This window comes from Engystomops pustulosus, chromosome 8, assembly GCF_040894005.1.
Source record: "Engystomops pustulosus chromosome 8, aEngPut4.maternal, whole genome shotgun sequence".
Lineage (NCBI taxonomy): Eukaryota > Metazoa > Chordata > Amphibia > Anura > Leptodactylidae > Engystomops > Engystomops pustulosus.
Genome location: NC_092418.1, coordinates 68119017 through 68407374, shown reverse-complemented (window position 1 = coordinate 68407374; position 288358 = coordinate 68119017). Strand labels below are relative to the sequence as shown.

The 288358-nt window shown below is 41.9% G+C and overlaps 4 protein-coding genes and 1 long non-coding RNA gene across 12 annotated transcripts; 2 read left to right on the top strand and 3 right to left on the bottom strand.

Moving 5' to 3' along the window:
* Positions 1-1458: 1458 nt before the first annotated feature.
* On the bottom strand, positions 1459-55184 carry DYTN (dystrotelin). Of its 3 annotated transcripts, none has more exons than XM_072121062.1 (6): positions 54508-55184; positions 42960-43060; positions 30299-30369; positions 26890-27049; positions 5605-6049; positions 1459-1853 (listed from the first exon to the last, which is right to left on the bottom strand). In XM_072121062.1, exons 1-6 carry the CDS (start codon positions 54566-54568, stop codon positions 1750-1752), a joined length of 942 nt encoding a protein of 313 aa, XP_071977163.1. In that variant the 5' UTR covers positions 54569-55184; the 3' UTR covers positions 1459-1749. The 3 variants fall into 3 exon arrangements, with proteins under 3 accessions (XP_071977163.1, XP_071977164.1, XP_071977165.1); XM_072121063.1 differs by lacking the exon at positions 54508-55184 and adding an exon at positions 53191-53863; XM_072121064.1 differs by lacking the exons at positions 42960-43060; positions 54508-55184 and adding an exon at positions 53191-53867.
* Positions 55185-56045: 861 nt separating this feature from the next.
* On the bottom strand, positions 56046-77141 carry MDH1B (malate dehydrogenase 1B). Its single transcript, XM_072121061.1, has 10 exons — positions 77033-77141; positions 70993-71105; positions 69665-69799; positions 68299-68441; positions 67347-67846; positions 65645-65786; positions 64264-64418; positions 60310-60449; positions 58900-58972; positions 56046-56169 (listed from the first exon to the last, which is right to left on the bottom strand). Exons 1-10 carry the CDS (start codon positions 77052-77054, stop codon positions 56069-56071), a joined length of 1524 nt encoding a protein of 507 aa, XP_071977162.1. The 5' UTR covers positions 77055-77141; the 3' UTR covers positions 56046-56068.
* On the top strand, positions 76876-94010 carry FASTKD2 (FAST kinase domains 2). 2 transcript variants are annotated; one of them, XM_072121058.1, is made up of 13 exons: positions 76876-77369; positions 79906-80049; positions 80153-80826; positions 81477-81580; positions 82593-82689; positions 83721-83844; positions 84483-84622; positions 86609-86778; positions 88049-88197; positions 92138-92353; positions 92468-92555; positions 93492-93606; positions 93706-94010. In XM_072121058.1, exons 3-13 carry the CDS (start codon positions 80206-80208, stop codon positions 93841-93843), a joined length of 1962 nt encoding a protein of 653 aa, XP_071977159.1. In that variant the 5' UTR covers positions 76876-77369; positions 79906-80049; positions 80153-80205; the 3' UTR covers positions 93844-94010. The 2 variants fall into 2 exon arrangements, with proteins under 2 accessions (XP_071977159.1, XP_071977160.1); XM_072121059.1 differs by lacking the exon at positions 76876-77369 and adding an exon at positions 77382-77404.
* Positions 94011-99873: 5863 nt separating this feature from the next.
* On the bottom strand, positions 99874-232077 carry CPO (carboxypeptidase O). Of its 5 annotated transcripts, none has more exons than XM_072121056.1 (12): positions 232039-232077; positions 149668-149757; positions 141543-141618; positions 138452-138576; positions 121834-121945; positions 120901-121002; positions 120703-120807; positions 118914-119024; positions 107886-107976; positions 103798-104000; positions 102124-102208; positions 99874-101494 (listed from the first exon to the last, which is right to left on the bottom strand). In XM_072121056.1, exons 2-12 carry the CDS (start codon positions 149745-149747, stop codon positions 101226-101228), a joined length of 1359 nt encoding a protein of 452 aa, XP_071977157.1. In that variant the 5' UTR covers positions 149748-149757; positions 232039-232077; the 3' UTR covers positions 99874-101225. The 5 variants fall into 5 exon arrangements, with proteins under 5 accessions (XP_071977157.1, XP_071977154.1, XP_071977156.1 ...); XM_072121053.1 differs by lacking the exon at positions 232039-232077 and adding an exon at positions 172555-172692; XM_072121055.1 differs by lacking the exon at positions 232039-232077 and adding an exon at positions 171710-171896.
* On the top strand, positions 172103-199105 carry LOC140075336 (uncharacterized). Its single transcript, XR_011849396.1, has 3 exons — positions 172103-172173; positions 180102-180274; positions 198836-199105. It is a non-coding gene; the product is annotated as an uncharacterized lncRNA (long non-coding RNA).
* Positions 232078-288358: the final 56281 nt, after the last annotated feature.

Genomic DNA, 288358 nt, shown 5'->3' with positions numbered 1-288358 from the left:
GGCATGCACGCAACGGAAATGGTGGGGCGTGGCCGAACATAAACCCGACGGATTCGGAAAAACCGCCGCATTTAAAAAAGGAAATTGTGTCGCGGAGCTTGCACTCACCTTCATCCAGGATAGTAACGTGAACTTCAGTGCATTTCATTGAACTTCAGCGCCGCAGCGCCACCTGGTGGACGTTCGGAGGAACTGCCTTGATGAATCCCGGCCGGACCCGAATCCAGCGCAGAGAACGCGCCGCTGGATCGCAAACGGACCGGGTAAGTAAATCTGCCCCATTGTGCTCGCAACCATTTAGCTAAAAAGAGGGAAAAAAAAAAACTTCGTTCCCACGAATCAGCGTAAACGTTGGATTCGTGACAAATTGAATTTTCCGTGAAATTCGTATTGAATTCCACTTCGTTCTAATCAGGTTTTATCAGCATCATGCTCCCTGGAACACTTCAACCATAACTTCTGCCGTCTCTGCCCCACCTCCTGCTTTGCTTCTCCAAAGCACAGGATTTTTGCATGGTTTTATTTGAAATTGAAATTTTACATTGAAGATTGAATTACATTTTACATTGAAAGAGTGAAAATCTGCAACAAATCTCCATCAAACCCGCACATTTGAAAATCTTGAAATTAAGTCAGATCAGCTGAAACAAAAAAGGTAAAAAATCTGCATAAAAACGCAACACTAGATAGACAAATCAACACACGAAACAAACATAAAAACTGTCTGCATTGGATGCGGATCTGCACAATCTGCAACATGTGCAGAGCCTAAGGTCCCTTCCACACTTGCGTTTTTCACGCGCGTGTTCTGTGCATGCTTTTGACGCGCAGAACTTGCATTGCACTCAATGGGCTTTTTCAGACTTGCATTTTTTTTCACGCACACACGCGCGGTTTTTTAAACTCGCGTTTAAATCTCAGCATGCTCTAATTTTGCAAGTCACGTGCATGAAAAACGCACCATACAAGTCTATTGAGATGCATCAAAAACCCATTGCACTCTGAGACACATGCAAGTCCAATGCAATTGCAATGCGTTTTTGACGCATCAAGTGCCATAGAAAAGATAGAGCTCAGTCCTGAGCCCTTTTCACACGCATTATGTTGAAAATTGGCAGTTTTTCACTGACCAAACCCTGATCGCACCCTGATCAAACTCTGACGTGATCTGCAACGCAAGTGTGGAAGGGGCCTAAGGCTCTCCAGAGGTCCAGTGCATGATGTCAATTGCAGCAGATGATTCTAAGGATTTCAGTGCTGAGCTGCAACAAGTTTACATTGCACTTCAAAATTGATTTTCTGGCTGATGCCACCATGCTGGGCCATGATAAAAACATGATTTGTGTTAATGTTTAATCCGTATAACAAAATACTGGTAGTTGATTATTGTGTCAATTTCTGCTGACAGGTTCCTTATAAGGCACGTGTCCCCTCTAATTTATTGCACATGACACTGTCTGAACATGAATATTTTATTTTATCACATAAAAAGTATAATTTGGTAAACTTCTTCCTCAAATATTGCCACACTTTATACCCCTGAGGAAGCCACACCGGAGGCGGAACGAGTGGGGCGCTACAGTATCATAATCTTTATGTACAGAAGCCTCAAAATTCACTAATTTTATTGTTGACACATAAATTCTGAAATCACTGAAGTTACAGATGGATGGTAACTGTGGAGCATTACTGTGAAAAATTGAATGGCAATACTTAATATAGCCATGAGAACAGACCTAAGTAACAATGTCATCTTAATGTTGGCTCAATTATCTTGCTGATGAGATTGGCGTAGCATCTGGAAACTTGCCCCGCAGTATGCAGCAGTTCCTGTTTGATAGCCGGGATTTGTCCTACAGATAAATAGATTCATTGGTTAGATATTTTAAATATATCATTTCTTTTAATTCAGAATAAGTAAAATGTTGAGTTATAAATGATCATGAGAAATTTTACTTTTTTACCCTTGTAGCACCAGGCTCATTAGGATTGAGCCCTATTTTCAAATTTAACATGTGTCACCTCGTGCAGCAATAGGTTTAAAGGAAATTTACCATCAAAAATCCAAATCAATCAACCAGGGGCACTTAATCACAGATCCAGACACGGTGACTGTGGAAATCTTCTTAAATTTGTTATGCATGACCTCCTATCTTCTAAAATCAACTTCAAAAAAATATGCTAATAAGGAACTACCTCAGCCCCTCTGTGATCTGGCTTTACAGACTGTTACACTGTCACACCCCCCCCCCCCCCTGCTTCCTTCAGTGCTTAAGCAGTGAGCACTTCCTGTGCTGAGGAAGCAGCGGGGAAGGGCGAGACTATTTATATTTATGAGCAAATGTCCCTACTTTATCATGCTTCATTTTATTGGTAGATTTCCTTTAAAATGCTTTGACTTACCAGTGATTTTTTTTCAGTTTTTTTTTGATACATTGATACTTGATACTTTTAGCGTATATTTATTAAAAATGGAAATTTAGAAAAAAAATGTAATATTTTTACCATTTCTTACTTGCTAAAATGTTTTCTCACCAGAATGATACTATCTAATTTGCATGTTAGGACCAACTTTACCATAGTTCTGATTTGTAGAAGGTAATATTTTTTAAAATGTTCTTATTTTATCATTAGGATAAAAGAATAATGAATGTTCCCAAATTTTCTGGAAAATGTCAAAATTAATTTTAGGGAATATTTTATTTGAATAGGTGGTTTTGAAAAGTTTATTTATTAGATACTTTCCTTAAATCACTCCATTTTAAAATAGTATGTGTGGAGAAAACCAGGCACTGCTCATCACCTGCCAAATACACTCAGCACAGAGCCCTTCCACACTTGCGTTGCAGATCACGTCAGAGTTTGATCAGGGTGTGATCAGGGTTTGGTCAGTGAAAAACTGACATTTTTCATCAGAGTTCAATTAGTTTTCAGTCAGAGTTTGTTCAGTGTCTCAGTTTTTCACACGCATTTTCAATGCAATTTCAATGCGTTTTTCACGCGCAAGATAATGCGCGCAAAAAGGACTCAGGACTGAGCTCTATCTTTTCTATGGCAATTGATGTGTGAAAAACGCATTGCACTTGCATGTGTCTCAGAGTGCATTGCGTTTTTGATGCGTCTCCATAGACTTGTATGGTGCGTTTTTCACGCGCGTGACTTGCAAAAGTAGAGCATGCTGAGATTTAAAAGGGGGTAAAAGAAAAACACGCATGTGCGCGTGAAAAAAATTCAAGTCTGAAAAAGCCCATTGATTACAATGGGTCCGAGTGCAAGGCAAGTCCTGTGCGGAAGTGTGGAAGGGGCCTTAAACAAGAGCATCTCTGGAGAGACTTGAAAATGGCTTCCACCAATGTTCACCATCCAACCTGAGGGAACTGGAGAGGATCTGCAAGGAAGAGACAGAGGATCCCGAAATCCAGGTGTCAAAAGCTTGTTGCATTATTCCCAAGAAGACTCATGACTGCACTAGCTACAAAGCTGTGTCTACTCAATACTGAGCAAAGGGGCTGAATACTTATGATCATGGGATATTTCAGTTTTTCTTGCTTAATAAATTAGCAAAAGTATCTACATTATTGTTCTTTTTCTGTCAAGATCGGAGCAGAGTGTACATTAATAAGCAGAATAACTCCTTTTTTGAGCTTACCAATTGGCTGAATGAAACAAAATGTAACAAAAAAATGTAAAGGGGTCTGAATAGTCAGCATTATAACCCTGCAATTGTTTCCCAGAATTTATTGAAAAATGTTTATGAAAAATGTTGTTATATTTAACAGAACTTTCCTTTAACCCTGATTTTTTTTTAACAAGGGGAAAGGATTAAAGGGGAAAGTACACCTCAAGCTTTATTACACAATACCCCTGAATACAGATATACACCACATGTGGTCAAAAACTGCCTGGAGGCAGAATGGGTTCACCAGGAAATGAGCACCATTAGGCTTTTGGAGGTCAGATTTTGCTGGACTAGATTTCAGGTGTTATGTTGCAAATGCCATCTTGGAAATGCAAGACCTCAAAGAATTTGTAAAGAGGTTTAGTCAGCATTTCAACTTTACTAGTAATTTATAGAATTTGTTAACCATGGCCCTTAAAAATGTAAAAGTCAGTTTCCAATGAATCTTTGCTTTAGCCTCAAAATCTTTATTTTTGTAAGGAGTTAGGCCCCTTTCCAACAAGCATTGCAGATCATGTCTGATAAGAGTGCAAACAGGGTTTGGATACTCGCAATCCCGGGTGTTTAACCTTATAGACGCCGCGGCCACGGTCTATAGATTTGTCCCTGGCAGTTGAGCATCCTCCGTGCAGGGCAGGTGCCCACAGCTTCCATGGCAGCCCTGAGGTCCTATGAAGGACCCCAGGGCTGCTGGCACTGAATGTCCCATGAAAATCGGTATTAGTCTGAAAGGCCTGAAGTGGCTTGGTCCTTAAGGATTTAAGGAGTTAACTGCACTTCACTATAGAACCAAAAAAGACTATTAATTGTATACATAAAACACACACACATATTATATATTATACATAATGATGCAAATAACTGTACTGCTAACCATATACAGGTAGTCCCCAGGTAACAAAAAAGATTGGTTCCTTGGGTTTATACTTATAGGGGTTTTCCCATCTGGGCATTCAAATTTAATTAAATTCATTTGCCATATGTAAACATTTCTTCAATTGGTGTTATTAAAAAAAATGTTCCTGTGTGAAGATAATTTCTCATAAATGTAGCCATGCTGTCCCTTAGAAACGAGATAGCTTCCTCGGATATGAGCACCTCACATTTTGGAAGTAGTGGCCAGACATGCACTATTAAGGTCAGGCAGGACCACTTGAATTCAGCGATCATTACCACAGGACGGCTGTGTTTCTAATTGACCATTCGACTACATGTATGAGAAATTATCTTCACACAGGAACATTTAATTGAAGAAAAGTTTCTATATGGCAGATTAATAAAACTGAATGTGAATGCCCGAACAAGAATACCCCTTTAAGTTGAATTTGTATGTAATTTGGAACTGCATATTTTATAATTGTAGCTCCAGACAAAAATGTTTTTGTCCCAGTGACAACTGGCTTTTCAATTTTAATATGCTGTAATGGGACCAACGATTATTAATAAAGCTTCATTGCAGACACCATAGAGCTGATCATTGCAGCCTGGGAGTTAAGTAAAGCATTCAGAGTTTCACCAGAGGTCACAGGGGGGCAGAGGGGTCTATCTGTAACTAGAGTTCGTCTGTAAGTCGGGTGTCCTTAAGTAAGGAACGACCTGTACATACAATACTAACTGTACCAGTAAATATCATGATACTGTGCACAAACATAGATTTTAACACACTTGAATAGATATGTTAAACCAAATTTTTAACCTCTGGCACACATGCACACAGGGACACAAGTAAAGCAGTAAATGCTTTCACCTCCACCGTCTTCCTCTCATCCAAGGACAGCTATGCAGAAATTATTCTATTTAAGTCAAGAAATTGATTGAAAAATAAACCTTGGGATAATTTACAATAAGTAACAAATATATCTTGTAAAAAATAAAATCCCTACAAGTTGCCTCTATTAGAATATGTGTGCAGAAGTGTAGAATACCTGGTTTGATCTGAAGAGATAAAGCATCCTTCAAATTTTCTATCATCTCCTGAAGATCTGCCTCTTCATTTCTTACAGGTAAAACCTGAGAATTGGCTACAGGATGCTTATCTGGATCTTCCATTTCCCAGTTACATTTATCGGGTGTCACCTTATCAGGTCCTGGACAATGCTCGTGTCCCATTCTTCGTCTTTCTTTGTTACTAGGAGCAGCCTTAATAGACTCACATAAGAGTCTCATATGTGTCAGTGTCTTCCTGTTTTGTGCCTTGAGATGGTCATTTTCTCTGTGTGTTGTGAACTGTACACATTGGAAGTCCTTCTGCTTCCTGTTAACAGAATTTCCCATTACGGATGAATCTGGTACATTCCATTTTACAGAACTGGAAACCCTCTTTGCTTTTACATTAAGCCCTTGCTTTAATTTGCAGCATTGAATCATTTCCTAAAATAAAATACATTGAAAGAAGTTAAAAAAATTAAAGGTAACAAACACACAGCTTGATAGCCATTATACTTTACTGCTACATATATATATATATATATATATATATATATATATATATATATAATATATATATATATATATATATATATATATATATATAATATTCATAAATATCTAGGTTTTGCTTTGCAAAGATCGGTGCCTTTTTAGAAAGTCTTGGGAGCTCTGCTGTCCCTTGGACGTATCGTGGCGGCTTAGACTGCCCTGGTCTAGTGAACAGTCACACAAAACATCAGGAGAGGACTGGCGAGATTTTGCATCAAAACTTGTGAAAAAGTTGCATGTCATAAATCTGACTTTTCACATCTAGGTTGCATCTGGAATTAGGAGGAAGAATTGAAAAGTAGTTTGCAAAAGTCACTGAAAAGAAGCAAATGTTGCAAAAATTCAATTCATATTCCAGAAACCTGACGTGACCAACGTGTTTAGTTAGAACACATGGATGTCTGGGGTGGTTTGGCCTACCACTGTTTAGATATTGATGGTCAATTCAAAGAAGAAAGATGTTCAGAAGCTCAGTAACATTTGGCGGAACCAGAATTTTAAAATCCTTTTTGGGCCTGGGTATGGAACCCAGATCCCAAGCAGTAACACCTGCAATTAGTACTAGCACTGATAGCTGGTGTTAAGGGTTTAAATGCCACTGTGCACCACCTTTTTGAGGAGGGATGTCACTCTCAATGACAATGTCACTCTCAGTCCTCCCCAAAATAGCAGCACTCAGCAGCACTGGCACCACTGACCTTTTCCCCTGATGAAGTCACCTTGACTGCTTTGGATGCCAACAATCCCCCTATCTCGGGATATCTACTGAGGGGGGACCAAGGCCAATCCAGCAAAAAGTGAAACTAGACAGGGAGATGGATCATTGCATCATCAATCTTTCTAAACATCATCTTGATGATGCTGAGATGACTCTTCTCCATAAAGGTTTGTCTTTCGTTCCATCGGTACGCTTTGACTCCTTTAGTTGGGTCAAGGATGTACATTTGTTCGCCAGAAAACTAAAATGGAGGAAGTTTTTTAAACATCATGACCGTAAAAGATGTATAGAGCTGGGGATTAATGTATCGGATTTGGGGGATTTTGATACCATGATCGATTTAATACAAGAATCTGAGAGGGAACCAGGGAAGGGTCCGTTTACATCCCTCAAAGAGAAAAATTGTAAGTTTCCGGCAGTAGAATCCACACATGTTGACCTTTTCGTCGACCTGGTTACCGAGGAGCTTAAACATCTTGAAGGAGGCACTCATGATCCATTTAATAATCTGAGCCCCGAAGAAAGAGCAGCCCTAGTTAACCTCGAACGGAATGATAATTTGATCATAAAACCCTCGGACAAAGGGGGGAACATAGTCCTCCTTGAACGGATGGACTATGTGAACATGTGTGAAAAGATGTTGTCGGATACAGATACTTACCATCCCCTATCGGTGAATCCTGTGGAAAAATTCTCTAGGGAACTCAAGAAAATTCTCGACAGGGCCCTTAGGGATCACCTGATTAGTGATCAGGAGCATAACTTTATGCTCCCAAAATTTCCCACCATGGCAACTTTTTATGGCCTCCCTAAGGTCCACAAAGGCTATCCCCCGCTTAAAGGACGTCCAATTGTCTCGGGGATAAATAGCCTTACCCAAAATATCAGCATTTACGTGGACCAGATCTTGAGACCATTTGTCATGAGTTTGCCTTCATATGTACGAGATACCACGGACGTCCTTAAGCATCTTGAAGGAATTGTCCTGGAGGGGAACATGTACCTCGCTAGTTTGGATGTGGAGGCTCTCTACTCCTCGATCCCACACTCTAAAGGATGTGAGGCAGTGGAGACCTTCCTGAGTATGAGAGGCACTCATTTCTCTAGCCATAACAACTTGGTGGTGGACCTTCTCAGATTCACCCTGGAAAAGAATGTATTTCTATTTGGGAACAAACTCTTCCACCAGCTGAGGGGGACCGCTATGGGGAGCCCGATGGCCCCCAGTTTTGCGAATCTCTACCTCGGCTGGTGGGAGGACCGAATAGTCTTTTCAGAGGAATATGCCAGATGGACACCGTATCTGTCCATCTGGCTTCGGTATATAGATGACATACTGATTCTCTGGTCATCTACCCCCGATGAATTTCAGACATTTGTCCAGGCACTTAATGTTAATGACCTGGGTTTGAAATTTAGAAGTGAAATTCATGAAGAATCCATAGCGTTTTTAGATCTACGGATATCGAAATCTGCGGATGGACAACTTCAGACGAAGGTACACAGAAAAGAAACGGCAACCAACAGTTTACTGCGGTGGGAGAGCTGTCACCCTCCACCTCTCAAAAGGGGTATTCCGAAGGGCCAGTTCCTCAGACTGCGCAGAAACTGTAGCCAAACGGAGGACTTCCTGACACAATCTAGGGATTTGAGTAATAGGTTCGCACAGCGGGGTTTCCCAAAAAGAACTGTTACGAAAGCCTTTCAGCATGCCCTAGGCTCAAAAAGAGAAGATCTCTTGAGCCCTAAAACAAGGGAGAATGACAACATCGTGCGGATGATTGGTACTTTCGATATGAACGCTGTGGCGGTCAAACAAATCCTTAGTAAATTTTGGCGGATTTTGAGACAAGATCAGGACCTGGAGGAATGCCTTACACCATATCCATCTGTTACATATCGGAGGGGGAAAAACCTTCGAGACAGATTAGTGCATAGTCACCTCGAACCTGTCCGTTCCCCCCAGACATGGCTGACGACAAAAAATATTGGCACCTTCAAATGTGGAAATTGCAATGTGTGCCCACTGGTGCTGTTGGGGAATAACTTCCAAAGTGCTAGTACTGGAGCCACATATTCCATTAGGGACTATTCGAACTGTAGGACAGAAGGTGCTGTCTATATGTTATCATGTCCCTGCCCATTGAACTATGTGGGGAAAACACACCGCCAAATTAAAATCAGGATACAGGAACATGTAGGAGATATCAGGAACCGACGAGATACCTCTGTAGCTAGACATTTTGTGAACCACCACAATGGCAATCCCAAATTGCTACGCTTTCAAGTGATAGAAAAAGTGAGACCTCCAAAAAGAGGAGGCAATTGGGATAGACTAATACAACAAAAAGAGACAAGGTGGATTTACACCCTGAATACAGTGGAACCCAACGGGCTCAATGAGAACCTCTCCTTTGTGAGTTTCCTCTAATTCCCTCTCCTGCCTACTCTGTAATCTTTCTACTTAGGACTTAATTATCCATGGTCTCTATATTCTAGATTCTTTTGAGTCCCCCCTCGTTTGCAGAAACGGCTTCTGCATCATCTTTTCTTTTCTTTTCTTCATACCTACAGGCTCTTATCCTGAGCCTGTTTTCATCTCTGCACGAATCATTTCGTGCTGGTATGACGATATAATCTGGTCCGCTTTTCTTTGCATTCTGTGCTGCAATCATCTGCAATATATGCGTCCTACTCGGCTGTGGATGCCGCGTGACGGGCATCCATTCGGTCCCCAATTATCTGTTTGGTACCCTGTACCTGTCCCCTGTCGTGAAACAGGAGGGGCTTCCCATTATAGATATCTGTACACCTCGCAGTCGTCCAATAGCCCTAGTTGATGCGGAATCTGGGCGGTCCGAGTGACACGCCCATCCGCGATCACATGACCGGCGGTGGGTTCCCGCCCCCGGCTGTGTTCTAGTGGCCGGAACTTTCTGACGCTACGTGGGTGCGCCCAATGTGAGGGTCCGTTTGACACGGCTCTTGGCATTGGCTGTGAGCTACCCTGTGAGGTCACAGGTGGGCGGGGTATCTAGTTTAAATACCCAGCGTTTCCCCGTGCACGCTGCCGTTGATATTAATACGGGGATACGCTGTGCGAATGTGCACCCATCACAATGCGTTACATCAGTTATTCAATATGACAAATCTATCTGATCCCTGATGAGAATTGTCAGGAAACGCGTAGGATCTTAGCATTTTTAGGAGTGCTCGCTGAGGAATTAGGGTCTTAGTTAGCTCTTATTGTAGGTCAGCAGCTGATCTTAACCCATTGAGGTTCCAGTCCGACTGACTAGCTGACCCTTCTCCTACATCATTTCAGCTGATAGCCTCCACCATATCTTTCTCCCTTCCTGGTGCAGGGTATACACCCCGCTCTGCACTGTGGTTGGGATTGGGCACATAATTTTAATTAAAAATTTCTTTCATCTTATGCAAGAGGTGTCTGGCCGGATTAGAGATACATTAGCCTGCCTTTGGGCATACACAAGGCTTTCTCTTATCCACCAGCCTACTACCCCTGCAACGTTGTCTGACCCTGGTTTAGTTTGTCCTAGACCAGTTACATGAACTAGGGCCAGCACGAATGTTCTTTATGCACTTGTACTTGGTGTAGCACTACACACTTCTCACATTCGTTAATTTTAAAGTTGTGAATTAAAAGTTATATTTTACATTATTTAGTCGATACTCTCCTACTACTCTTTCAGTGATGTATTTATAATTTAGGGAGGTGAACAAATATTTATCTCTGTACAGTGAATACTGCTTTGGATGCTTTACCATTACTGGTATTGATGGGTTTGACTTACTGTGCACTGTTATACCTTAACATGTTTATATCCTTGTGTGCTAGGCATTTGTATACATAATGAGTATCATCTAATGCATCATTTATTTGGGCAGCCAGGGTGTTGGATAGGGTGTAACCACTCTACCCACATTATTGTTTTTGGTATTGTGCAGATGTTTATACTTTTAAAGTGTTTTTAATAATTTCTGGTCTATGTCTGTTTATGTTTTGAAGTTTTGAATACTAATAAAATATTTATATTATAAGGAGGCGTATTTATGACACATTGGGCACATTTACTTACCCGGTCCCTGCGCAAACCCCGATCCGGACTGTCCAATGAGGATGGATTCTGCTGTGAACCATGAAGATTGTGCGCTCGATTTCCTGCATGTGACGCTTCCCCAATCAGGTCCGCCGGAGTTCACCTTCTTCTTCCCGGTGTATGTAAGTGCATGGCTTGCGACACAAATTTAAATGTTAAATCCCTCGCATAGTCCGAATCAGTCGGATCATCCCGCCTCCGATTTGCGTGGTGTGAAAGCCGGCACGATTGGGACACAAAACTGTTGCAAGTGACACAATCCTCGGCGTGATCCCCGAAAAGTCTGGAAAATCGGCGAAAATGCAGCCGCAAAACCCTTAGTAAATAAGCCCCATTGTATTTTCTTGTGGTTTATATAGTATACTTTCAATGTGTCTGGCCAGTCTTTAAACTTAGCTGTGCAGGACCTACAGTTTAATTTGTAAGGTTCGTGCAGACACGCAGCTGGCTGGCTATATACTACAGGGGCTGCCTATATACTACATGGGGCTGGCAGGCTATATACTACAGGGGGCTGGCAAGCTAAAAATTACAGCGGAACTGGCTATATACTACAGGGGGTGGATACATACTACAGGGGGGCTGGCTAGATACTACAGGGGGGATAACTATATACTTCTGGGGGCTGGCTATATACTACAGGGAAACTGGCTTTATACTACAAAGGAGGCTGGCTATATACTACAAGGGGGGCTGGCTATATACTACAGGCGGCTGGTGGCTATATACTACAGGGGGCTGGTGGCTATTTACTACAGGGGGTTGGTGGCTATTTACTACAGGGGGCTGGTGGCTATTTACTACAGGGGGCTGGTGGCTATTTACTACAGGGGAGGCTGCCCATATACTACAGGGGGGCTGACTATATACTACTGGGGGGCTGACTGGCTATATACTGGAGGGGCAGGGGACAGACTGGCTACATACTATGGGGCTGGCTGGATATATATTGGCTGGCTAAATACTTAGGGCATGGGCTACCTATATACTGGGGAAGTGTGCTGGGGCTACCATATAAGGTGGAAATTATATGGAAGGAGGCCTTATTGTAGATGTTTGCATAGAAGTTGGCCACTTAGATTTCTTTATTATTTTTAAGGGGGGGGCATTTCATTTTTCCCATTAGGATCAGCCCTAATTTGGGGAGAAGGACGCAATTTTGCTTGTCTGCCTAGGGCACCAAAATACCTTGTCCTGGCCCTGATACACACAGCCAACCACAAACCACAGCCACTCTTTGGTGGATTCATAGCTGCAATGCCCAGTACTGGTATGATCCATTTCAAAGTTGCATGCTGTCATTAAAAAGTAACTCCAATCTTAGCTGGCCAAAAATAGTTTTAGCACAGCTGTAAAGAGCCTTTGAAAACTCATAACAGAACCTATGTCATACTGCATACGTCTTCTTCCTATTCCAAGATCCATCCATCCATCCATCAGCCCTTCTTATAAAATCATCTGCAGCTTATCCTAAAGTATGCAAGCACTTCCTGGTTGTGACATCCACTAACGGCATGAAGGCCAGAGCAGAGATGCACATGACCGTGGACAAAAATCTATACACTGGAAGTAAGCAATGAAGCTTCCTACAGAACGCAGCAGGGAGAGATCTGCAGTGTTCCCTTAATATTGGTTTACCCCTTGCTGTAATCCTTCGAAATAGTACATCGGTGGGTGGCAAGGGGTATACGATAAGAGGGTTGGAATTGCAGTACAGGCGGTCCCCTACTTAAGAACACTCGACTTACATACGACCCCTAGTTACAAACGGACCTCTGGATATTGGTAATTTATTGTACTTTAGTCCTAGGCTACAATGATCAGCTGTAACAGTTATCAAAGGCGTCTGTAATGCAGCTTTAGTGTTAATCCTGATTCTTATGACAACCCAACATTTTTAAAATCCAATTGTCACAGAGACCAAAAATGTTCTGGCTGGGATTATAATGATAAAATATACAGTTCCGACTTACATACAAATTCAACTTAAGAACAAACCTACAGACCCTATCTTGTATGTAACCCGGGGACTGCCTGTATCTGGTAGGAATGACCATGCCCGCTACGGTTAAAGTACCATGGTACTAAAAGCTTCAATCACTCCTTCCCTAAATCTGATATAAAAATAAATGAAAAAAATTATAGGCATGTACGGTATTGTCACGTCCTATGTGCCCCGATCTATTGAAGAACTATGTAACAGAACAGAGCAAAAGTCTTTTTTTTTCATTTTGCAACACATTTTATGTAATGTGATCAAAAGTGATCAAAAGACTCTACAGTCACAAAAATGGTAACAATGAAAACAACATCTCGTCCCACAAGAAAATGTAACTTTTAAATTGCTGTACACTGTAGCATGAAAAAGTTATTAACATCAGAATATGCCGAAAAACCGAAGGGGTTAATATGTATGTATTATGCAGCACCTCACCATATAATTTTGTCAAAAGAATGAGAGAATATGTTATAGTTTAATACACGAAGAAATAGACAAATAAGATACCAAGAAATGTTAAAATCCTGAGCTATAAATTGCTTTATCCTATTAGGTCCAACACTTGCTAATTATAGCCCATATTTCAGACTCAGAGAGGCATCAATACATCTGAGGTGATAATAACTAACAAACCTATTTCCTGAAAGCGCTCAAGTTGAGGAATTGATTTAATTGTATCCAGCAATGTTCAGTCTGAATGGCTTGGGTTGCCGCAAAATGAATATGTATTACTGTGCTCTACCAGGGTTACATGTTCAACCAATGTTACATTAGGAGAAAAATAGGTTTCCTGCTAAATCTTAAATCCTTATATACAGTATGTGTTAAATCCTAACCAGATGAAGGTATCAATAATCAGAATTAATAACTATTTATTTTAATTATCGGCCTAGCATTTCTGCCTTGATGCTGCTATGGCTTGCAGTGTATAGGATAACCATGTAAAGGACTGCAACTCCCATGCTCTCCTGCCTCAGATCTTGCCTTATTAAAGTGCCCCAGTTGTGTTTTCTAAAAGGAGAATGAATTTGTGCTTTTAATTTTATCTCCACACTTTTTAGAAGAAATATACCAGCCACATAAGCATGATAAACCAGGGACATAGATACGGGCACTGTGAGGGGCTAGGGTAGCCCCTTAGGCTCATAGATTTTATAAGGAAGGAGACCATGGAAAAGGTACCACAGTAACTGTGCCTTAGTTTATCATGCTTAATTTTGATGGTACATTTCCTTTAAACTACCAAAACTATCAGTGGCCTAAATATTTCTTTTGCATGAATAGGTATCTATTAATTAAAGATAATTCTGAAAGAAAGAAGTAAACTCCTCCTCAATAAAGAAGATCAAGATCCAGGATAAACAATGGTGTACCTTTCCTGTGTGAGAAGGCTGGCACTATAAACAATACATTGTAATTGGGGACCTGGCACACATTTTTAACTGGGGCCCGACAGCTTCAAGTTACACCACTGTTTATAGGCAGATCTCCTGCATGGAGTGGCATCATAACTTTCATTCAGGTTCACCGTGTTAAAACCAACATTTCTCGGACTTCTTATCTTACCCAGTTTAAAAATGTGAGAGAGATGTACACTGTCATTATGCATCCTATGGGTATATGTATAAGCAGTATTATATATATATATATATATATATATATATATATATATATATATATATATATATATATAAGTCAGTGTTTAATACTGCATTAGAATAAAGTAAGAGGAGCCATGCATATGTGTTTGTGCCTCATTTCTACAGCAGTATATGCATATTGTTTTTTTTAACAATGAGTTACCACCTTCATGTGCCATATACATACTGTACATTTGTTCTAAATGTTATTAAAAACATTTTCACCTGTGTGATAATTTCTCCCGACCACTGCTACTGAAGTGTTTTGCAAATGAAATGGGCGGAAGTTATTGCATATTCCACAGCCATCCTATGGTAACGAATCCAGGTACTTGGACACCTGCCAGAGTTTGGTGGTGGCCACAGGTCCAAATTACAGGGACGGCAGCCAGGGCATGTTCCTCTGGGGCCTCCATCACTTTAGAGATGGTTGGGGCCTCCATCAGTACTGCAGGTTCAGACTAATAACCCTGCTGAACCTGGAGCAGCCAGACACCTGGGGTTGAAGTTGGCCCTCATGCTACGGATCAGAGTGGGTGGTTATAGTCATTTTGTTTTCCCCTTGTCCGCAATAAAATCATTGACTATGGCTTCTGTGGAGTATGTACTGTGACTTGGACACTGTCTATTGGCTAGTTTGGGACCACTCTTACTATATTGGTTTCTTTGGTGTGCTTGACTACAGTGGCTTCTGGGGCAGGCAATGTGGCTTAGTAATCTTGATTTTGGTCCTGCATCTATGCATCAATCTGGATTCTGGTAACATATCTATGTAGGTATCTTAGTTGTGGTGCTGCATTTATGTAGTAAGTTTTGTTCTGGTCCTGTATCTATGGAATAATCTTGGTTCTGGTAATGTATATATGTAGTAATCTAGAATCCAGTACCATATCTATGTAGTAATAGTGGTTTTGGTAATGTTTCTGTGTAGTAAATTGGGTTGTAGTGCTGTAGGACTGGTATTGGTACTGTCCCAATGTAATATGTTTAGTTATGTTACATTAGCTATTCAACATGTTTTCCTATATTACTTTTTTATGCACTAAACATCATCTGTTGGGGAGGCTACAATCCCCTTACAGCCCAGGGCCTGTAATCATCCTAAATTTATGTTTGTGATGTAGTTTTATAAGATTGGGTGCTTATGTGCACACAGTTGAAGGGGGGTGTGGTTGACAACGCTGTGGGTACCCCCACCAGATTCTTTTTCCCATGGATTTCCACCAAACATAAATATATACAGTATATGGCAGATGTATAAGTGATTAACTTTGTCTCTTTGACATGACATCATTGAAGACCAGGATCTAATATATAAAGCTGAGTGTATGTGTGTGAGATCAGTTGTAATTTTATGAACAGCTGTAGTAAAATTAAAATTGGGCTCTGATTACCATGGACAACTAGAAAAGTTCTGCTCTAAAACACTTCTGATAAATTGCCCCATGGACAAAGTCAGATACAGAAACGGTCAGAGACAGTCACAGTCATAGACAATTGGAGACAGTCTGAGAAAGTTAAAGTCAGTCTGACAAAGTCAGAGTCAGTCTGAGACAGACAGAGACAGTCTGAGAAAGACAGAGACAATCAGAGACAGAGACAGTCAGAGAAACCTGGAGTCAGGAACAGAAATAGTCAAAGTCAGAGACATTCAGAGACAGACACGGTTAGAGATAGTTGGAGACACAGACAGATAGACACAGACAGTCAGAGACACTAAGAGACAGAAACATTCAGGGACAGTCAGAGAGAGAGATAGATATAAAATATTTTTTGTTAACCTTTTCTATTTTGTTATAGCAAAGAGTAGTTATTTACTATCCTGGGCAATGCCGGAAGCTTCAGCTAGTATAAGATAAAAATGATATTTTTACTAGTATGGTACATATCATGTCTGACAGTTACCAACCATAAAGGAAATACTTTTATACTATGACTTCCTCATTCCCTAAAGGGATTTCCCCACTGTATACACACTCATCTTATTTCACAGGATATCGGGAAACCCCTTTGAAACTAACCTCAGTGGCACATGTACCATAATAGACCTCTAATCTCCACTTGTAAAGAGACACACATTGCCTGACACATTTTTCCAGGGGATTTAAGTGCCCCAGGTATGACGAAACTGAGATACAAGAGCCACATATTAAAATACATATATGTGTATAACACATACATATAGACACTACTCACAAAGTTAGGGATATTTAGCTTGTTGGTGAAATTTCAGGATGAACATAAAATTCCCCTTTAACATGTGAGTTTCCCTAACTTTTTAATGCATATGCCCAACTGTTTAATGCTTGCTTTTCTTTAAGAAGGAGCTTTGCAATATAAAAAAGTTTTTGATTCAATTCCTGGTTCAATTTGCATTTTGTATTTAACACCTTAAGATTTGGTCAATTTTGGCCTTCAGGCCGACCGCCTGAATCAGCCGCAGTATATTTTGGTCCGGGCTCCTCGGGCCATACACAATAGACCTGCCCGAATACAGTCTCGGCAGAGCAAGGGAACAATACGTTTCCTTCTCTGCCATAGACGATCGGAGGTTCAACAAGATGTCAGCGTCGCAACCTCCGATATCCATCCTGACACCGTGAGGGAAGATGAGGAATAATAATAATAATAATAATTCTTTTATTTATATAGCGCACACAGATTACGCAGCGCTGCACAAAGCATGTCAAATTGGTCCCTGTCCCCAATGGGGCTCACAATCTAAACATCCTAACAGTATGTTTTGGAGTGTGGGAGGAAACCGGAGTACCCGGAGGAAACCCACACAAACACGAAGAGTACATACAAACTCTTTGCAGATGTTGACCTGGGTGGGATTCGAACCCAGGACTCCAGTGCTGCAAGGCAGAAGTGCTACTCACTCAGCCACCGTGCCGCCCAATGATGAAAGGTGAATACAATTTTATTATTTTACCTAGGACTGTATATAGTTATTATGGGGATGTATATTGTTATAATTGGAGTCTCTTTACTTAGTTATTATAGGGGGTGTATATAGTTATTATGGGAGGCTGCATATATAGTTATTATAGGGGGCTGTATATATAGTTATTATAGGGAGGCTGTATATAGTTTTTAAAGTGGGCTGTATATAGTTAATGCTGGGAGGCTGTACATGGTAATTACTAGGGGACTGTATATGGTTATTTCTGGGGGACTGTATACAGTGATTGCTGGGGGAGCTGTATATGGTTATTGCTGGGGGGCTGTATACAGTGATTGCTGGGGGAGCTGTATATAGTGATTGCTCGGGAGGTTGTTTATAGTGATTACTGGGGGCTATATATAGTGATTACTGGGAGCTGTATATAGTGATTGCTGGGGGAGCTGTATATAGTGATTCCTTAGGGAGCTGTATATAGTGGTTGCTGGTGGAGCTGTATATAGTGGTTGCTGGGAGAGCTGTATATAGTGATTGCTGGGAGAGCTATATGTAGTAATTACTGGGCGTTGTATATAGTTAATACTGGGGAGGCTTTATATATATTTACTTCTGAGGAGCAGTATATAGCGATTGCTGTTTCCTGTCTGGACTACATTCAAAGGGCCCCCACCAACCTAAATCCGGCCCTGACTACATACATCCGGATTGAATGACACTCTTAATTTTGGGTGCTTTCTATAAATGGAGATACTCATTCAGTTGTGAATGATGTTTTGTTGTTATCTAGGGTACTCATATTCAAGGTTTGCTGCAATTTTTGCTTCTTCTGTACGGGGTGTGAAGGGGGGTGAAGAGGGGGCATGACCGGCCGTGTGCAGGGCGGGGCCATCCGGGAGAGGGCTGGCACGGTGCGTTACTGGCTGCAGCTGGCGACTTTTCATAAATGCTGAGCAAGACACCGCCAGATACAGCTTCAGCCTCTTGATGTATCTATCTGCAAAAAAGCAGCAGTGGCTATATCATACATATGATAAATAACCCCCATTGAATTGAACAGTATAACCCCCAATGAGAGACTTCTCATGATATAAAATGATATATCAGCTATAATCTTGGTTTGCTGCATACAGTGGTCGTAATCTGATAAAACATTTACTTGCCATATAATGCATCAGTTTTGCAGATGAATAGCCAGTCTTTTATTTTTATGCACACTATTTATAATGTTTGCAATCTAATGACTGGTTTACCATTATACAAGCATACTTGGATAGAATTGTAATGACATTATGCTGCATCTAATATGAAACTGGATTTCTGAGTATTAGTTGTAACAATGTAGCAGTCTGTTAAAAGATTTATATCACTTACGGGGTTAAATAAGCAGGATCCCCCGGTTACATAGTTCTTGTCTATAGGCTTACCAGGCTGTCAATCAATTACAAAATTAATAAAACCTGGCCAAGCAAGGCCACCCGTGCCTCTAGATGAAGCTGAGCTTTTCAATGAAACGTACGTCAGGGCAGTGTTGATCCACACAGTAGATTAGGGATAGTGATTTGAGGGCCAGTCAGTACATAAAATGCGTATGGTCTCACTTTCATACAGCCGGAGATGGCAGGATAGTGTGTTGAATTGAAGCTCTATGGCAGCTTCTGCATGAGAGGAGCGGCTCCTGCTATGTCAAGTGATACCTGCACATTAATGTCAGTCTATATCAGTGGTTCTCAACCTTTCTAATGCTGTGACCCCGCAATACAGTTCCTCATGCTGTGGTGACCCCAAACCATGCAACTCGCAGTAAAAACACAGTAAAATTTGCTGCTCCGATGGCTTTAGGCGACCCCCGGTTTTGGTCGTTCGACCCCTGCTGGGGTCCCGACCCACAGGTTGAGAACCACTGGTCTATATGGAGTAATCCAGGCTACACCGCATCATCCTGCTGAACACTTTGTCTGAATAGGGTTCTAAGACTGGAGTCCACCTGGTAGTGCACACAGTCTCAAAACCTGGAGACTGGATTATGTTTGCAATGCTCTGCATTAGTTCAGTCATCAATTTTAACTCTGAGCAAAACACTTCCTGTTATCCCTTTGAGAGAGGAGCGTTACCTGCTATGTCAAGTGATTTCTTAATATCTGGACATTATTGTCAGTCTATATAGTGCAAGCCAGGCTACAGCGCATAATTCTGCTGTACACTGTGTCTGAATACAATTTTAAGACGGGAGTCCACCTGCTTGGTAGTGCACACAGTCTCAAAACCTGGAGACTGGATTTATGTTCACATTCTGCATGGGGTGTTATCTATTATCACTTTGGGCAATATACCTACTGATATCCCTCATATCTCTTTGTCTCTCAGTATCACAGGCTCAGGGATTCAACAACAGAGGAGTCTCATATAATTATTATTTTGGGGTATACAACTTTTTGATCAATTTTTATTACATTTTTAGGCCCCTCACAGATTTAATAACATTATGGGGTGCAGGGGATTTAACAATGTGTTCCGCCAGTTTCTAGCTGGAAAACACTAGTCTTTTGCTACGCCAGATTTATCATTGTCATGATGAATTCTGGTGCAGTATAAGACTGTCTGTTCCTACTTCAGACATTATTTGAGTTGGTCTATACTGTGCGGCAGAATTTTAGGGGCACGGACGATTTCACACAAGCCACGCCCTTTTCTTGTGAGGTCACGCCCAACGCATGGAGGCCATGCCTCCTTAATCTGACAAGTCGGGAAACTGCCAAAAAACAGTCTGAGGGCGCGTTCACACGTTGCGTTTTGGTTACGTTTTCATTGCGTTTGGAACGCATATACAACAGCTGATGTGAGGTAATTTGCCTAATTACATTACCGTTTACGTTTGTAAATGCAGTGTTAACGCATGCGTTAACAAAACGCATGCGTTAACACTTTGTTAACACATGCGTTAACATCGCGTTTACGATGCGTTTTGTTAACGCATGCGTTAACAGTGATTAAATTAGGCAAATCACCTCTCCTCAGCTGTTGTATATGCGTTTCAAACGCAATGAAAACGCAGGTCAAAACGCAACGTGTGAACGCGCCCTGAGGGTGATGGCACATGTGGTGTTTTTAACATGTTTTTGGGCCGTTTTTAAGCAGTCCGTTAAACGCATACGTTTTTGAAAAACGCATGTGTTTTTTGAAAACCCATCCATTTTTGACAGGTTTGACCAATTATCCTAACTTAAACGGGTAAAAAACAGATGCGTTCTTTGATGGACTGCTTAAAAATGGCCCAAAAACGCGTTCATACGTGTGCCATCACCCTAAAAGCCTTAATAACTGTGGTGCAAGGCATTTTAGACACTTTTTTGGTGCAAAAACCACCAGAATTGTGGCACAAGTGTGTTTATAAATTCCCCCCTATAACTCATTAATGCTCCATGACAGCTATGTACAAAGAGGGCTCACAGGAATTATGCAGCAAACATACCACCAGAAACCCCAGCGATGATTTTTGGCAGCAGTCTTTGTTATTAGTTACAGTATATATCAGCAGCACAGTCCTTGAAAATAGAGGAATGGGTTTCTTATCTCCACTCTCACCAGCCACAGTCCAATAGATATCCAAATAAAGAAACGGCAGCACTCCAATGTGTGAATACAAACGCAGTGTTTATTCCACCACTAGCAACGTTTCAGCTGTGTCCCAGACTTTGTCAACCAATGTGTGTCATAGAGATATGTATACAAAGAGATATTTATAGTCACAGTGTGATGACATCATATATAAGGTAAACAACATATAAGTGATCGATACATACATTTACAGTGCATAATCATATGTGATTTCATCCATATGCAAATTGTGCATTATGATATATTTATATACATGATCGTGCAATCAAACATTAGAAAATACAATTACATTTACAATAATGTAATTATTTACCTGGCCTGGTAAAACAAACAGACGCTGTTCGTGTCTCCATGGCGAGCAGATACTCTAGTGCGCATGTCACGCATGTACATAAGCAATACTGACGTCAAAGGACGCCATCTTGAATAAGGGTTTGCCTCTTTGAACGGAGCAATTATCACTCATATGTTCATTAATAGAACTGTGCACAAATAACATGTTAAATGAGAATTTTATCATCGCTCTCTAAATACCTACTATATATTGTGTATTGGAGAACATATAAAGATCAATATGGAAAGTATTTACGATATCGCTATCAGGATATGCACTGACTATAGATCCTATGCTGACAGTTAAGAAAAAATAGACCTACAGCTAAAATAAACAGTACTAAACGGCACAAAAACATGGTGCCTATATTGTAACTAGCTGACCACAAAATATGGGCTAATGTTATCAAATAAGGAATGCCACAATACTATGTGGGTTACAATACCCAGGGTCCATTTAAATAAAGCGGGCCCTATGTATGTGTAGAGAAAACAATAGTCCACAATGGTGATGAGCCCATCTCCAACTGTGAGCTAAGTGGATCCTCTGCCACAAGTGGACGACTATGCTGAACCCCCGATGCGCACCATACTAATACAGCGCACGCCGGGTCCCAGTGCATGGAGAGTGCTTGCATATTGCATATTCCTAGCACCGATCGCAGGTGTTTTCCCGCAGATCGGCGCCGGCAATCGTCGCTCCCCGTGATGTCATCGAGGAGCGGCAATCCGTCGCCATGACAGACTCGGGTTTTACGTTAACAGTCTCGTTTTAACCCATTCATTATAATGTGCCAATTGTACATTGTAATGAATGAGGATGAAAATCCCCATATACTGCCATACAGTAGTATGGCAGTATATGATAGGATCGATCAGCCAACCTGGGGTTAAAGTACCCTAGGGAGTCTTAAAAATAGTAAAACTAAAAATGAAAAAGTAAAAAAAAAAAAAAAAATGTCAAATTTCAAATCACCCCCCCTTTCCCAGGAACTGCTATAAATATTAATAATCAGTAAAAATCATAAACACATTAGGTATCGCTGCATCTGAAAATGCCCAATCTATGACAATATAACAACAGTTTTTCACTGCATTTAATCCGGTAACGGAAAATAGCGCCCAAAGTAAAAAATGGCACTGTTTTGCAATTTTGAAAAATATAAAAAAATCTATAAAAAGTGATCAAAAGGTCATACAGTCCTAAAAATGATAGCAATGAAAACATCATCAAAAGTTGCAAAAAATTACACCACCCACAGTTCCGTACACCAAAGTATAAAAAAGTTATTGTCGCCAGAAGATGGCAAAATAAAAAAAAAATTTGTACAGGAGGTTTTAATTTTTGTAAATGTATGAAAACATAAAACCTACACAAATTTGGTATCCCCGTAATGATACCGACCCAGAGAATAAAGTAGACTTGTCCTTTGTGGTACACAGTGAAAGCTGTAAAATCGAAGCCCACAAGAATACGTCGCAAATACAAATTTTCACTTCATTTGGAATTTCAATACTGTCTCATTGGGCCCCTTGGTACCAATTGAGCATCGTTGCAACGCCACAGCATACCTGAGTATTGTTGCTGACAATGTCCATCCCTTTATGACCACAATGTACCCAACATCTGATGGCTACTTTCAGCAGGATAATGCGCCATGTCATAAAGCTGGAATCATCTCAGGCTGGTTTCTTGAACATGACAATGAGGTCACTGTACTCAAATGGCCTCCACAGTCACCAGATCTCAATCCAATAGAGCATCTTTGGGATGTGGTGGAACGGGAGATTAGCATCATGGATGTGCAGCCGACAAATCTGCGGCAACTGTGTGATGCCATCATGTCAATATGGACCAAAATCTCTGAGAAATGCTTCCAGCACCTTGTTGAATTTATGCCACGAAGAATTGAGGCAGTTCTGAAGGCAAAAGGGGGTCCAACCCGTTACTAGCATGGTGTACCTAATAAAGTGGCCGGTGAGTGTACATTGTTATATTGTGTATGTACTATTTGTTTTCTTCTTTCAGACAGTGCATAAGTTTGAGATTGGAAAACCAAAAGAAAAACAGTAAGAAAGAACAGAACTTAATAAAACCAGCTTTAACATTGCCTACACTAGGTTGAAAGTTTACATATGCTATAACACTGCCTTACTTGCTGCACATTGATTCTGTGCTCTACGATGGACACGTAAGATATAGGAAATAGGTTAACTAACATTTCTAATTTATTTGCCCACCGGGGACTTACTGCAGTGTATTATTTAAGTGATCATGGTATAGCTAATGTATTTCTTGACAGTGTAGTGTATTATAATTGTCACTTTTCCACCAAAAGTTTGCTTGGCCTATAGGCTGATATACTTGGCAGACATGGTGGTGTTGACCAGGCTTCCGGAATCCTGGGGAACAACACAGGGAACCCCCTACCCTTTGTCTATCCCCTTAGCTACCAGAATCACCATTGAAGAGGCAGTTAAGGAGTTAAACTGCCCTGTACAGAGATCTCCCCATTCAGATTAGATATAGCAGAGACCAGGTTGTTTGTTATATCCACTCCCCTTCTGCTAATTGAGTTTGGCCGCACATATTTATTGGTAAACTACCTTATATCCTGCCCCCCCCCCACACACACTCACATTACAAAAAACATGAGGTAAAGTAGCCCCTTTATATGCTAATAAAGAATAGCATACTTGCCCTTTGTGGTTTATGTGTTCATCATAAGATGAAGACGTCATACGATGAAGAACATAAATGATCAGTACCTCACTCTTACTTTCACTTTGATGTTTTCAGACAGAAGAGGTCACAGAGATTAGGGTATCACAGTGTCATCAGTCATTTGGAAGAGGAGAGAAAGGCATAGAAGTGGATGCCCTTTGGCTACATCCCATACTGGTAATCACTTCATTGTGAACAATGATTTGCGGAACCGGTACCTGACCACACCACCAGACACAGAGGTCCTCCTCTTGTATGAGGCTGGAAACCTCTAAAGTGCAGGAACCACTGGGTCTCAGTGCTGTTCACTAATGAAAGGCAATTTACACTAAGCAGAAATATTGATCTCCAGCGATTTTGGAGACATCAAAGAGAGTGCTATGCATCACACACTGTTGTCATCAGATAAGAATTTGGTGGTGGTATTACAGTGTGGGCAGGAGTGTCTTGTAAATGCAGAATTGCCCTACAATAGTACAGTAGTAAGCCCATATAAATTGAATAACAGCATTAATCTAAGATAAAATATTGTATTGTAATTTGGTTAGCAATAGGCATAGTGATAGAAAACAGAGGTACAGTACTATTGTGGGGACAAGGCATTTTGGTGCCCTAGCACTGCCCCTACATCCACACTGTAAAATCACAGCAAAAAAAAACAAAATAACAAGCAGAATCAGGACAAACCCTGAGAAAAATAAAATGGTACCCCACATTAAATGTCATGAGAATATACAGGGTATAACAAAAAGGTTGGGATGGTAGAATCCCTTGCAAAATACTCATCGGACCCAAAAATGAAAAACATTTGTGTCAAATATTTTTCAAAAATCTATGTAATGATACCAAACTTGGCATTTACCAAATATGGGGGTGGGGAGGAGGGCAACTTTAAAGAGATTCCGTCATGCAAAATAACCCTCCTAAACTAAATATATTTTCATAAACTGCCATTAGAGAGCATTGCCTCTATCCCTTTATTGTCCCTCTACATGCCTGTAAACCTAAGCAATGAGGTCCTAAAGCTGTATGCAAATGACCTGTGAAATGTCCAATGAAGCATTAGCATATTCAAGCTGTCCACTCTATTCATGAGTGGGAGGCACAGCCACACCCCCAGTGCTTGACTGACAGCCTGTATAATGGAGTGAGGCTGTATAATGATGTGCTTCCTGGTGCTGGTGGCCACGCCCCCTGCAGCCTGTCTGTGCATGTGTGTGTGTTTAGGAGAGATACAGCAGCTCCAGGCAGCCATGTTACAGCAGAACATGTCAGATTCATGTGTAGCTGATGTCTGTGTTTCTCACCTGTATATTAGGAGGATGCAACATGTCAGCAGATGCAGCACAGACACTATCCATGCTTTACTATACATTACACACAGACATGAGCAGGGGGAGGAGAGGGGAGGGGTAACAGGAGTGACCATGTGACCAGGCACATTTACATAATAAAGAAAAGATGATTTTACAATGATTAATGTATGAAATAACTAGATAAAGGCTGGGATGGGATCCTTGTGAGCTGCTCCAACAGGTAGAGGTGACAGGACAAGTGACACAGACCTGATGACAGGTGTCCTTTAAGATGGGAACACCCATTTTTTTTTATTACAGATTCCTCAGGAAAAATTAGATTGATTTGATCAAGGTCTTTTAAAATTTTGGTGACAGATGGTGCTGTAATCGATAAATAAACATCAGATCCAAAATCTGAAAGTAGACGTAAGCAATATTTTTCTAACAGTATTTTTCTATCCAATGTTACTGAATTCACTCCCCAGGGTGCGAAAATACAGGGCCTTTAGTATCATTGTATATATTTCTAATAAAGAGATATTTTTAAACATTTTTAAACCGTGACGTTTCTGACCCCTGAAGGATATGTGAGGTCACTTAATTATCTTTTTTAGACACTCCCAGAATGCACAGGTTCTGAGAGGTGCAAGAAGTGATTTAAAGTTGTCCACACAATCCTGAATGGCTATAAGACCACTTTCACTAACTCAGTTTATACTTGAGTCTTAAAAAATTAACACTTTACTCACCTTTCCAACATCCCCCATAGGTCCTCTTCTGCTTCCGATGCTCCGGTGCCTTGTTGGATCCTTTCGGGTCCTCTTTGGCTGCTCTTCGGGCCAGCGGCTTACAAACAATGATGTTGCCAAGAGGCTGAAGAGGAGCCGAAGAGAAACTGAAGGACCCGAAGAAGACCCAAAGGACCCGAGGAGGCTTCCAAGCATCAGAAGCAGAAAACCTACAGGAGATGTCGGAAAGGTGAGTACAGTGTTAATTGTTTTTTTTTTTACTACAGGGGGCTGGCAGGCTATATACGACAGGGGCTGGCAGGCTCGGTCTATACTCGAGTCAATAGGTTTTCCCAGTTTTTTGTGTTAAAATTAGGTACCTCGGCTTATACTCGAGTATATACAGTAATTTTATTATTCATTTATAGGCTTAGAGTTAAAGACATTTTATTTGATTTTTCGGTTCATTCTTAGTAACCTGATGTTTCTATTTTCCTGTTTGTAAAGATATTTTTTTCAACTTTTTATAATATCCTGATTTGAAGAATTTATTGTTGGGAGTTATGTAAAAAAAATTCAGCAATTCCATTATTTTATATACTGTTTTGCTAGTAATAAGACCATGGATGGATTAATAATGAATACCCCACCTGCATGTTGAGTCTTAGCTCTTTCAGTTCCTTCTTCATACATTCATTGCTCTCTGACAGCATATGTATCTTGGCCTCTACTTTGCAGTGATTGTCTTCTTGAGATGCCTGAAGTAACTGGACTGCCCCGTTCCAGTGACTTAACTGCTTCCTCAGTAATCTGAATATGAGAAATAAGTAATCAGGGGACATGTGACCTGAGAGAGCATATTACATTTGCAATGATAAATAGAATATGGAGGTTATCCGAGGGGAGAAAGTCATTAACATTGTTCAATACCTCATGCAGCTTGGTCCGAAAGCATAAGATTGCATACTGTTCTGTCTATAAAGAGGCTTTTTGTTTGCTCCAATATTGTGATTTTAATTAGTACAGTTCAGATTAGGACATTAGGTTTCCATCTGCTTTTATGCAATACCATCCAGATATAATTTTTGCAGATAAGAATGCAACAACTTTGCTACAACTGTACAAATGATTAATGGCATGTGATTAGAAGCATATACCACACATTAATGGATAATGTACATGGTCTTTGTGCAGATCTGTAATATGGTGCCTGTAAAATGCTAGTAGCACATACTGTACTTACAAATACCTCCACAGCAATTGTGACAGGTTCCACTGCAGCATGACATATGCCCAGGAGGCAAGAAAGCAAGATACATTGTCAATGGAGGACCTAAGACATTCTATGCTATTATCTATAATACTTTTATGCATTTCATTATAATAAGGGTAATACTTAATTTTAATTTATTAATAATTCTATTGGTTTGCCTGGCCCTGTTTACACTAGAATAACAAATCATGTGATGGAACAGTGCCTGGTATAGTATATTTATCAAAGCTGCATCTGTAACTTTACTTAAACCGACACCTGTAAGGGTAAATTTGGAACACTAAGTCCCCCACAGGTCCTTATGGATTGATGGTTTAGTGTCCCAGATCGCCCATTATATATATATATTTTTACCTCAGAACACCTCGGTAGTACACCTTCACTACACATGTGCTATAGTCATGTTGCAAGCTTGATGAAGCTGCTGTGTATACTCTGGCTTAATAGAACCGCTGCGCAGGCCTGTGGAACACCAGAGATGAGTATGATGCGCCTCATCACACCCACCTCCGGGTTAGTATAAAGGTGGAGAGGGTCCAGCCAAAAGTTTGCGATGGGCCTCACTCATTCCTAGTTACTCCACTGGCTGTCCAGGAGAGATTGTGCATGATTATTTTACAACCTCCCCTCCTATTAGTCCGAAGCAAGAGCCACCTGCGTGCGCATAGACATCATTTGAAATTCATTAGGGTGTCATTTACCTTAGGGTTTTCTCTTTTTTTCTTATATTTGCAACATTTATTTGGCACATTTGAATATTTTTGTGTTAAAATTTGTGACTTTTCCACTCGCCTAGCAAAGTTAGACATGCAAGAATTTTTCAGTTTTGTGCATGATATTGCAACATCCCCCACCAAGGCTTGGCCTTTTTTTGTGGCCTTAAATGGTAGCATTAGATTCAGCAAGCTGGTGAGCTGGTGGGAGATAGCTGGTACGCAGGTAGGTTGTAGACAGCCTGGTAGTAGCTTCAGAATGGGATGGTAGAGATGGAGCCAAGTGCGGGTGATGGACCTCTGCTCTGGGGGTTAAGTCTCATGACTTGCCCTAAGGAATCAGGCAGCGGCCTGAGGTACCTCTTCTTCCTGGTAGTGGGTCTAGAGGGCAGCTCTGCAGAGAGATGCACACTGGACCTGCTTCTCTATCTACTGACTAGAATCCAAAACTATGTGTTCTCGCCCAACAGGGGTTTATATACTCCCTTGGTCTGGTGGTGGAACTCTCCAATCAGCTTCCAGCTTGCTTTACAGTATCACAAGAAACATCTTTGGACAAAACATCAGGCATTGAGAGGTTATCAGTCTCCCTAACAGCTCCTGACATGGAAAAGGCACTATTAGCAACAACCACCTTGCCTATGCATTGTCAGGGGTGTTGCTATATATTGTATGTTTAAAATCCCAATGTGAATGTATAAAAAAGTCGCAAATTTGGTTTAAATCACAGTAAAATGGCGCAATTTTGGAGCAAAAAAACTCCAGTCCTGAGCAAATGTAGGCAAATGTTTTGATGGGGGTTGCAGAAGAGTGTGTGACTTTAGTTCTACGTTTTATACAAATGGTGCAAAAACCAACAGAAACGTGCGCCTGATATATGTCCAATTAAGATAAATAAAACAGGTCCAAAACCCGGAAAAAACAAAAATAGACATTCACAAAGATCCTTAACCCCTTAACGCTCAGTATCTGATATACTGGACGGGGGGGCTTGGTAATGCCGGTTCAGCTCGAGATCTGGCATTGGGATACACGTGGTGCCACTTGGAAGACAGCAATGCAAAAATTATAGATTATTCCCCACATTAGGGTTTTATTTGGCAAATTTAGTAAAACGCAAGAAAAAATATTCAAGTCTGGTATCCCCATATTGACCCATAGAATAAAGATAATATGATTATTAGGCTATACGGTGAACACAAAAAAAATTGATGCTTTTCTATTCCTGCCCTAAAAAAAAGTTAATAAATTTTCAAAAATAGGGGACACCAACCCCAAAATGGCAACACTGGAAAAAGCATCTCATCCTGCAAAAAAAAAGGGCTAAATGAATGTATAACCAGCAGAATTTGACCATTCTAAATTTCACCACCCATTTGAAAATGGGGTGATTATATAGGGGATTTTTTATGTTAGATATGTAAAATTTCATTCAAAATGGTAGGTATCCCCAAAATAGTCAATTCCGAAAATACAGAAAATCGATATTCAATTTGTAAGCCGCGTGACATCAAAATAAATTATCCAGACACAAAAATTATGAAAATGTAAAGTAGACATATGGGAAATGTTATTCAGCAACTTATTTAGATGGTAAATCTATCTTCCTGAAACACAATGATTTTCGAATTTCAAAAATGGCAAATTTTTCACAAAAGGCATTTTTTTTGTAAATAAACGCACAACTTAAGTACAACATGTGGGCAAAAAACAATCTCAGAATCAGTAACAGTGTTCAAAAGTTTTAACCATAAAAAGTGACGCATGTCAGGATACAAAAAGTGGGGCTGAGCCTTAAGCTACAAAATGGCTGCATCCTTAAGGGGTTAAGTAAATTTTAGTAAATCTGTAAATTCATCAGACTTATCATAGCGTGTGGCCTGTTCTACTCGACAGACCTGACATGGTGCATGATATATCCCTTTCACCTGATAGCTGCTTGAGGGGAAACAGACAAATTTGCTGATGTTACTGAACTGAGGACGATCTGGAAACAAAATGATACTTGTAGAAAAAAAAGTACTTTCAATGTACTTCAAAGGAAAACTGATAAAATGAAAAAGTAAACACTACCGTCTCTCGCTCTGCAAGTCCTTTATGGATTTCTGTGTCTTCAGTAGCTCAGTTTTTATAAATTGGAGCGCCTTCATAAAGGAAAAAAAATATATCATTAATGAACCACAATATTGTTCCATTAATCTAAACAAAATAACAAATTATAACTAGTCATGAAGTAAAATAAAATGTTCATGGAAGCCCACATTTCCAGTGATGGATACAGGTTTTTTATGATACGATTAACAAAAACTGGTATTTGCGTGCTGACACCATTTGCTATTGTAAATGGTCAATTATGGCTCAGCTAAGTTACACAGAGCCTGTTTTGTCTATTTACAAGCTATTTTAATGTGATCTTGTTTAGAGATTTGTGATACCTTGAGTACATATAGGCCACATTTATTAAAGTGTTTGCACCAGTTATTTTGTCTGACTTTGCACTGAAAAGAAAGTGAAAACTGCCTGTACATGTATTCGTGAAGTGTTTACATCAGTTCTGTATTTGTGTATTCTGTACTTGTTAGAGGAAAATAATAATAATAAACGGATGGGTACCCTGGAGAATTTTATAAGGCCATGCATGAGCAAGTGAGCAATAGCCAGCCTATTTTCCAAACTAGGGCAGGGCACGTCCCTTTTGGTGCACCTTAACACAGCATACATTAAATGAATCCCAAAGGAGGGAAACAATTCAGAAGACCTGGCCTCTTACTGACCAATATCGTTAATAAACGTAGATTTAAAACTCATATACAAAATATGCGCGAATAGGCTGGCTACAATACTGCCCACACTAATAAGACCAAGTCAGGTGAGATTCACCCTGGGATGCTCGGCTGTTACCTATGCACGCAGGGTCCTTGTGGTCCTGGATATGTCCTCCCAGGCTTTCTGTCTAAACCCTTTCCGCTACAGAAAGGAACACAAAAGGGCTGCCCCCACCCGCCACTCCTTTTCAATATTGCCCTGAAACCGATGGCAAGGTTATTGACAGGAACCCAACTCTTCGAGGGAATAAGGGTAGGCCGTTCCTCACTGCGGGCAGCCCTGTTCGCGACATTGTCCTGTTCATGGCGGACCCACAAGAATTTTCGGGCTACCACATAAGCAGGGAAAATTGTGAGATCCTTTTCTTAGGGGGATCAAACCAACAAGGCCCACTAGTCTCTGAGATTGGAGGCCTCCCGGTTGCCCCCTCTTGGATAACCTACTTAGGGATAAAATCATCCAGTCATAATGATGAGCATCTCCAAGTTGCTGTACCCCACGCAAACAATTTCGCTTTTATTAAAGCACAAGGACATTTTAAGCCTCAATAAGGAGGCATCACATTTTTTGTGGCGGGGAAAAAGACCATGATGAAAGACCAGGGGGGAATAAATCTGCCTAACATCAGATGCTAAAACTTGGCCTGCTTTACACCACATGTACTGGACTGGCTGAAAGATAGCAACTGCTACTCAGATACGAAGCTTGAATCAGACTACTGCTGCCCTTGGGATTTTCGCACCCTGTTACATGTCCAGATAAGCTCTCTACCACCCGAGATTGTTTGTAGTGTGGAGGGAGAAAGGGGTTCATACAGTCAAGGATTTATTGCATATGCAGGAACAGAGATGGATGTCAAAACTGGAACTAATACAGATATATGAGTTAAGGGGCAATCAAACAATACAGTTTGCACAGTTGACCGGAGACATGACACTGGCAGGGACAGACAATGACTTTGAAAGAATGCTGAAATTTCCCATAGAAACGGGGGGAATATCCATCCTATATCGATTTCTCCATAAAAAGCATGGATGCAAGGAACTCTCCTTCACCAGCTGGTGCAGACAGCTTGGGGTAGACGACATAGGGGAGAGAATTCTCAAGGGCTGGCAGGCTGTCAGAAGCAATGTGCTCAATGAGAGGTGGAGGGACACTCAGTTCCGCATCATGCACAGGGCAATTTTTGCTTTCAACCTACCCCCATTCCCAGCATTTCCAAAGAGGAAAGTGTAGTGTCCCAAATGTTGGGAGCCAGGCACTGATTTGTATCATGGACTATGGGAATGCCCTCAGTCCAGAGCTTTTTGGACAGAGGTGCAAGGTTTAGGTACCTCATTGTGGGGCAGAGAGATTTGCAAGGTCCCCATCACGTACTTGTTCCACACTAGGCAGGAGGATGAATCTCAATCCACCTCGGGTGTACTGCCAAAGTTGTTCCATGTAGTCAGTCTGGTGGCAAAGAGGTGCCTTTTGCAGCATTGGTTAGAACCAGGAATTCCCCGGGTGTCCAAAGTACTGGATCAAATGACTCAACTCTTTCAAGTGGAGAGGTTGGAAGCGGAAAAGGCCAAGTCCAAGCTGATGGCGAAATTATTTAGGAGATGGAAGGGTTTCTTGGGATACCATGTTTCCCCCTGGGACTGGGACATTATCCTTCAACCATTTACTCTAGCACAATGGTACCTCGGGGGCACACTCAGAAACTGGGGCCTGTCTGGTTAGGGAGATGGAAGGGCCAAGTGCTGCTGATCGCATGGAAGGGAGGGAAGTGGCCTAGGCTTAGGGGACAAGAACAGTTGTATTAGACTAGTAGCAATTCCAATAGACATGTTCCTATCTGTGTACGAATTTTTCACTTGTGTATGGAAAGTTTACCTGTTAACCATATGACCCGCAAGTCAAATATCTAGTTAAAGCGACTATTGTGGATCTATCCGACTAATAGAAATTATTAAATATTCCTGTTCACCATATGACCTGCAAGTCAGATACCTAGTTTATGGGACCATTGAGGTCTATGTAACTATTGGCCTGCGAGCTGTGTATGTGTTTTGTTGCAGGCCACAACACAATACTGTACACAGAAAGGGGGTTCTGGTGCATATTCACACCTGTTGCCACATTTATGTGGGAAGTCCAACATTAAATAGTCAATACCAGTTGAACTTTTCATCAGCCTCCAGCAGATGGTTGCTTTGAAAATGCTAACTATAGACGTGTGTTTTGCCATTATAAAATACATGCTGTAATATACTTCTAGAGCTTAGTTTAGAGGACAATGACAATGGGATACCACAGTACACATTTTAAACAGCACAAACGCAAACCTCAATAGAACTGAAATTTTGTGTATGCTGGTCACTGCCTTGTAATGTAGTTCTATTAATGATGATAGTAAAAGGTTAATGGTGACTGTTTAACCTGGTAACTTTAACACCTTGAGGCCTCTTTCTCACAGTGCAGTTATAACTACCTCTCAACTGTGTCAGAATCAGATTTGAGGTGGTTTTAAGTGCAGTTTCTTAATTTGTAAAAGACATGAACTGAACAGGTGAATCACATCTATTGAACAGTTTTGGGCGCCTTTTACACCTGCGTTTTTCACACGTTTGTTCTGCCCATGCTTTTGATGCACAGAACTTGCATTGCACTCTGATCCATTAACGCGCGTTTAAATCTCAGCATGCTCTACTTTTGAAAGTCACATACGTGAAAAACGCACCATACAAGTCTATGGAGATGCATAAAAAACGCATTGCACTCTGAGACACATGCAAGTGCAATGCGTTTTTCACTAAACACATAGAAAAGATAGAATACAGTCCTCAGTCCTTTTCATGTTCGTTATTTGCTCATGAAAAATGCATTGAAAATGCATGGAAAACACCAAAAAAAGCGTGTGAAAAACTGAGACACTGAAAAAACTTTGGCTGATTGAACTCTGATGGAAAATGTCAGTTTTTCACTGACCAAACCTTGATCGCACCCTGATCAGACTAAGATGTGATCTGTGTTACCGTATTTTTTGCCCTATAAGGCGCACCGGACTATAAGGCGCATTAGTCCGATGCGCCTTATATATGTAATAATTCCATATATAAGGCGCATCGGACTATAAGGCGCGGGGTCCGGGGGCGTGGCGGAGGTCCGGGGGCGGAGCGGAGACCCGACGGGATGCAACGGGACGCGGCGACGGGACGCGACGCCGAGACGCGACGGGGAACGCGGGGAAGGTGAGCGGGAAAGGTGAGGGGGAGGTGGAGGAGGGCAGCGGACCATACTTACATAGGTCCCCGCTACCGGAGACAGCAGATCTCCAGCGGGAACTGCAGACCACGCGGCAGAAGTTGTTCGTGCCGCGTGGTCTGCAGTTCCCGCTGGAGATCTGCTGTCTCCAGTCTCCGGTAGCGGGGACCTATGTAAGTATGGTCCGCTGCCCAGCGCCATACATAGGGCGCACCGGACTATAAGGCGCACTTTGGATTTCCACGGAAATCCAAGGCTTTTAAGTGCGCCTTATAGTCCGGAAAATACGGTAAAGTAATTCATTTTACTTAGTTAATAGAGAATTACTTAAAGCAATAAAGTTATCAGCTTCTTCACTATATGTAAGAATGAACTTTATACAGAGTAACAGCACAAGACACAGGAATGTGGTTTACGGACAATAGCTAGTAGAGATGAGCAAACATACTCGTCCGAGCTTGATGCTCGTTCGAGCATTAGCGTACTCGAAACTGCTCGTTGCTCGGACGAATACTTCGCCCGCTCGAGAAAATGGTAGCTCCCGCCGTTTTGCTTTTTGGCGGCCAGAAACAGAGCCAATCACAAGCCAGGAGACTCTGCACTCCACCCAGCATGACGTGGTACCCTTACACGTCGATAGCAGTGGTTGGCTGGCCAGATCAGGTGACCCTGGGATAGACTAGCCGCTGCCCGCGCTGCTCAGATCATTCTGTGTCTGGATGCCGCTAGGGAGAGAGCTGCTGCTGGTCAGGGAAAGCGTTAGGGTGTTCTATTAGAATAGTGTTAGGCAGGAGTGATTCAACAAGAACCCAACAGCCCTTCTTAGGGCTACAATAACGTTATACTTTTTTTTTTTTTTTTTGCTTGTGGCTGGGCTTGCTGGCACTAGTAGTGCAGCTAGTACCATATTGTGAGGAATTTGCAGGGGGACTTGCTACCGTTGTGTTTAGCTCTTAGTGACACACATATCCACCTCAAACACCAAAGTGGGAAAATTTATTAGGGGTTTGATTTCAATTAGGCACAGTCTGGCAGTTTCTTTTTATTTTACGTTTATTTTTTCATAACTCAGCGTCATCTCATCAGTGTGCTTTCATACTTGGCTAGAAAATAGCCAAAGGAGAATCCAAACGGCTTACTTACGCCTACAATAGCGTTATATATATTTTATTTCTGGTTGATCTGCTGGTGGCTGTCCTTGCTGCAGTGCATATACTAGCCAATTGTCAGGAATTTGTAGTGAGACTTGCGACCGCTGTGTTTAGCGCTTAGTGACGCACATATCCATCGCAAAGACCGAAGTGGGAAAATTTATTAGGGGTTGGATTTCAATTAGGCACAGTCTGGCAGTTTCTTTTTATTTTACGTTTATTTTTTCATAACTCAGCGTCATCTCATCAGTGTGCTTTCATACTTGGCTAGAAAATAGCCAAAGGAGAATCCAAACGGCTTACTTACGCCTACAATAGCGTTATATATATTTTATTTCTGGTTGATCTGCTGGTGGCTGTCCTTGCTGCAGTGCATATACTAGCCAATTGTCAGGAATTTGTAGTGAGACTTGCGACCGCTGTGTTTAGCGCTTAGTGACGCACATATCCATCGCAAAGACCGAAGTGGGAAAATTTATTAGGGGTTTGATTTCAATTAGGCACAGTCTGGCAGTTTCTTTTTATTTTACGTTTATTTTTTCATAACTCAGCGTCATCTCATCAGTGTGCTTTCATACTTGGCTAGAAAATAGCCAAAGGAGAATCCAAACGGCTTACTTACGCCTACAATAGCGTTATATATATTTTATTTCTGGTTGATCTGCTGGTGGCTGTCCTTGCTGCAGTGCATATACTAGCCAATTGTCAGGAATTTGTAGTGAGACTTGCGACCGCTGTGTTTAGCGCTTAGTGACGCACATATCCATCGCAAAGACCGAAGTGGGAAAATTTATTAGGGGTTGGATTTCAATTAGGCACAGTCTGCCATTTCCTTTTTATTTTACGTTTATTTTTTCATAACTCAGCGTCATCTCAACTGGCATAGCAGTGTGCTTTCATACTTGGCTAGAAAATAGCCATAGCAATAGGATAGCATTGTTTGGTTTTAAAAACTAAAAAACACAAAAAAACACAAAAAAAAGTTAAAAAAAAATTAAAGTTATAACTTTCATTTTCAAAATGTTTAACCCGAGGGCTAGGGGTAGAGGACGAGGGCGGGGACGTGGGCGTCCAACTACTGCAGGGGTCAGAGGCCGTGGTCCTGGGCGGGGTGAGACACCACCTGCTGATGAGGGAGCAGGGGAACGCCGCAGAGCTACACTCCCTAGGTTCATGTCTGAAGTTACTGGGACTCGTGGTAGAGCACTGTTGAGGCCAGAACAGTGCGAACAGGTGATGTCGTGGATTGCCGACAATGCTTCGAGCAATTTGTCCACCAGTCAGTCTTCCACGCAGTCCACCCATGTCACCGAAATCGGCACTCCTCCAGCTCCTGCACCTCAGCCTCCTCCCCCCCAGTCTGCCCCCTCCCAGGAAAATTTGGCATTTGAACTGGCATACTCTGAGGAACTGTTTTCTGGACCCTTCCCACAGTCACACCACTTGTCCGGTTGCTGCTGAGCAATTTTCCGATGCCCAGGTTTTCCACCAGTCGCAGTCTGTGGGTGATGATGACCTTCTTGACGTAGTGGAAGAAGTGTGTAAAGAGGTGTCCGACGATGAGGAGACACGGTTGTCAGACAGTGGTGAAGTTGTTGTCAGGGCAGGAAGTCCGAGGGGGGAGCAGACTGAGGGATCGGAGGATGATGAGGTGACAGACCCAAGCTGGGTTGAGAGGCCGGGTGAACACAGTGCTTCTGAGACGGAGGAGAGTCCTCGACCAGAACAGGTTGGAAGAGGCAGTGGTGGGGCCAGACGGAGAGGCAGGGCCAGAGCAGGTGCATCAGCGCCAAATGTGTCACGTAGTGAAGCTCCCGTGGCGAGGGCTCCCGCGGCGAGGGCTAGATTTTCAGAAGTCTGGAGGTTCTTTAAGGAAACACCGGATGACCGACGGACTGTGGTGTGCAAACTTTGCCAAACCAGGATCAGCAGGGGTTCCACCACTACTAGCTTAACTACCACCAGTATGCGCAGGCATATGAATGCTAAACACCCCACTCAGTGGCACCAAGCCCGTTCACCTCCGGCCGTGCACACCACTGCTCCTTCCCCTGTTTCAGCTGATAGTCAGCCCCCTGCCCAGGACCCTGGCACAAAAACCCCATCGTCGCCTCCATGATCCTCCACAGCATCCACCAGCGTTCAGCTCTCCATACCCCAGACGCTGGAGCGGAAACGGAAATATAGTGCAACCCACCCGCACGCCCAAGCCCTTAATGTCCACATCTCCAGATTGCTTAGCCTGGAGATGCTGCCCTTTAGGCTAGTAGAGACCGAGGCCTTTCGCAACCTTATGGTGGCGGCCGCCCCTCGGTATTCGGTCCCCAGCCGCCACTACTTTTCCCGATGTGCCGTCCCAGTCCTGCACCAGCGCGTGTCAGACAACATCATCCGTGCCCTGACCAACGCCGTTTCTGACAAGGTCCACCTGACCACGGACACGTGGACGAGTGCTGCCGGGCAGGGCCACTATATATCGCTGACGGCACATTGGGTTAACTTGGTGGAGGCTGGGACCGAGTCTGACCCTGCGGCTGGTCATATACTGCCGACGCCGAGGATTGCGGGGCCTACCTCGGTCCAGGTCTTTCAGGCCTACTATGCCTCCTCCTCCTCCCACCCCTCCTCCACCTCCTCCTCCGAACTACCATCCGTGGGCATGCCGCCATCAGTCGGTAGCTCTAGGCACAGCAGCAGTGCCGTCGCTAAGCGACAGCAGGCGGTGCTCAAACTGCTGAGCCTAGGCGATAAAAGGCACACCGCCCAAGAGCTATTACAGGGCATCACGGCGCAGACTGATCTGTGGCTGGCACCGCTGAACCTGAAGCCAGGCATGGTTGTGTGTGACAACGGCCGTAACCTGGTGGCGGCTCTGCAACTCGGCAGACTGACACATGTGCCATGCCTGGCCCATGTGTTAAATCTGATAGTTCAGCGTTTCCTCAAGACATACCCCAACCACCTGATTTGCTCACGAAGGTGCGCCGCATCTGTGCGCATTTCAGGAAGTCCAGCACAGATGCTGCCACTCTCAGGGCAGCGCAGCGCCGCCTCCAACTGCCCGCTCACCGACTGTTGTGCGACGTGCCCACAAGGTGGAATTCAACATTAACCATGTTATCCAGAGTTTACCAGCAGCGCAGAGCGATTGTAGACTGCCAGATGTCAACTTCCACCAGAACTGGTAGTCAGGTCAGTCAGCTTCCTCAAGTCTACAATGAGGAGTGGACGTGGATGTCTGATATCTGTCAGGTGCTGAGTAACTTCGAGGAGTCAACACAGATGGTCAGTGGCGATGCCGCCATCATCAGCCTCACCATCCCGCTGCTTGGCCTGTTGAAAAACTCTCTGATCAGCATGAAGTCGGAAGCTTTGCGCTCGTCACAAGAGACGGGGGAAGAAGATTCCCTTGTTGATAGCCAAAGCACCCTTAGGTCTGTTTCTCAGCGCATATCGGAGGAGGTGGAGGAGGATGAGGAGGAAGAGGAGGAGAATGTTGGCGAGACACAAGAGGGGACCATTGTTGAGTCCTTCACTGTTCAGCGTGTATGGGCAGAAGAAGAGGAGTTGGAGGAGGAGGAAATGGACAGTCAGGCCAGTGAGGGGAGTGAATTCTTACGCGTTGGTACTCTGGCGCATATGGCAGATTTCATGCTAGGCTGCCTATCCCGTGACCCTCGCGTTCAAAGAACTTATTCCAGCACCGATTACTGGGTATTCACTCTCCTGGACCCACAGTACAAGCAAAATCTTTCCACTCTCATCCCTGGAGAGGAAAGGAGTGTGAGAATGCATGAATACCAGCAGGCCCTGGTGCACAAGCTGAAACAGTATTTCCCTTCTGACAGCGCTAGCGGCAGAGTGCGTAGTTCTGCGGGACAAGTAGCGAGGGAGAGTAGGCGAGCAGGCAGCTTGTCCAGCACTGGCAAGGGTACGCTTTACAAGGCTTTTGCCAGCTTTATGTCACCCCAGCAAGACACTGTCACCTGTCCCTAGTCTCGGCAGAGTAGGGCTGATCTTTACAGAAAGATGGTGAGGGAGTACGTAGCTGACCATACCATCGTCCTAAATGATCACACAGCTCCCTACAACTACTGGGTTTCAAAGCTGGACATGTGGCACGAACTGGCGCTGTACGCCTTGGAGGTTCTTGCCTGCCCTGCCGCTAGCGTGTTGTCCGAGCGGGTTTTCAGTGCAGCTGGTGGCATCATCACCGATAAGCGTACACGCCTGTCGACTGACAGCGCTGACAGGCTGACGCTTATTAAGATGAATAAAGCCTGGATTTCTCATAATTTCCAATCTCCACCAGGTGAAGGAAGCTCAACCTGAATAATTTATGCACTCCTCCTCCTCCTCATTTTCCTCCTTCTCCTCCTCTTTGTACACTAAAGCAGAGGAAACTGGCTATTTTTTGACAGGGCCCACTGGCTCTAGCTATAGTACTTTATGCATTTAATTTTTCTGGAGGGCCACCTACCCGGTCCTCTGTTTTAAACAATTTTTGGGAGTGTCACATACAGGCACTCAATCTATTAAATTTTTCTGGAGGGCCACCTACCTGCTCCTCTGGTTTGAAAACTTTTTTGGACTGCTACATACAGGCACTCAATCTATTTCATTTTTCTGGAGGGCCACCTACCTGCTCCTCTGGTTTGAAAACTTTTTTGGACTGCCACATACAGGCACTCAATCTATTTCATTTTTCTGGAGGGCCACCTACCTGCTCCTCTGGTTTGAAAACTTTTTTGGACTGCCACATACAGGCACTCAATCTATTTCATTTTTCTGGAGGGCCACCTACCTGCTCCTCTGGTTTGAAAACTTTTTTGGACTGCCACATACAGGCACTATCCAAATTAAATTGTCTCCATAGCAGCCTCCACATGTTGTCTCCATTGCTACCTCCAAAAGTCGTCCATATAGCTGCCTCCATACATCGTCCCCTTATCAAACGAGGTGTGTCAGGCAGAAATTTGGGTTGTTTTCATGGATTCCACATTAAAGTTGTTAACTTTGTCGCCACCCTGCTGTGTTATCCACAAAATATACTGGCAAACTTTTATCATTTACCAATATTATTTCAGCGCTTCTTGCGCATCTGTTTACATTCCCCTCACCCGCCATATCCTAAACTTATAAGAACGCTACTACACTTGATCTTATACAAAAGGTTCTTAGAAGTGCTGTTTGGGGAGTAGCCTAGAGACAGGGGCTTGGATTGGCGAAAGCTCGCCTGGCAGCGGAGCGCCAGCTCCATGCGCATCATGCGCTTCTTGCGCATCTGTTTACATTCCCCTCACCCGCCATATCCCAAACTTATAAGAACGCTACTACACTTAACTTGGTGCAGGCTGGGACCGAGTCTGACCCTGGGGCTGGTCATATACTGCCGACGCAAAGGATTGCGGGGCCTACCTCGGTCCAGGTCTCAAAGGCCTAGTATACCTCCTCCTCCTCCCACCCCTCCTCCATCTCCTCCTCCTCCGAATTACCATCCGTGGCCATGGCGCCATCAGTCGGTAGCTTTAGGCACAGCAGCAGTGCCGTCGCTAAGCGACAGCAGGCGGTGCTCAAACTGCTGAGCCTAGGCGATAAAAGGCACACCGCCCAAGAACTATTACAGGGCATTCCACATCAAACTTGTTAACTTTGTCGCCACCCTGCTGTGTAATCCACAAAATATACTGGCAAACTTTTATCATTTACCGATATTATTTCAGCGCTTCTTGCGCATCTGTTTACATTACCCTCACCCGCCATATCCCAAACTTATAAGAACGCTACTACACTTGATCTTATACAAAAGGTTCTTAGAAGTGCTGTTTGGGGAGTAGCCTAGAGACAGGGGCTTGGATTGGCGAAAGCTCGCCTGGCAGCGGAGCGCCAGCTCCATGCCAAGATCCAACTAACATAGTTTTAACTGCAGCACCTTTAATCTACTACTAGTTCACTGCCTCCATACATGGTCCCCTTATCAAACGAGCTGTGTCAGGCAGAATTTTGGGTTGTTTTCATGGCTTCCATGTTAACTTTGTCGCCACCCTGCTGTGTAATCCACAAAATATACTGGCAAACTTTTATCATGTACCGATATTATTTGAGCGCTTCTTGCTCACCTCCTTTGGTTCCTCTCTGCCACCCATTGGTTTGAAGCCTGAGTCCATTTAGGGTATGTCGCCATGCCACTCTCTAGCCTGCCGCTGCTGCCGCTGCCTCTGCATGCCGTCCCCTATAGTGTCAGGGTCAATTATTGGATGTTTTACATGCTATCTAGCTTCATTCTGTCACTCTGTCATGGCCATGCTGTTGCCTATAATTTTGGCATAATGGTGCGATTAAGCAGCCTCAGAGGCATCCATGCATGCTGCCCCTGCTGTTTCCTGTCCATTTCCGTGGTGTTTCCATCCTTTTCTGAGGTTCCCAGGTGTTTGGCCAAGCTTCCCTGTGCAGAGCCTTGGTCCCCTTGAAAAATGCTCGAGTCTCCCATTGACTTCAATGGGGCTCGTTATTCGAGACGAGCACTCGAGCATCGGGAAAAGTTCGTCTCGAATAACGAGTACCCGAGCATTTTAGTGCTCGCTCATCTCTAATAGCTAGCATTGAGTTAGCTAAAATTACATCTGTGTGAAAGGATACAAGGGATATAGAGGAGTATAATTTGATGGAAAATAACAATGTGATGACCCGTGTGCTATCTTCCTGATATGGAACATTTGCCTGTCAGTTGTATTATTTATGAGCTATTCTAATGCTTTTGCAATGCTCCTGTTTATTCTCACTTAGCTTGTCTTGAGTTACTTACGCAAAACCAAGAAGCCCTCCTACATTAAAAAGGGTATAAAATATAGATACGCAGAGGTCTTATCAGATCTCCGTGGATACAACTCCATTTGCTTGTGTCTACGTTATTTGGCCAATATATATTTAATTAATTAATTTCTGCCTTGTTCGAAATTGGAGTACTCTAACATCTGCAACGTAAGTGTGAAAGAGGCCTTACCCTTCAAAGTCAAATTCTTTTTGTCAGTTCATGTCATTCACCTGTTAAATTGAGAAAATTTATCTAAAACCACCTCAAAATTAATACTATGCAGTTGAGATGCAGTTTTAACAACAACATGTGAAAACACCCTTGAAGGAAGTGATGGTAATACATCTTTATGGTGTAAGGAAAATCCATGGAACGTATAATAAAAGATAACATGGTAAAACATAGGAATAATGATTAACAGCTGTAAAATATATGCTATTTTATTTATTGTTTTGAAACCTTTGAAAGCTGTAATCCATGACCATGGACCAACAGAGAAAAGTTGTAATTGCCTCTAAATTAAAGTAACATGAGATTTTTTTCTGAGCAGATTTTGTGGTAGATTTTTCATTGTCAAACACCTGTGATAGGTCATATGCACTAAAGCGCTATACCCAGAAAATATTTTACCAACAAAAAAAACCCAGGAAAGCACAACAAAGTTACATTACAGCTTAAAAGATAAGAGTTCTACCTGCAATGGTACAGTTTCTGTTGTCTCAGGGATGTGCATCTCTCCATACTTGCATTCCCCAGATGGTTCTATACAATCTTTCCCTGTGGGATTGATCATATCTAAAAAATAAGCAGCATCACATATAAAGAATTTTGGTAAGTGTGGATAAATTTAATAGCCACAATGAACAAAGTAGGGAACAACTGGTTGACATTCCCTTCTATGAGTATTTGGTCAGAACAGATGACAAACAGAGAAAGGCAGACACAAGCATAGTCAGGATAACTGGGTCAAAACCAAAATGGCTTCAGTAATTCTGTAGGAATTTCACAGCACTCCTATTTTTTCACCAAACTAGGGTCATCAAGATGGTGGCATGGTACAGATTTGTGAGGCAAAGACCAGTGCAGCATGACATGGATGTAATGTGAGGGGGAGAATGTGGGGTGTACTGTGAGTTGGATTTAATGTGGGTGCAGGGGGAGAATGTGAGGTGCAGTGTGACATGGATGTAATGTGGGGGTGCAGGATGACATGGATGTCATGTGGGGGTTCAGCGTGACATGGATGTAATGTGGGGTGCAGGGTTACATGGATGTAATGTGGGGTGCAGGGTGATGTGGATGTAATGTGGGGGTGCAGTGTGACATGGATGTCATGTGGGGGTTCAGCGTGACATGGATGTAATGTGAGGGGGAGAATGTGGGGTGCACTGTGAGTTGGATTTAATGTGGGTGCAGGGGGAGAATGTGAGGTGCAGTGTGACATGTATGTCATGTGGGGGTTCAGCGTGACATGGATGAAATGTGAGGTGCAGGTTAAAATGGGTGTAATGTGGGTTGCAGTGTGACATGGGTGTAATGTGGGGTTCAGGGTGACATGGGTGTAATGTGGGGTGCAGAGTGACATGAATGTAATGTGGGAGTGCAGGGGAGAGAATGTGGGGTGCAGTGTGACATGGATGTAATGTTAGGTGAAGCGTGATATGGATGTTATGTGTGGGTGCAGCATAACATGGATGTAATTTGGGATGCTGCATGACATGGATCTAATGTTGGGGTGACATGGATGTAATGTGGGGTGCTGGATGACATGGATGTTATGTTGGGTGCAGCATGACATGGATGTAATGTGGGGGTGCAGGGTGACATGGGTGTAATGTGGGGTGCAGTGTGACATGGATGTAATGTGGGGCTACAGGGTAACATGGATGTAGTGTGAATGTGAAGTGCAGGGGGGAGAGCTGCTGTGTGGGTGGGCGGCACAGTGAAGAAAAGGGGTTCAACCCGGTGGGTGCAAGCTACGGCGTGTCTGATCCAAGACCGCTGCATTCAACAGTAAATCAAAGAAGTAGCAGCACTCCGTGTCCAATTCAAGGGTGTTTATTCACCAAGTGACAGTATAGCAACGTTTCATCTAACTCAATGTAGCCACTGCTTGATAATGGCTACATTGAGTTAGCTGAAAGTTGCTATACTGTCACTTGGTGAATAAACACCCTTGAATTGGAGACGGAGTGCTGCTACTTCTTTGATTTACTGTTAAGTGCAGGGGGGAGAATGTAGGGTGCAGCGTGACATTGATGTAATATGGGGGGGTGCAGTGTGACATGGATGTAATGATAGGTAAAGCATGACATTGATGTTATGTGTGGGTGCAGCATGACATGGATGTTATGTGGGGTGCAGCATGACATGGCTGTAATGTGAGGGTGCAGCATGACATGGATGTAATGTAGGGTACAGGGTGACATGTATGTCATGTGGGAGTGCAGCGTGACATGAATGTAATGTGGTGATGCAGTGTGTGTCAGGGAACATGCGGCGCAGGCATAATATTTTCAAGCCGAAACATCCTCCATTTAGAAGAAGTAGAAGAAAGAAAAATCCTTCAACCAAAGATGTCATGTGTGAGTTGCTGGAATTGCAGTAAATGCTGGTGTTCAGTGGCGTACCGACCGCGGTCGCAGTGGTCGCCATTGAGACCAGGCCCATAGGACGGGGGGGGAGGGGGGAGGCATGGCGACCATCTCAATGGCGACCACGATCGGTACACCACTGGCAGTCGGGCAGGGGCCTCCGTCCGACTCCATGAACTAGGATGCACCCCTTCCTGTCTGGCCGCGGGCGGAAGAAAGAAGATGCGGGACCCGCTGACAGAGGTGAGTACAGGGTTTTTATTTTAAATCAATCAGTTGTAAAAGGGGCTTATTGTATAAAATCATTAATTTGATGTGATAATTTATTAAGGGGGGAGCAGAATATGTAATAATTAATTGTGTGGGGGGCATAATATGTAATAATTCATTGTGGGGGGAGAAAATACACAATAATTCATTGTGGGGGGAGAGAATATTAAATAATTCATTACGGGCGACATAATATGTGATAATTAATTGTTGGGGGACAGAATATGATATAATTAATTGTGGGAGGCAGAACATGTAATTCATTGTGGGGGGCAGAATATGTAATTCATTATGGGGGGCAGAATATGTAATTCATTATGGGGGGCAGAATATGTAGTAATTCATTGTGGGGGGGGGGCAGAATATGTCATATTTCATTGTGGGGGGAGAGAATATTAAATAATCACTGAATTGTCGGTTACCAGAAAGGGTTTGAAGTTTTTTTTTTTTTATTAATTGGGGGCCCCATTAGGAATTTTGTCCCTGTGCCCAGTGGACTCTAGTTATGCCACTGCTGGTGTTATCTCACACTATCCACTCAACAAACACCACTTTGGTCCTGTGGTCCTTTTTTCATGAACTTATACAAGTCTGTGTGTATGTGTGTGTATATATATATATATATATATATATATATATATATATATATATATATATATATATATATATACTAATAACTGCTCATGGCTATAACAAAAAAGAATAGGTTAACAAAATATATTTAATATGTATGTATATCTCTCTCTGACTGAATGTCTCTGTCTCTGTCTTTGTTTCCGACTGTCTCTGTGACCGTTACTGTCTCTAAGTGTCTTTGACTGTCTATGTCCATCTGTCTCTGACCGTCCCTGTTCCTGACCGTCTCTGTTTCTGAATGCCTGTCTCTGATGGTCTCTGCGGTCTCTGAACATTTCTATCACTGAGTGATATCTCTGAAGGGACTCTGTCTCCGATTTTCTCTGACTGTAATTGATTGTCTCTGTCTCCAACTTTCTCTGTCTGTTTCTGCCTCTGACTGTCTGTCTCTGACTGTGACTGTCTCTGTCTCTGGGGAGATTTATCAGAAGTATCACTAGAACTGTTCTATATGCCCATGGCAACAAATGAGAGCTCAAGTTTCCCCACATCTTTTTATAAAATTACAGCTGATATCTGATTGGTTTTCATGGGCAACTGGAACAGTTTTTACCTCAGACATTTCTGATAAATATCCCCCTATCTCTGTATCCCTATCAATTTTACCACACACATGGCGCTGCCTGGGATAGAAAAAAACTTTTCTTAGCGATAACAAAATAAAATGGGTTAACAAAAAATATTTTATATTTAACTCACTGTGTCTCTCTGACTGTCACTGACTTCTCTTTCAGTGACATTCACTGACCATCTCTGACATTCTCTGTCTTTGACCATCTCTTCGAGTGACTGTCTCTGACTGTCTCTTAGAGTGTAAGGAGATATAAAGGCAAACAAGGGAAGACTGGGTAGAGCTCATAGAGTAGTAGTTTTAGTTGAACATGGCTGGTGATGACACAGATACACAAATGGACTGAGGCTCACCGGATGGGGTTGTGCTGTATTAGGCACAACGCCAATTATTGCTCAGTAGAATGAATGGAGGTGCTGCCTTCAGACAGTGGAAATCGAGACACAGTTGCTAGGGCGGTCAGGATCGTATGAAGTATGAAGAAGTAGCTTGGATGCTGTCTGCTACGGCGCACACACAGAGTCAGAGTAAAACGTCATATAGGATAATGGTTAACATTTATTGGAAATCTCAGAACACAATGGGGCAGATTTATCAAGCAGTCTGAAAGTCAGAATATTTCCAATTGCCCATGGCAACCAATCACAGCTTCCCTTTAAAATATTCATGAACACTGGTGAAATGAAAGCTGAGCTGTGATTGGTTGCCATGGGCAACTGGAAATATTCTGACTTTCAGACTGCTTGATAAATCTGCCCCAATGTGTTTTGGAGTATCGAAGAGAGAAGAAAGAGTAATAGAGTCATGTCTTACCTGTAGCCTGGGAGGAACGAGTTCTATCCCAGTGGCTAACAGGAGGCTCAGGGACGCCAGGGTTAAAAAGATAATGCGGGAGGTGGAGCTTGCGCTAATGGTTGGCGCGTGCTCAGTGGGTCCGGGAACCAACAGCATGTTTGGGAAGATGTAATTCAAAGATGTGGAGAACAGATTTAGTCTCATTGAGTGGAAAACATACAGGGAAGGGATGACAGAGGGGGATGATTTTTGGTAATGGAAACCAATGGTGGGGGCATCTTGGAGGTGAGGATGTTTTATATGACAGATTGTCTTAAAAGTGGTTTTCTAGGGATTCATTAAGGCCGTGTGGAATAAGGCAATTAATTTTAAAGATCCAGAATGTCTCCCTTTGGCACTGTTTTATGAAGCGGTCATTTCCATCAGGAATCTGTTCAATGGGTGTTATTGAGTAAGAAGTGAAGTCTTTCTGATGGTGTGTGAGTCCGTGTCTTGAGACACTATGTTTAATATAGCCGTTGGTGGTATTGCTTCTGTGGCTGTTCATGCGGGATTTAAGCTGTTGCTGGGTACGGCCAACATATTGGAGACCGCAAGGACATTCCAACAGGTATATAACATACATCGAAGAGCAGTTCATAAAGCTCTTGATGTTAAAAACCTTGTTTGTGGTGTTACTTTTAAAGGTTCTTGATTTGTTGATGATGTTTGAGCAGCACTTGCATCCAGCTTGGCCACATTTAAAGCTCCCAGTGAGTTCCGGAAGGATGGAGCTTCTTTGATTGATTTCTGATGTGATGTTGTGCAATTTAGTGGGGCCAGATGGTTCTTAAGTGTTTTGGCTCGCCTGTAAATTACGTTGGTTTTTTTTTTTGAAAGACTGCGGGATAGGTATGGATCATTTAATAGCACTGGCCAATGTTTCTCCAGTATTCTTTTGATGAAATTATGTTTGCTATTGTAGGTGGTGATAAAGTTGATCTTAAAATCATTTTTATGGAGGTCCGTTGATTGTTTGGTTTTAGAGGGAAGGAGACATTCAGATTATGTAAGTTTTTTGGAGTATTCCGGTGCAGAGTTAACAACTTCTCTAGGGAAACCCTTGTCATGAAATCTGCTGGAAAGGATTTTTCTCTGTTCGATAAACGTCTTCGTTTCTGAACAATTTTTGCATATATGGCGGAATTGGCTATACGGAATATTCCTTTTCCATTTGGTATGGTGATTGCTCTTGAAATGCAGAAAGCTATTAGTGTCGACTTTCTGAAAATATGTTTATGTTTGGATTTTCCCTTCAACCGATTTCACGACTGGAGGAGTTCAGGGTAAATACCAAGCCCCAATCGTTGGTGTTGATAGTACTAACAAAGGATTGAATGCTTTCCATTGGGCCGTCCCAGATCAGTAGAAGATCATCGATATATCTTCTGTAGAGAACAACATGTTCCTTCCATTTGGGATTGTTCTGGATGGAGTTGTTCTCGAATTCTCCCATATAAAGGTTTGCGAAACTGGAGGCAAACCTGGTCCCCATGGCCGTTCCACGGGTCTGTCTGTAGATATTGTTTTGGAAAGTAAAAATGTTGTGCGTTAGTATGAATTTGGCGTCAAGAATGAAAAGTTTCTGCTTGTTTGCATAGTAGGATCACGGATCATGGGGGATATTTGAGTACAGCGCTGAAACGTCAAGTGTAACCTACTGATATGTGGGCATCCAGTAGATGTCTTTTAGTGCTAAAATGACACTTGTAGAATCTTTCAGATATGAGTCTAAAAATACCACATATCTCTGGAGGTTGATGTCCACATAGTGTGACAAGTTGCAGGAGATCGAGGAAATGCCTGAGATAATGGGTCTTCCGGGTGGGTTAATGGGATCTCTTAGGGTCTCTTAGAGTGACTGTCTCTTTAAGTGACTGTCACTGACCATCTCTTTGAGTGACTGTCTCTGACCTACTTGTTGAGTGACTTTCTCTGTCTCTTTCAGTGACTGTCTCTGGCCATCTCTTTCAGTGACTGTCTCTGACCATCTATTTCAATGACTGTCTCTGTTCGTCTATTACAGTGACTGTCTCTGACCATCTCTTTAGGTTTCTGTCTCTGGTAGTCACTTTGTCTATTGGGGGATCTATCTGAAGTTTGGCCACTCTTTGAGTCACTGTTTCTCACCCTCTCTGACCATCTTTGAGTGACTGTCTCTGACCATCTCTTTGAGTGGCTGCCTCTGACCCACTCATTGAGTGACTGCCTCTGACCCACTCATTGAGTGACTGTCTCTGACCTAGTGCAGAGTGTGAACACAACTGGAGGCTGCATTCTCCCTGAGAAAAGGGGAACAGGAGTCAGATGTACCCCCATCACGCCACTATGGACATGACGGGGATACACGAGCGCCGTATTTGCTTGATGGGACAACCCCTTTAATCATGATGACTAACAATGTCACACATGCTGCTACTAATAAAATGTATTTACATGTAATGAAGTATTTTGCACACTGCGTTTCAAAATACAATGCAAATGCATCATGTGAACACAGACTGAAGCAGTTTTTGAATCTAATGTTTACAGTGAATCATTGGAGAGACACCTCCTGGGTCCAGCACTGATCTCTTCTAGTCACATGATGGGGTCTATGGGCAGAGGCGTTAGCTTGGTGGCTCCAATAGGGGTGTAAGCACTGAGAGTGCCAAGGGTGGCATTAACACTAAATACGGCCCCTGCCCGGTGTACACAATTTCAGTTCCCCCCAGGATCCAACCCTTAATCTTGGTCGTCAGGCAGCTAGGCTCTGGTCGGGCAGGGCACATTGTTCTCCTGTCTGACGCTACTCTGAGCTCCTCTCTGAATCTGTCCCCATTACATTCCAAGTTTATCTAGCACACACAGAGACATCCTGTTGGTAAGCAGCTTGAGGAGAGTAAAGCTACAAGCTAGAGACATAAGATATGATCTTTATCCAAGGGAGGGGAAGGGAGGTACTGCAGAGCTAAAAGTGTATGTTATGGTTGTGATAGCAGAGATTATCTCATCATCTCTCCTCTGTGATCTTTCTCATTTCTCAATGTCAGCTTCTGAATATTCACTAGTAGCTAAGTGCATAGAAACCCCGACCCTGATTATCTAAGCATATTGTCAGCTCACAGCATCTTACAGCACTAGAGGGATCATAAGGTGTCTGCTTAGATAGTCTCTGCCCACAGTTTTACACTGACCATCACTGAGTAAAACTGAGAAAAATTGGAAAGGAATTATCTTTATTGTATAAACATTACTAGGGGATTGAAATTAGAAAATTGTCTTTCATGGACAAACCCACTTATGAGGGCCAAACTAACATATTAATGATGAATTTAGAAAATTTCATATAAAACCTTCATTTTGTTTTTAATTCTGTAAAATGAAAAGGTAGATCCGTGGACATGTTCCTCTAATCTAGTGTAACCCTATGCTTTATTAGTTATGGCTAGATTCATGGGAACGTATTCCATATCTGGACGGGCATTAGAGGAATCAGCCACCTTATTAGGTAGATCCGTGAAGGTAGGTTTCCTTTAAATAGTTCCTTTTAAGAGTTTGAGGGGTAATGCTATTAGAAAGGGGGGAATTTGTAGAAATAAATTGGTACCTAAAATAATTAATTCTAAAATTTTCTTGAAAATTTTAAAAAATGCTGTTCAATTTGTATTTAGGTAATTTTTTCAAAATGTTTGCCAAATTCTCCTTTTTCATAAATAAATGCAAACTATATCTACAAAAATTGCCACTAACTTGAAGTACAACATGTCACAAAATAACAATCTTAAAACCAATTGAGTACTGGATAGTGTCATATGGCAGTTTTTGAAAAATAAGGCTTGGTCATCAAGGCACAAATGGACTTTGTCCCTAAGGGGTTAAAGGAAATCTACCACACGGATGCAATACTTTACACCAAGCACACTGGTGTGTGTGCACTGAAACAGGATCTGATCTTCTAATGGCCTCATTTTGGTGAAAATTATCTTTTAAGGGGGTTTATGTGATGTAGACTGGAGCCCCTTGTGGCTCATTTGCATACCTTTACTAGGCAATTTATCAAGGCCATCAAGGCCATTAAAAGATAAACGATAAACACACCAGCATGTACAATACTGCATACAGAATAAGCAATTTAACTGATATTGGAGTGTTTTTTTTTTTCTTGCACCACATATTGGACACTGAAGTGGTGTTTCCTAGAAAAAATGATCACAATGATCCTTTGTGTATTAATTATTTGAAAGCATCTCTGTAGAAAACTGCATTTTTCACTAACCACCGGCCATTGAGTTTTAATTCTGTTTGAACACATGTGGGATCAAAATGCTCAATTTAATTTTTGATAGATTCAATGGGTGTAGTATTTTCTTAAATGGGGTCACTTGGTGCTACTTCCTTTCTGTGACATGACATGTACGTAGCCTACAGACACATGGAGTGAATGTGCAAGTTTTAGGCTACATTCACACGACCGTATGGGGGGCGTATATATATACGGTCGATATACGTCCCCCATAGACGGCAACGGGCCCGCGGCGCCCTACGGGAGCGGTATGGTGCAGCACACGTGCGGCACCGTACCGCTTCGTATCCGGGAAAAAGATAGGACATGTCCTATCTTTTCCAGTAATACGGCGCCGTGCGCCATACATCCCTATGGAGAGGGGCGGGGGTAAGCTGCGCTCACCTCCTCCTCTTCTCCCCGCGTGCTGCCGTTGCCCGCTACAGTACGGTACGGCGGGCAACGGCAGAGTGCATGCAACCTTAGGTCTAAATGAATGTATTAACAAAAAAAAACTAAAAATGTTTTTTCTAAATTTCTCCTCCATTTATTTTCAGTCCTTGTGCGACACTGAAAGATTTAACAAACTTCCTTAGAAGTTTATTTTAAATACTGTTGGGGTAAAAATGGAGTCATCTATAGGGGTTTTCTATAATAAAAATTTGAAGAAAATGTAAATGTCATATGATATTAGAATGCAGTAGCAATTTTGTTTCATGTTTTTCGCTAAGGGCAGATCACAATCAACATAGTGATGCACATTCAGCAAATGTCTGTAGTAGAAAAGAAAACTATTGTCAAGATAAGGAAGAGGTGCAAGCCCTGCCTACTTTCCAGGCCCTGTGATAAACCACCACTCTACTGTAGATATATGTACAGAACAAATTACAAACTAACAGAGAGGCAGACAGACAGACACAAGTGTAGTGGAGAGAGATACAAAAGACGAGACCTGTAAATTTGATTTGATTTTGATTAAAGTGCAGTTGAGTCCCCAAGAACCCCTCTTATCAAGTTTTTTGGACGCTCAACCATCGGTTTCTATGTTTTGGTTGACATTCGGTGGCTGCATACTTTTAACTGTGAATTTTTGGCTGTAATGGTGCTCACGGGGTCTCCTTCATCAGATCTAAAATCAATATTTTCTTTAAATGTAAAATGATTGTTTTTAGATCTGATGGAGACAGTTTGTTATCTAACAAATAAACGTATCCAAAAATTACCTAATTCTGACATTATCTACCCTATTGATAACCACCTTCTCTGTGAGCGACGTTTCAGTCAGTGCTTCCCAGTTCAAATTGTAGACACAAGTGTAGTTGGGGAACTCAGGGCAAAAACAAGATGTCAGCACAGAGTTGTGAGGCAAAGAATAGTCAAACAAAGAAAATGTCAGAGTACACATCAATAAGCACAATAGAGAGAGTAATACTACAGTGGCAAGAGACGAGTATAACATATGGAGTCCCTGGGTGCTACGTGGCCACGGATTTGTCCGGCCGCCCATCACTCAATTTGACACAGTCAACTCCATGATGAGCAAAAAGAATGCTCTGCTCTCAGTAGAGATATACTCAGATGATCCAGCCAAAAATGTAGTTCTGACATCTACAAACAAAGTGCTATGTGTAAAAATATACATGATTTTCATGCAATATCAGCATTAATGAGCACATTATTTTCTACTATTCTTAACCTGTCGCTCAGTGTCTGCCTTCCGCAGTTTCCCTTGCAATGTGATATCACAATGTCTTACCTTCATTTAGGTGTTCGGTGTCTTCTTGATGATAAAAACAAATGAACAGAACAAAATAAAATGATGATGCCTGTATTTTTCAAATAACAGGTCCCTGAATATTACATTCTGCAGGCTGGAGGAAAGCTTGTGTACGATACTTCAGTATGGTCTGGAAACGAGCTTAATGAAGAGGTGCATTAATTAGTAATACACAGCTTCAATAATTAACGTAGCTTCTTTCATCTTCATTTCAATAGAGAATATCAACCTCTACCGCCATGTTATTTCACTTCAACAAAGTAATACACAGCAATTTCGGGTTGCTGTAGAAACCAAGTATCACCATAGAAACACAAAGCAAATAGAAAGCCTCATGTATGAGCCTGGAATTACAAACCCTTAATTACAAAATGAGAGACCCCTGTAAAAGTAACAGAGGGGGCGTGATGATGTCAGGGTTACTAAAATGAAGCTGACCATGTTGGAGTGTGGAGTCTTATAGCCATGGATGCTCTACTAGGGGGATTCTGGGAAAATAGGCAGGATATAAGGAAAACCAGGCCTCTTGTTAAGGCTTCCTTGACATCAAGCATTCAAGTATTTTGAATAAGGAAGGCTATCACTACATTTTGCAACAAATTTTCCAAAAAATTGGAAAAAACACAGCATCTTAGGTATATTACGTATAAGACAAAAAAATCTTTATTGGAAAAAAGTAATATAACACAATGCACCAGCAACAATACAATATAAAAACTACAGAGAGTGCCACATAATAGTAAGTTTATAAAACCAATGGAACGAATGAAGACTGGTAAGTATAACCTATTGGTAAGGCTCCCCTTGAAAAAGCCAAGTGCGAAACACATGTCGGGGTGTACAGCGTGTGCCTTTTCACTGGTATAGGTAACATTATTGATTTCGTGTGAGGGATATTATTCCTCTGTATGTAACTCATACTTAGGTTGTGACTGTCAATAGGTTATACTTACCAGTCTTCATTCGTTCCATTGGTTTTATAAACTTACTATTATGTGGCACTCTGTTGTTTTTATATTGTATTGTTGCTGGTGCATTGTGTTATATTACTTTTTTCCAATAAAGATTTTTTTGTCTTATACGTAAGATCGGCCAGGATTTCAACACACCAATGCCTTATGCATCAGATTAGAAAAGCCATGAGGCCTCCCCCAAACATTGAGAAATGAGTCTGGATTCTAACTACCTGCCTCAGCCACTATTCTGATGCTGCCACCCGCCTGTTGCCACACATCTGCTGCAAGTTGCTCCATCTGCCTCCCACCATCTTTTCCAGGGACTGGATTTGTCACTCACCTCCACACTCTGTCATTGTACCACTTTCTGACCTCCTGCTGGCACTTTCTGTCACCTCCATGTTTGGTTTTCCGCTTCATTTCATCTGTCAGAAGGAATGAAAAGCTTCAGGATTGAAAGCTAAAAGCAGGAGTGGATACACAACACAGAGGACATGCAAATATCGCATTTACTGGTCATCTCTGTTCTGGATCCATTTGCTAACCGATTGAAAGCGGACACTGACGGATGAAAAGAAGGGCAAAATGATCAGGGACATCAATGCAAAATTACTGCCGACACCCTCGCCACTCTTTTGGGGGGTTTCTACATGTTTCAGCGTTTAACAGAACAGGTTCTTTCGTAATCTATGGAATCATCTGATGTCAATGTAAAAAGAGTGCACTCTTTGATGTTATAGTGGGATCTTGGCCCTCAGCTCGGTCCTTTCGAGCTGGTACAGACGTTACCTTGTCAGGCTGCGTTCCCGCTTTGCTTATTTGGTGAAGTTGGCCTATGTAAGTGCCCATGCAATTAAAGAGTGAAGCGATTCTAAGAGCCGCGGCTGTCATGTGCGTGTCATACTAAGACACAACATTGTTTGAAGACCAAACCATTCTCCCTATGCATATTTAAAGGGGTATTCTCATCTGGGCATTCACATTTAATTTAATTCATTTGCCATATGCAAACATTTCTTCAATTGGATGTTATTAAAAAAAATGTTCCTGTGTGAAGATAATTTCTCATAAATGTAGTCATGTAGTCCCTTAGAAACGAGATAGCTTCCCCGGATACGACCACGTCACACTCTGGCAGCGGTGGCCAGACATGCGCTAATGAGCTCTGCCTGACCACCTGGATTCAGCGATCATTACCACAGGGCGGCTGTAGGACCTGCAATAACTCTCAGACATTTAATATTCATAAACTTTTTGTTTCTTTGTGCAATCTCTCCAGCAGACGTGGCCGTAACCAAGGACACAGTCTTGTTTCTAAGGGATCATATGACTACATTTATGATAAATTATCTTCACACAGGAACATTTTTTTTAATAACATCTAATTGAAGAAATGTTTGTATATGGCAGATTAATTAATAATCATAATTTATTAAATTAATTATTATATAATCAAGGTGGGCTGTAAATAATATACGGTAATTTGTGGGTAAAGCATTATATGGGAAGGGGCTGTATATAATATAAATATAGGAGGGGGCTGTATTTAAAAGGGAGGGGGGTTATATGGGGTACTGTATGTAATTTAAATGAGTGGGGGCACGATTCCAATTTACGCCTCGGGTAGCAAATACCCTAGAATCGCCCTGAGGGTATGTGTATATGTATATTGGTTGTACTGTCTGAGTATGATATGTATATATGGTAGCACACAAGCTGTAGAAAGTGATCTAGTGTCAGCATTTCTGTTCATAAACTTGCATAAAGTAGTACAAGAATACTTTTAAATACTTATAAATGTTATTTCCCTTTAATTTTACTTTAAAATCACAGATAGAAACTTTCCTTGAGTGAAAAAGAGATTCAAGTAGAAGTACATTGAAGGAAATCTCAAAAGAACTTTAATTATCTTGGTCAAGTGATGCCTGTATATTTTGCTGGATATCTTCCACAGTGGGTGAAGAAAATTCTTCTTTCAATTCTTTAGATGAATTTTCATGCTCTGGAAAAAGTTGAAATATGCAAAACCATGTAAAAATTTGTTTATTCTATCACATTTCTGGACTATATTTTATAGTATGTACTTATGCTTTCTACATACATTCTACACTCACCGGCCACTTTATTACGTACACCATGCTAGTAATGGGTTGGACCCCCTTTTGCCTTCAGAACTGCCTCAATTCTTCGTGGCATAGATTCAACAAGGTGCTGGAAGCATTCCGCAGAGATTTTGGTCCATATTGACATGATGGCATCACACAGTTGCCGCAGATTTGTCGGCTGCACATCCATGATGCGAATCTCCCGTTCCACCACATCCCAAAGATGCTCTTTTGGATTGAGATCTGGTGGAGTCCATTTGAGTACAGTGAACTCATTGTCATGTTCAAGAAACCAGTCTGAGATGATTCCAGCTTTATGACATGGTGCATTATCCTGCTGAAAGTAGCCATCAGATGTTGGGTACATTGTGGTCATAAAGGGATGGACATGGTCAGCAACAATACTCAGGTAGGCTGTGGCGTTGAAACAATGCTCAATTGGTACCAAGGGGCCCAAAGAGTGCCAAGAAAATATTCCCCACACCATGACACCACCACCACCAGCCTGAACCGTTGATACAAGGCAGGATGGATCCATGCTTTCATGTTGTTGACGCCAAATTCTGACCCTACCATCCGAATGTCGCAGCAGAAATCGAGACTCATCAGACCAGGCAACGTAATGCTCTTCTGCCTACCTTGGTTGTAACGGGTGGCGATTTGAGTCACTGTTGCCTTTCTATCAGCTCGAACCAGTCTGCCCATTCTCCTCTGGCATCAACAAGGCATTTCCGCCCACAGAACTGCCGCTCACTGGATGTTTTTTCTTTTTCGGACCATTCTCTGTAAACCCTAGAGATGGTTGTGCGTGAAAATCCCAGTAGATCAGCAGTTTCTGAAATACTCAGACCAGCCCTTCTGGCACCAACAACCATGCCACGTTCAAAGGCACTCAAATCACCTTTCTTCCCCATACTGATGCTCGGTTTGAACTGCAGGAGATTGTCTTGACCATGTCTACATGCCTAAATGCACTGAGTTGCCGCCATGTGATTGGCTGATTAGAAATGTTAACGAGCAGTTGGACAGGTGTACCTAATAAAGTGGCCGGTGAGTGTATATCTATGTTACAGGGGTTTTTTTAAATATTTAAAGGATGACAGATTAAACAGTGAGCCCTAAACCAAGCCCCACCAAACTTTCACCTGTCTACTTACTGGCTGCCACTCAAAATGGTGACCATTAATTGGTCGAGATTCCCTCCCTACTCCAAAGTGAAGACACAAAAACTCACAAACATATAACACAGAAGAATAATGAGCGGTGGAGAGTTAAAACAAAGATGGCAGGTAAAGCACAAAATCGCAGGTACAAAAGGAAAGTCACTAAATGTAAGCCAGGATAAGATAACCAGTAATCCAGAAGTGTAGAAAGAGTAAAAAACAGCGTAATCTCATAGGGGATTAAGCTGGTCAAGAAAAATTAAAATCAGCTCTGAGTGTGAACCAAACACTTATAGGCGACTTTGAGGTTATTGGAGCAGAGCTTTGTCAGTCACAGCAGTTAACTGTTGCTGGACCAGAGCAGACTGCGGGAGGATAAGGGTGTGGTGCAATCAACTCCAAATCTTTGGCATGGATGTTACACATTCATTATCTCTGCTAATGTTCTCCCTTCAGCCCTGAATTCTGGTTGCCAAGAAGAATCAGTACAGTGAAACAGGAGACAGGGTGTGCAGGAGTGGCAGAGTTATGCACTGTGCTTGCTCCCATCTTTACTCGGAAATTACAGGAGGCCAGAAGTTGAGGTGTATGTCAGCTCTCTCCAGTGTGTCTTTGCTGCCTGCATGAACATTCCTACTTTGACAAGACTACAGGCAGGTCAGTGAGATGAAGGGAGGAGGGTCAGCACAGCAGTATAATACAAAGGAGGAAAACTTGGTGTGTGTGCTCTGATTCTACAATCTCCTGCTGATCCTTACTTACTGTTCTCTACACTCCCCACCTGCCATTGTCCTGGGAAGAGGGGAGAGTGATGGCATCTGCTGAACATTCTGTCTGACACATCCATCATAGTGTATGTCATAAGGCTGTATTAGATTATAGATCTATTAGTGCATAGATATATATGTGAGTGTGTCACTACTGTATCTGTCATGTTAGGGTCCCATAGTTGTTGTATAGCAGTAATGATGAGGAAAGGCTTCAGTCTGAAATTCTATGTCCTAATTGCCTGGGTTGCTAGAGCATGTGAAGGTGCTCAGCATTATGGGAAGTGAAGGAAAGCTACTCTGGCCACAGTTCCCTTAGCTCATGTCACAATTAGGAAGTATCCACACACACTTCAGGAGAAGCTGGAGAGTATTTTATAATTAAGGCTGATAGATATACTAGGCTGGACCTCGGGGTAGGAAGAAGCCAGAAGTGCTTAGGCATAATTGAAATTGTTGTCAAGGTCTCTCCAGTTGTGCTAAAACTATTTTTGGCCAGGTTACGCTTTTAAAATTACTGAGCCAACTGTATCATGTATGCTCAAGTACAGTATTCCTTATTGCTCTGCTCTTTCAGGTGCAGTGCAGCAGCTTTTGGTTTACTGTCCCAAATTGCACAGGTTTTCTTTTAGATATGTACAAGGAGAGGACCATGATTTCAGATAAGTAGGTGGTGCATTAAAATTTTGAATATTACCAATGACACCTTCTTTAGGTTTTTCTGATACAACTTCTTCTTCTTGAGACATTCCAAAAGCAATGTTCCTTTCCTACAATACAGGTGAATAATACAATGTATCACATCAGGCTTTCCGTAAGAAGAAATAATACCGGTGGTTACTGACAATTAATGAACAATTAAGTGAGTTTATCGTGTAGCCAGAAGAAGGGTACATTCACACGTTGCAGTTAAACCTACTTCATTGTCAGTTTAGAGGTGGTTTTAGATGCAGTTTTGTTAATTTAACAGTTGAAAGACATGAGCTAAATGGGGGAATTTGATTTTGAAGGAGAAGCCTGTTTAATAAATGGGATTCACCTATTCAGTTCATGTCTTTTAAATACAACCACCTCAAAACTGCACCTATGGTTGCACCTATGTTGTTGGTGGAGAGGTGTATTAAAGCTTGTTTTTTTCTGTGTGACAAATTGCACTTCCTAGTAGCAGTATTTTCTATTCCATAACATGTACTGGGAAGCTGGAAAAAGAACTCTTAATGTAATGAAATTGCATGAAAGCACAATTGTGTCATTATCTTGTGGGTTTAGTTTTTTAAGGCTTTTATTGTGCGCTTCAAATGACACTAGTGCACTATGCTAGTCAGCATTTTGAACTTGGTGACATGGCCCTTTAAAACAAAGTTTTGTATGATAATACTGGGGAACAAATAGAACATTTTTGTGGTGCCTGTGCTTTTCACCACTCTATGTATGTTTGAGCTGCTGATTCAGAAAATACCTTCCATCTCTCTCTAGCAGGTCTAGTTTATGAGATGTTGAGTCTTTCCATCAAGAAATAAGTGCTGGGAGAACGGTTCTGTGGACGATGGGATACACGTTTGATGGCGGGCGAAAATGTCCAAGAACATTGGAGCACAGGCAGGACGTGTAGTGCTCTACCTGCCAAGCATTCTATGCACAAGTGATGAATGTCTTCTGCCAGTTCTGTACATAAGGTGAACTGGACAGATTACTGGTGATAGTGCCCTAATTAGACTGCTCGTTTGGTCTAGGGGATGGAGGGACTGTTTTTTAAAAACATTTTCTTGTATCTTTACAAAATATTAACTTTGTAAAAGTGCAAGAGGCTTTTAATTTATGCACGCCCCCCGCTGCAAGCCTCCTCCTGCTCCTGGCCGGTATGTGAGAGTCGAGGCATCGAGTGAGCGGGGCGTGTGCTCTCTCCTAGTTCATTGACCAGCAGCAGGAGGAGGCTTGCAGGAGATTGCAGATGGCAATGCAAGATCTCCAAAAGTAGAGCTGTTAAGGAAAAATGGGTGTTGTTCCAGAATCAGGGCCCCAAACATACTTAAAAACATTTCCAAATTTGAAATGATTGTTCCCCAAAGTAATTCATAAATTACAATTTCAACCATGATTTCTTTACCTTAAGTAACTCAGCCGCTGCTTGAAACAGGGTCTCTTTGCCATCATCCTGAATTTCCACATGAGTGCAAACCTGCCAAATCCCATTGTGGAAATGAACTGGCATAGAGTACACAATATCAACCGGAAGATTGAAATACCCTAAAAGCAGTAAAAAAACAAAAATCAGCATTGTCACACAAGAAGTTTTTAAATCATTTCAACATCTAGCACAAAAAAAATCCAGTTTGGAAGCAGTCTTTCTTTCAAGGGTATAGTACAAGTATATCAGACAAAGCCTATAAATAGACAAGACATCATGCAAAAATATTGGGACAGATTTACTTACCCGGTCCTGTAGCAATCCAGCGGCGCGTTCTCAGTCGAGGATTCGGGTCTTCCGGCGATACACTAAGGTAGTGCTCCCGATGTCGCTGCTGCGCTGAAGTCCGCCGGAGTTCAATATCCTATTCCTGGTGCGGGTAAGCGTGTGTCAAGCGACACATTTTTAAAAAAAAAATTCTGCTGTTTTTCCAAATCCGTCAGGTTTTCCGATGTCCACGCCCTCTGATTTCCATCGCATGCATGCCGGCGCTGATGCGCCACAATCCGATCGCGTGCGCCAAAAACCCGGGGCAATTCAGGGAAAGACAGCGCAAATTGGAAATATTCAGGAAACCCGATGAAAAATAGCGAATCGGGCCCTTAGTAAATGACCCCCATTGTGTTTTTTTCTCTGGCACAACTAGCACGTTAGTCCCAATGACTATAATATTTTTGCATCTTTCTTTGGATTACTAGTTAAAGGAGCCCTCCAGTCAAAGCTAATTCTTTGAATAATGCATGGTGCACGACTTATTTTCACTGAATTCCTAGAACCTTCCTAGAACCTAGAATTGGTTTATTTGGGCAAATAACATTCTTAATTGAAAAACCGGACAGTAGTATTCCATTTTTTTACATTTAAACAGTATAAACAATAAACAACCCCCCCCTGAAGAAAACAAGGTTTAATCTCCAAAGGAAACAAGATTTCTTTAGTAAGAACTGTAAACATGTATAATAGCCTGCCTCGGGAGCTGGTCACAGCAGGGACAACAGAGGGCTCCAAGAAGGGTCTATATGCCTTTATAGATCAAAATAATATTGATGGTTACAGGGGTGCACCTAGCCTTTCTGCTGCCTGAGGCGAGCTATAAAAAGACGCCCCCCCCCCCCCCCCGGACCCAAGTTATGTAATATATCATGGAGTGTCAGGACCAGACGCAATCATATTGGTTTAATGTGAAAATAAAGCAATGCAAAATACATAGAGCATTCCACCGTGTACTATACAATAAACACAGTGAGCTACTACAAAGCACAAATACATACAACAATCCGCCATACAATATAAAATTAATACAGCATGTCGCCATATTCCATATAATACATACAGTGTGCCGCCATATACCATATAATACATACAGCGTGCCGCCATATAATACATACAGTGTGCCGCCATATATCATATAATACATACAGTGTGCCGCCATATACCATATAATACATACAGTGTGCCGCCATATAATACATACAGTGTGCCGCCATGTACCATATAATACATACAGTGTGCCGCCATGTACCATATAATACATACAGCGTGCCGCCATGTACCATCTAATACATACAGCGTGCCGCCATATACCATCTAATACATGCAGCGTGCCGCCATACACCATATAATACATGCAGCATGCCTCCATATACCATATAATATATACAGCGTGCTGCCATATACCATATAATACATACAGCGTGCCCCCATATACCATATAATACATACAGCGTGCCCCCATATACCATATAATACATACAGCGTGCCCCCATATACCATATAATACATACAGCGTGCCCCCATATACCATATAATACATACAGCGTGCCGCCATACACCATATAATACATGCAGCATGCCTCCATATACCATATAATATATACAGCGTGCTGCCATATACCATATAATATATACAGCGTGCTGCCATATACCATATAATACATACAGGGTGCTGCCATATACCATATAATACATACAGAATGCCGCCATACACCATATAATACATGCAGCATGCCTCCATATACCATATAATATATACAGCGTGCTGCCATATACCATATAATACATACAGGGTGCCGCCATACACCATATAATACATGCAGCGCGCCGCAATATACCATCTAATACATACAGGGTGCTGCCATATACCATATAATACATACAGGGTGCTGCCATATATCATCTAATACATACAGCGTGCCGCCATACACCATATAATACATGCAGCATGCCGCCATACACCATATAATACATGCAGGGTGCCGCCATATACCATATAATACATACAGGGTGCTGCCATATATCATATAATACATACAGCGTGCCACTATTTACCATATAATACATACAACGTGCCGCCATATACCATATAATACATACAGCGTGCCGCCATATACCATATAATACATACAACGTGCCGCCATATACCATATAATACATAGAGCGTGCTCCCATATACCATATAATACATACAGTGTGCCCCACATATACCATATAATACATACAGCGTGCCACCGTATACCATATAATAAATACAGCGTGCCGCCATATACCATATAATACATACAGCGTGCCCCCATATACCATATAATACATACAATGTGCCACCATATAATACATACAATGTGCCACCATATACCATATAATACATACAGCGTGCCCCCATATGCCATATAATACATACAATGTGCCACCATATACCATATAATACATACAGCGTGCCACCATATACCATATAATACATACAACGTGCCGCCATATACCATATAATACATACAACGTGCCGCCATATACCATATAATACATACAGTGTGCTGCCATATACCATATAATACATACAGGGTTCTGCCATATAGTATATTTTACATGGTGGCATGCTGAATGTACACACATACCTACTGAGTTTACATACAGCAAATACACATATATAGACAGTATATATAGCAAATATACACACATATATTTACCACATACAGAATATACATATATACAAATATATACAAACACACATCTATACATACGTTCATACAGACATATATATGCATACATACTTACATATACAACATACATAGAAGTTATCTTACCTTTTTTCTTCTTTCATCATCGGCCATATCCTCCAGGGCGTAGGGGCGGGGGGTTCTGCACGGGGGGGGGGGGGATTTGGGGAGAATCAGAGCCTGGGGGGAACCAGTGTGGACTTTGTGCTGGAGCAGGTACCTGTGCCGACAGGTGAATGCGCCGGCGGGCGACTTTGGGCTGGGGTAGGTGCTGGCGGGCAGGTGTATGTGATGGGCGTGCCGCGGGACGATGTGCGCGCGGGTGGACGTGTTGGGGGCAGGCCGCTGGGGGAAGTGTGCCGACATGCGGGGAGATATGATGGGCGGGCCGCAGGGCAATGTGCGGGCGGATGTGTTGGGGCGGGACGCGAAGGGGAAGTGCCGGCATGCAGGGAGATGTGACGGGCGGGCCGCAGGGGGAAGTGCCGGCATGCTGGCGGATGTGATGGGCGGGCTGCGGGGCGATGTGTGGGCGGGTGGATATGATGGGCGGGGGAGTGTGCCGGCCAGCGGGCGGGTTGATGCAATGGGCAGGTCCATGTGGCAGCCGGAGGACATGCCGGCAGGCAGGAGCCCGCCGCCGCCCCCTCATCTAGCAGGAGGCGCGCCGCCTGAGGCGAGAATCTCAACTCGCCTCATGGCACGTGCGCCCCTGGATGGTTATGTTATAATATAAAATTATTGTTTCTCTTACTTCTCTTCTTTATCCAATCCCTTCTCTTCATTGGTGAACGTGATGGAGATACTGTATGTCTTTTTTCAATCGTATTAACTATGTATCTATGGTTAGATGTCTGACAGGACAATCACCCTTTAGTTTTACCTTCACTGAGGACACCAAGTGAAACAATCTCTCCTGCCTCTGAATTTTGTTGCCAATAGGACAAGGCAGTGGCAATGGAGTGAGCAGCTGAAAGACCTCTTCGATGTTCGCTCCGTTTCTTCCACTCTGTGACAAGGTCATTTTTCAACCATTTTCTGCAAAAGGATTGGAATTATAATATAGAATTATTGAAGTATTTATTTTCCCGATCAATCACAGGTCAATTTGTGTGCAGATTATTCCTGTAGCGTGTGGATGACATTTGGATGAATCACACTGATCCACAAATACTGGATGGAAAATCTACAACTTGCCTCCCCCATTTGAACATACCATAAACAAGGACCGCTATAAGACTATATGCAAACAAAGAGCATCCCTTCACCATTTGGATCTATTTGGCATAAACACCTTGCCAATTAGCCAAAACAGATGACTGTGACTGGTCTGTCAATAGTGGCCAGCAGTGGTGAGATTTCAGGGACGAACCAACGTGCTGAGGACAGGACTCTGTGCATCATAGTGATATATGAAGTAAAGAGTCCCTTATTCCCTGCTAAACAATAGCAGTATAATCATGGTTGCAGTACGGCACTGTCCCAGAGGGGCCCACAGCACACACTGGCAAGATAGGAATTCTCAATTACATCGACATGCTTGTTGCCGATGTAATTGAGAGAAGCGCCTAAATCACAGTGTTGGCACGAAGTAAGAAGGGGCGGGGCCGCAAGTGGACCCTCACTGAAGATAATTGCATTGGCTTTGCCGATGTAATTCTCAAGCAGAGTATCTATCACTGTGCCAATGTGACTTCAAGCTGCCAGCGTCCCTCCTGTTGCACAGTAGACGCTGCACCTAAGATGTGGCAAAAGAGTGGCGAGCCCCAGAAGAGAGGAAGAAGTAATCAGGACATGCGTGCAGCCCTTGAGGTAAGTTAGCGTTTATTTTTTTTTCTGGCTACTAATAATGTGTATTTTATTAATTAATGGACCCTGGCTGCGGAAGGGGGTGTATATTAACCCCACTGGCTCATTGTAACGAATCCTCAGAAGCTCGAGGGGTTAATTAATGGATCAGGGGCTGTATATACCTATTTAATGGAGCCTGGGGGGCTGTATGCTAATGGAGCCTGGAGGGCTGTATATTAATATTGGTATTTTAAGATTCTGCGTTTTTAATGCCACCACATTTCACTGCTGAGGGGCCCACTTAGGCATTGTCGCCCAGGGGCCTACTGAAACCTGGAGCCGGCGCAGCCCGGCACTGTGGTCAATCTGTAAAAATCAGCCACTGTAGGTGACCAAACACTGCCCTAAATCCTGGTAAAATCAGCTCCCTCTTCACTGGCATTGCAGATGAATGGGATATTTCAATCTCTCACCTGTCATATATCATGGGAAGTAACGGTCTAGAGAAACTTGATGGACCCCAAATAGAACTTTCATACTTGTATAATTTAGCCAGCTGAAGATCAAGGTGGTTAGTGCCACTAATGTTACCCCAGACTATCACATCTTTAATGACTGGAAGAAATGGGAGAAAGCACATTTGTAACTTAAGAGAAATCATGTCTTTCATATGTATCTTTTTCAAGGAGAAAATCATATTAATTGGAAATTCAGCACATAGAAACCATTGAATGATGAATAATGGTTAATAAATATGAACTAATAACTCATGGTGTGAGATGAAAATGCCAAGATGCATCTATTGAAGTTATTCCTGTAGGCACATGCAAACCTGTTACATTGTATGTGTCCTACATGCTGTTCTAAGGTAGTAGTTCACCCTTTGTGATGCTCACTAGAGAAGATTACATACTATTCCATCATTCTTGTAGCTTTTCAGCCTTGAGAGGGCCATACACATTATAGCCTGCCAAATCTGCACACCTAATGCCTAATGAATGATTCAGGCAGGTTGAGCATATTTCCTGATGCTCCACTCAATACTTTTGGTGTTGAAAATTGTCAATTAAACAAGTCCACTATCCCCAGAACTCCCATTAACTGTCTATGTCCTGGAGATACCTCAGCTCTATACTCTGTAATTTCCATCACCCCTACAGTATTGAGTGGAGGGGCAGGACACATACTCAACCTGCTACTGCATTCAATTAGTGAGAAAGGGACCCCTGTTATCGTGATCAGCAGGGCTCCATCTGGTCTTGTGATTGGGTCCCAGCAGTCAGAACCCCACTGATCAGACCGTCATAGTTATGTTGATAGGAGTAACAATGTAATTTGCCACAAGCCTTCAACTATTTTCGGGAAAGTAGCACACAGCGTTATCAGATTATAGGTAACTGCATACAGGTCTGTAGAGAATAAGCATCAGAATAATCATTATAAGGTATTATGAAAATCTTTCCATTAATATTTCATTCACTTTATCTTATAAAGGTTAGGAGAAGGAAAAATATTCATACATATATTTACCAGGTTTTTCAGGCTATGAGACTCGCCCCAGAATTAGTCACCCAAAAAAAGAAAAAATATAATTTCTACCAATTAAAAATTCCCTGTTTGGGAAGCAAAGCAGACTCAGCTTTGCTACATTCATTCATTCACACAAAGCCCTGGTTCATACATTCACTCGCATGAACACACGCACAGAGTCACAATAAAAATTGCAAATTCTTGCACTGCGCAATAATTTAGGATAATTTCAGTGCTTTTACACCAGAAACTCCCATTTGACATCATCACAATTAACAAACAGCACTGGAATAAAGGACACTGTTGTGACACACTCATTGATCTCACAATCAACCTCTACTTTGGGAAATAATAGTTATTGTTGAAACCTTATCCTAGTGAAAGCAGAAAGACAAAGACTATGATAGCATCAACATAGCCAAGGAAAAATGAAACACTTTTGTGACATTATCACAACATTCACAGCCAGATACACATTACTATGACATTATAAGAAGACACTATAGTCAGAGTATAAATGTAATCCTGCAAAGGATTAGAGACACCCTGTGACATTATTATAATGTAACTCTGGATAAAACCAAGGAAATACTACGCTGCTCTTATAATCTCTTCACATTCCATATCATATATATTTATACATACCTGATGAATTTATACTCAGCTTCTTTGCTATTTGAGCCCTCGCTTCAAACTCCAGCTGTGTTGGCAGAGCCACTATATTATGAGGGTTAATAGATTGAGCAGTTTTGATTATAACCAGGGCTATGAGATTTGCATAAGCACTTCCTGACACAATCACTTTCACCTCTTTTCTTGCATTCTGATCAATGAGCGTTGCATACTGAGCCCACAGTTCCTTGATCTTGCAAATATCATCTTCCGCACATTGATCCCCTTTGGCAAGTACATCATTAAGGACAATGACAAAGTCTGCCTCGAGAAATGCATCATCACTTATTGCGTGCAGGGTCACTTTTCGAAGACATGGATACGCTAGGTCTTCAGCCTCCATTTTTAGCCCTTGTAAAATCTGTTGGGATTGGCTGTGGTCCAATAAATGTAACCAGATATCCGTCTTATTGTCAAAAACTTTGCCACTGGCTAGCATAGGAATCAGGTTGTAGCAGGCTGGCATTGAGGCACTAAAATACAAGCAGGAAAGAAATGCACACATTCACATCATATACATCATATATACTAAGGTATATATAACTTTACCAAAACCCTGTGCTTTACCAATTTCCAGACAATGTTATAAATAGTTTTCCAGCAGATAAATCTGAATAGTAAGTGTGTGGTCACATGGTGTGTTCTTGATGAGTTTTGGTGCATTTTTAAATGCATCATAATGCATGCATTTGTATTTTTGACATGCGTTTGGTAACATTTTGAAAATGTTAACACAGCTGCTTGCAGTTCCAGAAATGAAGAAAAACGGATTCAAACCAGCCATATGCATGGTAAACATGCAAAAACGCATTCGTGTGACTGCACCCTTAGGCTGGTAAAAAATGTGAAACTGCACAATAACAACAAGAAAGAGACATCATTGTATAATTTACTTAGCATTTTTTATATTGATTGTCCACCCTACCCAGTAATCCAGATGTGCAATGGATTGAACTGTTGTCTGATGTTCTCTTCCTCCTCTTTGAATTGAAGGTATGTTTGCATATTCTCTACTGCAATGTCCTTCATCACCTCACTCATCATGGCTGATGTCACATTGTAGTATTCCTGAAAGATATAATAAAACAGAAGTCAGAAAAAAACTAACCGGGTATTATAGTACCCTGCACAAGGAGAAACCATCAGTGTGTACTTTCTACTGATAACATAGAGCAGGTAGAATCTCTGTGATGTGCTATAAGTGTCTGGGGGTCTGCAGACGTACAAGAAAAATAGGCTTAGTATGTAAACCCCACAATGTACATAATAAAGCATAGAGTACACATTACAGATGTTCTTTAAAGAAAATCTGCCATCAAAATCAAGCATGATTTACCCATAGATTCAGTCACTATGACTGTGTAATCTTCTTATATTTGTTATCCATGGCCTCCTTCCTTCTAAAATCAGCTTTCATCAACTATGCTAATGAGTCTGAAGGTAGTCTGTGGTAGTTATGCTGTAGCTTCACATGCTGTTTCACCCCTCCCCCCCCCCCCCCCAGCACTTCCCATGTCCCTCTTTGAGATGTAATCTCACTGCAGCAGAGGAAGATTTAGCACACAGTGGGAGGAGGGAAGTGCTACTGCACAGTATAACAGCCTCTGAAGCTGCAGCACAGAAGGGCTCTTAAAAAACTGGGGCCCTTCAGGCTCATTAGAATAATTTTAAAAGTTGATTTCAAAAGGACGGAAGCCATGGATACAAATATATTGCCTGGATGTATGATTAAGTGCCCCTGGTTTATTATGCTTGATTTCAATGGTAGCTTTCCTGTCTGTCTACCTGTCTGAAGAAAGTTCTCTCTCTTCTCTCCTGTCTGTTTATGTAGCTCTTAGCAGCAAGTGCTAACTCTTGGTGCTCTCTTCCTGTCTGTAGTAAGCTGTGACCATTATTTTCAAACATTACGAGGAAAGTGAAAGGGTTAAAAAGAGCTGTGTAATAACACACAGGGGGATTAAATGTTAACTCATAATCAGCCCCATAGACACACACTATACAGGCTGAATTACGGATCTCTACAAGAGCGAGCTCTGCAGCTTGTTCCTTTACAAACTGAGCAGGATTTATCAATGGAGTATATTAGAAACCCACCCTCACCTCCCCCAATATTAAAAATAATCTCAAATGAAAGTTAAGCTTTAATTTGTCTCTTTATTTTATGATATCTATTTTTTATTACAACTAGCCTTATATGTATGACATATCCTAAAGATGGACCACCAATAATAAAGTTGGGGACAACCTCCTTAATGGCTTCATATTGTGAGTTACACTGTGCATGACTTTACCTGTGCATGTTCCATAAAATCATTATACCCTCCAAGTAGTAATCCTTTGCTTCCACGATCTAGCAGCTCCCTCCATATAATTGGAGATCGCTTGTGCTTCCATTTGTTGTTTATGCATAAATCCGCCAGCCACTCCTGCAGAACAACGATTGCAATATTATTCATGAAATCATTTTAAATTATATATATATTTTTTCTACAGAGGATAGGGGCTTATATACACTTTTTATGTATAGCACAGTGACCCATTAAAGCCTATAGGCTTATGCACTAGTCTGTTTAGTTAGGAATGGAGCATTCTGGTACATTGTCATGGATCCGCTTAGGCCATTTAAAGTACATCTACCACCAGGATGAAGGATTGTAAACCAAGTACACTTACATGCTGGTGTGTGCCCCATCTGCTAAGATAAGCTCTTCTTTTAGTTTTTTAGCTTAGTTTAAAAAAAGGCTTTAAAAATTATGCAAATGAGCCTTAGGGGTTCAATTAACAGCTACGGTGCTTGGAGCCACTTAGGCTTATTTGCTTTTTTTGTAAAAACGAGGGCATAAGATGCCAAAAAATGAGCGGATCCTGGGAGAGGGGGCACACACCAGTAAGTCAGTGTGCTTGGCATGCAATAATGATAATAATCTTTATATAGCGCCACCAAATTCCACAGCACTTCAAATCAACCCTTTATCCTGGTGGTAGATGTATGAATGTGTGAAAAAACACATGAACAAAACCGGATTAAAGACTGAAATTCAGAAAAAAAAATTATAGACACACGGGGCCAGATTTATCAGGGCTTGATAACACAATCTGGCTATTTCTCTCCCTATGCCAACTCCACACATGGTGGAGTCGGTTGGCACAGGCATTCCTGCCCCTTTCCTTTGCACCTATAGTCTGTACCCATTAAGACACGGGTTATGGAGCAATTTTAGGCTAGAAATTGCCGTATGATAAAACTCGCCCTCAGATATGTTTTTCACACCTGTAGTGAAAATGCAAAAATCTTCTGCAGAAAGATCACTAAAAGTTAAAATTAAATTTGACAAATTCAGTGGCAAAGCCTAGATACTGGAATCTGAGGCTCTGTGACACAAGTTTCAGTTTGAAGAGTATCTGATGTGGTCAACTGTATTTTAACAAATATCACTCCTTAAGGTCATATGCATATGTGTAAAGACAACTGCACTTCATGTTAAGGGGGTTTTACCAATAGATAATTCAGTATATGTTGTACATTGTGCAGCCGATTTGTAGTTTGCATCCATGAAGGAAACATGGCGCGACCTGCACAGAAAACAATATTGTATGGATCAGTATTGAGAGCTCATACCTCCCACTTATCAGGATGAAGTGTAATTTTGTGTATCCTGAAGTTCGGCAGGTTTTTCTGAAGATAATCTGCTAGAAGTTCTGCTTTGGCGTAGTAGGGACAGTCTGCCCTTCCTGTGGGGAAAAACACATGAAATGAATGAATACATAATGCGAGAGGGAAGTGACAAGTGTCTACTGAACCAGAGGTGCTAATGGGGGCTAACAGCATCATACATCAGGAGCAGGTCACTCATTAGCTGGAATTAATCACCATTACTATTTCTGAAATGTGACATTAACATGAAACACACACAGAAAGGTGTAAAACTGGGAGGCAAGTCACCAGGAGGAATCAAACTAGTACATTTTATTAACTGTGACTATTATCTATAACTATGACTTTTTATTATTGGTTATACTCTGTACGTATGTCTATGTCTTTTCACCCTGATTCTGATAATAAAAAGAATGGTCTGGACTAGTTCTAGTCCAGTTCTGGACTGTGTCCATGTGTTATGCTGATTCAACAGATAGAATTAAGATACACACGGTTGTAATTTCCATTGCCCTATGTATGAGGTGACCGAGATGCAACTCCTAATCCTGTTTGTGTCCCAGCAGTACTGCTCTTTAGCGTGTCAGTGGACCGAGTGTGTATGTTTGTGTGTTTGTGTTCATGTAGCCTTAGGGTGCGGCCACGTGTAGGGTTTGTATTGTGTTTGCAAATGCCAAAGAGATGGAATTCATCAGAGATTTCACAGCTCTGCACCAATAGGCACATGAACGGCGACTAGCTAGCTGCTCACAAGTCTTGGACCACTTAGGGTGGCAAAAAGTGAAACTATCTATAAATCTTACAAGTGTCTTTTACTCTGGGCAATGGAGTGAGGTATGGAAATTCCAAAAGCTGTAGTAGTCTCAGCTGTTAAAAGTAGAGGCTTTCGTCAAACACAGCTTTAATGGGTTTATTGTTTCATTTTTCTGGTCACACACCTTTTTACATACATACTGGAGGCCACAGTATGAGGGGGATGTAGAACAGGGGGCCACAGTATGAGGAGGATGGAGGACAGGAGGCCACAGTATGAGGGGGATGTAGGACAGGGGGCCACAGTATGAGGAGGATGGAGGACAGGAGGCCACAGTATGAGGGGATGGAGGACAGGAGGCCACAGTATGAGGGGATGGAGGACAGGAGGCCACAGTATGAGGGGATGGAGGACAGAAGGCCACAATATGAGGGGGGTGGAGGACAGGAGGCCACAGTATGAGGGGGGTGGAGGACAGGAGGCCACAATATGAGGGGGTGGAGGACAGGAGGCCACAATATGAGGGGGGTGGAGGACAGGAGGCCACAGTATGAGGTAGATGGAGGACAGGAGGCCACATTATGAGGAGGATGGAGAACAGGAGGCCACAATATGAGAGGGATGGAGGAGAGAAGGCATTATAATATGGGGAGCTAAATAAAAGTGGGGTTCCAAATGTAAAGGGAGGATAAAATTAAAAAGAGGTGTATTATATGTTGCTGAGTTTCATTAGGGGGTATTATACCAAAACATACTGGTAGGTTGTTTAGATTGTGAGCCCCATGGGAACAGGGACCAATTTGACATGCTTTGTGCAGTGCTGCATAATCTGTTGCGCTATATAAATAAAGAATTATTATTATTATTATTATTATACAGGTCCTTAGGGGGAAGGGTGGCCACAGGAAGGAGCGTTATACTATGTGGGAGCCATTAAGTTCGATATTATACAATGCTTGGGGGTGGGCCAACGGGGGTGGTTTATGAAAAGTGGGAGGGACTTTTTCTTTCTCTAGCCCAAGAGTTGGGAGGTATGCCATAGTTAAGGGGTTGGGAACCATTTTGTCTGAGAGAACCATGAACGCCACATATTTTAAATTGTAATTCCATGAAAGCCATACAATATGAACATGCCCCCAAGTAGATATTATTACTTATTTATAGAGTACCATGAATTCCATGGTGATGTACAATCAGTAAGGGGCTCACATACATTACTTTAAGACAAGAACAAATGAAAGTACACATACCAAACTACAATGGTTAGGAGACAAGTAGAAGGAGGGCCCTACCGTGAGGGCTCACAATCTATATGAGAGGAAAGACGAAGTGAGGGAGAAGAGCAGTGCAGTTATTGTGTGTTGTAGATCCTGAACAGGTGGGTTTTCAGATTATGTTTGAAGATTTGGAAAGTGGGGGACAGTCTGATACATTTTGGTAGAGACTTAAAGAGTATGGCAGATGCACAGGAGAAGTCCTGAAGATGGTTGTGAGAAGAGCGAATGGTAATCGAGTGAAGCTGAAGGTTCTGTGAGGAGCGGAGATTACGTGTGGGATGGTATTGACTAATGAGTTCAGAGATGGAGGAGACAGGTTGTGGACGGCTTTGTTGGTCATGGTTAGTATTTTGAATTGAATTCGCTGTGCAATAAGTAACAAGTGGAGAGACTTGCAGAGAGGAGATGCAGAAGAGAAGACAGATGGATTAGCCGGGCAGCAGAGTTTAGGATGGATTGGATTGGCCTTAGAGAGTTAGCTGGGAGACAACAGAGTAGAATGTTGCAGTAGTCTAAGCGGGAGATGATGAGGGCATGGACTTGTAATTCTGTAGATTCTGGATTGAGGAAGGGTTGGATGCATGAGAGGTTCTTGAGATGGCGGGGGCAGGTTGTAGTAAGGGCCTGTACATGAGGTTTAAAGGATACGGCAGAGTCAAAGATGACTCCAAGGCAGCGGACTTTAGGGAATGGGGAGAGTGTGGAGCCATGAATTGTGATGGTTTGGTCTGGTGGGAGGGATGTGTTAGGTGTGGGAAAGATTATGAGTTCTGTTTTGTCCATGTTAAATTTAAGAAAACAGGAAGAGAAGGAGAAGCATATGGCTGATAGACACTCTGGAATTCTGTCTAGAAGAGAGAAGATATCTGAACCAGAAATATAGATCTGTGTGGCATCTGCATAGGAGGGGTATGGAAAGCTAAGATGTCTTAGGACAGAGATGGCGAACCTTCTAGAGACCGAGTGCCCAAATTACAACCAAAATCCATGTATTTACCATAAAGTGCCAACATGGCATTTTAAGCAGTAACTTATTGCTACTCATCTTTCAATCGTATCGACCCCCCTGAGGCCACCAATACAGTTGAAAGAAGGAGGGCAAATTCAGACTCAGCAGCATCACTTAAGTTGCCTGGGAGTGCAGGTGGATTTGGTCCTATGTGGTGAACTCTGTCCTGGAGCGATGGTCTGAGTGCCACCTCTGGCACCCGAGCCATAGGTTCGCCACCACTGTCCTAGGACAGAGGTGAAGTTGGTGAAGAGCAGGGGTCCCATGACAGAACCTTGAGGGATGTAAATGGAGAGGGGGCGAGGTGAAGAGGTAGTATGAGAGTGAAAGTCCAGTTGGAAAGGTATGAGGAGATCCAGGAGAAGGCCAGGTCAGTGATGTAAGAGAACAAAGTGTCTGCAGCAGGAGATAATGGTCAACAGTGTCAAAGGCAGAGGATGAATAAGGAGGGGAGCTGAGTACTGGTGTTTGCCTTGGCAAGACAGTAGGTCATTAGAGCCATTAGATAGGTAGCACAATACATAGGTAGCCTGAGCAACATCGACGGTGGCAATGGCACCTGGGTCACACAAAGGTCGCAGGACGCGGTAACATTGCCGCCTGCGTCCAGTGGTCAGGGCTGAATTGTCTGTGGGCCAAATGCAGTCATCAAAAGATGCTCACGAGCCATAGGATCCTGACCTCCTGCCATAGGCCACAAATAACACACTGTCCCTTTACTATTTCTTCTTGGATTGACACATTTTCTGAAACTGCTGTTTGTGAAACTTTCCTAAGACTTTCTTCACACAAAGACAGGATTTTAAAAATGGAAAACTATCTGTACTGTTCATATCAACCAATCCAACGCAGGTATCATGTCTCCAGTGTGGACAGGCAATAGAAGCAATGCCGGGGTTGGCTGCTATAAGAAGTATAAATTCTCCACAGTTTGAAGATATACTAAATATGTCATTTCTTACTATTTTAGTCCTATAGAGAGACCTCTCAGTAATATTTCTGAAGATGTTAAACCACATTAATAATGCTGTCAAGAAGATAAACACACAATGAGCCATGTTTAGGCTTTGGCGCTGTTTGTGGTAGAAGACCCGTCCTATTGTCATTTCCCTGGTAATGAGGTCCCATATAGACCTCAGCGTATATGACAGCACATAGATCGCAGTGTGTATGACAGCACATAGACCTCAGCGTATATGACAGCACATAGACCTCAATGTATATGACAGCACATAGACCTCAGCGCATATGACGGCACATAGACTTCAGCGTATATGACAGCACATAGACCTCAGCGTATATGACGGCACATAGACCTCAGCGTATATGACGGCACATAGACCTCAGCGTATATGACGGCACATAGACCTCAGCGTATATGACGGCACATAGACCTCAGCGTATATGACGGCACATAGACCTCAGCGTATATGACGGCACATAGACCTCAGCGTATATGACAGCACCTAGACCTCAGCGTATATGACGGCACCTAGACCTCAGCGTATATGACGGCACATAGACCTCAGCGTATATGACGGCACATAGACCTCAGCGTATATGACGGCACATAGACCTCAGCGTATATGACGGCACATAGACCTCAGCGTATATGACACCACATAGACCGCAGCGTATATGACAGCACATAGACCGCAGCGTATATGACAGCACATAGACCTCAGCGTATATGACAGCACACAGACCTCAGCGTATATGACATCACATAGACCGCAGTGTATATGACAGCACATAGACCTCAATGTATATGACAGCACATAGACCTCAGCGCATATGACGGCACATAGACTTCAGCGTATATGACAGCACATAGACCTCAGCGTATATGACAGCACATAGACCTCAGCGTATATGACGGCACATAGACCTCAGCGTATATGACGGCACATAGACCTCAGCGTATATGACGGCACATAGACCTCAGCGTATATGACGGCACATAGACCTCAGCGTATATGACGGCACATAGACCTCAGCGTATATGACGGCACATAGACCTCAGCGTATATGACGGCACATAGACCTCAGCGTATATGACGGCACATAGACCTCAGCGTATATGACGGCACATAGACCTCAGCGTATATGACGGCACATAGACCTCAGCGTATATGACGGCACATAGACCTCAGCGTATATGACGGCACATAGACTTCAGCGTATATGACGGCACATAGACCTCAGCGTATATGACGGCACATAGACCTCAGCGTATATGACGGCACATAGACCGCAGCGTATATGACACCACATAGACCGCAGCGTATATGACAGCACATAGACCGCAGCGTATATGACAGCACATAGACCGCAGCGTATATGACAGCACATAGACCTCAGCGTATATGACAGCACACAGACCTCAGCGTATATGACATCACATAGACCGCAGTGTATATGACAGCACATTGACCTCAGTGTGTATGACAGCACATAGACCGCAGCGTATATGACAGCACATAGACCGCAGCGTATATGACAGCACATAGACCGCAGCGTATATGACAGCACATAGACCTCAGCGTATATGACAGCACACAGACCTCAGCATATATGACATCACATAGACCTCAGCGTATATGACAGCACACAGACCTCAGCATATATGACATCACATAGACCGGAGTGTATATGACAGCACATAGACCTCAGTGTGTATGACAGCACATAGACCGCAGTGTGTATGACAGCACATAGACCTCAGCATATATGACAGCACATAGACCGCAGCGTGTATGACAGCACATAGATCGCAGTGTATATGACAGCACACATGCAGTGTATACCATACAGATATAACTATATAATAATGTTATTTTATATTGTGCAGTGCGCCCCCTGGTGGCCGCGGTGGATTTTTTCATGTAGACGGTGTCCGCGTCTTTTTCTATCACAGTGATAAGCGGCGGCTTCTCCCATCAGCAAGCACCTCTACCTATTTACCTGCCAGGACGAACTTCGCCATGACAGCTCCAATACCCAAGAGGCGACCGAGTCTTGTTGCCAAGCGACACTAAACAGTGGGCGTGCACCGATGACGTCACCTCAGCATATTTTCTGTTTGTTTTTTTAAGGAGGAAACTCCCAAAATTTCTCCTATTATCAGCCGCTACAAAATTCGAGCAGAGACTTCCAAATATTATTCTATTATAGAAAAAAAAAAAAAATAAACGCCAATGAATACTTTTGGCTGTTGTGAGAGACCGTAGTGGTGGGTGTGGCTTACGTGATGTGCAGCAATGGCGCTGTCCTGGTAGGAAGCGTGAGCTGCCGAATGAAGGTGAGTCAGGCGGTCTCCACAGAGCTCTGACCATGGTGTGTGGCGCCATGATCCAGCGGTTACCTTGTACAGAGGGGCGAGTGCCTGGCTGCAAGAGAGTGTGGGGCTCACAGGACATGGGCATGACAGCTCTTACATAGAAGTGACCCCTCATTCTCATGACAGCGCCCCCTACTGGTTAAACGTTCCTCCACTATTCCAGTGTCCACCTGCTGGATCTGCCACTAGTGTATATAGTGACCACTGCTGTATACACTTCTAGGTGATCTCACGGACATGGCTGCTCCATATCAATAAGGGTCTCAGCAGTCAGACCTTTACATATTGTTAAGTCTTTCTGCATAAGCTACACAGTGTACAGCAGGTTTATATTGGCCTGAACACTGCTCTAGGCAGCTTGGTTGTATAGGCAGGGATTCCTAGCATCAAGTATTCCTATAATGCAGTGGTGACGAACCTACGGCATGGGTGCCAGAGGTGGCACTCAGAGCCCCTTCTGTGGGCACCCAGGCCTACACCCCAGCACAGAATTAGATGTGACTCAAGGCTTTCTTCTGTAGTCCAAGACGGCCATGGGACAAGCAATGCTCAGCGCTATTTTAAAGCGACACTTCCTTGGCTGTCAGGACTGCATGAGAAGCGAGAAGGTGTAGACAGAGATGGATTATCATTGAAGCTCCTGCTCTTCAGGGGACCCTGGAAGGAAGCTATAATCCAAATTTCTCCATCTTTCTATTGTATTGGTGTCCTCAGGATGCCAACACGATTGATACAGCTGGGATTAATAGGTTACTGCATAAATTGTTATGTTGGCACTTTGGAACCTAAAAATAGGTTTTGGTTGTAGATTGAGCACTCTGTCTCTAAAAGGTTCGCCATCACTGCTATAATGCCTGGAGTCTGGTTCCCTTAGTAGGGGCCAGTCAGGAAAATGTGGTCTCTTTTCAGTCCATGTTTCACCGTATATGTACATGTAAGTGAAGGCTTACATTTAACGCTAATCTCCATTATCCAGTGATATATAGGATTAAAGGAAATTACCATAGAAATCCAGCACTTACTCATAGGGCTCTTGCAGCCCGTGCATAAGTGCCCTATGGTGGCCCGATCCCACGGGCTGCATGCAGAGGATGGGAGTCCCTACATTATATAGAAATATAATGCAAGGACTTTCACTCCAGTGTCAGAACTGTAATGATTAATATAGTTCTGGTGTGGGTGTCTGGCGGACAGAGGGAACATTATATCTTATATAATGCAGGAACTCCCATCTACAGTCTGTGTAAAGGAGCTCATGGGGATGTTTACACGGGCTGCACTCATTTGTGTGAATGAGCCTATAAATCCAGGCACTATGACTGGTAAGCTTCTTAGATTTTTTTTTTATCCATGGCCTTCTTCTAAAAGTATGCTAATAAGCCAAAAGTCTCCTGAAGGTGTTATCAGAGCCTATCCATGTTGGATATTCACAGGCAGTGAGCAGTTCCCCTCTCCAACTCTGTGCTTACCTTTACTGTTTTAGTGAGATTACATCAGGCAGGGAGAGAGGGCGAGGTGCAGTGCTGAGGGGCCTGGGTAACACCTTCCCTTCTGTCATGATAGAATAATTATAAAAATTGATTTTAGTAGGAAGGAGGCTATGGATAACAAATATTACCATACTTTTGGTGCCTGGATCTATGAGTAAGAATTCATTCTTGATTTTGAGGGTAGATTTCCTTTAATCATATGCTGTCTGGTAATGATGGTAAGTGCTGTACAACAGACACTAATTATTTTGTTATAAAATACACTGGATATCACAAGATGTGCTTTGAACTTCATTATTTACACCACTGACTACTAAGGGCTTATTACTAGAGATCTCTGGGCATACATAGGTGCTTAGGAGATATATTCCATCTTCTCTGCATAGTTTGACCCTCACTCCACCAATAAGTCAGAACGGCACCCTGTTCTCCAGATTACAGGGGGTCCCAGAAGTCAGACTCTCACTGATCAGCTTATTATCCCCTATCCTATGGACAAGCCTCTGTTAAGATGGGAACCCCTCTTTAATTTATTTTCTGCATCACTCAACAATTAAAATTCTCCCCTGAAAAAATGCTTTCTCCACATTATATTCAGAATGTATTCTGCAACAAAATCTGAAAAATCTGCATGTATTCTGCCACGTCTACGGTTACCCTAAGAATGCTCTGCTATAGCAGACTCAGTTCATGGACAGGAGCAGCGCCATTTTCCGTATTCATTATCTTTAAGGGCTTATCTGAGACCATGGTTTTACTCACACATAGATTAGATAGATTTTCATACAAACTCTATGTGAGGGGATACATGTGTGACCAGTGACTGTAGCATGGGTTCCTGACTTCCTAATGTGATCAGAATAGTAATGTGCACCCATGTCTACTGCTCCATTTACTTGCATAGAACTGAAATGAGGTAAATGAAGTGTTGGCCTCACACGTGCACTACCACTACGTTTGTTTAGGTGCTTTACAGACTCGTGTTCTTGTCATCCCTTGTGATGTAGATGTTCCAGCAGTTGAAACCAACGAGGACTGTAGATGAGTGAAACATGTGACATCATGCAAAATTATATATAATATAATTCTTACAAACCCCAAGGAAGGAAGCAACACTCCAAGATAAATAGTGAATGTTTATTCCACCAGAGGTAAGTGCTACGTTTCGGCTGACTCTATGCAGCCATTCTCAAGCATATATATATATAATTCTTAGATGCTTAAAATCTCCAACTGTTGTGTTCATATTTGCAGCTACTACGGAGAGGGACAAGAATCCCGTTGAAGAGGGTTTCAGGACTGACAATATGCATAACATGCCTCTCCCCTATCTACTACGCACAGTACGGCTACTACAGTCATGTCAGAGCTACATAAGAGGGAGACTCCCCTCTATTCTAAGGACCTCTAGTTCAAGTTCTGGACTTCTATTAACGCACAAGCCATGGACTCCTGCATCCACTGTTACATCCATTCCCTTCAGGTTTTTTAATCAAGAGACTTCAGTGATTGCTGAGGAAAACAATACTGTGTCAGAAAGCAGTGTATGTGACAGCGCAGATCACAGCCATGCTCACAGTGGTGAGGATAGCCTGAAAGCAGATGTACAGAACCCCAGCACACACCCTCCTAGGAAACTCTCTTGTGTAGAAGTGCTGGACGCCTTCAGTGGCAGCGCATACAGTCAGCATGAACTTTATGATAGTATTAAGAGTATGTGGAATGTCTTAGCCAATAGTAAGAAATTGAAGTCTTCTGACAAGCAACTTATCACTGACCACCCAAATTTCTCTACCTTGTGCTATGAAGTAATGAAGTCTGCCCCTTCTATGTCAAACAAATTCTTGGTTTATAGCCTCAATGTCTTTGTGAGTCTGAAGGTGAATCAGAAGACAAGGCTCGTTCAGACTCTTCTCAGTATTTGCCAGGTGAGGACAAGGCTTTGAATTTTTACAGTTTCTCATATTACAAAATTTGTTGCAAACTCATTCCATCACATTCCTTCATGATGCCATGTATCCCCTCCAATCTAAATGTTGATTTACTTGTCATGCATTTTTATTGGTTTTCTGCAAGGATAGTCCAACAATACCTGATCTGTAGGGCTCTAACTTTATAAATCAATGCCAAGCTCACATCCCTAAAAACCTGAAATTGATGGCAGGTGATAATGCTGATCTTTGAACAGTATTTTACAGATCAAAAAGTCAACGTTTCAGGTCAGAAAGACCTTTGTTAAGTAGATCTGAATATCAGTAGGGAGCGCATAGTGGATGCAGTGAGGCAATGATCAACTGTAAGAGTTATCAAAGCTTTCTGCAATGAAGCTTTATTCTTAATCCTTGTGCCCTGATAACCCCAAAAATATCCAGTTCACAAAAAAAGATTGATCTCTTACAGAATACCTCTTCCGACATAAGAATACAACAGAATGAGGTTCATTGGATGTGATGGCAAAGTTCCTATTAGACCCGGAGCACGCTCAGTTACAACATACCCCCTTGCCATCAGTGCGGGGAAGGCACAGGGTATCAGAGCTGTAATGATTTTTTTTTTCTTTTTGTTGTTGTTTTTGTAGCAACGTCTGAGCAGCTTAAAAGTTGGGGAAATATCTATATTGGCCAACTCTTTGAAAATGTTGGAGAGCAACAAAACTGTGGATATATTGAACTCCGGTATCTGGTAAGTCTCCGATTATAAATAAAATGCAATAGACAAGAATGTAACCCTGTAGTGACCAGCTTGTTTTGTAAATGAAGTCATATGAGGGCTTTTATTTTGTCCAACCATTTTTATTTTCCTGTCAGTGCCCCATGTTTGGGTTGCAGTTGAAGGGGTTGTTTTTATTTTGCCTGGGCAGGGGGATGTAAAAGCAATAAAGAACCTATACTCAACTTTATTGCTGCTCCTGTTCATGCCAGCTGGGATGTAGACAGTGCTTCAGCAGCAGTTACAGACTGTGGCAGACGTGCTGCTGGCATCCCCTTGTCTATATACAAATGGGTGTCGCAGCTGAACAGGAGCACTGACAGAGGAGAGCATGAGCTATTTATTGTTTTTACACCCCCACCAACCAACCCGCAGAGAGGTCTGTTTGCAACTAGGAGTTGTCTATAAGTCAGGTGTTCTTAACTCAGGGACTGCCTGTGTGTGTATATATGTGTATATAAAAATCTTTAATCCCAGGCAAACCCTTCACAGCTGCCACACGGTCATATATCCTATTTGCACATGCCCCTTGCCACGCATATTTACATATCAAACCACCTAGAAACACATAAAGGAATATCTCTTTATTTACGAGTATAATATCAGTATTGTGTTTCTTGCTGAAATGGAACTGGAGATATACACATCACATTTTTAGTTATTTGTCTGCAATTTGGGGCATCTATGTGGCATGAAAAAAAACATATCTCAGGAGCTGCTATGGTACTCTTGTCGCCTGGGTGTTGCTTCAATGAAGCCAGTGTTGTACACCCTTGTTTAATTGCAAATATGCTCGTCACCACCGAATAACTGTGCAATTGCTGGGAGATGTGGACCATTGGTAAGTATGGATGTTTCATTACTATTAATACTTAATGATAGGTTCCCTCTAAAATAATTTGATTAAAAAAATACTGTTTGAACATAATGCCTGTACACTGTATCATTTTATTTTCATACCTATTATATTGGTTTGTTTCCTCAGTTTACTAATAGAGCTCAAATGTGAAGACATTAAAGATGTCACATTACTTCAGAACCTGATGAGGATTGCTCCTACACATCTTAGACAGAAATTTGAGGTAAATAAATCTCCACAAAATTATTTGAAATATTTAGAGAGTAACTGTAAGGGTTTTTTTTCCATAGATCAATAGCTCATGGGATGTAGAACAACTTTGCCTATTATCTTTGTTACCTGTATGCAGAAGTTTCTTTGCTATACCCCTCAGATTACCTCAGAGCTGCAGTAGCTGCTTGTTCTGCCTGTGCTAACCAGCCTTGTAGTATAAACAAACTCTACAGACTCTGGGGAAGGGCTTCTGCTCCTTGCTCACAGAGGAGAAGGTCATGTGACATGACAGTGCTCTCTCTGTGTATGTAGCTCGCTGTGTTCAAAACTGTGGATACAGATGTCTCCTGCACATAACAGTAAGGTACAAGATCTCCCATGTTCCCTATCAGTCCCTCCATCCAGAACTTTCTGTGCACCTCATGCTGCTCCCCCCACCCCACCTTGTTATCAGCACTTTATGCACATTGCAGATAAGCTATTAACTCTTAGGCTATAGACTTCATGTAACTGGGTTACTTATGTTTTCACTTATTGCATGTTCCCTGCTCCTCCATGTGTTGGAGCTGCCAGGCTGTCACTATATAAATCCTGTATGTGCACTGTGCAGGGTTCAGCGGATTTACTTGTGGGTAACTAAATGGATTTAATGCTAAATTACTTTTAGAGAGAACACAAGGCATCATGGGATATGTGGGCAAGCTAACTGGCCTCAGCTTGAGGGCATAGACACTCCCACTGGTGGGAGATTTTTGTCAAACACTTTCAGAACAGAAAATGCCATAGCTTTGGAAAGAAAAGGGTGTGTTTGTTTTCAAAATCACATATAATTTGGTAAAATTATAGATACTTAACTGATGCGCTTTAAATGAGGATACATAACTTTTTAAACGGTGCATGATTTTTTTTCAGTATTTTTTTTTTCCATCCCATACTTCAGCAATCAGTAAATGTAAAAAGGAGTTTAATTTTCAGAATGAGTGTTGGATGGTGAGCACCTTCCTCCAAGTTCTCTTTTAATATGCCCCTGCTCTCTTTTAGGAAAAAGCTTTACAGATGGTTTATAGGTTCACGGTCCCTCAGTGCCTCCATATGTTTTCAGTTCTTGCTGAAGTTAACCTGCATTCTGAGAGTCTTCTGGATGCTTGTAGCCATAAACTCATTGGTAAGTTCAAGGTAACTGTAAATGAAATGGCTTCACCAATAATGAGTATTTTATACCAAAACCTTCTTTCCTAAACAGATATGAAGACGTGACATATTTTACATAATTAGCAGGTATATTGGATGTGGATCATTGTGATGAGAAAAGTATAACTTTTCTGCTATTTTAAGACATCCCATTAAAAACCCAACTCATGCTTCCCATTCCCTTGTTGCTCTGATAATTCCTGTGGATGCCAAAGGGTAATTTTGAAGATTTTTTTGTGGGGGGAGGGGTGCTGGAATTAAATGGTCAAAAATATAAAATTATACCTATTGCTCATATTTCTAATCTATTTTGAGTGAATGAAAAGCATCCTCAAAATACCCCTTTAACTCTTATATAAATGGAAATTGCAAATTGTACATTGTATAGTTTATATCTATAAAGGCAGAAACCTTATAGCATTAAATGTCTCTTTCATCTTAAGGTGCACCCTCTGCAGGTGGATGAAAGTCATCAAAGGAAATGCTTTAATTTTTGTGCATAGAGCATTGACAGCAGCTTCTTCATTTACTTTATGGTAAAAAAAAAGATTGGGGTAAATATCCAGAATACCCTTTTTACTAATTATTGATATCCTTCTCTTCTTATTTTAGATTGTTTGGATGAACTTTCCTGTAGAAGAATCATCTCCCTGACAGGTTACTGCTCAAAACTCTCATATTTTAATGAGAAACTGTTGTCTGCTATTGGAGATAATATAATGAATAACATCTATATGTGGGAGAAATGGCAGGTAAGATCAGCAGGAGGTGAGAAAGCACCTTTACCGTTTCCCGAAATAGTCACCAACCTCACTACAAGCTTTGAATAAATTAGAAGTAAGAGTAAATACTAGAAACGTCTCGACTTACTCTACTTTTTCACTCTTACTCAACTTTTTCAACTCGGAGAGGAGTCAGATTACTTAGGTGCTTTGTGTATGAGGGCGAGTCACTGTAAACATGTTTCCCCCCCAACAGCTTTGAGACAACTGCATGTTCAGTTTTACCTAATGAACTCTGACTCTCTGTTGAAAGGTGAGGTTGACTTTAAAGCGGTATAGTGAATAGCGTGCGGGAGCTTGGGGCAGGTGGAAGAATACTAAATAATCTTTCCATACCCACAACACCACTTCTGGTTACCAGTATTGGTGATCAAGTGATAAGTCACTGTTCTTACTCCTGTGACTGCTGCAGCACGTCAGTCATTTGGTAGCCAACACTTTTAGCCCAGCTGGAAGCCATGACCATGTGGGGTTGGATCATGGTAAATCTTTTTTTAAATTTATCTTCCTCCTGCCCATGCCCCCCAGGGGATGCACACAGAAAACATTAGCTTATCAGACCGGTCAGAACAAATATTTTACTGGATGCACTGGGCAATGTGCGGCCCTTTGGGTCACATTTCACTCAGTCTACTTATACTGTGATGATTTAAAAGCCATGTCTCCATTTAGGAGAAGGGCAGGGCATGTGCAGAGTCAAACTCTATAATACAATACAAATCCACAACATTCACAAATCAGTAGAATGTTGTCATTTTCCGGAAAGGTAATATGCCTAGAAAATGAATCAAGAAGAAATATAACACTTTTGTTGAGTGAGAGCTGATGATTTCACTTCTTGCCTAGTTTATGTTGCTGCCAATATCCCTAAGGAACTTACCCTGGTTCTTAACTAAAGGGGGAAATGTCACAACAAGTTTAGGAAAAAGAAAATGTTCCAGCATGAGACACACACGTTGGCAATGATAACCCATCTCATTCCCAATCCAGCAACGGAAGTCTTATAAGCAGAAATCCTTAGGTCCCAAATTATGCTGAGTGGGAACATTTGGGTTTTCCAGTTGGGCAGCTTTATGGCCCTAGAAAGTAGACATGACTGTTATTGGCCAGGTGGACATCTGGTGGACACAGATCATTGCTCCCTGATGAAGCCACAGGGAGTGTCTGTAATAGTTAAATAGTTAACACTCGTGATCGGTTGCAGCACTGATCAGGAGTATCAGCGGTGGGTGATACCCACCATGTATGAAAAGGACTCAGTCCGCCTTATGATGTACATGTACTTATCATTGCTTACAAACCTAATAATCTTTGAACTCTACTAGACCTTCTGCTTCACTGTACTACTTTCCACTGCTTTGCTACATCACCTCTCCATCTACCCTCCATATAGATTGAATAGTGATGAGCAAACTCATCAGTGTTTGGGTCCGTTGGCTTGTACCAGTCACAATTGTTAGCCCTTCAAATGGGTCTGCTGCCCCATTGGTAGATAACACCCCCAATTGGTGCTGCCATGTAAGTGCATCAAAACTAATTCAGGAAAATGGGGCAAAATGTACTCAGAAGAATGGCGGTGGGCATGCGAGCATGTAAAGGATAGCACCCATGATCACAAGTGTTACCATGGGGAGGGGAATAGGGTCCAACAGTGTTTTTGTGTATTTGTCTTCCTGCCCTGTGGTGGAAATGGAAATGATTTTAGACTTTTTTCATGACTTGCCCAAAGAAGAGGTGGGGTTAAAATTGTTACTATCTGAAAAATTGAGCATAATTTGGTGAACGTTTCTGGTGCAAACAGTCTTAAAATGTCTAAAAAACCATGCCATGATAAATGCCTGGTAAATCTTGTGCAGATTAAATGTATTTTTTAAACAGTGTTGGTTCATGTATATGCCAGTAGTATACTTGTCTGGCTAAGGATAAAAGCTGTGCTTTGTTTCCTCCTCTTCGCAGATCTCTGCAGTTCTGACTAGTATGGCATTCCTCCGCTTCCGATATGTTCCACTACTGGATTACTTCGCTGATAAAATTATTGAGGACGTGGAGTCATTGAAAACGTACAATTTAATGACCGTGTCTAAAGTGTTTTCTATTGTAAACCACCTTCCTGAAGAAAGAGGAAAGTAAGTAGAATATGTGTCTCAACTAACCCGTTAAAGGATAACAAAATAACACATCCTCTAATTCACTGTTATGAACAGAAATAAAGCATTTCACAGTTATAAGTCCAACCGGTCTCTATCAGTCCTGGTGTATACAGTTTAGGTTGCCACCAGGATATGATGGTAAATTAGAAATCTAGAGTCAGGTAGGACACTTTTGGGGGGATTTATCAAGTGTGTAAGAGCAGAACTGTTCTAATTGCCCATGGCAACCAATCAGTGCTCAGCTTTCACTTTTCCACAGCTGTTTACAAAATTAAAGCTGAGCCAGGATTGGTTTCCATGGGCAACTACAACAGTATTACCTCAGACACTTTTGGTAAATCTCCCCCATTGTTCTCCTGTCTGACGCTGCACTGAGCTCCTCTCTGCATTGGCCCCTTCTTTTTGCATTTCAAGACAAGCTCACACAGAGACTTCCTGCCGGCAGGCAACAGTGTGAGGAGACTTACTCTACCAGCTACAGGCAGATAAGGTCTTTATGAAGGAGAGGGAGGCACACAGTGCTGAAAGTGCATGTTAAGGCCGAGATGTAACAGCTGAGAATGTCATTGTGTAATATGCATCTAAAGGATCTCATCTCTGATCTCTCTTTCTGTGTGTCAGATACTAGTAAATGTTAAGAAGTGGAATGAAAGTGTATATAAGCCTAGACCCTGATAATCTAAGCACATTGTCACCACATTCTAGAATTTATACTGACTATCGCTTAGTGGTAGGAGCTAAAACAGCAATAAAACTAAATAAAATTCTGAAGTAAGAGGTTAAGCATGATCTTTATTGTATAAATATCACTAGGGGATTGATATGGGAATGGAGAATTTTCTTTCATGGGCAAACCCCCTTTAAAGATAAAGTAGCATCAAAATCCATCATGATAAACCAGGGGCATTTACTCATAGATCCAGGTACTGTGACTGTGTATTCCTATTATATTTGTTATGCATGGCCACCTTCCTTCTAAAATCAACTTTTACAATTATGCTTATGAACTAAAAAGGGCATTACCAAAGCCCCACAGTGATGCAGATTCACAGGGTGTTACAATGAGCAGGACATGTCTCAGACAACCGCTTGTTTCCCCCCTCCCTCTGCCTGTGTAATTTAGCAGCACCTGGATCTATGAGTATGTGCCCCTGGTTTATCTTGCTAGATTTTGATGGTAGATTTTCTTTGAATGACGCAATGTTTTTCAAATATAGTGAACACCCATGTAATGTTTTTGTTATAGATTCTTGGAGACTTTGAACACTGCACTGGATTCACTTATGAATAGTATGAAGAAAAAAGACCTTCTAAGAACAGTGTACAATTTGTGTTTACTTGGATTGGTTCCAGCCGCTGCCATCCAGAAACTTCTAGAAGACAAAAGCCTGTATAGTGAGTTTGTGAACTTCTTACTACACTACCCCCTATGAGAGAGGCTACACACGAGGAGGAGTGCCAGCTCAAAAAATATTTAGCTCATCAAAATTGTAAAGTTAACCATTGTTGCACCACAATGTGATTGTACCTTGTAGTAAGGGCAAACTTCCTACATCATGACGTATAGTTACTTACCATTTATTGCCTGCAGAGACTCGGAGGTTGGGCCCTTGGGGTGTGAGCTTAAATTTGGCACTGACCATCAACACTGTTTAACCCATTAGACACTGGGGTCACTACTGACCATGGCATCTAAAGAGTTTTTAAAAAGTGGCCTCATCATCCAATCACTATCCCCACCTCTAACCAGTACGGTAAAAAGGGTAGCCATGTTACAGCCAATTGCTCCTTAGGTTCAATCTCCAACATGACCTAAAAGACTGGCTGGGTAGGTATTACAGTTTGTTCAGTTTATCAAGTTTTCTAGTCTCCTCCTGTGACAAATAAAAAAGTCACATTTTTATTCTAGCAAATATTAAGTTAAAATCTGAAAAACATCAAAAACACAACCTGTGCTATCGCCATGTCTCTAACGACCATGCACTATGTTTTAAATAACTTTATAATATATCTTATTCAATATCTCCGTGTCTGCTAATCTGACTGTAACTATGCTGAATTGTGTTCTGCTAGCAAGGCAGAATCTCGCAGGGGTCTTGTATTACTTGGGGTTTATAAATAAATGTAAAAGTACATGATTGCTCCCGGGCTCCAGTGTGTGGGGCTCACTTCAGACACTACGTGCCCTCAGGGGTATCAGTTGTGATGTACCATGCAATACTGAGGCTTCTATGGCACTGAGGGTTTTTCAGGTTTCCTAAAGATTACCGTAACTCTTTACACATCTGGATAGAATTTCACATGATAACCCTGCTCTTAAAGAAGCCAAGTCACTAGAAAATATTTCCAATATTATTATTAGAAGACGATTTTCTTTAAACTAGTCAAAGCAACGAGAAAAGGCTACAAATGTGCAATTTAATGTGCAATGCAGCACCTATGTTCACTGCAATGGGATAATTATTTTATCTAAAAATTGCAATCCACAGTAAATTATATGATGTTTTAGTTAACGCAGCGACATTCACGGATTGCAAAGCCAAGAAATAAAAGGTAAGGCTGAGTATGGCAGCACAGAGACTGCAGGGAAAAATGAGTTACTTTCATTTAACTACTTAGTTACTACTATTGGCTATACAACTATTAGTTACTACTCAGGATAACAAAATAACACATTCTGTAATTCACTGTTATTTACAAAAATACAGCATTTCACAGATATAATTCCAACCTATCAGTCCCAGTGTACACAATTTTGGTGGCCCCTAGACCTGACCCTGGATCTTCTGATGCTCCACTGATCTTAGTTGCTCTCTGCCTCTAGACCCATCCCTTGTATTCTAGGACGCGCTCACACATACACACTGACTTCCTGCCTGCAAACAACATCGTGAGGAGAGTAAAGCTACAGACAGATATAATCTTTATTCAGGGGAGGGAGAGGGAGGTATATGGCATGCTGTGTATGTCATAGATGTGATAGTCGTGCTGAGATGGTCATGTGCATCTCATGGATCTCATCATCTCTCTTATCTGTCTCATCTCTCTTTCTATATGCCTGATAATCTAACCACATTGTCAGCTCACAGAACTAGAGGGATCATAATGTGTCTGCTTAGAGAGCCCCACCAACACTGTAGATAGGAGCTAAAACAGCAATAAAACTGAGTAAAATTGTAAAGTAAATAGTTAAAATGCTCTTTATTGTGTAAACATCACTAGGTGATTGAAATTTGAGAATCTTCTTCAATGGGCGAATCCCTTTTAAAGGGAACCTGTCACCACATTTTTCACAAATACAGGTAGTGGCAGGTTCCTTTAGAGCTCTAGTAACTATCTGACACCCTGCTTTAAGCTAAAAATAGTTTCCCTCAGATCCCCATAAAATCAGAGTTAAAATCTTGTCTAGTATCTATGCATCTTTGGAGAGAGTCGAGGGGCGTGGCCTAATGTCATGTGACCAGGGTGACATCACAGTTCCTTAAGCTACTTAACATTCGTAAACTGTACCCCACGTACATATCTGACCACATAAAACAATCACAGCAGCCTCTACTGCTTGAATTGACTTCTACTTCTCTCCATGCAGGCTGCTGTGATTTCATGTGATACAATATGCTGTAATTTCATGAGATATATGCTTGGTGTACAGTTTTCTAATGCTAAAAAGTTGTAGGACCTGCAGTGATGTCACCCTTGTCACATGACATTACACAGAGATGGGATGGAGAGGGGCTGCTGGATTCAGCCCGAGGAGCTGAATACCAGGTAAAACTATGAAGTTGAGTATATGGGGATTTCAGGGGAACAATTTTTAGCTAAAAGAAAGGTGTCAGTTAGTTACTAGGGCTCTATGAGAACCTGTCGCTACCTGTATTTGTGAGAAATGTGGTGACGGGTTCCCTTTAAGTTCTTGTCAGCTGTACTGTACTGATCCTGGGCCCTCTACCTTTCCTGGTGCAGCTCTAATACAAAAACAAAAGATCCCCCAGAGCAGACTAATACAAATACTGTAGACCCTCTACCTCAGAGCATAGAACTACTAATCATGGAAACCCCCAGGGCAGACAGAAAAAATTCTTTTTTTCCTGGTTCCTTTTCTGCTCCCTGCACTACTCTGCAGCTTCTTGTCTCCACCATGTGCCGCTCTGCTCTGTGCCCCACGTAGTGTCTGGCCCCGCGCAGAGCTGTTACAGGAATGTAAGAGGACAGCTGACAAGTACTTACCAGTCCAGGATCCTCTCCTGTTCCTCTGGGCTACTGTGTGTCCTTAGAACAACACATCCAACCACCATCAGTAGTCAGGACACAGAGCAGTGGTAAATACTTCTAAGCGGCACTTACCGCTACCTGGTCTCCTACACCAATGAATGTTACCAAAAGTTTTTGAAGCGCTCATTTGACAACTAGGTGCGGTTCACAACTCATGGCTTCACATGCTACATGTGGCCCATCAGAGCGTGTTGTACCTCCTCTTCAGGGCTGATGGTTTTAGAGATGAATGTGGCTGCACTTTGTGTGCAGGAATAGAACAGACATTTATAGGGAACCTGTCACCACATTTTCAAATACAACTAGTTACAGGTTCCTATGAAACCCTAAGTAAATGTTTCCCTTCTTTTAGCTAAAAATTGATTTCCTCACTTCCCCATAAAATCAACTTTGTTATCACTTGGCATGTCCTGTTCGGCCGACCCCTCCCATCTATTCCTCCCATGCCTAATGCCTCCCCACCATTTAGCAGGTCCCTAAAATGTAAGCTTTGGCAATTTTCATTAATGTGACAAATCCCAAAGTTCTTAGCCTCATAAGATCATAGAAAAAAGGGCAGCAACATAAAGCAGACGTTTTTCAAATGTTAGTTATCACATTATTTTGGTGGTCTGACTATCTGCCTTGAAAGCAGATCATTTACAACTTTGAAAATTGAGAATTTGGAGAATTTTTTTTTAAATTTTAAATTTTTTTGTATAACTAAATGCTATTTTTCAACTAACCTGCAGTAATATGTGTCATGAAAAAACATTCTCAACCTTATCAGGATTTGGTAAAGCCATCTAAATTCATGACCACACATAGCTACACATCTCCATCTGAAAACGGTGCTTGGTCAGGAAGGTGAAAACTGGCTTCGGCAGCAAGACGTTAAAGGGGTTCTCCAGTGGTAGCAGATTAGGTCCTATCCACAAGAGACCCCATCAAGGCCCCATCACTGAGACCCCCACTAATCAGCAAGTAACTTGCTATGACGGGAGAACCCCTTTAAATCCTCACGTATGTAAAATCGCTTAAAAGTATCTTGTTGTTAAAGCTGTCTTTGTTTTTCCCCCCCAAGGCACACTGGACAATGTTGAAAAGTCATATCTGGGCCATATAAAACTCTGCTGGTTACTGGAATCTGGTTCAAGACCCTATTCGATAGAGAATTTAGAGAATGTTAAGGCCAACCATAGTGATTCAGTTATGATGTGCCACACGTTTCTGAAGAACTATTTTACAGATCCATGCTTGTACCAAGAAAACATGCAGTTTCCCAGCAGCTATTTTATAGGTGGGTACAGATGGTGCGTGCTGTATTGAAAAATGTATGATGATAAGCCACCACAATACACCTACCTCCCAGTCTACGGATTATTCATTTATTTATCCATGTCTTTTTGGCCAGATTTTGTATTTACATTGGATACGAACCAGAGAAACTTGATTCCAATGGGAGATGTGCAGAAATTAGAAAATTCTCAAAATATTACAAGGTAAGAAACTGTTGTTAGCCTGCATTAGTTATTTACTGTATTTTTATGTTTTAAGTATAATCATATTTTCTATTGTTTATAGACTTAAAGAATAGCAATTTCTTTGTGTCACTGAAATGAATGAGAAGATGTAGAGAACAATGAGTAGGACATTATGTTTCCATTCAGGTTACCAGGAAAGGGCAGGCTATATTCCATTCATAGAAGTGTATGGAGTCCAATTAATAGGAAAAAATGAATGCAGCTACACATTTCTCCAGTCCTAGCTCCTAATAGTGGAGTGTTGTTTGTCCAGAAACAGCCTTATACCTATTGTCCCTTTTTGCTTGATCTCTTTATTCCAAGTTGTGTACGTACATGGTGATTACAGCGACCTGGAACCAGGACGTTACAACACGGGCAATCACTTGTGAGTGACAGTCACGTGCTGGAACAGACGGGATCAGACAAAAACCTAATGTTTCAACCATTTAACCACTTATTTTCCGCAGTCAATAATAACGATGTGGTGGCAAAAAAGAGAAAAGGCTCCCGAGATATGATTGCAGGGCACAACCCTGAGACAAAGCAAAATACATTTATTGAAAATGAAATGGAACTACCAAAACCTGGTGGTTTGTGATTCAGACCAGTCTTATTCTGAATGTTTATATGTTGTCAATAATTTCTTTCTATTTTTCTGGGACAAAGAAGAATCACTGGGAAGACTAGAAGCCCTCATACTGTTTTTTGGTAGCCTTAAATATTGGGTAGTCGAAAAATCCATTAATTTCAATTCCTTAGGTTTAAAATCTCCAGTGTTTTATTATTTTATATCCAGGGATCTCGCATGTCTGGGTTATACCCTTTCCTCACACCTGTGGAATAACTTTTATATTAATAAATATACATCTACAAGAGAACTTTCAGTAATAAGTTTTTGTTTTCATTTTTCAGAATTGCTGTATTATGCTGCACTGCGGGGTCTTTTACTTTGGGAAATCTTCACCCAATAGGAAAAATGGCAGTAAAAATAAGGCATTTAAGATCACTTGGATTCCATGTTGTGGTGGTGAGTGTTAACAATAGTGAGAGAATGCTTTCACTCAATATTACACTGTTCAGAAAACTAGTAGAAAGCATCACAGTAACTCACCTTTATGTTTTCAAGGTTCCCGTGCACCAGTTCATTATGCTGTCGGAAGTGAAGAGGGTAGAGTTCCTGAGAGAAAACATATTAATGGAGATCCCCAGCAACCAGAAAGCAAATGAAATCCAGCAGATTTCTGGTGTAGAGACAGATTACTGAAAATGTCATTTATAAGTATGACGTTTAATGGATCTTTATACCAAGGGGGTCCCCAGGATTTCGGATGACTTGTATCATCCTTGCAGTTTATCTTCAACCTATGAAATATTTCTACAGTCTTTAATTATTTAATATACATTGGATGAATTAAATTTTTTTCTATTTTAGATGTTTGTTTCTGTGTTATCTCTGTATAAAATGTAGTTTTATATAATTTATTCAGTATTAATATTAAAATCAACCATGTGAGGGCTGTCACAAAGCTGAAAATAATTCAGTACGTGCCCCCACGGTAGCCACGAGTCGCAGTGTCCCCCACAATAAGGGAAAAAAAGTCCTACTTTCCTTCCCCCACAGCAGCATCCTTCCTACGCATCACTTCTGCCACCTTCAGAATCACGTACAGATTTTGCATCCTAAAAATTCCCTCTAACCTTTTCAGGTGAAGGTTTTCAGTGTAACTATCTCTTAACTGCCCATTGTTTCATTACATTTTACATAACTTGCTGTTTCCTAAGAAGTAGAATTTGTTCAGTTATATATCCTGGGTCAATTAGTATTTAAACAGTTTTACTCATCGTACTGATCACATTTTGACATCTTGAGACCAATATTACCTCTAACAATTGAGCAGTACCTCCCTTCAAGCAGGATGTTATAATGCGGAATTGGCCACAGAGTGTCACCAGCAGGTCGCAATAGAGATCCGCTGGAAGATTCACTGAAAGGCATGAAGAAGTTTAGCCGCTTTTTAAACAGGGCCAGTAAGTTTGGATTTTTCCCTTACGTCCCCCATGACGGCCCCACCTGGAGGATGACCCTTTGACTTCTGTGGGGACAGGAAGCAGAGAAGTTAAAATGCCCCAGCCCGGCATTCGTACTCCAGTGTCTTCCTGTCCCTACACAGGGCAGGGAGCAGAGATGAGTCTCTCCTCACTTCCTCCTCCGGGTGGGACAGTGGGGGAAGTGTTAAAATAACACGTTGTACGTCCTCCCTGGCTCCGATGGGGGACTGTGTGTCCGCCTCTGACTCTGCGCAGCTCCAGGGTACCCGGAATTCCGGAGCACATGTCGTGACTCAGGTTATGTGCACCGGCTGTTTGAATGACGACTTCCGGTCACACTGGAAGTGACGTATCGTTACTCCAAATGGGGTGGTAAGTTTAAAATCTCGGTCGCAGGTAGTCCCTCTGTCTCTGAGGTCTAAGATTCATCCACCACTAAAATGCTCGAGTGCTCGTTACTCAGGTCGAACTTTTCCCGATGCTCGAGTGCTCGTATCGAATAACGAACCCCATTAAAGTCAATGGGAGACTTGAGCATTTTTCACTGAAAGAACACATTGAAAGAACACTGAAGAAGAACACATTGCAGATGTTTTCACTGAAAGAACACATTGAAAGACCACAGTGAAGAACACATTGCAGATGTTCCGTACATCTGCTAAATTATCGGAAGACACGCGCGGCGAACGATGTTCTTTACAATAGTATATGTTTCCATACATCTGCAATGTGTTCTTCACACGTTATGTTCTTCACATACTATTGTGAAGAACACCGTTCGGCGCGCGTCTTCCGATAAGTTAGCAGATGTTCGGAACCTCTGCAATGTGTTCTTCACTGTTCTTTCTGTGCTCGGGCTGGGCTGTGATCAAGGGTCGGACTGTTGGTCCTGCTCCAGCCCAGCCCGCTCCGCTCCAGCCTCCACTTCAGCGCCCGCTCCGCTCCTCCATGCCCGCTCCGCTCCTCCATGCCCATAGTACTTTATTATTAGCTTAATAATCATTGTCATTTCTTCAGGTCTAGAAGGCCATAATAAATTACTTTTCTATTTTGAAAGCTTTTAGCTACTTTTCTTTGTGTCTAAGCTCGGAAATAAAAACCTGTTTTGCTACATTAAGCCAAGTATTTATATAACTCTCAATGTGTGCCTCACAAAATTTACTGAAATCTTATTCTTTGCAGAACAAAACATTGACCTTTATGGTTTCTATTGTGCACAATATGATTATATTAGTTGCATACAATGTTAAAGGGGATCATGTTAGTTTCATACGAAGCTGTAGAAGATCGCAGCATTTGATTGCCGGTTATACCTCATCTCAAAAAAGAAAGCCAAATCTCCTGGCTACTCATAGTATATTAGTATCCCTAAATTTCTCTAGTGCCAAGCATGTGCTGTCCTTCTTACTTGTCCTCCATGCCCGCTCCGTGATGCCTGGGACGCGTGTCTTCGGCTAAGTTAGCAGATGTTCCGGAACATCTGCAATGTGTTCTTCACTTAAATGATCCTGTGTTCACTGTTCTAATTGTATTCGTCACTATTCTTCACTATCTTTTCTTAATTAAATGCTCGATCTCGAGCAGGGGATGCATGTTAATAAGCCATTTTAAACTATAATTTATAGGTTCCTATGGAATTCATAGTATATAAGGCTGGAAGGAGACGCAAGTCCATCAAGTCCAACCTATCTATCTTTCCTAGCATGATCCTTTCCATGGAGGCTTCTATATCAGAACCCCTATCCACGGCTCCTGTAAGTGTCCAATTGATATTAAAGGGGCAGAGGCTCTATTTCTAATGTGTATGTATGTATATATATATATATATATATATATATATATATATATATAGTTACTTTGGCCCAGAACGTGACTCCATCTTAGAAAATCTGGCACATAAGAAGAAGGGGTTCTCAGAGGGTAAAAATATACCAAAGAAGCAGGCTTTCAGGACTATAGGGACAAGAAAAGGCAAACAAGGTCGTGGAGCTATCTTAAAGGAGGTAGAGGTTGAGGCTTCCTCTTTAGTTCCAGTAACTCCATTCCCTTTAGGAAGCAATGACACCAGAGTGGGAGGAAGGTTACTAACATTCTATGCCCAGTGGAACAACATAACATCCAATCCATAATAGGACAAGGTTACAAATTTACCCTTACCAAGTTACCATCTCAAAAGTCATCTTGCCCAATATACTAGGAAGTTCAGAAACCACTTCAGATGGGTGTAATTTCACCTGTACCCATGGGAAAACGGACACTTCTAACCTCTGTTCCTCATCCAGAAACCCAATGGGACCTACAGAATGATTTGCAACCTCAAGGAACTAAACCATCATCTTTTGCACAGAAAGTTCAAGATGGAGTACGTAAAATAGATTTAAAAGATGCTTATTACCATATTCCAATTTCCCTTCCGTCAAAGTAATTCCTGAGATTTGCAATAGTCTCACCAGAAGGAGAACACCTATGCCTTCTTGAGAACCCCACAACTACTAACAGAATTAGACATTCAATTAAACTCTCTGTGGCCCCCTGGGACTTCTCCTTAGTATTAAACTTTCTTACTGGGCCTCCATTTGAACCACTTGAGTCAGTTATCCATAGCAATTTAACTCTCAAGAAAGCCTTCTTAATAGCAATTACTAGAGCAATAAGCATTTGGGAGATTCAGGCTTTTTCAATAAATGAACCATATTGTCTAATTTCTGATGACAGGATCAGACTAACGCTTGACCCAAACTTCATTCCCAAGGGTCTGCACATCCTTTCACTGCAATCAGGAGGTGGTCCTTCCTTCATTTTGCCAGAACCCAAGATCTCCCAAAGAAGTTGCCTGGCATTATTTAGATGTAAGGAGATCAGGACTCCGGTACATAGAAGTCTCTAAAGTCTGGCGTAAGGACTCTAATATTCTTCATTTTCAAGGGAAGAACAAAGCCAAAAAACCCTCACTTACAGGGCTTGATTATCCACATCCGATACGACTAGTGTCCATAACCCAATTAAAATCCCCCATCAAAAATCCTGGGAATTCCCAAACTTTGACAAAATTGTATAAATATTTACCAGCCCATTTAAAGAAGTTCTTGGAGGAAGATATATTCCCATTGATTAGCTGTAACAGTTATAAAATGTGTCTGCAATTAAGCCTTAGTGTTATTCCTTGTTCTTATGACAACCCAACATGTTTAACATCCAATTGTCATAGAGACCAAAATAATTCTGTCTGGGGATACATTTATAAAATATACATTTCCGACTTATATACAAACTCAACTAAAGAACAAACCTGCAGAACCTTGTACGTAACCCGGGGACTGCCTGTATATAGGGGCAAAAGTCTTAAGTAGAACTTTACTAGATCTCACAAAACCCTGCAACTCTGCTTGGTTCTAGAAAATCCTGCAATCACATGAACTCTGGGTTGTAAGATGCTGTAAATGTTCTGGTCTTGGCTGAAAACCAAAAGCGTATCTGTGCTGTGTTACTTTCTGTATGTTCTTGCTTCTTTGGTCCTTGCAATCTGTTGCATGAAGTACACTGGCCCCTGCTCTTCACCTATATGTCCTTAGGGGGGTGCTGCTGTTCCATGATTATGTTTCTAAGCAGGGTCTTGTCTTTCATGCTTATTCAGAAAGTGCTCACCCAGGAAAATAGCTTTGCTCTCACTTTAAGAAAGTCTTATATGAAAGATGACTTATAACTGTTTAAGCCTTGTCCTCTGAGAATAGCATAAGAACATCTGCAGCTTAACCCAATGTGATCTTTTTAGCAGGGTGTCTTGCCCACGTAATGTGGCTGGTTACCTTGAGAGTAACTTATCAAATGCAATTAGAATTTCAATTTTTAGACAAAATTGTGTTTCGCTTTTAAATTGTGGATATTTTTAGGTACATTTTTTAACGATATTTGAATATATATATATATATATATATATATATATATATATATAATATTAGAACAGGATACTAAAAATTCAGACTGATTGAGGCTGGGTAACTTCATTGAAAACAGCAGTAGATGAGCTGAAGTAACACTAGGCTACTAAACAGTAAGATACGCTGTTCTTCTGGGCTTGTGATGATTCCAGTGCTGGAGGCAGCCAATTGTTGGGAGACTTGGTGATGGATTTTGATGACCTACTTGAAGTATAGGTCATTTATATTAACTTGGAAGCCCCTTCTGAAGTGGGTCTACCAGATACCAAACCACTCCAAATCTTAGTCAAGTAGGCGAAGATCTAGGAGAATTATGAAATCTACAGAAGATATCAGAAACAGTGGATACGATTTTATAAATCTATTGTCGTGTGGAGTGTAAGATCTTGTGGATTTTCACTGTAGAAATCTGTGGTATATCTGCAAAAATTCAACGTGTTCTATGGTTTTTATTTTACTGTTGATTCACTGCACAATTGTGGTAGAAAAAATAGGATATTTTTATCATTTGGATATATCTAGGAGGGTGTAAATTGCAAAGTATTGGTAAGTAAATAAATCCTATCAAGTCCACTCGTAGTAAATGGCTATTTGGGGTTTTCTTGCTATTGTGAAAGAAATGAATTAATGACTCTGATAATGTTTTATTTTTGCATTACTAAAAATATCCCTGAGGACCAGGGGTGTAATTTGGAGGGATGCGTCTTTCCCAGACCAAGTTGCCCATGATCTTTTCCTCTTATGAAGAGACAGGTTTAGGGTCCAGCAGTTTCAAGTTACACCTTTTGTCAAAACACTTGATTGTTTTTAGCTGTTTAGCTTGAAAGATGAAGATTCCCTTTTCTATAGAGGTCACAGCTGAATATGGAGCTTTGTGACTATCTTGACTTTACACATCAATCAAAATTGATAACATCAGTGAGTAATCGGGACAAATATTTTAATCATATTCAAGCTTGATCACCAAAGAGGCCTGCCAAGCAGCATAAGGGGAAGAATCTCTTAACTTCATTCTCTTAATTTGTGCTTGTCTGACTTAACTGAGCCTCTGTCCATTAACTCATTGGGCTGCACGAAGCGTTTTACAAATTAGCATGATAAAGGTATATTGTCCCAAACCAACTCATGTGCTGTGCACAGATGTCAAAAGAAAAAGAAAGTCAGGAGCAGCAACTGACGCCACGATTCTAATCCCTCTGCTGCAATAAGCGGAACAAATACATGATACTGTCCGAAACGTATTAATAAAATTATTTCAATATCAAGAGAAACACAGCTTCGTTACATGTGAACAATAATCATTTATTTCCAGAACACAAGATCTTAGTCACAAATTGCATCTCAGTGGTGTTTTCTGTAAATCTGTATGAAATTCTGATTGGTTAATATTGTTTATTAAATATTATCCCTTGTATATATGTATATTATTTTTTCTGAACATACTATGATTATGACAGTTATAGTAAAGTACATTGAGGACATTTGCGTGCTGCTGTCTATAGTGACACACATGGATTGTGTATGTAGGAACTTCTGGTCTGTTAGCCACAATGTACACTGAATGTATTACTGGTTTTTGCAATGTTCCTTTAAAGGTTAGGTCCACTTTAAGGCTTGTCATTGGGCACAGACTGGATAAAATTTTCTAATGTAATGCCTTTAACAAGTGAGAGGTATTGTTAAGGAGAACCGCTATCTGTCATACCGGCAGATAAAGGGTGTGTGGTAAAAGGGATTTGTCTGTAGTAAGCAGCAGTAGCCGGTTTAGTCTATATTGGCCTAGCCAGCATAGACACTTTTGTAAAGTCTGTACTGGGTCTCTTCATACACCCCTTTCTGCACCATGATATTTCTGTACGGTCTGGTGGGGCAAGGGGTTGAGAATGGTTTAAGAATTGTCAGGTGCCTGTCTATTTGTGAATAAAGGTTTAACATAAACATCTATGTTGGAGTAAAGCTGAATTATGCATAGCATTAAGATTTAAGAACCATACATTCCAATCTGTAAAATGTAAAGGAAGCTCATGATTCAAGACATTATTGTGATTTAGGTATCAGCTGGTAATTACTCGTGTGCTTTTTATGATGATTTCATCTTAAAGAAAATAATCTAGTTGTCCTCAACTTCTGTGCTTTATGTTTGTGCTTTCCCTAAAATATACAATGAGAAAAGGTCAAGAAGTAAGAGTTCTCCTTACGGAGACTGGAAATTAAGGCTGCCTTGTTGGAGTATGGAGACTTATAGAAATTGATGCTCCACTAGGGCATTCTGTAAAAAATATGCAAATAAGTTTTCCAGGATAGGATAAGAAAAACCGTGCCTCTTTTAGCTACTTTGTAAGGATGGTCATATGAAAAACTATAAAATAACAACTTTTTAAACTGGAAAATAAAGAGTCATCTTTAAAAATTATAAATTAATAACATGAAGTCAATCTCCATTCAAAAACAGTCCAACCCTTAGAAAAGTTATAGTTCTTAGGCTACATGTGCCGTGAGCGGCCGTCAATTCAGGGCTGAAACGGAACCTAACCTATCTTTTGTGAGGCGGCGGTGCAGCCGCCAGTGCACGATGCAATGAAGGGTAAGGATTGTGACTGGAGATTGACTATTTAATTTTGCTTTTGGCTCATTTTATTTATTGGCTGTATTCATCATGTTATGTCAGTAGTACAGTTGTTAAGACTGCAGAAAGAAAAGTGTATATATGTAAACTCCCGCACTTTGTTGATGCCTGGTTTCCGAAATATTTGTCATTCACATACTCAATAATTGTCAAGACACCAGCCATGGTTTCTTCACATGTAGGTTGAATTTGGTCTTCTGGCAATATAAAATGGTAAGTACCATTGTCTCTTAATTCTATAGTGTAAGAAAACTGAACTCCTAAGTCATGGACCCAATCTTGAGATGTTCCAGAGGCTTCATCTGAAATACAGAAGACAGATGAGGTAATGTAAAAATGCGTTGACATCAAGTAATGTAGAAATAGAAATTCTCACATGGTATGGATGGAAAAGTTTTATCCCAATGAAAGCATTTGGGTTACTAAATAGTAGTGTACACAGAAGAGAGGAGATCTTGTGGCAAGAATTGAATTTGGCAACATAATGGAGGGCTGTTTAGATATCTGTGGTGGGAAAACCATGAAAAAAACTGCATCCACTGTCATTCCTTATATTTGTAGTCTTTACACAGGGATATTCCACAAAGATTTTCATAGTCCCCTAAAAAATTGAACCTGAATAATCCACATGCAGTTAGCTGACCATTAGTGATATCTATAAAAATAGATTTACATATAAATTTTAACTGGAAATGATACAGAACTCTGGTAAATAAATAAAATAAAACATCGCTTCTAACCCTATAAACATTTTTTTCAAAAACTCTCGTACACCTAAACCATAAATTCTCATATAGGAGGTGGGGTACATTTTGATTTCTGTTAATGTGCACATTTAACTGATCACTGGCGGTAGATGTTTTTTTTTTTTTTAGAATCAATAATACCTTAAAAACATCATACTCCTTTACTTCTCTGTGGATTTACTTACATAGGAGATTGGCAAAGCTTCCCACTCGATAAACTGTTCCATGCTTCTTCTTCAGCTCTGAAGCTGCCTTCGATGCCACTGTTAACTGTGAAAAATACAGATCATGCCTCCAGTGACCACCATATACTAGAGTGATGTGCCATGTTACCCATTTATCAAACCAAGACAGTACAAGCTTGCAAGAATATTCTAGATTAAAAGGTGTGTAAGAAGTAATAAATGCCATGAGGAAAGCAGCAGGAAACATCAGAGGCGATACTGTAACTTGTCAACAGAAAACAACTCCAACTTTTACAATAGACATTAATTTTCATTCCACCTTGTGTTTCCTCTGGTCATACAGGTTGTGTAAATGTAACCTTAGCACACAAGTAGTTTTACGTTGCTTTCTTGCTTACCAGACTATTATTAAGCAGTATTTATCTATATGGCTGTTGCTTAATTTGCATTGCTCTACTGACGGACTCACTATCCTATACTGTAGGTACTGTACATACTGTGGAAAATGCTCAAGCCTACTGAGGTCAGCGGTATACTAGATCTTTTTTGCATTATATTATCATAATTCTACTGCTATCCTTATTGTTTTGATTGATATTAATAACCAAAGTAATTTGGATGTCATAGATTTTGTTGAACGGTATTTTAGGTGCAGTCACATACAGGATTTCATTATACTTTTCAGATTCCTAGCCTTTGAATGCTCTTCATTGCTACCATTATCAGTCTTAGCTCCCTACTTTTCATATTTTACACTTTTATTACCTTATATACGCGAGTATAAGCCTAGTTTTTCAGCACAAAAAATGTGCTGAAAAACCCAAACTCGGCTTATACTCGAGTCAAAAAAATAAATATATCTAAACTCCCCTTTCCGGTGACCTCTGTATATCTTCTGTGCGATCTGTCCGGCAGCGGCGGCAGGCTATATACACTGGGGCAGGGGCTGGCAGGCTATATACACTGGGGCAGGGGCTGCCAGGCTATATACACTGGGGCAGGGGCTGGCAGGCTATATACACTGGGGCAGGGGCTGGCAGGCTATATACACTGGGGCAGGGGCTGGCAGGCTATATACACTGGGGCAGGGGCTGGGAGGCTGTGACCAATGCATTTCCCACCCTCGGCTTATACTCGAGTCAATAGGTTTTCCCGGTATTTTGTGGTAAAATTAGGGGCCTCGGCTTATACTCGGGTCGGCTTATACTCGAGTATATACGGTACCATGAAAATGCACATAATATTCTTTGAATATTCAACCTGTAAATTTATCATGCCGAAAATACTGAACCACTTTCTGTTTTCTAGATGCAACTTAGATGCAATGTAACTTCTCAAATATCAGATACTATCTGCAAATACTTCTCATGAGACTGTAAGGTACACAACTGTAAAATATTACATAAAATAACAATTCGGGATTATCTTTTCATGTATTTATGTTGTGCCAACTTTTACCACATTCCACTGATTTCACTACTATTTCTCAAAAATCAGACTCCCCTTCATTTTTTTGTAGCTGCATTAGAATCTGCTAATCTCTCGTTTAACCTTAAATTATCTTCTAGATGCAGGCAGAACAAGAACGTCCTTGCCATTCGAGCTTTGGATGACTCCAAGCATTAAAAAAGTTTTGTCAATATTTCAGTAAAGTCAGACAAAAAGTTTAATTACCGTTTCATTAAAGTTCTTCGGAAGATCCTTAGAGTAGCCATATGCAGTTAAGATGTACTGACTGTATGAGTGTATTGTCAAAAAGCAGATCAATTCTGACTTAATTGTTTCCATAAAATTGACTACTGCCTTAGTTTCTGGTTCAGAAACTGGTGATTCCCCACAGTATAAATTACTTGTACAATTTGTGGATGATCCCAAACCTGAAAAAGATACAAGATGAATGGATAAGAGTAAAGAATGAGTTGTGCTGCATTAACTATACTTCCAAACCTGTTCTTAACCCAGTAAAATCGACAATTTTTGCACCAACAGTCCAATCATAATAGTTTGATGAACACTTTTGTTTTCTTGTATTTTGCATTGATTGCTATTGTTATGGTGATCTTCCCCATACATAGTGCCAAAAGCTCTATAGTGTGGGGACATTTGTAATCTGTGTAAAGTTGTATAGGGTTTAAGGAAAAAAAATGTGCCATATCATTACATTATGCCAAACCATTATTATCACTAACCTCCTAAGGGTTTCAAGGAAGTCACAATTGTCCTTCACCTGTTACTTCTGTTTTTTAATCTCAATGTAGCTGGGCTTATTATAGGATTGGTGTAAAGTGGGAGTTGAGCTCCTGACCTTCCTACTAATAACAACAATGGGAACTCCAGTAGGAATAGAGCTACACTGTATCACACACATTGCAATTCTGATTAGATTCATGAAACAAATTGTGATGACTCTGGACTGTATTTGGCTTCAGGGTTCTGGAGGGCAGATCCTCACCAATATACATGTATTCTATATCCTGTAGATTGGCAGCATATATGTTTATATTCTAATAATTCTAATAAGATTCTAATTAATGAAGAACGATATTCATCAATACAAATGAGAAATAGTACATATATATAAGAAATATAGATACACAGGGGCGTAACTGCAGTGGTAGCAGGCATAGCAGCCGCTGACCTGACACTAAAGAATGAAGGATGTTCATCATTATATACATATTATGCTGCATGTTGTATAGTTTGATATGTATATATGCTGTATGTGTGTATCTGTGATGTGTATATGCTGTATCTGTCTATGGTGTATGATGTGTATATATTGTATGTATGTATGTATGCTATACATCAGAGTATGGCACTTTATATATGTGTATGTGATGTGTATATGCTCTATATGTGTGTAAGAGTGTATAAAAGTGTGTGTGCAGGGCAGCCATCAGGAAATTCGGGGCCCCATACAGCAAAAGTGTCTGGGCCCCAACACACCCCAAAACCGAACAAGCCTCCTGCCCCCCGCAGTGACCTTTCACAAACAGGGTTTGAGGCCTGTTGCTACGACAAGGCACACTCTTCTGGTAGATTGCCAATAGGAGTCATACTATTGAACGTCACGTGCAATTTTTCACATTTTCATAAAAAAAGCTAAATCCTGCTATTGAGGGACCTGCTCAGGTTTCAAGTCACTTTGAGAGGCCTAAATAAAGTAAAACCCCATAAATTACTCCATTATAGAAACTACACCCCTCAACGTACGTAAAACAACTTTTATGAAGTTTGTTAACCCTTTAATTGGTTTACAGGGGTTAAAACAAAATCGGATGCAATTTCGAAATTACATTTTATTTGGCTAAATTAATGTGTTTTTCATAAAATGTACAAATTCTCAGTGGATAAAATTCCAAAACGCTCCTCAAAATTTGATCCCCCATCTCTCCCGCGTATAACAATACCCCATATGTGGTGGTAACCTGCTGTATGGGCACACGCCAGGGCATTGAGGGGGAGCTGCGCCATTCAGAGCAGATTATGCATTGTCACTTTTTATTGGCTATACAATCTTTATTTTTTTGGCAATTTGGACATTTAAGGGCTTATTTTTTGCGACATGAGATGCACTTTACAAATACTTCATTTAAGTGGGTCTATAGCTTTTCGATGAGATTTTATTAACTCTTTAATGTATGGAGGAAAAGAAAATTGTCAATTTGGGGTTTCTTTTTTTTGTATATTTTGGGGGTCGTACACCATACACTAAAAATACTATAATATTTTCATTCTATAGATCACTACGATTACGGTGATACCTCATTTATATAGTTTTTCATTTATTTTTACAATTTTACTGGAGAAAAACTAATACAGAGGAAATCTTATTTGTTTCTGCATCGCCATCTTTTCGGGAACTTAACCTTAATATTTTTTGGTTGACAGAGCTAGTTTAGGGCTTATTTTTTACGTGTTGAGTTGTTCTTTCAATTGGTACCATTTTGGGGCACATAACTTTTTTTGATCACTTTTTAGAACATTTTTGTAAAGGGATTTTATGAAAATTTATATTTTTGGCGAGTTTTTCGGGTTTAGTTTTTACGGCGTTCACCGTACGGGTCCAATAATGTTTCTGACTTATTGTACAGATTGTTACGGACGCGGTGATACCAAATATGTGGGGGGTTTTGGTGATTTTCAGGTATTTTTACTTTATTAGATGTGTATAGGGAATGTTTGTGTTTAGGGGACTTTAACTCTATTTAATTAATTATTTTTATTAAAAATTGTGTTTATTCAGTGTTTTTAACTTTTTTTTCTTTACTTTTACAGGTTAGCTTGAACAAGTGATCCACTGATCACTTGTTCAAGCTATTCTTCACCTAATACAGTGTAATACAGATGCTCAGTGCGCATGCTCAGTGTGTCACAGCCGGGTCCTGCCAGGAGGCACGGACCCGGCACCCGGAAGAAGATCGCGCAGCCCCGGGCACCGGCAGTCCCGGGGCTGCGATCAGAGCAGCGGGACCCCCCCGGTAAGCGCCGCGGGGGGGTCCGAATCCTGTTAAATGCCCCTAGCACGCCGCGGTCAGCGCGACCGCGGCGTGTTAGGGGTTAACACCCGCGATCGGAGAAATCTCCGATCGCGGGTGTTAGAGGAGGGTGTCGGCTATAATATATAGCCGACACCCGCAGCTTCTGGCCCCGGCTCCATTCAGGAGCCGGGGCCAGAAGTTTGACGTACTATTACCGCATATTACCCCACCGGCCGGGCCCCATAGGGCCCCTTAGAGTCCGGGCCCCATAGGGCAGTACCAGTTGTACTGCCCTATCGGCGGCCCTGTGTGTGTGTATAAGTGAAGAACTGTATGTATATAGGTATATAAATGTGTGTGTATATATGAGTGTAATATGTATATTTTTAAGTGGGAAAGGGGGACCATTAAGAGGTCTGCTATGGGGCCCTGCCTCTCCTAGTTACGCCCCTGTAGATACAGTATATGGAAATAAAGATAAAGAGCACATTTGCCTGATGTATTGTGGTCTATCAGGGCTCCTGCATGTAGCCAGACAGTTATTCACAATTATTACTTGCTGCACAGTCTCTAACTCTGGAGTACACTAAGGCTTCACTAGAAATGGACTGGGACTGGCTGCAGTATCAGCCTCCCCCTTCCTCCCTTGAAATGCGGCCAGAGACTTGTGCTATAGACAGAGGAGGGAGAGAGAGAGCAAAATATATAATGTGTAAAACACCCCCTTAATCTGGGCTAATGTTCTGACTATTCCACAAGAATTATCGAATTAAAACACAACATGCAATGTAAATATAGTAAACCAAAGTCGGATCAAACTAACAAGAAGTAATAGGCCACCCACGAGACTCTGGGATGACGACACCCCTGCTCTGCTCTCTGGGGGTACACATTATTACAAACATCTGCTCACAGGTATCCATAATTATAAGTCTGCTCTGTGGTCTCCAGTATTATAATTGCCTTCTCTGGGAGGTTGAGGGATCTCCATTTTTATCATCCGCTTTGGACGCTTTTAAGTATTGTTATGTCTGGTTTCTGCACTGTATTTGTAGTCATCTCTGGATGGGTCTCCTGTGTTAAAGTCAGCTCTAGTTGGTATCCTCTATAATGCATCAGCTCTGAGGGTCTCTAGTATTATCTTATGCTCTGGGGGGGTCTCCAGTATTATAGTCTGCTCTGGGGGTCCACATGGAGTTTGTACATTGTCTGCATGTTTGTGTATAGTAAAGGAAATAAAACCTGTATTTCATGGTGACATTTTAAAGCAATAATACTTACTGCACCACTTAACATTGAAGTTGCGGTTAAGGTCTACACCATAGCAGGTGCCATTTTCATGCTTGGATCGAGATTTTCTCCAGAGTCTCTCCTATGCAGTAATATTATCAGACGTAAGTAATGCAATATCTGTTCATACAGCCATATGTTACTGTTTTTGTTTTAATATCTTTATGCATCTATGCATTTCATGAAACATATTGTCATATCCTATTCATCCCTGCATGCAACTTTCACTTTCACAAGTTTAACCGCTGATTTACACATTAATAACTACTTGAAGAAACGCAAAACAGCACACATAAAAAAGAGATGGCGTTTGGTGCACGCTCACTAAGACAATAGTAACCAGAAAGGTAAGCAGCACTCCAAGACATCAAGTGTCAGTTGATGAAAAAAGTGTTTCTTTATTCCATGTTCCAAAGTACAGTCAAGTACAGCGATGTTTTGGCTCCCAGGAGCCTTTTATTTATTTTTTGTCAATGCCTTCCACAAGCTATAACCTTTTGGTTTCATATCTCCTACTGGAGAATTTTTATTGCAGCTCCTTAGACACCGCGGTCCATATAGAACAACAGGGATTAGAACTATTCTGATCTTGGGTATAAGGGCTGGGGCGGGCTGTAAGAACACAGTCCGGAATAGGCACAAGCAAGACACTAGGTCCTGAAAACTTCTTCTGACGCATCTCGTAAAAAAAGCATTCTATCGCACGAAACCTTAATGGCAGCCATAAACATCTGGACGGTGGTCATTAACCCCTTCACGCTCCGTGACAGATATATCCGCCATGGAGCTGCGGAGGTTGTATGAAGAAGGCTCACGGGCTGAGCCTTCTTCATACAGAGATGGGCTTTGCTGCATATCGCAGCAAAGACCCATCGCTATCACCCGCGGTCAGTGCTTGCACCGATCGCGGGTGTTAACCTTTTCTTTGCCGGCGGCACTTTAAATTTGGCGGCGCATGGGCGCTACCATCTTACCTCCGATAGCCGCTCCCCCGAACGTCATCGGGGGCGGCGATCGGTTGCCATGGTAGCCTCGGGTCTTCGTTTGACCCGAGGATACATGGCTTCTGCATATCCATTACAATGAGCCTGTGGCTCATTGTAATGTATAGTGAGCAGAAATGCCATATACTGCGATACAGAAGTATTGCAGTATATGGCAGGAGCGATCAGACCATCTAGGGTTAATGTACCCTAGAGGGTCTAAGAAATAGTGGGAAAAAAAAGTTTAAAAAAATAATAAAATATTAAAAGTTCAAATCACCCCCCTTTCCCTATAACTGATATAAAATATAATAAATAGTAAAAATCACAGACACATTAGGTATCGCCGCGTCCCAAAATGCCCGATCTATAAAAATATAAAAATGGTTATTGACGGCGGTGACCTCCGGAACGACAAATGGCGCCCAAATGTCCAAAACGCGACTTTTACACCTTTTTAGATGACATAAAAAATGTAATAAAAAATTATCAAAATGTTGCACAGTCCTCAAAATGGTAGCAATGAGAATGTCGGATCATTTCGCAAAAAATGACACCTCACACAGCTCCATGTGCCAAAGTATGAAAAAGTTATTCGCGTCAGAAGATGGCAAAAATTTTCTTTTCTTTTTTGTACACATTCGTTTAATTTTTGAAAATGTATTAAAACGCAATAAAACCTGTATAAATTTGGTATCACCGTGATCGTACCGAACCAAAGAATAAAGTAGCGGTGTTATTTGGAGCGCAGAGGGAAAGTCGTAAAAACTGAGCCCACAAGAACATGACGCACATGCAGTTTTTTTCAATTTTTCCACATTTGGAATTTTTTTGCGGCTTCCCACTACATGGCATGGAATAATAAATAACATCATGGGAAAGTAAAATTTGTTACGCACAAAATAAGCCCTCACACAGGTCTGTACACAGAAAAATGAAAAAATTATGGATTTTTGAAGATGGAGAGCGAGAAATTAGCGAAAATACCCTGCGTCCTTAAGGGGTTAAGGGTAGAGATGAGCGAGCACTAAAATGCTCGGGTACTCGTTATTCGAGACGAACTTTTCCCGATGCTCGAGTGCTCGTCTCGAATAACGAGCCCCATTGAAGTCAATGGGAGACTCGAGCATTTTTCAAGGGGACCAAGGCTCTGCACAGGGAAGCTTGGCCAAACACCTGGGAACCTCAGAAAAGGATGGAAACACCACGGAAATGGACAGGAAACAGCAGGGGCAGCATGCATGGATGCCTCTGAGGCTGCTTAATCGTACCATTATGCCAAAATTATTGGCAACAGCATGGCCATGACAGAGTGACAGAATGAAGCTAGATAGCATCTAAAACATCCAATAATTGACCCTGACACTATAGGGGACGGCATGCAGAGGCAGCGGCAGCAGCGGCAGGCTAGAGAGTGGCATGGCGACATACCCTAAATGGACTCAGGCTTCAAACCAATGGGTGGCAGAGAGGAACCAAAGGAGGTGAGCAAGAAGCGCTCAAATAATACCGGTACATGATAAAAGTTTGCCAGTATATTTTGTGGATTACACAGCAGGGTGGCGACAAAGTTAACATGGAAGCCATGAAAACAACCCAAAATTCTGCCTGACACAGCTCGTTTGATAAGGGGACCATGTATGGAGGCAGTGAACTAGTAGTAGATTAAAGGTGCTGCAGTTAAAACTATGTTAGTTGGATCTTGGCATGGAGCTGGCGCTCCGCTGCCAGGCGAGCTTTCGCCAATCCAAGCCCGTGTCTCTAGGCTACTCCCCAAACAGCACTTCTAAGAACCTTTTGTATAAGATCAAGTGTAGTAGCGTTCTTATAAGTTTAGGATATGGCGGGTGAGGGGAATGTAAACAGAAGCGCAAGAAGCGCTGAAATAATATTGGTAAATGATAAAAGTTTGCCAGTATATTTTGTGGATAACACAGCAGGGTGGCGACAAAGTTACCAACTTTGATGTGGAATCCATGAAAACAACCCAAATTTCTGCCTGACACACCTCGTTTGATAAAGGGACGATGTATGGAGGCAGCTATATGGACGACTTTTGGAGGTAGCAATGGAGACAACGTGTGGAGGCTGCTATGGAGACAATTTAATTTGGATAGTGCCTGTATGTGGCAGTCCAAAAAAGTTTTCAAACCAGAGGAGCAGGTAGGTGGCCCTCCAGAAAAATGGAATAGATTGAGTGCCTGTATGTGGCAGTCCAAAAAAGTTTTCAAACCAGAGGAGCAGGTAGGTGGCCCTCCAGAAAAATTGAATAGATTGAGTGCCTGTATGTGGCAGTCCAAAAAAGTTTTCAAACCAGAGGAGCAGGTAGGTGGCCCTCCAGAAAAATGGAATAGATTGAGTGCCTGTATGTGGCAGTCCAAAAAACTTTTCAAACCAGAGGAGCAGGTAGGTGGCCCTCCAGAAAAATGGAATAGATTGAGTGCCTGTATGTGGCAGTCCAAAAAACTTTTCAAACCAGAGGAGCAGGTAGGTGGCCCTCCAGAAAAATGGAATAGATTGAGTGCCTGTATGTGGCAGTCCAAAAAAGTTTTCAAACCAGAGGAGCAGGTAGGTGGCCCTCCAGAAAAATGGAATAGATTGAGTGCCTGTATGTGGCAGTCCAAAAAAGTTTTCAAACCAGAGGAGCAGGTAGGTGGCCCTCCAGAAAAATGGAATAGATTGAGTGCCTGTATGTGGCAGTCCAAAAAAGTTTTCAAACCAGAGGAGCAGGTAGGTGGCCCTCCAGAAAAATGGAATAGATTGAGTGCCTGTAGGTGGCAGTCCAAAAAAGTTTTCAAACCAGAGGAGCAGGTAGGTGGCCCTCCAGAAAAACGGAATAGATTGAGTGCCTGTATGTGGCAGTCCAAAAAACTTTTCAAACCAGAGGAGCAGGTAGGTGGCCCTCCAGAAAAATGGAATAGATTGAGTGCCTGTATGTGGCAGTCCAAAAAACTTTTCAAACCAGAGGAGCAGGTAGGTGGCCCTCCAGAAAAATGGAATAGATTGAGTGCCTGTATGTGGCAGTCCAAAAAACTTTTCAAACCAGAGGAGCAGGTAGGTGGCCCTCCAGAAAAATGGAATAGATTGAGTGCCTGTATGTGGCAGTCCAAAAAAGTTTTCAAACCAGAGGAGCAGGTAGGTGGCCCTCCAGAAAAATGGAATAGATTGAGTGCCTGTATGTGGCAGTCCAAAAAAGTTTTCAAACCAGAGGAGCAGGTAGGTGGCCCTCCAGAAAAATGGAATAGATTGAGTGCCTGTATGTGGCAGTCCAAAAAAGTTTTCAAACCAGAGGAGCAGGTAGGTGGCCCTCCAGAAAAATTGAATAGATTGAGTGCCTGTATGTGGCACTCCCAAAAATTGTTTAAAACAGAGGACCGGGTCGGTGGCCCTCCAGAAAAATTAAATGCATAAAGTACTATAGCTAGAGCCAGTGGGCCCTGTCAAAAAATAGCCAGTTTCCTCTGCTTTACTGTACAAAGAGGAGGAGAAGGAGGAAAATGAGGAGGAGGAGGATTGGATAAATTATTCAGGTTGAGCTTCCTTCACCTGGTGGAGATTAGAAATTATGAGAAATCCAGGCTTTATTCATCTTAATAAGCGTCAGCCTTTCAGCGCTGTCAGTCAACAGGCGTGTACGCTTATCGGTGATGATGCCACCAGCTGCACTGAAAACCCGCTCGGACAAGACGCTAGCGGCAGGGCAGGCAAGAACCTCCAAGGCGTACAGCGCCAGTTCGTGCCACATGTCCAGCTTTGAAACCCAGTAGTTGTAGGGAGCTGTGTGATCATTTAGGACGATGGTATGGTCAGCTACGTACTCCCTCACCATCTTTCTGTAAAGATCAGCCCTACTCTGCCGAGACTGGGGACAGGTGACAGTGTCTTGCTGGGGTGACATAAAGCTGGCAAAAGCCTTGTAAAGCGTACCCTTGCCAGTGCTGGACAAGCTGCCTGCTCGCCTAATCTCCCTCGCTACTTGTCCCGCAGAACTACGCACTCTGCCGCTAGCGCTGTCAGAAGGGAAATACTGTTTCAGCTTGTGCACCAGGGCCTGCTGGTATTCATGCATTCTCACACTCCTTTCCTCTCCAGGGATGAGAGTGGAAAGATTTTGCTTGTACCGTGGGTCCAGGAGAGTGAACACCCAGTAATCGGTGCTGGAATAAATTCTTTGAACGCGAGGGTCACGGGATAGGCAGCCTAGCATGAAATCTGCCATATGCGCCAGAGTACCAACGCGTAAGAATTCACTCCCCTCACTGGCCTGACTGTCCATTTCCTCCTCCTCCAACTCCTCCAACTCCTCTTCTTCTGCCCATACACGCTGAACAGTGAAGGACTCAACAATGGTCCCCTCTTGTGTCTCGCCAACATTCTCCTCCTCTTCCTCCTCATCCTCCTCCACCTCCACCTCCTCCGATATGCGCTGAGAAACAGACCTAAGGGTGCTTTGGCTATCAACAAGGGAATCTTCTTCCCCCGTCTCTTGTGACGAGCGCAAAGCTTCTGACTTCATGCTGATCAGAGAGTTTTTCAACAGGCCAAGCAGCGGGATGGTGAGGCTGATGATGGCGGCATCGCCACTGACCATCTGTGTTGACTCCTCAAAGTTACTCAGCACCTGACAGATATCAGACATCCACGTCCACTCCTCATTGTAGACTTGAGGAAGCTGACTGACCTGACTACCAGTTCTGGTGGAAGTTGACATCTGGCAGTCTACAATCGCTCGGCGCTGCTGGTAAACTCTGGATAACAGGGTCAGTGTTGAATTCCACCTCGTGGGCACGTCGCACAACAGTCGGTGAGCGGGCAGTTGGAGGCGGCGCTGCGCTGCCCTGAGAGTGGCAGCATCTGTGCTGGACTTCCTGAAATGCGCACAGATGCGGCGCACCTTCGTGAGCAAATCAGACAGATTGGGGTATGTCTTGAGGAAACGCTGAACTATCAGATTTAACACATGGGCCAGGCATGGCACATGTGTCAGTCTGCCGAGTTGCAGAGCCGCCACCAGGTTACAGCCGTTGTCACACACAACCATGCCTGGCTTCAGGTTCAGCGGTGCCAGCCACAGATCAGTCTGCGCCGTGATGCCCTGTAATAGTTCTTGGGCGGTGTGCCTTTTATCGCCTAGGCTCAGCAGTTTGAGCACCGCCTGCTGTCGCTTAGCGACGGCACTGCTGCTGTGCCTAGAGCTACCGACTGATGGCGCCATGCCCACGGATGGTAGTTCGGAGGAGGAGGTGGAGGAGGGGTGGGAGGAGGAGGAGGCATAGTAGGCCTGAAACACCTGGACCGAGGTAGGCCCCGCAATCCTCGGCGTCGGCAGTATATGACCAGCCGCAGGGTCAGACTCGGTCCCAGCCTCCACCAAGTTAACCCAATGTGCCGTCAGCGATATATAGTGGCCCTGCCCGGCAGCACTCGTCCACGTGTCCGTGGTCAGGTGGACCTTGTCAGAAACGGCGTTGGTCAGGGCACGGATGATGTTGTCTGACACGTGCTGGTGCAGGGCTGGGACGGCACATCGGGAAAAGTAGTGGCGGCTGGGGACCGAATACCGAGGGGCGGCCGCCGCCATGAGGTTGCGAATGGCCTCGGTCTCTTCTAGCCTATAGGGCAGCATCTCCAGGCTAAGCAATCTGGAGATGTGGACATTAAGGGCTTGGGCGTGCGGGTGGGTTGCACTATATTTGCGTTTCCGCTCCAGCATCTGGGGTATGGAGAGCTGAACGCTGGTGGATGCTGTGGAGGATCGTGGAGGCGACGATGGGGTTTTTGTGGCAGGGGGCTGACTATCAGCTGACACAGGGGAAGGAGCAGTGGTGTGCACGGCCGGAGGTGAACGGGCTTGTTGCCACTGAGTGGGGTGTTTAGCATTCATATGCCTGCGCATACTGGTGGTAGTTAAGCTATTAGTGGTGGAACCCCTGCTGATCCTGGTTTGGCAAATGTTGCACACCACAGTCCGTCGGTCATCCGGTGTTTCCTTAAAGAACCTCCAGACTTCTGAAAATCTAGCCCTCGCCGCAGGAGCCCTCGCCACGGGAGCTTCACTAGTTGACACATTTGGCGCTGATGCACCAGCTCTGGCCCTGCCTCTCCGTCTGGCCCCACCACTGCCTCTTCCAACCTGTTCTGGTCGAGGACTCTCCTCCGTCTCAGAAGCACTGTGTTCACCCGGCCTATCAACCCAGCTTGGGTCTGTCACCTCATCATCCTCCGATCCCTCAGTCTGCTCCCCCCTCAGACTTCCTGCCCTGACAACAACTTCCCCACTGTCTGACAACCGTGTCTCCTCATCGTCGGACACCTCTTTACACACTTCTTCCACTACGTCAAGAAGGTCATCATCACCCACAGACTGTGACTGGTGGAAAACCTGGGCATCGGAAAATTGCTCAGCAGCAACCGGACAAGTGGTTTGTGAGTGTGGGAAGGGTCCAAAAAACAGTTCCTCAGAGTATGCCGGTTCAAATGCCAAATTTTCCTGGGAGGGGGCAGACTGGGGGGGAGGAGGCTGAGGTGCAGGAGCTGGAGGAGTGGCGATTTCGGTGACATGGGTGGACTGCGTGGAAGACTGACTGGTGGACAAATTGCTCGAAGCATTGTCGGCAATCCACGACATCACCTGTTCGCACTGTTCTGGCCTCAACAGTGCTCTACCACGAGTCCCAGTAACTTCAGACATGAACCTAGGGAGTGTAGCTCTGCGGCGTTCCCCTGCTCCCTTATAAGCAGGTGGTGTCTCACCCCGCCCAGGACCACGGCCTCTGACCCCTGCAGTAGTTGGACGCCCACGTCCCCGCCCTCGTCCTCTACCCCTAGCCCTCGGGTTAAACATTTTGAAAATGAGAGTTATAACTTTAATTTTTTTTAAACTTTTTTTTGTGGGTTTTTTTTTTTTGTGTGTTTTTTAGTTTTTAAAACCAAACGATGCTATCCTATTGCTATGGCTATTTTCTAGCCAAGTATGAAAGCACACTGCTATGCCAGATGAGATGACGCTGAGTTATTAAAAAAATAAACGTAAAATAAAAAAGGAAATGGCAGACTGTGCCTAATTGAAATCCAACCCCTAATAAATTTTCCCACTTCGGTCTTTGCGATGGATATGTGCGTCACTAAGCGCAAAACACAGTGGTCGCAAGTCTCACTACAAATTGCTCACAATTTGCTAGTAGATGCACTGCAGCAAGTACAGCCACCAGCAGATCAACCAGAAATCAAATATATATAACGCTACTGTAGGCGTAAGTAAGCCGTTTGGATTCTCCTATGGCTATTTTCTAGCCAAGTATGAAAGCACACTACTATGCCAGATGAGATGACGCTGAGTTATTAAAAAAATAAACGTAAAATAAAAAAGGAAATGGCAGACTGTGCCTAATTGAAATTCAACCCCTAATAAATTTTCCCACTTCGGTCTTTGCGATGGATATGTGCGTCACTAAGCGCAAAACACAGCGGTCGCAAGTCTCACTACAAATTGCTCACAATTTGCTAGTAGATGCACTGCAGCAAGTACAGCCACCAGCAGATCAACCAGAAATCAAATATATATAACGCTACTGTAGGCGTAAGTAAGCGTTTGGATTCTCCTATGGCTATTTTCTAGCCAAGTATGAAAGCACACTACTATGCCAGATGAGATGACGCTGAGTTATTAAAAAAATAAACGTAAAATAAAAAAGGAGATGGCAGACTGTGCCTAATTGAAATCCAACCCCTAATAAATTTTCCCACTTCGGTCTTTGCGATGGATATGTGCGTCACTAAGCGCAAAACACAGCGGTCGCAAGTCTCACTACAAATTGCTCACAATTTGCTAGTAGATGCACTGCAGCAAGTACAGCCACCAGCAGATCAACCAGAAATCAAATATATATAACGCTACTGTAGGCGTAAGTAAGACGTTTGTATTCTCCTATGGCTATTTTCTAGCCAAGTATTACAGCACACTACTATGCCAGATGAGATGACACTGAGTTATTAAAAAAATAAACGTAAAATAAAAAGTAAATGGCAGACTGTGCCTAATTGAAATCAAACCCCTAATAAATTTTCCCACTTTGGTGTTTGAGGTGGATATGTGTGTCACTAAGAGCTAAACACAACGGTAGCAAGTCCCCCTGCAAATTCCTCACAATATGGTACTAGCTGCAAATAAAAAAAAAAAAAGTATAACGTTATTGTAGCCCTAAGAAGGGCTGTTGGGTTCTTGTAGAATCACTCCTGCCTAACAGTAAGCTAATAGAACACCCTAACGCTTTCCCTGACCAGCAGCAGCTCTCTCCCTAGCGGCATCCAGACACAGAATGATCCGAGCAGCGCGGGCAGCGGCTAGTCTATCCCAGGGTCACCTGATCTGGCCAGCCAACCACTGCTATCGACGTGTAAGGGTACCACGTCATGCTGGGTGGAGTGCAGAGTCTCCTGGCTTGTGATTGGCTCTGTTTCTGGCCGCCAAAAAGCAAAACGGCGGGAGCTGCCATTTTCTCGAGCGGGCGAAGTATTCGTCCGAGCAACGAGCAGTTTCGAGTACGCTAATGCTCGACCGAGCATCAAGCTCGGACAAGTATGTTCGCTCATCTCTAGTTAAGGGATTAAAATATACATATTTTGGATTTGCCATAACCTTATCCTGCCATTAGTGAATTATTAGATTGTAGATTATATACTTACTCCCTGCCAGTACTAAATGACTGGACCAACAAAAGATATTTTTTAACAATTCATGGGATAGATTTAAAGGAAATTTACCATTGGGAAGCCGCTAACTGACGTATTCCTGAGGGTAGATTCCTGCTTGTGTTCTAAGCCCTTCACTATATTTATCTAATCTTTTTGCTATCTACCTTAATAAAAACTCAATCTTTCTTTTATGTAAAATATCTTCACAGTCTACTGGGGGGGGGGGGGGGGAGTATCCTGGCCAAGAACCGGGACCTAAGGCTACTCCCTGCTGGTCCCTGCTTCTGGCTCACTGCCGTCTACTGTGGAACATGCACAGATCTCCAGAGCACAAAGTGGGCAAGGCCTGAAGTGCCGCAAAGCGCTGCAGAGGTCTTCAAAGTTAATTTGCATAAAAGAAAGATTATTTTGCCCTAAATAAAAACAGTCAAAAAAGACAATGTAGGGCTTAAAAACAAGCTGGAATCTACCATGAGCAATACTTCAAATAGTGGATTCCTGAAGGTAGATTTCCTTTTATAAAAGTTTGATTGTTGGTTCCTTTCCACTGAGATCTCCACTGTGTTCTCGAGCCCCCATTCTCCCGCAATCCATAACTGCAATTGGGAATATTGCAGTTGACTGCTTTCCAGCAGATATATGCATTTTTGTTGATCCTGCAGACTTTCAGTGAAGCAGCAGAACATATTAATGATCCCTGCTCTTCCACCTCTGCCTGTCAATCATTGTGAAGAAACAGGAGCTCTAGACTGCCATTCTAATAAACAAAGAGGTTCCCAGTGATCAATGTGTTAAGTAACTGTGGTATTTTCAGGGGCACAGTGTGGAGATGTGCTGCAGCTGGCAAAGACACACAAATTCTGCAGTGAATTTGAGCAATATCTTTACTTGTGAAATGCTAGATGACACTTTTGCCTGAGACAGATAAAAGTCATTCCGAGTGACAACAAGCCTACTCTGCTTTTTGACTTTGAGCTTGTGGTAGTGTTATTAGTAATTATAAATTATTTCAACATTTTTTGATTGGTGGGAGTATATGAGGGAGAAGGCTATATCTGTAACAATTTTGCAATGAGCAGCAATTCTGAATGTAGACAATGAGCAGCAATTCAGTTCGGCACATAGTAGTATATAAACTATTTTGTAATCTTAATTCTGCATTTACACATTCAGTTGTTTTTGTACTGTTTCTGTTATCAAATAAAGCTTTGATGCCATTGTGAAAGGAATATGAACCATATATATTTATCAGGCTTTACACAGGGACTCTACAAACTACAGTATATTCTATTCTCATTGTCCTCGTGATAAATAATAAGCATAAAGTTATAGGTTCACTTACTGTTGTCCATGTATAGATGTATCCATCAATGTTTAAAACAGGTAAGACATACAGATCTATATTCTTTAGGATTTTCTTTATACGGGAATCTTTCTCGTGGTTCTGTACAATCTGATTTAAGAGAAAATTATTAACCAAAATAAGTTATGGAGAAGACTATGAATGAGCAGACAATTTATACTGAGCACTGGAGCTCTGCATAATACAGTAATCTCCTACATAACAAACAAAAAGATATATTAAGAATGCATTCACACATGGCATTAATGCATGCATTTTCAAACTCATCAGAACAGCTGAGAAGAGGATATTTGTCTGTTTACATAACTGTTAATATTGCATTTACAATGTTAACATAGCATGGTGTAACCATAGTGTTAACTTATGTGGTAAAGGAAACCTGTCACCAGGGACCTCATTTTTCACTAAAAACAGGTTGCAGAAGCCCATTAAAGCTGCAGTGCAAATCTGCCTTTTCTAAGCATTTGCATTACAATATAATTGTGTGTTATAACTTACCTTGCTCCCTGACAAATCCTGGGGTAGTCACAGTGGCTGGACTTTGGTTTGGATACATTTCAAAAAACAACATGTGACTTGTCTGTGTTACTCACTCCTCAAGAGCTTGGCCCCCACCTTTGTGCTCCTGTCTAGCTCCACCTCCTGCTTCTTCTCAGAGGTCACAGCCTGGTCAACCTGACATCAGTGGGGGAGGGACAAGCTGTACAGGAGCACAAACATGGAGACAGCCTGCAGCTCAAACAGGTCACATGTTGTTTTTTGAAATGCATGCAAACCAAAGTCCAGCCCCTGTGACTACCCCAGGATTTTATCAGGATGCAAGAGTAAGTTATAACACACAATTATATTGTAATGCAAATGCTTAGAAAAGGCAGAAAGGCATTTTTGCACTGCAGGTGTCATGGGCTTTTACAATCTGTCTTTAGTGAAAATGAGGTTCCTGGTGACAGGTTCCCTTTAACACAACATTAACCCTGGTGTTAACACAATATGAACACATTAACATATTGTTAACCTAGTGTTAACAGAGTTTTAACACATGTGTTTGTTAATACAATGTTAACTGCTATGTAATCATGCAAATTTCTTCTTCTCAGCTGTTGTACTGCCACAAGTCAACACACCTTAAAACATGTCCACCTATACTATGAAACACCTACATAGGAATCAAAAGACGAACACATGGCAGCATCACAGTATGTGTACATGTGTATACACATACACAGTGAAACCTCTACAAAAGACCACCTCTCTGAGAGCACCCCCTCCCTAAAAGTTTTTTATTCAATCACAGATTTTTTTTATTTTTCTGCCATGGAAGCTGCCCCTATCTGCAGGATCTGATGAGATCTGATGAGGAGCCTGAACTCTGCCTTTATTTTTGCCCTCAAACTTTCATTCATACACATTTCTACTATATCCAAACTTTCCACACATGTAATTGGATGACCTGAAACATGTGATTAGTCACATACTTATGACATAACAGCAGGTCCTGCAGCTGCCAGGATATTTTACAGATGAGCAGTGTACATGTGCTAGTAATCCCTCCCCAGCCTTCTCTTCTCTGATCCCTCTTGCTACAGAATCACATGACAACTTACCCACATAAAGACAGCCAGAGGGATCCCAGCCTGCTACCAGACAAACGGCTGCAGATAGCTAATGAGTGTCAATTACAGAATTGCCTAGTACAAAGCTAGGCAAAAAAATTATACTTAACAGTTGCGATTTAATATACTTTATAAGGTGTTGATGGGAGGTTCACCTCTTTGACAAACCACTGGCAGAAAGCTGGAGCAATCCATTCACGAGCATGAATTCCACAATCCATCCAGATACTTTTTTTAGGGCCAGATGAAGGCTTGCTGATCTGTTATATGGGCCAAACAGTAAAGAGAAACAGTAAGAACAGACCAGTAAGAACAGAAGATATTGAAAAATCTAATTCTATTCTATGACTGACCTTCAAATAATGCATAGGCCTGGTCTCATAGGTTAGGCCCAGATTGTGCTGTGTCACGAGGTCACTGTGCTGCTCTGTCATAAGATTGATCCAGCTGTAAATCTGGAAGTAAAGAAACAGTTTGGTAGCTGAGTTAGGAAGAGAAAAGTGTATTTCCTAATGATTCTCATTTTTAAATTGTATGCATTTCAGTAGCTCCTGTGTGTTAACTTTGGTGCAACATGTTGTACATGAATTGTGCATAAATACTGGAAAATCAATAATTTAATCTGTAATATGCAAATGCAAACAGTTATAGCCACTAAAACACAATTTTTTTACCAGTTTTATTAAACTTTTAAGGCTCCTTGCACACGGACATATGCTCGCCTGGGTCGTAGCACTGCTCAGCCCTCCACTCTACATAGGGAGGAGTGCAGCATGACCATATGCACAGGATCTTTATCCTGTTGATGATACGGTACAGTTAGCAATACGTTCATTCATATGGATGAACGTATTGTCCATTGAAATGAAAGTGGCTGTATGTTACCCGTACCAACAGTACAGTACAGTACAGTACAGTAACAGTACAGTAACAGTACAGTACGGGTAACATACAGCTGAAAAAATCAGTTTGTGGGCCAAAGAATTAATCACCTGCCTAAAAAATGAGCGTATGTGGAGGGGATTAGGAACGGGAGGTGGAAGGGATTGGGAGGAAGAGCTATGATATGATGACAAAGGATTTTAACCGACACCTCCATGACTCTCCATGAATCCTCTTTACTGGCAGGGAAGAGAGCCAGGTATACTTTTATAGGCTCTTAGAAGTGAATGTCATAATGTCAAAATTTTAAATCCTGATGACAGGTCCCTATAAGTTAATTTTGCTCCAGGGTTTCTAATGAGCTAGTAGTATATGTATATTTTTTTAGCAAAAGGTTGTCTCACGTCTTCCATTGGATGGTATTTTGTATAGTCATAATCTGATAAGGATCGTCGCATTCTCGACCTCTTTGCCTCTGGATCGCCAATCAAATTCGCTAAGTTGTCAACAAGAACTCTATAAAGAAAGAACAATAATACTTGATATATGTTTAGTAACCTCACAGAATGTATTAAAACTTACACAATATACTGTACATTATTTGATCATGTAACACCCAAAACATTTTCCTTAAGTTAAGTTTAAAATGTTTTAAAGCAAAAAATATAGACGAAAGATCCTCCCTCTTATCAGGGATATAGACTGTTACTTTTATTGAACAGCAATAGTCATCTAATGACTTTCCCCATTATTCTGTGTATAATGTAATAAATAAGTATCATAATATCATAGTTTATACGGTTGAAAAAGACACTTGTCCATCGAGTTCAACCAAGGTAGGGAAGGAATTGGATGAGGAAGGGATTTAGGGGAAATGATTCTATATAACATAAAAATCAATGTTATTTAGGTGTAAAAATGCATCTCAACCCTTCTTGAAGCTCTCAAGAAGGCAAGGAAGTGTATGAATATTAACTAGGGCAGCTTACACTGTATTGTGATTGCAGGGGTAGTTTTCACTGTGTCATATAATTTGTGCAACTATTAGAAGGTGTTGAGTATGTTTATTCAGTAGAATATGCACAATTATGTTGAAAAGCACAGCTTTATCGATAGCTTCACAAATGTTCATGTTTACATTTTTGGCAAACAAATGTTTAAATGTGATGGGAGAGACATAAAGATTTAAGTCTGAGGACTCCCGATTCTAAATTACTCGGTCTCTTGCCAAATCACAAGTCATAAAGAAAAAGAGATTTCATATACCCATAATGGCTCCTCAGTTGACTGTATGAGCCATCCCTTGCTCTCTGGCTATACATACATAAGTACCTAAAACCAGCGTTTATATACAAGGTAATTCCCTCAGCGCTTGTTACTTCTGAATTGCTTTATCACCTCCCCTAATATGAGAGGCAGCACCACTTCACTACCAGTTATTGTAATGCAGTTAAAGATCTGACAAGTAAATTGAAACTAATGAAATAAATGTTTATATCTCTCCAGTAAGGCGCAGGCTTGTGAGAGGCTTTTAGTAGCTACAGATTTAACCCTTTCAACGCCACGTCTGAATCTACCATAGCACCCAAACCTTTATGCTTCCAGGCAAAGAGCAGTTAATTTTATGTTTTAATTTACCCGATAATTCAACTCGTAAATGCCACCCAGAAATTGAAGAGTAGAAATGTATTATTATTAAAATGAGCAGTGCTTGTTAAATGGAAAATGCTTCATCTAACATAAGCTGTCCCCTGATATTTCATATAATGTGCGCAGCGAAATATCGCTGCGTTAAAGGAAGATCCTAGCCTGCCTCTTGGCTCTCCATTTAAATGAGGATGTCTCATTCAGATAAATCTTATACATCTCATTTATCACGGATTCGACTAAGAGACGAGCCATTTGTTTTCATGAGCTTTTCTAAGTAGGTCCTTTATATAACTATTCTGTCATTTCCTAAGAATTTATTACAGAATGGCTACTCCATCGGAGAGTTTTTACTAATATGGATTCGCCCGTCTATGGCAATATTGATATAGCAAATGTTGACAGTGTTGTATAGGAATATTGTTAAGTGTAAATTAGCTGTAGTTGGATATCTACTGTACGTAGTTGGGTCTTTGTTATCCCATTATACTCATGGATTATGGAGGCTATTCCTGTAATTTAAATGACATGTTCCTGGATGCATTACTGGGATTTCTAGCCTGTGATTAAAAACAATGTCTGGCAAAAAAAGCCTATAGTATACCCATGAACGGATTTCCCTGTTGAATTATAATGTATCAAAATCCTGTTTTATTACATCTTTATTGGCATCAAGCAACCTAATGTGTGCCATAAGAAAAAACACCCACTAAGGTTCTGGCAATGTTAACATAGAGTGTTGGATGAAGCCCAATGCCACTCTAAAGGAACTCCATGCATTCATACTCATACATGGGGCTAGATGTACTTCTAATTTTTTCTGTTGTTTTTGCGCCTTTTCATACTGGCGCAGCGTTTTTGCAACTAAATGCCAAACTAGCCGCACAGCAAAAATAACCATGTTTCCCTCATCTATCCTACCAATCCAGATGTTTTGCTGTGCCTAATAATATTCATCACTTGCGACTTTTCATTCAGGCACAAAAACGGGTGCAAAAACACTCCAGTTGAAGATGGCTTTAACTTAGAAGTAAGCACAGAGCCCCTGGGCAGAGCAGCTCATCCCCAGCAGCAGAGCTCAGCAGACACTAGTACAGATAATACAGACACTACAGACTCTATTTAAAGGTCATGAGCTTCTATTTACTAATCAATCTGCAGAAGCCTCAGCTCAGAGCAGGAGAGAAGAGAAGTCTGCAGGATTTTGCAAATACTACAGAGAAGGGTTCCCCGTGTAGCAGGATAACCCACTGGTGTCTGAGGAGGATACTGGGCAGAATTACAGGGGTGCAGCGGGAGATCAGCACTGGGGCATCCCCTCCAGGAGAAGCCCCTGCTGAGGAGGTAACTGGGTGAAGGGTGTCACACACCTGGGCCCTACTGTGAGGGCTATTCTCATGCTGGGTTGCAGGAGAGAAGCAGAGAGGAGCTTGTAGGAGGATCACATGTAACTGCCCCAATCTAACATTGCGCCAAAATTGCGCCTAAACTGTGTTAAATTAAAGTGATTAATAAGAGGCAGGATTTCAACTTATCACAGATGGTTGTAGCTTGTGATAATTCAGGCGCAACAGTGTGCCAGAATTCAGGTGCAACTACTACACTTATGCTTAGAAAAGTGATACATCTGGATATCGCTTGAAATTTATCAAAACAAGGTTATATGGATCTTCATAGATCTCACTATGAGATTTCAGAGCAAAATCAAGAGATCTCCATCAGAAAGTATCCTTCATTACAATCACAAATTCAGAATCTCACTTTTGGACATGGAAAAAAACACTTGACCTCTTCCATCAATTTTCAACTATACAAATATATTTATTGGTTGATGACTGCAAGAAAGTATTTTAAAGTGTAACCGTCATTCTGAACAAAAAAAATAAAAAATTTAATTTTGCTCAAGCTGTCCCTGGGAATCATTTCTCAAAGTATTTTGCCTCTTGGTCCTGATTTAGTACCCTCAGTGACCCATAGAAACTATGGTTTCCAGTACTCAAAATAAAAGGAGAGAGAGAAGGTTGGGTACAGGGTGATGGGAAACAGGATGAAGGGGAACATGGGTTTGGGCGGGGGGTTATTATAGTCCATGTTAGGTCACATGTCTCTCAGTCTATGGCAAGCAGTAACGTATTGTGCGGCTATGGCTTTTGTGGTCTCCTCTTCCCCCAGCAGGATGCAGATCTTTTCTACCTCCTCCATTGAGCAGAAGAATTTCGGGAAGAGATCTGAGAATCGGGTGGAGATCTGAAGTGAGTGTCCCTCACCGCTGTGAGGCAGCAGGAAGATGGAGACATGTATGCATGCATCTAAGCTGTAACTGGAGTTGTGCCCATCAGCACAACCCCTTAAGGTTAGTCGTTTCGTGACTATTATACAACACCTATTATACAAAGGTACTCCACTGTAGGAGCACCCAGTTTGTAGTCTCTCTGTAGATCCTGGTACATGGTCACCTTCTGGGATGACTCTATGTTGGTCCTCCAGTCACTGATATATTCCTCCTGGGGCCTTTTTTATCAGTGCCATGATTTTGGCTTTGGTCAGTTGGGGTTGGTCCATGTTTGTGTCTGGCTGGGTATGGGTTCCCAGGTTGCCAGGAACCCCCTGCTGCTGCCACACTTTATGGTAAAAAGAACCTCGATTGCTGTTCTGTTGGTGAGCCAGGAATGATAGCGCCCTCTTCTGGACTGTAATATGTAGAGGGAATCTGCCCAGTTCTCCTCTACAGCCAATGTTTGATGTTCTCCAATGGACCTGGAGAACTCCAGGTGAAATATTTCAGTTGGACAGGAGTCCCACCTTGATCAGTCTGGGTATGCGTATGGGCCCCAGACCTCACTGCCATACAGAAGGATTTTTGTCACCGGTGGTTTAAGTCTTTTTACACGTCTCCCGACTTCATGGTAGGCTCTGGAGGCCTTATCTCTGACCACCTGGATGGCTTGCTTGAAGCTTCCTTATTGGTGGATTTCCAGGCCCATGTAGGTGTACCTGCCAGTTACCGTCAGAGGGCAGCTGTTCAGCGTGAAGGAGGGAAGCCTGGCCACTCTTGCCTTTCTGCTCTGGAACACAATGACATTGGTTTTCTATAGGTTGATGGGTAATGTTCAGGTCGTGCTAAATTTCTCCGGGATTTCCAGGTTGTCCTGGAGACCTCTCTCAGTAGTTGGTCATCTGCATATAGCAGAAATTTCACCTCTATGTCATGTAGGGTGAGTTCGCGTGCGGAGGAGGCCTCTATGGCTGCAGCCAGCTCATTGATGTAGATGTTGAAGAGCGTTGGACTGTCTGACCCCTTGTCTCTGCTGGGAAAAGGCCATTTTCCTTCCATTTACCTTCAGGCTGCAGGTGTTCTTGGGGTAGGAGCTCTTGATAACATCATAGTTTTTCCCACCTATTCCACTCTCCAGCAGTTTCAGGAAGAGACCTGGGTGCCACACTAAGTTGAAGGTATTTTTAAAGTCCATAAAACAGGCGAATATCCTTCCCTGTTTTGCCTTGTGGACGTGGTCCTGGATGAGGCTGTGCATGGTATAGAGGTGGTCGATGGTTTGGCATGAACCATGCTTGGCTCTTGCTGAGAACATTGTGCTGGACGAGGAAGCTGGAGATCCTCCTGTTCAGGACACTATTGAACAGCTTTGCCAGGTTACTACTCCCACAGATTCCTTGATAGCTGGAGGGGTCGTATTTGTCCCTGCTCTTGTGTATGGGGTTATGAGGGTAACCAGCACTTAGCACAATGTTGAACAGTTTGACTATTGCGGCCTCTATTTCAGGAGGACCGTATCTTATCATCTCTGATATGATGCCATCAGAGCCACCAGCTTTTTTACATCTTATGGAGGAGATGCTCTGTGTTACCTCCTGTAGGGTTATTGGGGCATCTAGAAGGTTTTGAAAGTCTGTGATTTTTTGCTCAAGGGCTTCTAGTTTTGTTTGGTCTTGGTTTTGTTCCTCTGTTGGCATATGTTTGAAGAGATTCTTGAAGTATTGGTACCAGATGTTGCCATTCTGGATATGGAGGTTGCTTTCCTTCCCCTCACTGTCCATGTGGTGACATAGTACCCAGAAAGAGTTGTCCTGGAGGACATCTTGGAGCTGGGTGAGCTTGGTGGAGATGTGGTTGTATTTCTTTTTCCGGAGTATGGACTTGTATTGGTGTTGTATGCTGTTGTAGGCTTCCCTCAGGCATTGTTTGGGTCTCTGTGTTTCTTGTGGGAGACAGTTCAGAGGACCTTCTGTAGAGATTTGCATTCTTTGTCGTACCAGCTGTTCAGGCAGTATGGTTGTGTCCCCTTACATCAGATGTTTTTGTCATTTTCAACAGTATATGGTTGAGGTCTGTCAAGGCTTGGTTTAGCCCCTGTGGGTTTATCTCATAAACGTTTGTGTAGAAGTTCTGGAGATTTTCCTTGACTTCTGGGCTGTTTGGGGTGTCTTTACATCTTGAAGTCCATGTTTCCAACCATTTGAAGGATGGAGGGAGGCAGAAGAGGCCAGTCTGCTGAGGTCTTTGATCGGAGGGTTTGTTGGTAGACCTGATATATAGAAGCAGCTAGTTGTGATCTGAGAGATGCGTTTGCGGGGTGACTATGAAGGCACCAATGTTTGTAGAGTCCATGATAGTGATGGCATAGTCCACAACACTGCTGCCTAGGTGAGAGCTCATTGTGCACCTTCCTAATGAGTCTCCCTTTGTGCGGCCATTTAATATATGGAGGCATATGTTAAGCAGTTTTCTGCTGCTCCTGTTAACTGTGCTGTCGTTGCTGTTTCTATCTGTATGTATGGGGATACTATAGGCGGTCTCTGCTCCAACAATGGATGTTTCTATCCATGGAAAGGAAATCCTTCTCCCTCCCAGTTCTGACATTGAGGTCTCCATAGATGAGAACTTTGCCCAGAGCCTGGAAATGAGCTTCCCTCAGCAGTCAGGGTTTAAAGAGAACCTACCACCATGATTCTACCAGTAGCCACGTTACTCCTCCTACCCTGTTGTGTGCGGGCGCACCTCCTCATAGCTGCTCGCCCTCATCCGACATGCTGGCGTTCTGTGCAGCCACAGCTCCGAGACCGGAGCTACTGCGCATGCGCAGTAGCCGGCTTGTCGGATGAGGGCGCAGAGCTATGAGGAGCTGCACACCGCACACAACAGGGTAGGAGGAGTAACATGGCTGCTATGGCATGGAGTAGCCGCGCTGTGTAGCCTCGTGCCCAGCTACTCCACGCCCCAGTAGCCACATAACTAAATTTACATAAAGTTTACCAAAAGTTAGCGGGGACGTGAGGATTAGCTCTATAAAGAGCTATACTCACGTCTCTTACATCCACCTACCACCCGTTCTACCTTTATACGTAGAATCGTGGTGGTAGGTTCCCTTTAAGTAGAGGGATTCTGGTGGTGCAATGTAGGCTGCACAGAGGTAGAGGTCAGACTGAGAGATGAGGATGGAGCAGCCTATTCTTATCCAGATGCGGCTGTCTCCTCTCTTCACTGGTGTCATCTGCCCACGGAGCTCATCTTTGTACCATATTAATATTCCTCCTGAGCTTTGGCGCTGCTTGGCGTTCTTAATTTTCAGGGCAGAGACAGAGATTTCCCTGTATCCTGAGGGCACCTGGGATTCATCCTCTGTCTTAGTCTATCTAGCTCAAATCTATCTCATGTCTATGTATCTACCTATCTATGTAAAACTTTAGCACAGCACATGATGTTACAGCTTGAAGACTTGGAGAGTTTCTCCTGATATTCCCTGATGTGAAGTGTGAGGTGATGGGGGAATTGTGATGGATCTGCAGCTTGTGTCTGTGGATTATTTGTTTATATACAAGTGTAGGGAAAGCTGAGGGAGAGATAAGTGTAGTTGCTTGGTTACTACATTATTAGAGCTCCCTGCAGCACATCACTGGTGCTGGAGTACTGGAGCCATAAGGTAAACAACTGAAAGCAGGGAGAGGAGAGGGGGTATGTCTCCCTCCATAGTCTTGAAGACGGATGTGCCTAGTAACAGTCATATAAAGCGTCACTGACAAAAGGGAAGGGAAGGCTGCAGTATACAAGAGGAAGGAGAAAGATTCGGAAAAGTAATCCAATTGCAAAAGGGCTTAAAATGGCCTGTCCTGCAAACTAATCAAAAGTTTTTTGAAATGACTGTTACTCTATATGGATGTCTTTAAAAAAAAAAATTAGAATTTTTTTTCAAAATCCTATTCTGAACTTTAGTTGTGTTTTTAGAGATTTCTTTCCCATGCTATATTACATGAGAAAGCCCTCAATGGAATGTTGACTGTGTATAGGAATTCCCCAATTCTTGTCAGAGAATGGGCCCTCCATGGTAGCATACTACGTTAATATTTTAGTTTCCTCTTTATTTCTATAATCTTTATATTCCACAGAGATTCCGAGTCAGGTTCAGTGTTTTCAGATCTGGTTGAGGGCTTATTTTTTGCGAAAAGAGTTGTTCTATTCAGTCGTATCATATTAGGGAACGTAGCTTTTTTGATCACTTTTTAGAACATTTTTTGTCATGGTGTTTGATGAAAAATTGTAAATTATGGGAAGTTTTTTGTAGTTTTTTTTTTTCGTCGTTCACCAAGCGGGTTCAATATTGATTTAGATTTATTGTACAGATTAATACGGATGCGGTGATACCAAATATGTACATTTTTTGTGTGTTTTTGTGTTATATATGCTGTATTTGAATTATATGTGTAACTGGGGAGATTATGGGACTTTATTTTATTTATTTTATTTACTTATTATTATAAAATGATTTAATCTTTTTTTTTTTTTTAACTTTTATACATTTTCCACCTTTTGAATTGAACAAGCGATCCTCCGATCACTTATTCAAGCCTCTATAGTGTAAGTAACTGAGCATGCGCAGGAAGGCAGAACCCGGCGGGTAGAGGAGCTGGAAGCCACGGGTCACTTGCCGGACCTGGGGGCAGTGGCAGGAGGGATCAGATCCCCCGGGAAGCACACCGGGGGGGGGGGGGGTTTCGATCCACGTGGGACACACTTGCACGCCGCGGTCATACTTGACCGCAGCGTGTAAGGGGTTAAACACCCAGGATCAGAGTTTTTCCGATCCCGGGTGTTAGTGCCGGATCTGGGCTGTAATATCACAGCCCGACACCAGCACTATACTGACCCGCTGTCCCGAAATCTTCTTCTGACACGGCGCGTCAGAAGAAGTACCCTTAATGACCGACGTAGATATTTCCTCCTGTGGAGACAAAAGATGGCTGCTGGTCACATGTCCACATCACATGCCCTGCACCTGCCTGGGCAGGTCATGTGATCATCACTATGTTTGGCTGTGGTGAGTAGGTTGCAGTGCATCCAGTATGGCCAGTGTGGTGAGATACATCTCAGTATGGTAATCAGCAGTGATGGCAGTTACACACATGGTAACAGAACAAGACATTCTATCAGATCATCATTGGCAGCAGAGCGTGATCGGGAGGAGCTGTTACTAACAACTGAGGCATCCTGTGCTGGCCATCTTGCAGATAACTCTGCCTACTTCAGATAGCCCATACAATTTTATGATTCAGAACAGCAAACTATTTAAGCTCCATTTTTTGTGATCAATGACATTAAGTTTTGTTTTATTCATTTATTTATATCAATATTGGTTTTCGTATCACAAATTCATAATCCCAGAATACCCCTTAAGGGCACATGAAGTAGCTTGCTTCTCCACCATCACTGTTATTGTCCTGGGTGCCCTATCAGTGTTCTGCTTGATTTTGGGTCAAGGAATCCATGCCCAGGGGCAGACTGGCCTATCGTTGTGCCAGTGAAAACATTACGCCTATTAGCTCCTCCCCATGGTGTTGAGCGGGAGATGAGAGGGTTCACAATATGAGGTGGGGGGATGAGAGGAGGTCACAATATGAGTGGGAGATAAGAGGGGCCACAATATGAGGGGGAGGTGAGAGGTCTCAATACGAGAGGTTGGCGAGGGTATCATACTACATGGTAGCATACTACGTTAATATTTTAGTTTCCTCTTTATTTCTATATTCTTTATATTCCACAGAGATTCCGAGTCAGGTTCAGTGAAGCATGCGTGAGTCCAGTTTTATTCTACTTTTGTGATTGTAATAATGCTACTTGCTTAATTTTACAGGTGTTTCGCAGAAATTACAATATTGTTTGGCTATAGTTTTGTTGCCTTCAGATCTAAACGTGTACAGTGTTTGAAGATTTCTGGATGCTGCCTCCTCATTGAGAAAGGTGAAACATCAAGTGCAAAGGGCTAAGTTCTAGGCTGAAGTTAATATTTATCTATTCCTGTGGTCTCCTCCGTGGTAACTATGCATTACTTTTTAGGATTCCTACAAATATCACTAGCCTTTTTATATATTGATTCATTTACATAGTTACTAAAATTCCATTAGAGGAGTCCTGTGAAGTAAGGTGAGACACAAAAAATTGTGCATATGTTAAAAATAAAGTCACTTTTCTGAAAAAGATTGTCACTGGCAGACAGCCCAATTACCCCAGTGAATAGCAGATGTTGTACTCGGTCATTTAAATACTGCATTTATAATTTATGTTCTCACTCTAATATCTTTGCCTCTAGCCTGAGCCCTTACTTTTCAATAAGCCTTGGGGAAAGATAATATGTTAATTTTGAGCTTGCTTTTGATTTTGTTATATTATTTATTAAAGAATACCTGTCATTTCTCTTCTGTGTCATGGTGGTGGGGCTGAAGAAAAAAATCCTAAATCTCTTCATAAAACCCATTGGGGTGCACTACATATAAATATTACTTACAATAAATGAAAGTCGGCAAGGAAGTATTTTTTTAAAGTAGACAAAATGTTTAAGCATTTTAACAATAAGGAATCCTTAAAGCTCTTATAAAAACTATGCCGACAGTCGCTGGTGTTTATGTTCATGGACTTAATCTTATATTTTTTTTATTTGTATAAATATATTTAGTACAATGACTTAATATGTTTCAAATAGTAGAGCTACGGCACAGAGCATTAAGGGGTTAACCAGTAAGAAAGTTGAATGTACTAGCCAAACTAAAAATCTTCAAAGTGACATCCAGTAAAACAGACTAAGCGTTTCAAACAGATGTACTGTTCTTAAACATGGCTGACACATTGCATCAAGGACACTACTTTAATTTTGGCGCTTCCATTTTTAAAAATAATTCTTTATTTTACATTTTTCACTTCAAAAAAATCCATAAACTTTTACCGCTGATATAGACGATCACCGAGATACCAAATTTATATAGGTTTTAGTAGATTTACAAAAATTTTAATCTTTTGTACAAAAAATACCTTTGTTATACTTTAGTGCACAACGCTGTGTAAAATTGCTACCATTTTGGTAACTTTTTATAAAAATTTTTATGTATTGCAAAATGACACAAAAATGGCAATTATGATATTTGGGCGCTATTTTCCACTATGGGATTGATTGCTGGGAATTGCCATTTTTATATTTTGAATGATCAGGCATTTTGTGTCGCAGCGATACCTAACATGTTTATGATTTTATTTGCTTATTTATTTTTATCTGTTTTATGGAAAGGGAGTAATATGAGCTTTGAGGTTTTTTTTATTTTTTTTAATATACTGTATTTTTAGACCCTCTAGGGTACTTGTTAGCGGTGGTTGTTTGCAGCATTATGCAGCACACACTCAGTGTGTATTAAGAGGGCTCGGCCTGTGAGTCTTTTCATACTCCCATTGCCACACCATGATGTACTGGTACACCCTGCTGTAATAGACACCAAGCAATACTTTTTTTTACAGAAAATAAGTTTGTCTCTATTTACACATTGAGGAATGTATATTGAGTTGTGTTTACATTTTATTTGAGGTTGGTTCAGAGCTAAGCCAGCAACATATTCAATGCAGTTGGTGATAATTTCATGACACCAAACAGGTTGCAAACCAGCCCAGAAATTATTCTTTGGCTGATCAGTGCCCCATATGACGTCATAAGGGGTGGTATCCTGTTGTACTGTATCATTATATTATATGTATGACCAGGGCCGATTCTAGCATATTTGCTGCCTGAGGCGAATATTAAAATGCTGCCCCCCCCCACTCCCTGTTAAGTAAATCCTTAAACTTTACTAACAATTAACAACCCTACAGACAGCTCCCTGACACTGTGTGACTGACTACAGGATCTGAGAGGCATTAGTGGCATCTAGTACCTTATAGATGACAATCTCTTCCATCAGTAGAACTTTATTCCGGGTTCTCCAATCCATGACGTATCACTGCTGAATTCACAGCCAGATATCTTCAGCTGCGTGTAGGATCTCCACCCGGCGTCCCTAAAAATACCACAGTCACTTACAGTATAAAGTCTCCTGGAAAACAACACTGTGCTCCTAAATAATATATACCCCTCACAACACAACTGACCGCACGCTACCCCACATATAACACATCCCTTCATTATATAGGGATAAAATCTATATACATATAGCCCCCGCAGCTTAGTAATATACTGTACCCGATATACAGCCCCCCCCCCCCAGCTTAGTAATATACTGTATCCCATATACATCCCCCCAGCTTAGTGATATAGTGATATATAATATATACAGCACCCCCCAGTATAAAATGATTCTGGCCCCATATAATATATACTGAATCCCCCCCAGTATAAAATAATTATAGCCCCAAATAATATCTATAGCATCCCCCCCCAGTATAAAATAATTATAGCCCCAAATAATATATATAGCATCCCCCCAGTATAAAATAATTATAGCCCCAAATAATATCTATAGCATCCCCCCCAGTATAAAATAATTATAGCCCCAAATAATATCTATAGCATCCCCCCCAGTATAAAATAAGTATAGCCCCAAATAATATCTATAGCATCCCCCCAGTATAAAATAATTATAGCCCCAAATAATATATATAGCGCCCCCCCCAGTATAAAATAATTATAGCCCCAAATCCCCAAATAAAATATACAGAATCCCCCCGCCCCTAGTATAAAATAATTCTGGCCCCATATAATATCTATAGCATCCCCCTAGTATTAAACAATCATAGCCCCAAATAATATATATATAGCATTCCCCCCAGTATAAAATAATTACGGTATAGCCCCAAATAATATAAATATATATTGCATCCCCCCCAGTAATAAAGAAATAATTATAGCCTCCCCCCCCCCCAGTTTAAAATAATTCTGGCCCCATATGATATATATAGCCCCCCCCCCCCGCAGTATTAATTATTAGCCACAATTAATTAAATACATGAAAAATAATAAAATCATACTCACCTGCAGGCAGCTGCTCCCTCGGCGCGGCTCCGGTGTTCACGCGGCTCTCCTGTGAGCCGCGGCTCCGCACAGTGACACAGGCGGCGTGAGGTCGTGCCGCCTGTGCCACTGCTTAGAACGGAGCGACGCAGCTGCCGGAAAGGCGCTGCGTCGCTCCGCATATAAATCGCGCCTGTGTCTTAAAGAGACAGGCGCGATTTATTTAGCTGGTGGGCGATTCGGGCGTTAATGGACGCCCGAATCGCCCACTTTAGAGCGGCGAATTTCGCCGCCCTTTACAGGGACCCGCATTCTGCCGCCTGAAGCGAGATTTTCATCTCGCCTCATGGCAGATGCGGCCCTGTGTATGACATGCTACCTTAGGACGTACACCAGTCATGCCAACAGAAGTATTACCATACATTATATTGTAAAAGCGATCAAATAATAGCATTTTCAGGTTTCCTAAAAGGACTTTAAATGCAAGCAAGAAAGTTTTTAAAAGTTCTGAAAATCTAAAAAATGAAAAAAAAAGTACAAAAAAAAAGTTGCCAAGCCACGTCTGAAAATGTCCAAACCAATTAAAACACTGGAAATTGCAGAGCGCCGAGCTCAGCTTTCTCTTGAAATCTCAAAGACTGTCAATGAGAGTGCCAGATCACGCTGTGCTCAGCAATTTCTGAAACTCCCCTTGGCATGGAATGAAGAGGTAGGACACATGTTATACGATTCCATAAATTAGTGTGAATAGAAACACTGTTCTTGTGATCAGTTGGGGTCCTAGCAGTTGGCCTTTCACCGATCAGATAGTTATCCCCCTTTCCCAGGATATAATTACAAAACTTGGTACAACTCCATTAACACCTTTATTTAGCCATAGAACTTATAGGGGTATTCCAGGAATAAGCATAATTAATATTTACATGGATGATTAAATTCTAAGCATACACTCACCGGCGACTTTATTAGGTACACCATGCTAGTAACGAGTTGGACCCCCTTTTGCCTTCAGAACTGCCTCAATTCTGCGTGGCATAGATTCAACAAGGTGCTGGAAGCATTCCTTAGAGATTTTGGTCCATATTGACATGATGGCATCACACAGTTTCTGCAGATTTGTCGGCTGCACATCCATGATGTGAATCTCCCGTTCCACCACATCCCAAAGATGCTCTATTGGATTAAGATCCGGTGACTGTGGAGGCCATTTGAGTACAGTGAACTCATTGTCATGTTCAAGAAACTAGTCTGAGATGATTCCAGCTTTATGACATGGCACATTATTCTGCTGAAAGTAGCCATCAGATGTTGGGTACATTGTGGTCATAAAGGGATGGACATGGTCAGCAACAATACTCAGGTAGGCTGTGGCGTTGCAATGATGCTCAATTGGTACCAAGGGGCCCAAAGAGTGCCAAGAAAATATTCTCCACACCATGACACCACCACCACCAGCCTGAACCGTTGATACAACGCAGGATGGATCCATGCTTTCATGTTGTTGACGCCAAATTCTGAAATTACCATCCGAATGTCGCAGCAGAAATCGAGACTCATCAGACCAAGCAACGTTTTTCCAATCTTCTACTGTCCAATTTTGATGAGCTTGTGCAAATTGTAGCCTCAGTTTCCTGTTCTTAGCTAAAAGGAGTGGCACCCGGTGTGTTCTTCTGCTGCTGTAGCCCATCTGCCTCAAAGTTCGACGTACTGTGTGTTCAGAGATGCTCTCCTGCCTACCTTGGTTGTAATGGGTGGCGATTTGAGTCACTGTTGCCTTTCTATCAGCTCGAACCAGTCTGCCCATTCTCCTATGACCTCTGGCATCAACAAGGCATTTCCGCCCACAGAACTGCCGCTCACTGGATGTTTTTTCTTTTTCGGACCATTCTCTGTAAACCCTAGAGATGGTTGTGCGTGAAAATCCCAGTAGATCAGCCGTTTCTGAAATACTCAGACCAGCTCTTCTGGCACCAACAACCATGCCACGTTCAAAGGCACTCAAATCACCTTTCTTCCCCATACTGATGCTCGGTTTGAACTGCAGGAGATTGTCTTGACCATGTCTACATGCCTAAATGCACTGAGTTGCCGCCATGTGATTGGCTGATTAGAAATTAAGTGTTAACGAGCAGTTGGACAGGTGTACCTAATAAAGTGGCAGGTGAGTGTATATTTAATACATAATTAGTTGTTATTTAAAATTTGTTCCCCTTAATAGAAAAATATTGTAGACATACACTGTAACACTGGTGCTGGCTCTTTAATCAGTACATCAATTTTTCCTCCTGTTTAGACACATGACAAAAGATGGCTGCTGGTCACATGTCCACATCACATGCCCTGCACCTGCCTGGGCAGGTCATGTGATCATCACTATGTTTGGCTGTGGTGAGTAGGTTGCAGTGCATCCAGTATGGCCAGTGTGGTGAGATACATCTCATTGTGGTAATCAGCAGTGATGGCAGTTACACACATGGTAACAGAACAAGACATCGGGAGGAGCTGTTACTAACAACTGAGGCATCCTGTGCTGGCCATCTTGCAGATAACTCTGCCTACTTCAGAAAGCCCATAAAATTTTATGATTCAGAACAGCAAACTATTTAAGCTCCATTTTTTGTGATCAATGACATTAAGTTTTGTTTTATCCATTTATTTATATCAATATTGGCTTTCGTATCACAAATTCGTAATCCCAGAATACCCATTAAGGGCACATGAAGTAGCTTGCTTCTCCACCATCACTGTTATTGTCCTGGGTGCCCTATCAGTTTTCTGCTTGACTTTGGGCCAAGGAATCCATGACCAGGGGCAGACTGGCCTATTGTTGTGCCGGTGAAAACATTACACCTATTAGCTCCTCCCCGTGGTGTTGAGCGGAAGATGAGAGGGTTCACAATATGAGGGGGAGATGAGAGATCACAATATGAGGTGGGGGGATGAGAGGAGGCCACAATATGAGGTGGGGGATGAGAGGAGGCCACAATATGAGGCAGAAATGAGAGGTCACAATATGAGTGGGAGATAAGAGGGGCCACAATATGAGGGGAAGGTGAGAGGTCTCAATACGAGAGGTTGGCGAGGGGCCACAATAGGAGCCGGCAGAAGGTCTAATTGCTTTCAATAGGTCCTATATAATGCTGCACCTTAATTCTATGTTCACAAGATTAAATTACATTTTATGTGCATCTGGGGAATCTCCTCTCTGATATCTCAGTGAGGATGTTCCAGGAGGAGATTCTCCAGATGTGTCTAAAATGCATTTTAAAACACAATTCAGTATTGTGCACATGGTCTTAAGCTGCGGTCACATTATGTGTTTGCATTGCATTTTAAAAAACATTGCAAAACACATCTCAAAACACATCTGTGTTTTTTCTATCATTAATACTGATGTGTTTTGGTATGCATTTTACCTGATGCATTTGCTTGGTCTTTCAAAATGCAATGAAAACACATTCTAGAAATGTGGCCTTCAAATATACAGATAATATTTCCATGTAGCAGTATCAATTCAGAATCAATTTCACTGGTGGGCCCTAGTACCCCCCTCCCCCAGTCCAACCCTGTCCATGCCTACACAGCAGCATGCTTCAGACAGCAGGAAGAAGCTGCAAGACACTCGGGGAGGTCCCTGGAGGAATGACATTGCTTGTCTAGAAACGTAATTTAGATGTCATCTTAGACACCCGGAACATCTCAATTACATAAAAATAAACTGTGGAGCTTGTTACAGAATATCTGTATGAAGTACAGTGCTTTATCTCTTTATCACTACACCACTCCTGCAAGGTTTGAGGGCCTCGCCTACCTCAAGGACCCACCAGGGAATTCACCTGTGGGCCTGACCAAGCCTGTTTTGATTTACTGAATTTCTTTGGCTGCTTCAGTAATACTTCATACAGTAGCTAATGAGAAGTTAAAGAGTATGAAGGTCAGTATTTTAAGAGTATATTGTACTGCACATTGAGCCACAAAGTAGCTAAAAACATGCTTGATGTGCAGTCTCCACTTAAGCGTGTCACTCTGCATGACTGATATTCAATTTAACCTGAGGTCTGGAAGATTAAAACTTCGCAGCTCACATCAGTTGACTTACTTAAAAGATAGTGAACAGTGAAGCATGGCCTCTTTCACGGGCTGCAGAGCCATGGATGGAATCCTGACGTGCACTACACTTCTGACATTGATATCTTCTGGCTGCAGTGGTTTCCATAGATCCAACTGTTGCAAAATAATAATAATAAATCACACATCATGCAGTTTATGAACGGAACAGGGCACACAGTGAGTGATGTCTAAGAATTATGTTCATTAGTATTCACCATGTAGAAGGACAATCTGAGATTTACTGCTCGACATACATGCATGTCTAATTGTATTCCCTCCACATTAATTACTCTATGTCTGTAATTCAGTAGGAAGGTGAATCTGTAATAAACTGCTCAAATAAAAAGATCTGCAGTGGAACTTTGTAGATCTATAAAAGTAAATGTAGGAAGTTTTTCCGTTCTGTGTTTAAAATGGGCTTGATATTTCATTACATGTGGACTGTGTTCTCCTACAAGCAGACATGATCCAAAACCCAAAATAGTTTGTTTCTAGGGTCCAACTGAAGTCATGGCTGCCGTTCTTTTGCAGCTTTCCTCCATTGCTCAACCAGTCATCGGGACCTTGTGGTTGTATTGGAAAGTATTGTAATCATTATAGGAAAAGTAGCTGCTTTAAAGGAAACCTACCACTTGAAGTGGCAGGTTTCCGATGGCAATACCGAGCACCAGCTCAGGGTGAGCTGGTGCCGGAGCTTATTTTAGTTAGTGTTTTAAACCGCGGTATCGTGGTTTAAAACACTTTTTAAACTTTATAGCCGGCGCATGGAGGTACGCGCTCGGCGCTTACCATGCGCGCGGCTCTCATTCACTTCCTATGTAGCCGCGCGCACGGTAAGCGCCGAGCGCGTACCTGCCTGCGCCGGCTATACAGTTTAAAAAGTGTTTTAAACCGCGATACCGCGGTTTAAAACACTAACTAAAATAAGCTCCGGCACCAGCTCACCCTGAGCTGGTGCTCGGTATTGCCATCGGAAACCTGCCACTACAAGTGGTAGGTTTCCTTTAAGGGGTGATCATACACTACTGTTCAAAAGCATCTTTTTTTTAATGAAGCTAAGATTAAATGAATCATAAATACACTCTATACATTGTTAATGTGGTAAATGACTATTCGAGCTGCAAACGTCTGTTTGTTTGTTTTTTATAACATTTTTTTTTTGTGTGTTTTATACAAACAGTCACACTATATATACACGGCTCGCAGGCCGATGGTTACATATATTTCAAAGGTTCCATCAATTAGGTATCTGACTCGCAGGTCGTATAGTGAACAAGTATATATTCCATACACAGATAAAGGATTCATAAACAAGATTTCTAGTAACCGGATATCTTCTCAATAGCCACTTCGGCTAGATGTGCCCTGACAAGAATGTGTCTCTTAAATTTACTCCTAGTTGTCTATAACTATTCTGGTCCCTTTAGCTTAGACCACTTCCATGTAATCAGCTTCCCTTGGCCGTTTCATCTCCCTATCCAGGTAGGCCCCAGTTTCTGAGTGTCCCCCTAAGTTGTTCCTGTAGATACCATTGTGTTAGAGTAAATGGCTGGAAGATTCTGTCCCGGTCTTGGAGGGAAACATGGAGTGCCAAGAAACCTTTCCATCTCCTAAACTTCCCCATCAGCTTGGATTTGGCCTTTTCTACTTCCAACCTGAAAGAGTTGTGTCTTTTGTCCCAATACTTTTGACACCTGGGGCAAACGTCTGGTTTTAATGCAATATCTACATAGGTGTATATATGCCAAGGACCAAATTACTTGGGGAATAGGGCATATCCCTTCAGTTCTGCAGTTTAAGGATCTTTTGATGACCTTTAAAGGTCTTGGAAAGGCTCATGCATAAAGGAGAACCGATACAAGTGTATGAGGATTTCAAGGTTGGTGCATCCTCACATTCCAAAGGATGCAAAATGGGATGTTTAACAGTCTCTTAATGTTACTAATATGGAAGTTACCTATTGTAACATTAGACACATATAAAATAGGCATTTTATAATGTAGTCACTTAATTCTGCATTAGTCCCATTAAATATGCCACTAGGTAATCTAGGGAGGGGGTACACTATAGGTCCTGTCAGGCATCAGGGGTAGTGGAACCACTGGACCACTGCAGACGATGAGGTAAGCCGACACCTGGTAGCGGAGTCTAGGTTATACCTGGTTTTTACCAGAACCCGCCACAAAGCGAGTTGGACTTGCTGCGGTGGGGTGTGTCAACAGTTGCGGCCAAGGCGTGGTACAGGATCGTAAGGCAAAACCATGGTCAGGGACAGGCAGGAGGTCGAGACAGGCAGCACAGGATCAGAGTAGCGGTAGGTCAGGGCAGGCAGCATGGGATCGAAGTCAATAACGGAATGAGGGTTAGAACAGGAAATTGCAGAATAGGCACAAGACATTGATAACAAGGTTTCTCAATGACTATGAGGCACAAAGATCCGTCAAGGTGTGCAGGAAGAGGCTGGGAATGGGCAGTACCAATCAGTGGTGCGCTGGCTCTTTAAATCCTTGGGAGCCGATGTGTGTGCGCCCTAGGAGGCAGGGACGCGTGCCCATGATCCCTTAAGCATGGAGAGGGTTATGGGTGTGCCCGCAACCTGAGACATGGGTCGTCGGAGCACCCATGACAGGTCCCAGCAATTGCATGTCACCCCAAGCAAAGTCTGATTAAATGACATAACTGTGAATCATAATGACCCCATCTTCGTGTAAAAAATCTGTGTGAATTTTTGTCAACATAGTCCTTGGATTTTAATATATACAGTATATTGTATGTAGATTCCACATCTACAAGTGCTACATTGTGGAACTCATTTTTAAAGCCTGTTCATTCAATACAAATACATTCTTTTATATATACATACGTTCTTTTTTAAAAATTGGATTTTAATTTTTGTGAACAAAATAATATAGTATGCCAAATTATACAAAATACATAGATGTTGCAAATTTGCAATACTGTGCTTACATGAGGCATAATATCTATTTTTTTTTCACTTTGTTATTTCCAAAGACTCTATTAAAAATGCCAAGTATTAAACTAGATTATTCTGGACTAGTATAACTTGCCCTCCCACCTACCTGTAAAGAGCTACACATATGCTGAAGGCATACAACTTGGTCCTTGTGCTGTGGAATGATCTGTAAAACCTGGTCCCTAAACAAAAGAGAAAAATGATGGTTAGTACATAGGAAACATAATATAATTCATCTCCTTGTAGGTTATCACAATTCACATGGAAATGTGTCGTAATATGAAAGAGATTTAATGATGCCGTTTTAAGCCACCTCTTAAATAAAGTGTATACGAGCTCCTCCCCAGCCAGAGCCGACTATAATGAATCCTATGAATACATTCATGCCTTGCTCATTTAATAACTGTAACGACCTTGAACATTTCTGCACGACTCCTTTTCATCTCTCTTACATCTTAAATTCTCAGGCATGGTAATCTCTGCTAGAATTGATTTTTATTTTCAAAAACGAGAGGCGTACTTAACCCTCTAAGGGAACAATTAATGTGCTTATTACAGCGCTAAAGTTTAGCACTAAATCTGAGGCGTATCCCAGAGAGAATACAGTTTACATGGTCTCTCCAATTTAGAGGTTTTATAGCATTTGTAGGCAGATTGGTTTCAATATCTCTACTTACTGCACTAAAGGGCATGGATTTCCTGTATACAATCCCATCATACCATATAAAATGTGGCAAAATGAAAACAGGCCTTACACATCATATTTATCAGTTTTTTGTAGAAATCTTCTACAAATCTTGTCAATGTCAGAAATTTCTCCAGAAACATCAATAGAGATTAGATAGCTGAAGACTGCTTCCCCTAACCCCCAATCAACCCCCCCACCCCGCCAGCACACGATTACCATGAAGAGGAGGAGAAAAAAAACATGGGAACAGAGATAATCGAACCCAGAAGCAATCTGTTGAAATGACAGCAGTGTGTCCCAAATCAGCCAACCTTAAAGAAAACCTACCACCACGGATCAGGTGGAAGGTGCATCTATTGGACGCGAGGATAGCCCTTTTAAAAGCTAATCCTCATGTCCCCGCAATCTTTTAATAACTTTTATTTCCCTAATATGCAGATTTTCTAAAGAGGCTACTGGGGCGTGAATTTGCCAGAGCTGAGGCTACACGGTGTGAATGTTCCACGCCCAGTAGCCTGTTTGATCCTCTTAACCCCTTATAAAGGAATCTGGATTCCGCTTTGAAAGGGTCACCAAGTCGCTACTTCTTCGAGCAGTCCCAGTACTAGAGGTAGCTAGCAAACCTGGGACGGTTGGTGCTATGACAATGTGGCGCTCCGACCACATTGCTTGATTTTTTTCACTTTGTGAGTACATGGAATAAAACTAATTGAATAACTTGCATGATGATTATTTGTTCATTCACCTTGCTTCCTCTTCATATCGAATGCAAGTTGGCCTTTGCTTGGAAACATAGGAGGAGTCCATTGTGAACTGTGTACACAATCTGAATATGGTGTTGGATGTGCGCAGATATTTTTACTGTCATGATTGTGGAGATAAAATGATCCACTGGAAGGAATATACCGTATTTTTGAGACTATAAGACGCTCCTTACTATAAGACGCACTCCAGATTTAGTCTTCCAAAAAATGAAAAAATATATTTTACACCAATTAAAATATCCCTGTTGGTCGCACAGAAGTGCATCACCTGATGTCAGCACATCATCCGATCTCCATTACAGCGGTCAGTAAGGTCTGGCAGTGCTGGATCCTACTGACCTCTGGGCTATAGGACGCAGGAACTTTTCAGCAACATTTATTCTTGGTAAAAAGTGTGTCTTATAGTCCAAAAAATATAGTTCTTGTACTTAAAGGTGTATTGCAAACACTAACAGCCACATGCACCAGTTTTCTGTCAGACTTTGCATATTCTTTTATGTGCTTGCACATGTATTTTAAAAAGTTTCACATATTTTCCACATTATCATGCAAAGTCCGACATGTGTTGCACGTCCTATATTAAAAATGCACCAAAAAAAGGTTCCTGGAAAATAGGATATACAGTTTGCACTGTTTTTAGTAAATGTGGCCCGGAGACTTTTAACTTTTGAAGCTAACCTTCATACAGTCTCCCCCCTATGAGAGACGGTTTCTTGATTAAATACACTTCAATGAGAATAACTTTAATATTCATACTATATACAGTAAGTTGGCTGGTTATTATGTTTATTTTTATCAATATTCTTTTCTTGTTTTTTGCAAAGAACTTTACACTATACTAATATTTTACATAGTTTTATACAGTTCACTGAGCAATGCCTGGATATCATGTTATATGAATTGGAAGTTATTGTATAATACTGTATATAATTTTTAATGAATTTTTAACTTTGATTAAATGGTGAGCTTGAAGGCTCTTGGCATCTCATTCAACTGGGCATGGTCCTATAGAGAGCCATAGATATAATGGTCATATGTAAGAGTGTAGCTGCAAAGGACAGGAATGATGTATTTGGTAGATGTGACAGTGTGAACTAGGTAAAAAGTGATGCATGCTCGGCTGATGACATTGGCAGTGTTAAAAGCTGGCAAGTTCCTAAAGGAGTTGTTGGCTGTTACCCCTGTTTTACTGACAAGCAATACAGAGAAAGGGGACCTGGAACTGTGCAGATAAAGAAAGACATGGAACCTGCCAGGATTTCTGTTGGTAAATTGGTGATTAAAGAAAACATTGCCAGGTCACAGGTGTTTCCTTTGTCATAAACCAGCTAGTACATCCACTCCATGACATAGCTGACTCATTTGTATGGCCTGCCTTATTTCATCGTATGTATCAATAAGAGGTTGAAAAAAAGAGCTGACAGTTATTTATTGATCAGCTGTCTCATCTATTTCAGTCTTAATATTTAAGCCCTAACAAGTACATTTGCATTAACATTGAACTCAGCTATACCATAAAATGTTCATCCAACCATTTCAGCACCCAACAAGAGGTGGTTGTCTTGCTAGACCTAATCTTAGACAACAGACCTGCCAGGATATCAAAAGTACAGGTTGAGGTTCACTTGGGTAATACTGACCACAGATCCATTTATTTATAATTATCCTTTATTAATAGGGACAACTAAAATTCTGCACTTCAGGAGGGCAAATTTTCAGCATCTAAGGGAGGACCTTGAAAATCCTATAAAAAATTCTTTCTATATTATTATCATTGTATAGGAAGAATAAAATAAAATGAGTAGCTAATCTGAAGGCTAATAGTAAGAATAAAATAGAATTGGTCAGACTAATCTGATTATCCTCTATAAGAAGGCAAGTTCTAGACTGAGCCTGGTGAAGGCTGTATCTAGACTTTTCCAATGTATTTGATACAAGGCCACATAAAAGGTTGGAACATAAAATGAAACTGCTGGGACAAGGAGAAATTCTGTGTATTTCGGTCATCATTTTGCCCATCATTAATGGCACATTCTCAGATAGGGTTGAAGTTACTAGTGGAGTACCACAGTGCTCAGAATTTGCCTCCTTCTTTTTAATATTTATCTTAATGATTTTTGATGGTTTACACAGTGGAGTTTTGATATTTACAGATGAGATTTAACTCTGTAAAGAAATGACTACAGAGGCATAAATAATACAATTAAAACAGGATTTGTGGAACCTGGAGGGTGGGGCGTAAAAATGGCTAATTAAGTCTAATGTAAGTAAGTGTAAAGCTTTTCACTTGGACTGAGGAAATGAGAAAGTACAACTATATTAAAAATAGTAAATTCCTCGGTAGAGTTACAGCAGCAAAAAGAATTAAATTATGGTAGACATGAATGCTCATGAATAGGACATAGTTCTGCCCTTAAACAAATTCCTGGTCAGGGAACACCCCCTAAATTGTGTCACAGGGAGGCTAGCGCAGCTGCACCACAAAATGGTTGAGTCCAACACAATAGTGGAACAAACACTTCTTAAATACCTGTGCAAGCTGTTTTAGCCTAGAAGAATGTGCATAGTTTTACAAAAGTGTGGGGGAAAAAGCCCTTATTAAATGTGCCCCAGTATGTTGTGTGTAGTGTAGTACTGTGGGAGGGGCTCAGGAGTAGATGTCACTTCCTTTCCTGTATCTCTCCCTAAAAAAAATGAAAGAAACATGTCCCTCCCATCCGACCTGTTCCATTAGTAGTCTACAACTAGTTATTTAACTATTACACGTATAATGCTACAAAAATGATTGTTATTTGTTGGATTTTGACAATGTTTATCTTGTACCAAGTGAAATTCTGAATTGACTGTTGCATGATGAGATGAATTTAGGCTACTAAGCCCATGGGAAGGGCAATCCTTCAACATGGTTCCTTAGAGGTTTTTTTCCTGTCCTGACATTGTGGGATGACTCTTCATGGGTTGGAGGTTGCCCATATTTAAAGTTTCTGCCTCAACATTAAAATTTCTCAATAATATGTTCATGGCTTTGGTTAAAAGAAGAAATGTATAATTCAAAAAGAAATACATAAATAGAAAATTATAGGTATTAACCCCTAGGGGACACAGCCTATTTTGGCCTTAAGGACGCGGTCCCATTTTTCAAATCTGACCTGTGTCACTATAAGTGGTTATAGTTTTGGAACGCTATGAGATATCCAGGGGATTTTGAGATTGTTTTCTCGTGACACATTGTACTTCAAATTAGTTTAAAAATTTGGATGAAATCTTTTGCGTTTAGTTATGAAAAAAAACAAAATTTGGCAAAAATTTTGAAAAATTCTTTATTTTCAACGTTCTAAATTCTCTACTTTTGATGCAGACAGTCATAGCACCCAAATAAATTCATAACTTACATTTCCCAAATGTCTGCTTTATGTTGGCATGGTTTTTTAAGATTCCACATATTTTACTAGAATGTTATGAGGCTCAGAATTTGGGTGCCATTTTTCACATTTTTTGTAAAATCGCCAAAACCCGTACTTAGATGGACCTGATCAACTTCTAATTGACACTGAGAGGCCTAAATAATAGCGAGACTCGTAAATTACCCCATTGTGGAAACTACACCCCTCAACGTATGAAAAACTACTTTTAAGAAGTTTGTTAACCCTTTACGTGTTTTATAGGGGTTAAAACAAAATGGAGGTGCAGTCTGCAAATTGTAATATTTTTTCACAATACACCCATTTTGGGTGGAAAATTAAACATTTAAAATGGATTAAATTAAAAAAGGCTCCACAAAGTTTGATACCCAATTTCTCCCGAGTACACGGATACTCTATATGTGGTGGTAACTTCTGTATGGGCGCACGGCCGGGCATAGAAGGGAAGGAGGCGCCATCCAAATCAGATTTGCTATGTCACATTGTACAGGCTATAATTTTTTTCTTTTTTTTAATGTGGACCTATAGGGGCTTATTTCTTTTGCCACATGAGATGCACTTTTCTGGTATGTAATTTTGGGGCATCTACAGCTAATTGGTGAGATTTAATTAACTCTTTGTTGGTGGAGGAAATGAAAATCATCAATTTTTAGGAAAATTTTTATGTGTTTTTTATTTGGCCGTTAACCATACCATAAAAATAGTATATTATTTTTATTCTATGGGTCGCCATGATTATGAAAATACTTCATTTATATAGATTTTTTATTTTTTACCATTTTTACTGAATAAAAAGTAATTTGGCAAAATTGTTGTTAATTTTAGCATCACCGTCTTTCATATGTATAACTTTTTTATTTTTCACCTCACAAATCTGTTTAAGGGCTTATTTTTTGCAAGAATGATAGCTCTTTTTAGTGGTCTTATTTTAGATTGCGTAACTTTTTAAAATCACTTTTTTTAGAGCATTTGTAAAGGGCATTAATAAAAAATCGTCTTTTTCAGAGAGAGTTTTTTTAGGTTGTTTTTTACGGGGTTCACTTTGCGGATCTAATAACAATTCTGTTTTATTATACAGATTGTTACGGACGCAGGGATACCAAATATGTGGGGGTTTTGTGTATTTTATTCAATTGTACTGAATAAAAACTAATTTGGAGAAAATCTTATTCATTTTAGCATCACCATCTTTTCATATGCATAACTTTTTTATTTTTTGGCTGACAAATCTGGTTAGGGGCTTATTTTTTGCGAGAACAGTTGTTCTTTTTAGTGGGCTTATTTTAGAGTGCATAAAATTTTTAAAATCACTTTTTAGAGCATTTTTTATAGGGTATTAATTAAAAATTATCTTTTTTCGGAACGTTTTTTGCGTTTTTTTCCTCTGGCGTTTACCGTGCGGGTCCAGTAACAATTCTGTTTTATTATGCAGATTGTTACGGACGCGGCAATACCAAATATGCAGGTTTTTTTTGTGTTTTTATGTTTTTTATACTTTATTAAGTTTTTTATGGGAAAGTGACATTTTAGGGGCTTATATTTTATGTATTTATTTTTTATTTATTATAATGTGTAGTGTTAACTGTTTTTGCATTTTTTTTTACTTATACATACTTGAACTTAAACCAGTGATGCTCTGATCACTGGTTTAAGTTCAATACACTGCTCTACAATACTATTTTATTGTAGAGCAGTGTAAACTGTCTGAGCAAGCTTGCGCATGCTCAGACAGTTTACAGCCAGACCCGGAAGGGGTCTGGCTGCCATGGAGACCGGGCAGCTCCGGGGCACATGCCAGTCCTCGGAGCTGCCCGGAAGAGGATCGGATCCCCCGGTAAGCGGCACGGGGGATCCGATCCACAGCAGGAACACCCTTACACGCCGCGGTCATGCTTGACCGCGGCGTGTAAGGGGTTAACACCCGCGATCGGAGCCGGCTCCGATCGCGGGTGTTACAGCGCGGTGTCAGCTGTGATAGACAGCTGACAGCCGCTGCTTCTGGTACCGGCTCCGTTCGTGAGCCGGTCCCAGAAGCTAGACGTTATACTACGTCCCGGTGCGCTAAGTATCTAGCCCCGGGGACGTAGTATAACGTCGTGGTGCGCCTAGGGGTTAAAAGAAAAATAAAAATATAAGGGAAATAGAATGGGAGTCAACTTTAGGTAATACAGTATGACATTTTCTTATCTGTTGCAGATTTTATTTTGCAGTGGAAGGTGCAGGCAAGTTATTGGTGGACGAATTTAACTTATAGAGGATGTAAAACTTCATGGTGGTGAACAGGCTGAGCTTTGGAAGTGGCCAGCCTCAAGGGTCTATTACTGGTAAAAGCAGCCAGGGGCAGGCATGTTGGTGAAGCACACAAGGGATTATCTTCATTAGGGTCATTGGTGCCCTTAAAGTGTATTGGCTCTGCTCGAAAGCAAAGCCAGAATGTGCCCTCTCCTTTATTGCTGTCTGTCCGGGGACTGTATGTTAGGCAGCTGTAGATTGGGGTATTGGGTAATCCCACCCCTAGCATGTCACCTAAATCCTCCTCTGATTGTTTTATTCCAGTGATTTAAATAAAGCTGTGGCCATTTTGACCCATTAAGTTATGTTCATATAGATGTTTACTCATTTGAAACGTCTTTACTGTCTTTGTGTACATCCTTTTAAGGATATGATGCTACACACATAGTTACTGGCAGAAAAACAAGCAAGGTCTAAGAGTTCAAACCATTATTAATCCTAAATGTGTAATGTTGATGCGGAAGACAAGAAAACATAACCCCTGAGAGTCATCTACTAAATTAACCTCAAAGGTGGAATGTCTACATATAGCAAGCAGAACACAAGTACATATACACTGCTTATAGAAACATGCACACATAGCAATTCCAACTCATTTCAAAAGAAGTATGTTTTTCTTTGGACACTAAAATAATTCAAACATTTGTTAATGAATGAAGATCTTGATAATTGTAGCAATAAACATTACATTGCTCTCTGACTTGAACTGATGCACAGATCCCAACAATAATGATTGAAATGCACTCACATAGTTTGGCTGCCGGAGGAACAACTGCCAAGGACACACATGCACTTACAATAGAGTGACAATTCTATAGGATAGATTTATGCTGACATTGAAACAGACAAGGCATGCAGGCTCTATACTGTTTCGGAAATTTTTATTTAGACATGTTAAACAATTTGTATTTACTGGAGGAATACATCTTAATAATGTACAAAGAATCTTGCATAACAAGTTTATAATTCCTATTGTATACAGGCAACTCTATTAATGTAGATCTGCATTGTGTTATGAAACATAGCAGCCACTTGTATCTGATAGAAATAAAAGGAATTTCTTACCCATCATAGTTTATCTTCATGGCCAGCACCTGTGGGATCAGAATTCCCAGAACACCAGCGTTCCACAGGATAAGATACATCTTGTTGAAGCTGCATAAAGACACAAGTCAGTGAACAGACTGTAAACTGCTGGTTGCTGTATGGACTTTAGAAGAGTGATCGCTTGCTCAGTCCAGTTACAGAACAGATATTAACCCACACCTGTCTGAGGCTGAGAAACTCTGGGATTCCCGCCCTAAAGGCCAAATCAGTTTAATCCTTGTTCTACTGTGGCACCAGACACGCTGGCATTCTGTGTAGGATATGTCATTGTCCTTGTTTAATTTAACTAGCATTGTGTAGATCCTTAATAGGAATGATAGTCAGATGTGATGACAGAGAAGTTCTTCTCTCCCACAAAGGAATATCACTAGTATTGTTTGCGAACAAGCAAATATGATGCAAATACTATGCAAAAACTATGCAAATACTTAAAGATATAAAACTATACCATATATTATATAATCCAATTGTAGGTCAGAAAGTATTTACATTTCTGTTTTAAAGACTTAGGCGTAGTACGTTGGGCATACATCGGCGCTGCGGAGAGGTGCCGAGGATGGACGCAGCTGACCCCTCTCCAAAAGGAATATACAGCCCCCGGCGCCGGGCTATGGAGTGGTACGGTGCCGCATGTGTGCTGCACTGTACCGCTCCCGTATAGGGCCGTGAGCCCATAGAAGTGTATGGGGGACGTATATATGCCGTATATATGTCGGCCATATATACGTCCCCCATGCGTTTGTGTGAATGATGTAGCCTAATAGTTTAAAAAGTAGTCCTGGAGGCATACATGCAGGAAAACATATTTGTATATTCTTTACCCAGTGTCAAAATGTAAAGATTTCAGCCACTTAGATGAGAGACACTGGGGCACATTTACTTACCCATCACCAGAGTTCATAGAAAGTGCATTGTCCAACTCGTATACACTGTGCCGCGATTTTCTAAAATTGTTCATGATTTCTAGTGCACGATCTTAGTGAATTGACGCATGCAGCATTATACACAGAAATAGCACTTTAAGTGCATTTTCCAACTTCCTCAGTAAATATGCCCCCATGTCTCTGGATATGCTGTGCAAAGCTTTAAGGTTTTTTTTTTAGTTATTGAGAATGTGGACAAAACTGCAGATCTTACCTACTGCTAAGCAGTAGGTAAGTGTTGGTTTATGTAAAACCAGGTGCCAGTTGTATCTCAGGAAACCCTTTAAACAGAGCTGTAGCCAGTACAACACAACAATAGGGCTTATAAGCCATTTAGGGTTTCATAACACTTATCAATTGATGATCTGCAATTGCATTCAACCAGTGTTCTTATCCATATGGCCCTGGGTTGACCTTAGGGGAAAAAGGTGTTGAAAGTCTAACAAAGAACTGAAAATATGCCTGGCATCCTTTTTAAACCCTGTTATGCCACACAGTACTCACCCTTCAAAGGCTGCCCACTATTGGCAAGAATCCCACAACAACTGTGCATTTTATCAGCTCACAAAAACAAGCTAAAATATTTTTGCCAAAACTATTTCCCCCAGCCATATTTTTTTTAACAATGAAAGACCTTACATGTGTTACATGTTATCATTTTATATCAATGAAAATATTTTCATTTTTGTGTAGATTATCTACAATTTTGGGGTCAATCTATTCACATGTTTTTACTTTACAAGGTTAATAATCTCATTTAATCCTGATTGTATTCCACACTTCTGATGTACTCTAGTACTAGTTACATAATGCCATAAACAGTTCATAGAGTTTGTTTTATAATTTATTACGCCATTTTGTTCCATAACAAGGAAACAACAAAACCTCTATAGATATTTGCTTCCCTACATGAGGATAAAGATGATGATAGTCATGTTTGCCCAGAACCACATTAACACCGTGTAAAATTCCAAAGGTCTCCACATCCAACTATCAGCTCCATCTATCTTATAAATGCTAAACTGTAGGAGGTATTGTCAAGAATGAACCAGAGGTAGATGACTGTGATAGATAATTGAGTAAAGTCATGAAGATGGCAAATCATAACACATTTTAAACACAAGCTTATAAGTTTAAGAGTCAAGAAACAAGTTAAAGGGATATTCCCACAAAGACAAGTTTCTTATATGTACTCGGGATAACAAAATAACACATTCTCTAATTCACTGTTATTAACAAAAATACAGAATTTCACAGATATAAGTCCAATCTGACTCTAGAAGTCCTGGTGTACACAATTTCAGTTACCCCTAGAGACGACCCTGTAACATCTGACTCAGGGTCGGGTGGCTGCCGTCTTGCTTTTTTTGTCTGGCGCCTGTGGAGCTGAGATTTCTGTCTCTCTCTGCTCTTTGCCTCTAGCCCTTCCCCTCAGTCCAGGACGGAGTTCTCACTGATACACAGACACTGGGTTCCTGTCTGCAGCAGGAGTGTAAAGCTACGGACAGATACGTTCTTTATCTGGGGAGGTGGAGGCAGGTACAGGAGATCTATGTGTTGTGGGATAGCAGAGATGTAGGAGAGCTAACTGTGTAATTGTGTGTAATATGCATGTCATGGATCCCATCATCTCTGATCTGTCTCATCTCTTTCTATGTATCAGATACCAGTACAATGTTCAGAAGTGTATATAAACATTATAACCTGATAATCTAACCACTTTGTCAGCTCACAGAACTAAATAAATCATAATGTGTCTGCTTAGAGAGCCCACACTCTGGAATTTTGCACTGACGAGCCTAGGGAGTGATAGAAGCTAAAACAGCAATAAAACTGAATGAAATTGTGAAGTAAAGGGTTAAAAATGATCTTTATTGATATAGGGGATTTGTAAATAGGGGATTGAAATTTGAGAATTTTCTTTCATTGAAATAACCGTTTTAAGAGGCAAGAATAAAACACTATACTATGAATGGAATCAGGGAATCAGAGCCTTGAGAAAATGCAAGAAGAATGCAAGAGTGTGCTATGCAGTAGGACAAACAAAACATGGCATGTTAGTTCAAAATGAGGACCAAAGACAAAATTAACCAAAGTACACTTGCAAAGCAGTGATCAGCATGAAGTTGATAACCATGGGCAATATCTTTAGGCACAAATACATGGTGGAAAAGGTATAGGCAACAGATTGTAGGGTGATAGCCAAGGGACATGGAGTTCTCCTCCATATCATTTTTTGTAAGTATGACACTGATGCAGTTTTGGAACCACATATCTCTGCCAATTTATGAATTCTAAAATCTGAAAATGACTAAGTTTTGTTGTTTGATGTTTTGTATAATGAGCATGGAATTCTTTTATAGTAGAAGTAACTCCATTAAAGTATTTGTTCATGCCTACTTTGGATGTAAAGCAATCAGGAGCTGAGCTGCAGTTACTCGCCTGGAAAATGGAACTGTTCTCCTTTAGGATTCTGGTGCCAGAGACAGCCAATCAGTATGAGTCTTGAGTGCCAGGCTCTCCCTGATCATATTTTGATAACCCATGTAACGGACAGGTGACCAATATCAATAGACAGTAAGACCCCTTTAAGAACATTTGTCTGTATACATTACAGTTTTATAGACTTCAAAACTAGACAAACACTAATGCAGTGGATTTAACTTTTATTTAAATAACTTCTCTGTCCTACTGTGGTCTGTCCCATCCACTTTATTATTAACTGAAGTAGAGCTGTATTTGTGGGTTTGCAATATTGGCAAGTAAGGGGGTGAACACGCAACCCAATGGTCATCGAAAGAGACTCAGAGGGGCACATTTACTTACCTGGTCCAGTCGCGATCCAGCTGCGGGTTCTCCGACGCTGATTCGGGTCTGGCTGGTATTCACTAAGGTCCGTGCGCCAATATCCACTAGGTGTCGCTGCTGCGCCGAGGTCCGCTGGAGTTCACCGGAGTTTACCTTCTATTTCTTGGTGCAGGTAAATGCGTGTCAAGCGACACTTTCTTTTTTTAAATACTGCAGTTTTCCTGAATCCGTCGGGTTTTCAGACAGCCATGCCCCCCCGATTTCCGTCGCATGCAACCCGGCGCCGAAATCCGATCGCATTCACCTGGGGCAGTGCAGGGAAAAATGTCGAAAATTGGGAAAACCCGACGGAAATTTGCAAATCGGACCCTTCGTAAATGACCCCCAGAGTCTTTCAACACTTCCTAGCTTATAAAAACGGGCACCATTATAAATCCTCCTCTGATCTGTAGATTTGCTGTAGATAATGAAGTTATTTGAGTATAAATAATGTATATTTGCATAAAGCTTTTTGGTTTGGAATAAACCCATTGTACTAAGCTGTTATGTAGTAGGGTGTGTAAATAGTCCTTGTTTACTTAGATTTTACCTGACCTTGCACTGCAAATAATATCAAATCTTGGCACTATATGAATGCATATTGTACAGATTATACTTCATGTACTGTCTGTAAATAACATGATTTTACCATAATGAACTTCTAGAAAATTAAAATTTACCACAATTCTAGAATGCTCATTAATATATACCCTGCACCCATCTTGACACAAAAAAACTGAAATGTAGATATTTTTGCTAATTTATTAAACAGGAAAAAGTGAAATATCACATAGTTATAAGTATTTAGACCCTTTGGTGTGACACTCATATTTAACATGCTGTTCATTTCCTTCAGATCCTGCTTGAGATGGTTCTACTCTTTCATTGGAGTCCAGCTGTGTTTATTTAAACTGATTGGAGTTTATAAGGAAAAACACACTCCTGTCCATATAAGACATCACAACTCACAACAGTGCATGTCAGAGCACATTGCAATCACTGCCTAAGGAGCTCAGAGACAGAATTGTAACAAGACACAGATCTGTCTAAGATTACAAAATAATATCTGCAGAAATGCAAGAACCTTGGTTAGAAAGGAAAAGAAGAACCCCAAGTTCACTTTTGCAGAGCTCCAGAGATGCAGAAAGGAGCTGGGAGAAAGTTCCACAAATTCAACAATAACTGCAGCCATCCACCAGTCAGGGCTTTATGGCACAGTGTGCTGAAGGAAGCCTCTCCTCAGTGCAAGACATATAAAAGCCTGTATACAGTTTGAGAAATATGATTCTCTGGTGTTTTTGAACTTTTTGGTGTTAATTTTAAGTGGTATGTGTGAAGATTACCAGGCACTGCTCATCATCTGCCAAATACAATGCCAACAGTGAAACATGGTGGCGGCAGAGGAATAATTGGCCTACAGGGTCTTGCATTCTGAAGGTCACATGTTGTGGTCATGGCAGATGCCATTTATGGCAGTCTAATCATCTCATGAAATTCAATCAAAGTATCCACCTTGTGTTCCAATTGCTCATACCGAGTCCAAGTTCCTTTTAATGTTGTCAAACAGGATTGTGCAACAATCCATCTAAATAAATTTTTTAACAAAAAGAAGAATTATATGGAGGCAAATGTTAACTTAAAAACGTAACTGTAAAGTTACTTGACAAAATTTTTTTAGCACAGCTGGACAACCTTTGACAACAATTCCAACGATACTTGTATCATGTATTTGGCTTCTTCCATCCTGAGATATAGAGCTAATAGGTATATGAGGCCATCTATAAAACACTCTCAGCTTTTCCTGAAATGGGCGGGACTTCCTGGTAGTGACATCAGCTATGGACAACGATCCCAATAGCACTCAGGACATTCACGTGAAGGTGCACAAACAGTACACAGAATATATATAAAAAGCAGATGTGTATTCTGAAAAAACAGTAAGACAACAATGTTTACAATAATAATAAATAGCAGGCTACAGTAAACTGAAATGTGCCTATGTAATACTAAAAACACAGAGCATCAATGATGACTTTACCATGTAATCAGGCTCTTGGGTAGGGGGAATAGACGCCCCACACATATCACCCGCTAAATGGGTTTCCTCAAGGTATACCAGTCAAGTGTCAGTTCTCCTCTTAAATCCCTAAGTCTGCTCTGGTGGAGGGCAATCATCAAAGTAGCGTATTTTTCTGCCTATAAGGCGCACCAAAAATCCTTTCATTTTCTCAGAAAATTGCGCCTCAGAAAAGTGCGCCTTATATATGAACTTACACAGAAAAGTACTACAGACAAGATCTACTGTACATTTACCAGTGTTTAATAGCTCCATCCCCAGAAATTTCCTGCACCTTCCCACACAGTATACAGGGTCCCTAGCAACTAACATTGTGCCCATCCTGCCCTCCCCTAGCACGGAGAGACCGGAGCTGCCATAGTGCCGACCACGAGGCAATCATCATCATCAGTAAGAAATCCCCCATACCTGACAGCCCTGTAACAGGGGAAAGAGAAGGAGCCACAGGGAACCCCACAGGAATAACACCCTGGCTGAGGAGGGAAGGAGAAGGGGCAGAGGGAGACCGCTTAACCCCTGCTGCATCACCCTGCATTAACCCCCAGCAGCCCATACCTCTGAGATCAGAGCTCTCTGACACGCTGAAGACAAGTTTCCCGGGAAGTGTAGCTGGCTTGAACTGTGCACAGGTCTGCCACCTGCTGGTCATTTTTAGGTACTGCATTTGATCTTGCGCCTTATGCTCCAGTGCGCCTTATATATGAACCTAGATGTCTTAGCAGGCATTTATTATAGTCCAGTGCGCCTTATAGGCCGAAAAATACGGTAAGGCATGCCCATTCTGGCTATGAAACCAGATGTGCGTCATAACTATAACTCACTTATACAGAAGTAATCTCCATGGTATTGCTCTCACAATTATTCACTTTCCATTTACTTAGTATTTTGTTAGTTTCAATCTCAAAGCTCCATGCTAAGGATTATAATCCAGATAAAAAATGTGCATACTTAGGGTCAAACTAAGTGCAAAGAAAAACATATATGAAAATGTGTATACAAGGACATGATCCGGGGAATATTTCATAGAATAAAGTGACCAGTGAAATTATCAACGAGTGACTTCATGAAAAAATATAATACCTTTAAAAGTTTCTTAGTATATTATGACATAATTACCCATGGAAGTACCGTATATATTCGTGTATAAGCCGAGTTTTTCAGCACAAAAAATGTGCTGTAAAACGTCTCCTCGGCTTATACACGAGTCAATACTTGTAAAAAAAATAATTAAAAATGGACTAAAAAAAAAAAAACTGTATACTACTGGGGGAGGGCGCTGTATACTACTGGGGGCATGCTGTATACTACTGGGGGGCAGGCTGGGGTGGCTGTATACTACTGGGGGCATGCTGTATACTACTGGGGGGCAGGCTGGGTTGGCTGTATACTACTGGGGGCATGCTGTATACTACTGGGGGCAGGCTGGGGTGGCTGTATACTACTTGGGCAGGCTGGGGTGGCTGTATACTACTGGGGGCTGGCTGGGGTGGCTGTATACTACTGGGGGCAGGCTGGGGTGGCTGTATACTACTGGGGGCAGGCTGTATACTACAGGGGGTAGGCTGTATAATACTGGGGGCAGGCTGGGGCAGGCTGTATACTACTGGGGGCAGGCTGTATATTATAGGGGGCTGGCTGGCTACATACTTGGCTGGGTCTGTGACTAATGCATTTCCCACCTTCAGCTTATACTCCAGTCAATAGGTTTTCCCAGTTTTTGGTGGTAAAATTAGGGGTCTCGGCTTATACTCGGGTCGGCTTATACTCGAGTATATATATGGTATGTGATATGTCAGCTATTATGCAAAAAAAGAAAAAAAAATACATAGAGAGTATAAAATACCACCAATATCAAAAAATATATTACATATGCATTGGGTCCGGGGAGTTTTATAATTTAATGAATATATTATATGTATATAGCAAATCCTGGTCCGGCGCGCATAAAGTAAATGTAATCAGTCAAGATCCGGTGCATATTGAGTTAGTATAGCGACAAATCTACATATATCATCAACCCATAGCCATCATGTTTCAGGCTCTGTTAATTTATATGATTTGACGAGTATATGATATAACTGTAACAAATCATATTCCGGCGTATATAAGTATAATGACTATAACAGATTATGTTTCACTGCTAATTAGGTAAGCATAATGAGTATAACAGATCACTTTTCAGTGCATATAAGGTGAGTATAATGAGTATAACAGATTAAGTTCTGGCGCATATAAATTAAGTATAACTACCAGTCTATATATATCCTCTTGTTGACCATTAGTGATTGTTAAGTAATTCACATTGGCCGGTATAAACTTATAATTAGATGATCTGAAGCATGTGATCAGTCACATGCTTGTGACATCACTCCAGGTCATAGAGTTTTTTGCATGCTGCAGGGACTGATGTTCTCCTGCGCCCAATAGCTTCTGATCAGGAGCGTGCATGTGCTAACAACCCCTCCTAAAAACATCCACCCTCCTCTCCACCGTCTAGCTATGGATTCCCATGGCAACCAACCACACAAAGACTGCCAGAGGGAAAAGGTAACTGCTAGCTGCTAGCCTGCAACCTGACAAATGGCTGCACATAGCTAGAAAAATGTGGGGAAACTGAACAGACCTGCTATATCCAAACTGTAGAGCGTGCTGGGATAATTAAAACATTATTGGTTGAGTTATATGGCAAAGCATTTCAATGCCAAATTGGCATCTTCATCAGGTCGATTTACATAATGACTGTAAATGCAATAGCAAAACACAGACAAAGACATAAAAGAGAATTTCAAAGTTAGTCGGTGTTAGTAATTATATGAGTGAATCGTAGAAGGCGCCGGCTACATACAGCCACAAGGGATATGTGTATCACTGATCGCTACTGGAAGACAGGACAGAGCCCCAGGATGGGAGGCGAGGGTAGCGCCCTAGGCAAACGCCTACCCCTCGTCCCGGCCATGATTGCCATCACTGCCGTAATTTTTAAATGGTATTTTACTGCCCAGTGCCCCGATTTGTGCCAGTGACCGCACTTTGATCTTCCACGTGTTTCAGGTATTATTCTATAGTTCTCTTTCTTTGAGTCTACAGCCTAATACTCTATTAGTTAATGCATGGCATTCATCACCAATACCACCCTCATCACCATCTATACCCTACAGGTCACATCATATTTAGATTCTGGCCACCTGAACCTATCATATTTTCATCATATCAGTTTATCAGTCACACACCGGCCACTTTATTAGGTACACCTGTCCAACTGCACGTTAACACTTAATTTCTAATCAGCCAATCACATGGCGGCAACTACTTTCAGCAGGATAATGCGCCATGTCATAAAGCTGGAATCATCTCAGACTGGTTTCTTGAACATGACAATGAGGTCACTGTACTCAAATGGCCTCCACAGTCACCAGATCTCAATCCAATAGAGCATCTTTGGGATGTGGTGGAACGGGAGATTCGCATCATGGATGTGCAGCCAACAAATCTGCGGCAACTGTGTGATGCCATCATGTCAATATGGACCAAAATCTCTGAGGAATGCTTCCAGCACCTTGTTGAATCTATGCCACTGAGAATTGAGGCAGTTCTGAAGGCAAAAGGGGGTCCAACCCATTACTAACATGGTGGACCTAATAAAGTGGCCGGTGAGTGTATATGTGTTCTCTATGGTTCTCCTATTAGCTTTTATACTAATTTTCTTTTAATATTTTACAGTTTCATCCACTTTACAAAGTTTACTGTTACAGTACAGTCCACTGTAACAGATCTGTAATTTTATAACTAGCGCGTCATTATTATGGCTCAGTGCATGTTTACTGCTGAAGAGGCATTTGAAATGCTTCTTTCGGACACAGAATCTGCCAGCGAAGGAGGATCAGACTTTATTATTTCTTCATCCAGCAGTGATGAGGAAGAAGTTCTTCAGAGTCATGCGGCGCAGAGTCACCCAGTTACCCCTGACAGTACTGAAGATATTTGGGAACCCCTTGCTAACTATTCCCCTAACATTCCTGAATTTAGTTTGACTTCAGGGACCCGGATTGATACAGCAGGGATGAATAAAATGGTCTTTTTTTACTGATGAATTTCTTGATTTGATGGTTACCCAAACTAACGCTTGTAGAGGAATTTCTTTTGGCCAATCCTCAATCATTTTATGCCAGGACGAACAGATGCAAGCAAATTGCTAACCTTCTGGTCGTTACTTTTGAATATGGGTATTACAAATAAAACATACTGGTCAACAGACGTGTTGCACCATGCACTGCTATACCGCACTGCAATGCCCAGGGGACGATTTGATGTCAATTTAAAATTCCTGCACTACAATGACAACTTGCAGTGCCTTCCCCCAAGTGACCCAAACCATGATCACCTTTATAAAATTTGACCTGTAATTAAACATTTTCATCAAAAATTCAGTGAAGTTTATGTACCAAAAAAGAACACTGCCATTGACGAGTCCCTTGTTTAGTTTAAAGGCGGATTAAAATTTAGGCAGTAGCTCCCCAGTAAAAGAGCCCGCTACAACATAAAGATACACAGGTTATGCAAGTCTAAAACTGGCTATACATATGCCTTTCGCATTTATGAGGGCAAAGACACAAAGATTCAGCCCCCAGATTGCCCTCCTGTTCTAGGTACAAGTGATAAAATTGTCTGGGATCTCCTGCACCCTCTACACCCTCCCGTACCACTTGTACGACTTGTTCCAATACTAAAATGCCTGGCTGTAAGAAAAACAGTTATGTGTGGGACAGTGCGGAGAAATTCAAAAGGCCTGTCACAGACTTAGGGCAAAGGCTGCAAAATGGTCAAAGCAGAGCGACGTGCAGTGATGGGGTGCTGTTTTTGAAGTACAAGGGACATGAAAGATGTCCATATGTTAACAACCATAGATGATGACAGAAGCACTCCAGTCAGCGTCCGTAGGACATCTACCGAAATGGAAAAGCCTGTTTGCAATTCAGAGATACAATAATTCCATGGGGGAGGGGGGGGCACCTTTCTGACCAAATGATAAAGCCTTATTAGGCAATGCGTAAATCAAGGACATAGTATAATAAAATTAGCTGTTCACCTTGCCCAAATTGCCATGTACAATTCATACATTTTGTCATAGGGCTGCTGGGCATCGGGCCACATTCTTGGAGTATTAAGAAAACATAATTTAAAAAATTTATATTTCAAGATCAAGAAGAGCCCTACACATCTGCCAGTGAAGCGTCAAGGATAGTAAGAGGCCAACACCTCCTATCAATGGCTCCCCCCACTGAAAAAAATGCAGCATCTGCTACAAAAGAGGGTTACAGAAGGATACACGCTTTCACTGTGAAACATGCTTCCAAGCTTGGCCTTTTTCTGATTGCTTCAAAACCTTCCACTCCTCTTTAGATTATTAATTTTGTTCATTTATTCACTATGAATTTTGCCCTTTTACATTTCATTCAATCCATTTCACAACCCTTACTGTACTGCCCCATAACCAATTAGAAGACAAAATAAACAAAACAAGAAATCCCCTATACCCTTAGATGAATACCTTAGCAGGTGCATGCCAATAGCTCCCTAAGCTAATTCCCACAAAATCTGTGCTTCAAAGGCCACAAAGAGGTGCTTCAATTTTCAGCCTTGTTCCTGTTTGTGTTATTATGCAAATTGTTAATACAATTTAGGGTCATGTGTGGAGTATTGCTGTATTCAGGAGGAATTGTGTAATAAAGTGAGAGTGGTTTTTATTCTAGTATCCATTGTTAAAATTGAAAAAAAGGAGCAAACTGAAAAAACTTTTTTTCTTCAAGGTTTATACATTGTGTGGATTACCTTTGAAGTCAAAATTTTAACCTTACACTTGGATACAATACTTGAATTGTCTAGTTTCGAAATTGGCATCTCTTTGGAGGGGTTCTTATATTCTTGCACCACAAGGCAAATGAAAACCTGATTTACTGTATTAAAAACATGTTCGTAAAATTGAGGCCCTAAATTTCATATGGTACTCCTGAATTTACAGGGGCTGTATTTTAGTAGGTATTTTTTAAGTCTAAAGGATAAGGGTAATACATTTTCAGAGCTGTTTCAGAGATGCTTTGAAATAAAAAAAAAACTTATGATGGAAAAGATGCAAGAAAGAAATCTCCAATTTGCTTTAACTTTCAAGAAAACCTAAATGGTTAATAACGTTCATAAAGACTGTTTTGAATAATTCAAGGTGTGTAGTTTCGTAAATGGGGTCATTTATATGTGTTTCTATTGTTAAAGTTCCTTAAAAAAATTGCTACTAAACATAAAAGCCTTCTACGATCCTATAGATACAAAAGAATTTTTTAAAAATTGTGCCAACATAAAGAAGACATATGGCGTATGTTAGCTATTAAGTATTTTTTGGTTTGACTTTATCTTTAATAATTAGAAGTGTTCAAAGTTTAAAATGGCACATTCTTATTTTTTTTCTATTTTTCTCTTATTTTCTCTTAAAGTAAATTCAAAATATATCTTTCACATGTTTCACTAGCAAAAGGTATAATGTATCACAAAAAAACTATCTCAAAAACAACTTGGTATAATAAAGTGTTCCAAAGTTGTTACAATTTAAATTGACAGATTTGAAAAATGGGGCTCTATCCTTAAAGGGAACCTGTCACCACACTTGCACATATACAGCCAGTGACAGGTTCCTATAGAGCTATATTAACTGACTGATGCCCTTTTAGCTAAAGATTTAGCCTCTTTACAATAGCAAACTGTACCCCATGCATGTATCTGACCACATGAAGTCACAGCAGCCTGGACTTTTACTCCTCTCCATCCTCCACGGAAGCTGCGATTTCACATACATGGTGTACAGTTTGTCACAGGTCCTATAGCCTTCTAAGAATAGCAATGTCACTCTGGTCACATGTCATGAATGTGTAAAAGAATTGACACAATATTGCCTTTCTGTACATAGAGATTTATATGTCTGTAGTTATATTAGCAGACAGTCCCTAAGTACAAGGAGGCAGAGCAGGGATTTGAAGAGACACAGAGATGTCGGTCAGAATAATGGGGTGTGGTTCACTGCCAGCCTAAGGAGGAAGAGTCACAAAAACCAGGCATGAATGGGACGTGTTCTGGCCGCGAGAGAAGATGGCTGGGTAGGAGAGAAGCTCCACTCTGCTAACCACCAATAATGCGACCATATCAGCTTGTTGCCATGCACAACCCAGGGGAAGAAGGGAGAAGCAAAAGACCAACCTGCAAAGCCAATTGGGCAGTTCTTCAGCTCAGGCACGGTGGGAAGCAATAATGGTGCCGTCACAGTAAACCAGTAACAACAGATGGCAGATTATGCTCCTCCGGACAAATCTAAACCCGGCACCCCGATGACGCAGTTCTCCCAACTCTCCTTTGAGATACCAGATTGGTGGAGTACGGGATCCCGGCAATCTCCGGAGAAAACAAGATCCCTAATATACGTGGAGGGCACGCAGGAAGATGGTGGAAAAATGCCCCCCTCACAAGCAGGCAATGAATCAGAGGCCTCCATGTCACCACTATATGCAGGATCTGCAAACTCCAGATCCCCTACGAGCATTCCAGTCAAACAGAAGGCTTGACACCAGGATGACATATCCCAACAAGGGGAGAGTGAACAGCCTTCTCAGCTAGATAGCGTTAACTCGACAATTGACATGCTGTCAGCGTACCAAACTTATAAGCAAATATCGGAGATGCTACTTAAAGATATGCTAATTGCACTTTGAAGAATCCCTACAAAAGGACTTATCCTGTCTAATAAAACCGTTACAAGTCTCCATATTAGACCTAGTTCACAAAATATCACATACGGAAAATAAATTGGCGGCATTTGCTGCATCTTTCAATGAGCTAGCAGCATAACACCCTAGAAGACTCTCTATGTTAAAATTCGAGGAATTGTAGAAACAGTCCCCAGTGCAGAACTCAGAGCAAATATACAGATGACTAGGGCCCTATTGCCAGACCTGGAAGTCTATGAGCTTAGTATTGACCGGGCGCACTGGGTTCCTTGACCTAATAACCTTCCGGACACAGTACCAAGAGATGTACTGGCTAGATTTATGTTCTACTACACTAAGGAACAATTGCTAGCTCAAACAAGGAAAATGAAAATGCTTCCAACCCCATACAATTCTCTAAAGCTCTTCACGGATCTTTCTTCTGCTACTATCCAAGCCAGAAGGGAATTTTTACCAATCAAACTACTCATGAGAGAGCATGACATAGCATACAGATGGGGTTTCCCCACAAAATTATTGGTGAAAAAGAACAATGGCATCATCCCTATCAACAATTTGGAAGAGTGCTTCAGTTTTCTGGAAACATGGGGAATTCCAACCGCAAGCATCGTCGAAGTTTAAAGAAAACATAGTCTTCAAAGACGGAAATACCCAGAATGGCGAACGCAAGGCAACACCAAAAGACCATTCCAGTCTGAAGATCGTCAATTTGGTGGTCGGTGAGCTGACCTCTGTTAACCTACGCATTGGTGGTCGGTGAGCTGACCTCTATCAACCTACGTATACCCCTAGACGGAGTTTGAGTTTCCTAACCTTCTTGTACTATATTGAGTAATAGAACCGTACTGTTTTTGTTTAGTTTTTGTTTGATTCTGTGCTCTATAGTATGCTAGACACAGTGGTTGGGTTAAATTTGAAAGTGGAAAGTAAATGGAGCCAATCATAAGGAAGGCCTGAGGGAAATATGTGGCACAACACTACACAATTATCTACACATAAGGTTGGCAAACACCACAAATGGGAGTTAAGTTATTATCATTGAATGTAAAAGGGCTAAATAGCCCATTAAAACAATCTATGATATGTAGAGAGGCACTGAACAACAAAAGTGATATAATCTGTATTCAGAAAACCCATATTAGCAACAAAAGAAAACGCCGAAAATAGCCCATCCAAAATTTACCAAAATTACCATCTCATCTTATGAGAAGAAAAAGAGAGGAGTCTTAATAACCATTAGAGACACATTAGCTGTGACAGTCTATCATGAAATAATAGACCCACAGAGTAGGTATGTAATAATTACTTGCTCAATGAATAACCAAGACCACACTATCGTAAACATATATGTCCCTAACACCAAACAGAGAAAATTTTTAAAAAATCTGTGAAGGACAGTTAAGGGGGTCCAAAGAGGTGCTCTACTGATGTGTGGAGGCTTTAATTAAATAGGCCATTCAGCGCTAGACACAACATTAAAATCTACAAATAGGAATTTTATACTCAACCCTTTCCTCTGGGAAAATAATCTATACGATTTATGGCTAGTGCAACACACGTCCGAACGTGACTATACGTTCTATTCCTCAAGACAAAAGACATACTCCCGTATTGACCATACAGTTATGGCCAAAAGTTTGAACTTCATTGCAGGCCTGCCTTAAAAGGAGCAGCTAACATCGTTTCAATGATTGCTCCATTAACACAGGTGTGGGTGTTGATGAGAACAGGGCTGGAGATCAATCTGTCATGATTAAGTAAGAATCACACCACTGGACACTTTAAAAGGAGGATGGTGCTTGTCATCATTGTTTCTCTTCTGTTAACCATGGTTATCTCTAAAGAAACACATGCAGTCACCATTGCACTGCACAAAACTGGACTAACAGGGAAGAGTAATGTAGCTAGTAAGATTGCACCTCAGTCAACAATCTATCGCATCATCAAGGAATTCAAGGAGAGAGATTCCATTGTTGCCAAAAAGGCTCCAGGGCGCCCAAGAAGGACCAGCAAGCGCCAGGACCATCTCATAAAAGTGTTTCAGCCTCGGGATCGGGCTACCAGTAGTGCAGAGCTTGCTCAAGAATGGCAGCAGGCAGGTGTGAGTGCATCTGCACACACTGTGAAGCGGAGACTCTTGGAGCAAGGCCTGGTGTCAAGGAGGGTAGCAAAGTAGCCACTTCTCTCCAGAAAAAAACATCAGGGACCGACTGATATTCTGCAAAAGGTACAGGGAGTGGACTGCTGAGGACTGGGGTAAAGTCATTTTCTCTGATGAATCCCCTTTCCGATTGTTTGGAACATCTGGAAAACAGCTTGTTCGGAGAAGACAAGGTGAGCGATACCATCAGTCTTGTCTCATGCCAACTGTAAAGCATCCTGCAACCATTCATGTGTGGGGTTGCTTCTCAGCCAAGGGAATCGACTCTCTCACAGTCTTGCCTAAAAACACATCCATGAATAAAGAATGGTACCAGAATGTCCTCCAAGAGAAACTTCTCCCAACTGTCCAAGAGCAGTTTAGTGGTCAAAACATAGAGATTTTGGGTTCATGGCCTGGGAACTCCCCAGCTCTTAATCCCATTGAGACCTTGTGGTCAATCATCAAGAGGCGGGTGGACAAACAAAAACCAACAAATTGTGACAAAATGCAAGCATTGATTGTGCAAGAATGGACTGCTATCAGTCAGGATTTGGTCTAGAAGTTGATTGAGAGCATGCCAGGGAGAATAGCAGAGGTCCTGAAGAAGAAGGGTCAACACTGCAAATATTGACTTGCTGCATTAACTCATTCTGACTGTCAATAAAAGCTTTTCTGTATGTGATGAAATACAGAAATATAAAAAAAAACATCTGACAGACACACATAAAAACCAGCTGGCAACAGATCATGTGAAAATATAATATTTGTGTCATTCCCAAAACTTATGGCTATGACTGAATAGTTACAGACAAATTCACACTGGATAAGGCACTAGCATCTTCAATAGAGACCATCCAATGGTCCAGCTATGCAGCAATATCAGCCACCTTCTTTGATAGACATTTCAGTCAATAAGATTTCATCTGGAGGGCCAACATGACAGTTGTAGCAAAAGATCCAAACTACACCCAATTTGCACAGGAACTCAAAGAATTTTTAAAAATCAATGACAATGATATAGTAAACCCCTTCTCTATGTGGCACATACATAAATTATTTGCAAAGGAAGAACTAATCAAATTAAATAGCAGGCTTAGAAGGGATAGAGAGAGAGAAGTGGCAGCTTCCCTATTACATATTCAATTCCTAGAGAGACAAAATAAAGACAATTGTTCCCCCTTTTTAGTCACAGCTCTTAACGAAGAGCTTACCCACCTATGCAACTTGCTTGCCCAAAGGTATGCTGCATCACTGCATAAATTAAAAATCAAATATTAATCGCAGGATCAAAAGGTAGGAGCATTTTTAGTGAAAAGAATTAAGCAAAGAGCCCGCACCTAATGGATCCTAAAACCAACACTAAAGTCATATCATCCAGATATATTGCAAATGTATATATGAAATATTATGCCAGCTTGTATAATTTAAAAAATAATGGAGAGGTAACCCCCAGACCCCAACTTAATCTCAGCCTTCCTGGGGAAACTTTCCCTACCAAAAGTGACAGAACAACAGCTTCTGTAGCTGAACGCCCTTTTATCAACCAAAGAAATAATTAAAACATTACAGACCCGGACAGGTTACCGGATTTGTGCTATAAAAAGTTTTCCAAAATCCTAGCACCATACATGCTAAAAGTAATCTCTCAAGCAGCCTCAGAAGGAGCATTTCCCAGGGAAATGTTGGAGGCAATCATAGTCACAATACCTAAACCCGGCAAAACTCCAGATAGACCCGAACATTTTCGCCCAATATCATTACTTAATGATGATATTAAAATATATGCTAAAAATCTGGCAAACAGGCTCACTCATTTCACCTGACTAAACAGGTTTCACCCCTTCAAGACAAGCTTCAGACAATTCTAGAAGAATAATTGACTATCCCTCCGCCTCAGTGTTTGTCAATGGTGTCAGATCCAAAACATTTACGAATGGTACCAGACAGGGATGTCCCCTGTCACCTATCATATTTATCCTGTCCATAGATCCACTGGCAGCAGCCATACAAGCCCACCCAATTATTAAAGGCATAACCACGGGTAAACTAGAAAAAAAAATTTGCCTGACGACATAGACGACATAACTCTAATAAACACTGACCCCCTTACTTTTTTAAAACACGTCTCCGATGTCATCTCAGAATACAGCAGAGTTTCATATCATAAAATTAACAACGCCAAATTACAAATCCTGCCCGTAAATATACCAAACCTGGCACTCCACACGAAATTGCACCCTTGATTGGAGAGAGAATCAGATAGACTATCTAGGAATACATAACTTACCCGGTGACCAAATTATACAGACTAAACTATGTTCGGCTGCTTCAAAAAGTCAAACAAGAACTTGAAGGATACACGAAGCACACGCTGTCTTGGTTTGGGTGAATTGCAACTTTTAAAATGATGACCCTATGTAAATATTTATATTTGTTCCGCACACTGACGATCCCTATACACAAATCCTTTTTTAAGCTTGCTAACTCTCAAATCAACAAAATTGTTTGGCGAAGCAAACCTCCTAGAATAGCACATAAGATACTAACCAGAACCAAAATAAACTGAGGTTTAGACCTCCCAGACTATTACCACGCCGCCGTCCTGGACCAATCACAATACTGATTGCAGGATTACCATGGTGCGTCCTTGAAAAATCCCACCAAAAAGATCATCCTCTCAAATGCCGCTTGTTGGCACATACTGTATGTGGCAAACAGAACCCCCCCCCACCCCCACCATCCAAACTCCTTACAATCCAAGCTCTGGATAGAGCATGGAAACTACTAATACAACAACAGAGCAAAAAAGAAACACTTTCACCACAGCAGATCCCAATAGGCTTTTTAGACTTTATGATAGGGAACCTGCCAACTTATTCTTGGTAAACACAGGGCATCTACACTCTGAGAGATTTACTCTCAGGATTCTCACTAGCCTCCTTATGCGTCTTGAGGCAGAAGTTCTCCATTTCAAATAAGGACTTCTATGCATACCTAAGAATACAACACTTCCTCCAAAAAAGAACTGAACAATATCCGGGTATAGACACTAATATCAAATAGCATTAGACTCCCCTAATGGAATTAGAAGAGGAATTTCCTACTTTTACAATCTTCTAGGTGAATTTTAGCCAAGAATATACAAAATCTTTATTACACAATATATTTAATTAAAAATGCAAATTTCACAAAAGGGGGGGGGGGAATACAAGCGGATAGTGAGGGTGTCACACAGGAAATTTAAAAACATGAGCGACTGGGAGAGTAGTTAATACTCAAAAATCATGTCACATGGGATTAAGGGTAATACTACAATTCATGTAAATTGTTGTATTACCCTTAATCCCATGTGGCATGATTTTCTGAGTATTAACTACTTTCCCAGTCGCTCATGTTTTTAAATTTCCTGTGTGACACCCTCACTATCCGCCTGTATTCCCCCCCCCCCCTTTTGTGAAATTTGCATTTTTAATGAAATATATTGTGTAATAAAGATTTTGTATATTCTTGGCTAAAATTGGCTTAGTGTTTGTGTTTGTAGGTGTATATTTCTAAAAAGCCAATCAGATGATTTGACTGAGCTATAGAAAGGGTTGAGAGATAGAATGAGACCACTTTGGTATAATGTATATTAGACATCACGAATTTATACCCTTTTTCATATCTGTAGCCCATTTTTTTGTATTATAATTTTCTAGGTGACAAGGGTTCCTTCTCAAAACTTCCATATATGGAAAGATGGGAACTAGAATTGAAAGCATCATTCACAGATCAGCAATGGCATAAAGTTATACAGTTTGTAAACTCAAATTTTAAATGTACAGCACATTAAGAAGCTATAGTTAAGACAAGAATGAGGTGGTATTTCACCCCTACACGCATACAAAAGCCCTTCCCAACGGCCTCACCCAAATGCTGGAGGGGATGTGGATCAAAACGTATCCTATTACACACACTATGGGGGTGCCAAGTGATACAACCCCGCTGAGGTCCGCCGGAGTTCACCTTCTTCTTCCCGGTGCATGTAAGTGCTGATCTTGCGACACAATTTGGTTTTTAAATTCCGCGGTTTGTCCAAACTGATCTTGACTAGACATTGGAAAAGCAAATCTTGCCCGGAGATTACAGAGGTATTCTCTCAAATAAATGCAAATTGTGTAGTTGAAAGAGCTATTGCATATCAAGAAAACAGGTATAAAAAATTCTAAACAAATTGGAACATCTGGCTAAGCAGCATGTACTACAAACAGTAATTCTTCTTACACTCCACACTCAGGCCTAGACTAGAAAGTTATGTTAGTGATATATGTTATTTGTACTCTTGTTATCTGTTCTTGTTATTGAAGGAAGCTACCTAGGGGTATTCCTCCCCATGATGTGACAAGCTACAGAATGTAAAGATACAGAATCTCTGGACTCGCTTATCCAAAAATACGGACATGCTTGATAATACCAAGGTCAATATGGAAAACCAGGATAACTCTTTATTTCACTAACTGAAAAAGACATATTTGAATATATTGACTATTCCCAGAACCTAGAAGCTTAAAAAACGTTGATTGGTATGTAGTGTATCATAACATTCTGCACCGTGGTTATCTTCAATAAAAGTTTTATAAAAAAATAACAACAGACATGTGTGACAAAAGCTAATCTGCATATCAGTAAAACGTCTGTGATTAAGGTACAGTGCCTCACTGGCAGCTCATTTTATGTTATATAGGGAGGATTTGTAACCCTTTATCAACAGGCATTGTTAGTCAGGGTAGTCAAAATCTGGTGACAGGTCCTCTTTAAGGCCAAAATAGGCTTAGTCCTTAACAGCCTAAAAAGTTTTTTGAAAAGGACAGTAAAATGTCTAGTGATATCTGATGACTTAAGCTAGGCAATGTTCTAGCGGAAAACCTAGGATCTAATAGTATATTTTTTATGGTAGCCATATCTACTTAAAGCACTGACATCAAAGCTGAAACATTGAATTTGCAAAGTCTAGTATTTCTGGCATTGTGTAGTGTCATGTGTTGTTTTATGGCAATCAGTAATCATCAACAAGAAGTTAATCAGTTATGAGCTAGTTATAGGTATCATTTAGAATGTACTTTGATAGAAATTGCCATTTCCTTGTTATTTGTACACAGCACAGACTGAACTATAGTATAGTATATAGTATTTTCTTAATACTATTAAAGAAAATCTACCATGAAAATCGGTCTGATAAACAAGGGACACTTACTGCTGCTAGATTAGAAAGGCAGAGGGAGAAGGGAGAGAGCGGGGGGAGGGTGAGACATGTTCTGTTCATTGTAACAACAAGTGAAAAGACATCACTGCGGGGGTCTGGAAAACCCCTTAGAGCCCCTCAGGCTCATTAGCATCATTTTAAATATTGATTTTAGAAGGCCCAGGAATGGACGAGGAAGCAGAAACCACCAGTGTATCACATTGATAGAAAAAGAAGAAAACATGTCTATTAAATTCCAATTTTACTTGCTAATATTTCCAACATATCAAAATACAAAGTAGAACCACATTGTCTAAGGTTTATATAGAGACACATTGGGGCACATTTACTAAGGCCCTTTGCACATTCTTCATATTGCAAACTGCTTGCACAGTTATTTAAGAGGTGCCTGCGCCTCATTTGTGTCACCCGCAAACCCTTTTGTGGTGCAGCTGCAGTGTGCATCATGTGACACAAATTATGGGGCGTTCTGGTGCTCAGTCAGGCCGTGCACCAGATATAACATGCATAGTCAGTCTGAAGTGTATCGGAAGCCCTATGTTAAAGGTGCACCAAAAAAAGTGGTGCACTCTGTCGGAGCAATGCAGGGGGCGCACGCTGCACACTACACAAGCAAACTGCACATAGAAAATGTTCCCTTATAGAATCCCACTTCTCAAAATAGCAGGTTCCCCACATGCCACCATGAAATCATTTTTAAATCAAGTCATAAGAAGCGACGAGGATCCCTATATTGGTTGTATTATGGAGGACAAAGATTGTATGGAGCTGTGATACAGTTATATACTTGATTCCTAAATATATATTTATAGTAAAATTTCCAGGAATCACCTAAGGAAATGTTAGGATGCAATTTAATTGTTATTTGTCCTAACATTTTTAGTCAATTTTAGAAACAATGTAGAAAGTCATTCACTGAAATAATTAAAGTAAGGCACAAACAAAGAGAGCTTCCAGTATCCAAAGGGTTAAGAGGGATGGATGCAGATCCCAGATGTTTACCTGCTAAAGCTTTCCCCTCTTTTCCACTTCAATCTGTTCTTTGCTGGGATAGAAATGGCCAGAGCCAGCTGCCCACAATCTTATGTGCTTGGCTCCATTTTAATACACTGGTTACCCACGATGCTCGGGGAGCTGATGTCAGCGCATCAGCAGGGTCCCTGGAGCGTGTCTGAACGGAGCCCATTATAGTGACGATTTGAAGACAGGTTTTTAAAAACAATAGTGACAGAATTAAACAAATGAATGGCGCGCATGGCTAGGTCCTTAGCTGTTCTTTTCCAAACAAAAGAAAATGCACATATGGAGAAAGGCACGCTTTAATTAATCCGATGATCCCTTATTAAAGCTGCAGTCCCACTTACTACAGTGACATACATTGTAACTGCCTTACAGGAAAACAGTGTGCACCAGGACATGAACTGCCGTACAACACTACACAGAAGATTGATGATATTAACAAACTGGTAAAACATAACTTTTCTCATTTCTGAAATAAAATAATTAAATCACATTGTTTAGTATTCTAGTATCTTCAGCCCCTCTAACATGTTTTGGCTTTTTAGGTACATAATGAGAGGGATTGCATATGTTTACAGGCAGTCCCCGGGTTACATACAAGATAGGGTCTGTAGGTTTGTTTTCAAGTTGAGTTTGTATGTAGGTCGGAACCGTATACTTTATCATTGTAACCCCTGTCAAAAATTTTTTGGTCTCTGTGACAATTGGATTTTAAAAATGTTGGGTTGTCATAACAACCAGGATAAACAATAACTCTTAATTACAGGCACCATTGATAACTGTTAAAGCTGTTTATTGTAGCCTAGGACTAAAGTACAGTAAATTACCAAAATCCAGAGGTCCGTTTGTAACTAGGGGTCATATGTAAGTCAGGTGTTCTTAAGTAGGGGACCGCCTGTATTTGTTGTTCTATGTAGCCATGTCTTTCATGTGTTTCCATATCTTTTAAAGTATTTTCTGAATAATAATCTGAAATTAATAAAAGATAAATAATTAGATCATAAAGATGATAAAGATTATTTTGACGTTTTCATGAAATTTACAAATTTACACAGGTATCAAAATGCCATCAACCGGCAAATGTATTGCCCAGGTTGTTTATGGCTCTGTTCAGATCAGTGTCACAGCTTCTGATTTTAGTAGAAGCCACAGTACTTCTGTACAACATATACCAATGGACAGCAAAATTGAGGATGGGATTATATAATATTGTCTTTTTTAATAAGAGATGGAGAACCTTTTAGAGACTAAGTGCCTGACTGCAACCTAAAACCCAACTTAAAACGTGCGGCCTAAATCCTACGACAGTCCAACCCTGTCCAAACCTCCTCACTGTTCCTGTAAGGTCCAGGATGCTTTGCTTTAATTTAACTCTAAGCCAAAACACACTGGTAGGTTGGTTGATTGGATTGTGAGCCCCATGGGGACATGGCTCTGTGCAGCGCTGCAGAATCTGTGTGCGCTATATAAATAAAGAAAATTAATTGTTCCTGGTCTGCCTAGGATGGCACAAAGAGGCCTTGAGTCTTGTTTGGCAAACTCAGTCCTGGGACGGAGACCCACATGCTCATGCCTTATGGAAGGAGAGGTCTTCAGGTGAAGTCCTGCATACAGTAATGCTGCTTACTCCTCACTATCGGCTGCTGGGAATCTACATAAATGTGAACAGGGTCTTTGACATTTCTCATACCTCATTATCATTACGACATCAAAACAGCAACATCATTGGGTTTCATTTGGTATGAATAGGTCATCAATATCAGCTTATTGGAGATCCAGCATTTTGCAGATCACTGTTCTCAGAAGATTATATGCCAAAAATGGAAGCACAACGCTCTGCTCAGTGTTGTGGCTTAAACAAGGGAATGAACTCCACAGTCTGAGTAACCTTCAATTAAAGGTTGTCAAGACAGGTGAACTTTATACTTCAAAAATGATAAAACACGTATGCTCTATCAGATTGTTGGAGTTGTAACGCCTAACACCTTCACAGACCAGCCTCTTCTTTTTTTTTTTGTAAATATGGGCTGGCCGGAATTAGCTATATTATTTAAAAAATGGTGGTCTGTACACCTTGACACATGGATTGACCTTCTTATAATAATTCAATTATTAATTAGTTGATTTGAAAATTCAAAAAAGCAATCTACTATACAGCAGAAAAAAGGTTTTTTTCCGCTTTTTGTGACTTTAATCCAAAATAAAACTAAAAATGAAAAAAACATCCTAAAGCATGTGTTAATTCCTAGCCCTATGTGTCTTGAAATAAAGATGCAAACATTTTTAAGACTAAAATGACCCTTTAACCCCTTCCCATGCATGAAGAGGGCTTGCAGGACGAGCCCTCTCCATAGCCAGTAAGTCTTTGCTGCATATTGCAGCATTGTGTTTTCCCGCTGATCGCCGCCGGCAATGCTGTTGGCGGCTTTAAAAAGATGGCTGCCATCTTGCCGAGGATCGCCGCTCCCCGTGACAGCCTCAGGTCTTCTGACTCATATTAACCCTATCATTACAATGTTCTGTCAGCACATTGTAAGGTATGGCATTATATGTTAGGATCGATCAGACAACCTAGGGGTAAAGTACCCTAGGGAGTCTGAAAAATAGTTAAAAGAAAAATAAAAAAAAGTTTTAAAAAAACCCCCTAAAAATTCAAATCACCCCCCCCCCTTTCCCTAGAACTGATATAAATATTAATAAACAGTAAAAATCATAAACACATTAGGTATCGCCTCGTCTGAAAATGCCCGATCTATCCAAATATAATAACGTTTTTTCACTGCGTTTAACCTCGTAATGGAAAATAGCGCCCAAAGTAAAAAATGGCACTTTGTACCATTTTGAAAAATATAAAAAATCAATAAAAAGTGATCAAAAGGTAGTCACTAAACAGGACAGACAGTCCTAAAAATGACAGCAATGAAAATGTCATCAAAAGTCGCAAAAAATTACACCACCCATAGCTCTGTACACCGAAGTGTGAAAAAGTTATTAGCGCCAGAAATGGCAAAATAAAAAAAACAATTTTGTACAGGAGGTTTTAATTTTTGTAACTGTATGAAAACATTATAAACCTATACAAATTTGGTATCCCCATGATCGCACCGACCCAAAGAATAAAGTAGACATGTCATTTTGGGCACACAGTGAAAGCCGTAAAATCCAAGCCCACAACAAAATGACGCAAATGCATTTTTTCACCATTTTCACTGTATTTGGAATTTTTTTCCCGCATCCCAGTACATGGCATGGGAAATTAAATACCATTACTATGAAGTGCAATTTGTTATGCAGAAAACGAGCCACACAGCTCTTTACGTGGAAAAATAAAAAAGTTATAGATTTTTGAAGGTGGGGAGTCAAAAATGGAAGTGAAAAAACTAAAAAGGGCCAGGTCGTTAAGGGGTTAAGAGAACCTGCCATTTAAATTAACCCACCCAAAATACATTATTAAAACTATAATAAAAAGCATTGTCATTATCCCTAAATGGTTCCTTTAGATGGCTGCAATGTTAAAAAATTTGTTTGTAAACTTGAAAGTCACCTGATGTGAGTCCTTTACAATAAGTGAGTCCTGCATAATTTTTCTTGCACTGTCCTGCCTCCCTGTTCCCAATTGACAGGTCTCACTGCTAGAACATGCTGCTGTGTTGAACTTGAGAAAGAGCTCTGTTGAGCACATCATTGAGCACTTAAAGGAAATCTACCATTTGATTTCATGCATTATGAACCAAACCTTAAGAATGCTGCAGCTACACTGATGCTAAACATATCTAAACATATCTTGTTTAATCCCTGATCTGAATCGTTTTGTTGATTTAGGACCTTGGAGAAGCTGGGTTGCATGCTGCTTGGCATTCCTGAACTGTCCAGACAGGACTAATCAGCCTGAGCTGGATCACTTATACACAGCAGCTAGGGGATGGTATAGCAATTGATAACTTCTGCCTGCCAAAGATGCTAAACTGTTGGGATTGTATTTGGCAGATGATGAATAGTGCCTGGTTTTCTCCACACATACCGCTTAGAATTAACACCAAAAAGTTCAATCTTCTGTTACTTGTTATTTCTCATAATCTTGGAGTACTTCATGTGTTATAGGCTTTCATATGTATTGCACTGAGAAGAGGCTTCTGTCGGCACATTCTGCCATAAAGCCTTGACTGTTATAGGGCTGCAGTGATAGTTGACTTTGTGGAAATTTCTCCCATCTCCCTACTGCATTTCTGGAGCTCAGCAACAGTTATCTTGGGAATCTACTTTACCTCTCTCACCAAGGCTCTTCTCCCACGATTACTCAGTTTTGCTGGATGACCAGGACGAGAAAGGCTGCGGTCACACGTACCTCTAGGCTTCCGTTCATAACACACAGGGGGGCGGTCCGCGGCCCGAACACAGATGCGTTTCCAGAGAAACGCATGCGATCGGCTTATCAATCGCATGCGTTTCCCTGGAAACGCATGTGCGTTTGGGCCAAGGACCTCCCCCTGTGTGCTAATGTCGCGTTATGACCGACGCCTTGCGGTACGTGTGACTGCGGACGAAGAGTGTGGTCCTCCAAACTTCTTCAATTTAAGGATTATGGAGACCACTGTGCTTTTAGGAACCTTGAATGCTAAAGAAATTCTTTTAGTTGCCTTGGACAGAACTATGCCTTGCCACAATTCTGCATTTGAGTTCCATGAGCAGTTCCTTAGACCTGATTATTCTCATGTACTCTGACATGCACTGAGAGCTGTGAGATTTTATATAGACAAGTGTGTGCCTTTCCTAATTAAGTCCAATTGGTTTAATTAAACACAACTGGATTCCAGTGAAGAAGTAGAAACATCTCAAGGGGTAAAGGGGAGGGGGGTCAAAAGGAAATGGACTGCATGTGAGTTAAATATGAGTGAATACTATCATCTGGTCCTGTATGGTAGATTGTCATGACATGCTTGTAGAGTCTGCGCCACAATCTGATTGCGTGCGACACAATCCCCAGTTAAATACCTGTAACAGCGGCGCAATTCCTGAAAACTTCGTAAAATCCGACAAAAATGCGGCCGTGGGACCTTAGTAAATAATGTTACCAACATATGTTATCACGAGTGGAGCCTTTGGATTGCGTTTCCAAACGTAACCAAAATGCCACGTGTAAACATGCCCCCAGGTACCACAAATCCTTATCCCAGGCATATTAACCTTTTGCCACTATTTTTCTGTGTACAGAGCTGTTTTAGGGCTTATTTTCTGCGTAACAAATTGTACTTCCTAGTGACAGTATTTTATATTCCATGTCGTGCACTGGGAAGTGGAAATACAATTCAAAATGAGGTAAAATTGACAAGAAACCCCATCTGCGCCATTTTCTTGTGGGCTCTGTTTTCATGCTTAGTAGTACGGAGTTGGCTAAGGTGTCATTTGGCTAAGGCGTGATTGATGCCGTGGCGTGGTCACAGCATTCGAAGGGGTTAACAGCCTGTGTTAGAGTGTTAGAGCAGGTGTTGAGCAGTGTTGGGCTGATGGAGAAACCTAGCCCAGCCTAAGGCCCCTTAGTGACTGTCGGAGAAATCTGTATGGGTGGTCAGGAAGAGGTTAAAGAATACAACATTTATATAAAGTCAATTGATAAACATGCATTTATATTAATACATCAAAAATACATGTAAAAGAACCATTATGAAAATTGTAAAGTACACCATTAGATAAAATTCTATTTTGCCAAATAAATTCAGTCAACGATGTTCATATAATTTCATGTATGAGGGACGGGTGCTTTTACACAGACAGATTACCATGGCCATAATGATATAGCATTGTAGTATTAGCTGATGCATCATAAATGGAGTTCTGTAGAAATCTGAGATATTGCCAGAGAGGTTGGATTTTATAACCATTAGATGGCACTAGGTGACTGTTCTTCACTATCCACATCAAGCTGAGCTCAGGAAAACAAGGACCTTGAAATACTCTTTTCTTTTGTTAGAATCTAACAACCTGGTAACTGGCCAGCTTTCTATGTAAGCCTTCTGCTTGGTTTCTAGGCCTGCAAGGAATACACTGCTCCTCATTTACATGTAATAGCTTCTGCATGTGTCTGGCCTCCAGCATCTAATAGACATACAGTATATGGCTGCTTTTCATCATTAAAGTTGTATCCATGTGTCATAGTTCAGAAAAATGTAAAAAGACTTACCTGGGGGCTCTTCAGAAAATACAGCACATACCAGCAGCTTATGCACCTCCTATACAATGATGCTGAAGATTTACATGGTATACTACAATATGAATGTATAGAGAGAATGTCCAACCATGAATATATTATAGATTATTAGAACTATGGGAAAACAGTATAGGTGTGCCATGACCCGAAATAACTCAGGTCTCCCTATATTTATGACCTCTGACTGAAAAGAAATAATATTGGAGACTAGGTAGTTGTACGTAAAATAATTGACTTTAAAGCAATGCAAACACCTCAGTACATATACACCATATAATACCTAAAAAGAGGCACCTCAAGAGCCCAATGTGAAAAGGTAAAAATGTATACACAATATCATTAAAGGACATCTACCACCAGGATTGTAAACCAGGCACACTGACATACCAGTTTTTGCCCCCTCTGGCAGGATCTGTCCTTCTGCTTCTTATACCCTGGTTTTAACAAAAAAAAAAAAGGTTTTTATAATTATACAAATTATTCCGGAGGACTCTAAGTTCCATAGGTGTTAATGGAGCCTGGAGCCCATCAGACTCATTTGCATAATTTTTAAAGCCTTTTTTTTCTAAAAAAAAAAAAACAAGGGCATAGGAAGCTTAAAGAATTGTGGACCCTGCTTAAGGGGGCACACACTAGTATGTCATTGTGTTTGGTTTATGCAACATCCCCCACCGGGGCCTAGCCTTTTCTTGGGGCCTGGAGGCAGCCGGGGCCCAGAAAACTGGAGTGGCTGGCAATTGCAGCCTAGGATGTGCTGATGTCACGGTGCTTGGTATGGGGACCGGAGGGCTGTCCTACAGCCTGGCAGGTCTCCAGCAGGTGGTGTGTGCAAGAAATAAGAGAGGCTGAAGTACTGGTTCTCCTTGCGGCAAGTCCCTGGGTAATGGATGGGAAAGCCATGGTGGTAGACAGCCGCATCCAGGGACCAGACAGAGGAAACGTTGTGCAAATCAACTCACGGTTCTTTATTGAACAACAGGTCGCAGGCAACGGGCCTAAACGGTTAACAGCAGTTAACTACTACAACATAGTAGTAAATATACCAACACCATGGTAACTCATTATTAAGGAGTACTCTTATGATGACAAAATGATGACTCAAGTATTCAGGGGTACGCTGATAATGACACCATGATGGCCTCATACATCGTACATGGCAGCTGTGAACTAGCCACAAAAACTTCAGTTAGTTCAGAACCGCCATTTACTTCTGTGTCTAATGGTGCCATGACTGGGCCGGGGGGTAATCTAGCTCCCATCTCCACCCAGCCGAACGGGTAACAAACAATCCCCTGTCATGTCATGGTTATGCTCCATGAGAAGTTAAGAGGTACTCTGATGATAACTCATTATTAAGTTATAATCTTGTGATGACACCATGATGACTTCTTATAAAGGGATACTTTGATTTTGACTTCATGAAATCTTAGTATTAAATGGAGCCTGCCACCAGAGGGGTATTTTTCATTGGTGACAGGTTCCAAGTAGATAACAATGCTGTTAATTTTTTAGTGAAATATGCAATTTTAAACTTTACCTGGCTCCCTGCCAGCACACACAGCCAAGCACTAGTGGTTTCACATTTCAAATCATAATGTCCTCCATTTTTCATAATTTATGCTTTGTGTTCCCTGCACACAATATGCACCAAAACCCCTTCCTACATCCTACCTGTCTTCATCCGCTCCTTAATGACGTTGGCTCACCGTACATCAGCAACAAGGGTACCTGACATGTTCTCTTAAACACATGTGAGAGAGACAGACAACAGCTACACAAGTAGTGTATGTCAGGCTGTTACTCCTATACACATGGCTGCATCTTGTAGCAGTTGTATTTCATACACACACAGGCTGCAGGGGGCGCCAGTATCAGGAAGTACATAGAAGAGCAAACACAAGGAGTGCCACATCATTATACATTATATCATGTCAGTCAAGCACTCCCACTCCCACATGAATAAGCTGGACAGCTGAATATGATAATGATTCATTGGACATCTCTCATGTCATTTGCATACAGCTTTAGTACCTGATTGTTTAAGTTTACAGGCATGTAGAGGAACAATGCTGAAGGACTGGAGTGGATTTGCACCTAAATTTAAGACTTTTTGAAAAGTTGCACGTTAAAAATCTGAACAACAGTTTTTTTTTTTTTTTTTTTACCCAGGAGGAGCAGGTGCTGCATGACGTAGCACGCCATGCTGGAGCCCCCCCCCCCCTTCGGCTGCAGGCTGATCCGATGTGGCTCTGTGGTATGCGCTGACCCTCGGTTGGATCAGAGCAGAGGCTGCGGTACATGGCAGGCGCGGGAGCGCATGAGTAATTCTGGTGGTCCCTGAGGTGAGCGGAGGCAGCGACATTGCATGGCCACAACATCGCGCGGCCACGACACAGCCTTTTTGGGGAGAAGGTGGTTCTCTTTGCAAATTGGCTGCAGTGATTAAGCTCGGCGCTGGGAGAAGGGTGGTGATCCGGTCGGCTTGTCTTGGCAGGATCGGGCATATTGCTGAACTTTGAACACTTGGGCAGCTAAGTATACTTCTCCATTATACTATTTTGCATCTGTCAGGCATAAGTCACCAAACTAGGAACTCTCTGCCTATTAATGGTCATATAAGGATATTACAAGAGAGCTGCTTTTGTCTTTTCCGTTTGTGGATATTGTGTGTGGTGGGACTGTGTATCAAAGCTATACCAGAAAAAGGTATAACCATGATTTGAATAATATCTGTCAATCCAGCAAAACGGTGCAGTCGTGGGATTATGAATTGAGCTCTCTGAAATACCTTTGCATCTGGATGCAGGGAAAAGAAACATGTGGGGATCGATCCTTTTTGCGGGAGATGAGTGCTTATTCTTATGCTAATAAGGATCCGAGGACTACCTTTAATATCCTGTACTATTTGAAGTGTTTGATTACAGCATGGGGTAGCTAGGTGGTGGAAAGACATTAGGGGGGGGGAAGGAAGAGAAGAAAGGGGGAAAGAAAAGGAGTAAAAAAAGGAAAACGAAAATATGCCACCTAAGGGTAGCTCAAGAAAGTCTATGGGAGCTAGTTCCCCTAAGGACAGATATAAGAACTCGTCTAAATTAGATAAATATCTATCAAATTTAAGATTCTTTCACGCTGGTACCGCACCCTGGTTAAGCTGAGACAAATCGATCTTCAGATTTCGGACCAGGGCTGGCAGGGATGCAGAAATGATACCATATTTGGTGGAGTTGTCCGGTCATCACCCCCTTGGGCAGAATATTAACCAGCTATACAATACTCTGACCAAATCACAGGTCACCCTGACAGCAGAGCAGGCTCTGCTCTCGGCTCTCCCTGACCTATTTCAAGAATAAAAAAGGACCTCCTGAGACACTTTCTTGTAGCTACCCACCAGATTATCCCCTGCTGCTGGAGATCTCCTATTCACCCCTCCAGAGCGGACTGGGTCACCACCCTAAATCATATCTTCAGAATGGAAGAGTTGAAGGCTATTGATGACGGCAGAGTCACACAATTCTACGCCACGTGGTCCATCTGGTTAACTTTCAGGGATTCACCCTCTTTTGCGACCTGGGTTACGACCGGATCAGTATCGTAAGACAGCTTTACAAGCTACTTTCTTTACTGCTCTTCTCCATTTATTCATCTCTTTAGCTTTACTCTTTCTTGCCTACCCCCCCCTAGTGTTCCACCCCTGTCTTTCTCGTATGTACTTTTATTGTTTTGTTCTGTTCATATCTTTGTACTGCTGTTTTACCGAATAGAGACGACAGATCTGCACCTAAAATCTGCCCTACTCCATATGCTTTGTTTTATACAACGACTCTAAATTCTGGATTGCCAACCTTGGAAGTGTATCATTTTCTATTCCCGAAGTTCGGGTTGATGATACTGATCATTGCTCAAACGCCTTCTACTCTGTAATGGATATATTTACTGTTTACTGTATTATGTTCTGTTTCAATAAATGGTTATTGACTTATCTTAAACCCCACCCCCAAATAAGAATAATAAAACCCCTAAAGATACTGATGCGGGAATTAAGTTTACTGCTTTTCAACCCGATAATGATGATGAGAGAGACCCTAGTCCGGCAATATGGGAGGAAATCCTGTCTGCTGTTAAAAAAACTAACTTGACAATTGAAGGCATACAAGATCAGATAACAACGACAAGAAATTACATACCTCTCATAAGAAAAGACTTTGGTCATATCCAGGACCATCTAGGAGAACAGGAGGACAGAATTACCAAGCTTGAGAGAATAACTGAATCTAACCAAAAGGCTATCGCCAAAATGTAGGTTGACAATAAAATGTTACTGGGAAAGATCTCTGATCTAGAAGATAGGTCCAGAAGGGCCAACATCAGATTGGTTGGTTTTCCAGAGGGTGTTGAACAAAAGGACACCGTCCAGTTTATTTACTTATTTACACCGTACTTATTTATTAGATCTTTTACGACTGGGATTTACAATTGAGAGAGCTCATTGTCTTATGGGTCGTAAACCGATTCCTGGCTCCTATCCTCGCACTAGCTTGTTAAGTGTTATCCTCTAGAGACAGGGATCTGATCCTTCGGGAACTTTTTTTTTTCTTCTCCCTCTCTCCTCTAACATTACAAAGTAAAAAGTTAATATGGTACAAGTGGAAGAGCTACAGTGCTCTTCATAAACAAGTGGAGGGACTCTGTCGCAATGTATAAAGATATCATAGAAGTATATAAAATGCCTCTATTCATGATATTAGAATCAGGACAACTTGGAACCAGTCGTTCTACGAAGACACCACTGTATCACTTAGTAAATGAGAGTTGGAAATATATTAGGAAAATTAGCGCAATATCAGGCACATTAATATGCACACCTATCTTAATTTAGAGGAGTTTTCTAAAATAATAGATACACAGATATGGGAGATAATGGGTATGACAAAGGTGAAACATTTATTTGACAATGGGGTGTTGATTCCCTTTCAGGAGCTACAGAGCAGATATCCTATGGGCAATAGGTTTGCTTTTCATTATATGCAAATACGAGATGCTTATAAAAAAAATGTAAATAATGCACGTTTTATTGTTAGTTGTAACACTACTTTTGATAAACTTTTTTTGACAGTAAAGGTATACTCACAATTTATAAAATTTATAAAATACTGAACAGAATACTCACAGAATATTGTATTTAATGCAGAGAAACAATGGGAAAGGGATAGTTTTCACAACTCTGTTATCTACTGGTGAGAAGTATATCGTAATATTGCACGTTCCTCTCTAAATATGAGCCACAGGCTGATACAGTTTAACTATGTTCATTGACTTAATTTTACACCTGCATGAATGGGTAAGATGGGACACAGTCGTGTCTGTCCCAAATGTAATGAAAGACAAGCCGATTTTAAGCATATGAGGGTGCCCAGCTCTTGAAAGCTTATGGTTTGAGGTGCATGCTTCGATAGTCAACCTTTTGGGTGTCATGTGCCCATGCTCTATTGAGGCTCTGTTGATAAATTACTTCATGAAAGAGGAGATATTCAAAATAACAAGATCTCAAAAGATAACAATTAGTAAGTTATCACTGGTCGCAAAAGTATTGATTGCAAGGGCCTGGATGAAACCGGTACCTCTAACCATTAGGCAATGGACAGCTATGGTGGAGAAAATCAAGAGCTATGAAAACATTTACTGTGAGAAAATAGGGTCTCAGGGAGACTGGGAAAAATATGGGGGGTGGCTGCAGGGCAAGATTAGTTTAGGAATTGAAGAATTTTTTTTCTCCCTCCTTGGCTGAGTGGGTATGTTTTGGGTTTTGTATTTTAGGATACTTAAGACTTATAATAAAAAGATTAAATAGATATGACATATAAGCGTGATGGGTTATAAATAAAGACAAAGGGGAAGTAAAGGAGTTCAGTTTTGAACATTTATTTCCAGAATGTAATAGAAAATAATATGTGTAACATTTAATTACAAGTAATTGGAACACGCTCTTTATAGTCTACTGTATTTTAAATCTTAAGTACGTATTTATTGTCTGTGTATTATGTTGGGAAAATAAAATTTGTTATTTAAAAAAAAAAAATCTGTCTACCAGTATTACATCTGGATAAGGCCGGGTACACACGAATGTATGCAGCCTGTGTATACGTGAAATGTGATGTCAGGATTCTCTGCATTTTATAGAAATAAAATTCACGGTCATTTCCTCTGCCGGCCGTGTTGGAATTGTATTAACTATCACAGTCCTGGCGTGGCTGTTCACCCAACAGAGGGAACATTATGTTTCTATATAATGCAGGGACTCCAGTCCTCTGCTCTGCCATGGGATTGGTCCGCCACACAGCATCTCTTACATGGGCTGCAGAGCTTGAGTGGAACTGGCCTAAAACTGGATTGAGATGACTGAAGTGAAAGTTGCAAATTTGGGGCATAACAGTAGCTATGACACTTGTGAGATATTTTGAAGATAAAAACTCTAATTATACATCCTCCCATATGTCTTACTGTTACTATATACTAATAGTCTAGTAGGATCCATATGAAATATAAGAGGTATAAGTGATTTTAAGTGACTTTTAGCCACTTAAGTCTTATTTCTCAGGCAACATTGTATTAACAAAAGTATGAATACAATTAGAAAACCAATATCCTACTTTCATCCCCAGTCATAAAGGTGAGATCTGTAAAATGGAAAAATGACAACTGTACATGAAAGGATAAAATTTAAGCCTGGTAAGAAGCTTACAGAATGAAGAGGCAAAGCATGTGTTTCTAATATAGTCTTTGTTATCCGGAGAAGTGCTGCTACTCAGAGTCTGACTAGTAGGTTTACAGATAATACGAATCAAGTATGTAAAAGGTGATAAGTTGGAAACATTTCTCCTTCTGTAAAGCGCTGAGCCTTATTTCCATGCTGCTGCTGAGTACAGAATTCATTTTCAGGCTTCAGGCCAAATACTCTAACTTTTAAGACGATTTATTGGTCAGTGCATATAGTTCTGCAACCACATGAGAAAGCAAATGTAGCGCAGTTCACGCTGCATTCTGGATGCTCCTGTCTAAATCCAATCTAAATACAATTATATTGGAGCAGAATATTCTAACATTACTATACGACGCTACATAATGCTTATGCATATTTCTTGCTGAGTTCCAAGGCAGAGAAGGCATATCTTAGATACACTCCTTGAGTTTGAAAATTGACTTATAAATTTTGCATTATGTTACATACACTTAAGCAAATTGAACAATATCATCACAGATGTTACGTGATCCTACAATTGGTAACACAAATATGCCATTTTTTAAAAACAGAATGTTCTAACTGTTCTATAATAACTACATAGAGCTCTCCCTACAGTCTGGGCTATGGAGTATATGCTGTCTCTAATCCCTGAGTGTTTTGCTCAAAAAACAATTATAAAATTCAGGACATTGGGAAAGCTGGGTGCAGACTGGCTGCCATACATAAAAGAGCTGCCTGAACTGTCCAGATGGGACTAATCAACCTGCTGGATGACTGATACACAGCAGCTGCGGGATGGTACAGTGATTGATTACTTCTGCCTTTCAGGGACAACACAGTGAATACAGTGTTCTCTGCTTATGCTGGGCATGCCAAGACTGAAGCAGTGCATAATTAGGGTAAGAGGAGAGTGCTGGGGCAGCCACAGGAGCGACAGAGCCTCATTATCATAATTTTGTAATTGTTTTTTTCGGCAAAACCACTCGGTTCAGTGTAGCTGCATTCTGTTCTGTTTGGTTCATGCATAAAAGCAAATGGTAGATTTCCTTTGAACTCTAGAAATGCTTTAGATGCTGTTTGTGCCTATCTAAGGCAATGGAGGATTCCATTTGTTTAAAATTTAGATAAAACTATTTTGTTACCCTGTTTTGTGTATACCCCTCTGCTCAGGTGATACTAAAAGCTTACTTAGTAATATAACTGTCCTTAATATATATATATATATATATATATATGTAAAAGAAAAGTGGCTTGAGTAGCACAATTGCGTCAAAAATCCAATATTTGCAACTATTTCTAATTACCCATTAACCATTTGATAAATCTCTTTTCTCAATTTCTGAAAACTCTATATAAAAATGTGTAATGTATTTTTAAAAAAATATTAGAATTTCTTAAAGGACACCTGTCATCAGGTCTCTGCCACTAGTCCTGTCACCTCTACCTGTTGGAGCAGCTCACAAGGATCCATCCCAGCCTTTATCTAGTTATTTCATACATTAATCATTGTAAAATTATCTATTCTTTATTATGTAAATGAGGCTGGTCACATGGTCAGAGGCAGTGATGTCACCCCTGTTACCTCTCCCCTCTCCTCCCCCTGCTCATGTCTGTGTGTAATGTATAGTAAAGTATGGCTGGTATCTGTGCTGCATCTGCTGACATGCTGCAACCTCCTAATATACAGGTGAGAGACACAGACATCAGCTACACATGAATCTGACATGTTCTGCTATAACATGGCTGCCTGGAGCTGCTGTATCTCTCCTATACACACACACACACACACACACACACAGGCTGCAGGGGGCGTGGCCACCAGCACCAGGAAGCACATCATTATACAGCCTCACTCCATTATACAGGCTGTCAGTCAAGCACTGGGGGTGTGGCTGTACCTCCCACTCATGAATAGAGTGGACAGCTTGAATATGCTAATGCTTCATTGGACATTTCACAGGTCATTTGCATACAGCTTTAGGACCTCATTGCTTAGGATTACAGGCATGTAGAGGGACAATGAAGGGATAGAGGCAATGCTCTCTAATGGCAGTTTATGAAAATATATTTAGTTTAGGGGGGTTATTTTGCATGACGGGTTCTCTTTAAGGCTAACAAAGTTTCTATAGGAAGAAATTTATATGTCGCATAGAAATACACATAGCGCCAAACTCATTAAGCCAGGCCAGCTTTCTGGCATGGATAATTGTAATTTCTTTATGCCATCTTCACCAGTTTTCTGAAAAGTGTCCAGAATTAGTGTTTTGCCAAACAGAAACTGATATAAATTATAGCTGAAATCTACGCTAGCTATTTGCAGATGCAAATTTGATGTTCAAAAAGTAGATGCAAATCACTTTAGCACCTAGTACTTCTAGAGTAACATCTGCAACAGTGATCATCAGGAATTGCTCTTAGTATATCTACATGAATATGTCTAATCAAATCTATTAAAGTGACTTGTGCATAAACTGTACACATACAGGTTTATACAGTGGGGGAGAGTTATCGAGCTCTCTGCACCAGAAATCAGGGGTAATTTCAGAAAACTGTCTGAAGTGCTTTTTGCCACATGTATTAAGGATTTAATAATAATTATAGTGCTCACAGATCAACCTACTAGTATGTTTGGAGTCTGGATCAACATGTAGGAAAAAGGGGACGTGGCCATCGGGGAAAAAAATTAAATTAATATGCCATGTACTGGAAGCGGGAAAAAAAATCCTAGTGCAATGAAAATGGTGAAAAAAACGTATTTACACCGTTTTCTTGTTGGCTTGGATTTTATGTCTTTCACTGTGCATCCCAAATGACATGTCTACTTTTCTTATTTGGGTTGGTGTGAACAGGGGGAAACCAAATTTGTATAGTTTTGTAACGTTTTCATACATTTACAAAAATTAAAACCTCCTGTAAAAAAAACCCCATTACGGGGTTAAACGTCGGGAATAACTGTAATTATTTTGATAGATCGGACATTTTGGGATGAGGTATGGCAGTATATGGGGATTTTCCTCATCATTCATTACCCCCAGTGCTTGACTGACAGCCTGTATAATGATGTGACACTCCTGGTGTTGGCTCCTCTATGTGTTTCCTGGTGCTGGCAGCTGCGCTCCCTGCAGCCTTTGTGTATAAGATACTCCTATACACATAATTACAGCCTGTATAATGATGTGCCACTCCTGGTGCTAGCTCCTCTATGTGCTTTCTGGTGCTGGCAGGCACGCTCCCTACAGCCTGTGTGAGTATAAGATACTCCTATACACATGATGACAGCCTGTATAATGATGTGCCACTCCTGGTGTTGGCTCCTCTATGTGCTTCCTGGTGCTGGCAGCTACGCTCCCTGCAGCCTTTGTGTATAAGATACTCCTATACACATGATGACAGCCTGTATAATGATGTGCCACTCCTGGTGCTGGCTCCTCTATGTGCTTCTTGGTGCTGGCAGCAATGCCCCCTGCAGCCTTTGTGTATGAGATACTCCCATACATATGACTGACAGCATGTAGCAGTTGTAACAGCCTGACATGCTGTTACTCCTATACACTACTTGTGTAGCTGATGTCTGTGTCCATCACAGGCAGCAAATGAAGCACTAGAAATGCTTTACTATACACACAGGCATGAGCAGGGGGAGGAGAGGAGGGGTAACAAGAGTGACATCACTTTCTCTCTCCATGTGCCCAGCCTTATTTACATAATAAAGAAAAGATGATTTTAACTAGATAAAGACTGGGATGGAATCCTTGCAAGCTGCTCTTACAGGTAGTGGTGACAGAATAAGTTACTGAGACCTGATGACAGGTGCTTTTTAAGTGCTCCTTAAGGCTTTTTAAGTGCTCCTTAAGGGTTTTTGGACTGCAACCCCTCAAGTTTTGCCTAGGACTACTGTGTAGGACTGTCAACATATCACATGACAACAGATTACAAATGATCACAGTGCAACAGATTAGACGTCAGTGCACCAAGTCTAGCTACAATCCTGAAATATGGATTCATCTTTCATAGTATATGGATTTACAGTACATGGAACTATGGGTATCAGTGAATTTGCACATTAATGTCAGTTATTATTGGTGCATAAAGAAATCTGATTCCCATCACTCTGCAATCCATGGAGCTTAATGGAATAGCCGCCTAAAGCTACTGGCAACAAAGAAACCCAAGTTTCCTACAATTTGAAAAATAATCTGTATAAGCAGGACTAGATATTGTAGATACAACTATGCATATGTGTGGGTGTCTGTGTGTATGCTTAATTTAAAAAGCATGATGAATATTCCTCATGAAAATAGCAAACACAATAGTCATAAAAGGCAAATAAACAGCTTTACAGATTTGTAAATATGTAAGTACATCTGTTTCTAGACAGTTTTATGAAGATTCTCACAGATTGAAATACTGAACTAATGAGATAAAGATGAAAAACTGCCTACTATGGAAATGTTTTTAAGTAACAGGAACATTATTTTCCTAAGTGCTCTAAAAATAACAAATAACACTACTTCTTCCCCATTTATGTGTCATATATGACATGTCTGAAGGCTAGAATGAAGCTTTTTTGCCAGCAGTGCAGTGTGGTGTGAGACATGCCTTTATGGTGGGGTTATGCTATCTACAGTGCTTGATGAGGACCCCTGAAATAGGACAGTCCTGTATGCCAATGATATCATATTTCTATCCTGGCAAAGGAGCGCTAGCACAGATTGCTTCATCTGAAAAATTACTATGCAGATCATTAACAAAATATACTGTAGTTTTGAGTAAATAATTAAAATCTACATGTGCATTTTGACTATACAACGCTACCAGGGGCTTAACTACAGCGTTATCAGCACCCGCTATGGGGCCCACAGTGTTGGAGGGGGGGGGGCTGCATCCAACCTGACACACTAAAGAATGGAGGATGTGCATTAATATATGCATATTATGCTGCACATTGTACAGCATATTTTTCAACGCATAAATGTGTGTGCATAAGTGTATTCTGAGGTTGTACTCTAAGTGTGTTCTGAGGATATAGGGGGCCCCCATTCAGAAGTCTGCGAGGGGGCCCTGCCGCCCCAAGTTACGCCCCTGAACGCCAAAGACAGTTTAAGGTATTGGTCCTGGAGATGTGTAGCCATATGAGTGTGTGTCGTTAGTAGCAGCAGAACTTTAAAATAGAATTTATATTCCGGGGTTGTAGCTGGATTCAATTTAGAGCACTCTAGTGCGCTGCTGTGCTCACTGCCCCTCCATTCCGCTTTGAGTAAGATCTGTAGCGAGCCTCTGTCTGAATTCTACAACACTTATTCAGCCTCCCCCCGTATACACAGACACCCAATTTTCACCTCAGGAAGCAAAAAGGCTACAACCAGCCCAGGTCATAGCTGCTATGGGGGATATTTCTCAGAGCTTCTGCGCCCAATATATTCCGCAATCCGCCACTTTCACAACAGTGGGGCACCTGGTGGATTTTCATATGTGAAAATTTGCCAGCTGCTGCTAATTCTACACCAGGCAGGAACTGGCATAGAAATAAATGCTGTGCATAACCCCGGTGGATACATCAGGGGGCCTTATGATAACTATCCTGCTATCATAGTATCATAGTTTATAAGGCTGGAAAAAGACACAAGTCCATCAAGTCCAAACTTTAAGAATTAAATAAGTGTGTTATCCCCATAACCCGTGATATTTTTTCTCACCAGAAAGGCATCCAGGCCTCTCTTGAACATGTACATAGAGTCCGCCATAACAACCTCCTGCAGCAGAGAGTTCCATAGTCTCACTGCTCTTACAGTAAAGAACCTTTGTCTATGTTGATGGTAAAATCGCCTCTAAAATCGCGTAGAGGATGCCCCCTTGTCCTGGTCACAGGCCTAGGTATAAAAAGATCTTTGGAGAGATCCTTGTACTGTCCGTTCAGGTATTTGTACATTGTAATGAGGTCTCCCCTCAGTCGTCTTTTTTCTAAACTGAATAATCCCAAATTTTGTAATCTGTCAGTGTATTCTAATCCCCCCATTCCCCTAATAATCCTGGTTGCTCTCCTCTGCACCCCTTCCAGCTCTACTATATCCTTTTTATACACTGGTGCCCAAAACTGTACACAATATTCCATGTGTGGTCTGACCAGGGATTTGTATAAGGGCAAAACTATGTCTTTATCATGAGAATCTATTCCTCTCTTGATACATCCCACAATGTTATTTGCTTTAGCAGCAGCCGCCTGGCTCTGCTCACTAAAATTAAGTTTACCATCCACCAATACCCCCAAGTCTTTTTCAGCCCCAGTTTTACCAGGTAATTGACTGTTTAGAACATAATTATACTTTTTGTTTCCCTGGCCCAAGTGCATAACTTTACATTTATCTACATTAAAACTCATCAACCATTTCTCTGCCCACTCCTCAAGCTTCCACAAATCCCTCTGTAATGCTAAACTATCTACCTCAGTATTTATTACTTTACACAGCTTAGTATCATCTGCAAAAATTTAAACTTGACTGTGTTAAACCACTACAAGGTCATTAATAAAAATATTAAAAAGAAGTGGCCCCAATACTGATCCCTGTGGCACTCCACTGGTAACGTCAACCCAATCTGAGAATGTGCCATTAATGCCGGCCCTCTGTTTTCTATCACTAAGCCAATTACTTACCCAAATACACAGATTTTCCCCTATTCCCAGCAGTCTCATTTTATATACCAACCTTTTATGTGGCACGGTGTCAAATGCCTTTGAAAAGTCCAGATATACAACATCCACAGCATCCCCCAGATCCAGTCTTGAACTTACCTCCTCGTAGATTAGTCTGACAGGACCGATCTCTCATAAACCCATGCTGACGCTGGGTTATAAGGTAATGCAAAGTGAGATACTCCAGGATAGCATCTCTAAAAAACCGCTCAAATATTTTCCACACCACAGACGTTAGACTCACGTGCTATGTTTTCATACAACAGAATAAGGCAAGCCTATATGATGAGACCACATCTGTCTGGAAACAGTAATCAAGAAACTCCTAATTTTTTTACACACATCTATTTACTGTTCTCATTTCGGTATATAATGCTGTTCTAAATGCAGTATAAGCCATTTACCATTCTATTCTCTTTCCCTTTCCACATACATAATAAGCATGGAAAGAGCCACCACTTATCTAAAGGCTTTACACCTTGAACTACTTTGGCTGGTAATTATCCAAAGTTAGAATTACTTCTTATCTACTAGTGCAGTAATCACTGTAGTCATTCCCTACATCATTGTCATAGTTATGATCTGTGTTTCTCACATTGTACTTCACTATAAATCATTGCTGGACAAGGGGAGTTCTGGAATAGGTAAGTATAAGTTTTTTTATATTTTTACATCCTCGCGGTTGTGTATGAAATATGTTTAATTCCTGGTCTAACCGTTTAAATGGTCACTAATGGTTTAAAGGAAATCAACCACCACAAAAACATAAAAAAAAATTAATACTCATCCCCGTTCCTCTTCTCCCTGATCCTGTCGCTGTCAGTTGCTAATCTTGACACAATGGGATCCCCTAGAAAAGAAAGTTATATTAAGTAGCATGGAGTGCGGGGACAAGATGTCCGGTGCTCTGGCTTGCTTATTAAACATGCCCCCGCCACCTCCCTCTCCCTCTCCCATGCTGAGAGAGGGAGGTGACGTCACTTGAGAGGCATGAATTCAAGCCTATTGAAGGACGTCACCTCACTTTCCCATGATCCCAACATGTGAGAGGGATCTGTGGGGGTGTGCATAATTAGCAACCCGGAGCACCGGACATCTTGTCTCGGAACTCCGTGCTACTAAATATAACTTTCTTTCTTAGGTGATCCCAGCATGTGAAGATTAGAGATGAAAAATTCACAGAAATATCAGAAAAACCTAAAAACTTAACTTTTATTAATTCCCTTTAAAAAAAAAAAAAAAAGAATTTCTAGGACATTTGTCCCATTTGTGATGTAGTTGTAGTGTCCTGGCAGGGTCAAAATTCGTTAGGCCAATTGTAAACCCAGGACTCTACTTATTCAAAAAATATAGATACACTCTCAATATATGTCTTTATGACATCAATCACATAGACCCACTAACCCAAGAGGATTAGAGATGGACAGAACCGGGATCAGGGTGAAGAGGAGGGAGGTGAGTATTAATAGGTTTAATTTTATGTTTTTTGAGGTGGTCGGTTTCCTTTAACAAGTTTAGCAAGTCAATAGTTAAGGTTAAAACAAAAAACTACAATATACATATTCAGATGAAATGCCTTCCCAGCTTATCAGAATCTTTCCCTGCTTTCTTTGCAATGAAACTCTGCTGAATTCTTTCTTGGTCATCCAAGGTGGACTGTCAGCTCACCGAAGTATTAAATTACACCTCAATATAAAATTCTATGGCACATGGAATAAAAGACACCCCGTCACTTTTTGAGACTACCTTGGAGTGCTGCCAGTTTTTTGAAAATTTACTATTGAAGCTCTTGTGCCAGAGAGCATCTGGACTTTGCACCCACCAGCATTGCGGTGCTGCTCTGAACTTTCAAGTTTCTATAAAATTCTATGAAGAGGGAATTTTAACAACTGTGGGTCATATCCAATGGAAAAATCCAACGGTGTTGATATGAAAGGTCTATTGTCAGGTCTTTAAATACAGGACATCCAAACGGCCTCAACCTCAAGGATGAGTTTTCATACTGTTATTGACATATTTTCCAATTTCTAGATATACACTGTTACATATATGCTTTCTTTGTCTTCCCATTAATCAAATCAAATAATTAATTACTTGAACTCGTTAGCTAAACTCCTCAAGTGGTCAATCAATTATGCAAGTCTCATCTAAAATTACAACCGTGTGTATTAATTATAGTAACACATACAGCTCGCTAGCCATGATTAAGGACAGGTGCTCCATCTGCTGGATGATGCTCTTCATGGATTAATAAACAAAAGCCGTGGGGGCATTTATTAATTTTGGCGTCGGGTGGAGCTGGAAGTGTTCTATAATTTTCAGTAGGATGTAAGTTTGTGGCGCAAGGGATTAATGATTTGGCGCTCAAGCAATACGGTTTAGAACTGTCTCCCTATTCATGAAGGTGAAATAGAACTCCCTAGATCAGCTTTTAGCTGCTCTAATTGTGCACCAAAAATTGCACCACAAAATGAGTTGCAAAAATAGAAGCACCAGAAAATTGCTGAATTCACAAGTGGCGCCAAACTTTTGTCATGAGTGTCTGAAAAGTGCCAATACTGTTGCGCTGCCTTCACCCCATTTGTTGTACCACCAAATTATTGTATGGATTTTAATAGATTCAAAAATGAATATGCAAGTTTTAAAGGACACTGTAATTCTCTCACTTTCTCATATGGCCAAAAGTAGTATAGTATCATACAGAACACATATAGCAGTTTGTCCTGCAATGTCCTCAGAAGGGCTTGATGCACTTTACTGACTAGACAGAGAATCCAGCGAGTCAAGTTGGACCGGTCAAAGTCCACGGCCTTTCTCTCTGCACGTCAGCCAGCACACGCATCTATCTTCCATACGTCACGCGGCCCCCTGGCCGAGTTCCCACGCGTGCGTGCGCATCGGCTGCTCGCGGTTATCATTTGTGGCTTTTCGCCTTTCTGCTAACTTCTTAGCAACACTCTCAGCATGGCAGCTGAAAGCCGCTAATACGCATGAGCCGGAATTCGGCCACCAAACCACACAGGTTTCCCTGACACGTTTCCTCAGTGTCAGATTTTTCAGAGGGATTGGTGTATTGTGGCTAGTGATTAGGTGTAGTGCGACTGGGAAAGGGCTGGCTGTAAAACTAGCCCACAGGGCGGCAACGGCATTGAGTTTGTGCCATGTTGTATAACTTCCACGTTATTTAATCCTAGGTAACCCCACCCACAATGCAGCCCAATTGGATACCTTGCAGTACATCTTATGCCCCAAGTGTTTCAGACCGCCTACATTGTTCCGCGGTCCCTACATGGTGATTTGCTTTTTACCAAAAAAATTCTATATTATTTGTTCTGGCTTTTTTATGACAGAGGCACCTAAAAAAAACCTTTCACTTCAATATGAACTCAGCCATAGAAATATATTTAAATTTTATCAGCCAAGCCCACTGATAAAGAAATAAAACAACCAGTAATGGCGTGAATGTAGCACTGAGCAAAGTTAGTCTTAGTTTGGGACAGTTGTCATCAATGCCTTCTAAGTACAAGGACAAAGCTATTATGACAGATCCAGGAGATGTATGTGACAGCAGTTTTGCAATGATTGAAGACAAAGTCTATTCCAAGTACATTGGTTAAATAATTGATACATTTATGATGAGCTCAACTTATCTGTACACATCATCTCTAACTTTCATGTAAAAAATACTTCAATAGAACTTCCAAACACGTGTATATAAAAATAAAGAAATCAATAAAATAACAAAAAGTCACTATACAATTTACAGCTCAAAAAGTCCAGCTTTTGTTTGCCTTTTTTGGTGTATTAAAGTCTCCAAAAAGTGTCATTGAGGTTTTTTATGGGACTTTTCACTGCTAAAGAGTCACACAGGACTATTTACCACACTTTATCAATGTGGAATTAACATAGAACTACTGCTAGTGGCATAGAAGCCCTAAAACAATCACCAATGCACTTGCGATTACCCCAATCCATGTGAAGGGAGTGGGCTGGTATGGAGTGTTATTGTCCCCAGTGTCCCCATATTTATCCCCTATGATAAAGGAGGAAACCCACTCAAACACGGAGAGAACATACAAACTATTTGCAGATGTTGACCTGGGTGGGATTAAAACACAGGACCCCAGCACTGCAAGACAGAAGTGCTACTCACTCAGCCACCGTGCCGGCCTACTACATTCAATACATACTTACATACATACACTTTCCAGTCTTCCTATAAAGAACTTCCAATACATGAAGTGTGTAGCTTCTGCACTTGATGTATCCTGATAATTTGCCTGAAGGTCAGTTGAGTCTGTTCTCTCTATAAATCAATCTACGCCGGTCACATTAATACCATATTTAATTGAAGATTCTTGTGATAAAAATCACGGATAAGTTACACAACATAAATAATTGTCAAACTGTCACATACTGGTTTTCAGTCTTAACCCCACACATTTTACAGCCATAGGCCCAGGCGGCCAGTAATTAGCCTGTCTGCAGGATGAAGCCAGGGCAATGTATTGCAGAGGAATACATTATTTTCTTTGGAAACATTGCTGTACTTCATAGATGCTTTATAGAGAAATCAATAAATAACAGATAGAGGTTAGATTCAATATAGATAACTGGATTACGTGGGTAGGGAAAGGATTAAATAGATAAGAGTATTATAGACATGTACAATATGGGATTATACAGCTAAAAAGATTATGGAAGTGAATGATAGTATTGGTTGTGTTAGTTACTGGGTGGACCTGCAGCACATGGGTTACCCATCCAATACTTTCTATTATTTGGGATTTAATAGAATAAAGGTTGAACTGACAGTGGAATGAATTCATGGATCTAGAATTATCTAGTTGTGCCATTGTTGACAACTGAACCTACCACCTTACTTTGTGTACCCATTTTGTATATTAGTTTGTAACATACAAAATATTAAAAATATCAAGGATCCACCATAAATGGATTATCCAACTAAAACACATATTCCCATGCAGAGGAAAGGGGAAAAGTGTCAAATCACTTGGATTCCAGAGAGCAGAAAGTTTCTCTGTTTCCATTAGAGGAGTAGAGCACCAGTTTGTCACTTTAAAGGGCATCTACCGCAAGGATAAAGTACTGTATGCAAATGAACTTGAGGGGCACCAGGCTCCATAGGTGTAAATGTTGCCTAAAGCCCCTCCGGCTCATTTGCATACAGTACTTTATCCTGGTGGTAGATGTCCTTTAAGGTAATCAAGTGTTTGTTTGTGCCCCCTTCCCATAAACATACAAACTTAACTGAAGGTCTAATGTGCTTCAGTATTGAATATGAAGAGTATCTGATTTGAGGGCTATGAAGGAATTTTTCCCTAATTTGTGGCAATAATTGGCAGCAGCCGTATAGGGTTTTTTTTCCATCCCTTGAATCAACACCCTATGATTTATAGGATGAAAGTGATGTACCTGCGTATTTTTCCAAACTTATCTACCATAAAACTGTAATGATCAGGCGGGTGAATTTCAATACTAATATAGAAACTATTCTTCTTTCTCAGACCCCATCAGTTTGTGGCAACTGGACCATCCCATCTAAATCATTAAAAAACAACCACTTCTTTGTAGGTGTGTATAGTGGCAGAACACTGCTAATCAAAAAATGTGAATCTTTAGAGAATCCAGAATTTGATGGCACTATATAAACATTATTATTATTAATGTAATTTACAAAAGTTATGTCAATACATAATTTAAAAAAAAAAATGAATATTGTTCAGGTGTGATGGTCTCCTGTAAATTGGCTTCATTTACCCTTTTATTTTATTAGTCATAAAAGTGTCTACAAACTGTCTAAAAACAATGTGGTGCTGCACATTTTACACAGGTTTTTGGTGTAAATTAAGACAGATTTCTGTCATAAATGGAATGATCAATATGCCCCAATATGTTGTTGCATCAGTTTCTAACATCTTCACTTTAAGCACCTGTAGTCATTGTGAGTAATGTCAACCATGCTCCCTCCCGTTACCAGATTCATTTTTTAACAAGGCCAAAAAGTAATTGTATTTTTACATTTTTTTGTTTGGATACAAGCATGTCACCTCTTAGGTTACAAACCCAGTGAATCTGGGATGAGGGGTAAGCTAAATAAAGCTTCAGAGCAAGTTTCCCAAGAGTAAAATAAACCCCCAAAAAAGAGCTGGTGTGTAATGACGACCCAAGAAAAATATCGGTACATAGGGGTAGAAAGGGTCCGAATCGCGTTTTTCTGGCGTATTTTCCAAATTTTCCCGATTTGCGCCAAATTGCCCCGGGATTTTGCGGCACACGATGGGATTGTGGCGCAACAGAAGTTGCGTCACGTGACAGAAATCGGGGGGCGTGGCCATCGAAAAACCCGACGGATTCGGAAAAACTGCAGAATTTTAAAAACTAATTGTATCGCAAAATTGATCACTCACATGCACCGGGAATAGGTTGGTGAACTCCAGCGAACCTCGGCGGACTTCAGCGCAGCAGCGACACCTGGTGGACATCGGGTGCACGACCTTAGCTGGAGCTGGATCGCCGCTGGATCGCGACAGGACTGGGTAAGTAAGTGACCCTCATAGTGTTCAAACATGGGTCTGATATGAGGTCCTAAGTAATTAAGTTAATGGACAGGTTATACAATTGTTACTATTAATCAAAAACAGCCTTAGTGAAATGGGCTATAGTTTATATTAAAGGAAATCTACCATCAGAATCAAGTATGATAAACCAGGGACACTAAGGCCACCTCTTTCACATTGACGTTATTGCTCAGCTTCAGTTGCGCATCTATTGGTTTTTGTCTCCTTTAACTTCCGTTTTTTGTCCGTGATGCATCCATTTTGTCTCAGTGTTCGCAAAAAAACTGTATGGTTAACATTGCTATGCAAAAATCACACCTGGTTTTTCAGCCTCATCAGTGAAAAAAACAGATGTTGTATCCATTTTTTGCAGACCCAGAGACTTCTATTGGCTTCCGTGATCCGCATAGGTGAAAAAAATAGGGCGTTTCATATTTTGTTTTCACGAACAACAAATCAGGGACAATACAAGCCAATGTGAAAAGACCCATAGAAATCAATGGCTTTGTGAGGCATCCGTGTGAAACACTGAACCACCGAAGTGAAAATAAGTGTGATTACACATTGCCGTTTTGGTCAATCTGCACCTATGTGTCAAGGATGAGAAACAATTTAAAGGTTCCTGGTATTAAGTAACTGTATCATTTTTATTTAACATAGTTTTGTAGAGCACAAATTGCTTATTCATATTTGTCTCAGAGATAATATTTCTATGAGCTGAATTCTTTCTGTGATGTCTTGTATTTGAGAGGAATATAAAGACAATTAATGTATCTACTTAAAAAAATCTTTAAATTGATGCAAGCAAATGAAACTATAAATGATACAGCATTGATCTGTTAACAAAGTCACCTGCAGCTCACCTAAGGATCATGACATTGGTTTCCTTTAGGTGCTACTGAATTAGAAATACATTTCTCCAGGAATTGAATCAGCATGGAGGATATAACTCATTTTATGTGACCCTTAATGAACAAGGACACCGGGAACGCATCCAAAGTAATATAAAGAAAACCAAGGCAATGTATATTTAGGACCTTCTTGTAAGCTATGATTGGTCTACCTCCAAGCTCCCACTGCTTAGCAACAGAGGCATCTGCAGCTTTTCTGACCACTTTGTGGTAAGTTATAATGATAGATTTTGGCAATACATATGTTAATGAAAAAGGGAAAGTGTTAAGGAAAAAATTTATTTCTTGTCAGTTTTACCTTTTTTTATCAAAGGTAAAGAGGCCTAACATTTGGTTTTCTGCTCAGTTTTCATGATCCAAGCTCTAACTTTATTGTAGAATTTTTTTTCTTTAGAATGTTCCTGTATTTTTTTAAAGAATAAAAGACATTAGCCTGAGCAGCATATTCAGTGTTACGATGACTTACTTTAGGACACTCACAAAGGTCTAATATTCATTATTCTTAATCTAGCTATGGTTACAAGTCATCTTTGAGCTCCCATACTCAAGGAGGAGAAGGAAACCATCTCTTAGATACCCTGATCTATTGTTGTTAGCAGTTTATGTACTCCTTTATATCAGCAGAGCAAATAACATGGCAGCTGTCAGAAATGCAAAAGTGCAAAATGCAGTTACAGCCCCAAAGGTTAAAAAAGACAAAGGTCCTACAAGCATGGCCTGTTACAAAAGATGAATGTGGTGAGTCTACAAGAGGTCTCCAAAGGGCCATCTGCTGATTTAACCCTGCACTGACTATGCAAAAAGAATTACACCATTGATTTAGCTACTACAGTGTTTTACATAAATTATTTTAGGTGTTTGTGGTCACCCCTTCTGGATCATTGACACTCATTCTGAAATCCAAAATACCTGGGACTTTCTTCCCCTAATATCTACTTCTGTAGGTAGGGTGTAAAATCAGGGTAGATTAGATAAAAAATTGTAGGTACTTCTTGACTGAGGGTCTTCCAGCCTCTATAGACACTAGATATGATAAAACATATGAAGTACTCAACCATATAAATTTGTGAGCAGCCCATATGTAGCATCAAATGTGCTGTGTAGGTATGCTACAAGATCACTGTCTGCAACATTTCGGTGACTTCTTATAAGATATAATATTATTCTTAACAGGGATAATATTATTTCTCATATTCCACATTCTCAGCTTCTTTTTGGCTAAAGTGATATAATAAATACATTTAAAATTCAGAACTTAAGGTAGTGCAGAGATAAAAGTTAATCCATGGTCTTCTGACAGAGGGCACCCAAGAGCCCATTTGTCATAATAAATATAATAAATGGCACTTGAATGGAAAGGATTGGAAACCAGAAAGTTATTCCTTACCGAACCCCTTTATATTACAGATTATCCATTAAATAGTAATAGGTGTCTGGATAGGATTCTACCACAATAACAATATAAGAAAATTATTTCTGGTACTGAGTATTAATGCTTAAAAAAGATGAGATTTGTCTCATTCAGTAGGCTAAATCGTATTACTTGATATAATGCACAAAACCACAACCATTCACTATCCTTCATCAATCAAATCAAGGTGTATGGTGGTAGCCCCATCCACCACAGGCATAAGGCACTACAGAGTATTAAGCATGTTTCAGTCAGAACAAGTCATGTATATGTTGAGCGACCAAAATGAATTGTGTAGGAAAAAGCACCGTGAGAAAGGGCCAAGAGCAAAATATGCAGCAGCAATGACACCACAGCTTAATGCATATTATAACTATTCTTTAGACTAAAATGTAGCACATGTTATCATGAATAGTTTCCTTATCACACTGTCCGAGAATTGGATTTTCTGACCTGCTTAATCTTGCATGAACAATATTTGTTAATGTTACAGTTGCGGGCACTAATAAAATCCTTTCATTGTGTCGCTTAGTATAAGTGGCAACAAGGGGCACAATTTATCTCATTGCCTCAGGCAGCAGAATGACTTGGACCAATGCTGGGATGAAGCAGCTGTTCTGGGCGATTTTAGAAGGGAGATTGTATGCTCCTGACACCACGTGCTGTCCCTGTCAGCACCATTTTGTACCAATAAAGCAGCATCTTCCCTCAATGCAAGCTAATAATTTCCCTGCAGCCACCACAATTGCCACACTGCAAATTTGCCTGGCATTAAGAGGGGCTTACACCCTGGAGACATTTTCCTTACGTAATTTTGCAGCACACAAATAACAGAATAGTTCATAAAATGAAGTCACCAGAGGATTATTACAATAAAAATAAATAGAGTGTGTGCCAAAAAGCCAAACAAGCCATTCCCCGCTCCTACCTGCTCCATTTATTTTAACTAGTGCGGTATTTATAGAACACAAAACAGCAGGGAGCGGGGGATGGAAATGCGTTCTCACTCGTTAGGGAATGACTAAATGACTCATAAACGCACAAATTAAATACACATCTGCCTGTACGAATCTCAGATTGCCATCGGATATTCTGCTCCAAGCAGCCTGCTATCCGGGGTTACCATTACTGCTGTACAGGCACTCATTCATTTTCCAGCAGCTCTGCTGTTGCTTCCTTTTTGAGGCTGATCTTTTGTCTTACAGTCTTTGTTTCATTCAGCTTTCGTGTGCCTGTCTGTGTCTGTCTATCCTGGCGTGTGTGCGCCTTTTCTTCTCCTTTGTCCCTGGTCGTCTCTATTTTCTGTGACAGTCATTGTTGTCTGTCTTTCTGGATTTGCCTCCTGCTCCCTTTTTCCCCTATTTCAGATGTTTCAGCCTGTAAAGTTTATTTATACACAGGGTTTATTATAACATTAACCCATTGCTTAAAGGCACAATATAAAGATACACAAGAACCACTACAATCATGCCTTTTACAGGAGTGCAGGCCAAGGCAACAGCATCTGCAGAAATTACAAGTTTACATCTCCTGATAACCCAGCTTGTCTGAGGTGTTCCTTGCAGAGTGAAAGTTAGGTGAGAAATAAACTCAAATGTGATGTTGTTTCGCAACTTAATTATTTCAGTGAAACCCAGAAGGTGGTAAAGAACATTTAAGGACATTCCCTAATGTTTGCATATTCTAAAAATCAGACATTGCTCTATTTCTTTCATCTATGTTTGGGCTTTGTTGGCCTATAACATAAGTAAAGCCTCTTATCATATACTGTTAATTCAGAGGACGGCTAAAACCTCATAAGGTAGAATCTCATTTTCTTTATTTTGTAATAAAAATTTCATTCAAACTTTAAAGGGATTTTCCAGGCCAATAATACACACCCCCATGAGCAGCATGAAATGAATTGGAGACAAACCAGCATTTAAATGAAAACATATTATGGGCTCCAGCAGCATTTGTAAATTTCAGATACATAACAAGCATGTTATAAGCTATTGAAGCCATCTTTCCATCATCAATTTTTGATTTTCATTATTCTCTTCCATAACGAAAGAACCCCTTAATGTCAGTATAGAGTTCTCCAACAGGAGCGTAACTACAGAAGCTACAGTAGCCACAGAAGCCACAGAAGCTGCTATGGGGCCCGTAGTGTCAGAGGGCCCAGGTATCTGACCTGACACACTAAAGAATGGTGAGGGTGTGCACTATTACATATTATGTTGCACATTGTACACCATAATATGTATATCATCCATATAGGATAGATGAGGCGGCAGGTTAGATAAGAAATGTAGGAAGAGAGGGACAGCAAAATGGTAGAACTAGGAAACACTTATCTATACTTCCCGCGTCTACTTCTCCCATGTGGTCAGCAGCTACTGGGAAAGTACTATATCAGTGCATAAATGCGTGGGTATACAAATATGTATAGATTTTGAGTGGGGGAAAGGGGCCCCTTTCAGAAGTCTGCTATGGGGCCCTGACTCTTCTAGGTTATGCTGTCTGTAATAGTCTTGGATATGAGAAACAAAAAGAGCAATATATTTCAGCTCATCACATATGATGCATGTTCCCTATTAGAATGTGCAAAGAGCAAGAAAACATAGCTGTCTATTCTCTGAACCAACGTCCTGTACTTCTTTTTGCTTCGCTAACCTCTAAAAAAGGCTAAGATTTTACCTCTGACCTTCTAGGACTGTACATTGACTCCCAGGCACCAGAAGCCAATTACCACCAGGCACGTATTCCAGGTGTAAAGCAACTATCTACAATGAAATACATGTTAAATATGTATATTATATAGTATCACAGTCCAGAATGTATAAAACTAAAAATGATGTCCACAAGTGAGAAAACTTCATGCTGCAATGCATATGACTGCTCCATATTTACTGCATTTACATGTCATGAGATGGGATAATAATTGGTTACTGTACTTTTTTGTCTTAGGGCTGTCAAATTCAACTCCAATTAAAAAGTCATTGGCGAGTGATAGTAATTATATGGTTGTGCAGTGCTAGGGGCAGAACTTGACAGACAGAGGTGAGTTCAGGATGAAAAAGAAGGATAAAAGGAAATGTATTGCTTAATGGGTCAGATCATGGCAAACTAGCATAGTGTCATTATCTATAATATGAAATATTATATTATATATTTATATTGATTTGCTGTATGATGTTCTCATCATCTCATGTGAAGCTTCAGCAGCTTACACAGTGGACACTTTGGTGTCCCATGTGATGTATGTTGCCATGGAGGTTTAACTTTATTGCGGCAAATTTAAAGGAAACTAAACTCTTTACTGAAATCTCCATTCCAGAAAACAAAAGGGTAAATGCAGCATGGCACAGATTTTATAGTACTTATACTTGCAACACCCCTGCCAATACATGGGCAAGGGAGTAGTTGTGAACAGCGCCCTCTCCAAGTTAGGAGCCGTCAGAAGGAGTCATGAAGCCTCTAGAATGTTCTAGCACAGGGTATTAGGTAATTAGCAGCTGTAGATCCTGCCTGGAAAGGCAAGGGTTAAGTGGATGTAAGTTTCCAACCAATTGTGTTTCACCTTGTAAACTAAAGTGTGATTGGAGAGCTAGCCACCACTTGACCAGGATAATAAAACCTCCGGACAGGGAGGTCCTAGAGGTCTTAGGTCTCGGTTCTCAGCACAGACCACAGGAGTTCTTAGGCCCTAGCTCTCTTGGAGAGCACAAGATCCTTTTACCAGCATACAGAATGAAGAGAGAGACTGTGTCAATCCACCATCAGGGCTGACATTTAGCTAATCCCAGGACCAGAGTCTGAATACTCAAAGCTACAGCTTCCACAACTGGACACGGCTCCATTTCAGTCTGCATCTACTACCAGGCTAGTGAACCATTCCTGAGGACCACTCTCCATGACAACTCCAGTACCAGTTTTGCTGTGAGATCATTTAGGCCCGTTGCCTGCAGTTGTTCTAATAAAGAACCGTGAGTAAATTTGCACAACGTTGCCTCTGTCTGATTCCCTGGATATGGCTGTCACCACCATGGGCTCCCCATCCATTACCCAGGGACATATCTTACAGACACTCAGGGGTTGCCCGAGGGAGATCCAGTATATCAGCCTCTCTTATTTCTTGCACACACCACCTGTTGGAGACCAACCTGCCAGGCTGTAGGACAGCCCTCTGGTCTCCATACCAAGCACCATGACATCAGCGTGCTTAGGCTGAAACCACCAGCTACTCCGTTATTCCGGCCCCCCAGCTGCCACCAGGCCACAAGAAAAGGCTAGGCCCCAGTGCGGGATGTTGCATACTCAACAATAGGCATAGTTGCAGGTTGGTAATAGTGAATAGGCTACAGCCGCAGGGCCGTAACTATTACCGTAGCAGCTGGGTCCAGAGTGCCAGGGAGCCTAGCCACCCCACCTTCCACAGTAAAAGGTGTAAGATTGATGTTTATATGCTGCATGTTTGTATATATGATGTGTATATGCTGTATGTGTATATATTGCAAGAATGTGTATATTGTATGTTCATACTGTATGTACATTTATAGGATGTGTATATGCTGTATGTATGTATATGGTGTGTAAATGCTGTATGTGTGTATAAATTGTGTATATACGCGGTGTGAAAATACTTTATGTATTGTTGTGTATATGGTGCGTAGATACAGTATGTTTGTGTGTATATGGTGTGTACAGAGCCAGATTAACCATGGCATTCTTGGAGCAGCAGTGCGAGGCCCAGTGATACCGATTATTTTGCAGGGGCCCCGGCCTGGCGCTCCAAGAGCCCCAATGATCAGACTCCCGGCTCCCCTCTGTGCCTTACCTGTCCACGTTCCTGCTACGGAAGCCCGCGCGTGCATCCTCCTAGATCACATGTGTGCAGGTCTTAAAGGGAACCTACCACCACAAATCTACCTATAAAGGTAGATTGGGTGGTAGGTGGATCAATGGGACGTGAGGATAGCCCTTTTAAGGGCTAATCCTCACGTCCCTGCACTTTTTTGATAACTTTAATTTGATATTTATTCAAATTTACTTATGCGGCTACTGGGGCGTGGAGTAGCCGCATATGAGATTACACGAGGCGGCTACTCCACGCCCCGGTAGCCACTTTACCCCTCCTACTCACCCATCTTCGGCGCGCAGCTCCGCGCAGCTCCGCGTAGCTGCGCTCCCTCGTCCGGCGATCCTGCCGTCTGCGCATGCGCAAAAGAGGAGGCCCGCGCCTGCGCGGTCACAACTCCGAAAAAGGCGCGGGCCTGCTCTTCTGCGCATGCGCAGACGGCAGGATCGCCGGACGAGGGCGCGCAGCTACGCGGAGCTGCGCGCCGAAGATGGGTGAGTAGGAGGGGTAAAGTGGCTACCGGGGCGTGGAGTAGCCGCCTCGTGTAATCTCATATGCGGCTACTCCACGCCCCAGTAGCCGCATAAGTAAATTTGAATAAATATCAAATTAAAGTTATCAAAAAAGTGCAGGGACGTGAGGATTAGCCCTTAAAAGGGCTATCCTCAGGTCCCATTGATCCACCTACCACCCAATCTACCTTTATAGGTAGATTTGTGGTGGTAGGTTCCCTTTAAACAATTGCCAGTCAAGACCGATGCCTTCTTCGCCTAGCCCCGGTAATTCAAAATCCACTGCAGACTGTCTGGAGAATCTCTGCCTCTGTTGCGCCAGTCCAGAACACTTTATGCAGACTTTTCCAGCCCATCCTAGGTGTCCAGGGAGATGCACTCACCTAGGGTTCTTTGGAGAAGTGTCCTTAGATGAGAACAAAGCATCTGCACGCCTGCATATTCCTGTTCTGCTCTGTTTTGGAACCAGTGGTCTGATTCAAGTCTCGGCCTTCCTGGACTCCAGTTCTGCAGGGAATTTCATGGATGCTGCTCTGGTCTCCCAGCATCTTTTCCCTGTGGTTTGTCTAGAGAAGCCGCTGCTTATCTCGGATGTGAGTGGGCAGATACTCTGTGACCCAATCCAGTATTGCACCGAACCACTATGTCTGCATGTTTGTGCTTGTTGTGCTGCATGTTTGAGACTGTCCTTCTATGTACTTCCCCGTTCCAGATCTTCCGTCCTATTGGGACTTCCATGGTTACAGCAACACGCACCTGTCCTCAACTGGTAGACTGGGGAGGTTCTTCACTGGGGTCCTGAATGCCAGTTTCGTTGTCTCATCGCTCTCTATCAGGTCTTTACTATGCCCTCCTCCTCATCTCTCAAGTCCTGGAGGGTCTTCCCCCTGCTTATCTGGACTATGCTGATGTCTTCTCTGAAAAGCAAGAGGAGACCCTACCACAGCATGGTCCATATGGGGGCCCTAAAGAGCTTCTGCCGGGCACATCACCTCGAAAAGTTTGAGTTCACCTGCTGTCCGTGAAACTGCGGCCATGTCGGCCTATATCAAGGAGAATCTGCAGAAGGGGTTCATCCACAAATCCTCTTCTCCTGCCGGTTCTGGTTTCTTCGTTGTGGCAAGAAAGATGGATCTCTCCGCCCCTGCGTTGATTATAGGGAGCTTAATAAAGTGCCCCTGATCATGGAACTCTTTGACTGCCTCCGTGGTGTTAAGGTCTTCTCTAAATTGGACCTTCGAGGGGCATGTAATCTTATCCATATCCATGAGGGCAACGAGTAGAAGACTGCTTTTAACACCCGAAACTCTCACTTTGAATACCTGGTCATGCCCTCTGGCCTGGGCAAAAGCGCCTGTAGTATTTCAGGAATTTGTTAATGATATCTTCAGAGACTTGCTATACACCTGTGTCGTAGTCTAATTAGACAACATCTTGGTGTTCTCTGCTGTCCTGGAGACTCATCAAGTCCATGTACGACAAGTTCTTAAGTGCCTAATGGCCAATCGTCTCTATGCCAGACTGGAGAAGTACCAGTTCCATCAGAAAAGCCTTCCATTTCTCGGATACACCATGTCCGATAAAGGACTACAGATGGATCCAACCAAGTTGTCAGTAGTACTTTAGTGGCCTCACTCTATAGGACTTTGCACCATACAGAGGTTCCTGGCCTTTGCAAATTATAACCGGCAATTCATTCACACTTCTCTTCTCTCATATCTCCCATTTTGGCCTTAACAAGAAAAGGCGCTGATCCTAGACTCTGGCCTCCAGCAGCTGAGGAAGCATTCTCTAAACTGAAGTCTGCCTTTGCTTCTACTCCTGTTCTGACATGACCAGATTTAGAGAAACCGTTCCAGCTTGAGGTTAACGCCTCCTTGGTAGGTGCCGGAGCTGTACTCACTTAGAGTCCAAATGCTGACCGCTTACTTGTGGCTTTTTCTCTAAAACTTTCTCTGCGGCTGAGAGGAATTACTCCATAGGAGATCGGGAATCCTGGCCATTAATTGGCGCTATCTTCTGGAAAGAGCTCATCGCGCATATTCTGACCACAAGAATCTCCTGTACCTCCAGATTGCTCAGCGTCTTAATTCACGACAAGACCGCTGGTCCCTTTTCTTTTCACATTTAAATTTTTTGATCCATTTTCGTCCTTCTGAGAAGAACATCAAGGCAATCTCTATGTAATCAGCTGCAATTGAATTTGGACATTTCTTCTGCACACCATCCGCAGGCTAATGGACAGGTAGAGAGAGTTAACCAAACTCTGGGCTGTCCACTTTCTTGCCATGGGCAGAGTTCTCCTATAACTCCCAGGACTCTGAGTATGCTGGCTTGTTGTCTACGGAATGCCCACCTCTTCCTCTGTCCATTCCCTCGTTGTTCCTGCGGTAGAAGAGTTGGTGCAGGACCTCAGGTCTATCGGGGAACAGAATCGTCAGTCGCTACTTTGGGTGTCTGCCCGCAGCAAAACCCAGGCTGATAGGAAACACAGGCCTCCTCCAGTCTTTTCACTGGGGGACAAGATGTGGCTTTCATCCAGATATGTCCAGCTTAAAATCCCCAGCTACAAGCTTGGACCATGTTTTCTGGGGCTTTTCGAGGTGGTGTAGCACATAAACCTGGTGGCATACAAAATTCCACCTTCCTCCCACTCCTCCCATGTGCATCCCGAACTCCTTCCATGTCTCTCTCCTGAAACCTGTTATCTTAAACCGCTTCTCTTGGCAACCTCCTCATCCTGAGGCTGATTCCACTGATGCGTTCGTGTTCGCCTCTCCCGCTGCCCCCGGCTCTCCTCCAGGCCTTACTTGTCTGCGTTCAGCCTCCTAGGGCATACGTGCCGGCACTTCAGGATTTAAAGGGCCAGTGCATCGTTAGTTGGTGCTGGCCGTTTCCAGGAAACTGATAAAAGCCGGCCACTCCCAGCATTCCCCACCGGATCTTTGTGCCTAGTGCCATTAAGAAAGCTATTCCATTCGTTTTGCCGTGTTTCCGAATTCCCATTATGAACCCAGTTCTGTTATTGACTTTGATCCTGTCCTAACCTTCCGCTAGTTCCAGACTCCGATCCGGTACAGCCTGTCTAGACCTCCTGCCTGTTCCCGACTCAGGTCCTTCCTGTCCCGGACCACAAGTTTTCCTGACGGTTCGCACCCATGGCACAAAGTCGCACCCAATGCACGACCTGGTGGTACTATGCCACAAAAAGGCCAACCTGCTTTGCAGCTGGCTATGGTTCAAGCCGGGTACCACTTAGACTCCGGTCCCAGGTGTCGGCTTATGTCATCGTCCGTGGTGGTACAGGGGATCCACTACCACTGATCTTGACACACGATATAAAAATTCAGTCACGGGGCAACCAAATGTTGTGTAATTTAATGGGGGTCACCATATAATTAGGGGTACAGTATTATTTATTTTAGCTTGTACTGCACATGTACTGTTATAGTCATAGTGTCCATTATGAGCCAGTGTGACTTGTTTATGTGGTGTGGGGTTATTGTCATCAGTTATTGTTATGGGTTTCAGAATTTTTCATTTATAACGTTGGTGCTGTAACTTCACTGTGTGTATGTGTGTATATTAACCTCCTGTGCTGTGACATCACTGTGTGTGTATTAATACCTTGTGCTGTGACATCACTGCGTATATTAAGTCCCTTTTCTGTGACATCACTGTGTGTATTAACACTCTGTGCTAGGATTTCACTGTGTGTGTGTGTATTAACCCTCTGTGCTGTGACATCACTATGTGTGTGTATATAAGCCCCCTGGGCTATAACATTATTGTGTGTGTATTAACCCCTGTGCTGTGACATCACTGTGTGTATTACCCCTGTGCATAATAAATTCCTAAGGGGAGGGCCTTCCTAATAATTTATTAAAGAAGAGCCTGAATTACTTAGGGGGAGACCTACCTAATAAAGGAGTATAGGGTAGCCCTGCATAATGGATTATGGGTGCACAGTGTAGTCATTTGTGTGAGGGGTATATATGATATATGTGGGGGTACAGTGTAGTCAGTTGTGGTGTGAGGGGTACATATGATATATGTGGGGGTTACCGTGTGGTCTTTTGAGGTGTGAGTGGTATATATGATATATGTGGGGGGCATAGTGTGGTCAGATGTGGTATGAGGGGTGTATTTTTATATATGTGGGGGCACAGTGTGGTCTTTTGTGGTGTGAGTGGAATCTATGATATATGTGGTGGACATAGTGTGGTCAGTTATGGTGCGAGTGGTGCATATGTATACATGTGAGGGCACAGTGTGGTCAGTTATGGTGTTAGGGGTGTATATGTATATTCTGGGAATCCCACATCACGTTGAAGTGTGAGAGGTATATATGATATACATGGGGGCACAGTGTGGTCAGTTGTGGTGTGAGGGGTTTATATGTGAGGCACAGTGTGGTCATTTGTGGTGTGAAGGGTATATATGATATATGTGGGTGCACAGTGTGGTCAGTTGTGGTGTGAGGGCGATAAATGATATGTGTGTGGGCGTAGTGTGGACAGTTGTGGTGTGAGGGGTATGTCTGATATATGTGGGGGCACAGTGTGGTCATTTGTGGTGACAGGTGTATATATGATATATGTGGGGGGCACAGTGTGGTCAGTTGTGGCGTGACGGGTGTATATGATATATGTGGGGGCACAGTGTGGTCTGTTGTGGTGTGAAGGGTATACTTGTCGGGGAACACTGTGGTCAGTTGTATATGTGAGGGTCAGGTGTGAGGATTATATAGGATGATGACCACCATGTCTGTCTTATAAACCCACAGATATGTGTTGTGGCTGGAAGAAGTCTCCTGTAAGATCAGACAGAAGGGAAGAGACAACATCAGGGATGTCATCTGTAAGTCAGTGTTTACGGCCTGTGTGTAGGTTATCATTTAGTATTGCAATTTTATTCAGTCATTATGTAATAGCCATGATGTAGTGTTATTATTTGGGCCTTGTACAGAGGTGTCATTTGTGATATTTCCCTTTACACGGTGGTGTTTTTATAATAACAATATGGCGGTAAAGCTCATCAGTAAATAGAGTTTAGAGTTGGTAGATTATTGGTAATACTGGTCTGTGTATAGAGTATTTTCTTCATGTTGTGTAACCAATAGGTAGGAATTTATATATATATATATAATATATATATATATATATATATATATATAAATGTGTATAATTATAGAACTGTATGTGTGTGTATATAAGCATATAAATGTGTGTGTTTGTATAAATGCTGGTGAATTTATAAATATGTACTTAAGGGGAAGGGTGGCCCCAATCAGAATCCTGTTATGGGGCCCAGCCTCTTCTAGTTACACCTTTAATTACAGCATCCAACCTCTTGTCCCGGAAGAAGCTGATAGGCCAAACCCTTGGTCGGGCGATGTCTGGTGTCCTCGTGGATTGACTATATGCACATTTTTATCTGATGTGAGGAGAACCAGGAATAAAGAGTTTACTTGTTGAAACCATCTATACTATGTCCATACTTATTTCTTCTAAACAGCAAAGCTGAATTAGAGAGGATATTTGTGGAGAAAAAACTTCAGCCCTTTCGTGTCTGAACAGTGGCTTATTCCCAATGAAATCTTTAGTCTGAAAATATATTCATGGACTGAAGGAAGTCATACATATATTCATTGGAATAGAAGATTACAACAACTGTGAGCTCCGGTCAGATGAAGAAAACTTTGCATGTTGGATGTTTGGTGGATCCATCTGGGACCGTTCTTATGTGCAGCTCTTAATCTGTGTTTGGAAGGTGCTACATATTTATTTTTAAACTTGAGTAGCAGAAGCCTGGCCATCTAGTCAATCTCCTCAATGGAGTCAATTTGCCTATGCTCAGGTGGCACAATATTGCACCCCACACCACAACAATCAAGATGTCCTATAACCACAATTACAAACAAGGAGAACAACATAACTCATTACACTGTAATAAATAATTGAACAGATACCAAATTACAATAACAGTTACCTTTACACAATACAATACTATGAAAGGTATTCGATCTGTGACAAATGTTGTGTGCTGTGTTGTGAGCCATTAAATGTTTGCATATTTATACAGTGAATATGCTGGTAAATAATACAATTACATAAAACATATGCTATTAAATCATTTACAGATTCTATTAAGTGTGAAATTAAGTTTCCAATTAAAACACTCACTAGGGCATAACAAGATAGGAAGTTATTTTTTTTTTTGTTCAGTGAATTTAAAGGGGTTATCCGTGGGCTTTAGAAAGGTTATATGAAAATTTGGGAATCAATGCCTCCTTTTGCTACCTTGAAAGGCAGCCCCCTTAACATCAAGTATAGCTTATAAGAAGCCCATTGGCGTGATGTGGGATTCCCAGAAACCCCTGTTGGAGCATCAATGGCTATAAGTCTCCAGACGCCTATAAGGTAGACTTAATTGGCAAGCACTTCCTTCTTGACCCTAGAAAGGTTAAACAGTGCCCTGATTGATCAAGCATCTCTTCTCATTTAAAGGGGTTATATTTTGTTTCTATTATACCTCTTGAATTTCTAGTTAGTAGCAGGATCTATATAGTGAGAAGTGGTTCCCCCCTTACATCTGTGCTCACATGACGGCAGGGGCTGGTAACTATCAGCCCCTTGCTATACAACACAGCCCCTCCACCTATCTGGATTTGACATCACACGTCACATGACTGGAAAAGGCTGAAAATGAACTTGTAACCTGCCCCTTGTAGTGAAGCAAAACCTGGGAGGAGTGAACATATCCTTTCCTGTCCCACGGACACATGATGTGTGGTCATGATGTCATAGTACGTGGCCCAGTGATGCTAGTTCCTGCAACACATAACCATGGACTATATTGAAGAAATCTGCAGGCAGGGAAACTGAACATATATTACTGAATTGCTCATAATAGGGAGACTGTTTTAAAAGTGTGCATTAAAGTTTCCCTGGATAACCCCTTTAAGTATTCATTCACTACTATTATTACAATTTCTATTAGTACAATTTCAAGAAGTAACAGCAGCAGTATTATAAATAATAATAATTGTATGAAGAAGAGACTGTGCACTAGTTGTTAAAGTGAGTACAGTCTGTTTTTTAATTATGGTAAGTTCAAAACAGTTGGCCCCTTTACCCCATTTTGTAATGTGTGTAAGTGTGGAGGCAGGATATTAGGTAATTTGCTTAGTTACATCTATTAAATGGTCCTCACCGCTTTTTTGCTATGTACAGTGAAGCCTCATGCAATTTTCCATATTAGCAAGAGATTCCTGTCCATTAAATGACTGCAGATGGAGGGTCGTGTGATCATAACTGTCCATGACTAATCGCCCTGCCGGAACCTTATGATGGTATTCATGAATATAATGTTCAAGCACAGTCCGGATAACAATTTGGGATGTTTTGCAGCCACCAGACCTTGTAGTTATTACGTCAACCTTTTACTCCTCTGTATACTAACCAGGGGCAGATTAAGACTGCCATAGGCCATGGGTTGCATGAATATTATATCCCCCTACAAGTGTGGAATTCACTTTCAGTCTGTGGTTTCAGGACCTTTGGAGGATCTTCAAAGGTCCTGAAATGGATGTTATGTACATGTGCATTGAATGCAATAACACATGTAAGAGGATTTTATGGGTGAAAGTCCTTCTCAGTATAAAATTTGACAAGTATTTTGGGTGGTCACGGTCCCCCTAGAAGGCTTGGGTCCCGGGCTACTGCTTAAACCGTCTATATTATAATCCACTACTGATACTAAAGTAGTCCAGACCTCATACGAATTGAAAGGCTGTGGCACTGCCTTAAAAATCTACCATACAAATCAAGCATGATAAACGCAAGGACACTTACACTTAGATGACCAGGCACTGTGACTGTGGCAATCTTCTTGTATTTGCTTTGCATAGCCTCCTTTCTTCTAAAATCAGCTTTTAAAAGCTAATGAGCAAGAATGGGAATTTTACCCTATGGTCTCTGGGTTCCTATATATAAAAATATGGAAAAAGTAGTTAATTGTGTGGCTGCCTGTCATGTGAACATTACTGTGATGCCTCCGATGTGCAGTGTTACTTGGAGTGGTAGTCAAAGGTTAACATGTTGTGTGGCTTGCTCAGTTGCTTTTGATCATCTCATTGATCTGCTTTAAAGTTTCACTGGAGCTGGATGAATGTGCCAGATATTGGTTTTCCTTCCTGTTTGTTAATTCAATCTATCATTCTTGCTGCTTACCGTATGCTTTGTTTTCTGACCTAATTGTACCTTTTTGTTTCTGTATTAATCTTCCATCTGTATGTAACTTCATTTTATGGCCTGATTATTCTCTGGACTTCATTTTTTATCTGTGATGTATTCTCTTTTGATTTGACTTGATTTGCTGACTTTGTCTTTCGTATGAGTAATTAATTATAACTCTCCCTCCTTCTGACAATCAAATATTGCCCACATTGTTTTGAATAAAGTGCTATCCTTGCTTAACCCCTTAATGACCACCAATCAGCTTTTGACGGCGGTCATTAAAGAGAACCCGTCATGCAAAATAACCCCCCTAAACTAAATATATTTTCATAAACTGCCATTAGAGAGCATTGCCTCTATCCCTTCATTGTCCCTCTACATGCCTGTAAACCTAAGCAATGAGGTCCTAAAGCTGTATGCAAATGACCTGTGAAATGTCCAATGAAGCATTAGCATATTCAAGCTGTCCACTCTATTCATGAGTGGGAGGCACAGCCACACCCCCAGTACATGACTGACAGCCTGTATAATGATGTGAGGCTGTATAATGATGTGCTTCCTGGTGCTGGTGGCCACGCCCCCTGCAGCCTGTGTGTGCATGTGTGTGTGTGTGTTTAGGAGAGATACAGCAGCTCCAGGCAGCCATGTTACAGCAGAACATGTCAGATTCATGTGTAGCTGATGTCTGTGTCTCTGTGTATTAGGAGGATGCAGCAGACACACTAGCTATGCTTTACTATACATTACACACAGACATGAGCAGGGGGAGGAGAGGGGAGGGGTAACAGGGGTGACATCACTGCCTCTGACCATGTGACCAGCCTCATTTACATGATAAAAAATAGATGATTTTACAATGAATAATGTATGAAATAACTAGATAAAGGCTGGGATGGGATCCTTGTGAGCTGCTCCAACAGGTAGTAGTGACAGGACTAGTGACACAGACCTGATGACAGGTGTCCTTTAATGTAACTTCTTCGCCATAGAAAGGCGTTGCGTCTAGAGATGAGCGAACATACTCGTCCGAGCTTGATGCTCATTCGAGCATTAGCGTACTCGAAACTGCTCGTTGCTCGGACGAGTATTTCGCCAGCTCGAGAAAATGGCATCTCCCGCCGTTTTGCTTTTTGGCGGCCAGTAACAGAGCCAATCACAAGCCAGGAGACTCTGCACTCCACCCAGCATGACGTGGTACCCTTACACGTCGATAGCAGTGGTTGGCTGGCCAGATCATGTGACCCTGGAATAGACTAGCCCCTGCCCTCTGTCTGGATGCCGCTAGGGAGAGAGCTGCTGCTGGTCAGGGAAAGCGTTAGGGTGTTCTATTAGAATAGTGTTAGGCAGGAGTGATTCTACAAGAACCCAACAGTCCATCTTAGGGCTACAATAACGTTTTATTTTCCTTTTTTTTTGGTTTGCTTGTGGCTGGGCTTGCTGGCATTAGTAGTGCAGCTAGTGCCATATTGTGAGCAATTTGCAGGGAGACTTGTGTTTAGCTCTTAGTGACACACATATCCACCTCAAACACCGAAGTGGGACAATTTATTAGGGGTTTGATTTGAATTGGGCACAGTCTGCTGATTTATTTATTTTTTTACGTTTATTTATCTTATAACTCAAAGTCATCTGGCACAGCACAAAATCCAGTTGTGTGTTGTCAGTGTAGGTTTGAAACTAGCCATAGCAATAGGATAGCATCGTTTTGTTTAAAAATAAAACACAAAAAAAAAAATTTGAAGTTTACACTTTAATTTTGAAAATGTTTAACCCGAGGGCTAGGGGTAGAGGACGAGGGCGTGGACGTGGGCGTCCAACTACTGCAGGGGTCAGAGGCCGTGGTCCTGGGCGGGGTGAGACACCACCTGCTGATGAGGGAGCAGGGGAACGCCGCAGAGCTACACTCCCTAGGTTCATCATGTCTCAAGTTACTGGGACTCGTGGTAGAGCACTGTTGAGGCCAGAACAGTGCGAAGAGGTGATGTCGTGGATTGCGGACAATGCTTCTAGCCATTTGTCCACCAGTCAGTCTTCCACGCAGTCCACCCATGTCACCGAAATCAGCACTCCTCCAGCTCCCCCACCTCAGCCTCCTTCCTCCCAGTCTGCCCCCTCCCAGCAAAACTTGGCATTTGAACCGGCATACTCTGAGGAACTGTTTTCTGGACCCTTCCCACAGTCACAAACCACTTGTCCGGTTGCTGCTGAGCAATTTTCCGATGCCCAGGTTTTCCACCGGTCGCAGTCTGTGGGTGATGATGACATTATTGACGTAGTGGAAGAAGTGTGTAAAGAGGTGTCGGACGATGAGGAGACACGGTTGTCAGACAGTGGTGAATTTGTTGTCAGGGCAGGAAGTCCGAGGGGGGAGCAGACTGAGGGATCGGAGGATGATGAGGTGACAGACCCAAGCTGGGTTGAGAGGCCGGGTGAACACAGTGCTTCTGAGACGGAGGCGAGTCCTATAGCAGGACAGGAGGTTGGAAGAGGCAGTGGTGGGGCCAGACGGAGAGGCAGGGCCAGAGCTGGTGCATCAGCGCCAAATGTTGCCCGTAGTCAAGCTCCCGTGGCGAGGGCTAGATTTTCAGAAGTCTGGAGGTTCTTTAAAGAAACACCGGATGACCAACGGACTGTGGTGTGCAACCTTTGCCAAACCAGGATCAGCAGGGGTTCCACCACTACTAGCTTAACTACCACCAGTATGCGTAGGCATATGAATGCTAAACACCCCACTCAATGGCAACAAGCCCGTTCACCTCCGGCCGGGCACACCACTGCTCCTTCCCCTGTGTCATCTGCTAGTCAGCCCCCTGCCCAGGACCACGGCCCAAACACCTCCCGTGCGAAAACCCCATCTTCGCCTCCACGATCCTCCACAGCATCCACCAGCGTTCAGCTCTCCATACCCCAGACGCTGGAGCGCAAAAGGAAGTATAGCGCAACCCACCCACACGCCCAAGCCCTCAACGTCCACATCTCCAAGTTGCTTAGCCTGGAGATGCTGCCCTATAGGCTGGTAGAGACCGAGGCCTTTCGTAACCTCAGGGCGGCGGCCGCCCCTCGGTATTCGGTCCCCAGCCGCCACTACTTTTCCCGATGTGCCGTCCCAGCCCTGCACAAGCACGTGTCAGAGAACATCATCCGTGCCCTGACCAACGCCGTTTCTGACAAGGTCCACCTGACCACAGACACGTGGACGAGTGCTGCCGGGCAGGACCATTATAAATCGCTGACGGCACATTGGGTTAACTTGGTGGAGGCTGGGACCGATTTTGACCCTGGGGCTGGTTATATACTGCCGAGGATTGCGGGGCCTACCTCGGTCCAGGTCTCAAAAGCCTACTATGCCACCTCCTCCTCCACCTCCTCCTCCACCTCCTCCTCCGAATTACCATCCGTGGGCATGGCGCCATCAGTCGGTAGCTCTAGGCACAGCAGCAGTGCCGGCGCTAAGCAACAGCAGGCGGTGCTCAAACTGCTGTGCCTAGGCAATAAAAGGCACACCACCCAAGAGCTATTACAGGGCATCACGGCACAGACTGATCTGTGGCTGGCACCGCTGATCCTGAAGCCAGGCATGGTTGTGTGTGACAACGGCCGTAACCTGGTGGCGGCTCTGCAACTCGGCAGACTGACACATGTGCCATGCCTGGCCCATGTGTTAAATCTCATAGTTCAGCGGTTCCTCAAGACATACCCCAATCTGTCTGATTTGCTCACGAAGGTGCGCATTTCAGGAAGTCCAGCACAGATGCTGCCACTCTCAGGGCAGCGCAGCGCCGCCTCCGCTCACCGCGTGTGCGACGTGCCCACGAGGTGGAATTCAACATTAACCATGTTATCCAGAGTTTACCAGCAGCGCAGAGCGATTGTAGACTGCCAGATGTCAACTTCCACCAGAACTGGTAGTCAGGTCAGTCAGCTCCCTCAAGTCTACAATGAGGAGTGGACGTGGATGTCTGATATCTGTCAGGTGCTGAGTAACTTTGAGGAGTCAACACAGATGGTCAGTGGCGATGCCGCCATCATCAGCCTCACCATCCCGCTGCTTGGCCTGTTGAAAAACTCTCTGGTCAGCATGAAGTCGGAAGCTTTGCGCTCGTCACAAGAGACGGGGGAAGAAGATTCCCTTGTTGATAGCCAAAGCACCCTTAGGTCTGTTTCTCAGCGCATATCGGAGGAGGTGGAGGAGGATGAGGAGGAAGAGGAGGAGAATGTTGGCGAGACAGAAGAGGGGACCATTGTTCAGTCCTTCACTGTTCAGCGTGTATGGGCAGAAGAAGAGGAATTGGAGGAGTTGGAGGAGGAGGAAATGGGCAGTCAGGCCAGTGAGGGGAGTGAATTCTTGCGCGCTGGGACTCTAGCGCATATGGCAGATTTCATGCTAGGCTGCCTATCCCGTGACCCTCGCGTTCAAAGAATTTATTCCAGCACCGATTACTGGGTATTCACTCTCCTGGACCCACGGTACAAGCAAAATCTTTCCACTCTCATCCCTGGAGAGGAAAGGAGTGTGAGAATGCATGAATACCAGCAGGCCCTGGTGCACCAGCTGAAACAGTATTTCCCTTCTGACAGCGCTAGCAGCAGAGGGCGTACTTCTGCGGGACAAGTAGCGAGGGCGAGTAGGCGAGCAGGCAGCTTTTCAAGCACTGGCAGGGGTACGCTTTACAAGGCCTATGCCAGTTTTATGTCACCCCAGCAAGACACTGTCACCTGTCCCCAGTCTTGGCAGAGTAGGGCTGATCTTTACAGAAAGATGGTGAGGGAGTACGTAGCTGACCATACCATCGTCCTAAATGATCACACAGCTCCCTACAACTACTGGGTTTCAAAGCTGGACATGTGGCGCGAACTGGCTCTGTACGCCTTGGAGGTTCTTGCCTGCCCTGCCGCTAGCGTGTTGTCCGAGCGGGTTTTCAGTGCAGCTGGTGGCATCATCACCGATAAGCGTACACGCCTGTCGACTGACAGCGCTGACAAGCTGACGCTTATCAAGATGAATAAAGCCTGGATTTCTCCGGATTTTCATTCTCCACCAGGTGAAAGAAGCTCAACCTGAATAATGTATGCACTCCTCCTCCTCATTGTCCTCCTTCTCCTCCTCTTTGTACACTAAAGCATAGGAAACTGGCTATTTTTTGCCAGGGCCAACTGGCTCTAGCTATAGTACTCTATGTATTTAATTTTTCTGGAGGGCCACCTACCCGGTCCTCTGTTTTAAGCAATTTTTGGAAGTGCCACATACAGGCACTCAATCTATTTAATTTTTCTGGAGGACCACCTACCTGCTCCTCTGGTTTGAAAACTTTTTTGGACTGCCACATACAGCCACTCAATTTATTTAATTTTTCTGGAGGACCACCTACCTGCTCCTCTGGTTTGAAAACTTTTTTGGACTGCCACATACAGGCACTATCCAAATTAAATTGTCTCCATAGCAGCCTCCACATGTCGTCTTTTTAGCTGGCTCCAAACGTTGTCTCCATTGCTACCTCCACACGTCATCGCCATAGCTGCCTCCAAAAGTCGTCCATATAGCTGCCTCCGTACATGGTCTCCTTATCAAACGAACTGTGTCAGGCAGAATTTTGTTTTTTTTTTTCATGGATTCCACATCAAACTTGTTAACTTTGTCGCCACCCTGCTGTGTAATCCACAAAATATACTGGCAAACTTTTATCATTTACCGATATTATTTCAGCGCTTCTTGCGCATCTGTTTACATTCCCCTCACCCGCCATATCCTAAACTTATAAGAACGCTACTACACTTGATCTTATACAAAAGGTTCTTAGAAGTGCTGTTTGGGGAGTAGCCTAGAGACAGGGGCTTGGATTGGCGAAAGCTCGCCTGGCAGCGGAGCGCCAGCTCCATCTCAAGATCCAACTAACATAGTTTTAACTGCAGCACCTTTAATCTACTACTAGTTCACTGCCTCCATACATCGTCCCCTTATCAAACGAGCTGTGTCAGGCAGAATTTTCAGGTGTTTCACCAGATACATAGTGGAACTCGGCCCATCTGTCGCCGTCATGCTGGAGACCTGAAGTTGCAATCATAGCAGCGCAATATGGATGCCCCATACTGTCGCCCTTAATCATGGAACCATTTCCGTAAAAACAATTAAAAATAGAACCACTATGCTATTCCATTATTCCTAGGTGAAATATTCAAACGACCCGGCCTGCTTTGAAAATTATAATTTTTTCAAAGTAAATGCTTCTGGCCCCCAGGCCCATTTTGGGTGGGGAGGAGCCGAGAGACAGGGGCTTGGACAGGCAAATCTCGCCTGCCAGTGGACCGCCAGCTCCACCCAAAGATTAGGCAGCCTGTCCATTTTGCCTCCACAATCCTCCACAGCGTCCACCAATGTCTCATTTCAACTCTCTGTACCCCAGACGCTGGAGCACGAGAGGATATGCAGCACATCATGCAGAATTTTCAGGTGTTTCACCAGATACATAGTGGAACTCGGCCCATCTGTCGCCGCCATGCTGGAGACCTGAAGTTGCAATCATAGCAGCGCAATATGAATGCCCCATACTGTCGCTCTTAATCATGGAAGTCGTCTCCATGGCTGCCTCCACATGTCATCCCCTTATCAAAAGATCTGTGTCAGGCTCATTTTTCGGGTGTTTCACCAGATACGTTATGGAACTTGGTCACTATGTCGCCACCATGCTGTGTTATCGACTAAATATATACCGTCAACCTTTTGTTCACATAGGAAATCATTTCACCTCCTTTGGTGAAACCTGAGTCCATTTAGGGTATGTCGTCATGAGACTCTCTAGCCTGCCACTGCTGCCGCTGCCTCTGCATGCCGTCCCCTATAGTGTCAGGGTCAATTATTGCATGTTTGAGATGCTATCTAGCCTCATTCGGTCACTCTGTCATGGCCATGCTGTTGCCCATAATTTTTGCATAATGGTGCGATTAAGCAGCCTCAGAGGCATCCATGCATGCTGCCCCTGCTGTTTCCTGTCCATTTCTGTGGTGTTTCCATCCTTTTCTGAGGTTCCCAGGTGTTTGGCCAAGCTTCCCTGTGCAGAGCCTTGGTGCCCTTGAAAAATGCTCAAGTCTCCCATTGACTTCAATGGGATGCGTTATTCGAGACGAGCACTCGAGCATTGGGAAAAGTTTGTCTCGAATAACGAGTACCCGAGCATTTTAGTGCTCGCTAATCTCTAGTTGCGTCAGAAGAGGATTTTGGGACATTAGGTCTCGCTGGTGGTGGTCTTGGGCTGTGATCAATTGTATACAAGAAGAAAGCGTGTCAAGACAACCAAACTATAAGCAAAATATCAAACTTTATTTACACACATTAAATTTTTGACAAACACTGACCGGTTTAAAAACACTTAAAATGTGTAACAAGTACACAAACAAGACTCAATGGGATGAGAAAATGTAAGAGTCATCCCAAGAAAACCACCCTGGCTACAACAAATCTTATCTAGTGTTGATAAATATACAGTAAGAGCTCCCAAAGGGAATCAGCTACATAAAGTGCATAGTAACACAACAGTGTAGTAAACTTTTCCTACATACCAATGATCATAAGATATAAGGCACTGCATGTACAAAATCATGGTAGTTTACCAGGCAACACCAGAAACAGCCAGGGGGTCGTGATGCCCCGCGCGTTCCGTCACCTAAGGTGACTTCATCAGGGGAGAGCAATCAGCTGAGTCGGTGTGGCAGCTTTTATAACAGCAGTGGGAGTCCCCTTACCTGCGGGCTGCTCAGTTCACATCCAGTTGCTGCACCGGAAGTGTCAGATGTTGTAATTACGTGTGCGGCACAAACAGCGCCAAAAATATTTTTATGTGCACGCTTAGAACGCGCTGTATAAAGGAGCGCCTAGTTCGTATTTGGGCGCAGGTGCAGGAGAAAGTCAGTCTCACAGTATAAACCCTTGTGTTAGAGGGCCCGAAAATGCAAAACCAATAAGGCGTATGCGTCGTTACTAGGGAGATAGATAAACAAATAAGACTATTATATCCATTTAAAGGTGAAGTGTGGCAATGCCACAGTCAAACAATACTTTGGTTGGTTTAACCAGCCGAAAACCAATACATCAAATCCTATAGATGCCATCATAGTAATTGGCATAAGCAAGAAGCCCATCACCATGTTACATATCGAATTAAATAATACGTTACAGTCAAAAATATATGATATATAGTAACATAAATAAGAAAACAAGAAACAGTGAGGAAAAAAGTGAAAAACCCCCAAAAATAGAGAAGAGAGAGACATTAAATAAAATAACCGATTATCATTCACTATCCCCATAAGATACAAGGTATTATTGTCCGGTATAGGCGAATATATTGCCCAATATTTGACGCATAAATATAAAAGTTCTCATTATATAAATGCAGTGTGTTCACAATACGGCGCGTGAGACTAAAGTTGACAAAACAAAAAAGCATGAGATCTCGCCATACGTCGTGTGAGTACAAAGTGTTCACTATTCGGCGCCTTGGTGCAGGTCTTGCACTAAATAGTACTTATAATTCGAATTTACATTATACGGCACATAAATGCAAAGTTCTCTCTAGTCGGCGCATGTAAATAGGAGTATAGCCTCTCCAACCCATATCTACATGGATTCCCACTGAACAGAGTATATAAGCACGTATATACAATATTTACGCTGACCTAGACATGCATGTGTAGTTCCGAACATGTAACACGCATACGGAAGTCTGTATCGGTATTTATCTGTACAATAAATTAACCCCTTCCCGCCGCAGCCCTTTTTCGTTTTCGCGTTTTCATTTTTCACTCCCCACATTCAAAAATCTGTAACTTTTTTTATTTTTCCATGTACAGAGCTGTGTGATGGTAAAAAAACGCATTTGTGCCGTATTCTTGTGGGCTTGGATTGTACGAATTTCACTGTGCACCCCAAATGACATGTCTACGTTATTCTTTGGGTCGGTACAATTACGGGGATACCAAATTTGTATATGTTTTATAATGTTTTTATACATTTAAAAAAAATTAAAACCTCCTGTACAAAATTTTTTGGGGGGATTTTGCCATCTTCTGGCTCTAATAACTTTTTCATACTTTGGTGTATGGCGCTGTGGGTGGTGCCGTTTTTTGTGGATTTTGATGATGTTTACAATGTTATCAGTTTTAGGACTGTACGACCTTTTGATCACTTTTTATAGAATTTAACATTTTTTTTTAAATGGCAAAAAAGTGCCATTTTCGATTTTCCGTTACGGGAAAGTGGGGTGATTTGAATTTTTAGGTTTTATTATTATAATTTTTTTATTTGAACTTTTTTTTAATTTAAATTTTTACTATTTTTCAGACTCCCTAGGGTACTTTAACCCGAGGGTGTCTGTACGATCCTATCATATACTGCCATACTACATATACTTATGGGGATTTTACTACTCATACATTACAATGTGCTGGTAGCACATTGTAATGAATGGGTTTACCCGAAGTAGCTTCGGGTCTTCGTGAGACCCGGAGCTACCATGGCGACAGATCGCCGCTCCTCGATGACGTCACGGGGACCCAATTACGTCACCGGGACCCGACAGGTGACATACTATTATGTCACATGTCGGGAAGGGGTTAACATCAATATTGAACCCGCTCAGTGAATGACCTTAAAAAAAACATGAAAAACTTTGCGTAATATACAATTTTTCATCAAACACCATCACAAAAAATGTTCTAAAAAGTGATCAAAAAAAGCTTACGTGCCCTAATATGATACGACTGAAAAGAACAACTCTTTTCACCCTCCTTTAAGCCCTCACCCAGATCTGACAACAGAAAAATACAGCAATTGTGGCCCTGAAAAGTTGTCAATAATAAAAACAATGCAATTTTCTCCAATATTGGTTTTGCTCAGTAAAATTGATATAAGTAAGTAAGTATATGAATGAAGTATCACTGTGATCGTAGTGAAGCAGAAAATAAAGATAAAATATTATTTTTACATTACGGTGAGCGTTGGGAAAAAAAGTGCTAAAAATCCAAAATAAAAGTTGATGATTTTGTTTGTGTCCCAATTGAAATAGTTAATAAAATCTCATGAATAAGCTATAGACCCCCAAAATGAATTATCCATACATTTTATATCATCCCGCAAATAATAAGCCCTCATGTGTTCACATTACCAAAAAAACTGAAATGTATAGCCTGTATATTGTGACAATGCACATCTGCTGTGAATGGCACTGCTTTCATCCTATGACCGGCCGCAGGGCCGGATTATAGACGGGGCTCACGGGGCTCGAGCCCCGGGGCCCCCACCATCTTGCCCCCCCAGGGGGCCCCCACCAGATCGCGCCCCCCGGGCCCTGACTCCTGAGCCGCCACCTTCCTGAGCCGTCTGCCGGACCCCGGCACAGGTGACCGCCTCCCCGCATATCCCCCTGCATGGCCGAGCCGTCCGCCCCTCGGCAAAGGTTCCCGCCTCCCTGCCCGCCCATCCCGCTGCATGGCTAAACTTCCCCGCCCGCTCGTAACCCCGCTTGCGCTACCTCCTCCCCTGCCCGAACAAACGGCCGTCCTCCGCTCCCCAACCCCACCTGAAAAGCAGCTGTTCTCCGCTCCCCAACCCCCCAGCGGCAGAACAATCGCCCGTCCTCCGCTCAACCCCCTCCTTCCCCGCCCGAACAAGCGGCCGTGCTCCGCTCCCCAACCCCGACCGAAAAGCAGCCGCCCTCCGCTGCCCCCCCCTCCCCACACTGGCGGAACAAGCGTCTCTCCTCCGCTCCAAACCCCCCCCGGCGGAACTAGCGGGCGTCCTACGCTCGTCCTCCCCGCCGGAACAGGTGTCCATCCTCCGCTCAGCACAGCGACCACCCCGCCGCCGCCGCAGAAAGAAGCGTCAATCCTCTGCTCCTCCCGCCCCCCCTCCCCCCGGCGGAACAAGCGGCATCCTCCGCTCCTAACGCCCCACCCCCCGCCGGAACAACCGCCGTCCTCCGCCCCCCCCCTGAAACAATCGGCCATCCTTCGCTCCTAATGCCTCCCCCCCCCCCCGGCGGAACAAGCGCCGCCCACCGCCCCCCCTGCTCTCCCCGGCCTAACCGGTGATTCCCCCCCCCTCCCATCCAAACCAGCAACCGACCGACCCCACGCCGAACAAGATCCACCCCGAACACCCGCCTGACGCGACTGTTGGTCATCCAAAAAGGGTAAGTATACACTACATATGTATTTATCTGTGTGCATATATGATGTATATTCTATGTATATACAGTGTATGTACAGTGTATATACTGTGTGTATATATGCATCTACTGTCTATATATTTCTATACTGTTTATATATGCATTTACTGTGTATATACTGTGTATATATGTATAAACTGTGTATATATGCTTCTACTGTGTATATATGTATATACTGTGTATTTATGCATCTACTGTGTATATGTGTATAAACTGTGTATATGTGTATATATGCATCTACTGTGTATATATGTATATACTGTTTATTTATGCATCTACTGTGTATATGTGTATAAACTGTGTATATGTGTATATATGCACCTACTGTCTATATATATAATTTATATACTGTGTATATATTCATTTACTGTGTATATTTGTATATACCGTTTATATGCATGTACTGTCTATATATGTATATACTGTGTATATATGCATTTACTGTATTTATACACACATATATTTGTATAAGCATATATATATGATATATTTTTATGTTTATATGCTGTGTATGTGGTATGTATATGTTCTGTATACTGTAGCTGTGTTACTGGGAGTGAGGCGGCTGTATGTAGCTGTGTTACTGGGGATGAGGCGGCTGTATGTAGCTGTGTTACTGGGGGTGAGGCGGCTGTGTGTAGCTGTGTTACTGGGGGTGAGGCGGCTGTATGTAGCTGTGTTACTGGGGGCGTTGCGTCTGTATTTAGCTGTGTTACTGGGGGTGAGGCCGCTGTATGTAGCTGTGTTACTGGGAGGGAGGCGGCTGTATGTAGCTGTGTTACTGGGGGTGAGGCGGCTGTGTGTAGCTGTGTTACTGGGGGTGAGGCGGCTGTGTGTAGCTGTGTTACTGGGGGTGAGGCGGCTGTGTGTAGCTGTGTTACTGGGAGTGAGGCGGCTGTATGTAGCTGTGTTACTGGGGATGAGGCGGCTGTATGTAGCTGTGTTACTGGGGGTGAGGCGGCTGTATGTAGATGTGTTACTGGGGGTGAGGCGGCTGTATGTAGCTGTGTTACTGGGGGTGAGGCGGCTGTATGTAGATGTGTTACTGTGGGTGAGGCGGCTGTATGTAGCTGTGTTAGTGGGGGTGAGGTGGCTGTATGTAGCTGTGTTACTAAAGATGAGGCGGCTGTATGTAGCTGTATTACTGGGTGCGTTGCGTCTGTATTTAGCTGTGTTACTGGGGGTGAGGCGACTGTATGTAGCTGTGTTACTGGGGGAGAGGCGGCTGTATGTAGATGTGTTGCTGGGAGTGAGGCGGCTGTATGTAGATGTGTTACTGGGAGTGAGGCGGCTGTTTGTAGCTGTGTTACTGGGGGTGAGGCGGCTGTTTGTAGCTGTGTTACTACGGATGAGGCGGCTGCATGTAGCTGTGTTAATACGGATGAGGCGGCTGTATGTAGCTGTGTTACTGAAGGCGTTGCGTCTGTATTTAGCTGTGTTACTGGGGGTGAGGCGGCTGTATGTAGCTGTGTTACTGGGAGGGAGGCGGCTGTATGTAGCTGTGTTACTGGGGGTGAGGCGGCTGTGTGTAGCTGTGTTACTGGGGGTGAGGCGGCTGTGTGTAGCTGTGTTACTGGGGGTGAGGCGGCTGTGTGTAGCTGTGTTACTGGGAGTGAGGCGGCTGTATGTAGCTGTGTTACTGGGGATGAGGCGGCTGTATGTAGCTGTGTTACTGGGGGTGAGGCGGCTGTGTGTAGCTGTGTTACTGGGGGTGAGGCGGCTGTATGTAGCTGTGTTACTGGGGGCGTTGCGTCTGTATTTAGCTGTGTTACTGGGGGTGAGGCCGCTGTATGTTGCTGTGTTACTGGGAGGGAGGCGGCTGTATGTAGCTGTGTTACTGGGGGTGAGGCGGCTGTGTGTAGCTGTGTTACTGGGGGTGAGGCGGCTGTGTGTAGCTGTGTTACTGGGGGTGAGGCGGCTGTGTGTAGCTGTGTTACTGGGAGTGAGGCGGCTGTATGTAGCTGTGTTACTGGGGATGAGGCGGCTGTATGTAGCTGTGTTACTGGGGGTGAGGCGGCTGTATGTAGATGTGTTACTGGGGGTGAGGCGGCTGTATGTAGCTGTGTTACTGGGGGTGAGGCGGCTGTATGTAGATGTGTTACTGTGGGTGAGGCGGCTGTATGTAGCTGTGTTAGTGGGGGTGAGGTGGCTGTATGTAGCTGTGTTACTAAAGATGAGGCGGCTGTATGTAGCTGTATTACTGGGTGCGTTGCGTCTGTATTTAGCTGTGTTACTGGGGGTGAGGCGGCTGTATGTAGATGTGTTACTGGGGATGAGGCGCTGTATGTAGATGTGTTACTGTGGGTGAGGTGGCTGTATGTAGCTGTGTTACTGGGGTTGTGGCGGCTGTATGTAGCTGTGTTACTACGGATGAGGCGGCTGTATGTAGCCGTGTTAATATGGATGAGGCGGCTGTATGTAGCTGTGTTACTGGGGATGAGGCGGCTGTATGTAGCAGTGTTACTGGGGATGAGGCTGCTATGTGTAGCTGTGTTACTGGGGGTGAGGCTGCTGTATGGAGCTGTGTTACTGGGGTTGAGGCGGCTGTATGTAGCTGTGCTACTGGGGATGAGGTGGCTGTATGTAGCTGTGTTACTAGGGATAAGGTGACTGTATGTATCTGTGTTACTGGGGATGAGGCGGGTGTATGTAGCGGTGTTACTGGGGGGATAGTGGATAGTGAGCAGGAGGACGTGTATGCATGCTACACTCAGTTGGGGCCTCCACCATATTTTGCGCCCAGGGGCCCCCACCAACCTTAATCCGGCCCTGACCGGCCGTGCGCCCATACAGCAGGTTACCAACATATATGGGGTATCAGTTCATTCAGGAGAAATTGAGCATCAAATGTTGCAGAGCGTTTCATCATTTTATTCATTATGAAACGGTCAGTTTTGGCCTAAATGAATGTATTTTCCAAAAAAATTCTAAAGTTTCTAAATCTCAGGTCCATGTTGTTTTAATCCATGTGAAACACTTAAAGGATTAATAGACTTAATAGAAGTTGTTTTACATATGTTGAGGGGTGAAGTTTCTATAGTGGGGTAATTTACGGTTTTACTATTATTTAGGCCTTTTAAAGTCACTTGAAAGCTGATTTGTCCCTCAAAATGTGAGTTTTGGTGATTTGCATGAAAACGAGAAAAATCACACCTAAAGTTCTGAGCCTCATAACATCCTAAAATGACCCATAAAATATTATCCCAACATGAAGAAGACATTCCAGAAATGTTAATTATCAAGCTTTGTGGGTAGTTTTACTTCCTGTCTGGAAAGCAGAACACTTAAAAAATGAAGAATCTTTACAAGCATTTGCCAAATTTTCACTTTTTTAAGAATGAAACACAGAACTTATCACTTAAATTTTACAACTAACATGAAGTACAATGTGTCTTCAGAAAACACTCTCAAAATCACCGGGATATGTTAAAGGGTTCCGAAGTTATAACCAATTATTGTGACACATGTCAGATTTGAAAAATCAAGTGTGGTCACTAAGCTGAAAGCGTCGGTGATAAGCAGCTAAAGAAGACTTGGTCCTTTGTGTTTACTTATGTGGAACCTTTAACAATATTCAGAGTTGTCCAATGAAATCTAGAAAACTCGGGCTAGTTATAATGGGACCAAAAGATTTAGAACAGTCATCATCTGACTTGTATTCTGCATTTTCACAATTTTTCCCTCTGTGGGCTTCATCTCTAATTCTCATTTGTCCCAGAAATGGTTGCTGGAAACTTCTGCTATGATTTCTCCCAGTCAGGGCCAGCGCTATGCAAGGAGAGAATCTCTTCTTTCAAATGAATTTTGTTTCTAGGTGCCATGGATCCGGAGATATTCAGGTTTAAAGTGAGAATATCAGATGCCATTTTTATATATATAAAAATCACTCCCAACAGCAGTTTAACAGTTAATATCTCTGTTTTCCTGACACTTAAAAACACAAGATTCATATGAAAGAGGAGATTCTCTTCTTTCATAGGAAAAAAGAAGTGAGGTTCTATATGTCACAGAGCCAGAGATACAGCCCTCTGAAGTGTAGCCCTCTCCAGATTCTTAGCCATCAGGCTGCAGGGAGAATTTGCTGCACACAGGAGATGCTGCACATGACAGATAATGGAAATATTAACTTTATATATTACTACATTTTGAGAAGGATTAGTATCAACTACTATTCATGTTTTTAACCCTTCTCAATGCAGAACTATCTAAGAACACACTTTCTCTCTTATTGCCTTTTATTTTGTGATAATTTATTTTTTTGTGAAAATTGACTGATATGATGAACATTTGATCCTCTTTGCCAAATGTCGCTTTTATATATTAACACTCTGACCCAGAACATGTCCATAAAGTTATATGTAACACCAAAAACACACACATGTTCCGGAATAAAGTTTTTATTTCCCACCATCCTCCATTATTTACACCCATGTTATGACATTCTCACTCTCATTCTTATGAAGCGCGGAGGGTTCTGTTATTGTGTGGATAATACAATGGGTCACATCTAAACATGACTTTTATTATCTTATTAGCTTGGTTTATGGATATATAGTTATTTATTTGGGTTACCATTGTGTAAGGGACGTACAATTATAGATCTGTGTGACACTCAGTGCAAGTTAATACCCCTTGGTTTATTTCCTGGGTGAAGATGCTCATCATTTATCTGTCTAGTTATCTATCTCCTGTAATCATTTATATCTCTCTCTTTTTCTCTATTTACTAATCAATCTTCTATTTCTCTTGTATTGTATTTATCTCTCATATCCATCTACTGTATATATCATCTACTTTATAGTTCTGCATCTAGACATCTGTATCATCTTTTATATTTAACTAATAATTCCTTTATTTATATAGCGCACACAGATTACGCAGAGCCACACTGTGCTTGCCAGATCAGTCCCTGTCCACATGGGGCTCACAATCTAATCACACTACCAGTAATTTTTTTGAGTGTGGGAGGAAAACAGAGGAAACCCCACGCAAACACAGAGAAGATACAAACTCTAGGCAGATGTTGACCAGCGCTGCAAGACTGTAGTGCTAACCACTGAGCCACTGTGCTGCCCATCAACCTCTTTCATCTATCTATCTCCTATAAAATTCTCACATATTGCAGTTTGTTTTACCATATTAAAGGGAGCCTCTTGCTTACTGTGATTGGTCATAAAATAGTTTTATTTTGGGGCCCCATTTTTAGTTTTGCCCAGGGCCCCATTTTGTTTAGAACCTGCCCTGGTCCCAGTGCAATGAGAAGAGTTTACTCTTTCTCTCGGACTCAAAAGCAGCATGAGGGTCATTATACAGAAGTACTGAGCAGTCTAAAAGTGAATAAAGCACTTGGAATGAGATTAACTAACTTGTAGCAGCAGCATGTCTGTCTGTGTGTCATGAGGGGACCAAACACAAACAGGACAGCGAGAACCAAACATAAGCCCCCCAAAAAGCTCTAACTTCTTATTTTTACATAGCATGCTGAGGTGCAAATGCATAACTGGACCAACAATACAAAACAGGGAGGAATAGTTGAAAAGCCAAGTCACAACAGAGATAGCAACAAAGTACAAAATCACAGAAGCAGAAGCGTAGTCTGAACAGGAGCTGAGACCAAAACACCAGAAATGCACGAAACAGAGTCTCACATTCAAGATATGCATCAGGTCAAGATAAAAAATAACCGTTGATGGACCAGAGCAGACTGGAGGAGAAGAAGGGTGTGGTGCTATTATATCCTAAAAATCCAACAAACTAGGTCCGTGTTCACAAAAACATATGAAACACAGAGATAAAATAAGCATCTCCCCTGCTGAGTTAATGAGTAGTTTAGGAAGGAGCAGACAAAGGTAAGGAGGCTTATTAATGAAGAAAAGGCATTTTTAATATATTAAAACTTTTGTTTATATTCACCGGTATTTACGATTATGCAAATTATGTTGAAACTGTGAATTGTTAAAGTGGCAGTTGTGATTGATGCCACTATCATACATTTGGCACTATGGTGCATAAGCAATTTTGTAAAGGGTTAATGCTAGGTATGGCTGTATAGGATTCAGAAAAGAAAAGTTGGGTATAAATACAGTAAATAAAAATCTAAGTTAAGAGTAAAATAACAGTGCACATGTATAAAATATGTACTGAAGTAAAGAAAGCATGAAACTCCTGGCCCCTGTGGCAAAATGTGTATCATGGTCTTAGGAAGTCCACTGGTTTCATATAAATCGCAGGTGGCACAGCATGGCTGTAGTGTCAACCTTTGCAACAAAGCAGGCGGAGCCTCTGAAATGTTGCAAAGATTGCCGATGCCTCAGTGAACAAGCCCTGCTTCAGCACGGAATGCCAAAATGGTTTGAGGAAAGTACTGACAGACTGATATGCAGTAAGAATGAGTTTATCTCTTTGTGCATTCTTAAAAGTGGTAGAATACTTGTAAACTTCTTTTAACAAGAAAAGACTACATACAATATGGTTCAGTGGTATACAATGTTGCAAAAATGTATACCATGGAAAGAGTAAGATGTATATACATAATCCCCCACATTTATTAAAGCACTTGCGCCAATTTTCTGTCTGACCTCGCACTGAAAAGAACTTAGTGCTTAGTCAGAGTAATATTTTTACTGACAAGCACCACAATTCTGTCTGTGCCACAATTCTGTAGCATCCACAAAGTGCACCAAAAATTGGTGCACACTTCCAGAACAGTGCAGGGGGTGCCAAATTAATAAATACTGTGCACCAGTATTGATGAATCTGGAGCACTTCGCACACTCCACAGGCAGACTATACAAATTTTGATAACTGTGGTCCAATGCGTGAATTAGTGAATATGAACACCAACTGGTCATGTAACAATACTTTACATGGACACAAAGCTTTTCTATAACAATATGCAGTACATTATACTGGTTAAACATCACTTTTTGAAACTCAGGAAAGTCTACTATCTCACTTCTTACCTTACTGTCTGCTTGTCTTGAAATGTGATGCCAACTCGATTAAGATTTTTTCAGTCAGATTTGGGTGTGGACCTCTTTAATAATAAGATGCATAACACCTTGTCATAACTTGAATCTGAACACTGATATACATACAAAAGATTTAAGTTAAAGAGTTGTCTTAAATGTTAAAATCAATTAAGAATGGGTCAAATGGGTTTTCAACCTCGATTAAGTAAACTGTGACTTTGTAAACATGAATACTGAGCTCCTATTGGTTGCTATGATCAACAAGAAAAGTCTCACTGTTAGATAGTTTTGATAAGTTAGGTCAACATTGTGTTCTTTTTCCTTTTCAGGTGATAAAAAGGGTTAAAAGTTCACTAATGGTGTTGATCGTACTGAATTTTGCAGATTCGGTTCCCCGACTATGAATGTCATTAGTCTGGGTTCGTCTCAATCTCCAGCAGTTAAAGGGGTTATCTGGGTTTAAAAATTTTTTTATGGCCGGGCTGGGGAGGGCTATTTAAACATAATAAACATGTACTTACCTCCTCCGGTGCTGCCGATGTCCCGCGCCGCGGCCCGTCTTCTCCGTGCGCTGGTTTCATTACACCGGCGCACAGGGAGCTTCCAGCCGGCCGGATGCTCCCATGCGCACCATCTCCCAGCGCTTACAACGCTGAGAGATAGGGACGGATGGGAGGAGCCGTCCACAACGCGGACCGGAAGCTCCCTGTGCGCGGCTTTCGTGCCCCTGTTTGTTTACAGGGGCACAGATCGAAGTGACCGCGGCGCAGGACATCGGCGGCGCCGGAGGAGGTAAGTCCATGTTTATTATGTTTAACTATCCCTCCCCAGCCCGGCCATAAAAAGATTTTTAAACCCGGATAACCCCTTTAATGCCTGCGGTCAGTGCTTCTAGCACCAATCACAGGTGTAACTTGTTGTGGTCGCGGATGGTTAACTGTACACAGACCCTAACAGGGTTTTTACATTAGGTTTCAGCCAAATTTGGCCATTCCACTCATCACTATTCATGGCAAAAAATGACATGTGATTTTTTTTAGGAATAAAGTTGTGGCTGTCAGTGGCAGACACAGATAGTAGAGGGATCCTGTAAAGGAACTGTCAATGGGCCCCTAGTTCTACATTATCTTATCCTTATGTCTGTTTAACAAAGTATTAAAAATCATCAGCTATAAAATATATTTGCTCCGCTGTTTGATTTCTAATCAACACTTACCTGTAACATCACTATTGTGCATGGACAAGTGTCACAATGTTACAAGAAGAAAGCAGTCTTGTTTTTTACAGGTCCTATACAATTTAATTTGGTAGTAGATATGAGACAATTGTAAATGGTCATTTTCCATGAGTAAACAATGAACCACTTACTAATTATTTCAGATAATTCTGATGTACGATAATGGATTCTGTGTCTACTCTATCAGATAATCTAAAGCAACATCTGACAATATCTAAGTATTGGTTGTACAATTATGTGGCATTTGCGTTCAGGTGTTCCTCTGCGAACATCCAAAAATCTCATGACTACAGGCAGTTTTCCTTTACCACATGCTTCTATGCCCACCACTATCACAGTAAGAAATGCTGAATACTAATGTTGTATAAACTAATATAGTACACAGAACCCTGTAAATGTCAGCTGGAGCTTTAAAGGAGACAGCCCTCAAGTTGTGATCTATGGTAATGATGTAAAAGTTAGGTACCAGCAGTAAATTTTTAGATATCTTTACAATCTGTCTGGCTCCTGGGACTTAAGCAGGCCTGTTACTGTGTGCTGTTTATTGCATTATTGGAAGCAATATTAAAAAGTCATTTATAGCACAGTTGAGAGAAGACCAATAGGAGATTACCCTATATATGGCTAATCCCTCATTATACAATAAAATGCTATGAGATGGGAGATGGATAAAAGACACATAAGCAATGGAAGCAATAGTTGACCTGAAGATATGACTATCAGTTTTATTATGAAACATTTATTTTGAATATGAATCTCTATCCAAAGATAGTACAGTTTATAATAATGTTTTTTTTTCTGGAAGAATAGACATGACTAGAGATGAGCGAGCACTAAAATGCTCGGGTACTCGTTATTCGAGACGAACTTTTCCCGATGCTCAAGTGCTCGTCTCGAATAACGAGCCCCATTGAAGTCAATGGGAGACTCGAGCATTTTTCAAGGGGACCAAGGCTCTGCACAGGGAAGCTTGGCCAAATACCTGGAAACCTCAGAAAAGGATGGAAACACCACGGAAATGGACAGGAAACAGCAGGGGCAGCATGCATGGATGCCTCTGAAGCTGCTTAAACGCACCATTATGCCAAAATTATGGGCAACAGCATGGCCATGACAGAGTGACAGAATGAAGCTAGATAGCATCTAAAACATCCAATAATTGACCCTGACACTATAGGGGACGGCATGCAGAGGCAGCGGCAGCAGCGGCAGGCTAGAGAGTGGCATGGCGATATACCCTAAATGGACTCAGGCTTCAAACCAATGGGTGGCAGAGAGGAACCAAAGGAGGTGAGCAAGAAGCGCTAAAATTATTTCCTCTGTGAACAAAAGGTTGACGGTATATTTAGTCGATAACACCGCATGGTGTCGACATAGTGACCAAGTTCCATAACGTATCTGGTGAAACACCCGAAAAATGAGCCTGACACAGCTCGTTTGATAAGGGGACGACATTTGGAGGCAGCCATGGAGAGGACTTCCATGATTAAGAGCGACAGTATGGGGCATCCATATTGCGCTTCTATGATTGCAACTGCCTGACACAGCTCGTTTGATAAGGGGACCATGTATGGAGGCAGTGAACTAGTAGTAGATTAAAGGTGCTGCAGTTAAAACTATGTTAGTTGGATCTTGGGATGGAGCTGGCGCTCCGCTGCCAGGCGAGCTTTCGCCAATCCAAGCCCCTGTCTCTAGGCTACTCCCCAAACAGCACTTCTAAGAACCTTTTGTATAAGATCAAGTGTAGTAGGGTTCTTATAAGTTTGGGATATGGCTGGTGAGGGGAATGTAAACAGATGCGCAAGATGCGCTGAAATAATATCGGTAAATTATAAAAGTTTGCCAGTATATTTTGTGGATTACACAGCAGGGTGGCGACAAAGTTAACAAGTTTGATGTGGAATGCCCTGTAATAGCTCTTGGGCGGTGTGCCTTTTATCGCCTAGGCTCAGCAGTTTGAGCACCGCCTGCTGTCGCTTAGCGATGGCACTGCTGCTGTGCCTAGAGCTAGCGACTGATGGCGCCATGCCCACGGATGGTAGTTCGGAGGAGGAGGTGGAGGAGGGGTGGGAGGAGGAGGAGGCATAGTAGGCCTGAAAGACCTGGACCGAGGTAGGCCCCGCAATCCTCGGCGTCGGCAGTATATGACCAGCCGCAGGGTCAGACTCGGTCCCAGCCTCCACCAAGTTAACCCAATGTGCCGTCAGCGATATATAGTGGCCCTGCCCGGCAGCACTCGTCCACGTGTCCGTGGTCAGGTGGACCTTGTCAGAAACGGCGTTGGTCAGGGCACGGATGATGTTGTCTGACACGTGCTGGTGCAGGGCTGGGACGGCACATCGGGAAAAGTAGTGGCGGCTGGGGACCGAATACCGAGGGGCGGCCGCCGACATGAGGTTGCGAAAAGGCCTCGGTCTCTACTAGCCTATAGGGCAGCATCTCCAGGCTAAGCAATCTGGAGATGTGGACATTAAGGGCTTGGGCGTGCGGGTGGGTTGCACTATATTTCCTTTTCCGCTCCAGCGTCTGGAGTAGGGAGAGCTGAACGCTGGTGGATGCTGTGGAGGATCGTGGAGGCGACGATGGGGTTTTTGTGCCAGGGTCCTGGGCAGGGGGCTGACTATCAGCTGACACAGGGGAAGGAGCAGTGGTGTGCACGGCCGGAGGTGAACGGGCTTGGTGCCACTGAGTGGGGTGTTTAGCATTCATATGCCTGCGCATACTGGTGGTAGTTAAGCTAGTAGTGGTGGAACCCCTGCTGATCCTGGTTTGGCAAAGGTTGCACACCACAGTCCGTCGGTCATCCGTTGTTTCCTTAAAGAACCTCCAGACATCTGAAAATCTAGCCCTCGCCGCGGGAGCCCTCGCCACGGGAGCTTCACTACGTGACACATTTGGCGCTGATGTACCAGCTCTGGCCCTGCCTCTCCGTCTGGCCCCACCACTGCCTCTTCCAACCTGTTCTGGTCGAGGACTCTCCTCCGTCTCAGAAGCACTGTGTTCACCCGGCCTCTCAACCCAGCTTGGGTCTGTCACCTCATCATCCTCCGATCCCTCAGTCTGCTCCCCCCTCGGACTTCCTGCCCTGACAACAACTTCACCACTGTCTGACAACCGTGTCTCCTCATCGTCGGACACCTCTTTACACACTTCCTCCACTACGTCAAGAAGGTCATCATCACTCACAGACTGCGACTGGTGGAAAACCTGGGCATCGGAAAATTGCTCAGCAGCAACCGGACAAGTGGTTTGTGACTGTGGGAAGGGTCCAGAAAACAGTTCCTCAGAGTATGCCGGTTCAAATGCCAAATTTTCCTGGGAGGGGGCAGACTGGGGGGGAGGAGGCTGAGGTGCAGGAGCTGGAGGAGTGCCGATTTCGGTGACATGGGTGGACTGCGTGGAAGACTGACTGGTGGACAAATTGCTCGAAGCATTGTCGGCAATCCACGACATCACCTGTTCGCACTGTTCTGGCCTCAACAGTGCTCTACCACGAGTCCCAGTAACTTCAGACATGAACCTAGGGAGTGTAGCTCTGCGGCGTTCCCCTGCTCCCTCATTAGCAGGTGGTGTCTCACCCCGCCCAGGACCACGGCCTCTGACCCCTGCAGTAGTTGGACGCCCACGTCCCCGCCCTCGTCCTCTACCCCTAGCCCTCGGGTTAAACATTTTGAAAATGAAAGTTATAACTTTAATTTTTTTTTAACTTTTTTTTTGCGTTTTTTTTTTTTGTGTGTTTTTTAGTTTTTAAAACCAAACGATGCTATCCTATTGCTATGGCTATTTTCTAGCCAACTATGAAAGCACACTGCTATGCCAGATGAGATGACGCTGAGTTATGAAAAAATAAGCGCTAAACACAGCGGTCGCAAGTCTCCCTGCAAATTCCTCACAATATGGTAGTAGATGCACTACAGCAAGGCCAACCACCAGCAGATCAACCAGAAATAAAATATATAACGCTATTGTAGGCCTAAGTAAGCCGTTTGGATTCTCCTATGGCTATTTACTAGCCAAGTATGAAAGCACACTGCTATGCCGGATGAGATGACGCTGAGTTATGAAAAAATAAACGTAAAATAAAAAGTAAATGGCAAACTGTGCCTAATTGAAATTCAATCCTTAATAAATTGTCCCACTCCGGTCTTTGCGATGGATATGTGCGTCACTAAGCGCTAAACACAACGGTCGCAAGTCTCCCTGCAAATTCCTCACAATATGGTAGTAGATGCACTACAGCAAGGCCAGCCACCAGCAGATCAACCAGAAATAAAATATATAACGCTATTGTAGGCCTAAGTAAGCCGTTTGGATTCTCCTATGGCTATTTTCTAGCCAAGTATGAAAGCACACTGCTATGCCAGATGAGATGACGCTGAGTTATGAAAAAATAAACGTAAAATAAAAAGAAACTGGCAGACTGTGCCTAATTGAAATCAAACCCCTAATAAATTGTCCCACTTTGGTGTTTGAGGAGGATATGTGTGTCACTAAGAGCTAAACACAACGGTAGCAAGTCCCCCTGCAAATTCCTCACAATATGGTACTAGCTGCAAATAAAAAAAAAAATGTATAACGTTATTGTAGCCCTGTTGGGTTTTTGTTGAATCACTCCTGCCTAACACTATTCTAATAGAACAGCCTAACACTTTCCCTGACCAGCAGCAGCTCTCTCCCTAGCAGCATCCAGACACAGAATGATCCGAGCAGCGCAGGCAGGGGCTAGTCTATTCCAGGGTCACCTGATCTGGCCAGCCAACCACTGCTATCGACGTGTAAGGGTACCACGTCATGCTGGGTGGAGTGCAGAGTCTCCTGGCTTGTGATTGGCTCTGTTTCTGGCCGCCAAAAAGCAAAACGGCGGGAGATGCCATTTTCTCGAGTGGGCGAAGTATTCATCCGAGCAACGAGCAGTTTCGAGTACGCTAATGCTCGAACGAGCATCAAGCTTGGACGAGTATGTTAGCTCATCTCTAGACATGACCCTTGGGCCTCAGTCATCAAATCTTTTATTTAAAACATATTATTTTCAGCCCATAGTGACCAATTTCTGCAAAGTTTAAGGAATGAAAGCTGAACTCATATAGTTTTGAAAATTATGCACAATGTCTTCAATTCTGTATAAATGTTCAGGAGGGAATGTAAAACTAAAACTCCTTCTTTGGAACTGCTCATATAAATATTCCAGGTAACTTCATTTAAATTTCTATAATTACTATTAAAAAAACAAAAATTATAATAATGACCTAGGTAACAACTTTCACTTTTCCATTATATTCAGATCTGTAGTAAGGCCATCACAATGGTATCATGGTAGAAAACGATGTCTCATCCAGCAAAAAATGATGCCTTTCATAGCTCCATACACTGCAGTATCAAAAAGCTATTGGTGTCAAAATATGGCAAAACAATTAATTTTTTTCCATACAAAAGGTTTTAATTTTATTAAAAAAATCAACAAACCTAAATAAATTTGATATCCCCATGATTGTACAGACCCAAAGAATAAAGGGGAGGTCTCATTTGGAGCGAACACAAAAAAAAGCAGAAACCACAAGAAAATGCCGCAATATGTTTTCTGTCAATTTCACAGCATATGGATTTTTTTTTCCGCTTCCCAGTATAAGGCATGAACATTAAATACTGTCACTAGGAATAAAATGTGTAACCGAGAAAACAAGCCCTTATACAGCTCTGTACACGAAAAAAATAAAAAGTTATGGATTTTTAAAGGATGGGAGCAAAAAATGGAATTGCAAAAACTAAAAAGTGCTATGACAGGAAGGGACTAAAAATTGATTTTAGAAACATGAATATAAGAAGATTTCCACAGTCAGGATGCCTTGATCCCTGGCTCATCATGCTGGATTTTGATGGTAGATTTCCTTTAATATTAAAATCATAAAAGAATTGGTAGACAGTGTAGCATATAAGATGTAATAATACATCTATGGTGTATGATATAGTTCTTGTTTCTTTAATACTAGTCCCGGACCATAATAGCTAAACACACATCTTAGGTCTGGAGTCCAGGCTTATAACTAAACAATCTATCTACATGAGCAGCACTGCCGGTTATTTTCAATACCCCACTTGATCATATGTCTCCTCCTTGTTGTCTGCTATCTTTACCTCCGTAAATTAATCCATTTATCTTTTTTCATTCAATAGCTCTCCCTGTTTCCTAAACTTTTCTTGTTACATCTTAGTTGCTTTTTACACACAGCAATGAAACAGCAGGCAACACCACTGAAGCAACCCATGTGGCTCTATAAGCCTGTATGTTCCCTGGCAATCCAGTGGGCAGTTTATCCTGCAGCATGTTGTGCCATTGATCTAGTATGCCAAGGACAGGTGGGTTAAACAGTGGGATATCATAAGTGTATATTGTCTGCAGCTCAATGCATTGGAATTATATTGTAATGTGTAAAATGCTGTTATTTCACCTTTATCAATAATATTTTTTATTTTTTCCAAGGTTACCCCTTGTTACTTATTTCATCCTCAGCATATGTCACTTTTAAAAGGGGTGACATGTATGGGCCATGTATGCTACGGCAGTCCAGTATAACTTACTATATTATAGGCTTTGCCCAGTGTTCACTTTGAAATTATTCTATACATGATTCACAATAAACTATTAATTTTTAACTAAGTATCGCCTGACTAGACTATTAGAAAAATGTAACAGGTGGGCTGGGGAGGACTGTTAAAAAATTAAACCTTTACTCCACTGTCTTGCAATGCAGTCCTTCGGAGTTCTGCTACTGAAACTTCTAGCGACCAGGCACATCTACCCGTCCCCGTGTGCCAGCAATGTATCAGGCACTGGGACTGGAGGCGGGTGGGTGTGTCACGACCCTGGAGTGGAGCTTCCATGTCCCTGTAAATGAACACAGGCTGGCTATCTTGTTGCAAGGAGTTGCAATCACTGAATCACTGAAAACAAGTTTGCATTACATATAGCTACAGTTTAGAAGGAAGCAGGAAACCGTATAAAGAGAGCAGCAACTAGGGAAACTGTCCCTAACTCTAAGGCTAAGCTAGTTCCTGCCTGCGGGTCATGGTCAGCCTACCTGGGCTAGCTCCGGACCCAACAACTTCTCTCTCAGAGCACCAAGACCTTTCCAGATAGTAGGGAAAAAGACTACAAAATAGTAGGGTCTGGTGTACAAAATTGGGCTACCCTAAACTTGGAAACAAGCAATCCCTGCATGCCCACAAACACACAACCGAGCAGGTAGAAGGGCAATAAAGGAGACAGGAATCTAGCAAATACTGAATGACAAAACCAGCATTAAATGGAGCCAAACTACTCCTGATAATACAAATGAACACACATGAGACTTAAAAACACCAGCAGATAATGCAGAAACACAAATAACAAAAAAAAGGGGAAATCCAACTATATAGCACAGTGGTAGAGAACTGACTATAAAGGCCACAAGATTCCGATTCCAATCCTTACAAATATATACTATCTACCTCCACTTGAGGTCGGACAGTAATATGTAAAAAGCAAAATGGAAGTTTAAGCCAAAAGAAAAAGAAGAAGGACAGAGTACAAAAAGAGTAACTGAGTGTAGGGGTAATGGACTGTGATTGAATAGGGTTTTATGTATTTTTTATGATGCATGATGAAGCATATATAAATCCTACAAATGTAGATAACATAGAATGGTTCCTGGAACTTCTTCGATTGTAAAGCATATTCACCTACACTTCATCTTAATATAATAATGGCACAAAACCTTATGACAAATATCTAATAGTTTGGCCATTTACCACTGCAGAATAGAGCATTATATTGTATACACTGTAATTTTTGGGCTGCTTCTGTAAAGTACCAAAGTCATACATAGGAAAACTTTGTGTAGTTGTGCAAGTTCATAATAAGGGTACATCATTATACAGAATCAGAACTATAGACAACCATATTCCTCCCACTATAAAAGTGGACATAACCTTCCTGAATACAAGCTACTGTATGTACCAGCTGAAGAGATTTTTAGTCAACTTCCAGTCCCAGCAAGCGGTGAAACAGAACTTCAGACTGCAATTTACCACTTTCTTCAAATAACATATATTACAATGTTTCAAACATTATCATTTATTACAGATAATCTAGAAGGATTACTGTCAATATCAAACTTCTATTAGATAGCTGCATACTGTATAATGTGTCTCCAGGTATAGTGTACAATCTGAAATACAGCATCAGGTAAATGGGTAGCTACACTGCAGATCTCTGTTTTGTATGTTGGCATCTTGGCTGTCTACATATCAATACCTGTATTATGTAACACATCAGCAGGCAGCAGTGAAAAGGTTACTTGTATCTTCTTATGAAGGATCCATATTGGTATTCACTGTAGTCCTACTGTTACCATGGAACCAGAAGCTGCAATAAAAGCAAAAAGGAAATGCATGCAGTCTTATATCACACGCACCTCTTCTATGAGAAGACCAAAGATAATGCAGACATGTGATGTAATGATTTAACCATTCATGTTGTAGAAGGAAAAATAACATACTAACATATTAGATTGGAATAAAACATATTAAAATAGGCAAAATATGTCCTTGGGGGAGTAAATCTGGGAGAGTCCCTTGTTGAGAAGGACCTGGGGGTACTAATAGATCATAAATTGAATAACAGCATGCAATGTCAATCAGCTGCCTCTAAAGCTAGTAGGATCATTTCATGTATCAAAAGTGGAATGGACTCTCGTGATAGGGATGTAATATTACCACTATACAAGGCACTGGTTCGGCCACACCTGGAATATGCTGTCCAGTTCTGGGCACCGGTCCATAAAAAGGATGCCCTGGAGCTGGAGAGGGTTCAACGTGGAGCCACAAAACTGATAAGGGGTATGGAGGGTCTTAGTTATGAGGAAAGATTAAAACAACTAGATTTATTTAGTCTGGATAATAGACGACTACGAGGGGACATGATTAATTTATATAAATATATGATTGGTCCATACAAAAAATATGGTGGTAAGTTGTTCCAGATTAAATCAAATCAAAAGGCGAGGGGGCACTGTCTCCGTTTGGAGAAACCAAGGTTTAATCACCGGAGGTGACAGGGCTTTTTTACTATGAGAACTGTCAATCTGTGGAATAGCCTGCCTCAGGCGCTGGTCTCAGCAGGGACAGCGGAGAGCTTCAAGAAGGGTCTAGATGCCTTTTTACACCTAAATAACATTGATTGTTATGCTATATAGGATTGTTTCCCCTAAATCCCTTCCTCATCCAATCCCTACCCTTCCTCGGTTGAACTTGATGGACAAGTGTCTTTTTTCAACCGTATAAACTATGAAACTATGAAAATAATAAGGTGTATGCATAAACTAAACTCCATTATTATTTCTCCATCATCTTTTGTTTAAAACAATAGCAGATAGCCCAACTCAGTAAGTATTAGTCAATATTCAGTTTAGTGGATCAGTGCAAATGTTCAACTATAACCTCCTATCAAAGTGGCGATACAACTACATAGTTTATTAGCACCTGTATACCAGGAGCTTGTAGGCATTGATTAAAGCCTCTCCACAGATAAACAACTAATACCTATAAACACAAAGAGAACAATCATTTTAAACCGACTAGGGAAGGGGGGGGGGGCAGCATTTATCAGGGCTTATTTGTCTGAAATAGAAATTCCTATGCTTTTCTAGATAAGAGTTTGTCGTCAGGTTGATTCAATAGTCAATTTCACAAGTTTTAGACAAGGTATAGTGTGGACATGTACCTGCATTGATAACAGAGGTATCAGAGATGCTGAGACTTTGGTAGATATTCCTTCCCTTGTGGGGAGTGTGTATACCACTCAAATATCATATCACCTGGAGGTCTGTCCCATGGTTGTTGTCTAGCCTCCCCAGTGCTAATCAATAGAAATGGAACCAATACTTATACCAAATCCAATGGTTCATCAGGTATGCCATACATATTTATCAGGTATTTATTAGGTATGCCGTACATATTTATCAGGTATTTATCAGGTATGCCATACATATTTAGGTAAATGTAAACAAAAATGATGCAATCAACTATATGCAAGGTTCCAACAGTTGCACTATAATCTATGAATGCCACAAAACTCCCTGATCTTCATTCAAGCTAAAAGCTAAACCATTGCTAAGGGCTCATTCGCATTACCATTGTTAGTCTGGGAAACATAGTTCGTAGATTTGTATGGTTATAAGAAAGCTGTAGCAGCACAATTTTCTATGATGCTGTAAGTTCCAACATCACCAGGGAACCAATGTTTTATGCTAGAATAAAGCTCCGATAATGTCATAAATTTAAAGCATCACAGATAACTACTTAACTGTCTAGTTTGGGAAATATAGCTGATAAACATACTGGTGAAGATTCATAATGCCTTCCTTGCCAGTTTTTGGCAGGAAAGACAAATGTTATCTCTCCCTCCCAGAGAGTTTTCTGGCTTCTATGGCCTCCACGGTACTTTTGGAGTGTTGGGTGGGGAGCGGGCGGTCGAAGGACGGGCGGAGGTGTTAATTTCAAGCCAGATTCATTATAGTCTCTGATGGAAAACCGTCGGAGACTATGGCAAAAAACTCTGGCAGTTCATAACTACAGGTCCGAAGTGGTGGAATTTGCGACAGAATTTACAGAGAGGCTGGAGTCTCTTAGTGGATAAGTGCTCTGGACCGCCAGCGGGTGGAACTTTCAAAACACCAGTCTTATTGCATACAACCCTCTCCCACAATGTGTTTCCAAGTTAAAATACAGTCATGTGATTAAGCCAAAAAATATTATGTATTTTGTAGTTAGAAATTATAGTTGAATCTGATCCCCAGAATTTATGTTTTTACATTATTCTTGCCTTTACTTTAAAATGCATAAGTATATACAGAATTGTACATGGACCACTAAAGCCTGATCTGGCAGCACATCTGTACTAACAACAAATTATAACAGATGCTACCAAAATATAAATCAATTTAAAAGAGCTGAGATCATTTCCTAGAAGCAAGTTATGGGTGTACTGGGGAGAAGAAGGTGAGAAGGGTTAATAACACTACTTATTCTAGATGATCTCTCTTGAAAGGGTTATAAGCTTGCACAGCCATTGTAAAATAACAGAGCAGTTTAATGTGCTTGTAACCCACTAACCGTTCCCTTTTCCTTAATTGAGTTCATCCTGACATTGTAGAGGCAATATTACTTAGATGTCAATATTTGCTCTTCCCCTTTATATTGTTATGATGAGCAGATCTTTTGGGATTAGTGCTGTGGGGTTGGAGCACTTTTGGAATGATTGATTATGGAAATCATCCTGCCAACCTGACCTCCGCCTGATTGCTCACAGCGAGATTAAGCCCCGCACTTCAGCTCCGATATTGAGATACATAGGAATCTGGCAGGACCGGACTTGTAGATTAAATTTTTGAGGCATGACTGTTTAACTTCAGACGTGTAAAGTCAAGGTAATATGCCAGTTAAATGCATTTCAAGATCATAATGTCGCTTTAATTTTACAAGGTAAAATAATAAAAGGAAGTACATGATAATACTGTGTTCAATAATACATTTGACATGGAAGAAAGACTATCACTCATACTCATCTGCAGATAAAATACAATAATATTATACTAAATCAGTGTCGCCAAGAAATATGATGTTATGACTATTTGCAAATTAGTTTCCACCTTTGTATAGTTTTTAAAATGTGCTGGTTGAGACTTTGGCACTGCCAATCTTAGGTCTCATGTAAATGGCTGATTGTAATTTGGTCTATAACAGTGGTGGCAAACCTATGTCACTGGTGCCAGAGGTGGCACTCAGAGCCCTTTCTGTGGGCACCCAGGCCTTCATGCCAACAGAGAGTTTGCCAAACAGGACTCAAAGCTTCCTCCTGTGGTCCAAGACAGCCCAGGACGTGCCATGCTCAGTGCCATTTTAAAGCAATATCCTTGGCTGCCAGGACTACAGGTGGAGCAAGAAGGTTTGGATAGATTTGGGTTATCGTTGGAGCTCCTGCTCTGGGCCCCCTGATTCTTTCTCTTTAGGGGACCCAGGAGGGAAGCTACAATCCAAATTTCTCCATCATCTTTCTATTATATTGGTGAACTCAGGACACCAATACGATAGAAACCTGTGATACAGCAGGATCAATAAGTTACTGCTTAAACTTTCATGTTGGCACTTTATGACATGTAACTGGGTATTGGTTGTACTTTGTGCACTGTGTCTCCAAAAGATTCGCCGTCACTGGTCTATAATAAAGTTGTGGGCATCAAGGACTTTGCTGCCACCTTAAAGCGCACCTGTTATCTTTAACCCCAATGTCTGTTTTAGTAAATGCTCATAGCTTTCATGAAAACTTACATTGTAAAGTCTCCTTTATTAGACTGTTGCAAGGAAACTTTTCTTTATTTTTTTTTGCAACAATATATAACTAAATTGAGAAGCGGCTTTTAGCAGAAGGAAGGGATTCTCAGCACAGGCTTTGACCAGGGGAATGGTAAAACCTAGTTGTAAATTAACTCAGAGGTTTTCAGAAAGAATATAAGAGAACTGGAATTGTTATTTCAGGGAAAATGTAAGTTGTACTAAAATACAGATAATTAAAATAGACATAATTTTCAATATATAGGGGGAATGGATTAAGAATGATGAATCAGACGCCAGTTTTAATATTGCCACCGGCGGAATTACGAAGAGGTTGCGGCAACACAGGATAAAGTAAATTTACCTACCGGTTTACCCTGCGACTCACCCTGCGAAAAGTGGCATTAGGAAGTGCTGACCCAGGAATTGTGACTTTTTTACGCCTTGTCCATTGGAAAATACTATATACTGTAAAATATGTGCCGAGCAGAAGATTTGCCCTTTCTGAAATTGTTATTCCTCAATTGAGGTTGAGCTCTTACATTAAGAGACAGCAATTGTTGCTTATCACATATATATCACATGTTGCTCAATTTTTTCTCTTTCTTATGGATTCACTCATAATGATAGCAGAAGCTACAGACACCTGCAAGATTTTAACTGTTCCTTTGAGATTTTCAATGACTTGTAGGATGAGTTGTTATTACCCATATGGAGTCATTTAGGCTGACCATCCCCTCTTGAGGAGGATTCATCACCTTTTACAAATATTTTGGTTATAACACTTCTGCTGTGCTTTAAATGAAAGATTTGGACACCGTAGCCGTATCAAGTATATTAAAAATCAGTTTCACATCATTTAGGACACATACAATAAAAGGTTCAGTTCAATGAAAATCTGTAGTTGCTTCCATATATCTGCCAGTCTCACATATATATTCAATCACCCTCCAATTCATAATATGATCCACCAACAGCAGAGATCACATCTTTTTTTGCAAATGAAAAGTTTAATACCGTATTCCTTTTTTTATTGGAAATAGTAAAAATAAATTATAATTTTCAATCATACATATTACAAACATACAGTACAATTATATAACTTTATAAAACATTTCCATATATCCAATCGCCCTCCCACTTCTTCAGAAATGGATGTCTTAAGGAAAAATAAATAGATTTATAGGTAAATAAATCAAATTAAAAAAAGGAAATAAGTAAGAAGCAACAAAAAAATCTTTCTGCCAAGGCCTATATCTTGATCTATAAACTCTATCTGTTCGACCATGCCAGCCAAACTCTTCTACACTTTTTCCTTTAAGGAAATATTGGACACTGAGCTGATGCCAGCCCAGCTCAAGATCTGAGCTGGGCTGGCATTGGGATACAAGGGGTGTCGGCTGTAACTCGCAGTTGTTTAACCCGTTAAATGCCACGGTCAGCGCGACCATAGAATTTAAATTACCTTCTGGGCGTCGATTGTCCCCCCCGTTGCGCCATCTTCGGGGAGTGCAGATCATTCCTATGGCAGCCTTGAGGTCCAAACAGGACCCCAGGACTGTCTGCAGGCAGTGCCTGTAAGATCCCGTCTGTGACGACATCCTAAAGGCACAGTGTCAGCCTATGCATGTGCAAAGGCTAACATAGCTAATACCCTGCATTACTTCAGTATTGCAGGGTATTATCATGAACAAGCAATCAGGTGATTGCTTGTTCATGTCCCATGGTGGAACTAATAAAAATGTAGAAAAAAATGCCAAAAAATGCCCCATATCATATAAAGAGACATATAATGCACAAAAAAAATCATAACACAAACCCCATAACAACCCGTAGAGAAAAAGTTAATAACTATTGAACCTGCACGATGAACACCGTTAAAAAAAATCTAAAAAAAAATGCTATAAAAAGTGATAAAAAAAACAAATGTACTCCAGAATGTTACTGTTGCCAGGTACAAAAACAAGCCATGAACCAGCTTCGTAGCCAAAAAAGTAAAAATGGTAATGTTTTTAAAAAATGTTATGTCATTTGGAAGACGGGGATGCAAAAAGTAAAAAATGCTGTACAGAATTGATGCTTTTCTACTTGTGCCCTCAAAAAAAAGTTCTTAAATTTTCAACAATAGGGGATACCAACCCCAAAATGTTAAAAAATTTTATAGCCTACAAAATGGGCCAATGAGAAAACTAAAATCCTGGCAGCTGCAGGGCGCTCCTTCCCTTCTGTGCCTCGCTGTGTGCCCATAAGTAACGGACACATGTGAGGGGTCTCTGTACTCAGGAGAAATTGCAGAACAAATTTCAAGATGGATTTTCTCTTTTTAGCCTTTGGAAATGTGTAGATTTTAGGGCTAAATGAACGTACAACTAACAAAATTTGACCATTCTAAATTTCACCATTTTGATTTAATTACTATAAAGATGTCAAGGGGTTAATCTTCCTTAAAGCTGCTTCTGATAGTTGGAGGGGTGCCGATTTGAAAATGGTTAGATTATATACTGGATTTTTAATGCTAAATACTTAAAATTTCATTGAAAACAGTAATTATTCCTAAAATAGTCAATTCTGAAAATACGGAAACCCAATATTCTATTTGTAAGCCACATGACATCAAAATAAATTATCAAAATGTTAAAGAAGACAGAAGACGGCGCGGAAGCAAGAAGAGGAGCCGGGAAGCCAGAGGAGGAGCCGCAATGACATCGGGGGAGCAGCGCTGCGCATCGGGGCCACCGGAGGGTGACTATATAAGTTTATTTTTTATTATTTTTTACAAGTATTGACTCGTGTATAAGCCGAGGGGACGTTTTTCAGCACATTTTTTGTGCCGAAAAACTCGGCTTATACACGAGTATATATGGTATACACAAGTCACCTGATGTGAGTCCTATTACACTAATTGAGTCCTTTAAGTCATGTGATCAGGATGACATCATTTAAGGTCCTGTTACAGCTGCAACATCTACTTCATGTATGTATCTGATTACATGAAATCACAACAGCCTCCAAGGAGGATGGGGAGGAATAGAAGTTTATGGAGGTTGCGTTTATTTTATGTGATCAGATGTATGCATGTTTGCTAATACAGTTTGCTAATGTTAGGAGGCTAAAGGTCATATGGGGAGGAGTAGATGTAAGGGGCTGGCTTAGCAGGACAAGCCTTCTCTGATGCCAGGGAATATAATATAAAGGTGATTTATGTGGATGTAAAGGAAACAATTTTAGCTAAGAGAAGGGTGTTGGGTAGTTAATAGGGCTTTTTAGGAACCTGTCACTATGTGTATATGTGAAAATGCGGTGACAGGTTACCTTTAATTTGCCCCTTATCCATTAGTTGATACACATAAAGTATTCCTTTACTACTCCAAAACCTAAAATTATAATTTCGTGCCACTGTCCATTCCATATTGGGGTTTCTTTAGTGAATCCTTTACAATTTGCCTTTAGAGTCACTTTTTCCCATACCCATTGTAAATAGAGCTTTTGTGTTCTTCACTATTGGGTTTAAAAAAAACCCTGGCCCAAATATAATAAACTTTTTAAAAATTATACTTATATCCCAATATATAGTCTATTTTCCTCATCTCATATTCCACTATATTTTGAATGTGTGTTGCCAAAAAACTTTACAAAAATCCGGGAGAGCTAATCCCCCTTCCATCACCGGTGCATATAGTTTGACTAAACTCATTTGTTGTCAAGCCACTGGACCACCGGGGACGATAACACAAGCCGACACCTGGGACCGGAATCTAAGTGGCACCCAGTCTTCACCAGGGCCCTCTGCAAAACATGTTGGTCTTGCTGTGGCATGGTGCCACCAGGTCGTTCCACAGGTGTGACTTGTCTGCAATGGCAGCCAAGGTCGAGGTACAAAATCAGCAGCAATCTCGAGGCCGGGGACAGGCAGGTGGTCAAGGCAGGCAGCAACAGTTCCGGGTCTGGAACGGAGCAGGATGTCAGAGCTGGTAGCAGAGGAGCAAGGTCAGGAACAGGTCCGGGGTTACAACAGGAGGTTAACACACAGGTCACAGCTTTTTCAATGGCATACAGCGCAAAGATCCACCAGAGAATTCTGTGAGAACCCGGCTTTTATGGAATCCCGGGAAGTACCAGGCGCCAATGAGCTGTGCACTGGCCCTTTAAATCCTCGAGTGCCCTATTGAAAAGGGACGCACACGCTAGGCAGCCAGGATGGGAGCAGGAACGTGAAGAGGTGAGGTCCTAATGTGGGTTGCAGAACCACCCGTGACAGTAAACCCCCCCCCCCTTTGGCCTCCCCCGCTGCTTGGTCTTGAGAAACCTTTGCAGGCGGCCACGGTCCAGAATGTTCTCCTCAGGCTCCCAAGATATCTCCTCAGGCTCGAACCCCTTTCAGTCAACAAGGAAAAACCCCTTACCTCTCATGGTCTTCATGTCCAGTAGCTCTTTAACCTTGAAGATGTCGGTGGAGTTAGCCTCTGGAGCAAAAGGAGGAGGTTGCTGAGAGAAGCAGTTCAAGATGACAGGTCTTAGGAGGAAGACATGGAAGGAGTTCAGGATGCGCAAATTGGAATGAAGGCGGAGTCTATATGCTACAAGTTTTATGCGCTTTACCACCTGGAAACGACCAAGAAAGCGTGGGCCAAGCTTATAGCCAGGGATTTTCAGCTGGATGTATCTGGAAGAAAGCCACTCCTTGTGACCTGGAGAGAAGACAGGAGGAGACCTACGTCTTTTATCAACCTGGATCTTGGTGTGGGCAGAAGCCGGAAGGAGACACTGACAAGTCTGTTCCCAAATCGATTTGAGGTCCTGTACCAACTATTCTACCAAAGGGACATCCAAAAGAATGGACAGAGGAAGAGGTGGGCAAGGAAATCATCTGTAGACAACAAAGAAATGAGCTGCCAAAGTAGATTCAGAGTCCAGGGAGTTATAACAGAACTCAGCCTAAGGCAATCCTGATTGCCTTTTCGTCTCAATCCTGAGACGAAATGGAGTAGATAATAGCTCAAAGTTTGGTTCACCCTCCCCACTTTACCATTTGATTGAGGGTGATAAGCAGAAGAAAAGTCCAGATTCACTTGCAGATGGTTACAGAGGAATCACCAGAACTTGGACACAAAGTGAGCCCCTCCATCAGACATGATGGGCTTATTTACTAAGGGTCCGCGGAGATTTTCTGGATTTGCGCCGCTGTAACAGCTATTGGTCGATCCAACTGATTTGGACTAAGATCAGGATTTAATATTTAAATTGCGTCCCAACCAATGCACTTACATAAACCAGGAAGAAGATGGTGAACTCCGGCAGAGCTGAGCGAGGAAGCAACAGGAAATCGTGCGCACAATCTTTGTGAATCATGGCACAGTGCATTGTCATCAGACAACGAACTTTGGGTGAACTCCGTCGGCCGGGTAAGTAAATGTGCCTTGATGTGTTGAGGAACTCTGTGAAGCCGGAAGATTTGTTGAAAGAACAAACTGGCAAGACGTGGAGCAGATGGGAGACGTCTTGGAAAACTGGTTAGTCATCACCCAGATGACGGTATTGCCAGAGGAAAGTGAAAGGTCCATGATGAAGTCTATAGCCACGTGCGACCACAGGCGACTAGGTATCTGCAACAGAAGCAATAGGCCAGCAGGTTTAAGGCGGGAAGGCTTATTACAGGCACAGGAAGTGCAGGACCCCACAAAATCAAGTACATCATTGACCAGGCCACCAGTAGTAGCGGGAGATAAGGACCATGGTGCGTTGCACCCCAGGGTGCTCAGCCAGACACGAAGAATGTCCCCAAGACAAAATCCTCTTCCATAGTGCAGGTCAGATATACGTCTTGCTGAGTGGAGCTGCCGAAGATCCACCAGAGCAGCAACAACCAGTTGTTCAGGAGAAATAATATGCCAAGGGACCGGTTCTTCTCCAATGACATCAGAGGCATGGGAAAAGACATCAGCCTTAATATCTTCTCCGCAGGATGGAAGTGGATCAGCAAGTTGAAACGTGAAAAGAAGAGGCTTGCCTGGGTTTAAGAGATACAGGAGATTTTTATGATCTGTATATACACAGACCGAAGTTCCCTCAAGAAGATATCGCCATTCTTCCAGGGCCAGTTTGTGGCCAGAAGTTCTCTATCTTCTATGGAGTAATTCCTTTCTGCGGAGGAAAAAGTCCTAGAGCCTTTAGGCCCTTTCTGGGTGAGCCCGCCCCTGCACCTATGGAGGATGCATCAACTTCAGATGAAAAGGTATCTGAGTACCAGGCCTAGTGAGAATTGGAGCCGAGGCAAAAGGATTTAAACTTTGAAAAGGCTTCTCCAGCTGCCGAAGACCAGAGGCGGGGATTGGCGCCCTTCTTGGTGAGCGCCACGATGGGAGATTCCAGAGTGGAGAAATGCGGGATAAACTGCCAGTAATAGTTCACAAAGCCCATGAAGGTCCAGCTTAGAGAAGACCTTGGAACCACGCAGGCGGTCAAAGAGCTCAGTGATCAATGTGAAGGGATAGCTATGACCTTGTTAAGACCACGATAATCAATGCATGGATGGAGTGACACATCCTTCTTGGTCACGAATAAGAAGACTGCGCCAGCCGTGGACTTAGGTATAAACCCTCTCTGCAGATTCTCTTGGATATACTGTACATTCTCGGGAACTCTGAGAGGGTACACTTGACCCCGCGGAGGAAAAGCACCCAGCAATAAATCTACAGGGCAGTTGTAGGGACGGTGCGGTGGCAATGTCTCTGCTTGTTTCTTGGAGAACACATCAGCAAAGTCCCGGTTACACATTGGTAGGCCCTTCAAAGGCTTGGGAGTTACAGAGGAGACCAAGACAGGTACTGATAGAGGCGCAGGACCGACACTCTGGGCCCCAACGAAGAATCTCCTTGTCCTCCAGTTAAGGACGGGTGTGAGGAGCTGCAGCCACGGAAGACCCAGCAGGAAAGGTGAAGCATGGCAGCATGTAGAAGGACAACTTGAAAATCACCTGGGGCTCATAAAACTATCTTAAATTTGTTGTGTGATAAACATCACAGCAATTCTTCATAGATTACTACACAAGTCACTGGGGCTAGAGCAAGGCCGCATCTGCCATGAGGTGGGGGAAAAATACCACCTCAGATGGCAGATAACGGAGCCCTGAGGGGGCGACAGACTACTTGAAGTACAGACTTTCCTTACTCAGTCCTTATGAGCAAAATCATTTGCATTGGTGTCTATGTGCAGAGTGGAGCAGCGCCGTCACTATAGCCAGAGCCACTCTGTATGACTCGCTCAGAATGACATCATTTGAATGAATTACATGAATTACATTCTAATAGTAAAGTTTCATGAACTGCATATCATTAAACTATGTAAGGCTATAGACAGGGCTGGCTCCAGGTTTCAGTGGGCCCCTGGGCGATAGAGCCTCAGTGGGCCCCTTAACAATGAACTTATGTAGCGACATTAAAAAAACAGAAATTTAAAATACCAAAACACATCCGCACAGCTGTACAGCATATATACACACACATCCAGTATATACACAACACATCCGCACAGCTGTACAGCATATATACACACACATCCAGTATATACAGCACATTCGCACAGCTGTACAGCATATATACACACACATCCAGTATATACAACACATCCGCACAGCTGTACAGCATATATACACACACATCCAGTATATACAACACATCCGCATAGCTGTACAGCATATATACACATACATCTAGGATATACAACACATACACACAGATATACAGCATATATACACACATCCAGTATATACAGCACATACACACAGACATACAGTGTATATACAGCACATATGCACAGATATACAGCATATATACACACACATCCAGTATATACAGCATACATACACACACATATACATGCATTTACATATGTAGAAACCAACTCACCCCATCTGGATGTCACTCGGTCGGGCCTTGGTGGCAGGTGAAGTGGACCGCGTAGGAGAGGGCGGTCGGGTCGGAAATCAGGCGCGCAGGCCGGACGTGAGGCGCTCTGCCGGGTCGGGCATGTGGCGGCAGGCTGGGCCGGACGCGAGGTGCTCTGCCGGGTCGGGCATTTGGCGGCAGGCTGGGCCGGATGTGAGGAACTGTATATACATTAATACTATGGGGGATATATATAGATTAATATTATGGGGGGCATAATAATTAAACTAGGAGGTTATTTCTACTTAAACTGTGGGGAGCTGTATTTAATTAAACAATGGGGCTGTATATACTTGCACTGGATACTGGATACTGATATGCTATGGGGGTGTATATGGAGAACTGTATATAATGTCATAGGGGGTATTAGGGGCAGTATATAAATAAATTAGTGGGACTGTATAAAAAGGCTAGTATCAGCCCTGGGCTTCAGTATGTGCAAAGCTTTTTTCTATTCGTGCAATTTACATACAACTTGTGGAAACCTTTTTTTTTTCTCCCTATCTGATTTATTAATATATTTATCTTATAAAAGTCTCCTGAAAGTAGCATTCATTACGTGACTCAACCTACTCAATCTATGGAACCTGAACATTAAATCAATGTTTGCATATAAATGGGACTAAATGATACCATGTCTTGATTTTCTAATCAGGCATTACTGTATGTCTGGAATAATCTTTGCTTTCCATTAATAAAGATTGAGTTACAAATGTGAGAAATATTCCCTTGCAGTGACTGTTTAACATTTCATACCATACCCCTATTAGATCCATTTGCCAGTAGGTGAATTGATTTGTACTGTACACCAGAAAGCTGTATTTTTACTTCTCTTATAAAAAGATACAGATGAATAGAAGGGTTTATGTCAGTCAATAGATGCAGTCATTTTTGCATCTATTATATCGATAACTTTTCAACAAACTTTGCATAGTTCAAGGGATCTGCTTCTTTTTACTTCCCCCTCCTTCCAGAACTGATTTTTATCAGAAACCATATAAATCTATAGAAGGCGTATCACAGGCACAGACATAGGCTGCATAAGCTAAACAATACGTTTTATGTCAACCTTAGTGCATTATTATTTTTAATGTTGTTATTACTTCTATTTAATGCCCTGTATAGTCCTACAGATACTTCTAAGTGTAAGAGTTATGGAGTAGATTCTCCATTACTTTCCATGTGCAGTTTATGGGAGACATCATAGTAGATAGTCTCTATCCACTAGCTCAGAAACAAATGAGAATTAGATCTACAAAGAGGAGATTTGCGAAAAATGCTGAAAGCAAGTTACTTAATGGTCAGAATTAGCATTAATATTCATATGTACACATGCAATTTGCTGTTGATTTATGCAAAGTTTGTAGAAAGGTTATGTACAGTATCCTTGAAGTCTACTTGGTGAAATGGCCACTGGAAATATACTACACACTACAAGTAAATAAAATGAGTATGAGATATCTTACTAGTATTAAATCTGCTCAGGACTTTAATATGTGAGAATTAGGTACTGTTTAGAGTGGTTTGAAGAACAAAGAGTATGTCCAGCGCTGGTGAAATGCTGGATCTACTCTCCATTCTTCAAGTTGCTCCCGAAACGGGTACGACCATTCCAGACTAGAGTAACTTGGAGTACTCCAGAGACCAACCACCTTCCACCTTATACTAGATGACTGATTTGGGCTTGTAGTGGTGAGAACTTTATCAGTATCAATCATTTCTGTGTCTCTGTCATGCGCAATGTAGGTGTAAACTATTGTTCCAGAGGCGTATCATGAGGTCCCTGGGCCCCAATGCAAAATTTGTATCAGGCTCCTTATCTATAATACTAAAACTAATATACACATATAAATCAAAATATAGAGGATAGACCTTCTTGATCCCCTAAAGGTTTTGGCTCTAGGAGCAACTGTACCTTCTGCGTCTCCTCAACGTTTGCCCTTGTGTGGAGTTCATGTGTGACCAACCTTATATACATATTAAATATAATATAAAACACACAAACAAGAAAAAATATATTGCATTTCATCTGACAAACATTGTAAGGGCAGGCATATGTATGCATATCCTGATATTGACATTAAACATTGCTTAGTTCCTGGATATATATGCTTCTTTTATCTTTCTATCTTTCAAAACAGTTGTGTATACAAAATTGTGAGCCACCCACAGATTCTAACTATTGAAAATAATGCTTTCCTTACCTGTGCAGGCATTTGTCTTCTTCTAGTAGAAACTACTGAGGTATATCGCCCTGGTTGCGCTTTAGGATATAAGGAAAGTAACAATGGTAATGAGGAGGCAGGAAACAAAGAGGTCATGTTATACTTTTACTAAGTTGAAACATCATTTTCTATCTACATTGCCATAGGAGAAATTACTACTATTGGTTTATTTAACAGTAGCATAACTGGGCATGTACACCAAGGAATTCTTAATGGATTCTAAATGCTGTTTGAAATGTGGGAATAATAATTTTGGCTACTTTATTGAGGCTTAACACACAATGGGGCACATTCACTTACCTGTCCGAGGAGTTCACCCAGAGTGCATTGTTTTGACGATAATGTACTATGCCCCGATTCACTAAGATCATGTTTTCGTGTTCTAAAATATAATTAACGATTTAAACTCCATACATCTACTTAAAGGACAATTTAACTCGAAAACTGCATGTCTTTATGATATACAAAACATCAAATTTAGCCCCCTCTAAAAAAAGAAAAAATCCAGTTTCATGGGCAATAATTGATTACTCGGCTGCATAGTCACTTCACACTCAACATTTACAGTAGTTTCTTCTTTTTATGATATTTTCATCAAATGCATTTGCCTGTTTTAGTCTCAACATAATTCAATAATTCTACCTTATTGTAACATTATATGCTAGGAAACTGTATGGCTGAAACATAGGAAGGTCAAAAGAAGAATTGTCAAGTGGCCACCATCCCCAGAGGTTTCAGACCCTGCAAAAAATATTCAGATGCCTGCTATTTATAGTATACAGTATCTCTAACAATGCTTTTCCTTGGCATTATACATATCTACTGTATAGGGTACCGTAGCTATAACTAGAGTCTTATCCCATATAAGGGCATGTTCACAATGGAGATTTTAACATACACTTACCGGCCACTTTATTAGGTACACCTGTCCAACTGCTCGTTAACACTTAATTTCTAATCAGCCAATCACATGGCGGCAACTCAGTGCATTTAGGCATGTAGACATGGTCAAGACAATCTCCTGCAGTTCAAACCGAGCATCAGTAAGGGGAAGAAAGGTGATTTGAGTGCCTTTGAACGTGGCATGGTTGTTGGTGCCAGAAGGGCTGGTCTGAGTATTTCAGAAACTGCTGATCTACTGGGATTTTCACGCACAACCATCTCTAGGGTTTACAGAGAATGGTGTGAAAAAGAAAAAACATCCAGTGAGCGGCAGTTTTGTGGGCGGAAATGCCATGTTGATGCCAGAGGTCAGAGGAGAATGGGCAGACTGTTTCAAACTGATAGAAAGGCAACAGTGACTCAAATCGCCACCCGTTACAACCAAGGTAGGCAGAAGAGCATTTCTGAACGCACAGTACGTCGAACTTTGAGGCAGATGGGCTACAGCAGCAGAAGAACACACCGGGTGCCACTCCTTTCAGCTAAGAACAGGAAACTGAGGCTACAATTTGCACAAGCTCATCGAAATTGGACAGTAGAAGATTGGAAAAACGTTGCCTGGTGGTGGTGTCAAGGTGTGGGGAATATTTTCTTGGCACTCTTTGGGCCCCTTGGTACCAATTGAGCATCTTTGCACACCACAGCCTACCTGAGTATTGTCGCTGACCATATCCATCCCTTTATGACCACAATGTATCCAACATCTGATGGCTACTTTGAGCAGGATAATGCGCCATGTCATAAAGCTGGAATCATCTCAGACTGGTTTCTTGAACATGACAATAAGCTCACTGTACTCAAATGGCCTCCACAGTCACCAGATCTCAATCCAATAGAGCATCTTTCAGATGTGGTGGAACGGGAGATTCGCATCATGGATGTGCAGCCGACAAATCTGCGGCAACTGTGTGATGCCATCAGGTCAATATGGACCAAAATCTCTGAGGAATGCTTCCAGCACCTTGTTGAATCTATGTCACGAAGAATTGAGGCAGTTCTGAAAGCAAAAGGGGGTCCAACCCGTTACTAGCATGGTGTACCTAATAAAGTGGCCGGTGAGTGTATATTTTCCATTAGTAAAATCCATGGCAAAATCGCTCTGCTATCAAGTTTAAAAGGAGGTCAACAGTTATTTTGTCTGTAAGTGGCTCTGTGTTTAAAAATCTACAATTTAAAAAAAAGTAAAAAACGTCTTCATAGACTCACCTACTTTCCTCTTCATCTTGATCCCAGTGCTTTTCTTCTCTGAGCTTGTCACGCCGGATCAGTTAGAAAAGAGCAGCTAAATATGAAAGCCTTCATACCATGTTACAGTACTGTTTCATTTATTACTACAGAGACAGTCACACCTTACATAGCTACATTTATGTTACATATGTCCATTATGTTCAACCATGGAAGACAAGAAAAGGGTTTGAGGGAAAGGGAAGTAAGATAAAACAATTCTATATTATCATATAGCCATCTATGTTATTTTGCCATAAGAAGGCATCTAGAGCCTTTTTGAAGCTCTCTTCAGTCTCTGCTATGATCAGAACCTAAGGCAGGCTTACAGTAAAGAAGCCTTGCCTCCCTTGGATATTAAACCAATGGTTTTATCAGGAATAAAGGTAATTTTGATGAGATTAACAAGTTTTTTCATTGAAAGTTGAACACCGAATTATCCCCTCTGAATATGTACATACATCTGTATGACTACAATGCAGATCTATCTATATTAATTTTCTTCATCCTAATTCACTAACAGTTTTTCCAGTGGATCAGAGGTACCTGGAGAATGGGGACAGACGGAAGAATCCGTGTGTCTGGCCACAAGGGAGTAAGCACAAAACACAAAGGCGCTACTCTAATGTATTATTGCGTGGATGTAAAAAAGAAGGGAAGGAAATTATAAAACTCTCACCTTGGATCAGGTGAAAGGTAGCCTTATGGATTTACAGCAGCCTTTCTCATGTGGTTCCACGTTCGACCCGGACCAGGAATCTAGGTAACCGTGGTAGGAGATGCAAATACCCGTAAAGAGGAGACGGAGGAGGGGACCTGCGCTTAGTGCGCCCGATAACTCGTTGGAAGCTGGTGAAAGTTTTAATGTTTTATTATGAACATGTAACGCTCTCAGCTCCATAAGAAATGCAATCTATATAAACACTAAAAAAAAATTAAAAAACCCGGAGGAACCAGAAACTACGGCAAGGTCACATGGGGAGCCATAATAACACATAATAATGTGTGCTGAGCGGATGACTATACCCATGATGGATCCAAGGTTTTTTTAGAGCAGCTCGTCTTTGGATAGATTGTTCCCAGTATGTTTCAATGTGGTGACCCCTATGCTGCACAGGGTTAAAGGTGTTTTTTTTGCTTAAATTTGATGAGTAAAGGGTCTTGTTGGTTATTGATTGTCTCACTCAGATTTTTTACCTTCTTGTTATAGAAGTATCTTTGTTGCCTGTTTTTTTGGTAAATGTGTTAAGATTAGAGATGAGAGAGAACTAAAATGCTCGGGTGCTCGTTATTTGAGACAAACTTTTCCCGATGCTCGAGTGTTCATCTCGAATAACGAACCCCATTGAAGTCAATGGGAGACTCGAGCATTTTTCAAGGGGACCAAGGGTCTGCACAGGGAAGCTTGGCCAAACACCTTGAAACCTCAGAAAATGATGGAAACACCACGGAAATGGACAGGAAACAGCAGGGGCAGCATGCATGGATGTCTCTGAGGCTGCTGAAATGCACAATTATGCCAAAATTATGGGCAACAGCATGGCGATGACAGAGGGACCGAATGAGGCTAGATAGCATCTAAAACATCCAATAATTGACCCTGACACTATAGAAGACGGCATGCAGAGGCAGAAGCGGCTGGCTAGAGAGTGGCAAGTTGACATACCCCAAATGGACTCAGGCTTCAAACCAATGGGTGGCAGAGAGGAACCAAAGGAGGTGAGCAAGAAGCGCTGAAATGATTTCCTATGTGAACAAAAGGTTGACGGTATATTTAGTCGATAACACAGCATGGTGGCGACATAGTGACCAAGTTCCATAACATATCTGGTGAAACACCTGAAAAATGAGCCTGACACAGCTCGTTTGATAAGGGAACGACATGTGGAGGCAGCCATGGAGACGACTTCCATGATTAAAAGCGACAGTATGGGGCGTCCATATTGCGCTGCTATGATTGTAACTTCAGGTCTCCAGCATGGCGGCGACAGATGCGCGGAGTTCCATTATGTATCTGGTGAAACACCTGAAAATTCTGCCTGACACAGCTCGTTTGATAAGGGGATGATGTGCTGTATATCCTCTCGCGCTCCAGCGTCTGGGGTTTAGAGAGTTGAAAGTTGCGCATGGAGACATTGGTGGACGCTGTGGAGGATCGTGGAGGCGAAATGGACAGGAAACAGCAGGGGCAGTATGCGTGGATGCCTCTGTGGCTGCCTAATCTTGGGATGGAGCTGGCAGTCCGCTGCCAGGCGAGTTTTCGCCTGTCCAAGCCCCTGTCTCTCGGCTCCTCCCCACCCAAAATGGGCCTGGGGGCCAGAAGCGTTTACTTAGAAAAAATTCTAATTTTCAAAGCAGGCGGGGTCGTTTGAATATTTCATCTAGGGATATTGGAATAGCATAGGGGTTCTATTTTTAATTGTTTTTTCGGAAATGGTTCCATGATTAAGAGCGACAGTATGGGGCATCCATATTGCGTTGCTATGATTGCAACTTCAGGTCTCCAGCATGGCGGCGACAGATGGGTCGAGTTCCATTATGTATCTGGTGAAACACCTGAAAATTCTGCCTGGCACAGCTCGTTTGATAAGGGGACGATGTATGGAAGAAGTAAAGTAGTAGTAGATTAAAGGTGCTGCAGTTAAAACTATGTTAGTTGGATCTTGGAATGGAGCTGGCGGTCCGCTGCCAGGCGAACTTTCGCCTGTCCAAGCCCCTGTCTCTCGGCTCCTCCCCACCCAAAATGGGCCTGGGGGCCAGAAGCTTTTACTTTGAAGAAATTATAATTTTCAAAGCAAGCGGTGGGGCTACAAACAGCACTTCTAAGAACCTTTTGTATAAGATCAAGTGTAGTACTGTTCTTATAAGTAATTGGCTTGGTTATGTAAACAGATGCGCAAGAAGCGCTGAAATAATGATAAAAGTTTGCCAGTATATTTTGTGGATAATACAGCAGGGTGGCGACAAAGTTAACAAGTTTGATGTTGAAGCCATGCAAACAACCCAAAATTCTGCCTGACACAGCTCCTTTGCTAAGGGGACGATGTATGAAGGCAGCTATATGGACGACTTTGGGAGGCAGCTATGGAGATGATGTGTGGAGGTAGCAATGGAGACAACGTGTGGAGGCAGCTATAAAGACAACGTGTGGAGGCTGCTATGGAAACAATTAAATTTGGATAGTGGCAGTCCAAAAAAGTTTTTAAACCAGAGGAGCAGGTAGGTGGTCCTCCAGAAAAATTAAATAGATTGAGTGCCTGTATGTGGCAGTCCCAAAAATTGTTTAAAACAGAGGACCAGGTAGGTGGCCCTCCAGAAAAATTAAATACATAGAGTACTATAGCTAGAGCCAGTTGGCCCTGGCAAAAAATAGCCAGTTTCCTCTGCTTTAGTGTACAAAGAGGAGGAGAAGGAGGAAAATGAGGAGGAGGAGTGCATACATTATTCAGGTTAAGCTTCTTTCACCTGGTGGAGAATGGAAATCCTGAGAAATCCAGGCTTTATTCATCTTGATAAGCGTCAGCCTGTCAGCGCTGTCAGTCGACAGGCGTGTACGCTTATCGGTGATGGTGCCACCAGCTGCACTGAAAACCAGCTCAGACAACACGCTAGCGGCAGGGCAGGCAAGAACTTCCAAGGCGTACAGCGCCAGTTCGTGCCACATGTCCAGCTTTGAAACCTAGTAGTTGTAGGGAGCTGTGTGGGACGATGGTATGGTCAGCTACGTACTCCCTCACCATCTTTCTGTAAAGATCAGCCCTACTCTGCCGAGACTGGGGACAGGTGTCAGTGTATTACTGGGGTGACATAAAATTGGCAAAGGCCTTGTAAAGCGTACCCCTGCCAGTGCTGGACAAGCTGCCTGCTTGCCTACTCTCCCTCGCTACCTATTCCGCAAAAGTACGCCCTCTGCTGCTAGCGCTGTCAGAAGGGAAATACTGTTTCAGCTTGTGCACCAGGACCTGCTGGTATTCATGCATTCTCACACTCCTTTCCTCTCTAGGGATAAAAGTGGAAAGATTTTGCTTGTAACGTGTGTCCAGGAGAGTGAATACCCAGTAATCGGTGCTGGAATAAATTCTTTGAACGCGAGGGTCACGGGATAGGCAGCCTAGCATGAAATCTGCCATATGCGCCAGAGTCCCAACTCGCAAGAATTAACTCCCCTCACTGCCCTGACTGTCCATTTCCTCCTCCTCCAACTCCTCCAACTCCTCTTCTTCTGCCCATACATGATGAACAGTGAAGAACTGAGCAATGCTCCCCTCTGTCTCGCCAACTTTCTCCTCCTCTTCCTCCTCATCCTCCTCCACCTCCTCCGATATGCGCTGAGAAACAGCACTGAGGGTGCTTTGGCTATCAACAAGGGAATCTTGTTCCCCCGTCTCTTGTGATGAGCGCAAAGCTTCTGACTTCATGCTGACCAGAGAGTTTTTCAACAGGCCAAGCAGCGGGATGGTGAGGCTGATAATGGCGGCATCACCACTGACCATGTGTGTTGACTCCTCAAAGTTACTCAGCACCTGACAGATATCAGACATCCATGTCCACTCCTCATTGTAGACTTGAGGAAGCTGACTGACCTGACTACCAGTTCTGGTGGAAGTTGACATCTGGCAGTCTACAATGGCTCTGTGCTGCTGGTAAACTCTGGATAACATGGTTAATGTTGAATTCCACATTGTGGGCACGTCGCACAACAGTCAGTGAGCGGGCAGTTGGAGGCGGCGCTGCGCTGCCCTGAGAGTGGCAGCATCTGTTCTGGACTTCCTGAAATGCGCACAGATGCGGCTCACCTTAGTGAGCAAATCAGACAGATTGGGGTATGTCTTGAGGAACCGCAGAACTATGAGATTTAACACATGGGCCAGGCATGGCACATGTGTCAGTCTCCCGAGTTGCAGAGCCGCCACCAGGTTACGCCCCTTGTCACACACAACCATGCTTGGCTTCAGGTTCAGCGGTGCCAGCCACAGATCAGTCTGAGCCGTGATGCCCTGTAATAGCTCTTGGGCGGTGTGCCTTTTATCGCCAAGGCTCAGCAGTTTGAGCACCGCCTGCTGTCGCTTAGCAACGGCATTGCTGCTGTGCCTAGAACTACCGACTGATGGCGCCATGCCCACGGATGGTAATTCGGAGGAGGAGGTGGAGTTGGATTGGGAGGAGGAGGAGGCATAGTAGGCCTTTGAGACCTGGACCGAGGTAGGCCCCGCAATCCTCGGTGTCGGCAGTATATGAGCAGCCCCAGGGTCAGACTCGGTCCCAGCCTCCACCAAGTTAACCCAATGTGCCGTCAGCGATATATAGTGGCCCTGCCCGGCAGCACTCGACCACGTGTCCGTTGTCAGGTGGACCCTGTCAGAAATGGCGTTGGTCAGGGCATGGATGATGTTGTGAGACACGTGCTGTTGCAGGGCTGGGACGGCACATCGGGAAAAGTAGTGGCGGCTGGGGACCAAATAATGAGGGGCGGCCGCCGCCATGAGGTTGCAAAAGGCCTCGGTCTCTAACAGCCTATAGGGCAGCATCTTCAGGCTAAGTAATTTGGAGATGTGGACGTTGAGGGCTTGGGCATGTTGGTGGGTTGCACTGTACTTCCTCTTGCGCTCCAGCGTCTGGGGTATGGAGAGCTGAACGCTGCACATGGAGACATTGGTGGATGCTGTGGAGGATCGTGGAGGCGAAGGTGTGGTTTTCGCACGGGAGGTGTTTGGGCCGGAATCCTGGGCAGGGGGCTGACTAGCAGAGGCAGCAGATGCCACAGGGGAAGGAGCAGTGGTGTGCCCGGCCGGAGGTGAACGGCTTTGGTTCCATTGTGTTGGGTGTTTACCATTCATATGCCTGCGCATACTGGTGGTAGTTAAGCTGGAAGTGATGGAACCCCTGCTGATCCTGGTGTGGCACAGGTTGCACACCACAGTCCGTCGGTCATCCGGTGTTTCTTTAAAGAACCTCCAGACTTCCGAAAATCTAGCCCTCGCCACGGGAGCTTCACTACGTGAAACATTTGGCGCTGATGCACCAGCTCTGGCCCTGCCTCTCCGTCTGGCCCCACCACTGCCTCTTCCAACCTGTTCTGCTATAGGACTCGCCTCCGTCTCAGAAGCACTGTGTTCACCCGGCCTATCAACCCAGCTTGGGTCTGTCACCTCATCATCCTCCCTCAGTCTGCTCCCCCCTCGGACTTCCTGCCCTTACAAAAACTTCACCACTCTCTGACAACCGTGTCTCCTCATCGTCCGACACCTCTTTACAAACTTCTTCCACTACGTCAACAATGTCATCATCACCCACAGACTGCGACCGGTGGAAAACCTGGGCATCAGAAAAGAGCTCAGCAGCAACCGGACAAGTGGTTTGTGACTCTTTGAAGGGTCCAGAAAACAGTTCCTCAGAGTATGCCGGTTCAAATGCCAAATTTTCCTGGGAGGGGGCAGACTGGGGGGAAGGAGGCTGCAGTGGAGGAACTGGAGGAGTGCTGATTTCGGTGACATGGGTGGACTGCGTGGAAGACTGACTGGTGGACAAATGGCTAGAAACATTGTCCACAATCCACGACATCACCTCTTCGCACTGTTCTGGCCTCAACAGTGCTCTACCACGAGTCCCAGTAACTTGAGACATGATGAACCTAGGGAGTGTAGCTCTGAGGCGTTCCCCTGCTCCCTCATCAGCAGGTGGTGGCTCACCCCACCCAGGACCACGGCCTCTGACCCCTGCAGTAGTTGGACGCCCACGCCCTCGTCCTCTACCCCTAGCCCTCGGGTTAAACTTTTTCAAAATTAAAGCGTAAACTGTAAAATTTTTTTGTGTTTTTTTGTGTTTTTTTGTGTTTTTGTTTTTTTTAACAAAACGATGCTATCCTATTGCTATGGCTAGTTTCTAACCTACACTGACAGCACACAACAGGATTTTCTGCTGTGCCTGATGACTTTTAGTTTTGAAAAAAAAAAAAAAAAAGATAAAGCAGACTGTGCCTAATTCAATCAAACCCCTAATAAATTGTCCCACTTAGGTGTTTGAGATGGATATGTGTGTCACTAAGAGCTAGACTGTTTGCAAGACTCCCTGCAAATTCGTCACAATATGGTACTAGCTGCACTACTAGTGCCAGCAAGCCCAGACAACAAGCAAATAAAAAAAAATAAAATATAACGCTATTGTAGCCCTAACAAACAAGGGCTGTTGGATTCTTGTAGAATCACTCCTGCCTAACACTAATCTAATAGAACACCCTAACATTATTCCTGATTAGCAGCAGCTCTCTCCCTAACGGCATCCAGACAGAGAATGATGCGAGCAGCGCGGGCAGGGACTAGTCTATTCCAGGATCACCAGATCAGGCCAGCCAACCACTGCTATCGACGTGTAAGTGTACCACGTCATGCTGGGTGGAGTGCAGAGTCTCCTGGCTTGTGATTGGCTCTGTTTCTGGCCGCCAAAAATCAAAACGGCAGGAGATGCCATTTTCTCGAGCTGGCGAAATATTCGTCTAAGCAACGAGCAGTTTCGAGTACGCTAATGCTCGAACAAGCATCAAGCTCAGACAAGTGTGTTCGCTCATCTCTAGTTAAGATCAATGAAAAGGTCGAAATCATTAGTTGTTTTAAAGAGGAAAAGTTAAGACATCTAGATAGTACTGAATTTTCAACAATATTTAACACAATACTAACACATTGAAAATGTTAACAGTATTCCGTGAGGGAGAGGGGGGGGGGGACCCTTTTTCTGGCGGTTTCTGCAGGGGAGCAATTTGGGTGCTTCCCTTGTTCTTTTTCCTGTCTTGCCTCTTCATGCCTCCCCTTCATCCTCTCTGCCTCTTTTTTTGCTGTTTTTTTTGGGTGACTTTAAAATTTAAATTTAAATTCAAAATCATATTATGCGTTGTTCTTCTTCTCTGTGGAAGGGGGGTTGAGGAGTCATACAGAGACTGGGGTCCAAAGTGGGCTGTAACGGGGTGCTGGGTCTTGTGGGGCCCAGTTCTAAAAAAGGATTGCTAGTAGGGGATGAAGTGTCCGATATAGAAGGTAACTCCTCGATTTGGATGAAATTCCCTAAAGTCGAGTTACAAATCATATTCTGGGATGAAACAATGTCATATACCATGAGCCAAGACATGTTATGGGGATATCAAAGGATCCACAGTAGTGTTGGAAGAGGACAGGTTACTTGTGGCAGCTGTCATGGTTTTATTAAGGATATGTAGTGGTTCAACCGGAGTGTCGGGCTTTGGGAGCCCACTCGTCCTCCTGTTGGAGTTTCCAGTGGGGCATCGATCAGCGTCTGTACAAAGACCAAGACTTTTCTCCTCCAACAGACACTTTTTTATTTTTTCCTTCTAAGAAGAATTTTTTTTTTCTTGAGACAGAGACATTGCTACATCTTGATAGCAATTATCCTGGAACAACTTCCCACCAACTTTCTTGAGAATACATATATCCAATTATTTTAATATTTTTTAATATTATTTTAAACATTTAATATTTCCATTATCCATTTCCAATCCATATCCATAATCCATACCCTTCCATACCCCTTATCTTTTTTGGGGCTTTTCATGTATCCTCTCCAAAAGATGATGCCTCTTCCTCAGATCAAACAGGTCCTGTTTGATCTGAGGAAGGGGCCAAAACCGACCCAGATAATTTGCATAGAATAAAGCCTTATGCCCATTGGCATGTGAAAAAAGTCTTTTTACTCTGTATCTTCTCTCCATTGATGCCTAGAATTCATACTTAGGTGAACCATGAGAGCTGCAGATGACCCATAATACCTGGTAATCTATAAACCAAAACAGTTGTTGTGACCACACAGTGCTATTTTAATTTCTTTCTAAAAGTTATAGTTATCAAATCACTTGAATCAGTTGAAACCAACTTTCGTGGAAAACATAATTTTAAGTTTCCCGCTATACCGATAACTTATAAGTATGTTTCTATGCTTTACTGTTATCAGGTGGTTTGCCTTTTTAATTACCGTATATTCGAGTATAAGTCGAGTTTTTCAGCACAAAATTTGAGCTGAAAAACCCTAACTCAGCTAATACTCGAGTCTATAAAAAAATTTACACAGCACACACCTTTGCGACATCCCCCATAGGTCCTCTTCTGCCACATTGGATCCTTCGGGTTCTTCTGCTCCTCTTTGGCTCCTCTTCAGGTCCCCTTGCGATGCCGGCGGCTCATAAACAACGGCGTTGGCAAGCGGCTGACGTCATTCTGTGTGCCTGACGAGCACGAAGACCCAAAGAGGATTAGAACGACCCAAAGAGTCAAAGTTATCGAATTTTACAATATACATTCTATATCAATTCCTCACTGTTTTTGTAGATCTCTGCTTGCTGTCAATCTATAGAAAGCGTCTATGTTACTTCCAGTGTACAGAAATCTATCCATGGTCAGACAGCGGCATGGCTTGTTATAACGTAGAGAGTAATCATTGCTTTGTGTCATAACCAGCTGTTCACCTATGTGACCTGGAAGTAACATAGAAGCGTTCTATAGAGGCTCAGAATATAGCTCTGAAACATCAGCCACAAGTTGTTTTAGGAAGCTATGGATGGCTACCTATTACTCTGGTATGTATTGGTACTAAGGGCTGGTTCCTGGGGTGTGGACCCACTCTGGAGTACTAGTGCGGCTGGGAATTACTTTTGAAAGATTGATAAATATTCTCTGTTGTTGCCTTCCAGCTGACTTAACAGTTGGCCAGACTATGCAGAACATGTGTAAAATCTTTACAACATGAGAATCAAATAGAACAATATCATGCCATGTGGGCAAACATAAGGACAAGAACAAGTGTGGAAGCCTATATCTTACCTTGCTCTTTAAACAAATTGTTAAATGAACATCTTGCATTTGTTTCTGAAAATAAATCTTTATGATATCATGTGACTCTTATCAAAGTGAAATGAGCCATTTTGTTGCGACACTTTTACAATACTAATCATCATTTATTTTATACTGACATTGTTTATAGATGTAGCTGCAGAGTAACACATTAATGCTAACATATTCCATTAGTTTCTTAAAATAATGTGGCCGCTGGGTGACATTGTTCTATTGGTAGTTATGAATCATTCCTACCTTGGCAAAGCGTAGTAACAGCATTATTATATGCAAATATATACAAAACAAACCTGGGACATCACCATGTGCTTATGTATTCATTATTATTATTATGGAAAGTGCAATATAAGAATTTAATTAGATGAAACTTGGATTAATTAAAACACACACATATGTATATATATATATATATATATATATATATATATATATATATATACACACACACACACACACACACATATTTGTACATATGTGTGTCACTTTAGGGATACTGTTCTACAGTGCAAACTCAACTTAGTCCATAACACAAGAATACCGTTATGGCTTTAGTGTCACATCACATAAGAGGGTGTGTTGGTTGAGAAAAAAATGTTACTGCTCCAAGAAGTACTTTCAGGAATCCTGCAACAGTCTTCAAATAGTTAATAAAGTTGTTTTATATTAAAAATATCCATGTCTTATATTCATATAAAATTTAGTTATAAAAAGTAGCTGGTGTCCTGCCATAAAACCATCATGGATGAGATTGTTGCCCCTGTGATTGTCATCCCCAGTTACCAGGGGAGTTGATCAGTTGCTATGACCACCCATTCAGCCTGATCTCTAAGCGTCTAAAAGTACCAAAAAATTTAAGAAAAAAAAACTTAAAGTTCACCCCTCTCGCTTGAACAGAGAAGAAAATAAATAAACCCAAATAATCCTAAATGTCCCAAATCAAAATTCTAAATGCAGGGTCTATCAAAGTTCCAGTGGTGAACTCCGTAAAGGAAAAAGTATTTGAACATGGTTGTTTAATGTAATTTTTGAATTTTTTCCAGGTACAATTGATGGTAAGTTTCTGTTTGCATCATGTCAACTTGTGAATTGAGTAAAAAATAAAGAGTGCTCGCTATATATATTTTTGAACTTTTGTCCCTTGGTGTTAATTTTTTTTCCATTATTAGGATACAATAGGTACTATATTGCATTAAGTATACTCAGGGGTTGGTAATTATGGGGAATTATTAAGGAAAATAGCACCAAAAAGTTTAAACTGATGCTTTATTTGCCATTTCAGATACCAATTTGAATCAAAAGTGGCAAAAAAGTCAAACAATCACCAAAATGGTAGCAATAAAAATGTCAGCTGATCCCCCAAAAAATGACATCTCACATAACTGGGAGCGCAAAACTGACCCCTGTGAAGCCACAATGGTAACTTAAACCCAAGCTGAGAATGTGCCATTAATGACGACCCTCTGTTTTATTTCAATAAGTCAACTACTTACCCAAATACACAGCGTTTCCCCTATTCCCAACAGTCTCATTTTATTTACTTACCGTTTATGTGGCATTATATTGAATGGCTTGGAAAGGTCGAGATTAGAGATGAGCGAGCAATAAAATGCTCAGGTGCTCGTTATTCGAGACGAACTTTTCCCGATGCTTGAGTGCTCGTCTCGAATAACGAGCCCCATTGAAGTCAATGGGAAACTCGAGCATTTTTCAAGGGCACCAAGGCTCTGCACAGGGAAGCTTGGCCAAACAACTGGGAACCTCAGAAAAGGATGGAAACACCACAGAAATGGACAGGAAACAGCAGAGGCAGCATGCATGGATGCCTCTGAGGCTTCTTAATCGTACCTTTATGCCAAAATGATGGGCAACAGCATGGCGATGACAGAGTGACCGAATGAGGCTAGATAGCATCTAAAACATGCAATAATTGACCCTGACACTATAGGGAATGGCATGCAGAGGCAGCGGCAGCAGTGGCAGGCTAGAGAGTGTCATGGCGACATACCCTAAATGGACTCAGGCTTCACCAAAGGAGGTGAGCAAGAAGCGCTGAAATGATTTCCTATGTGAACAAAAGGTTGACGGAATATTTAGTCCATAACACAGCATGGTGGCGACATAGTGACCAAGTTCCATAACGTATCTGGTGAAACACCCGAAAAATGAGCCTGACACAGCTCTTTTGATAAGGGGACGACATGTGGAGGCAGCCATGGAGACGACTTCCATGATTAATAGCGACAGTATGGGGCATCCATGTTGCGCTGCTATGATTGCAACTTCAGGTCTCCAACATGGCGGCGACAGATGGGCCGAGTTCCACTATGTATCTGGTGAAACACCTGAAAATTCTGCCTGACACAGCTCGTTTGATAAGGGGATGATGTGCTGCATATCCTCTCGTGCTCCAGCGTCTGGGGTATAGAGAGCTGATGGTTGCGCATGGAGACATTGGTGGACGCTGTGGAGGATCGTGGAGGAAAAATGGACAGGAAACAGCAGGGGCAGCATGCATGGATGCCTCTGAGGCTGCCTAATCTTGGGATGGAGCTGGCGGTCCGCTGCCAGGCGAGTTTTCGCCTGTCCAAGCCCCTGTCTCTCGGCTCCTCCCCACCCAAAATGGACCTGGGGGCCAGAAGCGTTTACTTTGAAAAAATTATAATTTTCAAAGATAGCTAGATAGCATCTAAAACATGCAATAATTGACCCTGACACTATAGGGAATGGCATGCAGAGGCAGCGGCAGCAGTGGCAGGCTAGAGAGTGTCATGGCGACATACCCTAAATGGACTCAGGCTTCACCAAAGGAGGTGAGCAAGAAGCGCTGAAATGATTTCCTATGTGAACAAAAGGTTGACGGAATATTTAGTCCATAACACAGCATGGTGGCGACATAGTGACCAAGTTCCATAACGTATCTGGTGAAACACCCGAAAAATGAGCCTGACACAGCTCTTTTGATAAGGGGACGACATGTGGAGGCAGCCATGGAGACGACTTCCATGATTAATAGCGACAGTATGGGGCATCCATGTTGCGCTGCTATGATTGCAACTTCAGGTCTCCAACATGGCGGCGACAGATGGGCCGAGTTCCACTATGTATCTGGTGAAACACCTGAAAATTCTGCCTGACACAGCTCGTTTGATAAGGGGATGATGTGCTGCATATCCTCTCGTGCTCCAGCGTCTGGGGTATAGAGAGCTGATGGTTGCGCATGGAGACATTGGTGGACGCTGTGGAGGATCGTGGAGGAAAAATGGACAGGAAACAGCAGGGGCAGCATGCATGGATGCCTCTGAGGCTGCCTAATCTTGGGATGGAGCTGGCGGTCCGCTGCCAGGCGAGTTTTCGCCTGTCCAAGCCCCTGTCTCTCGGCTCCTCCCCACCCAAAATGGACCTGGGGGCCAGAAGCGTTTACTTTGAAAAAATTATAATTTTCAAAGCAGGCCGCGTCGTTTGAATATTTCACCTAGGAATAATGGAATAGCATAGTGGTTGTTTTTTCGGAAATGGTTCCATGATTAAGAGCGACAGTATGGGGCATCCATATTGCGCTGCTATGATTGCAACTTCAGGTCTCCAGCATGGCGGCGACAGATGGGCCGAGTTCCACTACGTATCTGGTGAAACACCTGAAAATTCTGCCTGACACAACTCGTTTGATAAGCGGACGATGTATGGAGACAGTGAAGTAGTAGTAGATTAAAGGTGCTGCAGTTAAAACTATGTTAGTTGGATCTTGGGATGGAGCTGGCGCTCCGCTGCCAGGCGAGCTTTCGCCTATCCAAGCCCCTGTCTCTCGGCTACTCCCCAAACAGCACTTCTAAGAACCTTTTGTATAAGATCAAGTGTAGTAGTGTTCTTATAAGTTTGGGTTATGGCGGGTGAGGGGAATGTAAACAGATGCGCAAGAAGCGCTGAAATAATATCGGTAAATGATAAAAGTTTGCCAATATATTTTGTGGATAACACAGCAGGGTGGCGACAAAGTTAACAAGTTTGATGTGGAAGCCATGAAATCAACCCAAAATTCTGCCTGACACAGCTCGTTTGATAATGGGACAATGTATGGAGGCAGTGAACTAGTAGTAAATTAAAGGTGCTGCAGTTAAAACTATGTTAGTTGGATCTTGGGATGGAGCTGGCGCTCCGCTGACAGGCGAGCTTTCGCCTATCCAAACCCCTGTCTCTCGTCTACTCCCCAAACAGCACTTCTAAGAACCTTCTGTATAAGATCAATTGTAGTAGTGTTCTTATAAGTTTGGGTTATGGCGGGTGAGGGGAATGTAAACAGATGCGCAAGAAGCGCTGAAATAATATCGGTAAATGATAAAATTTGCCAGTATATTTTGTGGATAACACAGCAGGGTGGCGACAAAGCTAACAAGTTTGATGTGGAAGCCATGAAAACAACCAAAAATTCTGCCTGACACAGCTCGTTTGCTAAAGGGGACGATGTATGGAGGCAGCTATGGCGATGACGTGTGGAGGTAGCAATGGAGACAACGTGTGAAGGCAGCTAAAAAGACGATGTGTGGAGGCTGCTATGGAGACAATTTAATTTGGATAGTGCCTGTATGTGGCAGTCCAAAAAAGTTTTCAAACCAGAGGAGCAGGTAGATGGTCCTCCAGAAAAATTAAATAGATTGAGTGCCTGTATGTGGCAGTCCAAAAAAGTTTTCAAACCAGAGGAGCAGGTAGGTAGTCCTCCAGAAAAATTAAATAGAATGAGTGCCTGTATGTGGCCGTCCAAAAAAATTTTCAAACCAGAGGAGCAGGTAGGTAGTCCTCCAGAAAAATTAAATATATTAAGTGCCTGTATGTGGCACTCCCAAAAATTGTTTAAAACAGAGGACCGGGTAGGTGGCCCTCCAGAAAAATTAAATGCATGGAGTACTGTAGTTATAGCCAGTTGGCCCTGGCAAAAAATAGCCATTTCCTCTGCTTTAGTGTACAAAGAGGAGGAGAAGGAGGAAAATGAGGAGGAGGAGTGCATACATTATTAAGGTTGAGCTTCCTTCACCTGATGGAGAATGGAAATCCTGAGAAATCCAGGCTTTATTCATCTTGATAAGCGTCAGCCTGTCAGCGCTGTCAGTCGACAGGCGTGTACGCTTATCGGTGATGATGCCACCAGCTGCACTGAAAACCCGCTCGGACAACACACTAGAGGCAGGGCAGGCGAGAACCTCCAAGGCGTACAGCGCCAGTTCGTGCCACATGTCCAGCTTTGAAACCCAGTAGTTGTAGGGAGCTGTGTGATCATTTAGGACGATGGTATGGTCAGCTACGTACTCCCTCACTATCTTTCTGTAAAGATCAGCCCTACTCTGCTGAGACTGGGGACAGGTGTCAGTGTCTTGCTGCGGTGACATAAAACTGGCAAAGGCATTGTAAAGCGTACCCCAGCCAGTGCTGGACAAGCTGCCTGCTCGCCTACTCTCCCTCGCTACTTGTCCCGCACAAGTACGCCCGCTAGCGCTGTCAGAAGGAAAATACTGTTTCAGCTTGTTCACCAGGGCCTGCTGGTATTCATGCATTCTCACACTCCTTTCCTCTCCAGGGATGAGAGTGGAAAGATTTTGCTTAAACCGTGGGTCCAGGAGAGTGAATACCCAGTAATCGGTGCTGGAATAAATTCTTTGAATGCGAGGGTCACGGGATAGGCAACCTAGCATGAAATCTGCCATATGCGCCAGAGTACCAACGCGCAAGAATTCACTCCCCTCACTGGCCTGACTGCCCATTTCCTCCTCCTCCAACTCCTCTTCTTCTGCCCATACACGCTGAACAGTGAAGGACTGAACAATGGTCCCCTCTTCTGTCTCGCCAACATTCTCCTCCTCTTCCTCCTCATCCTCCTCCACCTCCTCCGATATGCGCTGAGAAACAGACCTGAGGGTGCTTTGGCTATCAACAAGGGAATCTTCTTCCCCTGTCTCTTGTGACAAGCGCAAAGCTTCCAACTTCATGCTGACCAGAGAGTTTTTCAACAGGCCAAGCAGCGGGATGGTGAGGCTGATGATGGCAGCATCGCCACTGACCATCTGTGTTGACTCCTCAAAGTTACTCAGCACATGACAGATATCAGACATCCACGTCCACTCCTCATTGTAGACTTGAGGGAGCTGACTGACCTGACTACCAGTTGTGGTGGAAGTTGACATCTGGCAGTCTACAATCGCTCTGCGCTGCTGGTAAACTCTGAATAACATTGTTAATGTTGAATTCCACCTCGTGGGCACGTCGCACAACAATCGGTGAGCAGGCAGTTGGAGGCGGCGCTGCGCTGCCCTGAGAGTGGCAGCATCTGTGCTGGACTTCCTGAAATGCGCACAGATGCGGCGCACCTTCGTGAGCAACTCAGACAGATTGGGGTATGTCTTGAGGAAACGCTGAACTATGAGATTTAACACATGGGCCAGGCATGGCACATGTGTCAGTCTGCCGAGTTGCAGAGCCGCCACCAGGTTACGGCCGTTGTCACACACAACCATGCCTGGCTTCAGGTTCAGCGGTGCCAGCCACAGATCAGTCTGCGCCGTGATGCCCTGTAATAGCTCTTGGGTGGTGTGCCTTTTATCGCATAGGCTCAGCAGCTTGAGCACCGCCTGGTGTCGCTTAGCGATGGCACTGCTGCTTTGCCTAGAGCTACCAACTGATGGCGCCATGCCCACGGATGGTAATTTGGCGGAGGAGGCATAGTAGGCCTTTGAGACCTGGACTGAGGTAGGCCCCGCAATCCTCGGCGTCGGCAGTATATGACCAGACGCAAGGTCAGACTAGGTCCCAGCCTCCACCAAGTTAACCCAATGTGCCGCCAGCGCTATACAGTGACCCTGCCCGGCAGCACTCGTCCACGTGTCCATGGTCAGGTGGACCTTGTCAGAAACGGCGTTGGTCAGGGCACGGATGATGTTGTCTGACACGTGCTAGTGAAGGGCTGGGACGGCACATCAGGAAAAGTAATGGCGCCGGGGGGCCGAATACCGAGGGGTGGCCGCCGCCATGAGGTTGCGAAAGGCCACGGTCTCTACCAGCCTATAGGGCAGCATCTCCAGGCTAAGTAATCTGGAGATGTGGACGTTGAGGGCTTGGGCGTGTGGGTTGCACTATACTTCCTTTTGCGCTCCAGCGTCTGGGGTATGGAGAGCTGAACACTGGTGGATGCTGTGGAGGATCGTGGAGGCGAAGATGGGGTTTTCGCACGGGAGGTGTTTGGGCCGGGTCCTGGGCAGGGGGCTGACTAGCAGATGACACAGGGGAAGGAGCAGTGGTGTGCCTGGCCGGAGGTGAACGGGCTTGGTGCCATTGAGATGGGGTGTTTAGCATTCATATGTCTGCGCATACTGGTGGTAGTTAAGCTAGTATTGGTGGAACCCCTGCTGATCCTGGTTTGGCACAGGTTGCACACCACAGTCCGTTGGTCATTTCTTTAAAGAACCTCCAGACTTCCGAAAATCTAGCCCATGCCACGGGAGCTTGACTATGTGAAACATTTGGCGCTGATGCACCGGCTCTGGCCCTGCCTCTCCGTCTGGCCCCACCACTGCCTCTTCCAACCTGCTCCGTCTCAGAAGCACTGTGTTCACCCGGCCTATCAACCCAGCTTGGGTCTGTCACCTCATCATCCTCCGATCCCTCAGTCTGCTCCCCCCTCGGACTTCCTGCCCTGACAACAACTTCACCACTGTCTGACAACCATGTCTCCTCATCGTCCGACACCTCTTTACACACTTCTTCCACTACGTCAATAATGTCATCATCACCCACAGACTGCGACCGGTGGAAAACCTGGGCATCGGAAAATAGCTCAGCAGCAACCGGACAAGTGGTTTGTGACTCTGGGAAGAGTCCAGAAAACAGTTCCTCAGAGTATGCCAGTTCAAATGCCAAATTTTGCTGGGAGGGGGCAGACTGGGGGGAAGGAGGCTGAGGTGGAGGAGCTGGAGGAGTGCTGATTTCGTTGACAAGGGTGGACTGCGTGGAAGACTGACTGGTGGACAAATGGCTAGAAACATTGTCCACAATCCACGACATCACCTCTTCGCACTGTTCTGGCCTCAACAGTGCTCTACCACGAGTCCCAGTAACTTGAGACATGATGAACATAGGGAGTGTAGCTCTGCGGCGTTCCCCTGCTCCCTCATCAGCAGGTGGTGTCTCACCTCGCCCAGGACCACGGCCTCTGACCCCTGCAGTAGTTAGATGCCCACATCCACGCCCTCGTCCTCTACCCCTAGCCCTCGGGTTAAACATTTTCAAAGTTAAAGTGTAAACTGTACATTTTTTTTGTTTTTTGTTTTTTTGTGTTTTTTTTTTTTTAACAAAACGATGCTATACTATTGCTATGGCTAGTTTCTAACCTACACTGACAGCACACAACTGGATTTTGTGCTGTGCCTGATGATTTTGAGTTATAAAAGTAAATAAACGTAAAAAAAAATCAGCAGACTGTGCCTAATTCAAATCAAACCCCTAATAAATTGTCCCACTTCAGTGTTTGAGGTGGATATGTGTGTCACAACGGTCAAAAGTCTACCTGCAAATTCCTCACAATATGGTACTAGCTGCACTATTAGTGCCAGCAAGCCCAGCCACAAGCAAACCAAAAAAATGTAAAATATAACACTATGGTAGGCCAAAGTAAGCTGTTGGGGTTCTCCTATGGCTATTTTCTAGCCTACACTGAAAGCACACTGCTTTGCCAGATTACTTTGAGTTATAAAAAGAAATAAACATAAAAAAAAATAAATCGTCAGACCGTGCCTAATTCAAATCAAACCCCTAATAAATTGTCCCACTTAGGTGTTTGAGATGGATATGTGTGTCACTAAGAGCTAAACACAACGGTCGCAAGTCTCTCTGCAAATTCCTCACAATATGGCGCTAGCTGCACTACTAGTGCCAGCAAGCCCAGCCACAAGCAAATTTAAAAAAATTATAACGTTATTGTAGCCCTAAGAAGGGCTGTTGGGTTCTTGTAGAATCATTCCTGCCTAACACTATTCTAATAGAACACCCTAACGCTTTCCCTGACCAGCAGCAGCTCTCTCCCTAACGGCATCCAGACAGAGAATGATCCGAGCAGCGCGGGCAGGGGCTAGTCTATTCCAGGGTCACCTGATCAGGCCAGCCAACCATTGCTATCGACGTGCAAGGGTACCACGTCATGCTGGGTGGAGTGCAGAGTCTCCTGGCTTGTGATTGGCTCTGTTTCTTGTAGCCAAAAATCACAACGGCGGGAGATGCCATTTTCTCAAGCTGAAGAAATACTCGTCCGAAGAACGAGCAGTTTCGAGTACGCTAATGCTCGAACGAGCATCAAGCTCGGACGAGTGTGTTCGCTCATCTCTAGTCGAGATATACAGCATCCACAGCTACCCCAGTTCCAGTCTGGAACTTACCTCCTCATAGAAGGTGATCAGATCACAGGACTGGTCTCCCATACACCCATGCTGATGAGGGGTTCTAATAATGTTTGCATTGAGATACTCCTGCCTCCCCCTTTCTCCAGATCACTTATCTCCTTGTAGTTTGCAGCCTCTCTCTATGCATATGATCTACTTGCAGAATGTGAATCAATGAGTGTCTCTAAGCTCCGTGCAGTGGGTCGTGTCTAGGGGCAACTGAAATTGTGTACACCAGGACTGGTAGAGACAGGTTGGATTTTTATTACTACTCATGAAGTGCCCAGTAGTAGGCGTGAAACACGTCTGATTTTATTTCTTTTATACGTATTTTAACCTCGGTATAATTATTGAATACAATTGCCATTTAGCTATATAGCACTTTAAATTCGAGCTCCGCTGCAGTAAGTCCCCTTTTCACTCTGATATCCATTGGATGAAGAATCCCTTCTGTTACCCTGAATGTACTTCTAGCAATGATCGTGGGTGTTAGCCCCTTGATTGCACTTAAAAGATGGCGCCGCCCTCATTGTTGAGATCGCCAATGCCAGTGATGTCATTTGGGAGTGTGATTGGTTGCCAAAAATCGCATAGTCACTCCACTCCCCTCCTGGTGTCAAATCCCTTTTTTTTTTTTAAGGCACAGGCACTGTTCATAAATGTATTCAATGGCTAAAGCCACTTTAATAAATCTGATGGGAAGCGAAGCTCCAAACGCAGTTATAGGGGGTAATTTTTCTTAGGATTTTCTCTTTTTTGCACCTAAATTTGCAACTTTTCCTCTTGCCTAGTAAAGCTAGCCATGCAAGAATTTTTTCTGTGTCGTGGCTTATATATCTTTAAAATCCATATGTGGATGTATAAAAAAGTTGCAATTTGGGCACAAATTGTAGTTAGAAAGCTTCAAACTTTAGAAGGGGTTGAAGGAGAGTTTGTGACTTTTGATATGGCTATGTAATAAAAAGTGTCAAAAAACCCATAAGTCCAAAATCTGTAAAAACCAAGAAAAGACATGCACAATGACTAATGATAAATAACCCCCTTGATTGCAGCGATGATACATCACATAAAGTTTATTGAATGCCAAGGATACTTATTTCAAGGAATGTGGAATGGGCATTATGAATAAAATAGTTCATATATACAGTATGTATTCACTGAAACCCTTTTAGAGGTAATAGTACTTTATTCTGTATTCTCATCCTATTAAATTACTTCTTGCATGATAATGCATATTAAGAACCAAGCTTGGATTTTAGCTTTAATTGCCTTTACCGCAAATATGCTAACAGCTGCGTGCTGACAATCCAATCCTTTACTGTTACAGTATGTTTTTCTAGTTATTGCAAAAAATACAGTCATTGAACAACACATAACCAAATATGTTTTACTTCCCGAGCATCCAAAACTAGGAAAAATAAATCCTGCTGGTTAAATGGATTTCTGTTAAGCAAATAAAAGTGGTTAAAATTTTCTATTCAACATCCAGCGTAACATCCTATATTATATATTGCGGTCTGACTACATACTATAATGAGAGTGTTTAAGTTTACAGCATTTCTGTAGGATATATCCACATTATGCTTTTGCCAGCTGGAAAAATGAGTAAAACTCTATGCTCCTTATCTGTTTCCACCCACATGCTGCTCTTCCTGTTCATTCTTCCGGACCAGCTGTCCAAGAATGGCAGGAACCAGAGGTCCTAAGTCAGGAGAAAGAGAGGTATGTAAACATTCCCATCTCCGAGGACTAGTTAAGAAAACACAACCTTTACAGCTCCATGTATATCAAAGTCCCCAAAAAAGTAGGCATCTGCTAAAAGCTTCCAGGCTTCACATTTTAAAACCATCAAATCAGGGGTGTTAGTATATAACATAAAAGAACTTTTTAAATATTCCTTCATTTTAACAGTAAAACCAGCTACGTTGCATCACAGCTGAATGAATGGAATATTTGGGGAATGTCCTGTTCACCTTAAGCTCCTCAAAGACCTTGGCAAATAATGTTGTCATTACTAAAGCTGATTACAGAATCCTGAAGGGAATTTTGAAAGTGAGTTTTTCTGAAGACTGCTTTGCTTTAAATTGATCAAACTTTACACAGTTGACAGATTTAACACATATTCTTTCTTGAGATGATATACTTTTTGGGAGAGAATGCAACCATAGAGAGGTCATATAACTATAGAAATTTCTAGATCACTCTTGTGTCACGTGTTAGAATAAATATATGACTGTCTATAAATAACATACTTTTAATTGCATACATGACTGGAAATCCTGTAATGACTGAAAATATGTTAAAAAATTCAAAAAAGAAATTTTTTTTTTTTCGCCACCATTTAAATGGAGGCACAAAAGAGGTATGAACATAGGGCATAACAATTTCATTTTGGGGCATGACTGCCTGGACCCCCAAGATCATGAGAATGGACACCCACAGTTCAAAAGGGGTCAGTTCTTACTAAGTGAATGAAGTGCACGGTCAAACATGCCTCCTGCCACTCCATTCAAAAATATGGGAGTGTGGGAAAATTGTAATGCAATGTGGTTTACTATTTATGACACTGCCATTCTCTGTATATCAGAGTGCTGGGCAATTTAAAACTACTTCTGTAATTTTGAATGGATCGGCATGATTTATATTCCACTTGCTACTTCGTTAGTATAAACAAGGCTTCTAAACTCTTGATTTGCGAGGATCAGTTCATGTGATCAGGGCCGTAAGTAGGCCCCTGCGCGACAGCCTTAGTGGGTCTTACCCCTTCAGTAACCACACTGCCTCCCCAGGTAGCTGCACTGCCCCTCCACCTATAAGGCACACTGCCCCGACCCACTGTAGACACACTGCCCCCTCCCACCTGTAACCAAACTACCCCCACACTGCTCCCCCCCCCGCAGCCAGATTTGCCCCTTCCCCCCCGTAGCCACACTTATCCAACCCCACCCATAGCCACACTGCTTCCCCTAACCAGAGACACACTTATCCCCCCACGCATAGCCACACGTATCTCCCCCACCCGTACCCACACTTATCACTCCCCCACCCATAGCCACACTTATCCCCCCCCCACCCATAGCCACACTGTCCCACCCAGGGAAAGAAAAAACCTCACCTTTCCTTGTCCCCCAGGAGCAGTGCCTGCAGCTGCCATCTTTCTTTGTCCTGTACCTGCTCTATGCGCTGGCTCTGAAGCGGTGCACCTATCTGATGACATCATCGTATGCACCAGCTTTAGAGCCATCACATACAGTGCACCGCTTTGGAGGAACAAGTAAAGGTGAGTTTTGGATTCTGCCTCTGTGCTGCTCTCCCGACGAGCGATGCATAGAGGCAGAAAACTACACATGCCGGAAAGTGATCATTTGTACCAGTGTCTTAATGACAGTGTAATGTCTTTTTGTTATTATTGTTTATCTTTGTATAATTCTGCTTATTCATATCTGACATTAAATCTAGCATTTTATTTTTAAAATCCATTAGATACTTTTAAGATTTTACTTTTCTAACACAAGAAAAATCAAAAACAATGATATGAATAATGTCCTTAAACTTTATGCGAAAAAGCAGATATCCAGGGTTATTACATTTTCCATTTTAGCTTTAAACTTTGAAAACCAGTGACATTTAAAGCACTTTCCAAGGCAGAATTTAATCAGAGCACATCATTATGAATATTTAACTACAATAAAACTACACCAGGCAACATTCTTGGAAATGATTTAAATTGATCCCATCCTTCCAGGAATATGAGCATCTTAATGTGAAAGATACTATTATACATAACAATAAATATAAATCCTGTCAGGTTTGACAATAATGTTTTATATAGTATTATTAGGAAAACAAAATCTTTGCAAGTTTTATAGAAAATGTAAAAAAGAATTATTTGACTTTAAAGGGGTTTTCTGACACCAGGCAGCTTCACTAATCAGCTCTGCGAAGCAGCGCTCTTGTGAATATTTCTTCCGATTCACAGACCCGTGATATCACTTTCATCTTCATTATATTAAGTTTAGTACCATTTAACAGACAATGGGGCGCATGTATCAAACTTTTGGGTTGCCCTTTTCATGGTGCTTGTGCTTGTGACTTTTTTGTGCCTAAGACAGACTCCTTTCAAAGTTTGCCACTGTCTAGTTTTATTCAGTGTTCGCTGAGTTATCAGCTAAATCCAGATTTGAAAGTTGAAACTTTTTTATAAAATGCACAACAAAGTTGCAAATTTTGACTCAGATCTACCACTGCCCCTGACCAGGCGTAGAAATTAGCTTGGAACTGATTGTGACTTTTGGAGACTTCTGTTTGAAAAAGTTGCAAATTCACTTAAAACCAAACACCACATGTATCAATAAGGAGGGACCGTAAGATACATCTGACCAGCAGAAAAGCCAGGAAAAGCCCCCAAAAAACAACCGACTAAGTGGGACTTTTAATATATGTTCCCCAGTTAGAACCAACACCTATGGAATGTAAGTTGGGGTGCAGGTGTTAGACTTCTAATATCAATGTACCATGCAACCAAGGGATGTTCACAATCACCATTATTTTAAGATTTGATGTCAAATCAGAGTTTAAAGGAATCTACCATCAAAACCAAGCATGATAAACCAGGGACACTTACTCATAGATCCAAGCACTGCGCGTTCGGTAATCTTCTTATATTTGTTATCCGTGTCCTCTTTTCTTACAAATTCAAGTTTATAATTATGCAAATGAGTCTTCACATGCTGTTTCACTGTCTAACCCTCCCCCCCCTGCTCCCTTAGCACTTCAACCATCCTGCTGTCTGATGTAATCTCAATTCAGCAGAGGAAGTGTATTTTAGAAGGAAAGAGGCCATGTATAAATAATTAAATATAAGAAGATAACCATAGTCACTGTGCCTGGATCTATGAGTAAGTGTCCGTGGTTTATCATGCCTGATTTTGCTAGAGATAGAGAAGTATATTTCCTCTAACCACATGAGGCACATGTTAGTAGAAAAGAGTGCTCTGTGTTCGCGAGGCTGAACAGATGGGTCTACAGGGTCCCAGAGCCACACCTCTGCCACGGTACTGCACCTTATGGTCGAGTGATAGAAGGTTGATATTCAAGTAAATATGGTTCTGATGGTACTCGCCCTCCTTTGGGGTATTCTGTCTAAAAGCATTGCACATTTGGGTAAGTTTAAAGGGTCTGGTTTTATATAGAATATAAGGCCTCAGTCAAAAATGGATGAAACTTTTCTTTATCACCAGTTGTCAAATGTTGCAATTGTTTAATTAATATGTTAAATGATTAACCTATGGTATTGCCTGATGAAATCAAGAAATATATTGTAAAATAATTCCCTATTGATTGAAATTATAGAACATTCCACAGATTCTGTGTATTCTTTGCATAAACACTGGGGGAGATTTATCATACGCTGACATTCATGCATCAGCATATGATGATATCCACACCCCTGGTCTGTGCAGTGTTTATTTCTACACCAGGTCCTACCTGCCGTAGAAATATAAGCAGAATGCAAACTTTCACTAAGGAAAGTTAGCAAATTGAAGCAGGATGCCCCATGCTAGCCCACTCCTCTATGGCTGTGCCCCTCTGGTGTGGAGATGGCGTGAAGGGGGAAATAATTGCAATTGCTGGCAGTTTGCTAGCAATTGCAATTATTTAAGGTCTTCTTTGACAATATAATGGCAGAGAAGCCCCGATAGATGTCCCCCATGTTCTCAGATTATCAGCCTAGTGTGTGTACAGTGGATTCTACTAGACTACAAGATTGCAACCTTCCATTTCTTCAGCCCCAAGAAGTGAATAGCCTCTTTGAGATACTTGGATTACTAGGTATAGAAATGTGCTTCTACAAAATCTTTGGAAATAAGAACACATCTGCTCCACTCATTTTCTTCGGTTTATTCAGTAAACACCACTACTAAGATGTGATTTCACTGCATGGAAGATCATGATGACAACTTCAATAAACATGAGTTCTTTGTTGCAGCAATTTACTCCAGTTTCCCTGCACCATTGTATCTTCCAAACACCATACCACGACACACATCCTAACACTATCCAGGCCACGACACAAGGATGAACATAGATTTTTCCCCTTACCACTGGGACTGAGGCTTGTTGGAGCCGACTGCCACCATGACCCTCTATGCCTCCCAGACGCCTCTGCCCTGACATCTCACCCTAGTGGTCCCGCACGTATTTTTTTCATAGGCCTCAAGCACAAGGCCATTGTTTATTCCCCATCTCTTTATATGGGCTCATGTGCATGTTTATGGATTCCATGGTCCTGTGCATGAGACGACTGCCAATGCTTCAGATAATAGACCAAGATCTACTCCTAGCTGACTTTTTATTTGTCATTGATGTGTGAAGGGTGCTGTGTGAGGGGTGCTCACCTGCCAAATGTCAGGCACACAGGCTTTGCTAGCGTTTGTTTTTTTTACAAGGAGAAACATTATCCTCAAAATAGTTACTTTGGACAATAATATGCTATAAAATTCAATATGCATTTCTATAGCAAATGCTTTTCGTCTTTAATTTTGGCAATCTTTTCAAGTTAACCTATTATGATTAAAACATATTTAAAATTTCTGCCATTATTATTATAGAAATATGAAACTAGAAAAAAATATTATTTGGGACAGTTAGTAGCTTCTGCCCACACTTTTTGAGGAAGTATATAAAATATCTACCTTCAACATCTGTTGCACTAATTTAGAGCTGTTCATATAACATGAGGTTAAAATGATCCACAAGAGACATGTAATCATTTCCAGGCCAAACACATTCTACTGTTTATTACACATATTACATTCTTAAATAAAAATGCGTCACATAACATTTTTGCATAGATATCTTACAATATACCAATTTAAAAAAGAATTATGAAACAGACCAGTAACAAAAATAAATTTTTTTCTTCATTAATAATTTTGTAACATTAACATACCACCATCATATAATACAAATAATATTTTATTTAAATCTTAAGACTTTTTGTACAGCAAAAAAAGACAAAGTAATATATTTATATATAAAAAAAAGATTAAAAAAATAAAAGGTAATAAAATCAACAAAAACACAAAAAAAAACTCATAAAGGGAAAACAGAGAGCTATAAATTGGGTATTTCTGAGATATAGGAGAAATACCATAAAGGCCTGAGAGAATATAATTGAGGGTCTCTCCATAAGCACTTGTTCGACACGCCTGGCCAAAATAAGACAGGAAAATAAAAAATTATAGTGCAAAATTAAATTCCTTCAAGCAATTTTCTCAAGTTTGAAAAGCATTCAGAATTTTTTCATAATTGCATTTTTTCTACTGTAGCACAAACGTGCTTTTAAAACTGTGCAATGCAAATTAGCAATACATCTTGGCAATGTAGTATCAAGGACCAGATTGCAAAAGCTGCGCTGTGCCTTAAGGCAATTTATGGTCCACTTATCTAAATGGACAATAATTTGTCATATGTAAAATTATCATCTGTATACCAATAATTTCACAAGCCATTACATTTCATTTGTAGGTTTTTTTTTATTAAGTAACAAGTTTCCTTGCCCAATCAACAATACTAAATGAAAACCTATCTGATATGGAATGACACCACTCAATATGACAGTCGATATGTCCATATTGATGAATCTGTTCCTCTTCTACAGTTATTTTGGTCCTGAATCAGTCATTTCAGTGGTGATCAATTCCAAGCTATGATACCTTTTAGCAACCCAGCAGACTTCAATTACAGACTACAATATTCACTGTAGCATCACCTGCACATTTATTCTAGTTTTGACTGTGATTTTTTTATTTTTTTGTGAATTAAAATTAAGTTATATTTAAAGATGATTTTTCTGATGAAGAGAATTTGTTGGGGCAATGTGAAACACTAAACCAACTACTTGTACTTATATGGACTTCTGGTTTAGTGTCCCATATTGTCCTGTTAGGGGTTTCCATGTGGCTGCTTTAAAAAAAAAAAAAAGAAAAAGAAACCTTTATACTTAACTAGAGATGAGTCCAATAAGGAACATGAGACTCCTCTCTGGTGCCCCCCCCCCCAAGTCTGTGCAGTAATTCAACACCCCGGCTTCATTGCTCAAGCGCTGTACTGACTGCACTGGGCCAAGGGAAAAATTAATGGGAGATTTGAGACACTAAACCACTGTCCACAATAACGACCTGTGGTTTAGTATCCGAATCGCCCTGATAGGTTCATTTTAAGATATTTATACTGTGGATGAGAACATACACAACAAGGAGGATGGGACAGAGCAATGGAAAGAGAGAGGAGAGCAAGCATTCATTGTTTCATTCCTTTTGCCACTAATAACCTTTTTAGTAATCCTTATTAAAGGAAAGGAAATAGTTCCAAGGGTCATGGAAAGTGCATGAAAACAAGTTTAACTGGGCACCACAATAATGGGCACATTTTAATCTATCCTATGGGGCCCACTCTCCTCTATGTAGAAACGTGAACACGGTCAATAAAAAGAAGGTGATGGCCAACTAAGAAGTATCACCAGCTTTACAAATACAGCATCACATTAGGAATATAAAAGCTTTCCATAGTATTAGAAAATTACATTTTTGAGTTCTACACTGTAACCAATTTCTGAGAAATAAACAATTCACTAAAAAATATTACTTCTAAAAGAGATTTCTGAGATTGATAGTTCTACATGGAATTGTATAAAAGATGTTAGCTTTTAAAAGTGAATAAAAGAAACTTATGTATACATGACAAAGGAATAAAAACCTGTTTTACGTTATACTGTATTTTTCTTGGAGACACCATGGCAGAGCAATGTTAGGTTTTTGGAATAAATAAAATATTAATCTGGTGCCTCAGTATAAATAAATATAAAAAAAAACTAAAACTACTCACAAGACATTAGGTGATAACATTAAAATGGCTGTAAATAGCAACAGTAGTTATAGCAGAACAGTAAAGTCAGTTGTATAGATAAAACAGCATATTCAAAAATTCTGAATGTTCTTCAACTTTTTGCACACACAAAACAGGCCTGAAAGGGAGTGATGAAAGGAATCAAAGTGTGTCCATGTTCCAGTGCCATAAGACCAGGCATTGCATTGCATCACTGGTCTTTCTCTTATGTTAGGGGGATTAAAAAAACAACTTAGCTTCAGGCTTCTAAATGTTCTACCTAACTACACGACTCCACTCTTGGGATTCAAAAATAAGGCAGCAGAAATATTTCCTACTCACTGAATATCTGCTTACCAAGAGTTACCAATAGGTGAGTTTACAAAGCAAGCAATCACTCTTCCCTTTCATTCATGTGAGAAAGGCAGAGAAAGGAGCTCTACCTTCTCAGCTTCTCTGGTCTCAATACAAGATTGAAAAAAGTGCAACATTTATGGAATACTACACTAGGCTTCATTATAAAGTGATCATTTTAGGGTACACTCCAGAGGGGAAATAAGATGAGCCAAGTCCCAGCAAGCAAATGGGTAAATCTCTAGTGTATGGGAACAAAAATAATTAACTGGAAATGTGAGGAGTAATAAAACAAGAGCAGTTCGGTGTTATCCTTCTACCTGACTTAATAAGCTGTTCTAACCAACAGCTACTATAAATATAAGAAATAGATACAACTCATTTTCTAAAGCTGTTTAGGTGGTGCACACATGGTAATTAGGATTTACCATATTCTCAGTGTTGAATATATACCCTGTACTAAAAACAAAGGTAAAAACAAAAACATGGTGGTCAGAAACAGGAAATGTATAACTAAATGCTATGTTCAGTTACTAGATAGTAATCAGCTCTTGTAAAGTCTACCGATTTTGTCTACATAATATGAACACTGAATTAGCAGAATAAAATCACACGTTTATAGCGGCCTCTGTGGCCACAATAAAAAAAGGGTTCCCTCTTTAATTAATATGTCAAGATAGAACCAACCACATCATAGGGCAAATCAATAGAAAGCATATGTCCTAAAGACAAAATACTTTCATATTTATACTTAGTGTTGTCAACCTGGACTGTATAGAAAGTGGGATCAACCAAAATTATGTATCCACAGGGCTGTTTTGGCACATACCAAATAGAATTTAGCAAGGATAGATTTAGAATTGAACTTTACAGGGTTGAATTACTATCTATGAAGTTCCACTCAAACTTTCTTTGATTTGTGTTGTTTTGCCATATACGAATTTACCACTTTCTACTTTAGCCTTCAAAACCATGCTGCTGATTTTTGCATGTATGCAGGATAATAGTTTTGTAGACAAGTTTGTGTAGCTTGTAAGAGAAAAAAATCCTGTCAACAGAAACTGATCTAATAAACCATCGCCAGTATGTTGTGAAGCAGATAAATACATTCTAGATCATGTTTGGAGGCAGAGAAGTTTGCACTGAAGTCAAGCTCTCCCAGCTTCAAAATATCCCCTCTGTTATGATTGACATCAATCACTAGACTGGAGAGCCAGTTATGTTGTCCTTGAATACAGGACTATAAATTAATGGGAAGAAAGCATTCTGAGGTTGGGATAGCTTGACTTCAGTGCTTAGGTTTCCACCCCTATAACTTTACATAACCATTTTATTTCTCATTTCAAAGTTGATTTTCTAGATAATGTCGCAACTCTGGGCTATAAAAGAAACATGATTTGGAAGGTGCTAATCTGATTGAAAACATACCTGCAGTGTTTTATTAGGTAATTTTCTTCTGACAGGTTCCCTTCAAGGGCAGTCATGTTTATTAGGAATGGTATTTTTTTAAGAAAAACATTTCTAGAGCTCTAGAGACAAGAGATGCATATCTTAGCATATCTTATTATCCTCCAAACTGCAATGTACCAAAGACTTTGTATTATTGTCACCTGCCATGAATAGTCACTGCTTCATCAATACGTTTAATACATACTCTTCAAATTGTGTTGAAAATTATTGCGGCAGCTAAATTAACAGGAGCGTTGTGATCATTTAGAGGATAGATGGCAAAAAAATAAGAATATGGTATGCGTTTAAAAAAAGATACACAGATGAGAAGAGCATCAGCTATCCCACGCTTCATGAAACATTTCCCATGGATACTATTTCACATTCAAGGGAAGAAGCTCTTTGCAATCTGCTGCTC

Bases quoted from the DNA above. Each gene is read 5' to 3' on its own strand.
- DYTN (XM_072121062.1), bottom strand. From the start codon at position 54,568: ATGGAGGTGACAGAAAGTGCCAGCAGGAGGTCAGAAAGTGGTACAATG. The intron at 30,370-42,959 runs GTAGAACTCTTA...TCCTTTATGAAG, and splicing joins CAGAAACTGTACCATTGCAG to GCGCTCCAATTTATAAAAAC. The intron at 27,050-30,298 runs GTAGTGTTTACT...TCTCATATTCAG, and splicing joins GACTTGCAGAGCGAGAGACG to ATTACTGAGGAAGCAGTTAA.
- FASTKD2 (XM_072121058.1), top strand. From the start codon at position 80,206: ATGCATAACATGCCTCTCCCCTATCTACTACGCACAGTACGGCTACTA. The intron at 82,690-83,720 runs GTAAATAAATCT...GCTCTCTTTTAG, and splicing joins ATCTTAGACAGAAATTTGAG to GAAAAAGCTTTACAGATGGT. The intron at 93,607-93,705 runs GTGAGTGTTAAC...TATGTTTTCAAG, and splicing joins TTGGATTCCATGTTGTGGTG to GTTCCCGTGCACCAGTTCAT.
- MDH1B (XM_072121061.1), bottom strand. From the start codon at position 77,054: ATGGCGAAGTTCGTCCTGGCAG. The intron at 64,419-65,644 runs GTGAGAGATTGA...ATCCTTTTGCAG, and splicing joins CTTCCCATGATATATGACAG to AAAATGGTTGAAAAATGACC. The intron at 60,450-64,263 runs GTAAAACTAAAG...TACTGCTTTTAG, and splicing joins ACTTGGTGTCCTCAGTGAAG to GGTATTTCAATCTTCCGGTT.
- CPO (XM_072121053.1), bottom strand. From the start codon at position 172,667: ATGGAAACACATGAAAGACATGGCTACATAGAACAACAAATACAGGCG. The intron at 141,619-149,667 runs GTAAGAAATTCC...TCTTTTGTTTAG, and splicing joins ATGAAGATAAACTATGATGG to GGACCAGGTTTTACAGATCA. The intron at 121,003-121,833 runs GTGAGACAACCT...CTTTACTTCCAG, and splicing joins AATACCATCCAATGGAAGAC to ATTTACAGCTGGATCAATCT.